The 288,358-nt window shown below is 39.6% G+C and overlaps 1 protein-coding gene across 4 annotated transcripts; it reads left to right on the top strand.

Annotated features, from left to right (window-relative positions):
- Positions 1 to 65,491: 65,491 nt before the first annotated feature.
- Positions 65,492 to 277,998, top strand: FRMD6 (FERM domain containing 6). Of its 4 annotated transcripts, XM_074327478.1 has the most exons (16): positions 65,492 to 65,591; positions 135,171 to 135,238; positions 180,323 to 180,381; positions 239,838 to 240,082; positions 246,197 to 246,287; positions 249,205 to 249,308; positions 250,305 to 250,381; positions 252,569 to 252,755; positions 256,444 to 256,599; positions 259,845 to 259,910; positions 260,688 to 260,756; positions 264,101 to 264,275; positions 268,781 to 269,116; positions 270,240 to 270,371; positions 272,905 to 272,996; positions 275,027 to 277,736. In XM_074327478.1, the coding sequence occupies exons 4-16, from the start codon at positions 239,984 to 239,986 to the stop codon at positions 275,309 to 275,311; spliced, it is 1,869 nt and encodes a 622-aa protein (XP_074183579.1). In that variant the 5' UTR covers positions 65,492 to 65,591; positions 135,171 to 135,238; positions 180,323 to 180,381; positions 239,838 to 239,983; the 3' UTR covers positions 275,312 to 277,736. The 4 variants fall into 4 exon arrangements, with proteins under 4 accessions (XP_074183579.1, XP_019581248.1, XP_019581246.1 ...); XM_019725689.2 differs by lacking the exons at positions 65,492 to 65,591; positions 135,171 to 135,238; positions 180,323 to 180,381 and adding an exon at positions 206,160 to 206,293 and having other exon boundaries at positions 249,205 to 249,284; positions 275,027 to 277,998; XM_019725687.2 differs by lacking the exons at positions 65,492 to 65,591; positions 135,171 to 135,238; positions 180,323 to 180,381 and adding an exon at positions 206,160 to 206,293 and having other exon boundaries at positions 275,027 to 277,998.
- Positions 277,999 to 288,358: the final 10,360 nt, after the last annotated feature.

Below are 288,358 nucleotides of genomic sequence, written 5' to 3'. Positions count from 1 at the left end.
GGAAGCTTTTGCCCTGGAACAGGAACTGAGCTCCTGACATAGCCACCCTCTTCTCTTTTTACTTAGAGCAACTTTCCATCTTTTCCTCCCCTTTTAGTGGATACCCCTCCAGGTGGTTAAAACTCCCTGTCCCAGACTCTTCTAGACAAGATATCATCCTACTGCATCCCAGTTCTCTCTTGAAGGTTCTATGGTTTGTCCCCACCATCTCAGTGAACCAGAGGATGATTCTGGGCATACCCTTTCTTCTTTTGTATCAGCAGTGGGGTGGCAGGTGCATACTTCACCAATTTCACCTGTTTATCTAACTTCTTTGTTCTCCCTTTTTGTTCCTACTCACCACTTCTTAGGGTTTAGGAATAAGGTTATTTAATCCGGAGAACTGGGCTGTTACTCCATGTAAAAATGTATCTAGTACTCGCCTGTGACTCGACATAGGAAAATTTAAAAAGTAAAAGGCATAATTCTTGAGTACAAAATGCTTACAACCTAAGTAGAGAAAAAATTTGTGTATGTGAAATAATGTGTGAATGAAAGAGTATTACATTTTACCATTATGTATAAATCAGTAAATTCTATGTCTTATTGTTTAGACTGTTGAAAAATTGGGTAGTGGTTGATTAGGTATGAACTGCATAGTGCCAATTTTATTAATAAGGTAAATAAGCCTTGATGAGGTGTTGAAGGAAAAGACTGCTGCATTCTTTCTCATCCTCTAGAATGTGGAAAAACAATAGTTAAAGCTACGGATTAGATTTCAGAAAAAATATGGAAGTAGAATATTTGCTTCATTGGGTGATAGAATCTGTCCTGGGACGCAGCTCCCAGATCCTTATGTGGATACAAACACACCAAGCATTTAGTGAAATTATTTTCTCCACTTTCTATAACAATTACAAAGAGCGTAATGAAAGTGGAAAATATGGCAAAATCAGTCACTTAAGCTCAGATCCTTGACCTGACATGTATGGAAATTATAGGCTGTGCATAAAGGTGCTTCAGCTGAAAGTCAAAGGCAGCCACTTTTGTTAGTCTCCTGTGGCTACCCACATGTATTCCAGAAAATGGCCTCTATTCTAAGGACATGTGACTTTTGGTGCACCCTCTTCTTCAGGGAGTCCCACAGCGTCATGCTGTTAAACTCCTCCTCGTGGCTTTGTTGTGCCCTAACGCAGTTTTCCAAAGAGGAATTTCTATTTCTCGTTCTTACTAATGTAAACGTTCGCTTGTGTTGTGTTACTCTTTAGCAACAATCAGCCAAGCTTATGGGAAAAGAAAGTGTCTCGAAGAACAGGAAAGAAAAGTGTGAAAAAAAGCAGATGTCATCACACTCCCAGCCTTTCTGAGCCATTAATTTAGTTGTAGATTCCTCCAGAAAAACTCTCTTCTTTAGCCCCGCTCTACTCACTGCTGGGAGAACAAAAGTCAGCATTTTCTGTGAACACATCATGTGTTTTGACTTGAGCAGGATGAGCTTTCATACAAACCAGCCGAACCAGGGAGTCCCAGATCATGGTCTTCACCACCAGGGCCACCTAATTGGCTTCAGCCTGGGCAGCATCTGCTGCCAGCCCTTCCTCCTTTCCCCCCCGAGGCTCCTTCCTTTGCTGTCACTGGCCCCAGACAGTGCTGCCCATGCTCTTGTGCAATGGACGTGATTTGGGGTGAACTGGATGCTGCTACCTGATCTCATTCCCTGCTGCAGTGTTGCTCCCTCTGTCTTCGCCCTTGAAATGTCCACATGAACTCCTGTTGTCAGTTCTCTATTCTTCTTGATTCTGTTCCTCAATTCACAGGCTGGACCTGTGACTTTCGAGGAATCCCAGGACTGACTGCACAGCCCAGGATTCTTGTTGTGCGGGTTCCATGTCTTATGTGCTTATGTAACTCCACTCCCTCCCCTTAGCGGTCCTCGCCAAATGCATGGCTTCCCTCATTGCCGCCATGCAGGTGATCCTCTCCTCTGAGCTCTGTGGTTCCAGAAACTGTTTTGATATCTTCTTTTGGGTGCCCACTGGCCCCTCTTCTGCAATGTTTCCCAGATTCACCTTCCATTTTCTAACTCTCATGTTCATCCCAACGTCGCTCCTCTTTCAGGTCTCAGGGCCTTTTCCACATCGCTTCTTCTTCCTACAGTACAACCCCCACCATATCCACACTCTGTTGATGGCTCCTCATCCTTTTCGGCTCAGTGTAATGTCACCTGCACAGAGAATCTACCCCAGACCACCCTCTGTGAGTAGGTCCCTCTTCTTTTCCTCTCTCCCGTCACCCTGTTAACTTCCACCATAGCACTTGTCACCTCTTGATTGTGTGTGTTCTTTTACTTGTCTGAGTTCTGATTGCCTCGCTAGATTGTAAATTCCGTAAGGCAGGACCTAAATCTGTTTTATTCAGTACTAAATTCTCCTAGAGCAATGCCTGGCACATAGCAAGAACATAACGATAGCATGGTGAATGGATGGATGGATTTTCCTGCCACCGAGTCCTTGAACTTCAGAGTCATCTGAAGTTCTCCATCTGACTTTCTCCTCTCCCTTGCTCCCCAGTTCCAATCTCAAGCCTGTTGATTCTCTTGCTCAAAACCAGGCCCTCATTTTGGGATTATAACAGTCTCCTAACTAATGACACATTTAATCTGTCCTTCTGCTGTCTGCTGCCCATTACTGCTTAGTGACTTTTCTTGAAGTATTAGTTATAACTGTTACTTTTCATATTCAAAAATCTTCTCTTTACCATAGCCAGGCATTTAATGTCCCGATTTTGTTTTCCACCACATCCCCTCCCGTACCTTCCGTCTAGTCAAGCTGCATCTCAGCTACACCGTTCATACCCTGTCAACATGCCTGTGCCCATGTGTTTCCGTCACCTGTACAGCCTCCACCTTCCCCTATTTATAACTTCCCACCCCCCACCCCCAGCTAGAATTAGATCCTGCTCTCTCAGAATTTTCTGAAGATTCCTATCTACTGTGTTTCCCTGAAAATAAGACCTAGCCGGACCATCAGCTCTAATGCGTCTTTTGGAGCAAAAATTAATATAAGAGCTGGTATTGTATTATTATATTATACTGTTATATTATATTATACTATACTATATTATATTATACAAGAAGACCTGGTCTTATATTATAGTAAAATAAGGCCGGTCTTATATTAATTTTTGCTCCAAAAGACGCATTAGAGCTGATGATCCAGCTCGGTCTTATTTTCGGGGAAACACAGTATGTTCTTTAAGGACACATCACTTTCTGCCTTGTGCTGTGGTTATTTGTATACATGCTATTTTCCTAAGTGGATTGCAAACTCCTCAATGGATAGGACTATATATTTTGATTGCACTTTATTTTATTCAGTGCCTAGAAAATTTGAACTCAACAAATATTTGCTGAATGAATGCACAAGTGATATATAGTCTCTAAGGCAGATAAAACTACACTAAGTTGGGTAAGAGATACCAGGCACTATGAAATGTGAGAGTGGAACAAATGAGTTTCCATAGTTTAGGACCATTATAGCTCTCTTCTCAAAGAAGGCTCATCTACTGTGGAGACCTTCATCTCGAGGTCCAGAGCTTCTCTATTACCCTCCCCTTGGGACTTTGAACTGGCAGTAAGGACCTAGCTCAGAGGCTGGTGTCAGGGATGAGATCTGACACCTGGCTTCAGGTCCTCTTGTTTCACTCCACTGTGTTGGCCTAAAGCTGACAGAGCATAATTTGGTTGAGACCAAAATGACCAAAAGAAAATTGGATTTGAACTGGAATTAGACTAATCATCTTCTTATTCCTGTCTCTTCCTCAGACATTAGGGTTTAAGTCCTATTCAAATGGTAAAACATGATTTTATTTTATTTATTTTTTATGTTTTTAGATTTATTGGGGTGACAATTGTTGGTAAAATTACATAGATTTCAGGTGTACAGTTCTGTATTACATCATCTATAAGTCCCATTGTGTGTTCACCACCCAGAGTCAGTTCTCCTTCCATCACCATATATTTGATCCCCCTTACCCTCATCTCCCATCCCCTACCCCCTTACCCTCTGGTAACCACTAACCTATTGTCTGTGTCTATGAGTTTTTGTTTCTCATTTGTTTGTCTTGTTCTTTTGTTGTTTTGGGTTTATATACCACATATCAGTGAAATCATATGGTTCTCTGCTTTTTCTGTCTGACTTATTTCGCTTAGCATTATACTCTCAAGATCCATCCATGTTGTCACAAATGGTCCTATATCATCTTTTCTTACTGCCGAATAGTATTCCATTGTGTATATATACCACAACTTCTTTATCCATTCATCTATCGAAGGACATTTTGGTTGTTTCCATGTCTTGGCCACCGTAAACAAAGCTGCAATGAACATTGGAACACACGTGTCTTTATGCATAAATGTTTTCAGATTTTTTGGGTAGGTACCCAGGAGAGGGATTGCTGGGTCATATGGTAATTCTATTCGTAATTTTTTGAGGAACCTCCACACTGCCTTCCATAGTGGCTGCACCAGTCTGCATTCCCACCAACAGTGTATGAGGGTTCCTTTTTCTCCAAGGTCTCTCCAACACCTGTTACTATTTGTCTTGTTGATGATAGCCATTCTGACTGGGGTGAGGTGATATCTCACTGAGGTTTTGATTTGCATTTCTCTGATGATTAGTGATGTTGAGCATTTTTTCATATGTCTATTTGCCATTTGTATGTCCTCTTTGGAGAAATGTCTCTTCAGGTCTTCTGCCCATTTTTCAATTGGGTTGTTTGTTTTGTTGTTGTTGAGTTTCATGAGTTCCTTGTATATTTTGGATATTAGCCCCTTATGGGAGCCACTGTTTGCAAAAATCTCCTAGTCAGTTGGTTGCCTCTTTATTTTGTCGATGGTTCCTTTTGCTGTGCAGAAGCTTTTAAGTTTCATATAGTCCCATTCGTTTATTTTAGCTTTTACTTCCATTGCTTTTGGAGTCAAATTCATAAAATGCTCTTTGAACCCAAGGTCCATAAGTTTAGTACCTATGTTTTCTTCTATGCAGTTTATTGTGTCAGGTCTTATGCTTAAGTCTTTGATCTATTTTGAGTTAATTTTGGTACATGGTGACAGATAGCAGTCCAGTTTCATTCTTTTGCACGTGGCTATCCAATTCTCCCAGCACCATTTATTGAAGAGGCTGTCTTTTCTCCATTGTATGTTTTTAGCTTCTTTGTCAAATTTATCTGTCCATATTTATGTGGTTTTATTTCTGGGTTCTCAATTCTATTCCATTGGTCTATGTGTCTGTTTTTCTGCCAATACCATGCTGTTTTGATTATTGTAGCCCTGTAGTACAAGCTAAAGTCAGGGAGTGTGATACCTCCAGTATTGTTCTATTTTCTTAAGATTGCTTTGGCTATTCGGGGTCTTTTGTGGTTCCAAACAAATCTGATGATTTTTTGTTCTATTTCTTTAAAAATTTCCATTGGGATTTTGATGGGGATTGCATTAAATCTGTATATTGCTTTGGGTAATATGGCCATTTTAACTATGTTGATTCTTCCAATCCATGAGCATGGAATGTCTTTCCATTTCTTTGTGTCTTCTTCAATTTCTTTTAAAAATGTCTTATAGTTATCAGCATATAGGTCTTTCACATCCTTGGTTAAGTTTATTCCTAGGTATTTTATTCTTTTTGCTGCACCTGCAATAGGAATTGGTTTTTGTGTTTGTTTTACTGAGATTTCATTTTTAGTATATAGGAGTGCAATGGACTTTTGTGCGTTGATTTTGTAGCCGCCCACATTACTGTATTAGTTGATTGTTTCTAACAGCTTTTTAGTGGAGTCTTTAGGGTTTTCTATATATAGCATCATGTCATCTGCAAAGACTGATAATTTAACTTCTTCATTCCCAATTTGGATGCCTTTTATTTCTTTCTCTTGCTTGATTGCTCTGGCAAGCACTTCCAACACTATGTTGAAAAGCAGAGGTGATAGGGGATAGCCCTGTCGTATTCCTGAATGTAGAGCAAAGGGCTTCAGTTTTTCACCATTAATTATGAGATTAGCAGAGGGCTTGTCATATATGGCCTTTATTATGTTAAGGTATTTTCCTTCTATACTTATTTTATTAAGTGTTTTAATCATAAATGGATGTTGTATCTTGTCAAATGCTTTTTCTGCATCAATTGATATAATCATATGATTTTTGTCCCTTATTTTGTTTATGTGATGTATCACATTGATGGATTTGCGGATGTTGAACCATCCTTGTGCCCTTGGGATGATCCCACTTGGTCGTGATGAATAATCTTTTTAATGCATTGTTGTATTCGATTTGCTAGAATTTTGTTTAGGATTTTTGCATCTGTATTCATCAGAGATATTGGTCTGTAGTTTTCTTTTTTTGTGTTGTCCTTACCAGGTTTTGGTATCAGGGTAATGTTGGCCTCATAAAATGAGTTAGGGAGTACTGTCTCTTCTTCAATTTTTTGGGAGAGTTTGAGCAAGATTGGTATTAGATCCTCTTTGAAGGTTTGGTAGAATTCACTAGTGAAGCCATCTCATCCCGGACTTTTGCTTTTGGAAAGGTTTTGGATGACTGATTCAATTTCCTTACTGGTGATCGGTTTATTTAGATTTTCCAGTTCTTCATGGTTCAGCCTTAGAAGGCTATATGTTTCTAAGAACTTGTGCATTTCTTCTAGGTTATTGAATTTAGTGGCATATAGTCCTTCATAGTATTCTTGGATGATCCTTTGTATTTCTGTGGTGTCTGTGATAACTTCCCCCTTTTCATTTCTGATTTTATTAGTGTCTTCTCTCTTTTTATCTTAGTGAGTCTAGCCAAGGGTTTGTCAATTTTGTTAATCTTTTCAAAGAACCAGATCTTTGTCACATTACTTTTTTCTATTGTCTTTTTGTTCTCTATTTCATTTAGTTTTTCTCTGATTTTCATTATTTCCTTTCTTCTGCTGACCTTGGTTTTCATTTTTCTTCTTTTTCTTGTTCTTTAGAGTGTAACATGAGTTTATTTATTTGGGATTTTTCTTGTTTCTTGAGATAGGCCTGTAATGATATAAATTTCCCTCTTAAAACTGCTGTCACTGCATCCCAAAAATTTGGTAGGATGTATTTTCATTCTCATTTGTTTCTATGTATCTTTTGATCTCTCCTCTAACTTCTTCTTTGACCTGGTCGTTCTTTAAAAGTATGTTGTTTAATCTTCATGTATTTGTGTGTTTTCCTGCTTTCTTTTTTGCAGTTGATATCCAATTTCATAGCCTTGTGATCAGAGAATATGCTTGGTATGATTTCAATCTTCTTAAATTTGCTGAGGCTGATTTTATGTCCCAATATATGGTCTATCCTTGAGAATGTTCCATGTACACTAGAAAAGAATGTATAGTCTGATGTTTTAGGATGAAGTGCTCTATATATGTCAATTATGTCCATTTCATCTAATGTGTCATTTAGGGCTGCTATTTTGTTATTTATTTTCTGTTTGGATGATCTATCCATAGCTGTCAATGATGTATTTAAGTCCCCTAGTATAATTGTGTTTTGGTCAATTTCTCCCTTTAGTTCTGTTAGTAGTTGCTTGGTATATTTTGGTGCTCCCTGATTGGGGGCATAAATATTGATGACTGTTATGTCTTCTTGTTGTATAGTCCCCTTTACCATTATGAAATGTCCATCTTTGTCTCTTGTTACCTTTTTCACCTCGAATTCCGTTTCTTCTGATATCAGTATGGCTACACCTGATTTTCTCTGGACACCATTTGCTTGGAGTGTCAATTTCCAGCCTTTCACTTTGAGTCTGTGCTTGTCCTTGTAGCTGAGATGTGTCTCTTAGAGACAGCATATGGTTGGGTTTAGTTTTTTGATCCAATCTGCTACTCTGTGACTTTTTATTGGTGAGTTCAGTCCATTTACATTTAGGGTGATAGTTGATATGTGAGAATTTCCTGTCATTCTATCTTTAATTTTCTGGTAAGACGGTGTCTCCATTGTTTCTTTGCTTTTTTGTTGTTGTCCATTATTTCTGTGTGGTGGTATTCTATGATTTTCCCCTCTGTTTCTTCTTTTATTACAGTATATATTTCAGTTCTGGATTCTTTTTGAGTGGTTACCATTAAGTGTATGTAAAAGAAAGTTTGATATTTAGAGTATTCCATTTTCTTCAGCGTGCTTATATTCTCCTTTCCCATATTCTGGTTCAGGCCTTTACACTCCCCCCTTTTATGTTTTGGTTGCCACAAATTGTCCCTGTTGATGGTGGTCAAATAGCCTCCTTTAGTATTTCTTATAGTGTAGGTTGTTGTGTTAGAAAATTCCCTCAGCTTCTGTATGTCTGGAAAGGTCTTTATTCCTCCTTCATATCTAAAGGATATCTTTGCTGGATATATTATTCTTGGCTCATAATTTCTCTCTTTCAATAGTTTGAATATTTGGTTCCACTCCCTCCTGGCTTGTAGAGTTTCTGCTGAAAAATCTGATGATAATCTAATGGGCTTTCCTTTGTAGATTACCGTCTTCTTTTCCCTGGCTGCCTTGAGGATTCTTTCTTTGTCGTTGATTTTAGACAGCTTCAATACAATGTGCCTTGGAGAAGGCCTGTTGGGATTGAGGTAATTAGGTGTTCTATTTGCTTCTTGGATTCGAGGATCCAGTTCTGTCCACAAGTTTGGGAAGTTCTCATCGACAATTTGTTTGAATATATTCTCTGTTCCCTTCTCTCTTTCTTCTCCTTCTGGTATGCCCATTATTTTTATATTGCTCTTTCTGATGGAGTAAGAAAATTCTTGTAGAGTTTCTTTCATTTCTTTTAAGTCTCAAGTCTCTTTCTTCATCCATCTCTGTAATTTCCAGGTTTCTATCTTTGATGTCACTGATTCTTTCCTCCATCTGGTCAACTCTACTACCTAAGCTGGTTATTTCATTCTTAATTTCTTCTATTGAGTTCTTAATCTCCAGAAATTCTATTTGGTTCTTTTTAAAATTTCAATCTCTTTAGTAAAATGCTCATGTTGTTCTTTGATTGTGTTTCTGAGTTCATTAAACTGCCTTTCTGTGTTTTCTTGTATCTCGTTGAGTTTTTCAGAACTGCAATCTTGAATTCTCTGTCATTTAAGTCACATATTTCCATATCTTTAAGTTCCTTTTCTGGAGACTTTTCACTTTCTTTCTAAGCTGTCTTGTTGCCTTGGTTATTCATGGCAATTACTGATTTATGATTTCTCTTCCTAGACATCTACAGGAGTGGCTTCTGCAACAGGTTGATAGGAAGAGGTCTTTCTTTTGTTTTCCAGTACTTGTTGGTAGAATGTTTTATTTTGTCTCTGACTGCAGCCTCTTTTCTCTCTCACACGGTAGTGCTATATTTTCTCTGCACTATTCTAGCTTCTCACACAATGGGGGGGATTCCCTGGGAGACGGGCTTCTCCTCTGTTAAAAGTTTGCCTGGGTCACAGGGCACAGTGTCCGTGTGTGTATGCGGAGTGCTTTTGATGTTCCAAAGTTCTTCCTGCAGCAGATTCAGAGCCTGTATGTTTTAGCAGTTCTGTTTACTCCTGCAGGGATCTGCCCAGATAGGTAGGGCCAGGGTTGGGGTGAGTTGTAAGAGGTGGCCCAGAGCAATAGCAGTGACCACCACAACAGCCGGTCCTGCTTCCACAGCTCCCTCCCCTTTGCTGGAACTAGTTGGGCTGTGAATCTGTGTCTGCAGTTCACTGTCCTCAGAACAGCAAATTTTCTGTTCTTTTGATCTGACACTGCTACTGTTCCGCTTCTAGCACCAGGCAGGTGGGGGCGGGGCAAGCAGTGGGAGGGTACGGAGGGGGCGGCTAGTCTCAGTGCCTAAGGCTTCTGTTCTCTGCGGCAGTGAGGGCTTAAACCACCGTTTTCAGCCTTCTTCCCTCAGTCTTTTCTCCGAGGTCTCTGCCGTGAGCGTTGGGTTCAGCTGAGTTATATGCTGTCCCCTCAGCCCTGTGGGCCATAAACGGAGCCCTAGCAGTCCGAGTTCTTCCCTCTCCCGCTGCTCTGGTAGTTCTGGGATGCAGCGAGCTCGGAGCACTGAGCTAGATCTGCGTCCTGCGCCCATGCGGCTCCGTCTCTGCACTTCTCCCTTCCCTCCTCCCCACTCAAGCGATTCGCCCACCTTTAGGTCAGTTCAGTAGTGGGCCTCTTCGTCTTGCCTGTCTGCTGTGCAGGGAGTCCTTTGTGGAGTTACAGTTGTTCGATTAGTTGTAAATTCCAGGGGAGATTTACAGAGGCTCACCTCACGCCGCCATTTTGATGACGTCTTCTCACATGATTTTATTTTTAATCAGAAAAGTTAAAATAGTTGGTTTCTGAGATAATGGTTGGTCTATTTTTTTTCTTTTCTGTGCTCAGGATCCTTTGTTAGTGAAGTTTATAGCAGGGCTGAAAATAGGTTTATCTTATATACTAGTTGCAGTTGGTCGGTAGAGGCTTCCTAGAGTGCCCTTTTCTCAAATGATTGTCATTTAGTATCCAAGTGTCATAATTTATTATTAATGACTGCCATGGATACAGGAGGACAGTGTGGGGCACATGCTTTTTTTATTTGGTAAACATGTGATTATTGAGCCCATACTATGCCAGGCACTTTGCCGATCACTGGGGATATGGGTATAAAAGAGAAACAAATGATTCTGCTTTATGTAACTAGCAAATCTATGAGGAAGGCAGGCACTTAAGTTATGCAAGTGTGAGGAGTCTTAATGATGGGAGAAGTACATAGTGCTTTGGGAAAGTATGATTGAGAGGAAACTTAACCCTATGAAGTGATATTATCTCCATTTTACTTATGAAACCGAACTTGTTCAGGGTCAGTCAGTATAAGTAGAATTTTTACCCAAGATATTCTTACTTCAGTGCTTCTGTGCCTGTGTTGTTTTGTGATTTTTCCCTTCATATGAGATGTGAGAAGTGGTATACTAGAGGCAGCATGTGCTGTCTCATAAGAGGTGATTGTATATTTTCAGGAATTTTGTCGATTTTTGATGTCCTGTTGAGCTTGAAATCAGCCAGTGTGGGAGTATTTGCACCATACAGAATTGGCATACACTACAAGTCAAGCTTTTTTCTTCCCCAAAGAGCTGGTTGTTAAACATCTATCAACATACCACTGGATGTGCAATACTACCACATTCTTTAAAAATTCACAAAATATAGTCGGATTTTTATAAAAAGGTAAATCCAGTGGATCTGAACTTTTAGTGGCATAGGAGTCATTTGGGAAGGTGGAAGGCTTTTTAAAAGAGGTTTGAGTTCAGCAGGTCTGGACTAAGAGTAGAAATTTGCATTTTTTAAAAAGATCCAAGGAAATCAGATGATACCAGAAATGAGAACATACTTTAGGAAATACTTCAACTTTTTAAGTAAGTGGTTTCCTTTTATTCCCTCTCTCTCTCACATTAAAGATGCCAGTTAAACACCTAAGGGCAGTGTTTCCAACTCTGGCTACACATTAGAATCACCTGGGTAGCCAATAACATAAAATACCAGTGTTGGGGCTCCACCCCAGATGGAATCAAATCAGGACCCTAATCAAGGAATTGGTGATGTGTGACCAAATGTCTTTCAGAATTTTTATGGACAAGTTACTTCTCTGTGACTACTGTTGTCCTGCTCCCCACTTTTGAACTTTAGCATCTACTGTGATTAACTTTCTCAGTGTGATCATTATATATGTTGGGTATATGGGGAAGACAGCTTGGTTCTTTAGCTTGGAGGTCTTCAGATTGAAGAGAATCACACCTGCTTAGCCTTATCTGTACCTGGACATGAGTTAGAAGATGAGATCCTGGATCTCCAATCTGAGCCTGTTGCTATAATGAGATGAGGTCATGGGAGGAAGGGAGTCTATTTTCTATGTGGGAGGAATATAAATAATTAGTGGTTAGAGGATGGACTGCAGTAGATTAAAGATGGCCACAAAGTCTTTGATACTCCTCCCACTAAGAGGTAGGAAATATTTCCCCTTCCTGTGGGTCTGGGATGCCTATGACTGCTTTGACCATAGAGAATGGCAGAAGCAACTTTTGGCCAGCTGTGGGCCTACTTTTAAAAGGAATGTAGTGCTTATCAGTTTATTGAGCCCTAAACTACCTTATAAGAAATCTGTCATGCAAGAAAACTAGAGATTCCCTGAGACTTATGGGGGGAGAGAGAGGGAGACCAGCTGAGTCCAGACTCCCATTTGTTCCCATCAATGCACTAAGCATGTGAATGAAGCCATCTTACATTCTCCAAACTAGTCCAGCTGCCAGCTGAATACCACCAAGTAATCCCAATTGGCACTACATGGAGCAGAAGAGTCACCTGATTGAACCTTGCTCAGATTCCTGTCCCTCAAAATGGAGATCTAAGAAAATGGCTGTTGTTTTCAGCTACTAAGTTTTGTGGTAGTTTGTTCCACAGTGCTGGATAACTGGAGCTATCCCCTAGGTAATTCTAATGTGTAGCCTAGCCTTTCAGAAATAGTTCCACCTGGGTAGCTACAAAGATTTCCTCCCTGCCCCCACGAGCCCATTATCCACACACTACCTAACATTTGCATCGTTTTCCACCTAACTAAACTATTTTTATGCGGCAACAAAAGGCATCTCATGCATTTGGAGGCAATAATCCATAACATTCAGTAAAATGTCATGGACTTTTAAAGAAACCTAACACTAGAATGTGAGTCAGGAAACCTTGACTTTATTGCTATCTTTAACATCATTAGCTCTTATGAGCTTGGGAAAATCATATATCTTTTCTCAGTTTTGTTTTTGATGTTCATAAAATAAAGAAGTTAGACTACATTGTCTTTAAGTTTCCTTTTGCTTGTGGGATTTTTGTGACAGTCATTGTAATAGTATGTGTGGAATAGGGAGAGATTATCTTTACAAAAAACACACAACTCATCAATTTACTCTTTATCACCAGTGACTTAGTCTATATTTGCACTCACCACCCAGGGGTGAAAAGCTTTGTTTATATCATTAGTAACTTTTTCGGGCACTTAGTTTCCTGAGTATGCGTGCCCATTTTAAATGCTCAAAGTACAAGAATAAAGAAAAAAAAGCTCAACATCTATTCTTCCATTCCATAAAGTTCTGTAGACACAATGAATTCAATGTGATTATGCCAGGCAAAAACATTCCACGCCACAGGCTGTTCCAGTGACATGAGCGATATAGTAATGAAATTCATGACATGTAAGTTTGGATTTACCATTTGGCAACAAATCTCTCTGTGAGTCATCAGAACTTATCCACCTCGCCTTAGTGACATGTTAAATGCAGAAAGAAAGCATTCTTTGTGTGGAAAGCTGAAATATGCTCCATCCTTGAACTGTAATTATAGTCACTCACTTCCTCCAGCTCCAGTTAAGCCCCACTGACCTTTCTCAAAGTGTTCTTTTCTGGCTTTTGTTAATAGCAAAGGATCTAACCCAGTGCTGCTAACAATACACATTACAGTATTTTGAAAGCTGAAAAGTGGTAGCTCTGTGCAAATTGGAATCATTTCTTCAATTCTCCAATTTTTAAAAATCAGACATAACCTTGTGTAGAAGTTCATGTATCCCTGGTAGTTAGAAATCAAAGTCAAACTCTACATGCCACAAGGAATCATCAGAACTGTTCCTTTTGCCCCATGAACCAGACCAAAAGGACTCCCCAATAAGAATATTTCTCTCATCTTTCCCTTGGCACAAAGAACAGCAATATAAAACATGAACTGCATGATATCTGCTACCCTTGACTGGCAGCTGCTAGAATGCAACATTGTCATTTGTATTCAAGGGATCTTTTATTCCCAGCTGCGTGAGCCAAGCCACAGGACTTGCAAGAATGCTTGGGATGCTTCCTGTGAACTTAGGATACAAAGAATCTGTGGTGTGGCTCTGGAATAGGCACCACTGAAGAGAAAAGACCTGAAAGAGACTGTTATTATGCTAGTAAGGACATTGCTATTCATGTATAAAGTATGCGTGCCTGCAGAAGATAGCTCGTGTGTGTGTGTTTATGAGGATATATGTACTGGCTTTCCAGTGTCTTTTTTTGGTGACAATTGAGGTTACTGTTTTCAAAATCTCACCCAGAAGAGTGTTGGAATGGCTCTGTGGGCACTGAGCCATCATACCTCTGATTGACCAAGTTCGATGAAGGAATTGAAGAATTGGAAAAGGAGCCTGTGTTTTTATTATTAATGGTTAAGCCATTGCCCTTGATAAGAGATTTTCAAAGTTGACAAATAGGGAAGTGATCACTCAACCTGGAAATCCTTCCAAAACAGACTCCCTGTTTCACTTAATATTGAGCAATTTTGGTGTGCCGGGGCTCGAACAGAAGTTGTTTTCTATGGAACATTCAAATTGGTATGCTTCCAGCTCATTCTCTCCTCAAAGGGCTGTGAAAAAGTTACCAGTGATACCACCTGGTACAGAAAGTGAAAGGTTTGAAACGTTTTCGTTTGCATCAAAGTCAGAGAAACCATCATACACACCAAGCGTCTTTGAAATGATTAATGCCGACATTCACAGCCTCTCTTTCTTCACCACGGTTGTGGTGAGAAGTGAACTCGAGTTTACAGTTAATGGTCCTTAATTCATGGTCTTTAACTGAAACAAAGACCTAAGTGTACAGAAATACAGTTTTAACACAAATAAGACCTTGAATTTCGGCTGAAGTCAGTAATAGACTATTAGCTATTTTTCTTCTCATCTATTTTTTCCAAATTATAGATAGATTTATGATCCGTTTAGGGTAAAGGGGACCCTGAGGATAATTTTCCTCAATATCATCTAATTAAAAAATAGAGGTCATATGCAAGTGGAATGTTTTTAAATGTCAGGCTAGAGTTCTTGGTGAGATTGCTTACTTGGAGAAGAAATCAACTTTTCAATGCACTTTATGAGGGAGCCGTTAAGGCGACGTAATTGGAATAAGGCTTGTACTGCATTACTCCACTTCCAGCCCTGGATATTATTAGTTAAAGTAAGATGTATTCCTGTTTATTTTGATAATGGTGCTGAATTAAAACAACGACAACAATTCTTTTGATTTAGAGAATCAGAAGAAGGCGAGATATAACAGAACATACTGAAATTAAGATACAGCAATGGTACTATTACTCTAATTGACCCAATGTTGAAAAGAGAGAGTGTGGCAGAAATGCTGCTTTGGTGAAGGGTTAGCCTTAAAGGATGGAACTCAGCTCCCCTTCGGGCCTGACCTGACCACATGCCCATCGATGAGGCCTCAGGTGTGGATCCCCAGGCAGTTAAAAGAAATTTGCCATTTCTAAGATTGACTTGTTTTTTTCTGAACAGCTGTTAAATGTGATTAATTCAAATGAAACTCAGGAAATTCCATTTTCCTTTTGCAAACAGAAAGGTAGAGGAATTCACAATGACCTGGAACACAAAATCATCAGTCATGAGGTCATTCCCCTGCTTTGACCTTCACAAATGATGGGTTGAATGACCGTTCTCGGTATGAAACATGAGGACTAAAGCCTGAAACTCAAGCTTACAGACACCCAGGGCCCGTGTTAATTGTTAACTATGATTTCCACACCAAACATAGCGCTTGCTCTGAAGCATCTGCAAAAACAATTTTTATTGACACAGAAAACCTAAAAATAACCATAGACTTGAATAGTCAGATCACTGAGCCTGGTCAGGGCACTAACTAAACTGCTGGATCAAGAACTCAGACAGTCTCTGGGAAGAATTGGATTCTGTCTGCCCAGTGTGCTGGGTGTATGGATAATGCCAAGAAAGCAGGCAAGTCCAAGGTCTCTGTCTGGAGTTCAACCCAGATGGCAGGGCCTATCCCAGGAGCCAGATCTAAGAATCTCACAGCCATTTCTGCTGCTGGCTTTTGCTGGCAATACACACACACACACACACACACACACACACACACTCTCACTCACTCTCACACACACACACACAACACAAAGAAAAAAATTGCCTTTAAAAAGGAAAAATGTTCATACAATTAAAGGAATATAATGTAAACAACAATAAGATGCCATTTCTTGCCTTATTGGATGATCAATAAATTTGACAACATATTCTGTTGGCAAAGCTGTGGGGAAATAGGCATTTACATACATTGCTACCGTGTTTCCCTGAAAATAAGACCATGTTTCTATTAATTTTTGCTCCAAAAGACGCATTAGGGCTTATATTCAGGGGATGTCATCCTGAAAAATCATGCTAGGGATTGTTTTCTGGTTAGGTCTTATTTTAGGGGAAACATGGTAGTAGGAAATCAAACTGGTACAACCTAGTTTCTTGAGTGAAATTTGGCGATATCTTGGCAAAAATACATATACACTTACTGTTTGACCCAACAATTTCACTTTTAGAAATCTAACCAAAATATACCTCAACAACATAAAAATACATGTGTACAAGTTTGTTCACTGAAGCATTATTTGTAATTGAACAATATTAGAAACAATCTAAATGTCTATATGTAGCAGAATGATTGAATAAACTATGATTCCCCCACTCATAGAATACTATGTATCTGTGAAAAAGGACTCAAGAGAGAATCCCTGTAAAATGATAGGGAGTGATTCCAGAATATATTAAGTGAGAAAAACCAAAGTGTAAAGAGTATCTGTAGTCCTATTCTTCATGTAAGGGAAAAAAAAAGGGAGTATTAAGACTATATGCATGTATCTGCTCATTAGTACATAGGTAATACAGAAAGAATAAAGAGAAGAATAACCAATCTCATTCAGAAAGGAATGAGATTGGTTACCTACAGGAGGTGAATGAAAACAGGGTGGAAAGAATGGGGAATGGGAGCAGAGTAGTGGGGACAAGGTGTGAGCAGCACTTCTCGGAATATATCTTCCTGTATTGCTCTGACTTTTAGAACTATGGGAATGTTTCACGTTTCTCTCCCCCAATGATTAATTAATTAAGTTCAGCCAGGATGTTGGGGGAACCCAGAATAGACATCAGTAGTAAGAGAAGAACTAACCTAAGTAACTTCGGAAAACAGTATTTTGACTGTATACTATAATACTGAAGACAAAAAGAATTGTACACAAATATTGTTATCTACTTGGTAAATGTGTTTCTTATGGGGGAATTCCAAAACTACTTTATGTGCCTGCCAGGATGAAAGTAAGAAGTTAATAGCTTGTGACTAATGAAAGCCACATTTCTCACAGCAGAAGAAAGAAGTTATAAATAAGGAAGGGGGAAAGTTGTAATGAACGTTGTTGTGTTAGAATAGAAGATATCTGCATAAACTCATGGTTTTTAATATACACAGGTGAAATAAAGACATAAATAGATTGTTCATGCATGTGTGATATACATGTACACATATTTTCTAGCTCATATTTCCTATACATTTCATCCCAGTGGCAATGAGCACACCTAGCAGCTGTGTATTGTTTCCTAAATACCATTCTTCAAAAACAAAACAGTGTGTTTTATAAAATTGGGTGACTCCACGATTAAACTAGGGAAAATATAAGATCAGTCTGGAACATCTTATGGGACCAGAAAGTAAGGAATTACTCAAAAACTGATGGGGACATGTTGAAAGGATACAAGAACCAACTTAAAAGAGCTCTACATGGTGAAAATTGGGACAATTTGAGCAATAAAATAATGATAGTAATGGATTACACACCATAGAATAAATACATGACCCCAGTAATATATTCACCAGGTCATAAGGTTTTGTAAAATTTGCAAAGGCAAGATATTTTAGTCAGAATTGGTTAGGACAACCTACTGCCACTCTGACGTGCCCTCCAGCACCCTTCACCTCCTGTCAGAGAGTTTAGAGTGGCTTCAGGCATTTTTGAGTGCCAGCTAAGTGAAGTCGACTAGGGTTTCTTGGCATATATTTGTATATTTTGCCGTCTCTTCTGTGTATTGTTAAATCATTGCCAGCTGACCAGAGTAGGAGTGTCTTCCAGGAACACAGCCCGTCTCCAACTTGGTGTTTTGTATTTGTCAGTTTGTATTCTTAAAGTGTTCCTCCCTTTTCCCTGTTCAATAGTATGAGCTTCAGGCCTCTAGTAACGTCAATCCACCCTTGGCAATGACACTAATGTTTGAGGGAAGAGCTAGTTAGAGATGTTATAACAAAGCCTTGAGTAGGGGAAAAACTCCTGTTAATTAATGTAAACAGAAAATCAGAAAACATGATGCTCGGGGGATATTTAGAGTATAGATTAAGAACCAGCCTACTTAAGCAGATCCTAAGGCCATCCTTGTATGGACGCATATGTGATCATTGATGGTAATAGTAATGATCCTGAGTCCTGAAGTAAAGCTTAAACTGTTGAATATACTCTGGTGAAAAATACAGAGAAGCACATAATTCATTTAAGGGAAATTTCCTTTTTCAACGTTCAAAATTAGAATGTTGATGTGTAGGCATCTAAATCTTCAGTGATCCAGAAGACATACCTAAAAGTAATTGCTTATCTAAGGATTTAGATGGCCTGAGTTTCACTCTCATTTGGTTAGGTAAAGCTGGAACGGGAGGTTATAATCTTTATTCTCAAAATCAGAGCAGTGTGTTAGACCAATCAGCTGGATCAGATTTCCCACGATTGGGACCTGCATCATTCCTGCATGCTTTTCAGCACTTTCCTCATAGACGAGTTTTGCCAGTGAGGTAGGGCATTCTTAGAAAGCCTTGGAGAACTAAGATTTTTGCTACAGATGCTTTTGGAGGCAGAATGGCATAAAAGAGAGGCTATAGGCCCCGCAGCCAAACAGATGTACTCCTACTTGTGAAAAAAAAAATCCAGTCAAAATATGACAAATACTGTATGGTTTCACTTTTATGAAGTACCTAAAGTAGTCAGATTCATAGAGACAAAGTAAAGTGGTGGTTTCCAGGGGTTGTGGGGAGCGGGCAGTGCCAGTTACTGTTTAATGGGTACAGACAGAATTTCACTTTGGGAAGATGAAAAACTTCTGGAGCAGATGGTGCTGATGGTTGCACAACAGTGAATGTACTTAATGCCACCAAACTGCACACTTAAAAATGGTTAGCATGGTAAATTTTATGATATATATATCTTACCACAATAAAAGATAACACAATAACAAATTGCCGGCATAAATCGACTATGTATATAACGTGTCAAGCACTGTGCTAAATATTATTAGGTTGTTGCAAAAGTAATTGCGGTTTAGAGGGTTAAAAATAATTGCAAAAACCGCAATGACTTTTGCACCAACCTAGTATTCACATACCGCATATGTTGGATTTAGCCAGAACAATACCTCCATCGAGTAGGTATTAATTAATCCCATTCTCTAGGTAAGGAAACTAAATAACTTGGTCAAGGTCAGAGAACAAGTGATAGGACCAGGACTCAACTCCAGGGAGTAGAATGTCGTATTTTAGAACTTCAAAACCTAACAGACACAGGTTTGATCACCAGCCTTGTAGTAGCTAATAAATGTTTGGTTTGTTTTTTTAATCATCATTATTATGTAAACTAGGCATGGGAATTTGGTTTTTTCTTTGCTAACTAACCCTAAAACTTGGTGATTTTTTTCCTCCTATGTAAATGAGGTGCAAGAACCATGATAAACGATCAACATGGGACATGCCTAAATCTTAGGCAACATGGGAAAGAGTTGGTTTTTGGAGCTAACTCAGAGGAAAAGGGAACAAAATTTTTTCTACAGTGAGTCTATGACTGGAGTCACCTGAATTGGCTCTTCGGGCCTTATGAGCTGGGGCTTAGCCAGGCCCCCACACATATTTGGAATGCTTTTTGATGACTCAGGTTTACTGGAACATTCTTTGGGGCCATTTAAAAGGGACACTCTTGAACCACAGAGTTGATCTAAACATCCCAGAGCAGAAAAACCAGCAATAAAGCTCAAATGACTGCTAGGAAGAGTTTTTTAAATATTTGAACCCAGGTCTTTCAAATCCTAAACGTCATGCTCTAATCCAGGGGTGTCCAAACTTTTTTCAACGTTTTTCACCAAAGGCCATATTCGGTAAAACACACAAACAGCCGGGCCACTCACTCGAGGTGAAGTACATATTGCCTCACCTGGTTTATTTAAGTAAAGTAAATATATTTTTGGAATTTGCTGCGGGCCAATAAAAAATGGATCACGGGCCACAGTTGGCCCGCGGGCCGTAGTTTGGACACCCCTGCTCTAATCCAATAGCCTTCAACTTTTTTGCATGTTGGTTTCCTTCTGATTATTACTTAATTTTGAACGGAGGCTTTCCTAATCAAGTCAGTCATTCACTGAAGAACTATTATGTTATGGTGGTAGCAAGGGAGGTGGGGTAGCAACAGCTTAGTTTTTTTTTTAATTTATTGGGGTGACAATTGTTAGTAAAATTACATAGATTTCAGGTGTTCAATTCTGTATTAAATCATCTATAAATCCCATTGTGTGTTCACCCGGAGTCAGTTCTGCTTCCATCAACATATATTTGATCCCCCTTACCCTCATCTCTCACCCCCCACCCCCCTTACCCTCTGGTAACCACTAAACTGTTGTCCCTCAGTTCGGTCCCAGTTTCACTCTACTTGGCATCCATTCCTCAGACTGAGGTTTGGAATTGTGACTGTGTCCTAGTTTCATTGAATATAATGGAGTTTTTTATTTTTCTATTTTTCATTCTTTTGATAATTTTTTGGCTTTAAGGAAGGTAGTTTAATTGAAATATCTGTGATCTTCATGTGGAAGCTTTGATCCAGTTTTACTTCTTGTGTCAGCACACACACACACACACACACACACACAGGTGTAAATGAATGAGAAAGAAGAAAGGGAGAGAGAGATGTAGGGAGATGGTGAGAGAAAATATGAATGTCTAAATGTAAGCCAGTGCACTTAGAGCTCTGATATTATCTGCCTCTCTCCCTATGTTGATGACAGAATTAAGCTAAGGAAGTTGCACTGAACTCCTTATAGAACTATTGAATTTCAGAAAAACAAAAACACACTCCTACCCCCCTTCAGTTGTGGGATAATGATGTAAAATTGCTTTAGAAAATTGCTGTAAATATACAGTGCATTAAATGTGCCGAATAATTACATACTACTTAATGACTTAATTAATCTTTTTTATCTCTATCCACTCAGATGAATATAGAAACATACTCTGTTCTCTGTTGGAGCACCTGAAAAGTCAAGGTTGTCAAGTCCCAGCAGGCTTGCTGTGCTTTTTTGTGTGTATGCTCAAAGCTTCCTACCATCAGATAGCCCACAAGGGGGTCCCACGGGGCCAGATGCAAGGGTCATTTTAATTTAGCTTGTTCTGTGAAGCACATTAAATACTTTTCATACATTGAGATAAGTTAAAAGCATTTGTGGATGACAGCAACTATAATAATTCTGATATTAGTAAAAAGTGCTTAGTGGTTTCTGAGGGTGAGCGTTACCTAAAGTGGGAGATCCCTTTCTCTTCTTCTCTACTCTATCTTGTCTTTTCTTTCTCTCCCTAATCTTCCCTTCCTGCTTTCACTTCTTCCCTCCTTTTCTTTCTCTTCTTTCCTTCATATTCTCTCTCTGTCTCTCTCTCTGTCTCTGTCTCTCTCTGTCTCTCTCTGTCTCTCTCTGTCTCTCTCTCTCTCTCCTACCACTTTTTTTTCTAAGGCCTATCAAGAGTTTCTATACCTCGGTAACACTTTAAATAATTGCCCAGTGTAGTGGTAATTAAAGTAGACACCCACAAAGAAGACTAATCTTGAAACTTGTATATAATAGACTAAATGGCCTTGTGAGTTTTTTCTCTGATTTCACTCTGGCATACTTTTAGAGAGCCTCTGGCTTTGCTTGCCTCAAGTTTTACTATTTTCTAATTGTTAAATATTTATGTCTTACCTCCAACGCCCCAACAAATGTTATAAACTCCCCAGGGCAGGAACTATGCCTTTTAAATTTATACTGTTCTAGTGATTGCTTAAGAAACATTTGTTGACATATTTGAATGTTGACTCTCCCAGGTCACCTAATTTCTATGGCCTGTAACTAAACATTGCTGGTCAGTTCTTTCTCCTCTGGGGCATCTTCTCCTCTGGGGCATCTTCCTGCCAGGCTTCTTTGGTGTAATCATTTTGGCATCAAATATGTTGAAACTTTACGTTTCACCTCAGAAGAACAGCAAGAAAGCCAACAAAGTAATGCATCATTTTGTCAGGAGGCCACAGAGTGCAAAACAGAAGAATTCAACAGTGTCTGGCCTTGTGCCCTGATGCTTTTGGGCTCAGATTTCTGGTGCAGGAATCACTGTGATTCTGACTTCCGCATCCCTGAGGTCATGAAGGCACTGGAATGGGATTAGTCCGTTGGGACTTCCATCTGCTGCCCATTGTCCATGAGCTTCTCTCCCCTCTCCCCACCTCTGCTCTAGGAAACATACATGCTTCTTAGTTTTTAGAAATAAAGCACATTTGTTCTCTATCTTTCAAACTAAGCTCTCCCAATCTAATATATCAAAGTTGCTCAAAAGTTTGAGCAAAGGCTCTTCATCCTCTGACTTGGTTTTACCACAGCCGTGACTGCTAAGGAAAACAGCACAAGCAAAGAGAACTTGGAAAAGTCCAACATACAGATTTCTTATTTTTCCTCCCCAAATCTTTCTATTTATATTCTCCAAGTGTCAAAATGGATGTGACTCAGCTGTGATACACCAAAAGATTAGGCAGCATGTAATTCAACCGTCACACTCTCTCAGCATATGGCAAGGTTTGTGGCTGCCAAAAATGGCACAGACACTTACCTCCAAATACGTGTGAACAAGAAAAAAAAAACCTGTGCTTCGTGAAACGACAGGCATCACCTCCACCAGCCTGCACTGTGTAGGTGGTCCCTTGGGACCAGTAGTTGGTTTTCCTATGTGGGCTTCACACCACCCACACCCTTCTCTCTCAGAGCCTGCCTTACTACAGCCACTGTCCCCAACTTTCAATAGAAGCAGTGCAAAAATATCTCTCTCCCCAAGTCCCTTTGAAGCAGTCTCCCCTTTACAAAATAAACATGGAAGCTTTCCTCAGCATTCATCAGGAATACTAGAGCCTGGCTTATTATCTCCCAATAGCAGAGATGTAGCAAAGATCATTGCTTTCATGGAGAAAATGTTGTGGGTGAATGTTAGCAGTGGAGGGGGAGGGAAATGCGTTATCCCTTTTACGTCGTGAGATTCTTTTTTAAGTGGTGAGTTTTTATCTGTGTATTTTTCCTGGTTGGTGCTGGCTCCACCATCAAGAGACTTACTGATAGTTTCGTAGCTGTCAGACCCTCTTGAGAGTCCTCTTGAAGACTGCCTGAGACTGGGAAGGGAAGAAGGGTACACCACATTGACACACCAAGCGTTGTTTGGACATGGTTGCTATGATATGAAATTGGAATTACGCTTCAATTCAGCTTTTCCTCTTCTGTTTTCCCTGGACATTCTGTCGCAATTTAATTTTAGTAATATATGTGGTCAGCCATTTCATACATTGCCAGCCCATGCTTGTTGGGCTGATGCAAAATGACAGAGCAACAGAATTTGGACTCGTAGCCCATCTTTGTTAAGCACTCTGAAGGCCCGTTCTGCCTGAGTGGGCGATGGCCCAGGTGAGGATAAGAGCCAGCTTTTTCTGGGCCTTGGCAAGGAGTCATTTAGCCCTATTCTCCCTTAGAGTTTTGTTCTCCAGATTTCTAAATGGTTTTCTAAATTGCTTCAGCAAACAACCCCTGTGCAACCACTGGGTGTGGGGTCATCTGCATTTTTGAGTGTTCTTTGTTGTCAGTGTCGGTTTCCAAGGAACCCTCATCCTTGTCCATTCCCATTCAGCCTGATATGAAGCAGCTCCTCAGAGATGTTTCTTTTAAGTATTTGTTTTACCCCCTCCTAATGCACTGTGATTGAAAACCTCAGCAATGATGTAATGATCATTAAAATGCCTCAGGAGGCTAGAGAGGGCTCAATTTTGATTGACTATTTATTCTTCAATTTGTTGAATGGACCCAGGAAGAAAATAAGGGTCTGTGGCCATCCATTGACCATCAAACACTCAGTGCATCTCTGCAGAGCTTTGCTCCCTGCTGGGAGAAGCTGGAGCATTGTATAAGACTGCAAGAGACTGCACGGTTCCTTACTTAGGTCCCAGCCTGAAAGCATCTGATCTGATCTGTGTGTCCCCACAGCCAGTCTTATTTGTGTGGGGACTGCAGCTGGGTCTCTCACAAAGACCTCAGGCCCACCATGTACTAGCTTGCCAGCATTGCAGATAACTGCTCCCAGCCCTATTGTCATCAAAGCCAGTGGTTGGGACTGGGTTGAGGGGTCTGGGCTCTTTTGTGACCCCCAAAATGAGTTCCCTGTGGGCTTTTCTAGTCCATGAAAAGGAGAGTAGGAAAAAGAGTTTCTGAAACAGAAATGAGAGTTTTCACAAACAACCAAATCCCTATGATTAGAACATCATACACTGTTAGAGCTAGAAGGAGCCTTAAAGACCATCTAGTCAAACCATCTGGCTTTGAAGTAGAGGAAACTGAGACCCAAAAGGATTAAGAGACTTGCTTAAAAAAGACCTTTTGATACCTCCTAAACTAACACCTTATTAGAGACACTTTATAGCATCAAATATAATAGGGAAAAGGAAAGAAGAATATTTTCCCAAGCAACATCATCTCAGATGCTGTTCAACTTTGTACCCAGAACAGCTTGCAGAGAGAAAAGATTCTATAAATGCTTTGTATTGATGTGGAAAAGTGTGTACCTAGCAAAGGATTGTCCATTGCTGTGATTTTGCATTCATTAATAACTAACTCAGTAAACATTTATTAAATAATGATTATTATGATGGTCAACAATCCACACATTTACTACATACCAGGTGTTTTTATTGTATCATGGTATTTAAACCTCACACCAGCCTTATGTAGTAGATAACATCACTACCTCCATTTTAGAGATAAGGGGGGAAAAAACAGACAGGTTTGGTATATACCCACTGCCAGGGAACTGAGAAGTAGTCGAGTTAAGATTAAAACTCAGGGTGACTGGTTGCAGAGCCCATTCTTAACTTCTATGCTGTATCACAGAAATCAATTGTGTGCCTAACACTGTGCTAGGGCAATCAGCTTTCTTGAGAAGCTTACATTTTCTGGGGGAAAAAACAGGATCTGCATAGCAGCAGAAATTTGAGTTAGGGCAATGGTAGAGGAAGGTACCATAGAAGTGACTGGGATGGTTTTACTAGTGCTCTTGCCTTTTGTTCCATCTTTGGGAAAATCCACCCTATGAGTGAGGTGAAAGAGACAGGCTTGAAGATTGATAAGAGGCTGCTGCTGCCCAGAGGGAGACTAGGAGGAAGCAAAGAATGGAAATGCTATTCTCTGGGTGGGACAGTGTTTCTCTTGTGTACGTGTATATATGGAAGTTGGGGCTGCCCATGTTGGGTTCTGGATTTCATATTTTTCTGAGTCTACAGAACACAGACAGATGAGTCGGATGGTCTGGAAGCCATGCAGTATGGTTATAACTTTACTTTCAGAAATAATTTAATCAGTATCTACCCAGCTACTACACCAGACCCTGTGGATATTGTCAGTGATCAACAAACAAGGGTCCCCACCCTTAAGGGAAGGCTCTAGTGAAGGGGATTGCAGTGAAGGATGATAAGCCCTGTCGTTAGGATGAGTCAGGTGCAAGGTCAAATCCTGAGAATATTAAGATGATTACGGAGCATTCTCTTAAGGAAAAGATTGAGGTTCTTTGCCTGCAGAAGACAGACATAGGGAGGAAATGATAGCTGGCATCTTGGAGAGAAGGGCTATTATGGGGAAGTAAGCCATGAGCCTGTGGTTCCTGGGAGAACTTGGGCAGACAGGGAGTGGTCTTCAATGTGGTGCAGGAAATTCCATGCTGGCTGTGAGAAAGTATTGAAAAAGGTCGTTCTTCCAATATTGGTTCTTCCAATATTTTATAATACTCTTGTCCTCATATGATTAGGCAAATGGAGTCAGAGATCCAGGACTTGCAACGAGGGTGGGAAGGAATCCTTCGAAGCATCTAATGCCCTGCATTTCCCGTCGTGTACAGTAGAGAAGTAAAAATGAACAGAGTCCAACAGGGGCTCTAGGGAGCAATGACAAGTCCACACTGGCACATGGGGAGAAGCTGAGGGACTTGTGTAACTGTGGTTGACCTCCTTAAGTTCGGGATTCTGATAGGTCCCTGTTGTCCTTGGAAATCACATAGATTGCATTCTAAAAGTGCCTCATCAACCTTGAAACTCCTAATTAGCTTTCCCATTTTGCTGCCTCTCCTGCTCACAGAAATGAGTGTTCTACATAGTCTTGTGTGCAAGCTTGAACACCAGGAAGAAGGCACACTTATTGATGCAGATACTAGAGACTTTCCATTGTTTCCTATTTCCAGAACATACCAGAACTTCCACATATTCCTCTGGGCCTCTGCTCAAACTGCTGTGTCTGACGCACCTCTCCACAGGGCAGCAAGATACTGATGGGTAGACTGTGCCCTGTGTAAAAGCACCGATTAGGAGAATCAAGGGAAGGCTGGTGTCTGCTTACAGCATACACTCGGGGCACCTGGGATGGAGCTGCATTGACTTAGAGGTAGGACTGTCCTGGCTGTAAAAAGGATCCGATAGCTAGCTGCAGCCGTCCCTCCCTACCCCCCAGCTGTATAAATCCCACTCATCTGTCGGGATCCAAATCTGGTTATATCCCACTTGTTCCATTCACCACCCCTCAACACTACTAACATGCAGAATTAATTGTTCCCTCCTTAGTTCCTCTCTCAGGGCACCTTATGTAGAACTCCATTACAATCTTATCGTAGCCTGAATTGTTTATTGTTACTCTGAGGGCATATAATGCTAGGTCAACAGTTATGTACTACTTGAAGATATTATTCCCCTATCTTTTCTGGTTTCTGATGTTGTTTTGGAGAAGCTAGCATCATCTGAATCGCTATTCCTTTGTCTTTTCTCTCTAGATGCTTTTAAGATTATCTTTCCATTTTGGTGTCCATAGTTTCATTATGATGGGATTATTTGCAGATTTTCTTTTATTTATTCTATTTGTGTATTTTTGGAATTCCTGCAGTTTGGAAAATCCTCAGTTATTACCTCTTTGAATACTGCTCTTTCATCATTCCATCTATTATCTCCTTCTAGATTTCCAAATAGATATATGGTAAACATTCTTACTTTATTCTCCATATGTCTTCAACCATTTAAAAAATATTTCCATGGCTTTATATCTCTGGGTTGCATTTGGAATATTGACCTCCATATTCTAGTTCACTAATCTGTATACTTAGGTGTGTGTATGTCTAATTCCACACATTAAATCCTTGAAAGGACTGCATGTATTTCATCCTAGTTTAGTGTCTGGGACATAGCCAGTGATCATATAAGTGTTTGCTGAAATGAATTGATTGGCGTGTCTGAGGGGTAATTGTTGGCCTAATCTCCCTGTTCAATCCAAGGTGTAAGTACATACGAAGATATAAATTGCTTATCTGCTGCTGAGGTAAGAGGAACCACTGGGGCTCACTGCTTCTGACAGTGACATATAGAACTGGTTGGACTGTACTTAAAGGGCAGGTTCGGCCAGGCAGGAGCATGTGGCGGGCTTGCCTGCCAACCACGGCCAAGCCAGCCTTTCTCTTTTAAACAAACCTCCCAAATATCATCCTGCTTTTGCAATAAAATTGGGGCAGCAAATGGGACATGCTCCCAAGTTACAAACCTAGGGAAAAGCCACTTTTGAATTGGGTTACCTCACCCTGTTGGATGTAGGTATGATCTCGACATTCTCTCTCATTTAGAAATCCATGAAGGTTACCATCACGAAAAAGGAGTTCAGTAAGTCTCAGAAGGCTTGTTCAGACTCGTCGTCATATCTCATCCCAGGCACCAGGTAAATGGGACAAGGGTAGGCAAGCTGTGTGTACAATCTGCCCTTAGAAATACTGGCTGCTATTATTCATCATAATAGTTTAACTTTTCAGTCTCAGTAAAAGGAACATTCGCCATCTTTATGGAACAGATGTCTGCCCCTCAGATGCTGTACTCAGCTGCTGGTGGCCACAGTCACGCACCAGCAGGGTCACAGTCCCGAAAAGATATGCATGACTTCAGAGGGAGTTTCCCAGAGTGTTTTTGGCAAGAGGGGACGGATGGTGGGAAGGGTGAGTCTCTCCCTGTGGCATTCAGTGCTGGTATTTGGCCATTCTTTAGTGGGAGGTTCTTGGGGAGAAACACAAAAATCAGTCTTCAGGGCAGTTCTTCAAAAGGGCATGTGGTGTCTGCTGCTGATTTTGTCATTCCACCCAATGAAGAAGGAATTTCGGAACACAATGGATTTTCCCCTCACAGCTTATGTGATTACCAGGCTAAGCCACATCTCCTCATGTGTGTCAGTACTGCTATAGAACAGTTCCAAAGCCACAAAGAAATAGCTGGCCCCCCATTCCAGAGCAGGCCATTGGAAATAGGAGGGTGCTGTGTAGCTCCTGCTCTGAAATCCTGACGGGGCACATTCCATGCTATCCACAGTGATCCCAAGAAGGCCATCAAATGATCATAATTAGATTAAGTTGAATTAACTTGATTATTATTCATAAATATGTGTTAAGAAAGCATACAGTAGAGGTGTCCGAGAGGCGAACGTTATAGGACGATGTCTAAGCCTGGAAGTCAGGTACATGGAGTGAATTCAATCCAAGTAAAACAAACCCACAGCTGGATGATTCCCAGGGTTCCACAGCAGCCCCCACCTCTCAGGTCAGTACAGAGGAACAGATGGCAGCACCAACAGGTCAAATTCTGATTTCCTCTGCCTGGAAGTCTGCTTTATCTCAGCTGGGGATTTCAGCTATTCCTGATGGCAGCGATTTCCATCTGGGCCTGTGGTGAAAAATAAACTTCTGAACCATTACAATTCATAAAGCTGTTAACAGTTATGATGTAAAAAGCTCTTGAGAGGTCTCTGTGTATGTGATTGTTGTCTGTTTCGTGTGAAAACAATCATACCTGTGATGAAAATTCAATGTCCTTATAAAATTGAATCTCTCATGCCAAAGCCCTGTGACTTATTGTCCCAGAGGTGAGGTAAAAATTAAATGAGATAGCAGTGGTGAAAGTGCTAGTTTGAAGATGATAATGTCACTACCATCTTCTCTTATAGCTCTCTAGGGAAAAGATATGGAAGGAAATTTGAGAAAAAGTTCTTTGAGTTTCAAAAATTGAGCTAGGAATTATAGTATAATGATTTTGATATTAGCTAAAAATCTAGAAAGACTGAAAATGAGTGGAAGTCATTGGCCCAGATGGACTTCTTGCTCACCCTAAATGTCCTAGGAACACCAAGGGCGGGTCTCTGACCATCTCTTCATTTTTGAGGAAAAACAACCACCCACCTGCTTTGGACAGGGTCTGGCAGCTCTCCCAAATGAAGGCCAATCAGAGACCCCCCCCCCCCCCCCGAGAATATCTCTCGGAACCTAGAGCACAATGGCCACAGAGAACCTGCACCTGGAAGAACAGCTTCCTCGTGGGTTTGGGAATGATGCAAGCTGAGAGTGCCCTGTGAAGGCGATGAGCAAGTGACCTTTATAGAACAAGAAGAAGACTGGCATCAGGGGGAATCCTCAGGAAGTGGGGATGGTAAAATAGGCAAGTGATTGTAAGGCATGAGCTAGAGGTGGGGAGGAGAGCAGGAACATAAAAACTATTTAGGGAGTTAAGTTGGAAAAGCATGGAGATTGAAGGAGAGGGATGAAGGGGACAGAGTCAAAGATGACTCCTAGATTCTGGACCTAGTGAAGGGTGGTGGTAGTTAAGGTGGTTCTCTCTGTTTGCTTGGGCCTGTCCTATTAAGACTGAGAGTCCCACATACTGGGACGCTCAGTCCAAGGCAAATAGGGATGGTTTGTCACTCTATTGATGGTTCACTAACTAACATGGTAGTAGTAGAAGAAGCAATAAGTCTGGGAGGTTGGGGAGATAATGAATTTGATTTGGAGCATATTGAATTTGAAGTGACACTGGATATCCAGATGAGGATAGGATATCCAGTAGGTACTTGAGGCGAGGGAGATTTTTGACTTGGAGAGAGTGGATTTAGGGGCCATTAACATAAATAGGGGTTGTTCGGGATGATGAAAATGGGTTAAATCACCCAGGGCAAGACTGTAGAGTACAAAGGGAAGTGGATCTAGAATGAAACTCTGGAGAATGAAACATTGGAAACTCCAATGTTTAAGGCATATATAGGGAAAGAAGAGCCTACGAAAGAAGGAACAATCAGAGGAGAATAAGGAGAACAGACTGACCATGGAGTCTTGGAAGCCAAGTGAGTAGAGAATGTCTCAAGGCATGAACAATCATCAGGGTCAAAGGCAGGACAGACAGATGTCCACCACCATGAAAAGAGAAGACTGTACTTCAGCACTGGTGATCTTAGCTGAAACCCTCTCAGTGATTTGACAGGAAGAAGCCAGGTTGCTCCTGGTGAGGAGTGGGTGGGAGTTGAGAAAATGGAGAGAGTGAATATAGTCTAATCACCTGAGGAACTTGAGAAAAAGGGAGCTAGAGAGGTAAAACAATAGCCAGAAGATCATGTACAGTCAAGGGGGCGTTGTTTTCTTTAAGATGAATGAGAACTGAACCAACTTATAAACTAAGAGAAAAAAATGGGTAAAAGGAAGAATATTAAAGCTACAGTGGCCAAGAGAGGTAATTAATGGATCAGTGCCCATGGGGAAATGAAATGATATATGATGGACTCCAAGTCTGAGAGGGAGTATTGGCCTTAAACATGGGAGGGTGGGACACGGCACACTTTGGGACTGTGGGAGGAAGGGCAGGTTAGGGTGATGTTAAATGAAAGGAGCAACCCATGACAGCCTGGAAATGGGAAGGCATAAAACCAAGAGTTGTGGGTGATGTCAGCAAGAAGAGAGTAAAAAATGAAGCAGTATTGAAGGAAATGGTGGACATGTTGAAGACATACCTTAGCCACTACTTTTAAGAGTAATGATAATAGTTCTAAAGATTCAGTATTTTCAGATAACAGTGGACATATAGTTTTTGGAAAACTTTAGTAAATAGATATTCCAGAAGTGACTGATGCATGCTATTTGATTGAGAGAATTATCAAATTATTCCCTTTAAAAGTTAAGGATCTGAGTCTGATTTAAATAAGCAGTTGGTCTTATCACACATGCACACTGGTATAGAATGAATGTATTCCCCCCAAAATTCACATGTTGAAACCTAATCCCCAGTGTGATGGAATTAAGAGGCGGGGCCTTTGAGAGGTACTTAGGTCATGAGGGTGGACCTCTCGTGAATGGGATTAGTGCCCTTATAAAACAATGCCCGGAGGGCTCTCATTGTCTTTCTGCCAGATGAGGTCAAAACACCTGTCTAGGAAGCAGGCCCTCAGCAGACAACAAATCTACCAGAGCCACGATCTTGGACTTCTCAGCCTCCAGAAATTGTGACAAATAAATTTCTGTTGTTTCTAAGCCACACAGTCTGTGATATTTTTGTTACAGCAGCCCAAATGGACATGGACACACACACACACATACACACACACACACCCTGATACCCTTGTACATAAACAATTTACGACTTGCTTGGACTCCAAAATAAGAATTAAAATCTCTAAAAGTATTGTTTTCAGACAGTCGGGATGAAGAGAAGCTTTTGCTAGGTGGTAGGCCAGCGCATAAGTACAGAAAAGCAAAGTAAAAACAATGTTTCCAATTAATCTTGTGTATTAAATTAGGTTAAGTTTAGAAATCGGGGAGCCATTCAAAAGCAATCTTGAGACCCATGATTTGAGAGGAAATTACAGAAAGCAATGAAGTAGGGCTTTGCTCCTCGACAGTCTGTGGGTGCAGCCATAGCAGCATGAAGCCTGTCAGAGAGCCGATGCCTTGCCAGCAGCCAGCAGGGAGGTCTCCACTGCCTCGGTGAGTCATGCTTGCTCACAGCCTAATGCCTCCTGGCACAGGGAAATGCCACGGCATTTCCTTAGCTCTGCTTATTTTAATTGGTGACTAGGAGCCATCCATATAGATGATGCCTTCCAGGGTATATACTTTACCGTCTGCTTTTTTTTTTTTTTCATTTGTTTAGAATTTGTTTTTTTTTGTTTTGGTTTTTTTTTTCTGGCATAAGAGCAATATATGCCCTTTGTGGATATTTTGGTCAATGTGGAAAAATAGAACTAAGACCAAAATAGTCACCTCTATGTCAAGCAGTGTTAGCATTTTGGTGTATTTCCTTCTTGTTTTTCCACGGTGGTTTTAAGGATGAAGAAGACTGGGCTCTTGCTTTCTGAGAAAAGCAGATAATTCCAGGACAGGAAACACTTCCTGGCAGACGCATCAAAAGATCTGGGTTCTAATCCCAGCTTCACCACTGTGTAGCTTGTGGTCTTGGCAGCTGCCAATCCTCCTGAGGCTGTTTCTGGTTATGAGATGAAGGCATCGATTGGCCAATGTCTAGGGCCTTTTCTAGCACTTGGGTGTCATGGGCCAGTGGTATTCTGACTCCTCAGAAAGATGTGCTTTGGACATGAATGCCTGAGCTATTATAACTTCAACTCTGAAATCCAGTTTTCAGAAGGACTGACAGATTTCAAAGGAAGGCTTTTTGAAGCAACATGACTACTCTTTTGTCCTTTTGTTAAATCCTGGAAATAAAAAAGAAAAGAAAATGCACTGAATGAGGATGCATTTTAACGTAGGACATATGCCAGAGAATCTCTAATAATGCAAGTAACCCTGCTTCATTCTAGTTAGTAATGGAATTTAAAAATCAGAAATTAAATAAACCTATTGACTAAATCCAGCTCAGAGCTTTCCATATTATGTCCTCAGAACAAATAAGTATTCTCCAGAAAAAGAGCAGTGGCCAAGCAAGTTTAGAAAAGACTAGGTTAAATACAATTTAATGGGTTTCTTTACTATAGAACTTCTTAGATCTTGAAAGATGCTTAAATGCATTGGGAATACCAAGGGGGACGTGGAGCATGCATTCTAAGCCAACCTGATCATGGAATTATTTTGCCAAGGCACAGTGCTTCACATCTCAGCAGTCTTAGCTTCCCAAGAACACCGCTGTAGTCCTACAATTCTAGCTCCTTCTACCGGTTCCCAAAGAAGAGCTTTTGAAACGCACCATTATGGAGCTTTTGATAATTACGCCTGACTGCTTGGCCACTGTGGTGATATCCTGAGCTGAGTTTTTAAAACCCATAACTTCTTGACCTTTTGTGCTATATTTTTATACTGTAAGTTGAATAAATTCTTATGTTTGCCGGACAATTTTCATTTTCTCAAGTATTTATTTATCAACTGAGTGCTAACCTGTTTGTGATACTGTGCCAGCATCCCTAGCTCTGAGTTTTGCCTCTACCAATCTGTGGCTCTTGGATGAGTCATTTAATTTTTTTAAATAGGGTTGGGTCATTTGGGTGGGATCCAGGAGCAAGGGACACTGGGCAGAAAGTGCTTCAAGAACTGGCAAGGTCAGTGTTAAGAGTCACAGAATATGGGGGAGTTTGAGGAAAAACAAAGGTCTGGGAATCCTCGTGTGAGAGGAAGATGTAAACGGAGAGATATAGGAATCCGAGATCTTCATTGCCAAAGTCAGGCCTCTTTCGCAACCAGGTCAATGCAAAGATGGGAAAGGTAAAGTTCAGGATTTGCAGAGGCCTAGTCTTCAGGGGAAGACGAGATCAAAATTCAGGAGCCATGTTGAGCCTGGGCCTGATCTACCATGTTTCCCTGAAAATAAGACCTAGCCAGACAATCAGCTCTAATGTGTCTTTTGGAGCAAACATTACTATAATATAAGGCTGGGTCTTGCTCCAAAAGACGCATTAGAGTTGATTGTCCGGCTAGGTCTTATTTTCGGGAAAACACGATACCTGTGACTTTCTAGACTAGCAGGAAACAGGCTGGTGCATATGGCAGGCTGTACCTGCAGGTATGTGAACTAAGGATCCAAGGTGGGATAAAGCCATTCTCTCCAGTCCCTGATAAAAAGTCTTTGGAAGCACTGGGCTTGGGGGCTCTGGTGGGTTTCAGCCTAGCTCATCCTCCTGTGGGAATATTTCTTTATAGATTGCGTTAGCCATTTCTAGATAAGGCCTGAGTCCAGCCTGAAGTAGAATAATGGTATTATTACTGTGACATGCTTAGCAACAACATTGTTTTTTCTTTTATCAAAAACATCTTTATCAAGAGTCTTGGGATGTAGGTGGTAGAAAAAGGAGACTTCTGTGGGTAATTAGTAAAAATTAAACACTCTTCTTTACTCTCCCTCCTCCTCCTCCACCGTCTCTTCCTGTCATCTCCTACTTGTCTTTGGCCATGAGCTCGCCTCCCACTTTTCTAACTCTGGGGAGAAGTGTACTGTTTCCCAGGGATCTTGACTCAGTTTCATTTCATTTTTGCTGTTATCCAGACTTTTTGATTGATCTTAGCCCCTAAATAACCAGACTTTCTGGGTTGGGCTCCTAAACTCCCTCTATTCCTTTTATCCTTCCATGAGTATCTGAAGGCCTGCTGTCAGCTGGGCACTAGGGCACAAGATGAGCAGGGCAGACACAGTCCCAGACTTGAGCCACAGACCCTCTGACTCTTGTTCTCCCGGCTTGAGTCATGTGATGTGTCCCAGGTGGCATGACCCCCTGAACTGTGGCCTCTTTGCCTACCTTGATTCAGCCAGCTTGTCCTGTCCTTCCTTCCGTCTCTCCAGACTATGCCCAGGATTGTCTGCTTTAGGGCACCTGCTACTTCTTTCCCTCCCCACCAGGGTCCTTTCTCTCTCCCCCATCTTTCTTCCTCTCCCTCTGCCTACTGCCTGCTCTCACCTCACTCTCTGTGCAGGCTGACTGTGCTCTGGAACTACAGCCCAGCCTGCTCTCCCCGGTGCAGCTGAGCCTCTGCTAATCCCACCTGTCTTGCTGCATTAGGACTTGTGGCTGGGCCTCATTCCTGGCAGGGAGGGGGACTGTCTGCTGAGGGGGTCGCCCATCAGACTTTCCGCTCCACCCTAAAGAGGAGCAGCGCAGTGATCAACCGACTGCCTTTCTCAAAGGAAATCAATTTCCAGAGGTCCCATGAATTCAGGTACAAATGTACAGAAAGCATTTCTAATTCCAATTTATGAGAAAAAATATCTGAACTGAGGCATCAAAATGCTTCAATTATAAAATATTTATAAATAAACTTACATATATATATAATTCAAATTTAATAAATGAGACAGTACAAAATTCTAGAAATACAGTAGAACAAGAAAAAAATCTGGACATGGGATCTGGAGAGCTGACTTCCTGGTCCACCCTACTTTAACAAGCTGTGTGATCTGAGACAAGTTACTTCACCTCTCTGGATGACATTTCTCCAGTTTCTTTTCCTTACAGTGAAAAAAAAAGAGCCATTCAGACCATCTATAATGTTCCTCCATTTTATAAAATCACTTGCCTGCAGTAACTGCAAAAACGAACTAAGTAAACCTCTTTGGACTCCTTTCAAATAGAGACGTGGAGGTGCCATATTTAAATTTTTACTATAATAATAATTAAAAATCTATAGAGGCAATTTTTTTAAAAGGCTGTAAATGTGTAAATGACTAGGGGACAAAAGCATGACAGAAGGGTGGGTGCTGTGGTTGACAAAGCATTTTTATAAAACGCAAACTTGAGAAGCTGGTAGTCCTCCAGCTAGGAGGCACTTTGGGAGCCTTATTGTTTTCCATTTGAAGCTAATGATGTGGCAAGGAGTCAAAGAAATGTTCCCCCACTTTCCACCCTGCTGATAGGCTTCCTGAACATCCATCATTCCTAAATATCACAGCTGCATTGTGCTTCCTAAGGTGCCATACAGTAGATTCCAGGTGTTAGGAATTGGGCAGGTCATAGCGCACATAGCCCCTCGTTATAACTGAAGGGCCTAATCGGCGGGTAAAACAATATCCCTTATGGGAGCTTTCAATAGGGCAAAATGGCTGATTTATAAAAAGCATGAGTGCTTTAACATAGAACAGATGTGTATTAATGTGGAACAAACGGAAGGAATCATGAATATTTAGTAAATCATGGACTCATGCCGCAGAAATGGACCTCAAGAGCTCAGTGTGTGCTTGCTCTGAGATATCCTTGGGGTCTGACATGATTGTTTGTTTACGAACCTTTCTAAAGTGCCTTGGAATGTGGGCCAGATAAAGTGGGTATAAAGCAGACTTACATTCCGTATGAACAACTTGATTCCTTTGTTTCCAAAATTCAGCTGTGCACTTTTGACCTATTTTGCTTTCTATGTTGTAATTTTTAATAATTTTTGAAGCGTGAAAAAGAGCTTGTGTCTGTATGATACACGAGATCAATACCAGTAATTAATTGTCCTTTCTGGCACAGCCCCTTTCCCATTTCCTTTCACCCTACCCCAATCTCTTATCTGTCCAGGAAAATGTTTGCCAAATGACTGATTAGACTTTCACAGTAAATTGCATTTTTTGGAGATGATCCTGATAGCATTTTCACAGCTTCCATGGGAGGTTCTGAGATTATGTATCTTATCTTCAAGGTGTTTGGTGTCTTTAGTCTTAGCTGTATATTATCTCCAAGGTTTTTTTTGTTTGTTGGCTTTTTTTTTTTTTTTAGTGTATTTTAAAGGGGCAAGTCCTTTGAAGTTTGGGGGACAGTTCTTCCTGGGTCTTTCTAAACTCAGTCAATACCACAATACTATCTTTCCAGACCATTAGTGATGCAATTCCAGAACCAATTGGATGATTGATTGTTTATAATTGGGAAACCTAGAAGATAAGCAAGGTGGAAAAAAAAAAAAGAATTGAAAGGGAATCTGGACTGTGTTCCAATCTGCATCCTGATATTTTCTGTGGGACTGGTATCGGGGTAAGCAAAGGGTGAATCACATAGTGTCCAGTTGTTCCTACAGCAGTCACCTCCTGGTATGGACTGTAATTAACGAGTCATGATGCACCCTTGGTCTTTTTCATAAGAAGTCTGCAGCTGTTTGAAGCTGCACAGAGGGCTGGTGATGGAAATGAAGAAGAGTGTTACTGGAACACTCAGGCTCACTGGTTCTGAGATCCTGGCTATGCCTTTGTGTCTTGGGCTGCCAGAGAGAATGAGAGAGCTTCCTTGAATTAGCAGGGATGGCAGAATTCTTCGGCATTAACACTCTACCCCACCATCCTCTGTCCTCCCCATCAGGTCACAGAGCATCTGAGGTCCACAAGGCAGCATAAGGCAGTAGTGAATGGTGCTAGTAAGTAGTTAAATAGTTTTCCCCTTTACATTGACCCTAACATCTATTTACCTAGAACTGAAATCCATTGGTTTTGCTTTGGCTTTCTTTGACGATCCCTCACCCTGCTCAGTCTTCCATTATTTTTTCTGCTTCCTGTAATCTCTCAGAGACACTGTTAGTGACTCTGAAATTCTGTTAGGCCCTGGAACCTAATTTCTACAGGCCTGGGTTCTTGAGGCTACTTGAAGTGACTCCACCCTCTCTAGCTCCTTTTGCCTATACAGAATTGAAAGTTTTTGTCTTGCTTGTTTTCCCCTCTTTGCATTGTTTGTTCTGTCCTCTCTAGGTTGAACACTGTGCTCCCTATTGAATAACACAGAAGTAAAATAGTCACTGGGCACTTCTCTTTTCTGTCTTCCCATTATTATCATCACTATACCAACTTTCCCCAGTAAAGTTTTTGCTCTTCTCCTTGTTTCAAACATGCCTTAAAAAAGCAATTGCTGACTGTGATATTTTTTACAAGTCTCAGATAATGTTGATCTTTAGCCTTCCTGCCACTATTCTAACAAGTTCTTCTTGAACGGCATAAAATGGTACTTAAGAGTACCCTAAGTAGCATAAATATTCTTGTGTTTCTGTTGCTACAATCTGGCATCCTGATTTTTTCACTTGATATTATATCATGAGAATCTCTCCAAGTCATCATAAATTATTCATACGTACTGTGTTCATTTATTCAATAAACATTTATTGAGCAGCTACTATGTGCCAGAAACTATCCTAAGTGTGGGGGATGTGTTGGAGAAAAGAATAGAAACAGGGCTTAGTATCAAAAGTCACTAAATAGTTACACAGATGTTTAATTAATCACCATAGTAAGTGCCACGAAGGAAAAACATGTGAGTCATGAGAGGGAATTCTGGGAGGAACTCGACCTAGTCTGGAATGTAGGAGAAGCTTCTCTGGGCAGCACGGACCAGACCGTGATTTGCTCCACAATTCCCACCCCCCCACCCCCATTTGGTGACATTATGCTGTTTCAGTGTTGGCTATTTCAGTAAACCTGCAAGTAACACCTCTGGGCAGAAGTGGTATTATTTCCTTAGGGTAAATTCATAGACATGTAATCACTGGGTCAAGAATGTGAATATTTTGTAGTTCTTGGTACATATCACTAAAAAGCTTTCTGAAAAAAGCTGGTAAAGGATCTTGGACCACCACATATTCAACTACCTTCATGTAAATAAGTTGATTTTAAGAAATCAGTAAAATTAGTAGTAAGAGCAAATGGTATATTTCCTGCCCATGCTCTAAACTGTATAATTCAAAGTACAGTCTTCCAACTGGTATAGGTCCTGGAGGTGTTGTTGATTGGTGGTCTGTGATAAATACAGAAATTGAGAATTAAACATTTAAAAACTTGTAAGACAATATGATAAAGTGATTTTATGTTTTCAAAAATTGGGTATGTATATTGTATGTTTTTAATTTTATTTTTTTCTAGTACTTCATCAATTTTCCTTTTTTTTGTGTGTGTGTGTGTGGTAAAAGTATTTGTTCATAATGTACTGGGAAGTAAAAACAAGTCCTTCCCCATGCATAGTTTGTGTGAAAGCTAGTGGAAACCCCTTGGTCAAATTTCCTTTTATACACCCCAAATTCCCCAATGCTATATAATGATTTTTCCCTGTTTCTCATGGGAAACCAATGGGATTAGCAAAGTTTGACAACAAACCTTTGTGCCCAAGTCACAGAAGATATGTGTATACATTTCCTAGAAAGGTAAAGCACATCTGTTACAACAATTGGAACATGTATTGTTTAAAGAATTTCTGTGAGAAATTTATTGGTCCAGGAATTATAATTGCTTGCTGTTTTATTTTTGCTCTTAAACTATAGCAAGGTACTTGACCATTGAACCTACCTGTATTGAGACAACTGAATTGTGATTAGATGAATTATGATTAGATGCTGCCAATGCCCATTATTTCTTCCCAAAGGAAGTAATAAAAGATGTCAAAAAAAATTTTCCACCTCTGAAACCTTTTGCCAGCTGTGTCCATTGAGTGTAGCTGTGGGTTAAAGGCTACTTCCTTTTTGTCATATCCTCAATAATAGAGATTAGAACTGTTCAGAAATTTGATATGATGAAGAAATCCTACCAGTCAAGGGCTGAAACTAGTGTGGATAATATCTGCATGCCATTTAGCATTGTACTGGGTAGGGAAGAAAAGGAAATGCCAACTGATCTTTTGCTTATTTGTCTTTACAAATGAAAACCAGACCTAGCTCAGAGAAAGGGCTCACCCAGAGAACTGTGTTTTCCTAAAAACTCTGCCTACCACCAATTTTCTGGTCAATATAAAAATCAAGCTTTTTTTTTTCTTTTTTTTTTTTTCTTATTTTGCATTAAAGTAAAGCAAGGCAGTGTTGCATTGAATAGTGTCAACTCTGAAATCAGACTGCCTGGGTTTAAATCTTAGACCCTACATTTTAATTTCTCGTGACCTAGTTTGAGTTACTTCCCTCTCAATGCCTCAGTTTTCTGATCTACATATTGGAGATAATAACAGTAAAGAGAAAATCCATGTAAGAATTTCTGTTACCTAACACACAGTTCCTGAACACAGCAGGCACTCAATAAGTGTTAGCTGTCCTTATTCAAATGATAAAACTCATCAGAAATTCTTTTAGGAAGGACAAGAGGGAGGGAGGAAGGGAGGGAGGGAAGGAAGGATCACAAAGCAATGGAACCTCCTTACATGGAATGTTGAAGAAGAGAACATGGGATTGGATCCAGGTGACTTGGGCTCTGGGCCTGGCTGGGCCAGTCACTAAGTACGTGACCCAAACAGTCATGTAGCATCCCTGAGCCTTGGGGTCCTCTTCCCTTCTGTAAATGGGATGATGTCTGTAATGTCTGCCTCACGGGGTTGTTGTGAGTGCATGGGAGCTAATATATGGGTAGGATCCTTGTAAATGGTAACAATGATATGGGGGTGGGTTATCTCGCTCAGTGACTTCTCTGTTGGTGTGGCTTTCTTTCTGCATGTGCCTGCTTGAACTGGCTCCTGAAAGAGGTGGCTCCTTCCTGAGTATGGGGCTTTCCCCTTCTTTTGGGCTCCTGTGCAGCAATTGTTCATTGAGACTAAATGTATAGACCCCACCTACCTGTCTCCTGGCGATAGAGAGCTGAAGATTACTGCTGGATAGCAGTGTGTTTGTTTTCTGAATTGCTTCATCAGAACAATGTGCCTATAGATGAGGAAAAGCTTGGTCATGGGCCATTCTGCATTTGGTATATCCATGTAACTTGCTTTGGAAATGGAATTGTGAGGACCCATAAGTCAAGTGTATTTCAAAAAAAAAAAAAAAAGAAAAAGAGTGGCACAGATGAAGAAACAAACTAAAAACCCAGAGGCCAAGAGTTCCAATCCATGTGTGCCATGACTTGCTATGTGACATTGGGAAAGGAGCTTAATCACTTTGTGGCTTCATTTCCTTGTTCGTAAAATGTGGTATGACAGTCCTAACCTATCTTCCTATCTTGCTAGATTGTTATAAAAATAAATTAATAGTTGCCATGTATGTGGCAAATATTAATAAGTATATATTAAATTAATAAATATATTAAAATTACATATTATATATTATATAAATATATTTATACAATATATATAATGAAAAGTTACCCGTTTGTATATATTACATATATATGTTACATATATGTGTGTGTGTGTGTGTGTACTTCAGCTACACACTGCTTCCAGGACTACCTGTTTGGGGGAAAGTTGGAAACATGAAATGGGTAACTTTTCTTACCACATTTCAACCAGATTCACTAGAATATTTTGTTCTTTTATCCACAAATTTTCTGAATTCCATTCTGTTAGCTATTTACTAAAGAACACTACCACATTGACTGAAAGTATTTATTTCTGCCTCTAAATGTCATTCCACATTAAAAGTAAGTGCCCAGCATGAATCCACAGGTAAGGCCCAGGAGGCTGTAGGGAAACACTGATACAGGATGTGTTGTTGTCAATGCCAGAAATGTTTAAGAAGGGCCTTAAAACAGGTATCAGTGAGGAGTCCCAGAGAGCGCCCTGCACGTAGAGAGGCTTCAGGGCTTCCAACACCTAGCGCTCTGCCAGCCGCATCGTAGCCCTCTATGGAAGTCGAAGCGATTCATTGCCCACAATAGCCTTTTGTACTGCAATATTAAAATACAGTCATTATTTTTTCCCTGAGTTTTAATAGAGAGCGGTTATAGTCGTGTTTTTCTCTGCTTCAACCAGAACCTCAACTTTAATGACAGTGAAGGAATAAAATATTTATAAACCCCGCATAATGAGAACAAGAGAAGAAACAACAGCAGAGGACGAGATACATTTTTGGAAGACAGATGAAGTGGTATCTGACTTGGAACAGTGAAAGCAGAATGTATGCTGCAAGCCAGCTAGCTTGTGCGGGAGAACCTCAGAAACCCTGGAGAATAGAAGAGTTGGATTTTTCTGAAGCTAGGGGTGGGGGCAGAGCTAAGAATGGGAGGACTGGGTTAGCAGAAATGACCCGCTCCCTTAGCCTGTGCAACTGGCCTTCGGCATCATAGCCAAAGGCAGTGATGCTACCTCAAAGAGTTTAGTCCAAGGGGCTCAGGACTCGGGGGCTTCAGGCAGAACCTAGGGTGGTGGTGAGGTAGGGGATCTGTAAACTCTGCAGAGTGAATGGTAAGATCTATCCTACTCGAACCCTGAGTGCTGGCCACCAGGCTTACAGACCTGGAGGGTTCCTCTTGGTCTGTAGGCTGGAGAACTCCTCTCTCGGGAAACAGACAAGCCCAAGAGAAATGGCCTGCAGAAACTGAAATTTAGGAGTTCTCCATCAGAAAAGCTGGATCTCTGCTAGGTCAGCCAATGATGGAATCTCCCTGTGATCAAGCTCATCCCTGGCCACACACATACATAAAGCTTCCAAACAGGCAAGAACCACCATTCTTTTAATTAAAAGAATGGCTCAGTATAAAAAAGAAGCCGAAATAAACAACAATAACAACAAATCTTGAAGGAAAAAGAGACAATGTAGGGAACAGATGGAAAAATAGGAAGAAAAATATAATTAACATTCTTCGAAAATTAAAAGTTAACCCAGATATTGAACTGAGGTGGAAAAAAAACGCTATTTTTATTTTTTGATCTACCACAATGGTTGCTCTGGTTTTGACTTTGTTTTGTTTTAAATTTATTGAACTGTAACTGATGCACATACTTAAAATGTACAATTTGATGAGTTTTGATGTTTGTATGCATACGTGAAACTGTCGTAACTATCAAGAAAATGCGTATTTCTATCAGTCCCAAGTTTCCTCACACCCCTTTGCAATTCCACTCCCCCCTCCACCTCCATTTCCATGTAACCATGATTTGTTTCCTGAAACTAAAAATTAACTTGTACTTTCTAGAATTCTCATTAAATGGAGTCATAAAAGTACTCTTTTTTTCATCTGGCTTCTTTCACTCAGTATGATGATACTGAGAGTCTTGATGGTGTTGCATGTATCAATAATTTGTTGCTTTTTATTGCTAGGTAGTGTTGCATTATCCAGATATCCACAGTTTGTTTACCCCTTCATGTGTTGATGAACATTTGGGTTGTTTCTAATTTTGGACAATTACAAAGAAAGTTGCAATGAACATGTATAAGTTTGTGTAGAGGCATGTTTTTGTTTCTCTTTGGTAAATACCTCAGAATAGAATGGCTGGTTGTATGGTGGGTGTATATTTAACTTTCCAAGAAATGGTCATACTGTTTTCCAAAGTGATTGTACCGTTTTACATTCCACCAGTGGTGTATGAGAGTTTCAGTTGTTCCACATCCTTGCCAGCACTGGATATGGTCAGTCTTTTTAATTTTAGTTGTAATAATGGATGTATAAAACTGTATTGTAGTTTGAATTTAAATCTTCCTGATGAATAATGATGTTGAGCATCTTTCTATGTGCTTACCAGTCATTTGTATATCATGCTTTGTGAAGTGTTTGTTCAAATCTTTTACCCATTTTTAAAGTAGGTTGTTTGCCTTATTATGGATTTATTAGAATACTTTATATATTCTGGATACAAGTCTTTTATATGTGTTGTGAATGTTTTTTGCATTTGCATATTTTAATTGTGCCTTTGAAGATCAAAACTTTTCATTTTGGAAAAGTTTAGTCTATCAATTTCTTTCTTTTGTATTTTATGCTTTTTGAATCCTAACATCCTCTTTTGCCTTCTCCAATATCACAAAGGCTTTTGCCTATATAGTTTTTGGAAATTTTATACTTTTGGTTTTATATTTAGGTCTGTGATCCAGTATTTTGAGTTAGCATCTATGTGTGATGTGACATGAGGATTGATACTCATTTATTTCTATATGAATATTTAGTTTATCCAGCACCATATGTTGAAAAGACTTCTTTTCTCATTAAATCACCTTGGCACTTTTGTCATAAATTAATTGACCATATACGTACAGTTTTATTTCTGGATTCTTTATTTAGTTTATTGATCGATGTCTACTTTTTTGCCAGTACATAGCTGTCATTATTATTGTAGCTTTCTAGTTATTCTTAAAATTAAGTAAGATACGTACTCCATTTTTTTTTCTTCTAACATTCTAGGTTCTTCACAATGCTCTATAAATTTTATAGTAAGTTTTTCAATTTCTATAATATAGCTTGCTGGGACTTTATAGGGATTTCACTGAATTTAGAAATCAGTTTGGGAATAATTGGTATAATAACCATTTTGAATCTTCCAATCCATGAATGTGATATATCTGTCTATTTTAGTATTTAATTTTTTTCAGCAATGATTGATTTGTAGTTTTCAGAATAGAGGTCTTAGAAATATTAATAGATTTACTCCTATTTTATGTTTTTTTGTGCTACTAAAATTTTAATTTTTTGAAAATTTAATTTCAAATCATTAGCAACCAATATATAAAGATACAAGTGTTTGTGTATTAACATTGTATCCTGCAGACTTTGCTAAGTTCACTAATTGGTTCTAATAGGCATTTTGTAAATTCTCTGGTATTTTCAATTTACACAATCATATCAACTGAAAATAAGGAAAATTTTACTTCTTTTATAATTTTTCTGTTTTGGTTTTGGCCTTATGTCTAGAACCTCCAATACAATATTGAATAGACGTGGTTAAAGGAAGTATTCTTCCTTTGGTGTCAAACCTAGGGAGGTACAATTCTGTCTTACCATTAAGTATGATGTTAACTGTAGGCTTTTTAAAGATGATCTATATCAGTTTGAGGAGATTCTCCACCTCCTAATTTGCAGGGAGCTTTTTTCTTTCTTTAATCATGAATAAGTGTTGGATTTTGCAAATGCTTTTTCTGCATGTATTGAAATGATCATATGGTTTTTCTCCTTTATTCTGCTAATGTGTAAATTTACATTAGTTGGTTTTTTAAATGTTAAACCAACCTTGCATTTCTGGGATAAAAATGACTTGGTCATGATATAGTATTCTTCTTTTTTCTCTTACATTTAATATTACTTTGTATTAATTTCAGGTGTACAGCATAGTGGTTAGAAATTTGTATAATTTAAGAAGTGAACCTCCTGTTTAGTACCCACTAGCACTCTTCTTAGTTACTACCATATCATTGACTATATTCCCTGTGCTTTACTTTACATCCCCATGAATATTTTGTAGTCACCAATTTGTACTTCTTAATCCCTTCACCTTTTTCATTCTGGCCCCCAACCCCCTCCCATCTATCACCCAACAAATCTAGTACCCATGTGACACCATACTTAGTTATTACAATGTTATTGACTATATTCCTTATGCTATACCCTACATCCTCATGACTGCTTTGTAACAGCTAATTGGTACTTATTAATTCCTTCCCTTTTTTTACCCACTCCCAACCCCCCTCCCATCTGGCAACCATCAAAATGTTCTCTGTATCTATAAGTTTGTTTCTGTTTTTGTTTATTTGTTTATTTTGTTCTTTAGATTCCACATATGAGGTCTGATCAAAACATACAGTGAATGTTTTAAAAAAAATTATTACAGTAAAAGGCATTATCATTAATCCCCCTCAAAATATCTACCCACCTTTGAACATACGTATCCCATCATTCTTGCCACTTTCTGAAGCAGTTCTGGAAGTCCTCTTTTGTGAGTGTCTTTAGTTGTGCTCTCATGGCTGCTAGCTGCCTCGATGTCCTGAATCGATTCAAAATGTTTACCTTTCATGGTCATTTTGACTTTGGGGAAGAGCCAGAAGTCACACGGTGCCAGATCCAGTGAATAAGGTGAATGAGAACACACCATAATATTTTTATTCGACAGAAATTGCCTTACCAAATGCCATGTGTGACACAGGGAGTTGTCATGATGGAGGATGAAATTGTTTGCCCATTTCATATTAATATGTTGTTTGTGATCCATGATTTACAGCACACTTTAAAACACACCTTCTCTCAACTGTAGCTCACACATGAATGACTGCACTGAACAAGTTGAAACTTGTCACACATTGTTATTAATGTTCGACATGCCACTTCCCATATTGAGGATCCCTGCTTTTCTGTTTGATGGGACTTGGCAGCAGCATTCACCATATTTTGTGATCACTATGGAAAGACTGTATGTGAATGGAATCAGAATCCCCATTGTTTTTCACAGCTATTGTTGTGGGGCTCCTCTTCCCGGCACCAGTACTCTGGGCTGAGGAACCTGGTGAGGGGATAGGGTCCTTTGCTTCTCCCAGGGAAACCTCTGTAGCTGAGATATCCCTCCCAATTTTTATCTGCCATACAGAGCTTTGGGGCTGGGCTGTTTCATATCTCCGCCCCTCCTACCAGTCTTGATGTGGCTTCTTCTTTATATCCTTTGTTATAAAACTTCTGTTCAGCTAGACTTCAGATGGTTTTCCAGGTTGATTGTTCTATAATTTAGTTGTAATTTTGATGTGTTCACAGGATGAGGCAAGCAGAGTGTTTATCTACTCTACCATCTTGGATCTCCTGCAGTATTCTTTTTAAGTATTGTTAAATTGAATTAGCTTATATTTTTGTTAAGAGTTTGTTTTAATCTTTATTCATGAGGGATAGTGGTCTTTTTTTTTTTTTTTTTTTTTTCTGTGATATTTTTGTCAGATTTTGGGATAAGTGTTATGCTGGCCTCAAAATGATTTGGGCAATGTTCCCTCTATATTCTGCAAATGTATGTGTAAGATTGGTGTTATAACATTCCTCTTGTTTTTTTAAAAAAGTATTCAAAGCTCTTGGAAAATTATATGGTAATTGAAGTTTAAAAATCTGTATATATATTAAAAGAAGGTTCAGAAGATAAAGTTGAAGAAATTTCCCAGCGAGTGGGACAACAACAAAGAAAACAACAGTGATGGAAAATGGTAGACAAATAATAGGAACCTGAGATAATCACTCTAGGAGGCCCAGTATTCAAATAAAGAGAGTTTAAAAACAAAAATAAAACAAAATAGTAGAGGTGGAAATTACCCAAGAAAGAACATAAGACTGTTTCCATAAGTGACGGGCACAGTTTACTAGATTCAAAGGGCTTTCCTGAGGATCCAGCATCGTGTATGTCGAAATGATACACCAACGCACATTGTGAAATTTCAGAATATCTCGGTGTTCTAGGGACACCTTTCCTTTTGCTCAACTGCAATAGCAATGATTTAAGCCTCGAGAGAAATCTTTGTACAAGGAGAACAAACAGAGTCCCTCCTTTCACTTCCTGAGTCCTGTCCTCAGTTTACCTGAACTTCGACTCAGAGCTGAAGCAGTCCTGCTAAGAATTCAAAGCAGCCCTGTTCTCCTACCCAGGTTTCTGGTTTGACTTGAGTCCTGTGCATCTTTGAACATGCTCTTAGTACTCAAGCGCTTAGGCGCCAAGAATCTTTGTTTAACCACTTTAGCAAGTTAATCCCCGGGTCGTGCTTTAATTCTGTTTCCAGATTTAATTAAGAATAATGTACTACTACATGCTTCCTTAGAATATTCACCCCTACATGTGTTAAGACCTAATGGGTACCCCTAGAACACGTATTAAGTTGATACCCTTGAGCAGTTTGGGAAATATTTTTCAAATTAGGTATAATGAGTTAAATTGTTTTGGAGGTCATCCAGGCACTGGGAAAGAAGTGAGGGCCAGGGATTATCCCCCTGCCAGTTCTGTTGCTGCTATGCTCCCCAACTCTAGGATTATTTACAACCAGTTTTCTGGGACCATACCCTTAGGGACAATCAGGACTTGGCCTTAAATCACATTTGATGCGGCTCTCAGCCACCTCCTAGCTTTACTCTGGTTTGAATTTATACCCCATCTAATTCTAAAAGGCTTCCAGTAAAGGGAGATCTTTACCCAGTTGTTAGTTTCTGCTGCAGTTTCTGTTTCCAACCCCATGTAGCCACCATCAGTACTGCGCTTCTGCTCTCCCAGGTGACTCCAAACCAGACGGAGTGTTTCTCCAGGGATCGTAGCTTCTGACTGCCGAGAGTGCTCTGGCTGGTAAGTGAGTACAACACTTCACACATCCAGAGGTAGTCCTGTTCTTCCTGTTTTACACACCCTCACGGAGGAAATTTGAACAGGTTAGAACCAGTACACATTTCATTTGAAGATACTATCTCGAGTCCCACCAGGCACCTTCTTTGCTGATTCTAGACTGAGGCCCCAGGTGAAGGCACAGGCTTTTGGCTGTGTCTCAGGGAGTTGTCTGCCTTCCTAGAGCAGTACACCCTCCCCTTACCCTTTTCTTTTGCTCCCAACCACACATAGCTGAGATGGGAGCACCTTTGTCTCCCACTTATTATTAAGGCTGATAGTCCTGGACTTGGAGCTAATTTTGATGCTTTCATGACTTTTTTTTATCCCAGTGAGCCTTAAGATTGTATGCAGTAAGATTTCTCTTGTCCTCGTCCTAGAGCTATCCCAGAGTTCTCAAGGGAGTGATGCAGATGCAGGTATCCCTTTTACTAACCTCTTACTAACCATAGTTAATATTTATTCAGCACCAACCAGTGTGAGGCACTGTGTGAAACATGTCACTTACACCATCTCATCTTCACCAAAACCCTATGACTCCCCATTTTATAAATGAGAAAACCCTGGCTTAGAGAAGCTAAAAAACTTGCCCTAAGTTTGCAGAGAAAATAGTCAAGCAGGGATTTGTATCTGGGTCTGTCTGAACCCAGATCCCACGCTTTACCACTGTACCATTTGGTCTCAAATGGGAAAGACCTGGAATACCAACCACCTCACCGCAAAGACGCACGTCGCAGACCACATCGAGGTTTGGATTTTAATAGTGTGGACTGATTTAAATTGCATGTCAATTGAGGAAAATGCTTGGGTGCTTTTTTGTCATCATCACTGTAATTAGCACAGTGAAGATAGAGAGGTGCAGACGTTTCTCTAACCTTAGAAATGTGAGACTCTAGACATAAACACAAGCAGTTAGATACTACGTAATCATATTTCATTAAGCTTAGACAACACAGAAGAGAACAGAATAGTGACAAAGACAACAGGAATCTACAATGGCAGTTTAGGACTGGCAGGGAAGCGTTAGACCTCAGAATGTTAGGCAATCCATTTGAAATGCAGAAACCAGTGGGTCTAGTGTAGCTGGCGTTTTCATAGAGAAGAATGGGCATGAACTTGCCCTTGAGCCAATGAGATTTTGATGTGTGGAAAGAAGAGGGAGGGCACTTGAAGTAAGAAAAATAGTGATCAAAGGCAGGGATAAAGGAATGGGTGTGGGCTTTTGGGAAGGCATAGAGAGGACAGACTGGAGGGCTGCCCCTGTTCAACAATGGTGGAGGATAAATTTGAGGAGGTTCTTGAGAGTCATATTCAAATGTTTGGAATTAAGTTTGAAGGCAGTTGTGATCACAGAAGGCATTTGGATATAGGAAAGATAGCCCCCCCCAAAAAAAAAAAAATCATATGGAATGTTATTTTTCACAGCAAGGGTCATTTTGCTGTATCAAATGACTATGGCTGGAGTCAAGATGTTAACACTAAATTCCAGAATTATGTAGGTTCTATTATCCATTCAGCATTAGAGCCACATTTTCCCTATCCAGATTATTCTCCAAACTGAGGGAAAACCTCACGTGGAAAGTGAAATCTTGCTCACTAGCTCAGAGTAAATGAGCTGGATGATCTTAGTAATAGAATCATCAGGTATAATCATCCCCACTTCCAATATATGAGATACCTGCCAAGAGAATGACAATGCTTGTTTCCCCTAGCCAGAACATACCGTCTCTCTCAGACAGTGTTAAAAATTCACTGACAAATTCCTGTTCTCTGCTTCTCATTTTCCTATATTCTAAGCGGATTTTTCTTTCATTATTTCCTCAGTCAGGAGACTGTAGTTTACTTGATTATAAACTGATTTACATTAACAATATTCAAATCCTGAGGTTGCATACCGGTCAACCTGGCTTTCTTTGATATGAGGAATACTTTGTTTTTTTGGGGGTTCAGTTGGATGAACAAGTTGTTCCCCTTGCTGTAAAGTTGGGAAATATGATCATCTCAGGACTAATTTTTCCTGGGGACTGATTCACCCATCCTAAATTGATAATACTTTCAACTTCAGTGAGTATTCTTACCCCCAAGTTCTGGGAAGGGTATGGCCACTTTGAATCTTGGAGCTTTCTTTGCATCTCTACATAAAGCATGAGCCATTATGGTGCTATTTACATAATTCATGATTTCTCTGTCCCTTGAACCTATGAGGGGCATGAGAAGACCTCTCTGTTTTTCCCTTGTGTTGTATTTAAATACACACACACACCGTGTTTCCCCAAAAATAAGACCTACCAGGACAATCAGCTCTAATGCATCTTTTGGAGCAAAAATTAATATAAGACCCGGTGTTATAATTATACCCGGTCTTATTTTATTATGAAATAAGACCGGGTATAATATAATATAATATAACACCGGGTCTTATATTAATTTTTGCTCCAAAAGACTCATTAGAGCTGATTGTCCAACTAGGTCTTATTTTGGGGGAAACACGGCATATATATGTGTGTGTGTATATATATATATATATATATACACACACACACACACACATATGTATGTATATATATGCATACATATGTATATATATAAATATGTGTGTGTATATGTATATATATATATATATATATATATATATATATATATATATGCCATATGGATTACCTGTACCATTCTAGCTAGCAATATTTAAAATTCTTACAAACTTCCTAGGTCATCATAGGAGGAGACAGCTGATATCTCAGATTTCTTCTCCCAAACTTTTCACCAAAATACCTGTGACACTACACAAAAAGAGTGGAAAAAGGAAGGACAATCAACTGTAAATTTAGGATAGAGAAAGGCCATATGCTGAAGTCCACAAGGAATGTCTACTAATGCAATTGTTAGTGGGATGGATTGAAAAGCATATTCTTAAGATTGCAAATTACGTGCCCCACACACTGAACCAGAAATGTCCAGTTGGTGCTGAAACAGAATAGAAAGAAAATGTATGTTGCCCCCATCATTTGCCCTCAACTATTCCAGGACGTTGGAGCTGTACTTGCTGAAAAAGCAATTGGTCCAAATGGGAAGAAACTGCCTTCTGAGTCAGCCAGAGTCAAATCCAGAGTCCTGCCCCCAACCTAACTCATTAGTTTTTCTCTTTCCACATCCATTCAGAAACTGTGGCTCCTAGGCCACAGTTAGAAGGTAGATGGAGACAGGCAGAGGTGTGCTGTCTCCTTGAAGGACTAATTGTGTCATAGAAAGGACAAAAGGGAGAGCGGCACAAAGAAGGCCGAGGGAAATGGGTGCTGGAAGGGCATATGATCTTGTATGATCAGACCCATTCAGAGACACATTTAAAAAAATATTTGAGTTTCCAGGTTAAAGAAAGAATCTTTCAGGGATTTGGACAAAAATGAACAGGTTACTAATGAAACAAACATTAAGCTGGGCTCAGACTTCTCCGCCCTGAAGGCTAAAAGACTGTCTAGAAGACAATTGTATCTCAAGAATTCCATATTCACCCAACGTGATGTTCATATGCAAAGGCTGTAGGAATTCATTTTTAGACTTACAAGTAGGCAGAAAAATACATCCCACATGATCCCTTCTTGAAAAATATTTGAATTTGCAGTCCAATTGATCAGTAGGTGCATTGCTTGAGGACACACACACAAAAGTAGATGACTTGCAGTGAGCTTTGGATACTATTAAAAATATTTAAAAAGTAATAATTTTGAAGATGATTACAAAAGTGTATGCAAAGCTCATGCCTATTTTTAGAAAAGAATTACTTTGATCTATAAACCTTAAATTAGATGAGCAAGGACTGATAAAAGAAGAAGTATATTCCAAGTTTTCCATAGTGAGCTGGTGTTTCTTCTATAAATATGGGGAAAGAAATAAAATGTTATTTAACATGAACTAATATTTTCTTTGAGTGGTTTTCGTTTGAAAACTGACTTCTCTAAGAGAATGCTTTTCAAGCCAGCTTATCTCTAAAACTGAAATTATTATAGGATCAGATGGGCCATGTATCTGGCTTCAACTGGCAATGAAGGAAATCCTGGTAAGCTGAGGCTTTAAGAAACTACATAAAGAGACAAGATATATAAATGCTTTTCTTTCTTTTCATGTAATTTTCTTTTCAAGTGAAGAAAAATGCTGGCATCAGTGAAAGTGAGCAATAGTCAGTAGAAACTTAGACTAGGTTGACTTTGGTAAGTTTTCCCATTTGATATGTTGGTTATTGCTTATGAGAGTTTGCTCATGAGTTGCAGTTGAGCTGATGTAAGAACTTTAAAATAAAATTTTTTCTCTATGGTTTTGGCCTTTGTTGAAGCTTTGATTTGAAGTGAGAAGGAAGAGGAATCTTGTGAATTTTTACATGTGATATTTATTCTTCAGAATGGGTCTGAGAATGAGAAACTAGAAATTATATGTATGATGAATATAAGAAATAATTGTGACTTTTAAAAAATATTAAAGCTTTAGTTTAGATCGTAATCTTTCCCCATCTTTCCAGTGATGTTTATCTTCCCTGAATTTATGTCTACCTAACCATAGTTGTTAAAAGAAACAAAATTGTAAGAGACATGGAGAAAATCCATAATAGGGTGGTGCAAATATTTGGTTACTTGGGGAAATCTTGCTACTACCTGATTTTTAATAAAAACAGAGGATCCAGTTGTTGGCCAGGATAGAATTAGCAACCTCCCCTGCCCTGTAAACTTCGGAAAATTCTAATTTTATCATTGATTGTTGATAGCTCACCCATGGTTTCCCATCTTTAATATGTTTCAAGTGTTTAGAGGATGGATGCAGTTAGCGTAACCTAGAATCAATAAAAGCCATTTGTAGACTAAGAATTCTCCAAGACCATTCATCATTGTGCTCTAAAGGGTTTGTTTAGCATGTATTTGCACATTGTACAAACATGGTGCCACTCTTGCACAGTACGAATTTTAAAAGATGTATAGGGCAAGTTGGTTCAGTGGTTAGAGCGCAGTGCTTATAACACCAAGGTCGCCGGTTCAATTCCCACATGGGCCAGTGAGCTGTGCCCCCCACAACTAGATTAAAAACAACGACTTGACATGGAGCTGATGGGTCCTGGAAAAACACACTGTTCCCCAATATTCCCCAATAAAAAAATTAAAAAATGTATAACATCAACATGTACAAACAACGAAGCAATAATACTGATAGCTTACAGTGCATGCAGACTCCACCAGCTGTGTGGAAGACATGAAGTAAATATGAATCTTAGTCTCAGGTCTCATGGAGTGGAAAGCTAGTTAGATAGACAAGTGTGACACAAATGAAATAATTAGCAAACAGTCAAGTGGTAAGCTGATTGTTGTCTTCCCATGCGTGTGTTTTCCCATCTGTAAAACAGGAATAATAAAACTACTTATCCTAATAGGGCCTGGTACATGTAAATGCTCAATAGAGGCTAGCCTCATTACTGTTATTTAAATTAAGTTTTTAATTTGTAAATGTAATAGAAGGTAAGAGAAAAAGTAATCAGTGTGTGCTGCAGCAATGAAGAAAGCTTAATTAAATAATTGAGATTTAAGCTGGACTTTGAATGATGGATACAATTTGCTAGCTATTGATCTGAGCAATGGGAGGTAAGGGGAGGTGGGGAAATCGTAGTTGTAGAGGCATGTGGGTTGCTGCCTCTACAGTTAAGATAACAGCCTGACTGGTTCAGTGGGTGTGAATTGGACTTCATGGGAAAGAAATTTGAATAGATAGGGTGGGGGGTGAGATTATGGAGACTTTACAAATCAGGCGAAGGAGTTTGAATGTGATATGATCAGCAATGAATTGTCTATACTTAAATGACAGGAGTAATGTGACAGATGTCTGGTAGTGGGAGTCAGGATGGTTGGAAGGAGTGAATCACTGAAATCAGGGAGACCAGAGAAAATGCTGTTACAACAGCTCAGTTAAGCTGTAATCAGAGCTTGGCTGGTGAAATGAAGAATCTGAGATAGAGCCAAAGAACTATGAAGGAAGAAATGACAAGCTGGGGAAAAACAGCAGAGCAACGAAAGACAGGACTATTTTGAGACCTGGTGCCATATTTTCTGAACCCAACACCAGGACACAATGTTGACACCTACATGTGTATTTATAGAACAATTGGGGCTGAATTGAGGAGGTTGCTGAAAATGAGACTTATGAGGCCGTAAATATATGGCCAGGAAGAATATGAAAAGAACAATGTCCTCTTTGATGCTCTCTTTAGCTTATATCTGTTATAGATCTGTATTCCTACTGTGTAGAAAATTAAGACTTAGGAAACAAACATTGGTTTAAAACTCTAGGACTGTAATGATCTGTTTGCATATGTGCTTCCTCCACTGGTCTATGTGGTGCTTGAGGGTAAGGTTGTATTATGTTTACATATATCATTTGGGGTAGTCTGATGTCCTACCTAGGTTTAAATCCTGACACAACCCGTCTAGCTGCATACCCTTGAGTGAGTTACTGAGCCTCTCTATGCTTCAGCTTCCTCATGAGTAAAATGGAATAATAGTATCCACTTCACAATGATATTGTGAGGCTTAAAAGACATAATACACAGGATGTGCTTAGAACAGTGCAGCTGCTGAGTGCTAGATGTTATCTGGGAGGACGTGATAGTAGTGGTGGTGGGTCATGGTATAGTGGTGAGGGTAGTTCACTTTTCCCCAGTGAATGTAAACATTTTTCAAGAAATGGGTCTCCAACCAATATGTTGTTGAAAGCGTAGTTGTCAAAGGCAATTCCTGTGCAATACTAAAAGTAAAGAGCATCTATTTGGGGTGGTATCTATTAAGGCCAAAATTTTAGGTTTCATGAACCTTGGCTCATCATTCGTGCAGCGATCACTTAATTAAAGCAATGCTATGCAGATTACATTCTAATAGATACAGCACTTAAAAGGTAAAAGTATTAGATGCCTATTGTTTGTTAAAGTATAAGGGATAAAGAACCAGACACCTCATGAAAATCATTGTTAACATCATTTGGATTCCAGGTTGAGCTCCCTTCGATCATGTTTTCTCTGATTGCTCAGGTTGGCTTTAATTATAGTTCTTACATTGCAGACAAGTTATATCCTAGGTCCTGAAAAGTAGCCAGCTTATCATAAGTATGTACTGTCAAAGGAAAACTCCCAAATAATTGACTGAAAACTGGAAGTATTAGACCACTTTCTGGCATATGGGTTCCTCCAAATACTTTCTGCAGTGGGACATTCAGCCAATAAATCTGTAACAGAGATTAGGGCATATGCAGAACAGGTTCTTTTGTTTTCCCAGGAACTGGTGCTAATTTGTATTATGTTTTATTTTGTTTGTTCAAATCATGCTTTATAATTGCGTTTGTTTTTTTTTTCCCCTGGGTATATCAGACGGCAAGCAGTATGGTGATGGAAACTTCAGTTCTTGCCATTTTTCAAAGGTGTTAGAAGTTTTAGAGACTGGAGCATGGGGATCATTTCAGTATCGAAAAATACAACATGTCTAGCAAAGGATGACAACCTGCATTTCATCGTGCTTTCTATAACAAAAGAGATATTGCCTCTAGTAACATTGTCTGGCTTTATCTACTTTGGGCTCAAATCCAGATGTTCCCTAGAGCTGTTTGCTGACCCCCTGAAATGTTGACTGGGGCTTTATGTTATGGCACAAGGGCCTCTTTTTGGAGCCAGCCCCGGCACACGGTACCATAGAGACTGCAGAAACCCACACCCAAATTTGGCTGAAGGCCACATACTCCCTCCAGGGTCAGTGGAGAGGCTCCTCAATTTATGTTTCTAGAATAAAGCTTGAACTGCAGCAGAGCAGGCTGGGAAATGGCTCTGTAGGTGTTCCCATACCCTGTATTTACAAGGAAGTCAGAATTGTGTCTTTTATTCCATCTCTGCTCATCGAGAATCACTAGGAATCGTAAACTTCAGGAATGTCACCAAACTTCTTACAAAGTGGGAGAATTGGAAAAACAGAAATAGGCATAATACAATTATATCTGGGAAAAAGGAAGACATAGTTGAGGAAGGAACTTTGAAGAAACATTCTGTGTTTGTATGGTTGATTTTTAATGCATCTAGTGATATTTCCTCCTATTCTGGTTTAAAAAATTTGTTTAAGCTAAATATATTTTAGTTTCGTTACACACTGAAATACTGCTTTGCTACCAAATAAAAACTTAGTTTTTTAAAGTCTTTTTCTTGAAACCATTATCTTTGGGGATTTTTAGATTGAAGGATTCATTCATTCAGTAAATACGTATTATATATTTTTGTTGGACACTGTTCGGAGCATGGGAGATGCAGTAGTGAACAGCAGAGTGGAGGTCCCTGCTCACTGGTACTTACATTCTAACTGGGGGAAACAGACTCTACACAAATACGCAAGAATATATTAGGGGATATCAAGTGTTGTGATATCCAATCAAATTAAAACAGGGGGATGTGTTAGAGAATGAATGGGGGAAGGGAAGGACATTTGAACAGAATCCTGAATGAACAGAAGCAGATGTGAAAAGATCTGGAAGGCCATTCCAGGAATAGGGAAGAGCTGGTACAAAATCTCTGAAGCTGGAATGAGTTTGGCATGATGCAGAAACAGAAAAATGGTTCCTTTGCTGAAATGTTGTAGTACAGGGGAAGCTGCAGAGTTAGGTAGGGGCTTAAGACCTTGTCAGCTTGTAAGGAGTTTGAGTTTTATTCTAAGTGCCATGGGAAACCATTACAGGATTTTAATCAGGGAGGTGACAAAATTTGATTTGGAAATGACAGATGAATACTGTTGAAGATTACTCAGAATATGTATTTTTTAAATCAATATAATTTTATTTTTACATGTTTTATGAAAAAGGAAAGGAATTAACATTTATTCAGCACCTTTTATATACTATATATTGTTTTGGACACTTCCCCTATGTTTTTATAAATGTATTTCTATTTTTTTAAAGTTATTTTTATTTTTCAATTACAGTTGGCATTCAGCATTATTCCACATTAGCTTCAGGCATGCAGCATAGTGGTTAGACATGAATATAATTTATGAAGTGACCCTCCCCCCCCAATTATTCTAGTACCCACCTAGCATTATACACAGTTATTACAATATTATTGACTCTATTCCCTGTGTTTCGTTCCCTATGTTTAGAACAATCCTATAGGTAACTACTCTCAGTATCTCTGTTCATCTTGATGATAAAACTGAGGTTTGGAGAGACTAAGTAAGTTGCCCAAGGCCACATGATTAGGGCAAAACCAGAAATCAACCCCTTACTGAAATCGTGCTCTATTTCTATTACGCCATGTTGTCTTAGCACTTGGGTATCTGCCATAGTGCCTTAAAGAGAGAAGGTGTTCAATAAATCTTTGTTAAATGTATGAAAAGAGTAAACATGTCCATTTAAAAATTCTATCTTTGTTTTTAACACCAACCCCCAAAGTGATGGTCTGGGGTAAGAGGTAAATAAAAACGATGGCGTTATCCCTACTTTAATGAGGGTGATAAAAGTGAACTGGCATCTTAAGATGCTTAACCATAGACCTGGGAGGATTATGAGGGGAGCTAGTCTTCCTGTTAAACTTTATGGTAACTTCCTGGGGAGAGATGCTAATAAATAGAATAGGCGTCTTGGAATAGGGGCCTTTACTTCTTCATGTGGGCGGCTGGTTGTAGCACAGGTAGGAGTGTGCATTCACACACTCCTGGGGTGACCTCGTTTCTTTTTCTTTTCCCAAATAAACCATTCTTTTGGTGGATTTTCTGGAGAGTTATCTTTGCCCGTCGACAGGGTGTGAAAACTTTGAGGAACTATCTAGAAAAACTCAGGATTTGTGTTTTAATTAGAACTTAGGTCAGGGTTCTGTCATGGGAAACATAATCCCCTTAGCTTTGTTAAGCAGAAAGAAATTTAATACAGGGACTCAGACACATTCAAAATTCATTGGAGAGTAAAACGGACCTCCTGAGGATTGTGACTGTCATATGAGGAATCACAGTACCTGAGTTATCTGATACATTTGTTTGTGGAGGGTGACAGCACAATGGCTAATTAGGTGGTTCCTGACTTCGGACCCCCTCACAGAACGAGCAACTAGCAACTATCCACAGACGATGCCTTTGTGAAGACTCAAAATTGTTGGGAAGGCTGGAAAAAGGGGTACTAGGCTGGGACTCCAGGATGACTTCCAGAATAAATTGCTCATCTGACCCACCAGGAGAGGCCCCCTCTGCCTCCTTCTGCTACATCAGGAACGGGTATGCATCAGCAGTCCATTGATTGAACTGTGGACTTGAAGAACATATCAACTTTGCAGCAATGAGACAATCAGGAAAACACTGCCACCATGAGAACAGCCACTCAGCACTCACACAGCTGGAAACTGGACCCTCAAACACTGCTGTGGAAAAGCTCCTGCCTCCATAAACCTGTTTGCCAATAGCAACAGTAGAAGCATCAGGAAAAACAGTCCCTCCCTCACATCTACCTTTCAAACCTCCAACACTTGCATCTAAATGGGAAGACTGATTTGCAAACCAAACTCTGGCTGCCAGGAGTCTGGGAAACATTTAGCTTTCCAACCTCTGCACAATAGAAGGAAAGTGGAGTGGAGGATGGGTGCCAATTTCTCATATCCACACAGTCTATGCCTTCCTACCCCAAATGCGATTGATGTTTGCCACTTTGCAAAGCAGTGTTGAAACAGAAATGCAGCTTATGAGGTGGAGTTTTTAGTTGATACTAGTCGGACCTAACCACCCTCTGAGTGATGAAAGGCTGCATTAGCAGCTTCCTGTGTGAGAAGTTTCTTGGGCCTGTGTTTGTCCCATGATGCTTTTGTCCTCCAAGAGAAAAGAACTGGGAATTTCGATTATATCCCAAGAGGTCCTCAGAAGAACACAGTGTGATTGCAGCTCACATGATTTCTTGATAATCTTACCAAGTGTTTAACCAAACTCTCAAGCATCTGTGGATGGTAGGCTTTGAAGAAGCCTGAGACTGCCGGTCTTCATGAGCCTCTCACCAACTGCCAGCGTTGAGAGGACACGGGGTGCATCCAAGGCCTTTCCTCTGCCCCACAGCTCACTTACATGAGAAGTTTATTTGCAGAGTTGACTTGACATGAGACTTAGATTAGCCAGCGCAGCATGTGGGTCATAACTTAAGCAGTTTGAGCTGAGAAATTTGAGAGCTTTCCATGGCAGTTGAGGACACAACCTTTCTCTCTGAGTCCTCACAGAAAGACTGGCTTGACTCCTCACTTTAAACATAGGTGTTTATTAATTCAACAGGTACCTGTTTATTCAAGAGGTACCTACTTAAGGTATGTGGTCATCACCAATCTAGTGGCCTCACGTTTCCTGAATAAGAATGAGTACCTCAGATTCCTCATCTGTAATGTGAGGATTAAAAATAGTCACACCACAGGGAGTTGGAAGATTGCATGACAGCCCGTATTAAAGCACTTAGCACACTTCCTGGTATATATTTAGCACTCAGTAAATGGAAGCTTCGACCTCTTACTCACATGATTCTCTGATTGCTGGATATTATGATGGACACATCTGTGTGGGCCACCAAATATGCTGCATCAGTGTGTGCCTATACTTTTCTGCCTGTTTCTTTTGAGGAACTGAGGCAGTTTAACAAATGAATTAATAATGATGAATGTGCATACCAGTGGGAGGAGATTAAACCATTTTATTATAATTTATTTTAGAAGGCAGGAAAGACTACCACATAAAATAGTTAAGATAAACTGGTATTTACAGGACCGCTTTTTTTGTTTTGTTCTGTTTTTTGTTTTTTTGTTTTTGTTTTTTCAGGCTTTTATTTATTTTATGGTCTTCAGTGGAACAAAATGAATATAGCATGTTTTACATGCTTGCTGTCTTTTGATTATTTTTTTTTTTTAATTTATTGGGGTGACAATTGTTAGTAAAATTCCGTAGATTTCAGGTGTACAATTCTGTATTACATCACCTATAAATCCCATTGTGTGTTCACCACCCGGAGTCAGTTCTCCAGGACCGCTTTTAGTTGTATAGGAGATTAACTTGTCTAGAAGAACCCCTCTGTGACAATAGCTGATAATGCCTTTTTTCTTTCTTGTCTTCAGTCCAAGATGATTCCCTAGAGACAGCATGGTAAGGGATGCACGGCCCCATGGAAAACCCCTAAACTAGGAGTAAGAAAATCTGCTTTCTATATATGCCGCCAACATTTATCAACTGTAGCCTTCACACAGTTACTGAGTGCCTGTAAATTTCAGTTTCTTCATCTGTAAGATGGAGATTAAATAATACCCGTATAGTCTGTTTCCTAGAATCCTGGTGAGTATCAGTGGCACCTACTATCCCTGCTCTCTAGAATTACCCTGCTCTGAGGATAATTCTTTATCTTGGCCTCTATCCCCAAAAACATCCCCCCTTCTCCATACTTGACTTAACCCATGTCCCAATCCCACAGGGCCTTGCTATGAAATAGAGTGAATCATAAAATATGTGTGAATTTTCCTGGCTTGATACAGCATCCCTCCCAGTTAAACAGATCTAAACCCACCCAGAAAACTGAATAATAGTGAAACTTCAGGAAAATTTGAGCCAAAAGGGTTTCGGGAGCTTTATTAGATTTCTAGAGCTGCCATAGAAAAGTGCTACAAACTGAGTGGCTTAAAACAGCCTAAATTAATTTTGTTATAAATCTGGAGGCTAGAAATCTGACACCATGGTGTTGGCAAGCTGTCTCTGAAAGCTCTAGGGAAGAATTCTTCCTCGCCCCTTCCTAGATGCTGCTGGCACCTGCCAGTCCTTGGCTGCCAATCTAGCAGGTGTCTTCATATGGGCTTCTTCTCTGTGTCTCTCTGAGTCCTCTCTTCTTTCTCAGAAGAGCACCGGTCATTGGGTTTAGAGCTCACCCTAATCCAGTATGACCTCAACTGTATCTGCAAGACCCTATTTCCAAATTAAGGTCACCTTGTGAATTTCTGAGTAGACATGAATTTTGTAGAGACACTATTTATACCACTAAAGGGATCCTTTAAATTGTGTACTATGTGGGGGAGGTTTATGCTTTTCTGGTAAAATAAACCCTAGAGCCAGTACACGTTTGTTTGAGGAACAGTGTGGCTTACCATCTCCCCATCCCATTCTCACCCCTAACTCAATCCTCTTTAAAATTCTTTGTTCCTGTATTGGCTCTTTACCCTACCCTTAAGTCTGAGTGTCCCCTAGGACTCATTCCAAACCTTCACTGTTCCCTCCAAACCCCCACTGCAGGCTGTCCACAAGCCCATACATTCTCTCCCCACGTCTTGGTCTCCGATAGCCAGCACCAGCTCCTGCACTGCGGCCTCAGACTGCATGAGCCTCAAAGCTAGGCTCCATATTCTGGTCTCATTCCCCTGCTCCCCTTTCCACATTGCTTCCACATCTTGTCAGCTCACATCCCTGCTGGCAGTCCTGCAGTGACTCCATCTGATCTCTCCTCCTACTTCCACCTCGTCTCCTTTCTCACATCCTCACACGTATGCTTCACTCCAGCCTCACTGACCATGTTGTGATTTCCTGCGCTCACCGTGCAAGCTGGGTTAGGCATACCCTTCTTCTGTACACATCTCATCTACCTCATCTGTAAGCACAGGTGGCTTAATCCTTGATTCTCTTGTCTGTTTCTCACACTAGGTTCCTTCCTGGCATGTACCTTTCTTCTCCATATTCCAGATATCTGTATCCCAGACACCAAACATAACATCAGGCAAGTAGTAGGTGTATTAAATGCTTGTTGAATGAGTGAAACTGGGTCTTCATGACAGAGTTTAAAATGAGTAATTGGCCAAATCAGGGCCAACATGTAGCTCATTGATATGTAATATGTGGCTCTTTGAGATTTCTGCACTGTAATATTGAACTTATGATTGATTCTTCAGGGCATGCTGTGGTTATGTCATCCTTTTGTTGGATGGTGATTATATATGTGGCTACAGAAGCATAAGCATAGCTCAGAATATATTTTATTTATATGGCTATACTTTTGTAACTAAGGAAAAAACCTTTTTTGGTGGGTTAACTTTCCTGAATGGAGAAGTCTGAACCCAGAGCATTTTAACAGTGGGAAACATCTAGAAAGCTCCTCTCATCGGGCAGAGGGATTGCTAAAGAAGTATGTCAGTGTCCTTCTCAGGAATTGCCTCAAAATTCTAGATCTGATTTTTGCTGCACTGCTCCCGTGAAGATCCGGCCATATTTTCAAGATGGATCACTTTATTGTTTTTATTGAGGTGTAATTGAAATAGCATTGTATTAGTTTCAATTGTACAGTGTAATATATGTATTTCAAAATGATCCCCTCAATAAGTCCAGTTAACATCCATCACCATGTATAGTTGCAACAATTTATTTCTTGTGATGACAGTTATCAAAATTCACTCTCCTAACTACTTCCAAATATGCAGTATAGTATTACTAACTATAGTCACCATGCCGTGCATTGCATCCCCCTGACTTACTCATTGTACACCTGGAAATGTATACCTTTTGAACCCGCTTCACTTATTTTGCCCATCCCCACCCCCTGCCTCAGGCAACCACCAATATCTTCTCTATGTCTGTGACTTGGTTTTTTGTTTGTTTTTCATTTTTGTAGATTCCACATATAAGTGAGATCAGACTGTATTTATCTTTTTCTGTCTGACTGACATATTTCACTTGACATAATGCCCTCAGGGTCCACCATGCTGTCTCCAGTGGCTCACTGTCTTTCTGGGAGTCTGAACAGACTCAGGAGGGCATGTGACCACTAAGGTTGGCCACGTGCGGCAGGTACAGCAGCTGTGTGCCAGGGGTTCCCATGTGGACTTGCTGTGCGTGTCACATGCATCGGCACCTTCGTTCCCTGACTCTACGGTGGCAGCCACACAACGCTAACCCCTTTCCTGGTTAGTCCAGAACTTGGCTTATCTGCAGACTCAGACGCAGGATGTTCATTTCATGTTGAAAGTGATGATTCCAGTGCTGGCGATGCTTGTCCTTGTGTTGAAGATGCCAATGATTCTCGTTTTTGTCATTTAACATATGTTGTCATGTCAGCTCCAAATCTCTGACCTTACAGCCCTTAAAAAGAATGATGTAATGCTACGTGGATGACATGGAAAGATATCCCAGATACAGCAGTAAGTGAAAAAAGCAAGTCTCAGAGCAGTACATATAGTATGGATATATAGTATAATTCTTTTTTATTTTTGAAATACTGGTGAAACTTTGTTCTGGGACCAGCAATGTCAGCATTACCTAGGAACTCGATAGAAATGCAAATTCTTGGGCCTCATTGCTGACCTACTGAATCAGAAACTCTGGTTGTGGGGCGTCAGCGTGACCTCCCGGTGGTTCTGATGTACTGTCCATTGGAGAACCACTGCTCTAGTGAGTTGGGCCCTGGGATAGTTCGCTACTATATATAGCATGCTAGGGTCTAGTATGAGTTTGTAATACTTTTATAATTTGCATATTGTCCCTGTAAATGAATTACTTATGTTTTGTAAAGGATTTTGATTACATTGTTTCTGATTCATTGTATTCATGTATGCTTTTCCTTTACAAAATCAGGAGAATTAAAAGCCAAAACATATATGTACAAAAAGTCCTGGCGACTATATGAAAAAAATCTTTGGAGGACTATAAATGAAGCCAGTGCTTTTCAAACTTTTATTCAGACTTTAACACAGATTAATTGGGAGCCTTGTTAAAATGCAAGACTGGATTGACGTCTCATGTTCTGCATTTCTAACCAGCTCCAGGCCAAGACTTCTGGTCTGGGAATAGCAAGCCACTGCAGTGTTATCCATGCTTATTTCTGGAAGGTGAAATTGTGGAGGATTTTCATTTTGTGCATTCCACCTTTGTGCATTATTTGGAAAAAAAAAAACAATTTTTTTTTAACAAAGTTCTATTCAGAGAAAAGAACAAAGAACTTAAAAACCTTTCATCAAAATTTGTCTTACTTCTACATCACTCTGCTATGCAGTCTTAGCCTTTCAAAAATGTTTTTTCCAAGAGTGCATCAAAAGGAAACTGATTTATTGGCCTTATGCATTCCCACGCCATCCAGATCATTTTGGATACGAATGTTAAAAAGCAGCAGTATTAGGTGTGATAGAGGACAGTTGGAAGGGATTCATATGAGATAGATTTTCTTTTCCCATGGCAAGCATTGGAAACCTAATTGAAATAGGCCTAAGGAGCTAAAGGAAATTTTAAAGAAGTCCATGGGAAATGCTGATGTTAGCCATGGCTGAATACAAGTCTTCAAATGGCATTCTTAGGAATTAGTCTCTTGCCGTCTCTACATTCTGCTTTCCTCTGCAATGGCTTTGTCTTCAGACAGTCCCTCTTTCCCTAGGGTGGCCACCAGCAACACTAGGCCGTGTTCATCAGCTTAGCAGCCACAGCAAGATGAAAATGACTTGTCCCAGCAAAAGTCTCAGGGATGAGTCCTCTTGGCATGAACCAATCTCTGAGCCTATTAATGACTTTGGCTGCACTTGACCACATGTGTGATTCTGAAGAAGGCTGGGGGTGGTACCCACCCCATCCAAACCAGCTGAGAGGAAGGGGTGCGACTCCACAGGAGAACCGAAGTGTTGATGTAAGAACAAGGTGGACTCAATGTAAACAGACGGTGTTCTATAATTGTGTAGCTCTTCCAGCCCAATCTTCTCAGCTTACTTATTTGGCAACCAGATTAAGTGATTTATCCAAGGTCACGATAGTAAACAGCAGGGCCAAGTGTTCCCAATGTCTGCCCTGTTGCTCTATCCTCTCTACTATGTTACCTCCACCTTCTTAGAGACCAGCAATGAATCAAACGTGAAGCTTCTATAACACTTGCTTATCATTGAAATGTCTTCTTAAACACTGTATTTCAAGATATTAAACTTAAATGAACTGTAATTGCACATCTATCATCTTTGACCCTCCTACATGGACTGCCCAGAGTTAGAAAACCACATTCCTCCTGCGATAGTAATCCTTGCTGCTCTTTTCCTTTCTGGGGAAACAAGTTGAAGCTTAACAAAGTGTACCTACTTGGCAGAAGTTCAAGCCCCAACCAGGTGATCCCGTGAGTGAAGTGGATGCCCGATGGACAGAGGGGCTCCCACCAGCTTCTGATCTTCTTTTGTGGTATATTTTATCCCAAGACCTTGATTAATAGCCTAGACTGGGCCCTCCCTTTGGGCGGGCTTGTTGCCCTCCTAATTTTCCCAGGCACAGCGATATCCCTGTGGACAGGTACAGGCATGCATCAGAAATCTGGAGGCTTGCCCAAAAAGTATGTCTGCTGTTTTGAAGGGGCAATGTAGTAATTACCTGTGAGTAATGCAGTGGCAGACCTTCTATGAGAAATTAAAGCTGAAAAGAGGGCTTTCCTCTCCTTGAAGGAAGGGTATTGGATGAACTAACTCTTGCCTTGGGAACTCTTTCTTCTCTTTCCTCCCAAACTCAATCCCTTTCTCCCCAGACAGCCATTCTTAAGCACCCTACTCTGGCACTCAGCAAGTCATGGGAATAAGAAAGAATTGGCTGGAAGTAAACAATCTGCTTGTTCATAGCAATTGAAAGTTTTCTTACGGTGTTCTGGTTCCAGGGAGGGAGCTGAAGATAAATTCCTGGAGTCAGCCCCGTTCGGTGAGCAGCAGCCTGGCTTCTGGTGGCTCCAGCAGCAGGTAGGAAAAGAATGGTTGTTCTTACCTTTTGTTTCTCATAAAATAGAATTTGAAGGCAAATTTAATGTTAAATATGAGTATATTGGGCACAGTAGAATCACCAAATGATTTTAATACTATCACTTCTGTCTGTAAACCATCCCAGACTAATGAGAGAATTGGTTCTACTGTTGGAGAACCTGTCCCATGATTTCTTTTGGGGGGAGGGGTATGTCTTAGGTCGTCCAGTACAATAGCCGTTACAGTCAGTGCCGGGAAGAAACTCGTGTCTTGATGAATTAGCCAGCATCCGTGTTCTCTGGGTTTTCACTTGCAGTGTGCATGTTTACATACAGTATGTGTCCCATATACTCCAGACACACAATCACCTTTGTAAGCACACTCACAAAAACACAGATGATGATCTGACCAGAAGATAGGCCCCTATTAATTCATTGTTTTAGTCTAAGTTTTTCAAAAGCCCATCAATTAACTTCTTGTAAGACACCACCATACGTTCTTTCAAAATAAATGATTAGGAGTCTGAGAAATATTAAGTAGATGTCAGTTACATTCATATCAGTTACATATTTACTCTCTGGGTCACAAAAGGACACTTTTATGTATATTTTGGGGTGCTGTACTTCTTTATAAGGGATGTAACTTAGTAAAGCAACATAAAAGACCATAAAATGAATATGATGAGCTGTTAGAGTTTGTCATAACCAGATCCCAAGTGTTGTAAAAGTGAAATATGAGGCATGTGTGATACAAGGAAGTAATAAAGGGAATATGGAAAAGAACAAAATGAAGCTTTTGAGAATTTTTAGCATTTTAATAGCAAACTTTTTAAAAGCAAACTAAGTTTGTGAGTCAGCAACCAGAGAATCAGTTCTCAGAGGAAATATTTGTCAATTGTGTCATTACATTACTTTTTTAAGTCTCCAAATAGTGAGGTTATCCATTATTTGCCATTGTGTGTGTGTATGTGTGTGTGTGTGTGTGTGTGAGAGAGAGAGAGAGAGAGAGAGAGAGAGACAGAGACAGAGACAGAGACAGACAGAGACAGAGAGACAGAGAGACAGAGAGACAAAGAGACAGAGAGAGACAGCGAACGCACGCCTTCTGTGTTCCAGGCACTGTGCTAGGCCCTGGATTACATATATCATGGTGAATTTCATCTTCACTAACATTTGCCTACCTCTTATTAGTGTTACCAACAAAAAGACAAACACAGAGTTTTAGTGCAATTACTGTAATGGGACTCCTAAACTGCTTGTATACCAGCCTACTAGAAAAATATATATTATCTTCCAGTTGGAAATGACATCCTGTTGAAACTAAACTGTCCCTCCCAAGCTTCTTTCAAATCCAGTTCTCTGAGGCCAAGGAATAGTTGAGCACCACTGTTAGATTTGGGTCCTGTTTGTCAGTCCTGAGTTCCTGGGGTAAGAATGAGGCTCTGCCCTGGCTGGAAGCTTGGCCTGGAGCCATGCAGGTCTAAAACAGGGGCAATGCCTTCTCTGCCCAGCTCTCTCCACAAATCCTGTGGGGATGGGCAACCCTCTCCCCTTTGGAGGACTATTCTCTAGGTGTCTCCCAGGAGACCTTCTTCATTTTGTATCAGATGTGAATGGCCACTGGGTCCTCAGCAAACATGATTGAAGCTCCTTGCAGGCTAGCCCAGGGCCCTCTCCTGCTCTTAGAGATGGGCTCCTCGGCTGATTTGGGGCAGATCAGAGGCAATGTTAATAGATATAAATGTCACCTGATCACCAGCACGTGCTCTTCCTTTTCACTTCTTACCTACAGCTGCTGCTTCTCTTGGTTGCTATAAATAACACCATGTCCCACTCTGGGAAAATGTCTGAGTTTGTCATTGATGGTCTGTTAACTCTGCATGTCTTCCAGTTCTGGTGAGAAATGCTACCATGGGTAAAATAACAAAGCAGAGGATGAAATCTACACCACCACCACTACCATAGCACGTCATATTTGTGACAGCGGGCTATGTGCCAGGCACTAGGGCTAAAGGCTTTACATATATGATCTCATTTACTTATTACGGACACCTGTGAGGTAGCTATTACTGGTATCCCCATTATACAGACAAAGAAGTTGAGGTTTAGTCTTTTACCTAAACCTCACTGGTGACTCACATCTAAGTGCCTGACTCCAAAGTATTCAACCACAGCTTGTGATGAGAGTGGCAATCAAGCTTAGCTTGACCGAGAGAAGACGTATGGACCCAGGAGGAGGGTGCCTCAGCAGATGCCCTCCTGGCCCTCTTAGCTTCCCTGCTCCAGAAAGGTCGGCCAGAGACCACCACAGAGACCAAAGGGCTGGCTCTGCTGCCTGTGGCTTCTCTCTACAAGTGGCCTGTCATACCTCTCTTTGAGGTCAGGCAGCCGACATTTATCTTGGTCTTTATTTACAAACAAATCCATGCATCCTGTTCTTTCCTTGCTATTTGGGGCTGACTTTAATTCTAAAAGAGCATATGTTCTACTTCCACTGTGCTGGTGTTTGGGAGACAGACTGCAGTCTTAAGGGGAATCAGGGAACGCCCAGAACCTGTTCTTTTCCTTTCCTTGACTTTCAGCTAATCTATTTCTCAGATCCTAGTTGGAACCAAGAGGAGTTCTCCTTTAGGGATGGTCTCTATTTTATCAATCACCACTCCTAGTAACTGTTTGAAACTACTCTGAGGAAGAGTTTGGAAAGTCTCCAGGCTGTTTACCCTCGGGCTCCACAATTCATAAGTCATGTCACAGGCTCATTTGTGGGTTACTTTCACATCTTGAGCCCCTTCCTGTTTTTGACCCGTAGGCAAACTCTTCTGTAATATGAATCTTATCTCACAAGATGAGGGAAGGGCTCAGATCAGCCCGCACACCAAGGCCATTTGATGGTCCCTTGTTTAACTTGAGCAGTGCATCACCATCCTTTTAGACTTCTTACAAACTATTTTCATTGTGTGACTTGGCAATAAATCAGTGAAGTATCACCTTCTTTGAAATTTGGCCTTAACTTGCTTATTTCCAGTTTTAAAAGGTTTCCTTGTTTTGCAATTTATTTGAAGAGAATAAAAGAGTTGGAGGTTTGAGGCAACAAAAAGGAAGGGGACTAATAGTAATTGAGCACCGACTACGTGCTGGGTACTCTACTAGCCTCTTTACATAGATGCAACATTTAATCCTAACAGAACCTGGCAAGATAGAAAGGTCTACTTACAGTTGAAGAAGCTACAATTCAGAAAAAGTTAAGCTACTAAGTGGTGAAGATGGAATGCAAACGTGGGGCATTATTCAAAGTGTAGGTTGCTTCCCTGGTTCCATGCTGCTTCCACTATGTCTCCTTGATTATAAACCCCTTCCCAGTGGATAGAATGTACTCAGATGGTTCATCTCATTTAATCTTCATAATCGTGGGATTTAGGCATGTGCACCTGTTTGGTGGATGAGGAAACCAAGAAGGTGCCTCTTGGGTTATTGAAATTGGCTCCTATTCAGGCTTGATAGTTTCCTACCCATCTCAAAGACAACTGACTTCCTGGGGAAATGATGTTCACATGAAAAAATGTAACCCTCCAAATCCTAATCCCTAATCAACAGTAAACCATTTTTTTTAAAACCACTTTTGATTTTTCAAACCTTGATTTAACAATGTGTGTTTATTTATATGCGACCTCCTTTATGTTTCTCACATAATTTTATTTCATAGACACAGGTCAGTATCAATGAAATGACATACTTGTCCCTTATGCTGATAAAAGTTTTTGGTCCTGTTACTCAGGTCAGTTCCTTATTATTGGGCATTTGACATGGTTCAAAGAAAACAATTTCACCTTTTCTTTTTGGTATTCCTTTGGGAAGGTATGGTGTCCGAAGAGAAAAATCCTTGAGTCAGATAGTATGACAAATTTTATAGCTCTTATAACAAATTTCCAGATTGTTTTCCTCAGAAACCTCGCACTGTCACCAGCAAAGACATGTTTCCCTATAATTCCAGGCTGGCCTGCTCTTTATTAAGCTGAATTCATTTATAGTACTGCTCTCCAAAAGTTGTGGTGTACTGATCTTTGAGTGTCTTTCTTCCCATCATTGAGCCTTCTGAGGACTGACGCTGAGTCAGCTAACTGCAGCAAATGCCTCCAGTCGGAATAATTCAGATCCAAAATGCCATGTTCCATGATCTAAAGAAGTTGAAGACGGGGACAACGGGTATGTGATAGGTTGAGAAGTAAAGAGAAATAGGTAAAGAACCCATGATAAACATGTAAATCAGAGAAGTAATAGAGGATGTAGGAAAATTAGCTTCTTTGTTATTCCTGAGATGAAGGCTAGGATGTGAAATATAGTTATTCATTTATTGGTTTACGGGGTAGCCAGCCTCCAGGATGGCCCCTAATGATTGCTGTCTCCAGATTTTGCCACCCTGTTTAGTCCCCTCCCACATTCTATCAGGGTTGGTCTGTGTGTCCAGTAGACTACAAAAGTGATGGTATGTCGTTTCTGATATTAGGTTATAAAAATGTGGCTTCCATTTTGGTCACTTTCTCCCTGTCTTGGCTCACTTGCTCTGGAGGAAGCCCCCTGCCATGGAGATGCCCAGGCAATGAAGACAATAGGGGTGACAGCGTTCCAATTGCAATAGAACCCCAAGTCACACCTCTACCAGGAAGCCTGTCCCATCTGCTCAACTCTTGTTCCCTAGTACACCATGAATAGATATCAGTTATGGCTGCAGAACAAACCACTCCAAAATTGTGCCTGAAAACAGCAATGATTTATTTCTCACAGTTTGTTGGGCTGAGTAGTTCTTATGCTAGTTTTTCCTGGGCCTACTCATGCGACTGCAGCGGTCAGCTATAGATTTAAGAGGGTGACACTCTCATGTCTGGGACCTCAGATAGGATTGGATGGAACAGCTGGGATGGCTGGGACTCTCCATATGACCTTTCAACGTGGGCTTCATCACAGTATGGTGTTCTCAGAACAAGAGTAGAAGCTTGTAAGTCTTCTTGAGGTCTGGGCTTCAAAGTTGCAAAACATCATTTTTGCTACATTCTACTGAAAAAAGTAAGTAAAAAGGCCACCTATGATTGAAAGGGTGGAAGGAATAAACTCTACCTCTTAATGAGAGGATTTGTAAGTAATGTGTGGTCATTTCTAATCTATCAAGGCTACCCTCTGGCCACAATTAGTTACATTCCTCCCATGTGTAAAATACTCTCTTTCCTCCCAAGACCCCTGAAGTCTGACCCAATGACCACATCAGGCTCGAAATCCATGATCTTGTGATCTGCATCTAGTTCAGACAGATAACGTTTCTTGGGGGTAGCAAATCTTCAACCAGAGATCTGATTTGCCTTCCAACCCTGCAAGTCCGGGGCTCTGTTTATTTCCTCTAACTTCTGCTTGTAAACTGAACCATACAATGTCAAAACATACAATGTCAAAACAGAGACTTGGTAACTCTAATAGATATCCCCATTCAAAAATAGAGTAATAGGAGGCAATAGAGTAATTTGGTCCATAGCAATTCTGTAATCTTTTTGAGCACATATTATCCAGTTCACCTACTCATCAAGTAGGTGGTGTTTCTTGATTAGAGTCTGGTTCTGCTCTTGACTCAGCCCTCTGGGTTCTTAGTTCCATCTTCTGAGATGTCTTTTCTTTTTGAAAATAAATGGCCTATGTTTGTAGCTAAGTAGTTTTCTCAGCCGGCATCCTGACTGTAGAAAGTTGGGGGGCTAGAGGTCTCCTGTCATTTTAAACTGTTACTTCAATCTGATAGAGCACCTTTAAAAACTGCACCAGTTTTCTGTATATCTTATTGTTACTCCATTAGACAAAATGTATACCCACAATTCTTTCTGGAACAGGCATCTCTCTACACTAGTGTTGTCTAATAGAAAGATAATGCAAATCACGAACGTGAACTACATAGAATTTTTTAAAATTCTAAGAGCCACAATTTAAATAATAGTAAAAAGAAACAAGTGATTTTAGTAATATATTTCAACTCAATATATCCAAAATAACATTTCAACATGTAATCAATATAAAAATTAAAATATTTTACATTTTTCTCATTTTAGGTTTTTTAAATCCAGTATATATTTTACACTTATAGCACATCTCAATTCAGACTAGCCACATTTCAAGTGCCCAATAGCCACGTGTGGCTGGTAACTACCACATTGGGCAGTCCAGCTTGATTACTCAGAACGATTTTGGGATTAGGCTTTTATAAATCTTAGAAGCCCTTTTGTCCAGTTGAGGCATACTCAGCATTTTCTAAAGTCTTTTAGAGGCCTTAATAAAGCATCTTACACCCACATCCTTGAGTAATCTTTATCCTGAGACCCTTTCTTACCTTGAGAATTCTTTACCAGCTAGATAGAGTGGAAATGAGAAACAGTTTTACTTTTCAACCCAGCCAGTCCTGAGCCCTTCTATTTCCTCTAAATTTTGATTGCAAGCTCAACAGTTCCTGCTTTCACTCATCCCTCTCTCTCGTCTTGTTCCCTGCTATACAAAGCTGAATCATTCTGCCTGGAAATCTCTTTAGCCAGATCCACAGATTTATTAGCTATAGTTTTTACCGTATACATTACCTTATACATGACAATTTTGCTGATTGTTTCAGCAGTACGGGTTGCCTTTTTTTTCCCAGCATTCAAGAACAATTTCTTCACTGCCCTTCCAGCCTTTGCCCACCATCTGGTCCCAAAGGCAGAGCCACATGTTTTAAGTTTTTGTTATGGCAGTGCCCTCTGACCAATTTATCTTTTCGTTACTCATTGAAGAGTAACAAAAAAACCCTAAAATTAGTGACATAAAACAACAATTTATTATTTTTCGTGATTCTGTGAGTCAATAGGCTAGTTTAATCACTGGTATTGCCTGGGCTTATTCATACAGCTTCCTTTAGCTTGAAGACAGTTGGGGGCTGGGCTCAGCTGGGACAGCTGGGCCTCTCTTTTTGTGCTCCTTCATCCTCAAGGAGGCAATATTTTCTCGCATGGTAGCAGCAGCATTGTAAGGGTACAGGCTTTAATGTGCAGGCACTTCTGAAGCCTCTATCAATCTCACATTTGCTGACTGCATTGGCCAAAGTAAGCACACAATGAAGCCCAGAGTTGATATGGGAGGAAACTAGGCAAGGGTATGATTCCTAGGAGCATGATTGGTTGGGGAATAACTAGTGTAAATCTACCACACTGTCTTATAGGTATCTTATGGATTACAGGAGATAAAGCACTTTTTAGCACAACTCTGAATCTGCTCAAAGTCCCAAAGGCAGAGACTGGAATTCAGTTCTCAAGTTGCTTCCACTGTACATTTGGAAAGACCCATCCATGCATGGTCTAATTAGGAACGGAGTGGAACAGAAGGGACAAGTTATATTATGTGCCAGATATCGTGAAAAAAGCTTCAACTAGGTTATCTCATTTAAAGCAGTCCATTTCACAGAAGAGGAAATGAGGCACAGAGAAACAAGTTGACCTCCCAGGGTCACACAGCAAATAAGAGATGGAGCCAAGGCCTGAGTCCAGGGAGCGGACGTAGCTCTTCGGGCCCTGCTCAGAATCACTGTCCCACAGCTGTCTACACAGGAAAGGCAGGAGAGAGAAGAAAAGCAAGACAAAAACAAGGCCTGGAGTGCAGAAGAAAGCAGGGCAGCATTCCAGAGCCTGTGTATGCTCTTTTCAGGTGTTTGGTCCTTTGGATTTTGTGTGTAAGCTGTTCTCTTAGAACCCTTTTCTCTGGTTACTAGCTTTCCCAATCAGGGCAGATGCATAAGGAGGCATTTTTCCCCCCTAACAGATCTCTTTTGATTCTCATATTGGAACTGAGCTCATTACATTTAAAATATTCTGATCCGTTCTGGAGATAATGGTTTGGTGGCCCTGAACGCTGGCCATAGAGCATGCTGTGTCTCAGAAGACCTCGGCGGGGCTCCTGCCATGCTGGTGGTGAATACACAGGTCCCAACAGAAAATAGTCATCTGGTTCTGCTGCTGCCACACCGAGAGTTATGAGATTTATGATTTCTCCACCAACTTTGCAGGGAGAGAAAAAGAAGCAGTTCACATTTACAATCCTGCCTTCTACAATCTGCTGACATGTTGCTGGAGTTGCACTCGAAAGGATTTTCGCAGTTACCTGTTTTGGGATATGATGGAGGAAATGTTAAAGATATAAACTGAGGTGTAGTATGAATGTCGCGTGAATGTGAAGAGAAAAGTTTTGAATGGAGCAAGATCCATGATACTCAACTGGTTTTGGATTAGTTTTTGTTTGTGTGAACACAGAAAGGCCTGGGTAACTCATGTGTCTTCAGGTAATGGAGGAAGAAGGCTTATGGGGTGAAAGAAGCATGGTGGCCATAGGAGGGGCTGCCCATACATCGATGGGTGTGAGTCACACACCTTAAGCACATACACTGAACGGTGAAGTGAATTGTTTCTAGTTGAATTTCTATTGCCAGTGTCAACCGTTTCAAGTGTTGGCTTAAATTAGGAAGCAGTTTTCATCTTTGATGTTGCAGGGGGTTTTTGCCACAAATTCTTATGGGAAACGTGCCAGCTTATCAGGGTGGCTTGTTATTCAGGAAATAGGTGCTCCAGAGAGCTTCTTTTTTCCTTTTTCATAGTATAAATCATTTCCTCTGCCCAGAAACTAACAATTTGGCCTTAGAATTATGCTATGTTCTGAATAAGGAATGGGAAACAGAAATTCAGGAGTTTTCCATGCCTTGTTCCTTTTGACCTTGCCCTCCTCATTTGGAGTGTTTACATCATTTTAAATAAACAGCCTTTTGGACATTTCTAGCAGGAAACATTCCAGAATATTAGCTACAATTTATCTTGTGTAATTTTAGCATTTGAACTTGATAGGAGCCATTTATTCCCACATCCCACATTATTGGTCCTGTGATGGTGAGCCTAGGGTTAGGATATGTTCTCTGTGCTATCTTTCTATACCTCTGAATCCTAGTATGTTTAAGAAACTCTTACTTTTTTTTTTTACTTGTAGCGAATTTTATCCATATTTGTAAAGGGGAAAGTAATGCATCCTGATAAAGTGATACTTATCATGGATCAAAATACTGTTTTTAATTAAATGGTCTCCTTTCCAGGCAGGTTCATGTTACTGAAATAATACAGGTTTTGTTTGTTCATTCCTTGGCTTTAGTGAATGAGGTGCCTCTGTCGCAGACTCATTCCTGATGTGCACAAAATGGAAAGCGACTGTTTGAAGCAGTGATGGGTTCATGGTTCCTGTCTGATTCTGTGGGCCTAGCCAGAGCTGTGTTACCAGAGAGCAGTAAGCATCTCTGATTTGACACACCAGAGAAAGAGGGAACCAATGAGGGAAGTAGACGGCATGACCAGTGAAAAGGGCAGTTTCTAGTCATGTCAGAGGAAAGTTTTCCTGAGCTGGAATGTCAGCTGCTGAAAAACGAAGCTGAGCATCGACACACATTTCCATCCCAGCGTGACTCTCAAAAGCACTTTCTGTTTCTCTAGATAAAGATTTATTAAGATGCTGAGGAGGACAGAGTAGGCTAAAATTACCCAGAGTTGTTTTAGAATGTTTCTATTTAAATTTAGACAGCAGCTGTCTGTCTTTTTAATTGAGTTGTTCAAATCACAGCTGAGAAGCCTGACAGCCAATGGGAGGGCACCACACCCCTGGTTCCTCTTCAGGTCCGGGGCTTAAACCTGGCTCCTGGGAGCAGCTCTCAGGTTGTGAGTCTTTGTCTCAAGGCAAACTCAAGTTATGATAGTTCCTCCAGTGGCTGGCAGTGACTTTGCCATTTCAGATCTCTAGCAGGGGCACAGAGTCCCCTACCCCCAGGCAGGGTGCTTTATTGGTAAGTCTTGAGAGAGCTCTGAAAGGCTTTTTTCTGTCCATAATTTGCCACACCATTAGGGAGTTATTTCTTTGTGTTAAAAAACACCTTTATTTAAAACAGTGTTTACTATTTGCCCTATAAGATAAATAGCTTATTTTTCCTGCTTTTGGATGAATTGGCTACATGAAGATCCATCCATTCTTTCTTCTAACAAACTGGGCACCTCTGAGAGAAGGGAAAGGGGCTCACAGTTATGCACAAAGACAAGTTGTCTAGAATACAGGCTGTCAGGCCTGGACGGAGGTTGGAGAAGTGCTCCCAGCAATCGCTGTGTGGTTTCTGAGCACTGGTGAGTCCTAAATGTGTACCCACAGCCACGGTCTCTCTTCAGAGTGCCCAATATTTAGAAATTCCCTTTTGGTATTTCCATCTCAAATCCAACAGGCACCTTAAATGTATATAGTATGTTCAAAACTGAATCCATCTTTCCTCCTTTTTTGTCCAAACTTATACCTTCTCTTCTGCTCCGAGTCTTACTGAACCTCTCTCTCGCTTCCCCTACCTACCCAGTCTCCAGTCCTGAAAAGTTCAACTCATCCCTTTCTCTGCTCCACAACTGTACTGCTGCTGACTGCTTACCGACTCGCAGCTTCTTCACACAGATTGTTGCAATAATCTTTTTTCATTGGTCTTTCTGCCTCCATCTCTCTCTCTCCTTACTTTATTTCCTCCTTCACGCCACTGCCAAAATTAACTTTCTAAACACAAATCTTATTATTATTCTCCCCTAAAAACACTTCCTTTAACTACCTGCCATCACTGCAGAATAACATCTAAACTCCATAGTAAAGGACCTAGAGCCGGTCTCTGTCTGACCATCCCACCCATCCCACCTCACGCCCACATGGAAACAGAGGCCTTAGTGACTTTGCTTATGCTCTTTCCTCTGCATGAAATGACCTTTTCCTCTCCATCGTGCTTTCACTGTTCCATCAAACCTAGCATAAATATCACCTCCTCTGTGAAGCTCTCTCCAGCGCCCACAGGCCAGTCCAAGCCCGTTGGAGCTGCTGCTGTGGCACTGATGTTTAGCACAGTGCCCACACACAGGGAGCGCTCCATTAATGTTCATCATTGAATGAGGGGCATGCTGATGGAAAAAGAGCTCCAGGAGATGACGGAAGGTGTGGGAGAGAGAAGAGAAAAATACTGCATACCAAATGAAAACAGAAAATGATAAATCTCGTTTATAACCATCAGATTGGAAAAGATGAAAAAGACTTATAATGCCTTGTGTCAAGGGTCGGGGGGTAATACAGGCGGTTATATTCAATGCTGGAAAGATGGAATATTAGCAGCGACTTGCTGGAAGAGAGTTTTGGCAGGATGCATCAAAGCGTTTAAAAAGATGGGATTTTACAAATGTATGTATTAAATTTGGTTATTTCCTTTTCTAAAAAAAAAAAAAAATAGATGGTGGGATTTCACCCACCAGTTCCGTTTTGAAGAATTCATCTTAAGCAAATGATCTGACAAGGATTCAGTGATGTTTACATAAAGATTTTTGAATATTTAATTACAGGCAATTAATTAAATCAGCATATTCTTATTCTGGATTATTAAATAGCCATTAAAATGATAATCTGCAGGATTTTTACAAGTTAAATTTTTTGTTTTCCTATTTTGTTTACAATATAGTTGTCCTATCTTTGATGCCCAGGAAATGCATAGATGGGAAAAATAAAGTTAGTTTTACTTACTAAAAATAAAATAATTTGGATCTATACTTATTAACATGGAAGTATAACATTTGTGATCTATTGTAGTGTGAAAAATAGTCAGTTATAAAAATACATGCATGCTATAATCTCATTGCAAAATGTTAGCATAGAAAAAAATCACGCGGAATGTGTACTATCATATCAGCTGTGCTTAGTCTTGATTGGTGGTATTGTTTACATTTTTCTGTATTTTCTGAATTTTTTGAGCTGATCAGGAATTAGTTGTATGAGAGAGAGAGAGGCTATTGAGGGGAAAGAGCCGAGAAAACAGCAAGCTCACCCTGACTACCAGTTCCCAGCTCCATAGTAGCCGCAGGGCAGACTGGCCAGTGGACATTTTAGGCGACAGAGAGGCAAACATGTCCTGTACCTTTTCTGTTACTATCCAAGCTCACCAAGAAGCCATTTGAGGCCATCTGGAAGACACTGGGGGCTAAATCAGCTAGGGACCCTGAATAATTCATGGCCATAGACCTTTACAAAATTCTACTCCAGGGGAAAATAATTTTTTAAAGTTTCCCTATTGGGAATCCCAGTCTGGCTGAACTAAAACCTTGGCAGTCACTCCGAAAGCTGACAACCACTGCCCTGGTCTCCCCTCCTTTCCCCACCAGCACATTCTAGTTCATAGTGTGCCTGTTGATTTCCAGTTCAAGCAGAAGTACTCCAGAATGAGTGTTTGTTGAAATCACCACCCAGGGGAAGCTGAAAGGGGTAGGCTGGGCATTGCTCTGGTGACAATACTGAATGCAGGATCCAGGGAGCATGGCAGCAACATTTGCTTCTGGATCATTCCCCAACCCACACGATGGTTTGGTCAGTCCCCTGGGCCAGGCAGGAAGTCAGGAGAACTACTTGCTTGGTGCTGGAAACGAGGGTTACTCTGCTCTCTACGCTGCTTTGTGTAGCTTAAAACAGCCTGAGTCTTTGACTAGCCCCTGAGGGCCACCTCATCCTTCCTACTCATTATCCTGCATTGTGACCATGCAGTCTCCTCCGTCTGGGACCCTGGAGCCATCTCCCCCTCTCTCCAGCCCCTCAGCCCTTCTTGTAGCTATTTCAGCACCGAGAGGCCCTGGGCAATGATGTGCTCACAGCTGCGTCTCCCTCTGTTGTGTGACCCAAGTCAGCCCTTCCTGGTGCTCCTCACGGAGGCCTTCCCCCACTTCCCGCCTCTTTAGTGTTCCCGTACCATGGCCACCCAAACTCATCAATCTGGAGGCCGCAGAGCCTGGCACTGGCAGCAGTTTAGCCAGAGTCTGTCCCCAGAGCAAATTGTCTGGGAGCTCTGCCAGCTTCTGGAGAAAATCTGCTTTGTGAACAGGGGAAGAAGCCTCCTTTATACTTTTTGCTAATCACGTTATTCACATAAGAGAGCTCCCGGGTTTCCTTCCTTTCCCACAAGTCCTCATCCTCAAGCCCCTGCTTGTCTGGGAACCTTGAGGAGACAAGAGCAAAGAAGTGAACAGGTGGTGAACGATTGTCCAAAATATGAAGGAAAAAGTAAAATATGTGTTCTGAAAAATGGTTCAATTTTTCAAAAGGCTGCGGTATTTTACTAAACATATTTTCTCAGAGCAGAAGAAAACAACGATCTAGCCTTGACTGGAAAGTTTATTGTAGCCCATTATAAGGACTCTCCCCCTTTCACAAAACAAATAGTAGTATGAGTTATGTCTCAAAAAGCAAACTATAATTAACATCTCTTGCCTACAAGGTTCATTTCTCTGTGATGTTTCTAAGCTGGTTTTATTTTCTCTGCCTTGACTTGTCCTTTCACTTTTGGCCTTTCTCTCTCCTCCCATTGCCTTTCTTCTCCTTTTGGTCTTCTTTCTTTCCTTCCCAGCGTTTCCTGTCTCAAAATTGCATAGAGGCAGTTCAAGTATGACGATGAAAGAGTGACTTTTATGTTAAATCATAGTTAAAAAGTCAAGGTTAGATGAGAGACATCCCTCTTGATTATGTTCCTTTTTCATTAGATTTGGCTCTAAATGATGAATTCTAAAAATAAAAAATAAAAATTAGAAGGACCAAGATTTGCCACCAATAACAATACACATATGTGTGTGTGTTTTAAATAAGACCTGAGTACTTTCCCAACGGGAAGGGTCCAGAATAATTTTGTGAAAACAGAGCAATGCTGGAGTCAGGCATAGCACTCAGAGTGGACATTTTGGAAGAGAGCATTTCAGTTGAGTATATCAGTTCAGAAAAGTTGGATGTTCTTTATTTTTAATCAATCTTGTTGCTGTGTAGGGAGTCTGTGGAAACATGTCATGTGCACTAACATTTATTGAGTGTGTTCTGTGATGTGCCAGACTCTTTGCTGAGCATTTTATGTGTAATATGTCATTTAATTCTTCCAGCAACCCTCTGAGGAAGCTGAGGTTTTGAAAGGCAAGTAATTGACCAAGGTCACATGGCTAAGGAGTAGCAGACTCAGGATTTAGACCCATTTTGCTGACTCCAGGGCCCATTTACCAACTCACTGACCTGAGGCAAGTCTCTCGTTTTTTTTGTGCTCCTAACACATCCAGCTGTTTAGAGCATCGAATAACACACTACATAAAAGCATATCTTAAACTGCTCAGCCTTAAACAAATGAGTATCCATGCCTTTCTTTGTGTGGCTGTTTCCCCCGAACTCTCACTATTCCCATTACATATATATATATATATTTCTTCCCCCAGGAACTTCTCTCTTCTCTATTTTTTCCTGGAATTTTATTAATACTTTCTAAAAGAAATCCAAGAATATTTCATTACTACAGATTTTTGCTCCAGCCAGTGACTTCCTTTGTAGATGTTTCTCACTTGCCTCATGAAAAAGACTCTGTGGAAATATTTATCATTGACATACCAGAAGCAGCATACATTATTTTCTTTGTAAATCTCATAAGAAATCTCAATACATAAATGTATTATATCGTGCGTGCACCAGCTGCATCAAACGTACCTGGTAATTGGTCTCATCTAGGACTTAGCAATCTGCCTTTCCTTCAGGAAGTAGACCTCCATGGCTAACCCCTGAAGGAGCCATCTTTGCTGCTTTGTTTCCTTTTCCCTTTTCCCACAGGCCTTTGTGGTGACCGTTCTGTGTACATGCCCTGTTCTGTGCCTCCTCTTCCCCTCTCTGCTCCAGACCCTTTGAGGCTGTGACTGGGTCTTCTCTTTCTTCTCTCCTCCTCCATGGCCCACAACCCAGAGTGAGCCTGGAGGGCTGGTGACAAAGCCTGTTAATTTGGCTGCTTTATTCACCAGCAACTCTGTCTCCAAGTACCTTGTAGTAGCCCCACTACTTTCCAACCTACTCCCAGTTGGCTATTTCCAGGTAAACATATTAAATGAAAAACTGATGTTCTTTAAACAGAATAGAGGCAGAGATAGATTTTTAGAATCACTAACAATATTTGTTCTTAACTACAGTTTTTCACTTATAACCTTGGTGATAGTTTTAGTGCCAACTTTCCAAAAAAAGGACTGTGACTGTCTTAGATAAGATAATCTCGTACAAGCCAGTGGCCATGAACTAACATGAAGAGGAAGGGAATTCTGATAATAAGAAGAACAGCTTTGATCATGAAAATTCTTCGGGGGTAGGTGATGGATTAGGAAAAGTCATTTCAAACTGTGAGGGTTTGCTGTCATTGCAGGGAAACACGAACATCTTTTACAGGTTGTAGAACATACCACTTGACAAGACATCAATGCTTACAATAGAATAATGTAAGAGACTAGGGAACCCTATTATGACACATTTTATAGATGGAAAAACTGAAACAGAAAGAAGTTAAGTTTCTCGGGAGGGAAAAGATTGGTTAAAAACTAGGATTAACAGAATAGTTCTTATAATTAAATGATAAATTCAATATACATATTTTATTCTTCTGCTCTCCTAATAGTACTTCACAATATTTATATGCAAAGGAATCATACGATCTTTTCCAACACTTTAGTCTTCTTCAATCGGATACTAGAAATGAAGAATATTGAATTTTGGGTTTTGCCTCTATGATAAGCTCCGCCACTAGAGTCTAGCCATGCTATCCTTAAAGTTCCTCATCTTTAAGGAGTTGACATGGGTCTGGGAGTGGTGGATGGATAATAGTTATGTATACGAAGGTGGGGCAATTTAATTAATATTTATAAAGCACTAGGAGATCCTCAGATGAAAGGTGATCATCCAAAGAACAATTTTCATAGGATCCCTCCCGCATTTCTGCTCCAGAGTTTTGGGCCATAGTGAAAGGCTTAACCTGGAGTCTGGGAAGCTCTGCCCCAGAATTATGGTGAAGCATGTAGACATTAAGTTTGTCATCCCTTGTGCAGAGTGATGGTTTATTTTGGGTTGCTGAAACGCTGTTGCAAATCACTGTGTCCCCAGGAGACAATGTCATATCATCCATCAATCCTGCCACTGGGGAATTTTCTGCCTCAGCAACTCCTTGTCCTTAAAGCTGGCCCATCCAAGGAAGTCAGAACCACCTTCTGCTAGTTAAAAAGCACTGAAGTTTTCATAATACAGCACTAATTGGTGTGTCTACCGTGTTTCCCCGAATATAAGACCTAGCCAGGCCATCAGCTCTAATGCGTCTTTTGGGGCAAAAATTAACGTAAGACCTGGTCTTATTTTACTATAAGACTGGGTCTTATATAATATAATGTAATGCAGTGTAGTGTAGTGTAGTGGAATGGAATGGAATGGAATGGAATGGAATGGAACGGAACGGAACGGAACGGAACGGAACGGAATGGAATAGAATAGAATACTGGTCTTACATTAATTTTTGCTCCAAAAGATGCATTAGAGCTGATGATCTGGCTAGGTCTTTTTTCGGGAAAACACGGTAGTAACCACGGAGGGGAGAAATTGAGAGATATAGCAGCCTTTATGTCCCCCCTTTTGTCCCTCATTCCTGGTACCTACCTAGCTTTGGTCCTGTGACCAGAATGGAAGAAAAGCAACAATTGAGGCTCAGGGATAAGCCAGCTGTAGCTGTTATTGAGAGGGCTCCTCTCCTTGCTGCCACAGTGTCTCCTGGGGTTGACCATGGCAGCACTGACACTGAGCATGTGTGTATAGGAAGGTGGCTGTTCACAGGCAGGTGGGGAGACTCGCTACCTGCATTCTGTCAAAATCAGGAATGTCCAGTCCATTTCACCCTCACAAATACAGTGGGTAGGTGGGAGGGGAAATCCATGTTAGACTTTCCGGAAGTGTCCCTATGGGACCACCTGCATCAGAACCACCTGAAGAACATCCTGAATTTGGGAGCCTGGGACTCTGCATTTTAACAAGCTTCCCAGGTTTCTCTGAACTGGCACAGTCCCCTGATCCACTCCTTGTTGAGACCAGTCTTTACTGAAAGTTTGATCCTAATAACCAAAACAGGCTGACTGTTCAGATTTCCTGTGAATAGAGGAACCATCCCTATCAGCCGGCACATTAGGTGCCTGCTACCTCTTTTGAGAAAATGTCATGTAAATTACTAATCAGAGAGTTCCGAGGAATTGATTTCTTTGGCCACTCCTCTAGTTCCGAGGAACTGATTTCTTTGGCCACTCCTCTCAGCCCAAATCCACAATTCTGCTAAATAATCAACACCTACTAAGAATACCCTGTGTCAGACCTTTCTTTGAAATGGCTGCTTTGGTTTTACAATGTAAAGTCTGGATGTCAGAGGCTCAGGCAAAAGTTCTTATGTTCCAAGGGAACCTGGTTGTCATTTAATCAGTGTTCTTAGCAACTTACTGAATCTATATTTTTAAATGAAGGAGGATTTATCTATCGTTAAGAGCTTCCCTAATGATCCAGAGTCAGGTCTGGGTACCAGTCAGTTAAAATAGCTTAGTCTTTGACCTGGGCTCAGCCTATCTGAAGCTCTATTTTACCACACGTTGGTTCATCCCCTTCCTTTCTCATTTATTCATACATGGGCCCTGGCTTCTCCCCAGCTGAGGCCAGTTTCATCTCTCGAATCCTGATTGGAGGCAAGAGGTATTTAAGCTTTCTCAGCTCCCTTGTCAGGGGGAGAGTAGGCTGAGGGGAGCACTAGCTGGGATAGCAGGGAAGTTATACAACCTCTTTGAGCCTTAGTGGCATTATTTGTGTACATGAGAAGGATAATTCTTACCTTGCCAAGAATAAATTAAATGATGTATGTTAGGTGTCCTACCTTGTACTTGGCACATAGAAGGAACGCGATACGTGATATAATGTCACTATTATCATCTCTGGGCTCTTGGCTTGCCTCTCCCATGTGTCTCTCCCTGGTCATCTAACTCTGGATATAGCCAGTGCAGACAGCAGACTCCCAAGCAGAATGTAGTTGGGCAGAGACAGAATAGCTAAAGCTCTCCCCTACCCCAGTATTCTTCAAAGGTGAACCTCTCACAAGTTTATGATAAAAATATTGATAAGAATAGTTATTAAGATTATGATGATAAAAAGAAAGAGGAAGCAATATGAGACACAAGGTAGATAGAAAAGGTACTGATTTTTTTCAATGTTTTCTCTTTCATCAACCAATAGCAGTTTACATACACACACATACACGCACACACGCGCACACACACACACTTAGTCCTCAAACCTCTGGTTCAACCACAGTTGTATCCCCACCCTCACCCAAGAACCTTATTATGCCTCATTTCCTAGATTTTGCTACAAGATAGAAATAGAGCCACACTGTGGTCTCCCCCTCAGTCCCTTGCTTCAGCAGTCCAGTTCTGATCATGAATCTCTGCCCGATCGTCCCAAATTCCAAGGTGTTCCATGAACCCCCTTTGCCATAACCCAGATCTTAGCTCTGCTTTTGTCCCTGTTTCTGAGTGCTAGTTCTGGGACATACCTCAACCCCCTTCTAACACTAAGACCTGTCTATCTCTAACTAGGCCCCTGCTCAGGAGCAGGGCCTCTGTTCTCCACCTTTCGATGCACACAGCCTAACTGCCTGAACTTCAACAAATGTGCTGCCCAAATTCCCCCTGGATGGACTCCATCTACCTGTTGGGCATCCACTTCTAGAACAACTGGTGCCGCCATTTGTTGGGACCCTGTGTGGAGCTATCCATACTCCCTGGACATTTTCATGATCTGGCAGAACCTCTACTGTCACCTGGACCTATCTCCCATGATAATAAGTTTCTCCCCCTTACTTCAGGGTCTTAGTAGTGTCAGCTCTAGGCCGGACACCAACTAACCGCTTGGAATAGGCAGAGATTGTCATCAGGAGACAGGGCAACTTAGCTGCTACTGATGTTTCCGGGGAGACCCATCTACTAGCTACTTGAAGAGCTGTGTTGAAAAAAACCTTTAGAGAGGCTGTTTTTTGTGTGTTTTTTTAACCATTAACCAGCATAAAATCTCTTTACCTAGAACCTAGCCAATAAAGTTTGAATTCCAAGAAAAGCTAGCTGCTAATACAAATAGAATGTGAGAAGCTTTAGAAAAGCAGAGTTTTCAGCATTAGGAGGCTGAGATGGAGATGCTGCAAAATAGTGACTATTGTAATGCAAAGAGATGCAGACTGCAAAGGGGCAATTTCTAACCCTCCATAAATCTGCAGTTCTGATCACCACTCCTAAACACTGGGCAAGTTGGCTGCTGTGCATCTTCATCTCCTGGCCCCCAGCAGAGCTGCCCTGGGGAGGAGGGAATGTGCCTACAGGAGTATGGGGGAACCTGGAATTTTCTCCTCCTGCCAAAGATTTGCCCACTAGTCAGCCCTGTGCCTTGAATTCCCTCCACGAAGGACTAAACTCAGGTATTTGTATCCCAAGACACCCTTTTAAAAGGCAAAATGAGTTCCATTTGAGTTGAATAATAGATTCTTCATGTGCAGAGACTGTTTTTTAGGTCCATTCAGGCATTTAGACATAAGTCAGGTCCATGTCGCTGGGGAACAGTGGGAGAAAGGAGTGTAGGCATGCATTGATTTCAGAGACCACTGGCGAATACCACTCTGGAGTAGAAGACATCAGAGACTGGCAGGGAGCTGGTGCAGTCGGGAGCCAACACAAACAAGCAAAATGGTATCTCCAGAAGCCTTCAGAAGGGGACATAGTGAGGATGTGTGTGTGTGTGTGTGTGTGTGTGTGTGTGTCAGAAGGGAATATAATGAGAGTGTGTGTATGTGTGTGTGTGTCTGTCTTTGTCTTTGAAAGTGGGATAAACAAGGTAAAATACTAATTTCCATTTGTCTATGTTCACAACCCTTTAGAGAACCCTGTTATATTTGGTGTGTAAGAAAAAATGAGAATGTGCTTGTGCTTCTCTAAATACAGGCAAAATGGACTGATTCTTTGTCTCAGATAAATATGAAAAGCTGTGGGCTTAGAACTCCACGTGTTTACTTTTTGCTGGCACTTAGAATGAAATGTTCCAAATTTAACATTTAAAAGGGAACAAAATAACCCATTATGCAAATGGAATTATGGGATGGAGAGTCCCCGGGCAAAGGAAGAAGATCAATGTATTTATAATTTCATTTTAGTCTTCTCCACTGGAGACAATTCCTTGTTTATTTTAACCTGATGCCAATGTTTGAGTAAAGAAGTGGTGATTTCAATCTAGAGCTTGGTCAAGATAGCTAATCAATTGCCTTAACTATAAAGGCTCTTGTAATTTTTTCCTCCAAATTGTAATGTCATTCATAATTTTCTTTGTCATTACAGATAGATGTTGTGTTATGAGAGACTGAATGATGAGCTTTTTGCATACTATAATTATTATTTTTGTTACGAAAAATGCCTAAAATTTGGAACTGGGAAATAACAGAGATGATTAAGGAAACAATCTGTAATTGATAGATTTACTAAATTACATTTTCCAACAGTTTATTTATAAAAGTTGACCAATCCGATTTGACTGTTTCTATACACACAAGGCCGTATCTCTCCCCTGAGGAGTTTGCTGGCAGTCAGGCTAGGAGCAGTAATGAGTTTTCCAATCCAGACCAGCTGGAATCAAAGCTCCAAGCACTTTATTCTGTGAAAAGAATGCACCATTTGTCACATTGATATAAAAATTCTTAATGAAGCATTAATAGAGAGAGCTGTTTATCCTTTATGTAGTTATTATATAGGCCAGTAAGAATGTAGAAATATAGCTCTTTGAGAAAGAGAGATTAAATTTTATTTTCTCTGTCATAGATCTCATCTGTTGGTGGGAATGATAGAATCTCAAATTTTGTTCAGTTACCCAGCCCTGGTCCTGAACAAAGTTGAGTTTCCCTTCCATATGACCCAGTTATAAAGCCTACAATTACATCATTGTCATTGAGGCAGAGACAAACCTGCTTCATCTTCTGCAAAGCAATGGCCTGAAATGTAATCCTGCTACAAGATTAACATGAAGCCGCTGTTATTTTAGAGTCACGGCCATCCTTGCAATTGAAAACCATTCTCCAAATGCAAGCTGATTCTCCAGTAGGACCTGATATGACAGCTCACAGATTGTACTGCCTCCCCTTGCTCCTTAGAGGGTTGAATATCTCCATGGTCCTTCCTCCCAAGTTGCTTTCTACAATGATAAAGCACCATTGTCCTTCCAAGGATACCAAGGCAATGAAATTCCTGAATAGATGTGTCTAAGCTAAGTACAACATTAAAATAAATAAAGATATTTCCTCTGTGTAAGAGAAAAAGATCATTTCAGCATGTTCCAGCTAACTTTTTATAAAATAAGGTTTATGTAGAAAAGGGAATTTGAGGGTCACATGGGGCTCTTCCCCATGGAATTAGATGAAGCATTGTGTCAAGGCTTTATTTGAAAATTGAGTTTTCTTTAATAGTATGCAGAGTATACCATAAAGATACACTGTAGTAAAGATAATTTATCTCATCTCATGGTACAACAATAGATAATATTTTTAAATCGAGGGGAAAAGAGAAAGATATACTTGATGTAATCTACCACCTATGACACCCCATCGGTAAGAGGGTTGTCCATCTGGGCAGCAAAAAAGAATACTAGAGTCTAGCTAGTCCACTTTGCTGTTAAATAGCTTAAAATCTTGAATAAGACATTTATATTCTCTGAGCCTCATTTCCAGCTTTATATAAGGGGGATAAGTGCACTAATACTCTCTGTGACTACCTCCCAGGAGTGCTATAAGGAACCAGTGAGAAAACTTATATAAAAATGTTTTATAAACTATACTAAATAGTATTCGTTATAGTGGTCTATCTTTAGCATTAACCTTTCCTCTGATATAATCTAAGAAGAAAGTAATTTCCTGGTGACCCTCCTCATTTCTGAAGTCTGGTGCATTTTCTCCCACTTAGGGAATTTTAACCATTACAAATCAAAATGATGAAAGTCTTACTCCAAGTATTAACTGACTTCCTGGCGGGGATGTTACTGGGACATCTGGATTATCCTATTGGAACCTTAGCGTTATTTTCACTTGAGTAGTTGTGACTATTTGGTTATAGCTCTCCCATCATCGAAAACACTCCCAGCATAGAAAACATAGAAAACACAAGCCAGGGAACTCAGTCTGACACTTCATTCATGCATACATACAGTCATTCATACATAACTCCATTTAATAAAAACCTATGTGCCAATACTGAGCACAGGGCAATGAATTCAGGAGTCTGTCATCAAGACGCTCATTGTTTCACCAACAATAAACTGAAAGATTTGACACATGCTGCCCTACATATTTCTTGCTTTTTCTGACACAATGCTTGGAATAGGGTACATTTTAACAAATATTTGCTAAAAGAAACAAGTAAAGTATAGCTACCAGTTTTCCTAGAAGACAAACTCACTGGGTTCCAATTTTGAGAGCCAAGGAGAGGTTTTAGTATTCTAAGTCAATATATCAGAGCTTTCTGTTAGTCTTTAAATCTAGGGGAAAAAAACCCTAACTTTTAAATTACTTTTCTAATGCAACAAGGAGGTCCAAGTGACCCTTACACTGTAATGAAACTGTGTTTGTATTCATTGATGACTCATCCTCTGTAGTGAGGAAGACTTTCTGTGGAGAAGTATTGGAGAGAAAGGATGAGGGTAGGCATTGAAGCAGAAACTCCTCCTAGCACAGATTTTGGGGAGCTGTATCACTGGCGAGTCTTGTTCTTGAGAAGCCCTGGACTCAGCCACAGATGCATCATTAACCACTGTGAAATAGGCAGTGCGATTTGCTGTGGCACTGCATTTTAAAAGATATTCACTGTGTTCACTAGCAAAGCTTAGAGATGTGTCCTCTCTGTCCTAAGGAATGTTGTGAAAAACTTCTGCTCTTTGAAAGACAGCATTAAGAAAATGAATAGGCAAACAGGATGGGAAAAAAATATTCACGATATAGATATAGATATAGATGATATACACATATAGATACAGATGTACATTGATATATAGATATGTAGATATAGATATCTGCCGAAGTATTTGTCTCCAGATAGGAAAGAACTTTTATAAATAATAAAAAAAGACAGTTTAATTTAAAAAAATGAATACTTCACCAAAGAAGATATATGAATAGCCAATAAACACGTGAAACAACGTTCAACTTCATTAGTCATCAGAGAAATACAAATTATATATGACAATGAAATACCATTATTTACCCACTGGAATGTCTAAAATTAGAAAAGATGTGGAGCAACTATTGCTTTCATACACTGCTGATGGGAATGTAAAATGGTACAATCACTTTGGAAAAAAGTTAGGCAGTTCCTTATAAAGTTAATTAAATAGTACTCTATGGCACAACAATTCTGCTCCTAGGTATTTCCTCAATATAAATGAAAATATATCTCTACACAAATATTTGTCCATGAATGTTCACAGCAGCTTTATTCTTAATTGCCAAAAACTAGAAACAACCCAAATGTCTGTCCGGAGGTAAATGAATATATAAAGTATAATATATTCATACAATGGAATTAAACTCAGCATTTAAAAGGAGTGAACTATTCATATATGTGTGTATATATATAAATATGTATATATGTATATGTATATATGTGTGTGTATATATATATATATATATATATATATATATATATATATGCACACACATACATATATATAGCAACGTGGATGAATCTCAAAAACGTGCTGATCAAAAAGTGTTAGACATAAAAGAATGCACATTTTATGTGCCCCCACCCCCCAAAAGACAAATCTAATCAATAGCAACAGAAAGCAGATCACTGGTTGTCGAGGGCTGGGTGTGAGGAGAATGGTATTACAAAGGGATGGGAGGGAACTTTTGGAGATGATGGAAATGTTCCGTATGTTGATTGTGGACGTGGTTGCATGGATGTCCACATTTGGCCAAACTGCACACCAATATAGGTGCATTTTGTTATGCCTAAGTTATAGTTGCATAAGGCTGATTTTAAAAAACTAACATCATGAAATGACATACATAAAATATACTAAAGTAGAACTGAGATAAAAATTATTTATATTATATACAATTTGTAGTAAAATATTTTGAGCATAGTGGAATGTAAAGAGCTAAAATGAGATTAGAATATATAAATTAAAAGAAGTGTTATCTCCGTATTCTTTAATAGTAATACTATGATATATCTCAGAAAATATGAAGCGCAATGCACTTGAATCTTCAAGAAACATTTACATATGTATGTCTTTTATCTTCCAATACAGCATATATCATTAAAAACAAGGACTGGTGTCACTTTTATTTAAATCCGTGGAAGAGAAACGTTGCTTTGTTGATAGAGGTGGGCAGGGTAAGAAATTTAAATGTGAAAACCGTAGCCAAGAAGTAGGTCTTAACCTCAAGAAGAAGCAGCAGAATGAAAAGGAGGAGGAAGTGATGGGAAGGGAAGGCTTACAGGGGCCAAGTGTTTTGAAATTATAAATTTTCCCTAAAGAGATTCTGTGATATGAGGGATTAGTCTCCCAGGGATGCCACAATTCAATGAATTGCTCTGTGCTTTTTGTAGATGCAAATCCCAGTCTTGGCCCCATCTACTTCTTTTGTTATCCCTGGAATACATCTTGGGTCCAAGTCTTATTTCTACTCTATAGAAGACACTGAGACTCCTCCACTTAGATGTGAGTCAGTCCAAGATAGAGACCCACAGCTTACGTACCTTCCACCCTGGGCCCCTGGCATTGTAACTGGCATAGTGGAAGCTTAACACATATTGTGGAATAATCAGGTCTTATTTCAAGCCTAAAATTCTGTTTCTCTACTTTTCTTTAACTCACCAAGATAGATTTGTGAAGAGCAGAAGTGACATTTATGTATCATAAATGTTTATATTTGGACAAGGTATATTTTTGTTCGAACTTGGTTTAAGCCTACTTATTACATAGACCTTTCTCGGAGCAGTGCCGAGAACTCACTTAACACTCAATTGAAAATGTAGAGTATAGAATGAATGCTTTTAAATGTAGTAATCATTTAAAATGTACCAGCATTAAAGGTCATTTAAATGACTAATCTGTGGAAATATAAAGTGAAAAGATGACATTCTTAATTTAGCTATTACTTAGGTTTGTTCTTTACCAGAATTTTAAAAGTGGCTTAAGCATACTTCATGCTGATTTATCCAAGACTACTCATCAAATCAAAAATGGATACTTATATAAAATGTCTTATTTCTGAATTCCACAAAATAATCTGGTCGTAACCTCAAAAGTTTTAGGTTATGAGTGACATGCAAACAGTATCATTTTTAGTTGCATATTTTGCATGTGGTTATTTTTATATGAAGACATAAATCCAGAGTGCAGAAAGAGGAATCAAATAACAAAATGATGGGCAATTTAAACTTACTCTTGTAAATGGGCTTTACTTTTTTCAATTAGCTTTATCGTTTAGGTTTCTGTCTATCATATTGCTGTTGTAAAGCCCTGCAACACCATGTTTGGGAGTAGTAGCATCATAATTAGAAGACCTATTTCCCTTCTACTTTTTAGAAAGGGCTCTAGGAAATAGAGCATGAATTTAAAATTTAGTCACATGTATCTGCTCCTCAGCATCATCAGAAAATCATGGATTAGACAAATTTGCACAAGTGTGCCCACTTGGGACTTGGCAAAGGGAATGTTATACTCTCCCCTGGACTGAAATATATTAATACTTTTAATGCTGGAAATTTCTGTAACAACTAGAGCAAATTCGACTTGGCTTGGAGGACTCAGACCAAAAAGAAATTTCGCTTTGGGCAAAGTTGAATTATAATAGAAATTTAAAATGCAACACATCATATAAAATTTTATGTATAATACTTCAGCAGCCTGTGTACTCAAATTGGAACAATATGGCGACATTAGCATGACACCTGTGCAAAGATTGCATGAGAATTCTTGTATGCTTCTCATTGTACAAAAATGTAGGTTATAGACATCTGGATAGGATAAAAACTATACAGAATATAATACAGTGTAAACAATAATTATCTTGAGGAATTATGACTGCAATTTTTATACCTCTTTGTATTTAAAAATTTTTTTCAATAAGTGTATAAATTCATAATCAGAAAAAAATAAAATAAGCATTTAAACATAAAATGATGTTTTCATTTATCCTTTCAAAATGATAAAATAAATGATAGTTTGTTCAAGCTATTTGACTACCTGAAGACAAAAGCAGAATTGACAAAGAGTTCATTTAAATTTTTTTTTTTTTTTTTAACTTTAAGCCTGAATACCTTCGGGAAATGGCTTTCAAGCTATTTTGAGCTGTGAAAGCTTTTGTAAATTAAAATGTTATGCACTCCAGCACGTAAAACAGGCAGGCGAGGAGCTGCTCTGGCTGGGCAGGATTGGGGCAGAGGACCACCTGAGCCTTCCCCTAAGTCTTTGTGGTGCTGGAAGCATCTGTGTAGAGCCTGGGGCACTGCAGAATAGGGCTTGAAAACCATTGTCTGATGGCTACGGATTACGAACTAGGTGATTAACTCTTGAAGACAGTACCCCACACCATAGATGCCTTGGCATCTAACACAACGCTCTTGACGAGTTTGGACCTCAATAAAGGTTTATTGCATGGCTGTCTGGCCAGCTTATTTTCACTGGGCATCTAGTCTTTCTGATGCAGCATAAGACGGTGACAACTTCAAGGTCCTTCCCAAATTGTTTGTTTCGGAACTCCCCTAGCACCTGATAACTCCTCCATGGATCAAGGAGGTATCGAGAGCCTTAAGACTGCTTGTGAAGTGAACCACTGAACACATGCACATCTGTAATTCAGGTTTCACCTAAATGTAAAAGCAGACTTACTAAAGTTGCCTGTGTTCAGTGTTTGCAGCCTGGAAGTATGTTATGTAACAATGTTGTTGCCTGAATTGTGTGCAATAAAATGCATATGATGGGAAGCAGATGGTTACTACGAATATGTGCTTTGCAGATTATTTGGTGCTGGCGGGTCAGAGATGGTCTCCAGAATGATGCAGAGTAGGGGAAAGGGCCCAGATACTTAGACTATGCATGCTTCTTGTCACTTTATAGTTGCCTATTTTTGTAGTACATGCATGCCTATTTATGTACTAAAATATACAGATCAGTGCATGTGGTTTGCATATATAGTATAATGGTTAAGAGCCTGGACTCTGAATTCAGATGTCTTGCATTCAAATCTCGCCTCCCCCTCTGACTGGGCCTGTCACTTTGGGCAAGTGAGTTTACTTTGCTGTGCCTCAATTCCTTCTTCTGTAAATGTGCTTCTGAAGGAACCCAAATTAAGACTCACGAACAAAGCAACTCTGCAAACAAACAAAGCCTCACTCCTTGAAAGGTCCCTCCACTCCCCTCACTCTTCATCTGGGCACTCTCCCTCTCTGCTTGCACGCCTGGATCTATCACAGTGCTCAGTTCACCATCCGCACATGGCTCACTTGCTGGTGGCCCTGCCTCTCTCTTTGAATTGTAAGGTCTCTGAGAACATGGATTATGTCTCTCACCTTGGTATCTCCAGGACCTCAATAAATGCTTGCTAAATGGATTTCCTGTGAGCTCTGCAATCCTCCACTGAGAATGCCTCAGCTCGGGATATTTTACAAAATGCCTGGTGAGAGTGACAAAGAAGATGAGTCTGGGGAGTCATGTTCTGAAAGAGAAGCAACGCTGATAACTCTTCCACAGTAAAACTTAACCCCTGTCCGTGTGTAAAGCACATGCATTAGATTGCTTCAACTTCTTCTCTAAAGTGAGGATTAAATAACACTCATCATGATTTAGTGTCGGAAGAGTACTTTAAAACTTCAGTGAGACTCTATACGATTAAAATAGTAGCCACTGTTCCATCATTTAAATAACCTCATTGGCAAAGACCATGCATTAATCATCACAGCAGAGTATTTTTATATTCACTGAACATCATGTTTCATCTGAGAACATCACCATGGATTATAAACATTACTTCAACGAAGTCCTCCTGACAACATCCAGCCTGGTCTTTTACGTGAATTAATAAACTGGGGCCTTAGATAATTAAATAGCTTGTCCTAAAACATCGAGTTGTGGGCAAGAATCAGTTAGCACGAGGTGAATTGGTAATCAAGAGATAGCCCTAGGTTAATATTTAGGTAGATGAAACAAATAGATCAGGTAGACCCATAGGGAAAGTAGCACTCTCTCCTTTCTCAGCTCCTCATAGAAGCATTCCCAATGGGGTCTCTTAAAAAAAAACCTGAATAACAGGTTTCATGAATTATGAAAACCCTACAAAATATTTAACAGTTGCTTTGTGCTGAGCAGCTACTCTCTGTGCATTCCAAAGAAGACCATTCAAATGGTCCTATATATTTCATGCTCTTGACAATCAAAATAACTGTACCTTTCAGCCAGATAAAGACGGACGGTGCTGCTCCTTTATGGAAGACAGATGGGTGAGGCATACATTAAAATGGCTTCCATTACAGTAAAATATGATCCCTCTGTCTCAGCATTTGTTCTGCAAACATAGCTGGAACCTTTCAGCAAGACTTGGTGGCAGACCCACTGGCCAGCAGCTGCCAGTTCCTCTTGCTTATGTGCTGGTGTTGGTGAACGAATTCCCACCTGGGCCAGCGGGTCACCTGCTAAGAGGTGTGGTGACTTTGTGGCTCACCGGCACTGGTTCTGTCTCTCCCTAGTGGGTCCCCAGAGAGCACCAACGTCAGTGACACCACAATGTGATGCACAAAGTCCTAGGAGCACTAGGAACTGGCACATTCTCAGCCCAGTTGTGCCTGCTGTGTGGCTTTGGGAAAATCACTTTACCTTTCTGTTTCTCAGGCCCTCAGCTTATAAAATGAGGAGTTTTAGCCAGATCTGTAATTTCCCATCTGTACCACAAAATCCTGCATTTCAGATTTCTCAGGAGCCACCAAAAAGGTCCCAAAAGGCTCAACACCAAGGTCCCCAACCTGGCTGCAACCACCTGCCTTACTTTTTATTTTCTTTTATGTATTGAGTGTCCACGTAAGATTGCATTTAGAAAATAAATAGGATTCTTCTTGCTCCAAAAAAGAACCATATGATTTCACTGATGTGTGGTATATAAACCAAAAACAACAAAGGAACAAGACAAACAAATGAAGAAATAAAAACTCAGACACAGACAATAGTTTAGTGGGTACCAGAGGGTAAGGGGGAAGGGAGATGGTAGATGAGGGTAAAAAGGATCAAACATATGGTGATGGAAGGAGAACTGACTCTGGGTGGTGAACACACAATGTGAGATACAGATGATGTAATACAGAATTGTACACCTGAAACCTATGTAACGTTACTAACCATTGTCACCCCAGTAACTTTAATTTAAAAAAAAGATATATGAAAATCACTGATCCTGATATCCACTTTTCCTAACTTTGAAAACATAAACGAAATCATTGTTTCTGATATCCTCTAGGTTCTTTTATATCAGAGCAGAACAGAATTGAACCATGTCAGTGCAAGAGAACTTCCTGCAAAACTAGTCAGTCAGTGGAGGACCAACCAAGGAGCTTCGCAGGGTCAACCCTCCCACCACCAGGCCCCACTTGCCATTAAGGGCTCAGCAGAGCATTCCTGGCAAAGGATCCTTTGTTCTCCTCTTCTGTTAACTTCATTGGGAAGGCAGTGCCAGTTCACAAGCCCCGATACCTCCTCTCAGGTTCAGAAACTTCCTGACGTGATAACAAGTCATTCTTTTTGCAACACACAGAATTAATAGTCTGCTTCATAGGACATGCTGGCAGAACAGCCCCATAAACCTAAAAACGTGGTGTTTTGCGTTTCTTTTTCATGCCTTTCCTCTAAAAGGGGAAGAAAACTGACACTTTACAGTGTCTGAAAGCACATAGTAATTATGGTGCTAGACTCCTTGGGCTTAACCATATTTATTAGCTTTTTGGCCTTGGGCAAGTTACTTAACTTCCCTCTGTTAGTTTAGACAGCTTTTTAAAAAAAGAATAACAATAATAATAACACCTACCAACCTTTCAGGATTATGACAGTTAAATCAGTTAATACATGTTAATGCATGTAAAGTACCTGCCATTTAAGAAGCACTACAGAAGTATTTGCTAATTAAAAAGATATAAATGCACACATATACATACATATGTGTATGTCAGTATATTTAAAAATATATTTTATATAAATATATAATGTATATATTTTACTATACACATGTTATATATATTTTACACACACACACACAAACACAGTCACTATTGCTCAGGTACTGGGCCAAGCATTTTATCAATATTGTTTGTATCTGTGTATTTATTATATACTCACTAACCATCATCTCACCTTTATGGATGAGGAAAAAGAAATGAACTTTCTTCCCAAGGAACTAGTAGGCATAACATTGAGGTGGGGGGGGGGGGCGTGGAGGTTGTTTCCTAGTCCCAACAGATCCCTCTACAATGAGAGGGATGCATGTCTTAACCATCTTACCTGGCAAAGACACCTGGCAGCCACATCTTGTAATGAAGAACCCACACAACCATTTTTCCTCTTTCCTCTAGTGAAAAGTGCATATTTCCCACGGCTGGAGCAAATGCCAGACCACAAGGCTCTAAGAGAGATTTAAGTGCTTATTCCCAGCTTTGTGACAAGATGCCCTGGGTGGTCACCTGGCTACAGGCAACAGTGCCCGCAGGGATGTGCTAGAGTTGGCTCTTGCCAGCTCCTGAGAGCCAACTGTTGCATTTCCAGGAATTTTGTGAGGCAATTGTTAAACACAGCTACTATTAAAAATTATATAAACTTACAATTAAATAAATTGTATTCTAAACAAAGGTAATAAATCCTCAGCTCGTCCCTTCCTAATTATCTTAGTATGTTTCACTATTATCTATGTTCTTGAGGTTCTATACATCTACTGTACCTGGATGATGGGCATACTGTACGACCCCATGCTGCTGTATCTCTTCCCAGCTCCGTTTTCAGTGGTGTTCCACTGGAAGCTTCCTATCATCACGGAGGGAGTATTTACACCAACAGAAACTGGCAAATGCTACAAATCGGGGTTTGACTTCCTGTTTTGTTGGTTATGTAGACTTAGTAATGGGAAAATGTTAATAATGCGGATTAAACTTAAAAGTGCTACATGTACCTCAAGATACTTATTAATTTTCTAACTCTGCAGTGTCTTGGCCTGGCAGACACCACCTTCACAAAGACATCAAGGTTAACATCACCAGTAATAAGATGTATGGACATCATGTACCCCTTGATGTCCTCAGTTTGACCCAGGCTTCTTTTCCAGGCATAAGCACTGTCATTTCCATCCCCACCCCCTTTGCCAGGGCTAGCCCACTGGGCTTACAGTTGCCTGGATCCACTCTTGAACTTCTTGCCTTTTACGCCCGCCCATCACTCTACTCCTATCTGGAGTAACTTCTCCATTCTCTCCTTAGATGAATCTTGCCTCTTTGCCAGGCACGGTGTCAGTTCTTTCTCCCTCCTTCGTGAAGCTCTCCATGAAGCTATCTGCATTCTTCATTCTTGCATCTCCTGTATTAATTCCTGTATTATTACTCCCTATAGTACCATTCATTGGGAGGTTACATGACATTATTGGATTGTGTGTGTGTGTTATCCTCCAACATGACTTGAAGCCTCCGACAACAGAGACTGCTTCCTATGCTTCTATAAATCATTCCAGAACCTTAGTATGTACTTAGTAAAGATTTGTTGATTGCTTTTAAAAACAAAGAGATACCACAGTTGAAGTTCTAGATTTTATTACTTTCTTCACCATGAACCTTTAATCTTTAAGCAAATTACTTGTCTCTGGGAACTGTTTACTTCTGAGTCTTTCAGATAGAAGCATCAACATCATTATCTTCTGTATTTGCATACAGCCTGTCCTCCATTGGTTTCAGTACTAAAATCCACAGTTAACCTTCTAACAGTGACATCAATAAGAAGACCGAGCTCAGCCCTCGGTTATCCGGAAGCCCACTCAATTTCATATTGTAAATCTTGGTCAACCCAGTGCCTGGCACGCTGCCGGGCTCTTCACAGGCCCTCTGAGATGTGAAGACTGCAGCTCTGCTATTAGGTCACTCTGAAGAATGTTCCCCCAGAACAGTTTGGAAACTGCTATGTCCTCCAAACAATAAGTGTGTCTGCCTCTTCTGTGTCTGCCAAATGCTTGGGTTACATACCTTTTGCAGCTCTTACGATTTTACCTCAATATAACCCAATGACAGAGTACCATTTAGCGGAATCGCCGTGTCAGGTAAACAAAGCCAAGACCCACTTAGGTTTCTGTTGTATTTTGAAAAGAGCCTGAAGTTCTTTCTGGAAAAGGGCAGGTTGATGGTAGGGAACTGGTCTACTTAGGGCAATCACTCAACTGTGTTTACAGGATTTATTTCTCAGGGTGGTTTGATTTATAGAAAAGTTGCCTTAAAAAAAAAAAAAAAAGCTGGATAAAAACAGGTTCCACATTACATTGGTATGAGCTGTCCTGAATGGCATAAATTATTTTTCCTGAGGCTATTGGCTCAGAGTCTGACACTGGTATTTTATGGGAGCCTAATGCATGGAGATCATGGCTGCCGCTCCATCCCGTGCAATGCCTGGCCTGCCACTGAGTCTCGCCGAATGCTGCTGATCTTCAACCCATCCATCAAATGGGGAACTTTAAAATAATCCTCTTCAGATATTTCTACCAACTTTGTCATACCTACTAATTCTAGCTTTTGAAAAAGGAGCATCCTCTTGAACACTATCAATAAATGTCATGGTCTCAGAATGGCATTACTAGGTCCGCAGGTCCCAATTTCTCAGTCTTTCATAGGAAGTCATCCAGCTCCTCGATGCCACGTTCAGAGAGCATTTCTGGGTCCTGGCTGAGGTCGTGCCTCATGAGTACTTGTCACTACACACTGGCACAACTCTCCTCATTTAAATTTTCATTGCAAGCTCCTTTCCTCAATGCTGATCCCTTTATCTCTGTTCATTGTAGAGAGACCAATAGGAAGAAAGTATTATTAGGAACAGCAGAATTACTACTCCCAGGTGGGTGGGGAGAGAACCTAATTTGCTGCTTTGGGTTGCTTGGTGTTGTGCTTGGGTGAGGCAATTCTACCAGCTCCTTGCACAACCAAGGAGGCGAGTCAGTGGAGAGCTCACCCTGTTCCTGTCTGCCTGCAGGAACTTGTTCACACAGTACAAATGGCTGTAGATTAGTTCATTCCAAAGGCTACTAACTGGTTATTTTTTTCTGAACCACATGCTTCAACCAACTTCCTTTACATAAGCAGCCATTACCCAGTCAATATCACTGCTAAAGAAAGGAAGGCTTTTCTCACTCTACCCTTGGCAGTGTGTGATTTAGTCACCACTACTCAAATCTTAGTCACAACAGTGCCGGATGGTTGGAGAGTGAGTTGTTGGATTGTGATGGTTGGATTTTTTTTATTGGAAAAGTACCTAGAGAAAATTCCTTCCCTAGAGGATGATCTGAGATGCTTCTTTTTAAAACCTTCCTTCTACATTTCCTGTTTTGAATTCCTGTCAGGTCTACATAAATATCACTGTGTCTCTGCTATTCCCAGAGAGCACTTTATTTAGCTTTTCCTTCTATAACATTCCACTTTAAAGGGACTGTCAGTATCATTACCCTTCCCCTAAAACTGGGGATGAATATTCTCTCAGCCTTGCAGAATGGATGAATACTGGCTTTTTCGTGAGAAAAATCAATGTCCGCCACCCCAGGAAGTAGGGCAGGGAGCAGCTGGACAAAGGCCTGCACTTCAGCTGATTAGCAAGGTCATTTGTGTGACCCAAAATGTTATGTTTTCCTGCTTGTTTTACAAAAAAAAACTGATGATCGGGGCAGAGGAACAAGAGCCCAGATCAGACAAGGGGCATGTGCCAGGTTCTCTCCAGTGGAGAGCACAGTCATGCGAGCAGTCGTTAGCTGGATGCCATCCTGCTGACCCAGGATGATCCTCGAGAGGAAATAAAGATCCCACTTCCGAGGAAGGGCAGAGCAGTTCACCTAGAGGCAGTGGAGACCCAGCCATTCCCCACCATTTGTGAACTGTGCAGTTTAGATATCTGGAAAGTTTTCTCTACCAAGGCTCAGGGAGCTGAAAGGACATTTTGAGCCTGTCTAGTTATCTTTTGGGTGAGGCAGGGAAACTCAGTACCTCTGTGGCTTAGAGGGCCTGAATAGGTCTGACATAGGCCCATCTTCCTAACCCCACTTAAAAAAAAAAATTGAGATATAATTTGCATATATAAAAGTTATCCCTTTAAAGTATGCAATATAGTGGTTTCTACTAGTATATTCCCAGAAATGTGCAGTCATCACCACAGGCAATTTTACAACACTTTCATCATCTCATAAAGCGCCATACTGTTTAGCTATCACAACCCTACCCCTCCACCTCACCTCCTTAGCTCTAAGCAACCACTAATCTAATGGATGTGTCTATTCTGGACATTTCATACGCATGGAATTATATAATATGTGATTACTTGATTATGACTATGTATTGTGACTGGCTTCTTTCACTTAGCATCATGTTTTTAAGGGTCATCGATATCGTAACAGGTGTCAGTGCTTCATTCCTTCTCAGGGCCAAATACCATCCCATTGTGTGGATATACCACATTGTTTATCCATTCATCAGGTGATGGACATTTCGGCTATTTTAATTTTTGTCAGTTATAAATAATGTTGCTGTCAACATTTGTGTACATGTTTTTAGGTGGGTATAAATTTTTCTTTCCTTTGGAGTGAAATTGCTGGGTTATATGGTAACTGTGTTTCACTTTTTGAGGAAGCACCCAACTGTTTTCCAAAGTGGCTGTACCATATAAAAATCCCACCAGCAAGGTATGAGGGTTCTGATTTCTCCACATCCTTGCCAAGACTTATTATTATCTATCTTTTTAAATTTTAGTCATCTGGGTGGATGTGATGTGATATCTCATGGTGGTTTTGATTTGCTTTCCATTGTGAGAAATGATGTTGAGCATCTTGTCATGTGTTGTTGTTTGTTTGTTTGTTTGTTTGTTTGTTTGTTTTTGCCCATTTGTAAATCAACTTTGAAGAAATGCCCATTTAAATTCTTGTCCATATTTTTTAAAGTTTTTGGAAAATATTTTAGTTTCTAGTTTTGATCACTCATAAACCAACCTAACAGTTTTAGGCAGAGCATTTTACATGATGGCGTGATATAGGTAATGGAGTTGCTTATTTATTTCAGTGGGATTTAAAACAAACTTTATTTTTTAGAGCAGTTTTAAGTTCCCAGAGAGTTATATAGCCGTTGCCCCTACACAGGCACATCCTACCTTACTAACAATATCCCACACCAGAGGAGAACATTTGTTACAATTTATAAAACTACTGACACATTATCACCCAAAGTCCATAGTATAGGGCTCACTCTTGGTGTTGTATATTCTATTGGTCTGGATAAATGTATAATGACATATATCCATCATTGTGCTCTCAAATAGAATAGTTTCACTGTCCTAAAAATTCTCCGTGCTCCAGCTATTCATTCTTCTCACCGCCCCCCCAACACTTGGCAACCACTGATCTTTTCACTGACTCAGTAGTTTTGCCTGCTCCAGAATGTCATATAATTGGAATCGTACAGTATGTAGCCTTTTCAAATTGGATTCTTTCATTTAATAATATACATTTAGGCTTCCTCTGTGCATTTTTCATGGCTTAATAACTAATTTCATGCTGAATAATATCCCATTGTATGGATGTACCTCGGTTCCTTTGTCCATTCACTTACTGAAGGGCATCTTTGTTCCTACGTTTGGGTGATTGTAGTAAATAAAGCTGCTGTAATCATCGGCGTGTATGTTTTTGTATGAATATAAGTTTTCAGCTCATTTGAGTATATACTAAGGAGTGTTATTGCTGGATAATATGGTAAGGGTATGCATAGTTTTGTAAGAAACTGCCAAACTGCTTTCCAAAGTGGCTGCACCACTTCACATTCCCACAGCAAAGAATGGGACTTCCTGCTGCTCCACAGCCTTGCAGCCTTTCCGTGGTTAGTGTTGGGTTTGGGCCCCTCAAGTAGATGTGTAGTGGTATCCCACTGTTGTTCTCATTTACAATTCCCTAATGACTTACGATGTAGAGCATCTTTTCATATACTTATCATATATCTCTATATCTTCTTCGGTGAGGTGTCTGTTCATGTCTTTTGCCCCCCCCAGTTTTTAATCGAGTTGTTCATTTTTTTTATTGCTGTTTTAAGGGTTTTTGTATATTTTAGAAAACAGTTCTTTATCAGGTATATCGTTTGCAAATATTTTCTCCCAATCTGTGGCTTGTCCTCTCATTTTCTTGACAATATCTGTCACAGAGTAGAAGTTTTTCATTTTAATGAAGTTCAGCTTCTCAATTATTTCTTTCATGCATCATACCTTTGGTGTTGTGTCTAAAAAAGTCATCACCATACCCAAGATTATCTCCAATGTTATCTTCCAGGTGTTTTGTACTTTTGCATTTTAAATTTAGGCCTATGATCCATTTTGAGTTAATTTTTGTGAACAGTGTAAAGTCTTATTTTTTGCAGTATCGACTGTGCCCATTTTTAAATTAGATTGTTCTTTTTGTTGTTGAGTTATGAGTACTTTATGTATTCTAAATATAACTCCTTCATCTGCTATATGATTTGAGAATATTTTCTTCCATTTTGTGAGCTGTCTTTTCACTTTCTTGATGGTGTATTTTGAAGCACAAATATTCTTAATTTTGATGAAGTCAAATTTGTTTATTTATTTATTTTTTTGTCACTTGTGATTTTGGTGTCATATCTAAGAAACCATTGCCTAATCTAAGGTCAAGAAAATTTACTCCCATGTTTTCTTCTAATAGTTTTACAGTTTTAGCTCTTTCATTTAGATTGATAATATATTTTGAGGTAATTTTGTATATAGTGTGAAGTAGGGGTGTAATTTCATTCTTTTGCATGTGGATATCCACTTGAAAACACTATTCTTTCCCACGTTAGTAGTCTTGATTGTCTTGTCAAAAATCAATTAACCATAAAGGTAAAAGGGTTTATTTCTGGACTTTCAATTCTATTCCATTGATTTATATGTCTGTCTTCATACTAGTACCACACTGTCTTGATTATTGTAGCTTTGTAGTAAGTTTGGAAATTGGAAAGAACGTGTCTTAGCTTTGTTTTTCTTTTCTGTTGTTTTGGCTATCCTGAGTTCCTTGAATTTATATATATATCGTAGAATCAGCTTGTCAATTTTTGCAAAGAAATCTTCCAGTTCATGAACATGAGATGCCTTTCCATTTACTTAGGTCTTCTTTAATTTCTTTCAGTGATATTTTATAGTTTTAAATGTACAAGTCTTATACTTCTTTTGTTAAATTTATTCCTAAGTATTTTATTCTTTTTTTTAATATTGTAGATGGAATTATTTTCTTAATTTCATTTAGAAATTTTCAGATTGTTTATTGCTAGTGTGTAGAAATACAATTAACTTTTGTACATCAAGCTTGTATCCTGAACCCTGATGAACTCACTTATTAGTTTTAATAGATGTTGTTGTTTTTTTAGTGGCTCTAACTTCACTTTGCACTACTCTTCTCCTTGGTCTCTGAATTCTACCCTCTCTGATCTCCTTTCAGTTTCTCTGACGTTCTCCCTTTTGTCACAGGGCTTTGGCACATGCCGTTCTATCTGCCTAGATCTCAATCCTTTTCTACCTGGTTGACTCACTCTTCAGCTCCATTTCCTAGAGCTGCCCCCACTTCAGTGCCCGTCTGGTCCTTTTTGCAAGCCATCACAATACGGTGTTTTTCCTCCACGTTTACCTCAGCTTATGTTCTCAGTTATGTTATACCTGGACCATTTCATTATTCCCCAACAGACTATAAACCCCTGTTTGGTTTTACTCAGTATTGTAATTCTAATCACTGTTCCTGGCACATAGTAGATGCTTAAAAAGTACTTGTTGAATGAAAGAATGGTTAATGGTTAACATTAGAGAAATGTGACCATTGTTAAGAACTTTGGGTGGGGGTGAGGGTGATGGAGGAACAAATTGAAGGTGGGGCACATACCATCTGTATAACTGATCTGGCCTTCTGGGGAATTAAATTCCGGAATGGAATGTGGTTGTCTGGGGAGAGCAGAAGCATTGAGTCTATAGCCAATAACATGTTTTGGTTTTTTCCCCCCCACATTTAATCTCCTTACGTGGTGGTGGGAAACCCAGAAAGGAAAAACTAGACACCTGAGTCATTTATAGATGAATAACCACAGCCTGACTTCATTTTTTCTTCTCACCTTTCCTGAGGTACAGCTGACGTGCATGTGTGTGTGGGGGGGGAGGGGGGGTGAGTTGAAAAGATTCATCTATTTTTCTTACCAATTTATTCACTCTAACAAAAATAGGGAAATCCCCAACCAGCTGTTCCAGTGACTAGCAAGAAAAATATTTCCTTGGAACACTGCAACAGAAAACAAACTTTGTGTGCTGGCCTCACTGAAAGAGTGCTCTGGAGCCTTTCAATTACTGCCCACTCTTCAGAGCTTCGTAGCTACCAGTGACAATAGTTCGAACAGGTTTTGTTTTGTTTTTGTTTTTTTGTTTTTCCCTTAACTGGAATTCTCTTAAAACTGTGAGTTCAACTCTGGCACTTTAGGTGGAAGTATTAAGGTTAAAGGTGATAGAGGACAGAGAGAAAAGTAGCTAAGGAGTCTAGAAAAATGAAGCAAAGATGAGGTGGGCCCGCTGCTTTCTTTGTGGGTATATACTAAACTTTCTCTTCTATTCTTGGAATCCATGTTTCAGTTGACAGGCCAGACAGAAGGGAAATGTTTACATGCAGTGTGAGAAGGTTGGGAAGTACAGATTTTTCACTTTGAGCTATATTTCAGATGATCCTTACAGCCCCGAAATGGAGTTTTCTCCAGGGGTTTTGAGATCTCTTAGATAAAGTAAAACACTACATTTTGAAGCCACAAGACTCTCACAGTAGGACAGACACTCTGGTTTGTTTGTATGTCTCCATCATCTAGCATACGCCTGGCTTAGAATAGAGGCTCAGTGTAAATTGGATGGAACGTCTTAAATAAGACAATGCAAACCAACTAATTTTGCAAACTAAATACTACAGTCCCATGAACTAATCTCTTTTCCTAAGTTTTTTATTTCATCCTGATGTTCATCCATCTATTCTGTCTCCTATGCTACAGAGCACAAATATTTAATTTTTAGTTTTTTAGGATAGGTAATTAATTATGGTTAAATTCTATAAGTAAATAAACCAAATAATTATTTTACTGTCAATAAAATAAAATTTAAAACAAAATGATTCAAAAGTGAAAACTATATCTTACTAGCTGTGGTCTTTGACTATCTTATCAAAGGAAATTTTAAAATACTAGGCATTTACATTGAAACAAGAATGGAAGAGGAAGTTTATAAAAACATGGCATTCAAATACATTTACTTTCTTAGACTGATATGTTAGGGTAAATGCCATGCAAATGCTACCTTCCCTTATCTTCCTTCCTATTTCAGAACACCTCTCTAAGAAAAGAAAATTACACCCTGGAGTCCTTTCTTCTGAACTCTTTCAGTCTCTGTCAGGATATAGATGTGACGTATCTTAGACTAGAGGTTATCAAGTGTTCATGGGTAAGTTTCCAGTTGCTTCCTAACAAAATTCCCTGGGACAAAGTGGTGGCAGACCTCCAAATCAGGGTGACTTTACTCGAGTTTAATAATTTGCAAACCGTTATATCTCTAAATGGGTCAAGATCATTGAACGTGGATTTTCTTACTGAGATTACCTTGCTTTTAAAGCTTTGCCTAGAACATCATTTATATGCTCTTTTGATTCATAAATATTCACTGAGCATTGACTAAGTTACTCTTGTAGATTCAGGAAAAGAACAGTATTCACTGGTGTTTATTATTATTATTATTATTATTATTATTATTATTATTATTTTTATTCAAGGAACAAAGCTCCTCTTCTTCTGGAGCTTATATCTCGGTAGAACTTATTCTAAGCTCACTTAAGCTGTTTAAGAGCTTGGAATCTAGAGACTGAATTTGATTTTATTTTTCTTTAACATTTACTAGTTGTGTGACCTTGAACAAGTCACTTAACCACTCTAAAACTCCTTTTCTTCATAGTAGAATGGAGGAAAAAATAGTATGTATATCCCATGCTTGTTCTGAGGTAGAAAGTAGAAGACAGAGAAAAGTTGAGAAAGAAAACATGCACTGGCTTTTCAAGGATGGTGGCTACATATGGATTTCAGCAGAGGCCAGAGGAGATCCTTTGTTAAGATGTAGAAACATGCACGTGGTTTTAGGCTGGGAGGAAAGAAGCAGCAGGAAGAAAACATGTGGAAAACATGAGTGAGGGGAAAGGGATAACTTCAAGGGCATAGGAAAGATGAACCTTGACCAAGTAATGGGACTGTGACTCCAGATGTCTCGGGGAAAAGTTTTGAGTGGGGAGACTACGCATGCTTATGTAACCAGGCCCTGGGAAAGTGTCATTTAAGTTGTTAACAGCTTCCCACCTTAAGAAGTAGGAACTTTCAAGGGTAACGTGTGATTCCTCTGAGACACGTTCCTTGTTAAATTATGTGGTATGAGGCTTTTATCATGGAAGTAATTGAAATGCCTGTAGAAACAGTACATCAGTGTTTCTCAAAAGCTTTTCTTGTGACAACTTCTATCAAATCACCTGGGTACTTGTTAAATCTACATGCTACTGGATGCCATACCAGGTGCCCCATGGTAGAATCTCTGGAAGTTGGACTTGGACAACACTTTTTTTTTTTGGGGGGGGGGGCGTAAAATACATGCCACATAAAATTTACCATTTTAACCATTTTAAAGTGTAAATTCAGTAATGTTTAGTACATTCACAATGTTATGCAACCATCACCACTATCTAATTCCAAAACATTTTCATCACTCCCAAAGGAGAACCCATATCCATAAAGCAGTCACTCCACATTCCTCCATTCCCTGGCAACCGCTAATCTGCTTTCTGTTTCTTTCTATGTGTCTGTTATGGATAGATCCTGTAAATGGAATCACATAATATGTGACCTTTTCTTTCTGCCTTCTTTCACTTAGCATAATGTTTTCAAGGTTCATCCATGTTGTAGTACACATCAGTACTTAATTTCTTTTTATGGCTGAATAATGTTCCATTGTATGATATATGACATTTGTTTATCCAATCATTAGTTGATAGGTATTTGGATTGTTTCCTCCTGTGTCTACTGTGAATAGTGTCTCTGAGAATATTTGTGTAACATATGTGTTTGAACACTTGTTTATAGTTCTTTTGAGTATATACCAAGAAATGGAATTTCTGTGTCATGTGGTGATTCTATGGTAACTTATTAAGGAACTGCCAAACTGTTGTGTACAATGGCTGCACCATTTTACATTCCTACAAGCAACATACGCTTGTTCTAATTTTTCCACATCCTCATCAACACTTGTTATGTTCTGTTGTTCTATTACTATTATTATTATTATTATTAATGCCATCTTAATGGATGTGAAGTGGTATCTCATTGTGGTTTTGATTTGCGTTTCCCTAATGGCTAATGATATTGAGCATCTTTTCATGTACTTGCTGGCCATTCACATGTTTTCTTTGGAAAAAAGTCTATTCAGATCCTGTGTTTATTTTTTAATTGGGTTGTTTGCCTTTTTCTTGTTGAGTTGTAGAAGTTCTTTGTATTTTCTACATGCTAGACCCTTGTCATAAATATGATTTGCAGCTAGTTTCTCCCACTCTGTGAGATGTTTTTTTATTCCCTTGATAGTGTCTTTTAATGAACAACAGTTTTAATTATGAAGTCCAATTTATCTCTTTCTTTCATTACTTGTGAGAAGGCACCCAAGTTGGTTATGATCTTTATGATTATGATTATACACTAAAGCAATATAATCTTGTATTGAGAGTGTTACCAGGATACTACTTGTTGAGCATAGCATATTCCTAATAGTTGGGTTTTCTTTAGCTGTGTCTATCTAAAATACCCGATTTTTCCAATTAAAGGATACTTAAGTATATCTTGTATAAGATATTGTTTCACCTTTAATTTTGATTATAAATAACTTATATGCATTATTTAGAAGGGTTGGAGCCAAATCAACCATAGCAAACAATGAAGTACTAACAGTCTAGTCATCATTACCTAACTGTTCTAGTTCCATGTTCTAAACATTTACTTTTATATAATGTTTGCATTTTACATTCCTTTTATTCACCAAAAATGTATTGAGCATCCGCTGTATGCCAGACAATGTGCCAAGCACTAAAGATAGAAAGATAAAAAGATATGTTCTCTGTCCCTGTGGATTTCACAGTCTTGCTGGAGATAAAAATATGGGAGCCAAAAAAGCTCATACCTCATCAGACGTTTCTATAAGAGAATAAGACCAAAGTGCTGTGGGGTTACAAAAGAAAGAGTCACAAACTGTATCTTTTTGAGCAAGGGAATTACATGAACTAATTTAATTTTTAGAAATATAATTCTGGCAGCAATGCGAGCGTGAACTGGACTATAATGAACAAGAACAGTCAGTAGGGTCAGTAATAATGACTATTTTGGCAATGAATTCTCCCCCTTATCCTTCTAGTCAGCCCTTAGAAATGTTCTACAGTGTTTTAAATATTGCTATGAGGTGGGTTTTCTTAAACTTTTACTTATGGAAAACTTCCGATATATAAAAACTCTTTGACTAGTAAACTCCATGTACCCATCAGCACAGAGTCAATTGTTATGAACACATGGCCAGTCTTATTTCATCTATATTCTCTGCTCACTACTCCCTTCCCAGATATTTTGAAGCAGACCTCAAAACACTATATTATTTCATCCATAAATATTTTATATGTAACTCCAACAGATAATAACGCTTTTCAAAATACAGTCTTAAAAGGATTATTCTACCAAAATAAACAATGATTTTTTAATGGTATTAAGTTTTTAAAACTCAAGAATTTGCACAAATATTCACATATATAATTCTATCTTATTTTCTATAGAGAATTTTTTTCCTTAATATCTTTGGTAGAGGATGGAGGAGGGTGATGAAGTTTCCTAAAAACTGAAACGATGCTTCTTAAAATACACATAAAATATATAGTTCCTAGAGCCACATTAGTTATTAGTTCTTTCATTCCATGTATTTAGTAGGGGAGCTTCTACTTTATTTGTTATAAATTTATAGTTTGAAAATAATATGTACAAATTGACTGTTGAGAAATTCCATCGCTGAGATTGTTTTACTCATTGATTCCTCACAGTTGTGCAGTGCCTTGAATTTTCCAAAGTGCTTTCATGTGTATTATCTAGTAAACTCTGATAGCTCTGCTGTGCAAAGATGTCTATTATCTAATGTTTGCAATTATTATCAATCCTACTTTGTTGTAGCTTTCAGGCTTAGATTGAAATAATAAACAAAGTATGCAAACTCCTTTACTTGTGAGCCAAGAAAGACTTTGTAGTCAAGCCTGCATGGGTGATGAAAGGAAATTGCGATGAGTAACATCTTGTCAGTTATAATTTACTTAATTTTCTGTAGCATGAGAATATTTTGTATTTACGTGTGTGTCTGTGTATGTGTGTGATCGTGCACACACACACATACCATGATTTTAAATTCATACTTATAATTCAATATTTCTCATGGGCTCAAAACCTACACATACATTTTCTGGAAAGTTCTTGGAAAGACTTGTAATAAGATTAAGAAACATGGCAACACGTGAATTAGGACAGGGTTTAGGGATGGAACACGCTAATAGATCACTCATAATTGGTGTGCCATTCTTTTTAATCATTTCTTCAGTTTTTATGAACGTTCCCAGACATACTAGACATAAAAAGATTATCTTCAAAACATTCTGTAGCAGAACAACTTGGTGACTATTAATCAGAATGTTGATGGGTGCCATATTTAATATAGATTCTTGCTCCTTACCCATAAAATATAGAAAATTCAAGTGCTCTTTAAATACTGTCACTGAATATAATTTATCTGAATGCAAACGATACTTGAAATACCTTTATATTCCTACTTGCTTTTCTCAAATAAATGGTGAAAACCTGCCCTGTGATTAGAACCGAGTACAGAAATTGAGAATGTGAGCTCTAGAGTAGGATAAACCAAGGTGTACAAACCGCTAGACTCAGGTAAACTGCACAGTCTCTCCAGGATTCAGGTTCCTCCAGCACTGTGCTGGAGTCTGTTAGACTGGCTCCCAAGGGCTGATTGTTAAATATGCAAGAATTCTTCCAGCCAGTGTTTAAACCATTGGCTGCTTGAAATCAGCCATGGTGGTAATATTTATACCATAGAAATCGGTGAACTCTGTAAATTAGTGTTCCCTCCCCATTGCCCAGAGCTGTTTTACCAACACTCCGCTGTCTACCAGATAGGTTTAAGGATAAAAGGAGTTAGTTTTCTATCAAGCACTTCACATAGTGTTTCCCATACAGAAAGCATTCAATAAATGCTAGCTGCTCCTGCTGCTGCTGCTGTCATTCCATTAAAAACTAATGCAACCAACTTTCAATAGTTTACTTACCAAATTGATAAATCATTTATGATTTCTCCCTAGCAGCACACCAGGGAATATGCTCCAACCAAAAAAAAAATAATAATAAAAAAATAAAAAAACACAGTGAAAACCTAATCAACCCTGTGGTACTTATTAACATCTTCATCCTTTATCTTCACAAAACATTTGATGAGAGAAAGAAAAGGATGACAGATGTGAAAAAATGAAAGCAGGGGCTATATCTAAATTAAAAATGTTCACTCTAGTTTTGTCTTCCTTGACACAGCTCATTGAAATTTCATTATAAATAGCAAATGACAAAATAATGAACAATTTTAAACACTTGGTAGAAAAAGCTGACAATTCTGCAGGTGGTTATTAGACTCACCAGGGTCATCACTTTATAAGTAATATAAATGCCTAATCACAGTGTTGTGCACCGGACACCGATATAATATTGTGTGTCAACTGTAGTGGAAAAAAATTAAATAAGAAAAGAATAAGAAAAGTCTGACAATTCTGGATTTCTGCAACAAATAGTGGAATTCCTGACCCAAATTGTCTTAAGCCAAAAAGTGAATTAGCGGTTCCAGAAGTGAAAATCCAGGGTTAGGTCTGGTTTCGAACACTAATTGCTGCAGGGCTCTATCAGCCATGAGTGCTCAGCTTCTCTGTCTTCACTTATGTTACCTTATTCCCAGCCTCTATGCAGCAGCCTCAACTGCTCCGAACTCCACCTTTAAAGTGGGAAGGATTTTCCAGAATCCTGTCCACCAGGACAGAGCAAAACCGCTTTTCTTCTAGTTCCTGCAAAACTGCAAACTGCAGAAGTCACTCGGATCGAACTGTCATGTGCCTGATCTAGTTTGAGAATCCTAACAGACTGTATCTAACCGAGTGGAGATAATTCACCCTCCAAAAAACTCAGGTTGCTATTACACTCAGAAGATGAGATGGATGTTAGGCAGCCAAGAAACAATTCTCTGCCATCAATCATCTTCCTCGTAATTTAATAGATATCGACGACACAGATGTGCACATGTACAGAATAAGCACACTGCTTGACGATAATTTCTCAGGCTGGGTTTCAGCCCCGAGTACTTCTGATGCCATTAACGACCTTAGTCATAAAGAAGCATAAATAGAGATAGCGTCTTTATAGGGAAGTGATTTTGAGAAACCCAGGTAAAAGAGTGTTCAAAAGCAAATACTAGAAAAAAAATTATAACACCACTTGTCAGGCAGGTTTGAAATTGACAATTCAGATACTAGTTGACTGTCCCTGGAATGTCATCCTCGTTAATCAAGAGCCAGAGCCCAAAGATACAGTGACCTTATGGGTTTGGGAAGCAGTAACACCGGGAAAATTGAGCGAGGTAAAAACTTTGGGTGTTCTTCTGTAATGGAAACAAACCTGTTGGCATGTAGAAATTACACAGGGTATTTGGCTGTCAATTTGTTTTAGAATTTCATTCCAGGAAAGTAAGTCGTAACTCTAATGTTATGGAGAAGTTTAAATATTTACACCGGGAGGAAAAAAGCATAAAATCCTCAACCTCTAGAGTATCCACCACTGACAGGGTACATAATTCTACCTAAGGTCTGTCAAGCAGACTATTCTGTGCATCATGGTCTCTGTTGGGAAGTTGATGATTCTGTTTCTCTTGGCTGCAAGTTTCTTCAGCCTTTGCCTGAGGTCATCCTAACTCCTAACCCTCTCTTGAAGCCACAGGCTGTAATACATGAGTCAGAGGTTAAAATGCAGCCTTTTCTGGTTTATATCATATCCCATTCTGTAATAGTCTTGGAGTGGCATTCCATAATTCAATCCTAGCCTAACCAAACGCGTCTTCTGGCAATGTATATTGAGAGCCCTACAGTGCTTATTAGTCTAAAGCTATTTAAGGGAACCAGTTTTCTATCCCCCTGAGAAACTTCTTATGGAGTTCTACCCAAATGTGATTTGTTTTTAATCATTGTGATGTTCACCTTTATCTTCACCATTACATATGACATACTGAATAATCTTGTAACATGTATAAGAAGAGGATTTTACCAAAAAGAGGCGCGCCTGTAAGAATTTTGGAGGGTGGGCATATTTCCCACAGACTTTGAGATTGGATGGATGTTGGCAATGTGTGTGGCCTTGAAAAATATTGGTCTTTTGTAATTCAACTAGAAACTACCAACCCAGAGTTCGTAAACAGTGTCATGTAACCTTTATTTGAAATACACAGAAATGTTAATGAGGTGTTGCCATGAAATCATCGTTTACTAGAAAATAAAATGTGCGCCCAACATCCAACAGTGGAAGTCATTATAGATTTCTTTTTTCCTATGAAGGAATGACACCCAAAGATTTCTGGGTCTTAGAAAGAAAAGAATTCTGGGGGGCGGCTGGATAGCTCAGTGGTTGGAGCGTGGTGCTCATAACACCAAGGTCACCGGTTCGAGTCCCACATGGGCCAGTGAGCTGTGCCCTCCACAACTAGATTGAAAAACAATGACTTGACATCCTGGAAAAACACACTTGTCCCCTATATTTCCCAATTAGAAAAAAAGTATTCCCATTATTTGCAAAAGTATCATTAAGGCTATGCAATTGTGGCACTGAAGAACAAGTGCCACTTAAAAATACAGAAAAGTTAAAAAGAGCAAGTGTTCGTGATTGCTGAGTTCTCCAAGTAATGTAAACATATCTGGCATCTGTCCCCACTTTTTCCTGGGGCCTTTTAAATGAAAGGTTAGTAATTCATTCTTAATCACCCACGAGCTGTGAGGTGCCCCATGGCTTGTAGCCATCAGAAGTAATTGCAGGTGCCTCTGAGGGTCTGCAGCACAGGGTAAACGAGATCATGATGGATTCCTAACACAACCTGGCAGGCGTAGGGTAATTAGCTCCGGGTCCCCTCCCCTCGTTCTGAAGTGCTTCTAATTGTCAGTGGATTTCTGAAGCCACAGTTTGCCAGTTTAAGAAGCTCTGTGAAATAGAAAAAATGTAGACTGAATTCTTAATTTTTGGAAGGGGATGTGTAGGGAAGGTAGGGGAGATACGAGTAAAAGCCTGACACACTTCTGTAAAGTTGTTTTCCTGAGGTAGAAAAAGAAAAGTGAATTCGCTAGTGGCATATTTACCCTTGAATTTATGGAGAGTGACTCTTTCCGGTGTTCAAAAGTCCAGACTTCGATATCATCCAGATTTACTATAAAGCCTTGCTCTTTAAAATGTGGTCTGAGGACTGGTAACATCAGCATCGTCTGGAAGCTAACAAGACATGGGAAATCTGGCCACCCCAGACCTGAATCAGAATCTGCATTTTAACAAGAACCCCGAGGTGATTTGTATTGACATTATCATTTGAGAACCACTGATGTAATGCATATTTGTGATGCTTAATCCATTTAGTGAGCTTAGTGTTCTCTCTAGGAGGCATTTATATTCCAGGTATAATTGCCAAGCAGGCCCTGAAGGAAGCAGGTGCAATGTTGTTCTTCGGCAGAGCATGCTCTGAAAGCAGGGACCGTGGGACCGTGCCCCACTGGTCTTGGGATTCCTGGAACCTAGTTCAGCATGTGACATATTGAAGTGGATGGATGGATGGATAGATGGATGGATGGATGGATTGGTGGGTGGGTGGATGGATGGATAGATGGATGGATGGATGAGTGAAGAGCATGGTATCCCTCCCTCCCCCCAAAAAACTGAAGTGAAGATAAAAAAATCAAAGTAGAATTTGGTTTTAGTTATTACTTAGTCAGGAAACTCTTGCTTAATATTGTAATCACAATACAGTATAATATGTCAGGCCAATAAAGTCTTATTTTAGGAATTAATTGGACATTTCTAGGCCTCCAGTAGCCTGTGGAGCCAAGTTTGGGATGTGGAAAGGTGTCTTCCAGCAAAGAACACTGTCTTCTCTTCCCTGAACCCATATGACACTCCGCGTCTGTGCCTCTTATTGCTGTGATCCTATGTTGGCTATGCCCTCTCTCCATTGCTAGAGTAGAAACCTTTTAGAAGCAGCCTTAAACACTGACTCCCCTGAACCCAGTACATGTCCCCCAGCCTGAACCACCAGCTGTGGTGCTCATGCCATGTCTGCTAATGATGACAGCCATATGAAAATATGAAGAAAGTTACTCAGAGAGGAACAATCCATGTCCTCCCTCCCTCGTCCTGAAGTTTACCTGTTCCCTGGCACCATTTCCTTTGGAAGTAGGAATGATGTCATTTTATTATTGGCACGTCTCATTTTATTCAAAAAATTGTTGGAAATTAGAGCCAGCCAAATGGTATAAATAGTGGGCAGTTCTTGCTTGTCTCACACACGATGAAACTGGCATTTGTGCCTGTGTGTCCACATTGCCCTCAGGAAGTTGCCCTCTCTGAGATGCATTGCCAGTGCCAGCTCTCATGGAGGGGACACTCCATGCCTCCCATCTCAGGTGGATTCCTGAAATGATGCTTCATAATGTGGATGTAAAAGCAGGGCGATAGAATGAGTAAAAGAAGCACTAAACATAAAATCAGAAAACTTGGATATGAATGCTTTTTTCCCCCATTTGATTATCCCCTATGCTATTGAATATAAATCATAGTTTAAGCAAACCAGTGCCTAGAATATTGTTTAGCCCAAAATAGTACACAATAAATACCAGAGGTGCCAAAAAAATGTATGCAAGTGAACACTTTGGTCAACATTGCTTAAGCAGTAGTTTGCCATAATCAGAAGTTGGATTTCCTTTAAGTGAGGTAAATTTGTTGATAAAATGTTGTGAAAAGTTTACATGAACTAAAAAGCCTCAACTTTACTAAGGTGGACCATCAGTCTAGGGGGTCTTTACTAACATCAGTTGGTGGACTCCTGTCTATCATAACTTTTCATCCCAGAACTGCACACTGATTTAGCGTTGGCATCCTGTCTGGACTATCACAGCTCTGTAGATCCAAAATCTGTTTTGCCTTTGAAATTTGGGGGCTTTAAGTGCAGTGGTTTCAGGGGTTGGGCAACCAGTTAGAAGGGTGACAAGTGACACTTTGATCCTCTGCCAGTAGGCACAAACTCTGTAGTAGGTGCCTCTAGCGCCCAAGTAGTGATTTTACATGAGAAGTGGACTGGGCACGATGCATGTATAAACCTACTGTAGATACTGTGCCAAACTGGAGTGCCCACTCCCTTCTCAAGGACAGCAACTACTGAAACCCATTCAAATGCCGATATGGGCCCCAGTGGTGCCAGATCTTCTGATTTTTCAAAAGAAGCCAAAATTTAAATATTTATGGGAATTCCTAATTCTAAAATAATGTCAACTCATTTGACTTATTTTTTAAACCACTTTATTGAGGTATGATTGACATACAAAAAGCTATGTGTATTTGATGTTGCAACTTGATGAATTTGGAGATAAGGATGTATACATGAAACCATGATCACAATCCATGCCTTAAACATACCCATCTTCTCCCAAAGCTTCCTCCCAGCCTCTCTGTGTCTTCTTCTTATTTTAATTATTTGTGTGTGATCAGAACACTTCGCATATACAAGTCAAACATGTTCACCTGGGAACTTTAAGCCTCTGGGTTGGGCTAGGACGGTGTTTAAATTACCTGAAAGATCTCAGATACTTGAATATCAGGTGTAAGCGTGCTCCAAAAAGACTGGTGTGCCTGCCATCATCAAGAGGCACAACATGTATTTCTCGTAAAGCAGACCCAGATTCTCAGTGGCTCCTGCAGGAAGTCATAAGTTGCTGGAAGGAACCCAGAGATGTCAGTGCTACTGGGCAATTACTGTAGGGTAATGTCTCCAAACAGAGGAGACTGCCAACGTCTTTGACCTGGTTCAGTGAATGGGCAAGTAGATCAGAGAGAGTTCTTAATATATTGTGGATAAGCTCTTCTCATTTCTTAAGCGATCTCTGGCACAAATTATAAAATCCCTCCGATTTACCTTTTCTTGGAGGTCGACTACAGTTAAAAGTCTATACAACATTTTTACAAGGAAGCAAATGTCAAAAACAGACAAATACCAGTCAAGTGACGGGAAATGTCATTCAGGATAATAGCCTTAATAGCATTTGCACAATGGTCATTAAAATATATTCCTTCCTATAAATGCTCTTAACTCTGTGGGATAGAGACATGGCTTTAATCAGACAGGTTCTCAGATCAGGTTACGTCAAGATACAAGCAGGGGATTATGTGCTTCCTGATAACATGGGAAAGAAATCCAGAACAGTTTCTTTTATGGTTAAAATGTTTTATGAAAGAAATGGATAGTCAGTCATCTTCATTATTCAGCATCTACACATAGTAGAGTTGATTGAAAAATGAAGGTTGACACAGTTGCTACCTTAGAAGTTTTGAGCTTAATTTCAAAGGACGAAGGGTCATAAATCCACAACTGTAAGAAAAAAGGCATAAGAAAGACGCACCCCAAGTAGAGTGATACTCAGTGGAGTGGCCACTTGGTTTCAACTCAGATCAGATGGCTGTTATACACCATAGTCTGTGGCTCCTTGGGGGGCCCGGTCAGCACTAGGCTGACCAGCAGAACTGAGGAAACCTCAGGAACTGGCCTCCCCCACATCCAGGAGACACTAAGAGTTGCCATAGAAAATGTGCCTGGATGAGAACTCCTGTGGCTGCTCAGAACGGCACCAAAGGCATGCTGGAATGAAGCAGGAAGGGAGGTCTTCTCTCAGGTAGCCTCCAAGCCAAACACTAGTTAGGACCTGGCTTAGCCCGTTCCTAAACCCACCTCTCAAAGGCCTCGGGAACATAGGGAGTCCCAGATGACTTGGTTCCTTACCTGGGTGAGGTTGGGCTGATTTTTTGTTTATAATTGGAGACTTTCTCTTTGAAATTATAGGCCTGGCAATTGGATTCCTTTTATCTTCATTTTGGGACATCCATCCATCCATTCTTTCACTGTACTTTTTAGTGAGTGCCTACAATGGACCAGGCACTGTGATAGGTGACAGGGATAGAAAAAGTAACCCAGAGACATGTAATTCCTGTCCTTACAGAGGTTGCAGTCTGGTGAAGGAGACTTATATTAAATACTCCCACAAATGGTAAATAATTATAATCAGTATAAATGCTATGCATTGGCACTCTTTTGCACTTTTTCACATCTCTCAGCCCCAGCGCTTATCCAATCAAGGCTGTGGTAACAAGTACAAGACAGACTTTGAGCAGCTTCACAGAGGTATAATTTGACAGTGCCTGTCCTGAGCCACTGGCTACTTCTTGCTTCTGGCACTAGGGCTTCTCTGAAGCTAAAGTGTGGGAAGTTTCTCAGAACTCACAATTATCCAGCCTGGAGAGGGCCAGGTACCTTAACACCCGTGGGGCTACCTAAGGCTAATAAATTAATGCCTCCCCTTTTTATCCCATGGATGGACAGTTCTAAGATGTTTTTCATAAAACTCCTCAAAATGTTCCAGCAGGATCAAGCATCAGTCGTTCACAGCAGTGACCAAGTGAATAACATACTTGCACTGGTTTTTCTCCTTCCCTGTTTCATTCTCCTAGTCCCTCGTTTCTGCTTCCGGAGATCAATCTCCACATAAACTACCTTCATGTAAGCCCCTTTGCAGGCTCTACGTTCAAGGTTAAGATATGCTATGAAGAAGTATAATGACTCTGAGAGTCAGGGAGGGAGGGGATATATGTATATGTAAATGAAAGAAACCCAACTTAATATGGATTATAAGGGAATATATTGCTCTACACATTCTTGGTGCTCTACCTAATAGTCATCTTCTTTTTTTCCCCCCGCTCATAGAACACAGATTTTATTCAGGTAACTGTCTCTCAGGGAAGCTCAAGGAAATACTCTATTTGGTCTAAACCAGTTATGATAATCCTGTTTAATACACCAATGATTGATCTAGAGATGAACATATGACCCACTTTGGGCTTGTGAGATGTAAGAAGAGGGCTGCTGGGGGCTTCTAGAAATTTTTTTCTCATATTCCACAGGAGATTGTGTGTATCTAGAAGTGACACCTAGACCTGTGTCGAGCACCTTGTGGTCATGAGGGTAGCTGCCCAAGGACAAGGGCGGAGCATGGCACAAAGTTTGGGAGATCTGGGGTTTTTGATGCCATTGTAGGATCGCTGAAATAGCTAACAATTTCCTTGTTGTTTAGCTATTTTGATCTGCGTTTTCTGTTGGTAAGCAAAGGTCACCTACCCTAAAGGATGGATACCTGATGCTACAGCCAAAAGCATCAACTGGAAGCACCTGCTTCATGATAGAAGGATGGATCAGATTTTCTCTGGGGATACCTACTAACTACTTCTAAGAGACACAAAAATCTCTCAAGGATACCATTTCCTGGTGCCTCTTTCTAATGCTGCTTTGGCGCTGAAGGAGTTTCTGATAATGAATGAATAGCTAAGAGAAGAAAAGGAGTGAGGTTTACCAAGAGGAAGAGGGGCAGGCTCTGCACCTAGACAGTAGGAAAGAAGAGGAGGGACTTCAAGAACCTCTAGGAAGAGCCTTGCATGTAGTAGACAGTGCATACATTTCAGTGAATGAATCAAACAAAGTTTACCTCTGCTTTTCTTAGACTTAGCAGGAGACTTGATTGGGAATTACAGGAAATTCAGAATATACCATCTCTTGATGATCACTTTCTTCCCACCCACAAACGTCAGTGTAAAATTTAGAAAGCTTTCATTTGCTCAGCTTAACAGATTGATGTATCTTAATGCACTCTACATTATGTCTTTAGTACATTTTATTCATTTTTTTGTGATCATCTACTGAATAATTAGAAAGTATTTTTCTTAACAGGTGTCCAAACATTTCATAACATCAGTTTACTTTGCAGAATTTGCGTTGTGAATAGGTGAGCACCTTAAAGATCGGTTGTACCTCCAAGCACTGAAATTTGCTCTGTGGTGGTATTAGCTTAATTGCTTTACCAGGCGGAGGCTCAGTCAATCTTGTCTTTCCTAGGCAGTCTTATTTTTTATCTTATTATGCATTTAGATCAAGTCCTTGGTGGGCAGGAGGGCAGGTAAGAACATTAGACAAGGTTTCTGTTCCAGGGGAGATTTAGTCCCTAATAATGTCCAAATTTCCCAATTCATAGTCCATCCTAGTTGTTAAGAGAATTAATGTGCGTCTTATATGTAACGTAATAATGCCTCATGTATAACTGGAGAGTGCAGCCATCACCTAGGTCTGTAATGAGCTGCCCTGTCGCCTCTACTCTCTCTACTGTAGTCGCAGGACTTCAACTAAAACTTCTACCAAGCTGGCTCCCAATTCCAGATCTACATCTGTGACCTTCATTCTAAACTCCAGACATTTGCATTTCCAGATTCTCCCATTTTGGTTTTTAAGCAACCCTATTATTTTCTCCCTGCACTTAGCATGGTATTTTGCATGCTATAAAATAACAAATGGGCAAATGAATAACTCAATGCATAACATGGAAAAACCAAAGCTGACTCTCCTAAGAGCTAAACGTTTTAGCCATTTTAAATAGGAACCCTTTAAAACTGTCATAATTCCATGGCTTTTTAAACAAAATATAACCTTTTTAAAAAAAACTTAGGGATCACCATTATAAATATCAGTCGCTATCACATATAGGAACACAGTAGTCCTTAGGTATTATTAATCATTTCAGGAAAATAGCCCCTCCTCTACATGAGTTCTTTTGTCTGTTTTGCATAATCGTCACTCTCAGGACGTCAGCTGACATTTCTCACTGCCACCTGCAGCTGTGTCTGCAGCATCAGTCCCCAACTGCTTGATCCCCTACTGCGTCTCTCCTCAACAAACTTTATGATTTTAACTGCTATGAGTTAGGAAACCCAATAGCTAAGTTTTTAGACATGTCTAAAACAAAAATGCGCTTGTTTTAGACATGTCTAAAAACTTAGCTTCAAGAAGCTTCAAGTGAGGCCCTGAGACGTTATTTATGAGAAGTGTGGATCCGCTTAAGTTAGTTTTGTCCACTCTGAGGCATTTTTAAATTTTAATTTCCTACCTTTTTGTGTTCTAGACAAACTAAGTGGCTAGATAAGAGAAAGTTCCATATAAACATAACATGCAAATTATACTTCATTTTGCTTGGTACCTAGTCTTTTAGAGAATATATCAACTCTCACTTAGAAAAGAAATAAGATCTGTGAATTCACTAAGGAAATATTATTTATTCCCCTATCTCTTCCTGTTTAAAGGTCATAATGTTGTCTTCTCTGGACAACTTCAACAATCGTCCTTCGCAGTGTTTCTCAAAGTATGGTTTTTGGACCAACTGTGTCAGAAACATTCAGATTAAATGCTATCATGCAGATTCTTGGTCCCTGGCCCTGGCCAATTCATTCAGAATCTTGTTTGGTAGTGGATTCCAATATTTGCTTTTTTTTTTTTTTTTCTTTTAAGCAAGCTCCCTAGGCGATTGATTCCCAGGCATACTAAAATTTACATTGCTGAGCTATTTATCTCTCCATTGGCATGCTTCACAATCTCCACCAACCTTCCTCCTTCCTCTGTGCATTTTGCTTATCTACTTCCTGTTTCAAGCATTTTGCTTATCTACTTTATCTCGAATTTTCTGCTCTTCAGAACCTCCAATTTCAGTACCCTCAAATACCTTCTGTTGAACATTTTCTATCTCCTTCATTAACCTTCTAATCAAGAATAAATAAGGTAACCAGTTTCTTCCTGCACATGTAATTCCTGCCATCTGCTTGACCACTTCCCTGAGCCTCCACGTGTAGATGGGTTACATAAAGTGTTGAAACACCTTTTGTGGGAGTTTTTAGGAAGAAAATTGAAGCACATTTATGTTTGTAGGTAGAAAGAACTAGATGACTTATAAAGCCATTTCCAGGCTTATCTGGAGTTTTCACGTTGTAAATAGTAGTTTATTATTTTTCTGTCCTCTCCCCTTTATGATATTTCTGTCAGTCTTTTTTCTTTATATTTTGTAGTTCTTCTATCTTAGGACTATGTTTTATTATCATTTTGCATTTCTTATTATAGTAGACACGAGCAATCTGCGACACATTTATCAACATGGAATACATTTTGACCTATATTTTGCATCTTTGTTTTCTATATCCCAATCTAAGTAGAAGAAAGAAGAGACTCACCAATTATAATGAAATGAGCACAACTCAACACAAAACTAAGTTTAATTCTGGACTTATTTAAATATTCTCTGGTAAGAAGCACTTACAAGCTTTCATATCAATAGCCAACTACATCTTGAATGGAGTGGTAACAGAAATGTAGGAATACTTATGTAGGCAGGCAGCAGTGTGTCAGAAGCAGTGTGGGAGAATTTTAAACCCTGATGAGCTTGGTGTACGCCAAGTGGGCAGCTGATCTCTGATGACTCCCACTCCTTTGCATTGACCCCTCTTTTCTTTAGGCATCCAGAGTGCTCCCAAAGAGACTCTTTGTATATCCTACCCTGATTTGCCCTCCCGTAAATTTCTCCAAACTCTAAAATTACTCTTGGTTCCTCCTTAATAAAAGCTTCCAATCCATCATCTTGGTAGTAGGGAGAAAGTAATCTGATGTTTGCACTTTGAAAACAACGTTTATTGAATGAAATTAATCTTGGATTGTCGACATCTATGAAGACCATATTCTTAAGCCCCTCTCCCCACCATCAGAAGACTATGAGTTAGCAACTTGCCATCCCACTTGGAAATGTCACTTCCCACTTGGGGGAAGATTGAGCTAAATTCCTAGTCCAGAATATTTGCCCTTTGAATCTAGATAACTCCTTTCAGATGGATTCCTTCTGTAAGACTCCTTTACACCAGGGTGGGTCGGAGGGTTCAGCTGAATCAAGCCATGCATGACTGCAGAGGAAAGAAATTACTATGGCTTTGATTCTTTTATATAAATGACAACATTAATTTTTCAGGCTATCAATATGGTGTTCCTCTTGTGACCTCTAACCCTTACCCTGTTAGAAGGAAGACATGTTTAATCATTGAGGGCTACCATATGAAATTGAGTGAAAGCGTACAATTCAGTTTGAAGGTCCTTCAACATTGGAAGGGGCCTCCTTTGTACCCCAGCCTGCTGTCGCCCAACTCTAGGAATGTGTTTTAAACCACCAATGCTTAGAGAGCAGGGGAAAAAAGGTATCTTCTGTAGACAACAGAGTCTGAAGCTGTGATCATGTGTTTAAGTAAAAGTGTTATAGGCAAATAGCAGTAGACGTGTAAGCAAAGATTACATTAAATTTAACAATAGGCTTGGGTGGTCTCTTAATGACTTCAACCTAACACTGCCCTGATAAGCTACAGAAAAATAGTTTTGAACTGCATAGCAATCACTTTGTAGATGATGAGGTCTCCGTGTTAATGGATATGCCAAATTTATTCAGTGGAAATGAAGGTCAAAGGCTTCTGAATGATGCCCATGATCCTTTCAGGCTATTTTAATTGAGCATTTCAGTATCATGATTTATTGAAAAGGAAGAAACCAGCCTAGACTCAGTTTGAACCTTATCCTAATGGAATATATATATATATATATATATATATTTAGTTCATCATCTTTCCTAGGAAATCTGATCTTGTAGAAAGCTCCTGGTGTTAAACCACTCTATAAAACTACATTTCCAGCATTGCTAATTCACTTTATTTTCCTATTCAGTAGAATTTAGCCAAAATCAAAGATTCCCACTTTGGTCTGTTTTATCAGCCCTCCAGGGCCCAAGTCTGGCACCAATTGCTTCTTCAGTTTCAAGATGAGTTGAGAAATGACAATTAAGAAGCACAAACCACTGAAAAGTAAATACTCATCACTCACCTTCTCCTGTCATGTCTATAATCCTGCTCCATCCCCACATCCACAGATTCCACGATCTAAAAATGAATATCTTGCTTCCTTGATCAGAATGTAAATGTGAACCAGAGGTTGCCTGGACCTAGGGACTAAAGAGAGTATGTCAGGAGATTAGATCTGCCTCACACCCAGGTGGACAAATACATCTCTGTCTAGGAGTCATGCATGATGGCTTTCATCAGATCATGGAAGATAGCAGGGGCATTGTTCAGGCCACATGGCACTGGATTTTCAAGCCAGCCCTGGTATATGCGCTCTCTAAGCACTGGTGGTTTATAACACAGGAAAGCCCTGGTGCAAAAGTAGTTCATAAGAAGTAGGCATGCAAGTCCATCATACATGGTGACTAAGTGAGACCCCCAAAGTGTTAGCCTAGATAAAACTTCTAAATTTTACTTCTTATAAAAGAACATCCAAGCCTTTCTCTGTCTCTCTGTCTCTCTCTGTCTCTCTCTGTCTCTCTCTCTCTCTCTCTCTCTCTCTCTCTCTCTCTCACTCTCTCTCTCACTGTCTGTCCATCCCAAGTGCAATTTCTGTTTAGTGGCTAAATTATAATGGGTTGGAAAAACATGTTACAAAGAAGGTTTGGGTCAGTACAACTTTTTCTTTAGCACAAGATTTTATAACCTGAATTAAATTAAATGTGAATTAATTAAGAAATACAATTTGCATTATAGTGATTATTGATTTTTTTTTAGTTACTATTGCTGTATAACAAAGCTTCCCAAAACTTAGTGGCATAAAACAACCGTTTATCATGCTCTTGGATTCCATGGGTCAGGAATTCAGACATAGCAAATACACAAATAGCTTGTGTATTTCCACAATGTCTGGGACCTCAGCTAGGGAGACTCAGAGCTGGGGAATGACTTGATGATGTGGGGTGAGATGATGCTGAGACTTCTTTCTGACACACCTGGTGGTTGATGTTGACTATAGGCTGGGAGCCCAGTAGGGCTGTTGACTAAAGTGACAACAAGTAGTCCCTCCAGCATGACAATGACAGTCTCAGATAGCCAGACTTCTTACATGGTGGCTAGCTCCTCCATGAGTGAGTGTCCCACAAGAACCACGAAGCTGAAAGGTCTTTTCTGATCTTGCTTCATATAGCATCATTTCCACAGTAATAGAATCATAGCTTACTGCCCAGACTCAAGGGGAAGAATCAAAGACCTCACCTCTCAATGTGTCAAAGAACTTTTACATATGCTTCAAATAAGTTTTAAAGTCACCTCATTCATATAAATCATAACTATCAAGAACTAGGGTATTATATAGAAACGCTACAGTGGTTGTAATACAACTTTGATTAAATGTGTGTCTCAGTAATCATAGGTAATAAGGAAGATGAGGAAAGTATATGAGAAGGTTTATGATAATACTGATGACTATTGAAAATGCTTGACATGCTTAAGCTTGGAAAGTCCAGGTTTTTTCACCAATATTAAGGTTATATAACTGTACACTTAGAAATACTTAAAAACAATTCTGTCTTCGGAATTCCTACAAGAGAAATAAGAACATTGCAAGTTATAAACTTTCTAGGTTCCAATAGCCTTTGCGTCTTGAAAACAATTGTTTTATACTACATACTCAATATTACTTCACACCCTAATTCCTCTACAGGCCTCCTTCAAGTTTACACTCCATTTTATTGAGTCTCTCTCGGCACTGAACTCCTTTGTCATCACTTTTAAACATTTAAATTCCTAAGCCTGGGTAGTCTTCTCATTAGAGGGAGAGAAAATGCTTTCGTGTTGGTGTCTTTGATATTTGAGGCACTGCATGGTTTCAGTTTGTCTCAGCTCCTCAATTTCCTCTCTACAATAATGAGTTTGAGAAGAAACCTGTATGACCTTGTTTTAGACAAAAATCTCTTTCTTATAGTTTTGAAATGATGAGATGAAAAAACAAATTGGCCCCTTTGAGAAGAGAGGAGGTAACATAGAGTGACCTGTAGGAACCCAGGGAGATGAAGCAGCCTCCATTTTGAGCATAGAGTTCTGGGGTCCGAGACAGAGCTGACCAAGAACAACTTTGGCAGATCATGGACAGCAGGAGCTCAGAATAATAGGTGGTTTAAAGGATGTAATTAACAACCTTCCTCTGAAGAGCAGAATGACAGCCTTAGAAAGAAGGGTCAAGGGCCCGTTTTGAAAGGCTGCAGGGCAACAACCTTCCCAGCGTTAAGTGAAAGCAAATATTTAAATAAGCGGTACATCTATTAGTTACAGAGTGACTTCACTTACATGTAGTGTTTCTACTTGCTAAAATCAGACACTATGTCACTTACAGAAAGAAGTTTCTCAATATATGTGATATGTTTCAAATTAAGAATTTAGGCAAAAATATGTGGGTATGTCCCCGGTTGTGTATTTGTAGGGAATAACAAACACAAGGAAATTATCTTTCATGGGAGGAAAAATTGCAGACCTGTTCTTGCCCCTTAATTTCCAATGGTGTACTACCCAGCTTGGATTCATTTCTATTTGTAAACTCAATAAAAGTCTTGAGTGAAAACTTCCGTGGAAGAGCTTTTATAATTCAAAAGTCATCATTCTTTTAAAACCCAGAACTCTCTTTGGCTCCTTGAATGGCACTGCCGTGGGGCCTCCTCGTTTTGTTCTGCTCTGCACACAGAGAAAAGAGGTGGAGCCAAGGAAGATGAAAGTTCTTGACACTAATGCCTGCAGGACAAGTCTGGCAACTTTCAGAACAATGCAAATTAATGGCCAAATTACACAATTTTCCCAAACTGCAATGATTTCTTTACTGGAAGTTGTTATACTTGGTATAAATTTGCCAAATACAGTTATAACCCATTGTGTGATGGCTGTAGTTGAGCTCTCTAAGCTCCAAGGTGCTGCTGGAACCATACCAGATTAGCCCACCGGCTCCAGGAAGGGATGGCATGAGGTGTGATATACTCTTATAGGCTTCCTGCTCAAAGGTAGTTGGGGAACAGGGGTTATTTTAATATTTAGAAAGAACGACCTTTCTTGTTTTCAGTCTTCAGAAATGAACAAAGTTGGGTTTCTTTTATGGTGGTGATGGAGATGGTGGTGGTGATGGTTGTCCTTGTTTTGTTTGAATGAATCACCAAGAACCAGAGAATGTCATGTCAGGAAGGGACCCTGAGGATCTAGCTCACCCCCCCTGTGTTAACAATGATGGAAGGAAAGGCTTGGGGAGCAGCAGTACTTCCGGAAGTAGTAGCAAGGCCTGAGATGGACATCATGAGTGAGGCACATTTTATTAGGTCTAGCGTGACTAATTTTTCTATGTCACATTCTCTTTTCTGATAGACATTTAAAAAAAAGGAAATTCTTAGCTTATGTTTAGATAATAGTCAAGGAAAAATCAGCATTGATCTGAGTTACTGCTAAGGTTTAGTTCCTGAGTTTTGGTCACTGGTATGAACAAGCAACTATACGTGATCACTGAGTGATGAAAGCATTGTTGAGTTCTATGTGGTTGGATTTACTTGTAGTCCAGTTGGTCTGAAAAACCACTCATTCCTAAGTTATATCAACTGTTACAGTGAAGTTATTTTATATTTTACATAGGTTCTGAGTTTTAATGTATTGTAAATATCTGGCTTCCACCAAGGAAATACTCTCAAACACATTGTGTTCTTTTTAAATGTAGCTGAAAATATGGGACATTTATATATTGCACAATTATTTATAAACCTTACTTACATGAATTATGAGGGAACTTTTTAAAGGTACAATGATTAGATACCTAAATTTGTGTGTTCAAAGTAGGTGAATGTTCATTTTCCTTTAGCCTAGTATGTTTCAAATCGAGGACCAAAGCGTTGAAAAATCCATTTAATGTGTTTTTACCAACAATTATAACAAGAAACAGAATAGAATGGAATGGAATGGAATGGAATGGAAGAGAATATAATAGAAATTATCAGAATTCATTTAGTAGTGGTTAATACTGTTTCATGTAACTTTAATTTCAGTATTTTATGTATATCGTGTTTCCCTGAAAATAAGACCTAGACGAACAATCAGTTTGAATGCGTCTTTTGGAGAAAAAAATTAATGTAAGACCGGGTCTTATATTACTATAAAATAAGACCTGGTCTTATTTTACTATAATATAAGATGGGTCTTATATAATATGATACAGTATAATATAATATAATATAATATAATATAATATAATATAATATAATACTGGGTCTTATATTAATTTTTGCTCTAAAAGATGCATTAGAGCTGACTGTTCGGCTAGGTCTTATTTTTGGGGAAACAGGGTATACGAAAGCGTTATTCTGGAACATAACCGAAAATTTATGTCTCTCTAAGAGTCACAATAAAAAGTTTAAATTTCTCTATGTTAGTCACTAGTTCTTGGTTTGGATGTTCTCTCTAACTTGCCCCATTGACTTTATGATCAAGCCTCCTCTGCCTGAGAGTTAAGTAACTTGTCCAGGATCGATACGAGGTGGTACCAAAACTGATGGCTCATCCACTTCTTCCTCTACCAAATTTCCTCAACTTTCACGCTGGACAGAAAATACTTTTTCTAAAAGATGCTACTTCTAAGTTATCAAAAATATATCTGTGATAATCTTACTTTATATTTCTGCAACCACTTCTATTAACAGTGTTAGGCTTATAGATATTAATGCATATATACCTCTGTACTAAAATTGTCCATTTTCTGATGAGAAAGCTGGTAAAACCATAAAATAAAGGTATTTAAGGGTACTTATTCCTGGACAAGTCTTCAATTATCTTTTAAGACACGTGGCTTTCCAACTTGTATATCCAAATAATTTTTCTCTTTCAATCTCATCTTATTTCCACACAGTCTGTCCTCTGTGGAGATACAAAAGAAATTCATAGAGAAAATGGTTAAGCAGTAGAGCTTGATGAATAGACTTAGGAATCCCGAAATTTCATTCTCACACTTTAAACCAGTAGCTGTTGAACACTTTTGGGAAGAAATGCATGGAGCCTCCAGGGACTGTCCCATTCCAAATCTCAGTTTCCTCCAATCTCCACATCCTACATCACCTTTCAAACCAAACACACAGCAGCTAGTTCCCTGCTTGGGCCTCTCAGGGAAGAAGTCTGTCATAGAAGGAAGGGCTGTGCCTAGCCTATTACAACTCCTTGGCAACTTGCCTAAGCCAAAAAGAAGGGCAATGTGAGAAGAAGCAGAAGACTGCACCAAAATAGTTCCACATGGATCCAAAGATTTATTTTTAGTTGTTTTTGTTTTTAAATTACAGTTGACATACAACATTGTATTAGTTTCATGTGTATAATATAATGATTAGATGTTCATATGACCTACAAAGTGATTATCCCGATAAGTCTAGTATCCATCTGGCACCATACATAGTTATTATAATATTATTGACTAGCTTCCCTATGCTGTACTTTACATCCCTGTGACTATTTTTATAACTGGCAAATTACACTTCTTAATTCCTTTACCTCTTTCACTTGTCCCCCAACTACGCCCCATCTGGCAACCATCAATTTGTTTTCTGTATCTAAGTGTATTTTTGTTTCCTTTTATTTATTTATTTATTTTTAGATTCTACATGTAAGTGAAATCATATGGTCTTTGTCTGACTTATTTCAGTCAGCATAATACCCTGTAGGTCCATCCATGTTGTTCTAAATGACAAGATTTCATTCTTTTTTATGGCTCAGTAATATTCCAAAGTACCGTACATCCCTGAAAATAAGACCTAGCTGGATAATCAGCTCTAATCTGTCTTTTGGAGCAGAAATTAATATAAGACCAGGTCTTATTTTATAGTAATATAAGACCCGGTCTTATATTAATTTTTCCTCCTAAAGACGCATTAGAGCTGATTGCCTGGCTAAGTCTTATTTTCAGGGAAACATGGTATGTATGTACCACATATTCTTTATCCATTTGTCTATCCATGGACACTTAGGTGGCTTCCATATTTTGGCTATTGTAAATAATGCTGCAATGAATATAGGGTACATATATCTTTTTGAATGAGTGTTTTAGATTTGTTTCCAAAGATTTAAATGTAAAACATAAACCCATAAATGTATTGGAAGAAAATGTGAATAGAGTTTTTCTGTAAAAATTCTTGAAAGGTAAAAATAATGAACTCCCAACCAAAAGGAAGGAAGGAAGGAAGGAAGGAAGGAAGGAAGGAAGGAAGGAAGGAAAGAAAAGAAAGAAAAGAAAAGAAAAAGTTGGTAAATTCAGCTACTCAAAAATAAACATTTCTACCTAAGTGAAATATACCTAAACAATGTTAAAAGGCAAGCTAGGAAAAATGTTTGCTACATATTATGTAGTAAAAAAGCTAATTTCTGTGATATATAAAGAACTCCTATGAATCAAAACAAAAGAAACAATAATCGAATATAAAAATGGACAAATAAATGGGAACTAAAGTTCTTTTGAATATGCTATATTTCACTTATAATAAGAAAATGTAAATTAAAATTGGATAGAAATTTTCAGTTATCAGATTGGCAAAGATTAAAAAATCGGTAGCACTATTTTGATTAAGGTATAAGGATGGTCATACTCTCATATATTTGTAGTGGGTATACAAATTGGTAAAACGTCTGTGGAGGGTAATTAAAGAATATCTATAAAAATTAAAATATACATACAACGTGATTCAGAAATTCCATTTCTAGGTATTTATCAGGTAAATATACTTGCATATAATCAAAAGATATATGTCCAAGACTATTGTAGAATTGTTTGTTTACAAAAAGAAAAAAAAATAAGGAAACAAGTTAATTTCCATCAGAAAGGGTCTGGCTAAATAAATTATATATATCCATTTGCACTGGATTACAAATACAGTCATTGGCCAACTCTATGTGTACTAATATGGAACAACCCTTGAGGTGTGCTAAGTGAGAAAAGTAAGTTTCAGACTCTTTGTAGAGTATGCTACCATATGTGCAAACAAAGGGGATGGGATCTCTAGTCATACATGCTGTGTATGCTTAGAATATCTAGATGAATGTGCAACTAGATAATATTCATTGACTCTAAGAGTAAGTGGTCACTGGTAGGCTTAAGTGGGCATGATTTACTCTATTCTCCATATCTTTTTGTAACTTTTGAATTTTGTACAATGTGAATGGATCACCTAATGAAACGTTGTTTGATTTTCGTTAAGAGAAAAGAAAGGAGAAAACAAAAAGAAAAGACTGAGAGAAAGGAATATGAGAAAGAAGGATATAGAAAAGTACATGAATTTTACTTCTAATTTGGAAAATTGAAATTCACTTGTAAACTGGTATTTAGCCAACAAATATGCAATGATTTTCCTTTTAGAGTTGTGTTTGCCGGTATATGCAAACACTCCAGGCTCAGGAAGCTATTCTAACTTTATCATTTAAATCAAATGACTCAAGTCCTCCTCCCATTCACAGAGGGAAGCCCAGCGTTCTTCATCTCCCAGGCTTCTTGGAGGGGTAACATTTCTACTGTACACCTCTTGCTCTATTACCTAATGGCATGAAATCCTTTATTTCACGTACACACTTTGTCATACAGCTTTGTATTTGGTTATATCACATCATGGCAAAATAGATGACCATGGCACACTAGAGATCAGATTGCCCTGGTGTTACCAGTTCTAGGGAATATCTTAGAGACTTATTTCTTCTAACATGCAGATTCCTGCCTTGTCTCAGGCCCTCTGTAACTCAGAACCTCCTAAGCATCCTTTCTTGCTGACTGTCCCCAGAACCTCAGAATGGCTGCTCCTTTATCATGGAAGGCAATCCATTTTTGTCTCTTCTGCCTGGAGGATTTCTGCCAGCAACTTTAAAAAATCTTTTTCCCCAAGCACATATTGCTAGTAATATGAAAAAAAAAGTTAAAATGTCCAATGATAGGGTATTGGTTAATTATTATATGCCAATACAATGGAGAATTATACAATCATTACAAATTATCTGAAGTTCCATATTTACTGCAGTAGAAAAAAATTATAACATACTAAGTAAAATAGGGTGACTAACAATAAGCACATATGTATGTGTTTATGTGTTTATATGTACCTATATAGTATATATATACAGTATGCATATATGTGTGTACACAGTATATGATGTACTCGTATATGAGTATGGCATACATATGACATATATGTAATACATTCATATATATGCATACATATGAATATTTCTGGTACAATCCCATTTTAAAAATTGTACATCATATACACATTTATATTGGCTGGAAGTATATATATCAAAATCTTAACTGTATAACTCTGGTTGGTGGAAATTTGGAGGCTTTACTTATCTTTTGAATATATTGTAATTTATCTATGTTTTGAATATATATTAGAATCATTACTTTTGAAAAAAAAGAAAAAAGAAAGGTCCATAGGATCAGGTGGGTCAGCACTGCTAATGGCTCCCCAAGGCCTTATGGAGTTGACTGCTGCTATAAATAATAGCCTAATTCAGTTACAATGAGCTGCCCCTGTCCCTAGACTCCTAGTCAATGAAAATACCCTCATGTTCTCTTCCCCAAACACTATTTTACAATAGAATGCATTCTCTGTGCTCTGTTAAAATAAGGTAAACTCTGAAAAAAAAGAAAATAGAAAAGGCACAAAATTTCCTTTTCTTTTTGTTAAAACAGTGAGAAACTCAAATATTTCATATAATGTTTTCTACAAGTTTTCCACCTTAAGTGTTATTACAAATAGGCCCCTCTTCTCTTCCAATGACCGTGAACAGAAAGGGTAAAATCTCATCTTTTAAACCAGCAAGAGGAGATTAGAACTAAAATGAGAATGAAGATTTCTTAGGGAACCATGAGCAACTGTGATGAGGTATTTAACAAACAGAAAGCCCTGGGAATCTCCTAATGGACTGTAGGACCAATCTGAAGGGAAGCCCGATGTGAAAACCAGAGTACATAGTCTTCACAGTGGCTGCAAGCTGCATATCAGCCCTGCCCCTGGCCTGCACATTGCCCAGGCTGGACAGAGATATCCTAAGTCAAAGGACTGCTGATCAATTCCTAAGTCAGAACATATTGGGCTCCCTTTATTCCAGCCACTTTCGTCTGAAAACATGTCATATTCCGACTTTAAGGAACTGAGACATAATTTAATATGACTCCCTCATTTGAGGAACCAAAACCAGGAGAGGTTAATGTACCTGCCCAAGTTCAAGAGCTGGTTAATAGAAGAGCCAAGACAAAGCCCTCTGGGCTGAATACATACATTTGGGATGGCCAAATGAACAAATGAATGACTATTCCAATAGCAGCATGAAACTTATTCTAAATCTAGCACATGCTGCTTGCACTGCCCAATCATTTGGATGCTCCATACATTTCCTCAGAACAGACACTAAGGAATTGATTGTGCACAGTAAATATTCATAGTTTACAGGACACACAGGGCTATTTTATAAGTAGATTTGACTGTATTTCAAATACGTGAGAAAATTCTGTTTAAATAAAATTCTTTGTAAAATACGTAAATTTTCTGGGAAAAAAATAATCAACCTCAGCTTATCTGCTATATCAATCCAAATTTTCATGCATACAATTTGCTTTGATGGTCTTCCTATACTGAGTGAGCTGAAAGAGTTAATGGAGCACCGTGGGGCCCTGTCCTTCCTGTACGTGCACAGCCTGTCAACCCCCACTGGAGAATGTGCAATGTGAGCTGTGATCACCAATGAACTTCACAGTCAAAGCCCAACTCCTTGCATGTGTTGTCCAGGGTATTTTTCTCTCTAGACTGAGAACAGTGTTTTTTAAAGTATCCTCCTGTGTGTACGACTAAGTGACTTTATCTTACAAAAAGGAGGCTGACAAGGCAAGGTCACTTGTGTTTTTGATTAAATTGGTTGCAGTGGCGCATTTGTCACAGCCCCCCTGTGCAGGAGGCCCTGTTAATGTACAGCAGGGATCACGAGTTCAAATGCCCACCGGGGCCAGATAGGTGATACACAAAAGCAAAGCAGGTTAAGTGGGAGAAGCAATAGGGATTGGTAGGTGGTGGAGACTGGAGAGCTAGTGCCCCATTCAACGGGGGGTGGGGTGGGGAGGGGGGTGTTTACTCAGCTCCAGTTCATCATTACAATGTCAAAATGTAGGCCAGATTTTGACAGACTGTCCAGTTTTTTTGGGAAAATATACAGCTATGCATTTTAATGTAAAAATCTTCCAACTTGTTAATGTTAGCAACTAATTCAAATTTATTTTAAAACATTGCAGGTGATGGTAAAATAAAAAAGTTCTTTGGCCCACTGGTTACCAGTCTGAGACACTTAGACCTTTACAATGATGTTTAGTGAGTGGTATTAAATTGTATAAATGAATACATTCACTTTCTAAGAAAAACACAAAGAAAGACCACCCATCTCTTTATACGAATCATATGTATCGTTTAATCTTTACCTTAATCCCTTCTTTCCGAAAGCTGTCCCCAACTCTCTGCATGGTCTGTATTGCACAGTTCATGATTAACCCTATCCTGTCTTTCATGGTTTCTAATTATTTCACACGTGCAGGTCTTGCATTCAGACTTCATTGTAAACACTTCCAGGGCAAGAATCATATCTAATATTTCTTTTACTCAAATACTCAAAACTCAGTAATATTGCGGTTGATATTTATTCAATAAAGGGAAAAGAGAATAGCCTTTTCTGACCCACAAATACATAGTTATACTAGAAATGAGTGTCATGAAGTTCCTGAATGTCTAGCCTAGGCAAGCAAGCAAGTTCAAATCTGTGGGCACCATGCCCCGCTGAGCTGAGAAGCACTGTCTTGCCGTAAAAATTTAAGAAAGCATTTGGCAAAGTAGCTATAAGTTCATCATGCCTTTTCTGGAATAAAATATTACAGGATGTATTTAGTCAGTGGAGGTGATGTGGTTCTTTACAAATGTTGATTTGACCAAGAATTTTTTTAAGCCAACTCTTGTCTGCAGGAAACCCTCCATTATTTTAGGCATTAAGAGAATGGTAACCTTAGTTAAAGAAGGCCAAGGTCATATTTTGGCATTCGCAAGTCAGAACTCTCTGGGCTATCTTAGAGTGACTTAGAGGAGCAGAAGCATGAACTGTAATCAGCTTGAATCCAGAATGGGTGTGAGAGACAAGAAATGGAGCAGATGTTGAAGATGCAGAAATGTCTGACCACTGTATTTGCCCCTATATGGAAGTGAGGATGGGGTTGTCGAGAAATGGCACGTACCAGAAACAACATTTCGCAGTGTCCTGGACATTAAATTATCTCTACACCACTAAGAGCAGACCTCAAAGCCAGATCGTCTGGGCATGTGTGCCAGGCTGCCCACGAATGTGTCTGGGAGTGGGCCTAGTGTTTGGTGTGGATTGGCTAACACCACTTGAAAGTGAAGAAGTATGGAAACATGATCCCCATGGATCCCTAAGTCCACTGAGCTTGATGTGATGGGAAATCTGAAGGCTGAGGTAAAGGGATCAGCTCTGAGGTGAACTGACTACCTGACCAAAGAAAAACATTGTATTCACTTCCTGACGTGGAAATACGGATAAAATACTAAGAAAGTGCTTTTACTGAAAAACCCCCTCTGCATACTCCTTATCCTCACAAACATCACACATATGTGCCTCTCAGATACTTCTTTACTGTCCTCATAATTTCCCAAAATTATCTGGTGATCCAAACAAACAAACAAAAAGAAATCATCAAATAGACTACTTCATTACATTAAGAGGCCAACTTTGGAATGCAAAAATAATGATGATGATGATGATAATAATAATAATGCTTTGGTTACTAAAAATAGTGCTTTAACTTAGGCAAACGATATTTGGGTCAAAATGAACATTAATTAATTAGAATATTTAGTTGTAACGCTGATATTATTCTCACCTTCTGTTCAATAGAATTTATTGCTAAATCATAAAATTTCCTCTTTTACAAGTCACTGTGTTGATCTAACTGCATCTTCTTCATCTGAAAAGTTATTAATACAAAGTAATGTAGAAAATACAACTCATATATATTTGGGATAATGGTGTTTACTCTGTCCAAGAGTTAATATTAATTATAATGGTAGAGTAATTTATATATCCTTTCTTGATTGCCTCTTATCTTCTCTCAACAGCCTTCCTGTCCATTTTTATTTTTTCTCATGAAGCTTCTTCTCATTGAAAACTTACTGAATTTCATCAGGTAAGAAGTCTTAAATGTGATCTTGTAAACCTTGTTTCAAAAAAACCCAAGTTTAGAAAACGCAAAGATGGTGTCAGCTTTGGGCAAACACACAGAATGTAAACTGGGAAAGGTCCAACAGGATCTCTAACCATTTCACCGCAGTGGCTTCTGAAAGGGTGGTCCTGACACCAACAGCATCAGCACCACCTGGGAACTTATTAGAAATGCAAATTCTCACGCCCCCCCTGGTACTTTAACAAACGTTCTAGATGATTCTGATGCACACACAAGTTTGAGAACCCCATTAGATAGTCTTCATGGACCAAAAGAACAGAAAATGTCTCCTATTGATTAATGGAACTTGATGGATTGTTTGGTGTTTCTTCTTCCTTTCTTTTCTCCACTGCCTTTCTCTCCTCCCTGCAGGTTTATGTACTAGTCCTCATTTTGCAAGCTCAAGTCCCCTTCACACAGCTTCAATGCTATCTAATACAGGACACCATCAAAACTAGGTCTTCTGTAGAAGTTGTCAATTAATTAACTGATTTGAATCTCTGTTTGGCTTTGAGAAGGAAGTCTTCTGTTAACACAGAAGACACACCTATAAAAGGGGGCCTAATTTTTAAGATGGTTGCCTTTTAAACTTGCGATCCATAGAATATTTTCTTTACAAGTGAAATTTATATTTTTATATGGTCTGGAAGTATGAAATTGTTCCTTCGGAAGTGATTTGCAAAAAAAGCGTGTTGTTCGAAAGGAGCTTTTATTCTCTTGCAGTGTTTAAATATGTTTAAAGTCTCTATTAATATCCAGTGTCTCCAATCTGGAAGCCAGCCTAGCAGCCATTTCACCTCCAACCTTACTATGATTTGGTGTAACCCTGGGAATACCTGTGAATTATCTGCTGAACCTATAAAGAATATATATGATGGTGCTGTCATTCTGCAGTGATTACTAAATGCTACCCTCAGAATGCCTTTGCTTACGATACTTTTCATTTGCAAAGATATACCTGATTTATTCTGTATGGTATGCATATTTCTTGAGCAAGCAGGTATCAGGGTCTTTAAGACTCAGTTTACTCATTTTTAAAATGGAGATAATAGAATCTACTTGTTAGTATTGTAAAAAATAATGAAGATGATCTAGGAGCAGTTAGCACAGTGCCTGGCTCAATAAATATTCATCATGATTAAAATAATTTCATTAGTAGAATTGCAAATTCAAAAACATCACATCAGACCTTATCCCATTAAAAACAAGCACATAGGGAAGAGATCACATGTCTCTCCCTTGCATGGTCCATCACTACTAATTATATTTTCCATGAAGATTTGTTATTGTTATTAGTTCCCTGTTCTCTGCTCTCCTAGTTCCCTGGCCACTGCTGGCACGCCAGCACGGAGTGAGGTAGAATTAGGGACATGATAAAGTATGGAAATGCATCATCTATAGCCAATCTAGAGGGCTAGAAGAGCGTAGAACAGTGTCTGCTATTGGTTCCTTTAATACCCATCAGCCCGTGGAGCACAATCCATAAGTCCAGCTGGGTGACCCAAGTGCAGGTCGGTACCGGCAAGACCTGAAGAGGATCTTGAAAGGTCATTTACCAAATCAACCTCTATTCAATTTAACAACAACAACAACAACAACAACAAAAAGACATGTATCCAATTTTTAAAGATTTTAGGAGAAGGGAATTTCCCTAACCTTCCATACAATGCTAATATTAGATAAAAGTTATATGTCATTATGAAATCTCATTTTGACATAAGCTTAAATATTTCTGCAAGAGAATATGCCAGAAATGTTCAGGTCCATCTATGACAAATTATCCCAAAGATGGGGTTGGTGAGAAAAGGGATGCAGAGATAGGAAAGGAGGTTCTTGGAATAGAAGTATGTAAAGCATTGGGATAAAATAAATGTCCAATAAACAAGAGGTTTCTGAGTTCGAATTAGTGACATGTGAAAATGAGAAACATCTGGAATCTGTATTTATTTTGCTGGTCAGAAACACAGTTTTGAGGTCCTTTGTTGAATTGTTTACTTTGTAAAGACTTATTAAAAACAAATGCCTAAGGTGGTTGAGAAGAGAATGTAGTTGAATTGAGACCACCAAGGCCTCTAAGGGAAAAAAAAACTCTGTTTCAAAGTTTTTACTTTCCATCAACTGAGCTTAATGCTATCTCCTCAAATGAATTTGTTTGTTCTGTTTCAATACGCACTTGAAGAGTCAAAGACTTATGTACCCATTTATAATTTAATAGTACATTTTGCGTGGGGGGGGGTGCGGAGAGAGAGCACGCTGATTTTCTTCATATTCTTAAGTTATTTTATATTATTCTTTCAAAAGCCACCCCCACACCCCTACCCAACCCCCAACACACACACACACACACACACACACACACACAAATAATCATCTACTAAGAGAAGGGGCTTTACCTAGATGTTGGCCCTCACTTTTATAATGGACACAGCTCGGGTATACAAATGAGATTTTTTCCCTTTTTCATTTTTGAGGAAGAGTCAGTAGTCCTTAACAATTCAATGGATAGGCTTCTAGCCGAGATAAACTACAGAGCACAGTGAGGAGTTACGCGCTACTCAAAGCCACTATGTCCTCAGTCAGTGCTCTCACATGCCCTTGGGGATGCCAATAACGAATCACTCCCTGGAAGGAAAGCAGGTGTTACAAGCCAATGAGGTGACTCGGTGTTGAAATTCTGAGGGGTCCGCAGAATTATTTTACACCACTGTCCTGCTGTGTCTTTTATCACCCCTTACCTGTCTGAGGCAAGGGAGAAAGAGGAAGGGAGATGGGGAGGAAGGGATGAGGCAAAGGGCCAGAGGAAATATCTTGAGGTGAAATAGATATTCCGGGAATACTCTCCTCCCTCATCAATTTTCTATTCATCTCAAGTACTTTACACGAAAGTAAATATTGTGAGAAGCCAGACCGTCGGGAAGCCACAGAATGAAATTGTACATTTGGCATAAACTGCATTGATGAAATTCTGGTGGAATACTGAATTCCCATGATTCTACTGCTGAGCCAGGCTTACACTGGTCTTTTGTATTCAAGTTATGATAATGAAGGAAGTCCCCATGTCTTATATTTTTATACCTAAGTTGTTCAATTCAGGAGTGTAGACCCCCTTACCCTACAGGAGGCGAGGTGGAGGGCAGATGACCATTTGCCAAGACCATCATTCTCATAAACTCTCATAAACCAAAGAATCGGCATTTATGGGTCAAACCACAGGTCTGGCTGTCTCTCTAACCAAGTAACCTGACCCTAAAATGACAAGCAGGAAAAGATTGTAGGGAAAATAAGAAGACAAGGTTGATTTCTGTGAGGCATTCCTAGAGTCCCATAATAATTAGTTGTTGGTAAATTCATCATCCTCTTCAACCTTTTTTTCTTTTCTACTTGAAACAGCTCTTTGGGTATGAGTTTTCATAGATTTACTAGCCACAGTGTGACTTCATGCTTTCTTTCATTTATGCAAAACTACCTTTGATTAATCTTTGAGGAAGGTCCTTAATGTGTTCACCCCGCCCTATCATTTGTGGTTTGTAACCTCAGTTCTCTCTGCCCTTGGCCTTCATCTTTTCAGACTGAAAGGTGCAGTAGCTTCCCGCTCACCTCTGTCTTTCTCATTCTGTCTGCTGGACATTTCCTGGTGCTTGTTGGCCCAAAGTATTCTAAATATAGAACAGAGGACTTGCAAAAATAAAATATATTCACAGAATCTTTAAAATTACCCTGAAAAAAGCTCCCTTTTTTTGAGATCTATATGCATTTTGTATTATTAAAATTAAATATAGACCTCTTGCTTTTATGGAAGATAAATTTGGCCTTTTTCATCACAGCCTACTCAAATATCTCCTTTGTGTCTAGAGAGATGATGCCCCATCAATCACTCAAATGGCTACCGGGAACATTTTTATTAATTGTATTTTATTGCTGAGAGACTTAAATTTTAATTTTAAGATTTAATTAATTTTAAAATATAGCTTAAATTTCGATTTTAAGATCCAGAAACAGTCTAAAGTAAATTGGAGAACAAGAATTAAGGCCAATAAGTGATTCTATCCTATCTGTCGACATGAAATGATTTTTTAAGACAGGCTGTGACATAAGGAGCTTTCTCCGAGCTCCTTGCACATTAGCCTTTTGGTCTTGCATCTGCTGGGGAGGGCGAGGCATCTGGCTTTGACTTCCTCCCACAAATGCTCCCTGGCTGAGGGGAGTAGAATTTCTCTTTGGGGGCCTCCCTAGGTGAGGGCTATACTGAAGTGTCCTTCCTGGATTTTCTGGGTACCTATCAAATGGTTTCCATTTGCATGAGATTTCACAGAACTTTAAGCCCTTCTGTCTGGTCACAAAATGTTTTCTTTGTGAAACCCTGAGAGATTTGCTTTTCCTCTTCATCACAATGGCAGGAATACAGAGCTTGCCTCATGATTTTTTGATGGGATTCAGCTGCCCAAACTGCAGTGCCTTCAGCTATAGTTTGGAATTCCCTATGTCTCTGGGTCATTTTTCATTTGCAGATGTGTGGAACGAACGAATGAACTCTCTCTCTCTCTCTCTCTCTCTCTCTCTCTCTCTCTTTCTCTCTCCCTCTCTCTCCCCCTCTCCCCTCCATCTCTCTCCCTCTCCCTCTCCCTCTTCCTCTCTCCCTCCCTCTTCCTCTGCCTCCCCCATCCTCCCCCCCACCCTACCCCCCTCACTGTCACAACCAGCAAGAGATCATGGACATGAGCTGCATCTTTATGAACATGAACTTATCAGTTGATATTCCCAAATGGAGCAGATGCTGCCTTATTTCAGACACTTTCCAGTACAGTCACACATTCTTGAGAAAGTAGACCCCTGTCAGCACCAGTCAGCTGGCAACAAGCAGATATGGCCGTGGGTCAGATCAGTTCATCTTGAGCCCTGTGGTCAGCAGTGGGGAGCAGTATAAAAGCCAGCAGACAAAGGGGAGTCAGAACAAGCCAAGAATCAGAGCAGGCCTTGCCCCTGAGACCAGGAGAATGGTCCACAGGAAGAGTACCTGAGACCAGGGTCCACAGAGTTTCAGGAACCAGAGAGACCAGGCATGAGGAAGCACAAAGCAAGCTTATGTGCCAACATCAAAGAAGGCATTCTAATTGTTTCCTGCTCCTGGATTTCTCCACATTCCTGTAGTACAGACAATAAGCCCAGTGTTGGGAACAGAAGACTGAGATGGAGAGCACAGACTCAAGGAAGGGATCTGATGTATCTCTTAGTGAGACCACGACAACATAGAGAAAGAATGAGTTCTTCCAAAGCACACATATACACATTAAACGCAATGTAGTTTGCCAAGGCAATTCACAGTGACTGAAAATTCCTCTAGCCTCAAGCCTGTCTTCCTCATCTCTTCTTTTGAAGCAGATGCTTTAAAATTTTTTTTATCTTATAAAATTCAACATGTGATGTCCTTCTATAACAGAGCTTCTTTTTCTTCTCCTTCATCTCCTTTTCCTCCTCCTCCTCCTCCTCCTCCTCCTCCTCCTCCTTCTTCTTTTTGGTCTCCATAAGTGAGCATCACCCAATACATCCCTTCACCCATAAACTTATGTCTTCCATCTTTTCTTTGATCCTCAGTATCTTGTCCCTTGGCTCAGTCCTCAGTGTTTCCATTTTTTATCATTTTGCAAAATCATCCCTGTCTTCATAGCCATTAAGAGTCCAGATCTGTGCGCTCTGGGGACGGGAACCTCCCCATGTCAAATCAGTTACTCTGGCCATCTTGTCTGGTGCTGTGGAAATGTGTGGAGGACAGGTCCTCATCCTGATTCTGTGTTTCACTGGCCATGTACGTTAGGCAAGTCTCTCGCTCTCCTTCAGCTTCTCCTGCCTATTCCAGTGAGCTGTTATAAGAATTAGATGAAATAATGGAAGGAAGAAGATTATAAATGAAAGCAGTATATAATACAGATGGAAGGCATTGTTGTAATAAAATATGGATCCTTGGCTCATGTTGGGGTGGGGCTGAGCTCCCTTCCGTCATTCTTTCAACTTGTTTGTGTAACCTCTGGTGAAATATTAATAATTATTCCTAAGTGGCATAGGTTTCAGCACACCCTTTGTTTCTTCTGTGGCTTTCACAGGGTTGTCACATCTGCCATGAACTGATACTTCTCAAAAGGGATGGGGTTGAAAGACACATAACAAAAAAAGTACTGGGGGGCTCTGGTTAAATGAGATATCTTACACAGGAGTCTAAGTAGCTACTGCAACTCAGCAAAGAACAACAATATTACAAAATCCACAATATAAACAGCCAATAGCTTAGCACTATGATTCTTATCATTTGAAATTTCCATTCAACCATCTTCCAAATCTTGCAGCTACCATCATCATGAACATCAAATTTAACTGAGGTCCTACTAGTTCAATTAAATCTCAACACATATTTTTGCCTATCATGTAGGTGCCACACCCTATGTTAAGTATACGATAATGAGTAATTTCCAGATTATTCCTTAAGAAACTCATATACAGATAAATATGCACATAAAAGAATAAGTGTTCGATGTGATCATCGCCTTAGGGGAGGTATAGTCAAAGTGCTGTGGGAATATAGAAGATGGAACAACTCAACTAACTCTGTCTGGAAAGCTGAAGAGGAAGTAGCATGTGAAGTAGGCCTTCAAAAGGATGAAGTTGGTCAGAGAGTGAGTACAGTGTTCAGCACATGAGCTGTGGGACCAGCCCAACTGGTTCCAATCCTGACTCTGCCACTTCCCAACAGTGTAACTTGGCGATTTATTTATGTTTGGATGCCTCGATTTCCTCATCTCTACAATAGGTATGATACTGATAAAGCCTACCTCAAGGGTTACCATGAGCAGAAATGAGGTAAGATCCATACAGCATTCAGAACAGATTCTGACATGAGGTTAATCACTCAATAAATAGTAGCTATTATTATTGTTATTATTGTTCTTCACTAAGTCAAAAAACAGGAAAGAGGTTCCAAGAACTCTTAGAGACCTGATCTCTAAACTTAAGAGACTTATAAGATTTTATAACAGACTTATAAGTCCCTTATAAGATCTTATAAGATCTCTTTTTATAATTATACTTCTAAGATCTCTAATACAATCATTTAAAAAAGTAAAGCCAAAATTTATATGCCAGGTGCTAGACATTTATATATGTAGCTTGAATTAATTCTCGTAACAATTTTGAAAGTCAAAAAATTTACATTGAAATGTCAATAATGCCATAAAGAATATGAAGTAAGTGAAAAATAAGTGGCACAAATGATGGCTGAAAGAGAATTACACACGAGGGATATTTACAATTTAAAAAAAGAGGCAAAAGTCAAAGTGATTTCAAAATGGTGGGCTTAAGCCAAATGAGGTCCCAGAAATGGTTTTTTGTTTCTTTTCATTTTTTTTTTTTCAGTTTTGTTTCTTTGCATATTCATTGCCTCTAAGCGGGGCGTGCCCTTTCCAATGTGCTCCTGTTCCCACTGCTAATCTCACACTCAGCCCTGAAAACATTTGAATATTGAAGTTTGTGACATGCGGAGGACCTAGAACTTGAATCTGGCAACTGCTCCATTTGTTAAGTGATGTTTTCATGCCAGGCACTGTGGTAGTCTTGCAGACACATGATCCATGTAACATTCTGAATGAGGTATTAGTATCCCCAATGTGTGGATGAGAAAAGTGAACCTGAGAGAGGTTAAGCCTTTAAAGAAGGACAGGACGAGAGGTACCAAAGCAAGGAGCACATGGCATATTCCAAGACTTGTTTTTGTTTGACTGGAAGGGAGGATCCGTGCAGGGGAGTAGTATGAGTTCAGGTGGAAGAGGTTGGATGACCTTGAAAGCCAAGCTTAGGAATTTGAACATGGCTATAGGAAGCTAATAAATGATAGGTTTCCTCTTCTTCTTTACAACTTCATTAAAATTCACCCACAGCAAACACATAGGTTGCCACAAGGTTTACTCTGAAGAGGGAGAAGGTGCTAGGTGGGGCTGAAGATGTTCACTTCACTTCTCTTTGGAGAATGCCCAGCTATAGGCAGGAACAGTCCTCATCTCTCATGACCACGTAAGGGAGGAGTGACTTTCCAATCAATATTCTCAGCTGAGTTTTCTTCATATACATATATCATTTTCAAGAAAATGGCCACCCAGTTTCCCTCCCTGGATTCCAATCCTTGAGATCTGAGTAGTATTTAAGTCTTTTACTGCAGAGTGCCCTCAAAATACAAAATAAAAAAAACTCCTTAACCTTTGATCCAAAAAACTTCACATGATTTCTTCTGTTTACCTCTCCACCCTCACCTCCCTCCACTCCCATAATGCCCCTCAGCCACACAGATCTTATTGCTGTTCCCAGAAAGTACCAAATTTTCTTCATATGTATTTTATCCGACCACATACCACCCTCTAACCTCCATAATGCTGCCAGGGTATAACTTCTCACTAAGAATACATTAGACCATAAACTCTATGATGGTAGTGACCCTTATTCTCTATTGATTCCCTGCATCTAACACATCCCAGCACATACTCAGTGCTTAGTAACAATTTGTCAAATTAATGCATGAATGACTAAATGGGAGGATAAGTGTTCTGGTCCCTTGGTCTTTACTAATTGTTGGACCATGGTCCTCTACTTGCCAATGTGTTTTCCCTAATTGTCCACCTGACCCTAGACACCCACCACCAACTTGATCATTGATTTCCATGTCCTTCTTCAAGTCTAACATATTCCCCACCCCATTTATAATCTGACACATGCACATACCCACCACCACCAAAAAGAACAAAACTTGTCTTCTCTCTCCTTTCTGGTGGTCATCCTTTACCAAAAATTGTTGTTTTTGCCAGAGTTCTATTGTTGCTACCCATGAAATACTCCTGGTCTCACACTTCCCATTTCCCTCTCAAATCCAATACTTATGTTTGAATGGAGTTGACCAGAAGAAGAGACAGGGAGGAGAACCCTAACATCTTGATTTTACAGCACTGTTGTTGGCAGTTCCTCAAATAAAGGGAAGTGTTTATGCATGTGGTGTGTGTGTGTGTGTGTGTGTGTGTGTGTGTGTGTGTGTGTGAGAGAGAGAGAGAGAGAGAGAGAGAGAGAGAGAGAGAGAGAGACAGAGAGAGAGAGACAGAGAGAGAGAGACAAGAGACAGAGACAGAGAGACAGAGATCAACCCACAGCTGGGGATGGTATGGCTAATTCTCATGGAATGAATAGCCTGGGAATAACATGGGTATCTGCCTGCTCATTGGAAAGGGGTGGGCCCTGGATGGGCAGTTCTAACTGCAGGGGCTCAGGAGGAGTTCTGCCCAGCAGGCTAAACCTGGAAGTCCAGTGCTACCAATAATAATAATTATTTTAACAGCCTAATTGCTAATACCTATGAGCACTTCGTATATTCCAATCACTGTGCTCATCACTTGACATAGATTATTTCAATTATTTCTTACATCAGCCTAAGGTGGGAGCTCTTATTACTCCTGTTCTACAGGTAGGAAACTCAGGCACAGAGAAGTTAAGTCACTTGCAGAAGATCATACAGTGAAGGAGCCAGGATTCGAACCCAAGCGTTCCAACATCAGCGCTCCCTTCAATTTGGAACGGTCCAAAGCAGCTGCCTTTGATCACTGAGAGTAGGGATGTGGAAGCAACACACACACCAAAAACCACAATTTGTTTTTACAATATAATTCTCACATTAGGGGAAAAGGGAGAATCATTAGTTCTTAAAGGATATGTAATGGGTGAAGAGAAAAGATAGTTCAAAGAATTTCCCAACATGTTACATTTCTCAGCATGATTATAAATTTGTAAAGGTGTTTTTCCTTCATACATATAGGGAGATCAAGGGAAGACAGGGCTGCCACACACGGTACTGCATGTGACGGGTGCTCCCTGGAATTGTGCAGTGCACAGCCTGTTCAACCTAACATGGTGACCCCAAAGTTAGGCTTCTTTATATCCATAAATTAATATAGGGCCCAAATGGAGACCTATTCACGGGGTTTGAACTAGTGTGGCCTCCAAAAACTTAATAAAAGAAAATGAGGAAATGATAAACTAGCTGTCACGGTACCATAGAAAACATTATCTTTCCCAGTGTGGCTGCAGAGTCTTTCGCAAACCTCCTCTGCCACAATGCCTTTCCCATTCAACTATCCCAATGGCACTTAGCTTGCCACCAATCCCCCCCACATGCACACACACCCTCCTATGCTTCCCAGACTGTACAAATGCTTCTCCCTCTTCTTCAACCCTATCTTTCTTTACTTACCACCTCCTTCTTCAAGACTTAGACATTCATCCATCCATTATTCATACGCCCATTCAACAAACCTTTTTGGAGCACCTACCATACCCCAGGTCCTGAAATAGATGCAGAGTGGCAAAGAGGAATAAGGCGTTTTCACCCTCAAGTTGCTCACAGTCTAGAAGGGGAATTAAACCAATAAAGTGAGTCCTCTCTAGGAAATTTTACAATCATTCTCTTCCCCCTCCTCCCCCAGTTAGAGGAATTCTCTTGTTTTTGAAGCATTTATAGCACATATCCTTATGGGTCAAGTAACAATTTGAAACACTTAAAGCAAAACATGGTAGAGAAACACAGAAAATATTTGGAAAGTTGTAAGTCAGTAAGTTTATATGTCTGTGTCTCTTCTGGGTTCATTTTGTGAGGAGACAAGAAAATGCTAAGTTAAGTCTCAGTTGATTTTCTCCAGATACTTGCCAAATTCTTGACATCATATTGCACAGTATTTCTAGGATTCAAAGAGTCTACACGGTGCTCATGAAAAGCTCAGTTGAGCAAAAGAAACTTATATCTCATTCTAACCTGGAAATGATTTTTTGTTCCCCATTAAATGTGTGAGGTTTGAACCCAACAGCTATACATAGTGTGAAAATAATTCTATTGCAGAGACATAAAGTAACAACTTATCTTATGGGAATCACAGCAGGTGAAATACTTTTTAAAAAATCGTTTGCTATAAATTTGAAGTCCCAGCTGGCCACATGCGTTCCATTTGAGACATGAAGACTTATCTTAGTAGACTGTAAATTCCTTTAGAGCAGGAGTTCTCTTATTTATTTGTCTAGCCCAAAACCCAGCATAGGGTTCAATAAGTATTTGTGAATATGTTATACTACTGATCAAAGTGGAAATCTGTGTCAGTCTCTGATGGCCTGTCATACTCCCTAATGTTCTGGAGAATGGGGTATTAGAGTTTGTTTCTGTTTTGTTTGTTGGAGGGGGAAGCAGAAGAGGGATTGTTTTGCTTTGTTTTTGAGATATGGCATAATACAATAGAGGCCAGGATAAAATCAATCACCTTGTTTATCAGGAGAGCTTAAGTATTGACCCATTGGTTATCTCATTTGATGAGTCGAGCCATTAGATGATCTGGTCTTCCCTGAGATCAGTACTTAAGAAAATAGTTGTATTCCCAGCTTTAGTGTACTTATTACTTTGAAGTTTTGCTGTATTTTCATCTCAGGAATTATAACCAGACCATTCTATGGCTGTAGGCCTCACTACTGTTCCAAAGGCTGTACAGAAGCATTGGGAAGCTGAAAGCCTCCCCACCACCCTATACTGTTGCTACTGTATACTTTGGTCCAGATCACCTGTGAGGTCCACTTAGAAACAAGAAGTGGCTTACAAAGCCAGGCTTAGTCTGAAAAAGACAATATGTCTGTCATCTCCCCTTAAATGGAATGTGCTGTTTGATGTCACAACCTTCTTCCTGTTCAACTTGGCAATGACATTTGGTTTGACTTGGTGGTGAGAAATATAATAACACTATGAGAAATTTTCTTTCCGGAGCACTTCTTAAGGGAGTCTCGTTGCTTTACAAGAAATTTATATTGCCTAGCGTGCATGAAATGCCCCTTCAGTACATTAGTGAGAAGGTTTAAGACAATATAAACACATTTATCCTGCACATGTCACAATAAGAAGGAGTAAAACAATAAATTGGTAAAATAGGAAATTTTTATAAATTTATTCCACACATATTTTTTGCTTTCTACGCTTTCCTGTAATAAATTCTCTTCAACATGATACTCATATGCATTTTCAGAGGATTTCATTTTATTATGTATACGATTATATAGTGTCAGTAAATCCATTAGAAATACTCATTCCCATCTCTCACAGTTTGGTTATAAACATTCAGAAAGAAGTCAAAACATTGAGAAGCCAGTTGCAGGGTCTTCATTATGTTTATGTCATAAAGTTCTTTGTTTGCCAAACCAAAGTGATTGAAGGTTGCATTGTGTCATGTAGTCCCCACTGACTGCCTTCAGGTGTGTGTTTGGAAGAAGAGCTGTGGTAGTCATGCATTGAGTTCCTTTCCCACCCCAGCACCCAGTCCTCCATGTGTTACTCTCCATGTTACCCATAGTGACAAAGGGGCCCTTGATCTGAAACAGACTTCTGGATTTTTTTTCATTTTTTTTTTTAACTAAAGTTTATTGGGGTGACAGTGGTTAGTAAAGTTCCATAGGTTTCAGGTGTACGATTCTGTAATACATCATCTATATATCTCATTGTGTCTTCACCACCCAGAGTCGGTTCTCCTTCCCTCACCACATATTTGATCCCATTTAACCCTTATCTACCATCCCTTCTTCCCCCTTACACTGCTGGATTTTAAAAGTAGGCGTTTGGTGGTAAAGGAAAGTTTTTTTTTTTTTTTTATAGGGAGTATGTTAAAGCATGTCAGATACTCAAGAGCTGTAGTTTTAAAATCCCTGCTGGTGCATTGCTGTTTTCCTCTTTTGGTCCATTACAGTGAATAAATATGGTTGTTCTTCCTGAAGAGCTGAGAAAATATACTGTCCATTCTGAGAGTCATGGTTAGACACCTCCTGTGAGCCAACGCTTCCTAAATGTTGAAAATCCCTGTCAATATAGAGTCAATATTGGACTGATTTTTGTTCTCATCTTGTTTTTCCTCATCCAGTATCCTCCTGCAAAACAAGTTACAGTACGATATCTACCATTAAAAGTTAAGTAAACTGTCAGGGAGGAGTATGAAAAAAGTCAAGTGTGTTTGGCTTCTTTCGAATTGTACAAAATTGGTCTTTACACCTGCTTCTCCCTCCTGTTGAGGCTGGATGGTAACTCATACATTTATTCACTCATTTACTTAACTCATACAGTCATTCAAAGTATTTATTGAGAACCAATTGTTTGCCAGGACATGAAAAATTATAGAAAACAGTGAAGAACCTTGCTGTTTACTTGGGGAGACAATATCTGCACACATGAAACAAGTTAAGATTTATTTAAAATGTGTGAAATTAAGTTGTAATAATAATAATAGATATTTTCATAGCACTGACTACTATGTGCCTGAAACTCTTCTACATATTTTACATGTATTAATACATATATTAATCCTCACAACAGTTTTACCAAACAGCCATGATTATGATCCAATTTAACACATGGTGAAACTGAGGCAGAGAGGTTAATCAGCTAGCAGTTACCAAATAGCAGAGCCAGGATTTGAATCCAGCAGTCCAGTTCCAGAGTCCAGGCTCTTTGGCCACTGCCTACCATGTTCATATACTTTATGTAGAATGTAAATATTGCAGCTTGAGGTCACTCAGGAAAGTTGTCAGTAGACGATATGGTTCTTGAGCAGAACCTTAATGGTAGTCTAAGGTTTAGGCTGTGCAAAGGATGGAATAAGACTTTCGGGGGAGCAAGATGAGCAGGAAAAGCTAGGATTTGGAAATGAATATGACAGGAAGAATTTGCACTATCTTGCAAAATGGTGTGAGAACACTTTTATATAGGGCCTTGAGCACCAGGTTTAAAAGTTCAAACAGAAATCCATGGGCAAATACATAAGCAAAGCATTGTCTCATTCATGCATTCACATAATCCATCACACTAGAAGGAACCTTAGAGAGCATCAATTCCAGCCCCTTTGATAATGTAAAATCTAAAGATCCAGAGGGTTGAAATGTCTCCCAGTGTCACTTACCTAGTGGCAGAGCTAGAACAGAATGCAGCTCTCCTGATTCTTCATTTAGCTCCATTTCCAATGTTTCAGGCATTTTGGAAGATTCACCTGGCAGAGGCATCTTGTTCAGCTTGAAAGGGAGAGACAGAGGCAAAATGACCCGTGAGACATTATTGTAAAATCCAGTGAAGCACTAGAGGCCCGGGATCAGTGGAGATGGTAAACTTTCCAAAAAAGGCTTGACAGAGCTTGACTGGATATCAATCATAAAGGAAAGGAAAGAGCCAAGCTGTCTCCAAGTTGACATAGCTTTGATAGAAACAGGGAAATGGGTCAAAGGTACCACTTAGGCATAGAAATCAGGTTGAGAACCTATGGGATGGTGGTGGCTTAGTTTACTTAGTCCATGTGGTTGGGACCTTCTGTAACATGATGTTCAGATTTCAAGACTACAGGTTTTCCATTAAGCAGTTGCCACCATCATCAGTGTGCGAGCAAGTCCTTGCCAAGACTGTGAGATGAAATTCAACTCAGTTTTGCTTTATTATCCATTGTCTCCTCCCCCCGGTCTTGTTTGATGGTTTCTTTTGCCAATCAGCTTCGTGCATGTTCACTTCCCTCAAAGGCTGTGAAGGGTATGGTGGCAAAGGGTGTGAGCTCTGAATGAAAATGGCCTGAGTTTGAATCCTGCTTTACAACTCTTTACTTGTATGATTTGGGGAAATTGCTGAACTTCTTTGTGACTCAGTTTCCTCATTAATAAAGTGACACTGTGATCAGTCATCACCTTCTAGCAATAATGTATTAAATGCATTCATACGTGGAAAGCACTTCAAATAGTACTTAAACACAGCAAACAGTTTTAGGCTTTTTTGATAGCTCCTTGAGGTACCGGAATAAGCTGGGCATGAGAATGTACAATTGTTTCATCTGAAGCTAAATATTAAAAGTAGAGTGAGGTGACTTCTCCAGAAATGAGATGAGGTAGCAGGGACACTGCCAAATCCCTAGATGGTCCTGTTTTAATAAATGGTAGTCGATAAGTGGTTGTTTTGATTGTTCTATTCCGTGATTCCACTCTATTCCATTCCAAACTGTTTTTTACTCTGGGAGACTCTCTGGGAGAGATGGAGTTCTTTCTTCCCACCAGGTACCCTATTCCCTGTGGCTGCCGTTGTAACCTTAGCATGTTTTGTCACCACAGGAAGCCCCTCTGCTTCTCCAGCAAAGGTCATCCTGGGCTCCCAGGATTCTTGGGACATCTGAGTCCCTTGCCAGCAATTCACAGTTCACCCTCACACAGCTACACACACAACCCAAGTTTGTTCCCAGGGTGGGAAATGACCCCTTTCTCTATTTTCATGCAATCTCACAAGATAAAACTGGGATTAGGCCATCTAGCTTTTATCCGAGAACTCTCAGAGTAAACAGATCCCCCTGTACTGGAGTGTGTGTAGCTAAAGACTGAAAAGTATGTTCTATGCTTCTGAAGCAGGACGGAAAAGGAATTAAAAACAAAGACTTGAGAGGCAGCTGGACCTAGATTCAGATCGCACCTTCACATGTACCAGTTACATGATTTTGGATCCTATAGCACTTCTGAGTCTTGGTTTCCTCACTTATATATAGGAATATTAATACCTATCTTGCCTGTTATGAGGATTAAAGATCATAAACCTTTGGAAAGCATAGTGCCTGGCACATAGTAAGTGCTCAACTTACTATGCTAAACTCTGACTCTTACTATTATTGTTATTATTATTGCTGTCATGACTCCGTCACCCTGCAAGCTGTAACAGGCATATATATATATATATATATATATATATATATATATATATATATACACATATATATATATATATGTATATATATATATATACATACACACATATATACATATATATATATATATTTCTATATTATTAAGAAAATGACTATAAAGCCACCCCCAATTATGAGTACACCTAATGTTTGAAAATGTAAAGATTTTTAAACAAAGCGAGATCCTGTTTGGGGTTTAATAACTCAACCAAGTCGTTGCTAGTGATGACAGGTGATGGCCAACATTAGAAGCCATCAGGGGGAGAAGCAGCAGCCAAACTATAATCTCATTGTTTTGATTCGATCTTAAATGTTGGTTCCTTAGGCTGGAAGTCCCCAGAATGTCAGTCATCTCTTTATGGCCAGAGTATTTCAGTGTCATAGGGTGCTGACTTATTGCAGAAAGAACTCTTTGAGGAGACTCACAACTGCTATAAGGTCCCAAGTTGATACTATAATGTGAGGCTACTGGCTGCCTTATTTTTCCATATTCTTGATAAAGATACCGGCTACTTTGCAGTTCTAGGCTTTTTTTTTTTTTTTTTGATAGCTCCCTGAGGTACCAGAATAAGCTGGGCATAAGAATGTACAGCTGTTGGTTTCATCTGAAGCTAAATCTTAATCGTAGAGCGAGGTGAATTCTCTAGAAATGAGATGAGGTAGCAGTGACACCGCCAAATCCCTAGGCGGGTTCTGGTTTTAATGACACCATATTCATGCCTGTCCCTGTCCATGAAGGTAACCTTGAGGGCGCTTTCAACCAATTTGAGCTACAGTGACATTCTTATTACTCCTCTGCGCATTCAACAGAGCGAGACAAGGATTAGGTTAGCAGCAAGATGGAAATTAACCTAATCTCCAGTGGTCAAGGGCTGTTTGGATTAGGATTCTAGCAGACTACTGTTCACGCATATTTCCTTTTTTATTATGTTCTCTGGCATTACTGTTGTCTAGATTACTCTGCTATTTTAGATCTTCTCTTCTAATTTGGTGTTAGACCTTTTCAAAGATGAATTTTCATTAGATCCTAACAAAACAGGGAGCAGTTTAAAATTTTTGAAAAGGCGTTCTATAGGAATCCACTTGGTTACATAACAAAAATGATAAATTATAGATACAGGGGCAGAAAAGCTGCCCTCTGCTAAAATATCTTCTAGGATCTGCAGGAGGAGGCCCCAAACAGAGATTACAGTTCTCTGGTTCCCTTGAAGTCAAATTTGAGGAACAACCTCAAATCTCCTAATGCTGCTAACACCCCAGCCTGCTCCCATCCCCATACTCTGATGTGCCTGTCATGGTTCTCAGTTGACAGAATTCTGACTAAGCTGTAAAAGATTAAATGGAAGGATATGGAGAAGATCACAGACTCTATGCGAAGGTCAGAGAACCAGACTCAGAACCCAGATAGGGACAAAAAAGCTCACAGCCCAACTCTCATGCCACATAAACAGCTTGGCTCAGGCACTGCCATCTCTGGGGAGTACGTGCCATGGCTGGTACCATTGCCACTGAACAATGGATGCTGCCTCCATCAAAATGAGCTCTCTGTGTTGCTCTTTCCAGTATTAAAGCCCTCCAGTAGGAACACCATGTTGGTCTCCCACCAAATATACAAGCGGTGATGTCCTCAAACACAGGAAAGGGATTCAGGTGATGGGCAGACACACACTGACATTCCCTTCCCCAAACCCTCACTTTCCCTTCCATCCTCTACCTCCTCCCATTCTACTTTAAATTCAGTATAAAGCTTCTGTTTTGTTTTCTAAAAATCTTTTTTAATCCTTATAATATTATTCCCATTCCACAGATGGGAACACCAAGTATCTTAGTGTTCCCTGCTATAACAAAATGCCATAGACTGGGTGGCTTAAGCAACAAGCACTTATTTCTCACAGTTCTGGAGGCAAGGTGGGAAGTCCAAGATCAAAGTGCCAGTAGCTTTGGTGTCCGGTGAGGGCCTGCTTTGTGATTTGCAGAAGGTGACCTTCTTGCTATATGCTCACAAGGCAGAGACAGAGAGAGTTCTGTTCTTCGTCTTCTTATAAGGGCGCTAATTCCATCATGGGAGCTCTACCCTCATGACTTCATCTAATCCTAATTGCCTCCAAAATCCATCACCTCGTAGATAGGGCTTAAAATATTGTTTTTGTTTTTGTTTTGGGGTTTGGGTGGGGTTTTTTTTAGATATTTTGGGGGGATACAAACATTCAGTTCATAGCAACAAGTCTCAGAGATGTTAAATGAGCATAGAAGGTATTAGAAAGTATTTCCTTCTGAAGTTTTCTTCATGTGTGCATTTTCAAACACTACTACCTATTTTGTCTTATTTTTTATTGTTGGTTTTAAAATTTTGTTTTGCAAATGGAATCTTTTTTTATTTTTCTAATAAAGCCTTACAAGAAATCTCAATATCTAAGGCAGGTAAAAGCAGAGCTGCTCTGGTGGAAGAATGAGGGAGAACAGAACCCCATCTGCTTGGCCTCACGCTCTTCATTTCAAATACACAAAACACCACTGATGTTTAGAAACTGCCATTTTTTCCCTCAGTAAGAGAGTTTGGTCATTCTATATCTATTTCCTGTCCCTACCCCTCTAGCCCTAGGCTCAGGGACAGGAAATAGCTCTGAGTTTAAATAGAGAATTAGTTATTTATACTCAAATTTGTTCATGGACATGGTCCAGCATTTCTTAAAACATGTTCCATAGAACACTAGTTCCTCAGGATATTAATAAATGATAAATGAGAAAAATAAAGGAGGTTTTGTTAATGTTGAATTTCTCATCTTAGCTGAATATGTGGAAAACAATAGGTTTGTAAAAATTAAAAATGTTTTTTACCTCTAAGGAAGGACTATTGTGACAGTCCGAAGCAGAGGTATAGTGTCTAGAATTTTCCAAACATTTGACCAGAGACCTGTTTTTCAAGCATCGTCTGTAGGGCCTACTAATCATTTGGCTATTCTTGGAAGCAAGATGAATTGATTTTCCTTACAAGAATTCTCATAAAGCTCATAATTCCCAAAAGAAATGCTGAATTCTGAAGGTTTTGGTAATGCAGTAGCATTTCTTTGTAAAGGAAGGATATAGGCAGTGTGGCTCAGAAAAATCCTAGGCCTGTATACTCCCAGGATAATAACAACGTTAATTACAACGCTAATTCAAAAAGGTCTATAATGTTCAATTACAAAAGGGAGTGAGGTGAAGGGAGATTTGCTTTCACACTCACTCTTTTTAAATCCTGGTGATTATATATTTATCCCTCGGGGGAAATTGAGGTGTCTCCAGAGGTCTGATCCAAATACAGGAAGGAACCAAAATTCTGGACAAGAAACGATTTAGCCGGTGGAAGACATCAAGCTGCCCAGGGAAATCTATTCCAGGTGGACAGCTGTAACTTACCATTTGACTCTATCCAAGTCCAGTGTGTAGCCTGATTTATAAACGTCTCACAGTCCTCAATTGCCTTTTGCCTCAAATGAGACCTGCTCAGCCTGGAATCGAATCCCTTCCTCAGCTTCATCTTTATCTCAAAAATTTATTTCTCACCTTAGATCAATCACCCAGTGTGAGCCTCAGGGTTTTATATTTAGTATAAAATTGGAGTAATCCTAACTGCTCTGTCAGTGCTGAGGGTTGTGGTGAGACTCAGTCATGTGCATCAGGACCAAGGCCAGGCCACACTGCACCTTTGTGCTAATTGGAAAAAAGCACCCCTTCTGGAAGTATGCAGCCTGCTGGCTCAGTTAGTGCCATAGGCTAGATTTCAGCCCCAGGGGGATTACCTACCCAACTGGTATCAATAGACACACACACACACATACACATACACACACACACACACACACACAACAATAACAACAAAACTATGTAAACTGAAAAGTGTTTTCGTCAGGCAGTGTGTTGTGGAGCAGTCAGGGACAGGACCACCAGATCTGGGTTTCATTGCTGGCTCTGCCACAACAGCTGTGTGACCTGGGCAAACTCAGCGACCTCTGAGTGCCAGTGTCCTCATGCGTAAGATGGGATGACAGCAACTGAGATTTGAAGATTAAGTGAGACGATGCCTGAAAAGTACTCAGAAAACAGTATGTGTTCAATAAATGTTAGCTATTACTATTACTGTTTTTAAGGCATGGAAAATGGACTTTTTTTACATTATTGTCATTTTTATTGTAACGTAGATCCTATGTTCCAGGCAAATTAATCTTCTTCTTGACATAACAACATACATCTGTGCCTTTCCCTATTGCTACTTCTCACCAGGAAGCAGCTCACTCTTTGCTAATCCATAGCTCTCATCTTACCATTCCCCTAATATTTTCCCAATTACATCCATTATACTACAATATTGTTGGAGACTAGTTAATATCTTAACGCTAAGTAAAAAAAAAAAATAAACCAAGATACAAAATTGTGTATTCATGACATCAGCTTTGCAAAAACGTAACATAAAAAAAGTGCATATATTCAGGCAGTCCAGACATTGCATAAGCTTGAGATGCATGAATTTCAGTTACCATGGGTTAGTTAAATAACACAAGTCATTCAACAATGCAGTTCAAATTTCAGTTACCCTAATATATTAACTGTAAATGTGTAAAGTAAAACTTCATTGCTAGCAATTCAATCTGCAAATCACTATGTAAATGACAGATGCATATCATGATCAGTAGCCAATCACATCACTTCTTTCCAAGTCTGCCTGTCATTGGTCACTAAACTGAATAACATCTGTTAACATCTGTTACTCAGTTCACACACACACACAAAATTGTGTGGTTGTGTTGCCTTCCTGTCTCCCAGTGATAAACCCACAGGACTCTTTTTAAAAAACGGATAGTTGAAAGAGGGAATTGATCAACAATAATGAAAGTAGAGCAAAGAAATGAAAAATGATAATGGTGGAAGTAAAATTTGAATTGATGTAAATGGAGTTATTGAAGAAATAGCTGACCATGGGATGTTGACAGTGCTGCCATTTGAGAGACTTTAGATCTGGAGCCAAAGGAACTTGAGAAAGATTAAACTGACAGAAATGAAGAAAGGGGTTAGGATGAAAAGGATAGAAATCCCAGAGGAATACAAAACAAAACAAAACCTCCAAAAAACTTCACGTTAAAGGAACTCTTAAAGATATTTCATATCATTCAATGTGCAAAGGATAAATTGTCGGAAGGTGATCCAAAGTTTGAAAGGAGTATGATTGCTTGCCAAGGTCTAGAAAGAAATGATTGCTCTGTATCATAATTTATACAATGCAAAGTAGACAAGCACCACTCAAACTACTTTTGTTAAGTTTTTACAAAGAAATGAAATACTTTAATTCTTAGTGTTTCTAATATTTTAAATTACACAGTCCTGCATATTAATCTTACTGTTTTCTGTTTCCCTACGTGTTTATAACCAACACTAAAAGAGTTTTTAATGTTTTGACAAACAATTTTAAAGGTCACAGAACAATTGCATTTTCCCCATTGATTATTAAAGTGATTTTGGTTCGAACTTGCATGGTCATTTTTACAGTCACACAGTCTCATGCAAAGTGACAACTGCCTGTACCTATATCTCCATAGAAAAAAAAAACAACTTGATTAAAATACACTGAAAAGTTAACACAGGTGTTAAAATTATAGCTAATTTTAATTTTTCCTCTGAAATTTTCAGTATTTTAAAATTGTTCTCCAATTAGCACACATTACTTTTATAATCAGAGAAGAATTATTTCCCAAAAACTTGGTTTAAAATTCAGCTCCCTTGGGCATGTAAGACACACTTGATGGGCCCTCTCTGTTCTTGGCTCAAGGCCCCTCAGCCAAAATATAATTAAGATGCCTTGTTGCTAATATATAATTCTATAAAGGCATCTGGGTTATTGTCTGTGATTATTTTTTAATGATCTCAACTCGACTAAAATTTCTTATGTATAGAGATAGTGTATTTAATGTGCTATCCCTCCCATCTCCTGGATTATCTATTATGTGTTCTGTATACATAAGTGATCAACAAATATTTCTAACCCATCTCCCAAAAACCTGTCAGCAGTTGCTGGGGAAAATTACCCCAGAGCAGCAAAGAACACATTAGATGATATATGAACACATTTTAAGAAACTTCATATAAATTATTTAGGTGTTCTACTCATTTAATTAAAAATTAAAATTTCTTCTTCAAACAATACAGTAGTTGAGAATGTAGAGGCCCCTAAATCATGATGGCTACATATTTGGTTTCCATAGTAACTGTAATTCAACCTTAGAGTCTTGATATATTTCTTTGGATTACAACAAATGGGGTTAAATGTTTTTTTATCTGTGTGTACACATAAAAGCAACGTTACAATTATTATGGAAACCACAATTTCTATTTCTTAAATGTTCATTAAAAATTAACAAAATATCTTACAATTTTTTTAAATGTATGTCCTTTGTTAAAAATATATGAAATGCAGCGACAGACAAAACCTGTGCATTCCTCATTATAGCACTGACTTTTTGTTCAGATTCACTCTCCAAGTCAGCTTAGGCTGAGGTGTGGGAGCTGAGGGATGCAGGCAGAGATGGCTGGTGTATGATGCCATTTTGTCACCCAGTTTAGTACACAACGCATTTGGTGGTTTTTACTCAAATCACCTTCTTATTTTTCGTGGTCTCCTGATAAGTTACATTGCATTGCATTGCGGTCAGCTTAGTGAGACATAGCTGAAGCCAGTGTCACCACACCTCTGCCTCCAGAGGGAGGTGACACGGGCAGAGGAGAGCAAGCAGAGGGGCTCTCTCAAGCTTCCAGCCAACAGCTCTGGATTTTCCCTTCTGAGAGAGAGAAGGTTTTTGTAATGTCGCCTCTCACCCAGCCAAAGAAAGACTCTGTGTTCCTTCTGAGAGTTTATTCTTCACCTTTCCCTGAAGAAGGTGAACAAGTGAGAGCAAAGACAAACAAATTATAATTTGAAAATATATCTAGAATTTGTAGCCCCCAGCCCTACCTCCAGCCTTTTAAATAAATACCCCTCCTTGCAGGCTTACTAAATTGTACCTGTCAAAACTGGGAATTGAATGACTTTTGCAGAGTTCTGTCAGTGCCGGCGACAGTTGGCTGCTGCGTGTAACTTCACGTGTTTCTCAAGGGTCTTCCTTCAGGTCTCTGCCCTCAGCCATGGAGGCCATAGTCAACGCACAAATTTGCCAGACAGGGTACACGCCTGCTTTCTAATGGCAAATCCAGTTCTGAGTCTGTCTGCCCTGCTTGTAGGAGCTGGTGGGCCTCATTCCCAAAGAGAATAATCTAGGTAAAAACCTAACTCCCACTTCTGGAAGCTAGCATGCTTGTTTGATAGTTTAAGTACAAAATTGCAGATGACAATTTGGAATATGTTTCATGTACATTTTATGAAGCCCATCCCTATACCTGTATGTAATTTCCATTCCCTCTTCCTGAGAATCGACTCCCCATACTTTCTGAACCAGAGTGAGGGCTATGGCCCAGCATACACAGGTGTACTTTGGAGGACAGCGAAATAGGGTGTGTGAAATGAAACTACCAGAATGAATTGTTGATGAAACCTAGGTGAACTCAGAGCATTTCTTGGACCTCTTTCAGAGACTTATTAAGAACAGGCAATGAGTGCATGTTTTAATCCTCTTCCACAGCAGGAAACCGACTCCCCATAACACTTGGAAATGGAAGATAGGGCCGGAAGGGTCCCTGCTATGTATAGGTGGTAAGACTTTGGTCAGAGCTGTTAAGCAAAAGCAAAATTGACTGCTTTGAATTTTGAAAGCACTGTCAGGAAAACTCCCAGAACTTGTGTAGAAGAGAAAGAGCTCGATGATACATTGTTGGGTTAATTTTGAATAATCCAGCCTCAACAGAAGGGGGGAGGGAGCCCCAAACTGTGCTGGAAACCAAAAGAGGGAGATTGTGGGTGTTCTTGCTGCCTTGGTGTTCCCATCCCCATTTATCCCTGGAGTCCACATGCACCAATGAACCGGAGTTCTTGGAATAGGCAGACTAGATAGCTACTTATAAAGTATGACTTGAGAGTTTCTGAAAGACCTATCTTGCCAAAGCTGTATCAGTCCCCTCACTCTGAATGCCTGAAGTTCTACGTTTTAGAGTTCCCGTTTTGGACTTGGGCATTATTGCCAGAAGATCCTTTTGAACTCCAGTTTGTTCCCTGGAAATGTAATTGTTATTAGCTCCTGTTTCTCCAGATTGGTTGATAGACCACTTTAACTTTCTCTTAACAGAGACTGGGGGGATAGGATACTCTGGAATAATGGAACATGAAACTGGTAAATTTTGATAATATTAGAAAGGATGAACAATGAAAGTATCTTGAACATTGTGAAGATTGACCCCTGGAGTGAACTGTCGGAAAGAAAAAGAATATTTAGAGAGCAGGGCAGAGGGGGAATCCTGACAACACCAAATCCAGCTACATCTGCCAAATCAAAGGCAAGAGGAAGGCTGTTTTGCAGACTAGGCCCTTAATCAGAGTGGGTTGGAAGTAATATTGTAGATCCATTGCATGCTATTGGATAGAAACCACTAACTTTTCCATTTGGTTTAGACCACGGTTCATTAAAAATTTTTCAATAAACAGCTTGCTTTCTTCCTTAGAGTCTTGGGCAATCATGGGTCTTCCCCATGCTGATTTTATTTTCGTACTAAAATAGTGCCAATAATGAATTAATGGTATTTGAATGTGAATGGAATATAAGTTCCACAACCTTGACTTTATAATGCCTCTTTTTTAGGGTTTGCAGAGTTTTACTTGTTTTTTGTTTTGTACTTAAGAAAAATGCTTTACTTCTACTGGTGTTGAAAACATAGCCACCCACTGTTTTCTGTAGCTATGAAATATTATGTCTTGCCGCTTGCAGAACTAATGTTCCTACTGATGTTCCTCTTGCCCTTTTGATTAAAAGGCAGCAATAGCAAGAGACAAGGCTTGAGACTGAGAGGTGACTGTTATTTTTTATGTCTTCTTTTGTCACAGTAATTCTCAACCCAGACTTCACATTTCACATCAGATTGAACTATGCAGCTTTTTTAAATTGTGGAATTTCCAGAGGGAGATCCTGGAGTGTGTGTGTGTGTGTGTGTGTGTGTGTGTGTGTGTGTGTGTTTTAAATTCCACAGGAAATCTGATGCATATCCAGAATCAAAAACTTCACTAACTTCAGTGAATCTTTGCAAACAGTTTAACTCTGAGGTTGGGAGGTGATTTAAATGTCCATTTGAAACTGATACTTCCTATGTAAGGTCCGACAAATTATCAGAGTAAAATATATTATGTACACTGCTCTCGCTGCCTAATTGTTTCTCCTGCTGCTTACATGAAAATAAGGAAGAGATGCAGACTCCTTCAGAAGTTACCCATGTGGCTGAACATACAAAAAGTGTCATCGATACTGACTTTTTAAATGCGCTACTTTATACAGGGGTGGAATTGTTTTGCACCCTGAGGGTGGTGGCCTGAGCTGTGGCTGAGCCCCAAGGCTCACGGTTAAGCAGTGACGTTTCCGTGGGCATGTTGGTGGATGAGAGAGTCACCCTGAGCGGAGCCCCACTGCCTCGGTTCAAAAGTTCGTGGGCACAGAAAGGGTGCTGGCAGAGGAGAGGCCAGACGGAAATGCTTTCTTTCACACAAGAGAATGCAGAGAAGCACCGTGACTCCCAGTTCATCTGGGCAGCCAGTGCCCTGCATGTATTCATGGGGGTCATCAGATTTCTTGCTCTGGTTGCGGGTTTTTACACTACACAGATACTTACCCCCTCAGGAAAAATTACATAGCATTTGACTGATATATAAATATTCCTTTTTTAAACATGCATTTAATATAGCCAGGGAGCTTAATGACAGTATGTAAAAGAGGGCATTGGTTCATGAAGTAATGTAACCTGTAGTATGCCTATTTATTCAGGCATTTTTCCTGAGATGTGATAGATACTACAACAGACATTGTCTACTATGTGCCAAGGAACAAGCTGGGTGATGTTGCAGCGAGGAGAGAAATCAGATATGCATCATCCCGTAGAGTGCTTACTTTATGGTTTTAAGGATAGAAAGTGCATGTACATCATTACGATATAGGGCAGAACACAGCACAACTGAAGTACTTTGCTGTTTCAGAACGATGATGATACTGACTCTAGCTGGAGGCAATTAGGAGAGGCTCCCTGGAGGAGATGCACGTGCCCTGGACCAGGAGGGATAGGTAGGACTTGGGCAATACCTGTGCTTCTTGGGGGAGGGGCCAGGTGGGTGCTTTTCCAGATTAGGAGGGAGCAAAAGCACAAGACTGAAGACCTAGGGCGTAGACAGCAAATCTGGCTAAAATGCGGAATGTGTAAATAGGAATGGCACCCCTGACACCTTCCAGAGGGCCATCTTGGCTTAGTTACTGAACCTCTCTTTGCCTCAGTTTCTTCATCTGTAAAATGTGGACCATGGTGGTTACTTCACAAGGCTGTGTGAGGAATAAATGAGTTAATATATGTAAAACACTCAGGACATTCCTTGGTACATGGTAAGTCTTCTATAAATGTTAGAGCTGAGTTATTATTAATTAAAAGGGTAAAGAAATTTCAAGACAAGATGAGCTCTAAGATCCTTCTAATTCTAAGGACCCAGCATGCAAGGCTGCTGAGAGTTTTGAGTGGTCTGAGGGAGGAAGCCTGTTTCCCAAGGCCACTGTGCCATTGAACCTGAGGACAATTTTGGAGAACAGTGTGAGAAGGGACAAAGGCTCTGGAATCAGATGGCTATTGCTCCTAACTGGTGCTGTTAATATTAATATGGAGTTTGGAGAAAAGGAAAGAAGCCCTTTATATCATCCTCTTCTCTCTCAGTGGAAAACTCCGTATTTTGAACTTCCTTTAGCTTGCCTTTTGTGTCTTCTGTGGCAAATAAAGGATTTAAAAAAGAGTGAGAGAAAACTGCTTTGCCATAGAGAGGAGAGAAAGTAAAAAGGAAAGCCACCAAACCAAACCAAACCAAACCAAACAGAAATCAACATTCTAGTCTGTAGTCACAGACACAGACAATGATCCCAGAGGCACATTTTCATTCACCCCTTAATGCGGACTGAAAACTAATGAGACAGGTTGTCAGGGTTCGAGGTGGAAACCAGCCTCACTCGCTTGTTGTCATATCTCATTATATCTCGCCTTACTTTTTTTTTTTTATTATTGTGGTACAATTGGTAACTCAATATTTGTATACACTACATAGTGTTTACCACTGTAAGTCTAGTTATCATCCATCAGCATCCCATCCATCACCCTCCCACATTTCGCCCTTCTGAGGCAGGCACAAGCTTCCTCATGGTGCCTTTTCTTTAAGCTTGCTAGTCAGGTTCTGAAGGATAAATGACCTCCCAGGTAAAATTCTCTTTGTTAAATCTGGAACACATGCCTGTGATACCCTCTTCCTTATCTGCATGTTTTTCTTTGGAGTCTAGTCTCCTCTCTGAGTGACTCCTGGGTCATCAGGCTTTGGGGAAGGAGCCAGGAGTTATTTATGGTCACCATTTCAGCTCTCATGGTCTGCCTGATCGTCAACCAACCATCACACAGATTCACAAATAAGTTAACTTAAAAAAAAAAAAAAAAAAGTTGTCAGACGACTTGATATCCTAAATCTGAAATCCCTATGTTTTATAAATTCAAAGTGACATTGTTACTGTTCTAATTTTTAAAAATTATAGCACTCTCACTTTTCTGCAGTAAAAGTATAAACAAGATGACAGTTTGCTTGTATTTTTTCCCCTTTCTTACCTCAAGTTCTCTTTTGAATGCCAAAGGGAATGAGTTACTTGAACACAGACAGAGTGATTCTAGTGGGTAGCAAAATAAGATATCTGAAGTTCATTGGCTTAATTTTTTTTGTTTCGTTGAGTAACATTTCAGAAGAGCATCAGTAATTGGGGCATTTATTTACCGACATGGATCTGAACTACTCCTTTGTAGTTGATATCTGAGATCCATTTGACTCTTACAGAGCTCTGTAACCAAGGTGAGAAAAGCTGGAAACAGATGGAGAATTACAATCACCAAAGGGAGAAGAGTTTACTGTGGATATTTAACCACACTGGCATTTGGCTACCAAACTCGGGGTCTTTCTTCGCAGTTCCTGACTCATCCATTTGTAAAGGAGGTTAATACTAGCATCATACTTACACCCCCAGTTACAGCTAAATAATTTCCATGATAAGCCTTTATTTTTCTGCAATTTGGAACTTAAGACAACAATTTTGTCTACAACATCTAAGCCCAGAATTTATTTTTGGCTTTCTCAAAGAAAGTTGTACCTGTTCAACTTTGAGAATATGAGAGAAAAGTGTTTTTAAAAGTACAGATCTTAATTAGCCAGACCATTTGCCTTTTTCTGAACCATCAAACCTGGCCATTGCCAAAGGCAGGGAGCCAAATGACATGGAGCTGTGGTCAGATACAGGAAGGCAATGTCCAGGGTTTGCAGCAAGCAGTAGTTGCCAATAGCCTGGGTTAGTAATATGCATATTATTTTAATGGCCTATTAGCACTTGTCATTGAAATGAAAATCGAGAGATTAAAAAAAGGATGTCTGGGCAACAAGTTTGAGAATTGAGAGGGAAGCTGTATTTTTCACCATTTATTTTCAGAAGCAGTCTGATGCCCAGATGTTGACCCTCAAGCTGCCTCTGGTAACCCTGGGGCTTCTTCTCCTGGCATTTCCTGAGCAGACCACAGCCTCCCCTGTGCTCTGGGTAGAGCTGTGGAGCCTCTGGCCAGGGTTGGGTGGATGGCAAGCAAACGTTACTACAAAGGCAAACTCTCTGTCTTATAGCCCCTCTCAGCTTGTTTTTTTTAGTATCTTTCAGGAAAGAAGATTCTTGTGGCTTCAGTCTGGGTAATCTACCTTCTTCTACCTCTTTGGTCCGAGCACATCTTTGCAGGAAATAGTTTCCCATCAACACAGGTTGTCCTATTACTCTTTGCTTGTCCAATGGTTGCCTCAGCATTAGTGTTGAAACTCCCAGGCTCAGTCACTGAAGGACTCATGAATGCATTTGTGTGGAGTTTTACCAGTCTAGAAATTTAGTGAAAGGCTCAAGAAGGGCCTCCAAGCTTGGGCTGCTGCTTAATTTAAAAAAAAATTTTTTTAAATCGTTTATGCATACAATAGCACAAGTAGATCCATAGAGGAGGGACTCTGACTCTAGTCCCTGAAAATGTTGTGAAGCCATTATCCACAAAAAGCAAAGGTTGAGGTCTTGTGTTCACCAACATACAAAGAAGTGCCCCCAAATGCCTGGCCTTAACACCATTGGGCAATTATAGTAGTCTCCATCATAGCTTAGCCATTTAATTTATCATTTTCTTGACAGTTAAAAGCCTCTAATTTAAATTTTTAAATTTCTTTGTCCTGCTTCCCCAACTAGATAGTAAGTACCCAACAGACAACTCAGCTTTCCTGGAAAGCCTCATAACTCCAAAATCAACTTCCTGAATGAAGAACTGGGTATCCTGTTACTCAAAAATATCTTCTCCAGCATCCATTAACTACATATGTATGTGCATGTTCTTTTAAATGGAAATTCCCAGAGGGAAGACTGATCCCTGCCAATCACTCCTTAATGTGAAATACTTTGATCAGATAATCAGAGGCACTCAGAGAGAGAATCATCTAAAGAAAATGGAAGGAATTTTTGAACCTGTGGAACGCTGGGAGAGGGTGGCCAGGAGAAAGAAGGGTTGGAAAGAGAATTCTCACCGATTCTGTAAGTTGGTCTGTGGCTCTGGTGACATGCTCTAAGTATGAATGGATGATTTGAAGCAACAGTGGGCAAACTACAGTCCGTCACCTGTTTTTGTATGGCTCACAAGCTAAGGGTAGTTTTCACATGTTTTTAAATGGTTGGGGAAAAAGTCAAAAGAAGACTATTATTTTATGACACATGGAAATTATACAAAATTCAAATTTCAGTGTCTATAAATAGTTTTGTTAACACACAGCCATGCCGATTCATTTATATATTGTCTGGCTGCGTTTATGCTGTAGTGGTAGAAACCATATGGCCTGCAAGCTAAAGTATTTATTACCTGCCCCTTTACAAGCAAAGTCTGTTGACCCCTGAGTTAGAGTAAGGATTTTTAGTTTGTTTCTTTTTAGCTTTAGTACTTTTGGATGACAGCTTTTTACCATTCATTAAATGAGTAAACAATATTTCTTGCTTTTCAAAAAATATTAAAATGCGCAGAGATAGTTACAGACATGTTTATCCCCAAATTGTTAAAACACACACACACACACACACACACACACACACACACACACACACCATGAGATGCTGGTTAAAATATGATTCATCTACACAACTGAATGCCTTAAAGCCATTTATTGGCATAGAATGCTTTTCAATATGAACTCTTTCGTACAGCATGAAACTAGAAAAATGTTCCAACCAAAAATGTCTTCAAAGGTTTATAACAAAATTTTTAGACATATCTGACTGGTGGGGATTATGAGTGATTTTTTTTCTTCTTTTTGCTTCTCTATTCCCTAAATGGTTTTCAGTGAACAAATATTACTTTTATTAAAAAGCAAAATATATAATGGAAAACTCTTTTTTCCTCTGATACTAGAAATGGATAGGAAAATAGAACAAAACTATAATACATTAGGCATTTTTCATCCTTCCCCAGGTTAAAAAGGAACCCCCTTGGGAGGTAGCAGAAGCAGGGCCTCAGCAAGAAACTGCTCACTGAGGCTCAGAAACTAATTCTGCCAGCCATTAATTCCGTAATCGGAGTGGACCGCTTGCTCTCCCTGAGCCTCGGTGTTCCAAGTTCTGGAGTAAGGAAAAGAACATCCTCTTCTGGCTTTTTCAAGCATTAAATAAGATAATGCGCACAAAACAAGTAACAACTCATGTGGTGACAGGCACATAAGCATCAAGAAAACTGCCAGTTTCCAACATATTTTATGAAGAATATTTGCTGTAAAGATGTTCTGCCTTGCACGGCAATTCTCCTGTGAAAAACATTCCCTAAAGTGAAATGTGTTGAACAAGAAGCAGGAGAAAGTGAGTGAGTGACCAGGAGGGCAACGAGGGAATGAGAATGCCTACTATCCTGAAGACACAGAAATGGAGCAGTTTGTTGGTTTTGTCATTTGGTCAGGAAGCTTCCATTACTACCCACAGTAGTTGGGGACAGCTAGATTGCTGGGGGTGGGGTGAGGGTGGGGGGAGCAGGGCTGAGTATCTGTATATGTGTGATGCTGCAGGTATTAGAGGAAAATTGTTCTAACAGTTCACAGTTTACTTCAACCGTTTTTGAGTATCTGTTACGTGAAAAGCGTTGGGCATCCCAGGTGCATAACACACACTCGGCTCCAGGGCAAGCTACAGTCCCTCACGGTGTGTTTAGAGAGATGACTGTGCAGGGAGGCATTGAGCAATCCATCACTTGTGTGTCCAGCAAACTTTCCAGTTCAAGTAATTAGCATTCCAGGGAATGCTTGCACATGTAGGTTAGCAAGAAGGGAGGTTATTACTAAAATGCTGTTAAAATAATCATGGTTTGAAGACATGATTGGATGTGATTGGGCCAGGATAGAAAGAGTCACTAAAAAAGTATAATAAATTAGGGGACTACATACTAAAAGCTTGAGAGCATGGGAAGAAGTGAAGAGAAGAGTCTATGGCCCGTTGTATTTCTTTCAACAAACAGCAAGGAGCAGTCCTCGGGTAGGATAAGGCTAAGTAGAAACTCAGCAGTGTGCAAGTCTCCTCCTCTTGTCCTGCTTGTTTTCCAGGGAATACTGCTGTGAACGTCCAGTTTCCACCCTCCGCTCCCTCAGGCCCTCTCTGTTTTCATGCATTCCCAACCCCCTAGACTTTGCTAACTGTTGACACTGGCGTGTGCATGTGGTTCAGTCCTTGAAGTGTCAATGGCTTATGTGAGCTGCCGTCTCCAGACACAGGAGGGGTAACACAAAACAAACCCCAACCCAAAACACAGCCATCTCTTCATGAAGTTGCTGTATCTCCATCCCTGCCCTGCCACCCATCTAATGCATTACATAGTCATTCGTTTTTCTATGCTGTCTACTTCTCTGTGCTTCCTTTGCATGAATTTACATTTTTTATTCCCGTTTTAGAATGCGTTTGCACAGGCAGGCCTTTGCTACATCAAACAAGAGAAGTAAATCATTCTCTGTTAATGTGTTCATGCCTGAAGTATTTAGAGTCTGTATAATTACATTGCTCATGTCTTACCCTAAAAGATATATATTCTGTTTAAATATATATTATTCTCCCTCTGAATCTCTTCAGGATGCAGAGAAAATGTATATCATGTCATAAAAGTCAATCCGCTAAGGTGCCATACCTCTGCAGGAAAGCCACCCATAGACCAAGACTATACAGAATTCCCTCCTCATGGATCTGAGATAGGGCTTTTTCTACAGGATGGCCCTTCTACAATTGGCAGTAGTTAGTGGACCTTGCTGTGAATGGTAATGTGTTGTGATTTATATTATACTTTTTGAGACATGTTAAAATGGTTTATTCATATACTATTCACAAAATAGTTTGTTCATCTATAAATGGAATTAAAGTGGGTTGGTCAGGAGGAGCTTAAACTTCTGAGTCTCAGAGCTTGTGTTCTTTCCCCCGTTGAAGCTAGATATTCTGAGCCACTCTACAGTACTATTAATTGCTCAGTTTTTATGCTGTTATCTGCAGAGGTTCAGAGAAATTGGTGTCTTGATTGAAAATTCATGATATAGCTGGAAGTGAGATGGGCCAGTTTCCACAGGCGAGGGAAAGTGTGTTCCCTCCAGGGTAAGGAAAGGACCATCTTCTACCAAGTCCTTGAATTATAACAAGGTGCCTGAAAGTCCTCTGCAGAGGAGTCAAGAAAGTAGCTTCAGGTCTGCAAGCACCTGGCAGTGCCTCCTTGGGCTCCTGGCTTGGAGAAAGAAAGATCCTCCCATTCCACACACACTTTCACCTTCCCACCCACATGTACACATGCAGGGTCACACACATTCAGTAATACACATACGTAAATGTTCACAAATGCACATATACACATGCATAGTCACACACACATGCACACACGTACAAACACTCTCACACACACTTATTCCCACATCTGCACACACTAGGTGGGCACTGTGTAGCCCCTTTCCAAAGAACTACTGTGGCGCCCAGCCCTCCCCCACCTCCTCTGCCCTAATGGTAGCCTGGCCTTGTGCTAATATCTAGGTGATCCTGGGTCCCCTGGGCTCAGTCCATGACTCATGCCTGTGCCAGTGGCTCTAGGACTGAGTCTCTAAAGGAATGCTGAAAGATGGGAAGGCCGAAGTTGGGGGAAGTGGGGAGGGCAGACGAAGGAAATGACTTCCCTTTCTACATCGATAAAAGTGTTGGACCAGATGATCTCCTCAGTCTCTTCTGGATCAAAGCAAACTCTGAAACTGTCAATGTTTTGTAGGCACCTTGTGGTGGAAAATGTATCACACATGGGATGTAAAAATAGCGGGACAACCGGGGCAAGGTCATGACAATCAGTAAAGGAATTGGCCGCGTCACTGAAGCACTAATTCTAATCCCCACTGACAAGAAACATCAGCGTTCGTCTTTCACTTTCCTTCTTTCTTTTTAAAACCAATCTTTTTATTGTACTATTTTATGTGTATTGTACTATTTTTCATTACCCAATGGTACATGGTTATCATAGTATTGTGAAAAATATAGTGTTAGCCAACGTCTCCCCTGAAGACGGCCTCATCTGCAGGGATAACCACTGTCAGCAGGTAGTGTACATGGTCTTCCAGACTGTCTGCTGTCTGGCGGAGTTTTTTCCTGAGAAATGCCATCCTACTACATGCAGCGTCTTACAACTCGCCAGTTTCCCCACTTAATCATATGTCTGAATGGTCTTTTTATTAAGGGATTTGTATAAGAAATACGTCAGTGACCTTCAAGAGGGAGGCTCTTTCCCCATTTTCTGCCAAGTGCCACGCTGTGCTTGTGGTTCTGTCAGAAAGTCCTGATTGTGGGCGCCTGGCTTTTCCCATCTCACAGTTACAGCACTCACTTTGCAGCGTCTCTGGGCTCCCACTTGTCTGCTGTGGCCATGTGAAGGAAGCAGAGTCGTCTTACTGTAATTATTTGAGGTTCTGGGCAGTTTTCTGGGCATCAAATCCAGTAACACAAAACAGAAGAAAACCATTATGCCCCAAACCCAGCTATTTACTCTCTCCCACATGGCATTTTCTGGGAAAGGGAGACGGCGGGAGAGCGATGGGGGGCTAGGTCCCAGCAAGAGCCATGATGTGCAGAGAGTTCCCTCCTGCAGGGTCAACGCAGGCACACGGGAGGCTGTGCCCAGTGACTAAAACCACACAGACGCGATCAGACTTTTTTCTCAAATCTGTCACTGCCTAGCTCTTGAACTAGTGCAGATACTTATTATCTGTACACCTTATCCTACTCACCTAGAAAACAGATAGAGTAAAAATCATAGCTATTTTATGGGATTTGCGTTAAGCCCAAGTGAGAGAAGACATGAAAAGTCCTTGACACAGGGCCTGGCATGTAGTAATTCCTCAAGAAATATTAACTGCTAAGTGAGCCGCCCCCACCCCCGTGCCTTTTCGCAGAATTCTGTTTGGTGGCTCCACCCCTGTGTGTGCCTAGAGTCACCCTTTCCCTGTTGGAGAAAGCTTGCAGTAAGGTGGGAACCTGCCTGCTGCCTCCAGCCTGGCCTTTCCTTCAAGGTGTTCCCTGGGATTCACCCTCACTCACCTTTTCCACGAACCTCAGAGCTAGTTATTGTAGAGTTTCGTCTCAACCCCAGGCCCAGCTGAAGTTTACCTGCACTCATTTCTGCATTCGCCATTCATCCTTTCAATACAGGTGGTGTACATTAATGCTTAACCTGTGCCAAGCACTGTGACAGGTGACGGGACGAAAGAGACACAGTCCCAGCTCTGAAGGAAGCCCAGTCTATTGGGGAACAGAAACCAGTAATCTGGCTGTCGCAATGCAGGGTGACAGATACATGCTCTGGTGAGCAGGCAAGTCCCAGATGTCTCAAGGAGGGACATGCACACCAGCCTTGCAGTGGTTTCTCTACTTTCTAGAAGATTTTTCCAGCTCTCTCTTCACACCTTCTATTGAATTTTATGTCATCAGTTACATTTTTAATTTCCAAGTCTCCTTTGTTCTGATTATTCTTTTTTTAATATAGTGATTCTTAAAATGTATATAGAAGTCAGCCAGGAATGTGCATTTGGACCAGGACAGAGTCTAACAACCTGAGCAGGAAACCAGTTATCAATATCCCAGCCTCTTAGGGTCAGGTTCTCTGTAAGATCCTGACACAATTGGCTAAGCTGATAAGCAGTCGTTCATTCCCTCACAAGTTGCATCAACACTTTTGTTGTCTGCTGTTGCAGGTTGGGGTTTGGGGTGGTGAGGGATGTGGTCTGTACTTTCATGATTTCACTGATGAGTGGAAGAGAATGGACCATGAATGATGACAACACAGCAAGCAGCAAGCTCCACATACATCGGTGTCTGGATTGATCAGGAAACCACTGAGGAAGAAACTAGGAAGAAGGAGAAGGGGGCTCAGCAGAAAGAGTGATTTTTATTGCTGAGTCTTAAAGGATAAGAGGTGATTCCCCAAGCAGAGAAGGGGCCGAGAACGTGGCAAAGGGAGAAGAGCATTCCTGAGAGAGAAAGGTGTGTGTGTTCAATCAAAGAGGTATTAAGGGCTTACGGCCTGTTTGGGACTGGTGAGAAGTTGTGTGACAGGAACTTAGTGTGCACTGAGCAGGGAGGATGGGGAGAGGCCACTGGCAGGAGGAGAGGCTGCAGGGAGGTGGATTAGTCTGGACTGGGCAGGGCCTCATCTGTCATGTTGAGGATTAGGGCTTTATGTTTGTGGTTCTTAAACACTTAACATGGACTCTTGAAAATATGGTGAAAATTATGGACCTTCTCACCCCCCCCCCCCCCCAAAAAAAAAACAAAAAAAAAAACACGTACATGCACACAAAGTTTCAGGGCTTACAAGATCTGAAGCCCATCTTGAGGGAGGTAGCTGAGAAGCCTCTGAACGTTTTAAGCAGGAATGTTGTGTCATGTGGAAGACTGAATTCTGGGTCCTCCATTCCCAGGTGTATATGGCTGCGGTGTCACCTCTGGTGCCAGCTGCATGTCCTCGCAGCCTACCTCAGATTTCTGTGGCCACAGAGGTGGACAGTTCTGTGCAACCTCTGCCATGTCCCCACAATGGCCGTCATACCTCCATGACGGCTCAGTCCCAGGACAGTCCCTGACCTAGGGACCCAGAGACACAGGGGGAGGGTGTCAGTGTATAAACAGCCCAGCCTTCCTTTTTCCAGGTCATCATTCCTCCAGCTACTTTCTGTCTTCTAGAAAATTTCAGAATTTCTCATAAGCTGATAGACCCCCACCCCATTCTCTTTGTATACTTTTTTTAAAAAATCTTTAATGTGACTCTGAAGAGGAAAAAGAGATCAATGCTTATCATCAGTTGGCAATTACTAGTGAGGCATCTGCTTAAGTGTTTTTGTACTGCTTAGACTAAAAAGTTTAAATATAAACTTTTAAAATAAATTTTAAGTTACTAGACTTATGGTGATGATTGCTTTTAAGGTATATAAATGTTGAATCACTACATCTGAAACTAACATATTGTTTAACTATAGTTAAAAAATAAAACATTTTAAATTTTAAAACAAATATTAAATTGAGATTAAGCATTGAAAGAAATTAGAACCAGAATGGCTAAAGTCCCTTAGGCTGGGATGAAAGATGAAAGAATTTAAAAATCACTTTTAATTGATCAAGTACTATGTCGTGTGCCCAGTGTTCCATTATGGCATTCTCTACAAAAGTCAAAATATTCAGAGTATGTGCAATGACCTAGTTTATCTAATAAAAGGGAAACAAATACCAAGTCCTAGTTTTGAAGAAATGTATACTCTTCCTGGTTTCAGAGCTGAAAACGGTTAAACATTCTGCAGGACTAGGAGACCAAAGGCTTCCAAATTAACTCAGGTATTTGTTTTGTAAATGGTCAAGTCATTGAAAAGAAAATTAGGAAAAACAGTGCGTGGCTATGACCTTCACTTTTCTCTCAACCTTTGGTTGTGTACACAGAGCCAGAGTTTCAAAATCTACCGGCGTACTTAAATACAGGAATATAGGAGAAATTGGATTGGGTGCTTGAAAGTAGGCGAATATGCCAAGACAAATAAAATTACTGAGAAGAACTCGAGTAGTCTTTCTGTTGCTTTTTGGCTCTGTGATACAGGAAGCCCACTTTTTGTGGTCTATGAGCATGATCTCCAGAGAACATCTGTCTTAGCCAAGAATCTCCTGGGAGAGGAGTGAAAAGAGGCTAGAAAGGGGGCAGAAATTAAAACACAAATGGAAACTTTAAACTTTTTTTTAAATTTTCTTAAAAGCATTGTCAGGTCTTATTTTCTTTTTATTGTTGTTGTTTTGTTTTGCTTTGTCTTGTTTTAAGAGAATTTCTCGTAGAAATTTATAAAATGACCTTATAATAAGAACTCCAGCGCTAGAGAGAAAAGGCTGCATAAACATCTAATCAGTTTGTTTGATGGCTTTTGAGCACATTGGAATCAGCCAGGCAGTGTTAGGAAAGACTGATGCTTGGGTCTCCCTGCTGGAGATGCTGATTTAATCTCAAGTTGACCTGGACGTCAGGATTTTGAAGATCTTCCCAAGTGTTTCTAAAGTGTAGCGAAGGCTGAGAACCACTGTTTTTGGTTATTACCTGTTATGTATATGTGCACACAAATCACTTGGGCATCTAGTAAAATGCAGGTTTGAATTCGATGAGTCTGGGTAGGGCCCAAGAGTCTGCATTGCTAACAAGCTCCCAGGTAATGCAGATGCTGCTTGTCTGAGGACCACTCTTGGAGAAACAATGGACTAGAGATCTCTGAGGCCCTTTTGAACTGTTAATGCTCAGTCTACCAAGTTGCTGGATTTCATGCCTTTAAATATCAGTATTATGACTCAAACAACTCTGAGCATTATGGTGTGAGGAGTGGATAGATTATTATGCAGCCATGAAAAGATATGCTTATGAAGATTAAATACTAATAATAGAGGAATGTTCATGTCGTGGTGGAAAATGAAAAAAAAACAAAACAATTGCAGTTAAAATTTTATATGATGACAAATATGTCAAACAAATAAAATAGGTACAGAAAAACTCAGAAGAATTGTCAAGTGTTAATAGTGATCTTGATGTTGATATTTTTCTTCTATTTATTTTTTATAATTTTTGAGTATTCCATAATGAAAATCAATTACTTTCATAAAGAACACAATGGTTTAAAAAGAAATACATAAACATCTGCAAGTTGAAAAAAAATAGTACATTAAACATTTTCATATATCTAATTTTATATTTATATCTGCCTTTATTTTATATTTTTTCTAGCTTTATTGGTATACAATTGACGTATAACATTGTGTAAGTCATACAATATGATGATTTGATACATGTATATATTGCAAAATGATTACCACAATAAAGTTAGTTAATATCTCCACCATCTTACATAATTAACTTTTTATTTGTGCTGGTGAGAACATTTAATATCTACTCTCTTAGCACCTTTCAATATGTATTGTTAACTTCAGTCACCATGCTGTACATTAAATCCCCAGAACTTATTTATCTTATAACTAGAAATTGTACCTTTTGACTAACATCTGTCCATTTCCCCCAATTACTGGCAACTTCCATTATACTCTCTGTTTCTATTAGTTTGGTATTTTTGGATTTGTATATACATGAAATCATATAGTATTTGTCTTTCTCTGACTTATTTCACTTAGCATAATGCCCTCAAGTTCCATTCATACTGTTGCAAATGGTAGGGTTTCCTTTTTATGGCTGAATAATATTCCATTGTATGCATCACATTTTCTTTATCCATTCATCTGCTGATGGACACTTAGGTTGTTTCCATAATATTTTATGTTAATAAGTACAGCTAGTGTAAATCTCTTCATTTAACAGATGAGAACCCTAGAAGAGACAGAGTGGAAGCTAAAACTAGTCACTTTGTCATAATGTGGTTCTTTCCACCAAAACATTCTATCTCTGTCTAAAATGTAATCTTTGTGTCTGTTGAATAACTCAGGGAGCACCCCAAATTGCAAGCAGTCATGGAGACATGGGAAAGATGGCTAGGTCAAGTGCACCAAGACCCGAATTCTTGTCTAATCTTGCCAGATAATTAGGTATATGACTTTGTGCACGTTGCTTAAATTCCCTGAGGCCTCATTTTTCTTTTGTAACATGGGTATTAATAGAAATGCCTACTTCATAGGTCATTATGAAGATGACATGAGACAGCTGGCGCTCAATAAGTGATGTCTCGCGTAACCTCTGGAGGTCTTGGTTGCTCATCAAGAAATGAGAGACTAGTCTAGAAGAGCTCCAAGGATCCTTCAAACTCTAACTTGGGGGGGGGGGTTGGAGAACTATACCTTTTGAGTATCTATAGAAAGAAGGTTACTTAGAATTTCTCTGGCTATCAAATAAGTCCCTACAGTCCTTAGCACTGTACCAGGCGGCAAGTACAAAAAGTAAAAATAACTCAGAAGGGCTCACAGATAATTCAGTACAGTATGAGATGTCCTGTAATGGAGATATATACAACGTGCTATGCAAGCCAAAAGTGGATGTAATAGAGACGGTGATAATGTGAGTCCTGAGAGGGCAGGCGAGAAAAGGCACTCAGGCAGAGGGGGAACATGAGCAAAGAGTTCGAGGAATGCAAGACGACCGGATGTCCGGTGCAGCTGGTGCGTACAGGACGGGATAGTAGAGATGAGACATGGATTGAGACAGTTTAGGAGGATCTCTTTAGCTATAATGAGGACTTTAGGGTACAATCTTTGAGCCAGAGAATAATAGAATCAGATTTGGATTTTAAAATTAACTCTAGCAGCGGTGAGGAAGGTGATCTGGTGGCAGGGAGGTAAGGTGAGAGGTTATGACAATAATCCAAGCAGAGGCAACAGAGAGACACAACAGGGCATATTAGGAAGACTGATGGGCCTTCATGACTGTCTGCATGTGCTGGCATGGGCAGGGAATGAGGAGAGGAGAAATTCAAAGATGCCTGTGACCCAGATAGGGCATGCAGGGGGAGCAGGGTTGGTGTGAGAAAAGCTAACACCATGGATGGAGTATCCAGGAAGACTCAGGGATATGAGGATTTCTCAGACTGGAGGCAGAGAGATTACAGAATCTGTGTGCCAGTGGTGAAGCGATGGGTGGGTCAACATTTATCTCCGAAAACACCAGCAATGTCGGAGGTTTCCATGGCAGCAGGTCTTCAAATGTGAGCCAAGGGACAGCCTTCCCTGCCTCAGAGCCTCTATTGCTAAGCTCTATCCAAGGCCCACAGGGATGGAACCTGCAGGATGAGAGGTGAGCATTTACATCTCAACAGGTCCCTCTTTGCTCTAAGAAAAAGAGCCCTTTGAAAAACTGATGAAAGCTACCGTACAGACACACTTCTATCCAATTGAAATACGTGAGCTACATTGTAGTTTTAGTTTTCCTAGTAGCCATATTTAAAAAAGAAAATAAAAAAGAAACCAGTGGGATTAACTTTAATAATTTATTTTATCTAATGCATATAAAATACTATAGTTTCAATATTAGACAATATAATAATTATTAATGAGATTTTAAAATTATTTTTATCACTGAAAGTCTTTAAAATGAAGTGGGAATTTTGCACCTGTAGCACACCTCATCAGGGCCACAATGTATCAAGTGCTCAGTAGCCACGTGCAGCGGTTGCAACTGCATTAGACCATGAAGCTATACACACCTCCCACTCCCCTGCCCTGAAAAATATGCATAAACACAAAATTTTTCGAGAATTTTCTGGGGATGCTCATAGCTCCTGAAGCATATTTACATTTGGTTAAGTAAGAACTCTTGTTTTTTGGGTCTTTGGGTTTTTTGAGACTGACTCTGAAAACAGATGGCTTTCTTCAATATTGTGAGGTTTAATTTTAAATATTCTAGTCAGATGGGATGTAGAATAATATGCAGTGCAGAGTGATAGGAATTTATTTTTGCAAATAAAAGAAAGAATTAAAAGTTTTTTGTTTTGTAATTCTACAATGGACTGTCTACTCTAAGAAATGGATTTTTACATTCTCATGGGACACCCTGTTGGTTGCAGACTTGGTTCATTAATTCTGTGGATATTGTTTCTGGGCCAGACAGAAACAAAGAGTTATAAACAAGCAACATTTTCCAGGTAGATAATTTTAAACACATTTTTTCATTTAGTGAATTTTAAAAATTGGTTGTGGTGGTTTTCTTTCCCCTTGTCATGGTTATATACATGTTTCAGAGAAATGGCCTGAGGCTCTACTCTCTTCCCAAACTCCTATGTGTTGCTGCTTTAAAGCAGCACCGTTATAAAGGATAACTTCTTTCTGAATCTCAGGCAGAATTATTTTTAGAGGCAGCATCATGTTGTATTTGAAAGAATGATCTGTCCTGTAATTGGCCGTTGGGATGATTTGGTTGTGGTCTCACATAATTATAGACCTGTGCCAATGGTCTAAGGGCCATCCCCGTATTTTTCAAGGCCTCTAAATCAAGGGTATTTGGTTAATTGCTCACAGGTGTTTTCTTGTGCTTATGAGTACACGCAGTCTATGAATTTTACAAAACTTGGCAGAAGGAAGGGCCATACGGCTGAGGAGTTTCTTAGATTTATCAGCTAATTAATCAGGCAGGGTAGGGATTTGGCTACTCTGTTGAGGGAGCTAAGCATTTGGGGTATGACTGAGGAATAACCTATACTTTTAAAGGCGAGTTTAAGAGGAAAACAAAAGGAACCAGAGAAAAAGTGTAGTAAGCTGATGCCGCTAAAATCTCAGGGTAGTGGCGCAATCTATTCTGGCCTCTCTGCAGGTCAGCTCTGCCTCTGCAAAGAAATGATGCTAGATTCTAAAGTAAAACAGACAGCGTCAGGGGTGTGACTTTTAATTCCTAAAACTGCATATAAAGTAAAAGCCACATTGTTGATTCTTATTTCTTCTGATTACTCATCATCATTATTGTTGGGCAGTGGCCTTGGAAAGTGTGGAAATGCTGAGGAGAGGATTCATGTATTGGAATTGTTTAAAAATTCATCCTACACAAGTTAACATGATATTATTCTGTGGCATAATGTGCAATCCAAAAGAATGCCCCAACAATTGCCCCAGGTAATTTCTATGGCAGTTATTCATGGAAACAAAAGCACGGTGGCCCAGTTAAATGAAATTCCCCTACAGCCAGTTAGGCCACATCGTTCTGCCCAAGACGCTAGGTGGAAAGTTGCTGTGCAATTCAGTTCAACAAGCACAGGTGAATGCCTACAAAAAGCTAGGTGCTGATGTTAATAAAGATGAAAATGACATGGTTCCTTCCTTCAAGGAGTTTAAATATGAGAGGAGATAAAAACAAAGAGAAAATTGCAAGTGCATATACTAAATGCTATAGATAAGTCTTGGCCCAGCCAGTGAATCTGGGAACCTTTCATGGAGGGTGTAGCAAATGAGCCCAACTGTGAAAGATCAGTAAGAGTTCGTGCAGCTAAGAAAGCTTGGTATGCAGGGAGAAGGTTACCAGAATTCAAAGAACTGAGTTGAGAGTGGATGGGTGTGAGGCTGGAGACATGACAAGTGCCAGGGACAACTTCTCAAAGACGGGAGAGTTGTAATCTTGCTTAGAGCCTGAAGGGGGAAATCCAGCAGGGAGGAAGAGAGCAGAGATGCCAGCAGGTCTTGGGAGATCCTGGAAGCCATGAGTATAAAGGACATAGTTTGAAGTGTTGTCCTGAAAGAGAGGGATGCCTCAACCTCTGAGACTAGAGGGAAGGACACAGGGTGAGGGTGCGTGTAGCCAAGCCTGTGAGTGGATAGGAGCGTGAGGTGTTTGTTTGTGCTTTACCGCCTGACATTTCCTGTGAAGTAGGAAGTGCAGTTATCTGCTTAAAAGCAGTGGTTCTAATCCTGAGTTATACACTGGAATCATTGGGGGAGCTTTAAAAACACCGATGCTTAGAGCTGATGTTGAATTGGTCTGGGAGGCAGCCTAGGCACAGGGATTTTTAAAAGGTCCTAGTGACTTTAATGAGTTACCAAGGTTGAAAACGACTAGGTTAGACTAGGGGAAGGGGGCTGAGGGATGTAGTAAAGAGGCTGGGAACAACTGCTGAGAGAAATAGAAAAAGGAGCCAAGGATACGCAAAATAATTGTGAGGTAATCTGAAAGACCAGGTGAGTCTTAAGATCATAAATTTATGACAGGCCCAATCGGAAAGGACTGGTTTTTTTCCTCCAGCTGTGGTGTTATATCAGCAAAGGAGGCTGGTTGTGGAACTGGTCCTGTGGTGGGGTTTACACAGGCTCGAGGGAACTGAGGCGTAAGGTCATTTCCATGCAGTCTAGGCTGGGTTTGGAAGAAAGGGAGGCAGGAAGCAGCCCAGCCCAATGGCATCACACTCCTAGGTTTCTACTAGGGGAGGTTCTTATCAACAGGAATATGGACCAAAAACAAGTAAACAAGTAAACAAACCACTGGGAGAAGCAAAGGGACCAGATACTCCACAATGTATATAACTAATTGCTGAATAACCTACAGGTGATTGTACATGCTTACTATAAATATGTGTGACATTACATGTCAAGAACTCATTTCATGCCCATCCCTTTCTGAAAATCACCTTTCATGCCCATGAAATAAAAAGCCAGGACATGGTTTATGATGGGTATGGCTTTCCCATTTGTCATAGGAAGCTTCTCCTAAGTCATAGGAGTACTGTGTACTGGCCCCCTTATTTTCCACGGGGATGGGCAGCTTCGCTCTTGCTAAGGCAGTGACCTATTATTGAACCATTTTGCATGTACACAATGAATCATTGTTCTGGCAGAATTCCCTGCTCTCCACACACATTTTTACCTACCTTTGGAATGTGGGAACACTGATGGTGTATATGATGGCCTGACAGAAAAGTGGCTCTGTCAGAGGTTTCACTACTGAACAGCCAGGGGGGAAGCAGGGAACAGGAAAAGGGAGGGGAAGAGGTAAGGAGAGCAGTGAGTTATAAGGGAGATAAAGAGAACGATGACCAAGAGGAAACAAAAGTCATTCTTCCTCTGGCAGTCTTCCTCAATATGGGAAATCTGACTGGGTAAATAAAGCTCAATATAGTGGAACAGTATTCTAGTGAGAAAAGCAACATAACATATACCTATTATGTAAAAAAAAAAAAAATTTACTATAATGTATGTATATGTGCGAGACCATGGGCAAGTTACCTAATGTCCAATGTCCTTAAAAAAGGAAGGTAATGTTACCTGTTTCACAGCTTGTTATAGGGACTAAATGATTTAACACAATTGGAAACACTCCTGACCATCCTAAGAGCAGTAAATGTTAATCATTGTTATTATTATTTTTTATAGAATTGTTTTTACAGATATTAGGCAGCTCTGAACTTGAGGACCTTCAACTACCTTTTCTAACTTATTTTTCTTCTTTAAACTTGTTTCACTATTTGTAAAAGGAGGTTAAACATCATTCGGTCAATAGGTACATAAATTTACGGGAATTAGAACTCATGCACTTAACTAAGATAAAACACACAATGTACAACTGCATTACAGTGGTGATCAATGTATTCACATTTCTTAAGTGTGTGTTATATGCTTGTACTGAACCAGGATATACACGGTGTCTGCTCTCATAGAACTTATATTTTGCAGAAATTAGACATTATATAATACAATGATAATAATAGATTATTATAATAAATATAAAAATTCACAACCGTGGTGAGGGTTTTGAAAGAGAAGAACCAATGGTTATGTTTGAAAATAACAATGGCAACTACATTATTTGGGGTACAAAACATTTCTGAGAATTGACATTTAGGTAAGACCTGCCTGAGGCTGAAAAGACATGAGCCAGTGTCTGGGGGAGGAGGCAGGTAGAGGCGAGAAGAAGGAAATCTCCCAGGTCATTTTACACACCAGAAAAGAAGGCAGCAGCTAGAGTTTAAGGAGTTAAGGGAAAAGTGACAAGAGACCTAGACTCCTATCAAGGACTTTGGAACACTAGCACAATTTGCTCATATTCACTTCTTTAACAGGTCACTCTGGTTGCTTTGAACAGATTGGAGAGAAGCAGGTGTGGAAGAAGAGAGACCAGGTAAGAGGCTACTGAGGAGTGGCCCAGCACAGAAATGATGGTGGCTTGGGAGGGCTGGAGCAAATGGAGATGGGAAGCAAAACCGGCAGAGTCGAAATACATTGTGGAAGAAAAATTGACAGGACTTGGTGATGGGTTGAATGTGATGGGTGAGGGCTGTGAGTTGTTGAGAATGGCTCCCAGGTTTCTAGCCTGACATGCTGGGAAATGGTGTAGCCACTGATAGCAATGAGGAAATCTGTAGGAAGAACAGGTTTGGTGGGGATGATGGTTACTTGTCATTTGTTTTCCAAATCTTTTAATTGAAATGCAAATAATTTTAATCCATTGCAATCAGTAAATTATTATAATACAATTATAAATGTATATTTTATGAAGAACTGACAAAGTTCCATCTGACGCAGGTATATATTTATATTAATTAAAGAAGTCCAGCTGATCCTGGAACGCCCTATGTTTATAGAATTTTAAATAATTGTTTCTGAAGCAAAAAATATAATCAATCATACAGTGATTTGGTACCCCCTTGACTGTTTCGGGGGATCATTTAAACTTAACCATCGAGATGACAGCTCTGTGCACAAGACAGAAATTTCTCATGACAGAAGTTGCATAGTAAAACTCCCTGGTCTTGATTCTGTAAAATGAAGAGTCTTCTTATACTTATGTTAAAACACAGATATTCACAGTATGTATACGAAGGCCGGGCAATAATGCGTTTTTATTTTTAATAAATGCATGGAAGGCTAGGGCTCAACAAATGACCAATTGCTACAGTTGCGTTTACTGTAGGTGACTGTTTATTAAATAGCACAGCTGAGCTTTGATGTGTAAAGAGGAGGTAGAGGAGGAGAAAAAGAAGAGAAGAACAAGAAGGGCAGAGAAGAGGGGAGGGTAACGGAGAAAGGAAGGAAGGAAAGAATAAGAGAGGGAGACACGCAAGGAGAAAGAAAAGATAACCCTGACTTTCACTTCTAATGAATCTGAGGCCAATACATAAAGAAAAAAATACCATTTGGAAGAGTTGTTATAAATATGACAAGAAAGACTTCTTCCCAAATGCCCCATGAAACTATCCTCCCGACCATCACCACCCCACAGAACCTTCCCTAAGTACTCTTAAAGTGCCAGAGACAAATGGGGGATCAGAGAATATCCCAGACTCACAACATAAAGGTTTACAGCTAATGGACAGTTTATGACTGGAACCTATGACACAGATCAGTCCAGATGTTTGGGGAGCTTCATACTTTCCAACAGCTGGTCCACTGCACCTACCAAATTTACGTCAGCTGCTTTGTATACTTTTTGGAATATCTGAAATATCTCAACAGCTGGATTCCATGTGTTTTCTTTAGGGATATAATGTGACTCCATGGAAAAAAAGTTAGAAGGTAAAAAGAAAAATGAACTTGAGAAAACTAGACAAGGCCTTTGTATATGACAACTATATGCAAGTTGTCCTGAAGACAAACAGGGATTTCCCCTGTAGGAAAGAGTGTCACCCAAACCCTTTTCACTTTTAGAGGTGACCAGTAAATAGCTGTGTGATAAGGCAAGTTCATTTACCTTTATGAGCCCCAGGTCCCTTGTTTGTAAAATGAAGTGACTGAACTGAATGGTCTCCATGAGACGTCTTCTGGTCTGTCATTGGCTTAGACTTGCCTCTCTGGGAATGCTGTGCTCAAACCCCATGGGAATTGGCTTGACTTGCTCTGTGGAGGTCATCCAATCTTGATTTCCACTCAACTTGTTCTGTAAATTCTACTTTTAAGTAGGCCTGGGAATGTCTCCTCTAAAATTTACAACTAGATGAAATAAACTTAAGAAGGACAGCTAATTAGCACGAATAGAGTTGCCAGCAATAACTTATGAGAGGGAAGTTCTGCAAGGATAAAGGAAAATAATTCTCCCTGGACACAAAAAAGTTCCACTGATTTGGCACATGGAACTTTTGGGTGCCAGGACTTAGGGCAGAGGGGTGATTACTAGGTCTTTTTCCCTGAGAAAGGTATGATTCCAAAGTTGGAAATAGATAAACGAGCCCCTGTGTCCTTCTGTTCAGGAGGAAATTAGACTACACCACTCAGACATTTGCCTGGACCCATTAAAGCATGACTTCTGGAACCTGCAGCTGAGAGTCATCATCTCTTCCCTCCCAGGGATGGATGTCACCCTTCCCAGGCAGCCTTACCCGCTCCACCAGCCTTGTTCTGGCTGGATTTCTCTGGCTTGCTGAAGAGTGGCGGTCCAGCCCCAGCAGCACTGGGTAATGCACAGACCCAGGCCACTTCCGCTTCCATAGGACTCCACTGTTTTCCAAGGGTTCCCACTGAATATGAGTGACCACAGTTGCTATGGGCCAAGGTCCCCAAGCCATCTTCCAGACATATTGCTGGTTGCAAGCTGACACCAGCCTTAGAGAGCTGGCCAGTACACCCACACTTGTCCTCAAGTTCTGACTTTCCCAGAGACAGTTCCCAAGTATGAAGTAGTAAATTCAGGGAGAAGCTGACTTGCCAGAGTTTGCTGATGGAATCAACTTTGTTTGCTGTAATGGGGCTTTCACATCACCACATTCCAGGGCTGGAGTATAATTACGTTAAACACAGAGTGGCATTCAACCACGCCACTGTTTATGTGCCCAAATCAGCACTCAGAGGAAACTGCCTTTTAAACCTTAACGTTTTGATGTTGCCTTGACATTGCATGTGACTTTGGCATGAAAAATAAGCCTGGTTATTTGTGCTTGACGTATGACTCAAAGGCTCTGAAGTGGTGTGTTGGATCCGGTAGCCTGCCCACAACGGAGCTGCCTTGTTTTTGCTGGTCCAGCCGTGCAAACCAGCTTCACGTGGGGGTGGAGCTTTTCCTCCTCACTTTCCTGCTTGTCTTTCTCTAATAGTGATGAGGTGATACAGTGTGACCCTCCACGGCCGAGCTATTGCCTGACAACACTTCTTGGTTCCACAGCACATTCAGATGCAGTGTTTTGTTCAATGGACAGGCACCCAGAATGCCCTGCTGCTCCACCCTGCAGGTTGTTTAAGAAGATGGGTGGGTCTTCATGAAAGCTTAACAAAGAGGATTTAATCTACTGGATTAATTACTGATTCTTGGATCTCTAAATGAAAGAAGGCTTACACACCAAAATAATGACTTTTCAGAAGATAGAAAAACACACAGCAAGAACCTTCCTTGCAAGCCACTCTAAGTAGGTCAGTGTGACTACCTCCCCACTCTAAGATGGGGAAACAGAGGTTCTGCCAGGTCCAGCTGAGGCAGAAAGGCAATGAAGATGCTAAAGTTAAACCTGAAAGCCTTCCACTTGGGCCCGGCTTATGTGGTCACAGAGGTCAGCAATATAGATAGGGTGACCACATAACTTACTACACAAAACAGGATTGCTTTTTTTTTTTCCCCCAGAATGAAAAGGGGATTATTAAAATTTAAACAAGAAGAACAGGCATAACCTGTGAGTTTCTTGCAAACAAGGAAGTGTATCCAAGTCATTCTCCAGCAGCCTTCCTCAGCCGAACCTCGTGTGGGTAAACCATGAAGCCAGTGAAGCATACGCTTCACACCCCTCCCTGCCCGGGTCCCTGTGGCGCTGGGAGTGGCCGGGACTCAGGGGAAGGGATGTTGCAGGTATGAAGCAAAAGCCACAAAGCATTTCTATGTGAGGATCACTGGTAACTCCCCTGAAAATATTATAGGAAAAGTCCCAGATCTCCAAGTCTTAGGTTACCCGTTGTGATTTCTTTCCTAAATAATTATTCCCTTTTGTACTTAATTTTTTTTTCTGTTCGTGATAGCAGTTTTTTGGACTTAATTTTGCATACATAATTTTTTATTCTAATTTTTTTAAAGAGCATCCCTCTCCTCACCCTCTAACCCCCACCCAAATTGTGTAATCCTCAGATTCCACACCTTGTACTAAAGCCACCTGCTTAGGTGGGCAGTCTGGGGAGAGAACGAGGGATCAACCTCCTAATGGGGTGCAGATCAGGTTATTTTTTACCCCCACCACACTTATACAAATGAAATTAGATAAAATGATCTCTAAGGGCAGCGCTAGAGAAGAAAGTCCATCTCTGGGCTGGACCTGGGGGGTGACAGGTGAAAGAAAAGCGGCAGCAGTAATCCTGACTCCTAGTCCTTGGTTTTAGGAAGAAAAATAGGAGAAAAGGATTTAGTGTGTGTGAGTGAGCTTCAGGTCCTTTTCTAGTTTCTAGTGGCAGAGGTATTTCCTGCCCTAGAGCTTCACTCTGAGCCAATTCCTGAGCCAGCTTCTGCTGCTGCCCAACCCCCCCCCCCCCCCCCAGCTCACACACACTCTGCTCAGCTTCCAGGGTATCCGCTCCTAATTACGGTGCCCTGAACATTCATCCAAAGCGAGCTTCAGGAGTCCTTCAACCTAATCTTTTCTCTGCACTGACTCATTTTGTGGCTTTGCCATTTGAACTTCGGTTTTCTTGGCTGTACAATGTAAAGAAATAATACCTGCTCCTCAAAATTTTAAAATCAGCTGACCTCTCTCTACACACATGTGAAAGCAACACCTTAGGTGCATGGAATGTGAGGAAAGAATAGGTGATTGTTAAAACAAAACAACATGAAAATAGTCTTGGTAGAATTACTGATCATATTTCAAGTAATGAAATGAGGGGCATGGCTGGTTAGCTCAGTTGGTTAGAGCCGTGGGACTGATAACACCAGGGTTGGCGGTTCAATCCCTACATGGCCACTGTGAGCTGCGCCCTCCTTAAATAAAAGTTTAAAAAAATCCATTTCACATAAAAACTTTCAAAAAAAAGAAAGAAGGAAATGAAATGAGATGCTTTTGTTTTATCACCAGCTCCACACATTGCAGAATCTCTGCCTCAAGGAGTTACACATTTTTCGCCAGTCTGCCATCATGTTTCATGACTGCCAATCAAGCGAATGTCCTTTTGAATGGGCTCCTGATTTCCAAAAACTCGAATTCTTTAGATTGTGAAAACTAGAGCCCTGGTTGTAATCTGCAAATCACTCCACGCTCTTTCAGCTCTTCACCTTTCATATTTCTGTATAGGTAACACGTTTCCTCATGCTTCTGGACATGCTGCTTCTCTGATGAGAATGCCTCTTTATATCTTCCCCACCCTGATTGCTGCTTGTCACCCTTCAAAGGTTCCCCAGCTACCCGTTTCCCAGAAGACCTCCTGACCGTTGCTGCCCTCCGTCCGTCACTATTAGCACTTAGTTCCTCTCATCCCCGTACTCTACTCTTGCTATTCAGTTTGATCCACTATCCTCCCCCACTGTGAGCAATCTGAGCATAAGAACTATATTTACTATGGTTGTGTAGACTTTCAATAAATGCTGAATAAGTGAACAAATGAATGAAAGCAAAAAGGCAGAGTAGAGTACTTATAAGGAAAGAACTTAGTGGTCCTGGAAATAGGTTCAAATAATTTCCTGTGAACCTTATTCTGGTGTTAGCCAACTTAGAAACCATATCCCTCAGTGGGAGCACCATATGGGTAATACTAGTCAGATTCAGATAAGAAAAATTTCAGGGTCTGGGAGAGCTTGAGTAATATACAGAAGGGTAAATTGGACTCTCCAATTTCTGATCCTTCCCCCTCAGCCTCTTTCATTCCTGGCTTTTAATATTGCTACCTTCCTGAAAGCAAGATGAAATTTGTAGGGCTAGGGCATGTGGGTGTGTTATGCCATGTGGACTATAGGTCCCCTTGCTCTGGGGACCTCTGGAAGCATGGCCGTTGCTGCTTCAGTCCAGCCCTGGAAGCCCAGAGCAGTGTTTTTCATTTGCCCTTGTAAACTGTAGCACGAAGATAGCTAAATCTTTTATGCTTAGTAAGTTAGGAAAATTAATTTTTTAAGTCCAAATTAGAGCTAAGGGAGCATGGGAAAATTTGGAAGGCTAACTTGCCTTCTTAAAACTCACTGAAATAATTGCTAGGACTAGGAGTCAGGACTACTGTTGCCTCTTTTCTTTCACCCCATCTTGCACAAATTAAAAACTGAGTAATTAAACACATTGGAAAAATTTCAAGTTGTCCAGGTTGCAGGAAAATTGAAATGATAATTTAAAAATTATACTGAAACTATGCTTGAAAACTATAAAGACAGTTGCCTCTCTCTAACACTCTCTCTCCTGTTATATTAAAAGACGCCAATATTGTCCTAACTTTAAAACAATGACATTTACTGCCCACCCTGTCTCCAGCATAGTATGAGCTGGAAGGGAGTGAAATGGCGCTTTGGGGACACTGTCATCACCCTAGTCAGTATTGTGAACACTTGGTGTCATACATCCAACAATTTGCATATTTGGAATGGGATGGATGTGTGTGTGTGTGTTAGTGTGGGTATGGTGATACATTTTTCCTGTTTAACAGAAACGAATTCAGAAGAGCTTCGATAATTTCTACTGTCGCCATTTCAGAGAATAAATGACTGAAACTGAAAAGAGGACCCAGAAATTCTGACTTCTAATCCTACATTTGTCCCATTGCCTTTGGGGGATCCCTCCCCCGCCCTTTTTGTTGCTTAATGATAGCAAAAAATAGACATATTTGTACCCATGACTAGAAGCAGTACCTGGATAGCTATTCCCTGGACCCTGACTAGAATGTAATTTATTTAGTGTCACGGTGAGCTACCATAGGATAAATCACTATAACATTAAAAATTTTTTGCTTCCTAGAACAGACCCCACCACACTCATTAGGTGGGTGTCCCACTGGTTTTCGATGTAACATGCTCATTCTTAGTTTCAGGTCTTTGTAGAATGCTCTCCCTCTCTTCTCTGCTTACCAATCAGATCCACCCAGGCCTCACTTCATTTGAGGAGGCTTCCCCGGTTCTTGTCAGCTCATAAGTGTGTCCTTCTCTGCATTCCCCTAGCACTGTCTGAGTTGTTCTTAGAACTTAATTCTATTCTCTTTTTCTCTTTCCTGAATTTTGAGCTCCTGTAAACCACAGAACAAGGTCTGTGTCTTATTCTGGAGAGTTGTGATATCCCAGGTTCATATTAGGCACTGAAGAGGCAACTGATGAATGTTTGCTCAAGCGGCCAAAAAAATCATCTAATTCTTGGTGGTACTCCAAGGTTTGATGAAGAGCAAGATAGCAGGAGGGAAAGCACATGCATTTTGAGTCAGACAGAATTTTCTAATCTCCCTTGGCTCCATTTTTGGTTTTTGGTTTTTGGTAAATAGAAATAAAGAGCCCTCACTTGCCAAGTTATCAGAACTAGAAATAATAAATGTGAAACACCAAGTACAGTGCTTTCTCTACAGTGGGTTCTCAATAAATGGAAGTTGTTATTGGTTATGTACCAAGACCTGGAAAATGGTTATTTTGTATTAGATTGTCAAACAGATTAAATGGTTTTGAGATTTCTCTTATTGAAGTAAAATAAAATTGTTGAGTAACATTATTAGAACTTGTGATCAGAGGAATCTAGATGGAAAATGGGAAAGGTTACAGTATGTCACAGGCTTGTCTGTGTGACATTTTCTTTACTTATCGTCATCAGGGGGAGGCCTGAGATTTTCTGCACAGTGAATATAGCATCAGCCACATCTTCATAATGAAAGGTTTTAGAGCATATTTCCAGCAAATGAAGAGTCTGAAATATTCTGGCTGTTGGGAAAACTTATAACTAGAATCCAAGTAAATACCCTATAAAAGAAGAGAGTTCTCTTCAACAGTCTTATAATAATAACCTGGTGAGCAACTTATTTTATAAAGCACTGAAGAGAAGGTCCATGTGGCCAAGGACAGATGTCTACAAAGGACCAACTGGTTACCTATTCTTGAATGAGTGATATGCCCTTGTCCTCTTGTGGTTTCCCCATTTATCATTGAGGTCTAAATAGATGTATAGTATAGTGATTGAAGATACTGGCTTTGGAGTCAGGAGGACTTGGGCTTAAATCCTGGCTGTACGACTTATCAACTGTCACACTGAGCGGAGAACTTCATTATGTCTTACTTTTCTCATTTGTAAAATGGGGGTAGTGTTCCTATCTCATAGGGTCATTGTGAAGATTAAATAAAGTACCTGGAATATCACAAGAACGCAACAATTATTAGCCATTTACTATAAGCTATAGTAAAGTACCATAAGCTTCTTACAGGAAAAAAATCCATATAATTCAAAATCCAAATTATTTAACTGGCAGATAGGTTTGGGAGAGCATTTTCAGTTTTAAGAAGATTTTAAATAGGCTTTCATTTTAAATAAGCACTGCCTGCCAAATTATCTGATATTTAGTTGATTCACAGAATTTCTGATTACTTTTATCTGCTTGTAGAATTGCAACCACCAGTATTAGGAGTGTATCACATTTATGTGCCACATAACAGTGCTCCCTCCCTTTTGATAATTTTACTCTGAAATACTGGGACTGGATGCAGTGAAAGGGAGAATTATTAAATGATCAAGTCGCGAAGTAGTCAACTTTTCCTGTTCTTTGAGATTTTCACCCACATTCATTTTCTTCAGTAATGTAAATTGCACATTAATAATCTTAACTTCTTAGGTATATATTTGTGAATGAGACTTAGAAGGAAGCTTTATAAGTAACTGAAAAATAATGATTGAAAGATAGGGTTTTCTTAGTTTGAACTGTTGCATACAGGGGTGAAGATACTTCAGAAGAAGATCTAGTCAGATCGAACACCCTCATGCACAGATACTGAGGGACTAAGCACAGCCCAGAGGAGCTTGGAAATCAAGAAAAAGCAGGAGTGGGAAAGGGTGGGGCAAAGGGAGACTGGACCAAGACAGGAAATGGCAGCAAAGACATATTGGGTCCTCGTTCTCAAAAGGTCAGGTCATACAAGTGTCCTTGATATCTCCATTTCTGACAGTGATGAACAGAAGTAGTTTCTGGCTGCTCATCTTCTTTCTGCGCCCTCCGTGGCTGCCATCATCCAATCCAGCTTCTCCCCTTCGCTCACTATTCCATGACTTACGCAACTGAAAACGTGGAGCACTGGGGTTGTTGATTGTCAGAGCCACAGAAGAATGAATATTTGAGCTGAAAGCCAGATAGTCCCAGGAATACAGTCTCATTGTGATATCCTCCACAACCTCTGAATACTGCTTTTGATGTGGAAGTCATCTTATGAATTATATAACAATAAGCATGCTTTTTAAAGAACTTTGTTGAGGCATAATTGACATACCATAAAATCTATCCATTGGAATGTACAGTTTAATGACTTTTAAATAAATGTATAGAGTTGTGTAATCATTACCACAGTCCAGTTTCAGAACATTTCCAACACACCACGAAGATCTCTTATGCTTGTTTTTAGTGAATCCCCAATCCTACCCACAGTCCCAAGTACTCACCAATATGCTTTCTAGCTCTTATAGATTTGCCTTTTCTGTACCTTTGAATGGAATCATAGAATATGCCTTTTGCATCTGGCTACTTTCACTTAGCATAATGTGTCTGAATTTCATCTATGAAGTTTGTATCAGTAATTTGTTCCTTTTTATTGCTGAGTAGTATTTCATTGTCCATGCACCAACTGATAGATGTCTGAATTATTTCTAATCTTTTGGCTATTATAAATAATGCTGCTATGAATATTCACATATGTCTTTGTGTGGGTATATTTTTTCCTTTCTCTTGGGTAGATTCCTAAGAACAAAATTGCTGGTTGGGATGGTAGGTTTAACTTCTTAAGAAACTACCAAATTATTTTTCAAAGTGAAAAATATCTTACATTCCCACCAGCAATGTAAGATGGTTAGAGTGTCTCCACATTTTCCCCAACACTTACTATTGTCTGTCTTTTTAATTATATCTATTCAGAAGGATCCACTTATCAACTTGAAACTGGCCCTTTGATATCTGTATACATAGAAAAGGAATGCTTAGCTGTTGTTACTTGTTTGGCCAATTAGAATAAGTAAACCAAACCAAACAAAAAAACTAGCACTTGATGTGGGCAGGGGTAGAGGCTTGGTACTAACTAGTAGTCTTTTCCCTCCAGCCAACTGGCCAGCTCCTTCCTCTGCTCCAGCAAACTGAAGCAGATCCCTTTAATGATACGCCTATCATGGCTCAGGTGTTATTTTTAAAAAAAAAAAAAAAAAAAAAAAAGCAAACAAATAAATTCAGGGAGGTCATTTATTCTTGATCTTCTTCCCCAAAATGATGGGATTGAGTGATAAGTGATACAGGCAGAGGAGAGGACTGCAATGAACCCACCATTTGTCAACTGCCCTCATGCTGGGGATGAGATAAGCATTTTCATATGAAATTCTCATAATCCTTGAGATAATTTTACAATCACCATATCACAGGTGAAGATGTGAAGGCTCAGACAGGTTAGGGAAGTTGCATAAGGCCACACAGTAAGTGAAGCTGGGATTCAAGCCCAGCTCATCTAGTTCCAAGCCAATTTTATTTCACTACGCCAACTGAGAAGAAATAAACAAAGGAGGACAATTCTAATGAACAAGGGGATAAAAGTTAATGTAAATGTTCACTAATGAGAAAATATAACAATGAGATTTTTATAATGGCCAATTATTATACCTAAATTATACTGCCAACAGCTATCTTGTGGTACACGACTTCTATTATTTCCACACTTTGGTGCCATGTGCATATACAAAATTCGAACCCTGGGGACTAAGAGTCAAACTGGCAAAATTAGGAGGAATAGGGAGTTTTATTCCCCCTTAATTGAAAAAGCATTTTGGTTTTCTCCCAGCTGAGGAAAGATTGTTCATTCTGAGCACTCACCCAGAGAGTGCAGCAAAAATCCAGAGACATTTTTACCACCAAGGGTGAGAAACAGAACTTCCAGAATTAAACTGGTACATTTTTAGAGTAATCATTCTGCTTCCCTTGGGTAAGCGGAACCTTTACTAATGTCATTCACCCACCACCACCTGGCATCCCTGTGTGGTGGCGGTCACAGCAGAACATATGCGTAGATGGAGTAGGACATTTAGAAGGAGTTACAGGGCATTTGGAGGAAGTGTCTCAAAGAAACACCTTTAGATTCCACAATGGAGGCCTCCTTAATCTCTGCCTTAAAGAATATTTGATTTATGTGTCTCTTACCTCATTTTTTCCATAAATGTTTATATGGTCATCATGAAAGAAAAAGTGGTAGCTCATGTTTAGGATGTCTAGTTTCCCTCTAGTTCTTCTATTCCTTAGGGCATCGAGTTAGGGGTTGTTTATGATGAGGTTGGGAACATGGTAAGAGGGACGAGGGATAGATGATGAAAACTGAATAATATACTGTGAAATTATTTTTTTCTCTAACAACAGCCAACACAAATTTTGGTAATTGGGGATTATTTGGATTCTCACCAATTAAATCTTCAAATTTTAGGGCTTTAAATTAAATCCTGACTCTGGCAGTAGCTTGGTACTCAGCTCATATCATGTACTTAATAGCATTTGTCTTTGGGAATAAAAATACCAGTTTTATACCACAGGATCTAAGAGTGAGAAAAAAAACAGCGAAAGTGATTATAAGGTATTTGCCGGATTTACAAGGTATTTTCTTATTGGTATACCAACTAACATCAGTAATAATAGTAGCATAAATCAATGAACTTCCGAAATTCTGTTCTAAGAGATGTTAATAGGTGATTTGTGGTGGGGGAAAAACCCAACTCCATAAGTTCGGGAAACACTGAGTGAAATATGTGCAACACCAAAGAGCATGTAATGTATTAAATGTGCATTATGAGCCTCTAAGAGTGGGGATGCTGTATGGGGTATTTCCCAAGCTGCTTGAAAAGAAAAACATTTAGTAACAGGAATATTTTGTAAAACATTATGGGGAAAGATGGCACAGAACATTTGCAGTTGCTGTAGGAGTATAGTTTCTTGCCTATCGAAAGTTCACATACCCGGGTAGCTCTTTCCATCTCACCTATATTCTGCCTTTCTGATACCTCCAATAAGGACCCAGACAAGTAAACACATAGAAGATAGAAATATATTGAAAAAGGAATATCTATGACCCATTCCAATTCTGAATTGTCTTCTAAAATCCAGCCTGACTGAGGCATTCACTGGTTAATGGTAGTTTCATGTGAAAGGGGCATTCTTCATTAATAGAACGACATCAACTTGTATAATAACGAAATGAAGTTCACAGAACATGCCCGAGCATCATGCCTGTAGCTCACTTGGTCTACATACGTAAAGTGGATCACCAGCATGATTAGCCATGTTGTAAGCCATAATACCTGTTACATACGGGTTTGTGAGCTGTGTTTTTTTTCTTTCTAAAATACATTGAAATAAACATATAACATTTTGAAAAAATTCTGGTCTGATACCATCTAAAATCATGTGGCATACCATAAGTAGTAAGTACTCCTAATATACCTTGGGAGACATCAACTGAATTTAAGAATATATCAGGTCCTTTGCTAGGAGAAAAGAGGGAAATTATTCCTAATGGAAAAGAAGTATGCTGTAATTATAGGGATGACCTATACCTAGTATGGTGCCTAAAACACAACAGGCATGCAATATACATATATCTATATCTATATCTATATCTATCCATTTAAGTAAATGAGTGAATGCTTAGCATATCTCTGAATTATCTCTATTCTCTAGTCTCAAAACCAATTATTCATCAAGGTAAAGGCTTCAGTCAGAGCTCTTAGCCCATGAAAATTAAGTTGTGGAGTCTGTTCCTTTTGTAGGAAATGTGAAACTCATGAAATTCAAATACTCTTAGAAAATCTAAACACATTTTCATTTACCAATGTCTACAATAGAGGCAAAATAAATTTAGATAAATTTACTTAAATACATGGATATCAGCTGTTGACATTTCTTAAAACACTGGAAAAGGAAATGGAAATTCTCACAAATTTGGAGGCAGCTTTGTGTAACTGAAAGAATGAGGACAGAAAGCCTGGGCAGTAATAATTAGCTTTGTATAACCTGGTAAAGTCAATGTCTCTGAATTTCAATTCAGTTTTCTCATTTAGAAAACGAAAAGATGAGATTAAATTATAAGTCTTCTCCCAGCACTAAAATTCTGAGTCAAGTTTCCGATTCTTCTTCTCCTGGAGGCTCCTGACCAGTGTTTGGTGTGAAGCTGCAGGTCTTTCCCAGGATTCAGCAGGCCGTCTGGTATGGCCCTCTGTGTGGACTCGCATACTGGCAAGCAGAATCTTTGGCATACAATTCAAAGCTCTCGGTTGTTCAACTTTTAAACAAGTTTATTTAGAAAAAATTTTTAAATGCTCTGATTTCAGTATTTCAAGTAAATTTTATCACAAGGCATTGCATTTAGCTGTTGAGAACATATTCTCTAGTCACATTGTTTGGGTTTGAATCCTGGCTTTAGAATTTACATGGGGATAGATGTGTTAACTAATCTTATTGTAATCATTTCATAATATATACATGTCTCAAAGCGTCACACTGTATACCTTAAACGTACACAATGTTATATATCAATTATATCTCATTACAAAGTTGGGGGGGGAAGGCATCTTAGGTCAAGGGACTTCTCTATGACTTAGCTACCTTATCTTTTTTAATTGATTACAAAAAGAAAGAAAGAAAGAATGCTACTGGTACCTACTTCATACATTTGTGGGAAGCACAAGAATTAAACGAAAAAAATACTTGCCAGGCACTTAAAAGAGAGCCTGGCACATACTAACGAATCCGTAAAGCAGCTAACCACTGATCTTTCCCAAATATCTGTGTTCTAGAAAAACATTTTTTCCCTGCTAAAGAACACAATGAAAGTACTCATTTGGTGTGTACCTAGCTCTTTATTCTGACCCACTTAATGTTCACATTTGCAGAGGAAGTGAGGAAGGCTTTGCCTGACTGTTCCCGACCACTTCTTCTCTAGCGTTCTGTTTCACTCTGCCATTAGCTAAGTTGCTTTGGTTAAATCATCACATTTTCCCAATGTTGACTGTGTTTCCGTCCGGCTGTGTACTGTCGGACCTTTCAGGGCAACTATAAAGAAGGAGCCATGTGAAATGCTGCCTTATGTCGAAGACGGTTCAGGAAGTCCCTGTACTGTTTTTGAGGCAAAAGAGATAATGCCTGTGGTTTCAAAACTGTGAAAGTGCTGTTCAACTACCTTTTAGTATCTGTAAGGTCCAATTTAAAGATAAAATCTAGAGGGGAAATGCCAGAATGTGGGATGTGACCCTGGAAGTTCTCTCACTGTTACAAGGTACAGCGCACATTTCCCATGGGTCGTGGAGTACAGTATGCATTGTTCTACACCATTTCATATACAGTCTTCCCTCATTATCCACAGGGGGTTGGTTCCAGGTAACCCCGCAGATACCAAACACCATGGATGCTCAAGTCTGTTAAGGTAGTAAAGTTGCTGGGGAGTCTAAAGTTATGCTTGGATTGTCAACTGCCAGAGTGTTGGCTGCCAACACCCATGTTGTGTAAGGGTCACCGTAGTTGTTTCTATGTCCTGATTCTGCACCAGGAGAGGAATGATCTGAGGTGAAAAAGGGGTACTATTTAGAAACTCCAGTATTAGTGGGCTATTTAAATTTGGCTAAGTTATCTGTGCCCTGGTTTCTTTATTTGTAAAATAGGAATTATGATGGTACCTATCTCATAGGGTGGCTATTATGATTAAATAAGATAATAAGCCAGAGAATATTATGCTAAGTGAAATAAGTCAGATGGTGAAAGACAAATACCATATGCTCTCACTTATATGTGGAATCTAAAGAACAGAATAAATGAGCAAACTAAACAGAAATAGTCTCAGAGATATAGAGAAAAAACTGATGGTTACTAGATTGGGGGGTGGGAGTGGGGGAGAAGGTAAAGGGATTAGAAAGTACATATTAGTAGGCACAATTTTGTCACGGGGATATGAAATATAGTTTGGGCAATATAATCAATAATGTTGTAAAGATTTTATAGGGTGTCAGATGGGCACTTGTCTGATTAGGGAGACCACTTCATGGATGGTGTAGATGCCTGACCACTGCACTGTACACCTGAAGCTGAGGCTGAATAATATTGAATATCAGCTATAATTTTATATATATATATATATATATATATATATATATATATATATATATATATATAATCACAGGATGTAGAGTACAGCATAGGGAGTAGAGTCAGTGGAATTGTAACAGCTATATACGATGTCAGATGGGTAGTAGATTGGGGGAGTGAGGTTATCACTTTGTGAGGGGTGTAAATGTCTATTACATTGCTTTGTAGACCTGAAACTAATTTTTAAAAAAAACATTTGATATAAGCATAAAAAAAGATAATAAACTTAAATCACATGGTACAGTACCTAAAACTAAATGATCAACAATCAGCTGTCATTATTATTTTAAGTGCACTGCATTCTTCGAAACCACTCTTTTGATGCCACTTGTCATTCACAGAACAAAATAGTACCTGTCCATGCAACCTTGCATTTATCAATGAGGTGTCACCTTCCAAAACCCTGAGTGGGTCTGCAGTGGGGATGGAATATATAGCTGTTTATTGGGCAGCATCAGAAGAGCAAAGCTATGAAATGAGAAGAAGTAAAATTGGGATGCTTACATATCCTGTTCAGTCTATATTCCATGTTCTCAGAGCCACCCTTCAGCATATTTATAGAAATGTTAATTAAAACTGTGATTCATTTATACACTATTAGATTGATGTGGAAGTGTCTGAGGGCTAGATGCAATTATGTTGTTCACTAAGACTGGTAGGCACCATTGCATTATCTTCAGTTGAATGGCTTCTTATTGACCAAATTAATAATCACAGTTTTAGTTACTCCATTTATATCACAGAAAATTAAAAATAAGCGGCCCTGTGTAAATTGGAATTGGATGCACTGACATCAATGTACTTATTGTGATAAAAAGATTACTAATCACATCTTAACGCATTTCCCTCCTCACCTCCCACGTCCTCCCCCACCTCCATTTTTATTCATTGGAAGGGAATGGTAGAATTACAGTACTGGAAGCATTTTTGAACCTCAAATTAAACATTTCAAAAGTATCTTTAATCTGGCCTCTTCATTTATATCCTACGTTAGCATATGCATTAACAAAGCAACTACTTATATGGTCACAAGTGGGTGTCAGAACCATTTGGAGAGTTTGTTTCTGTTATTTTAATTTGAGATTCCCAGACTTGTCACTAGTTCTTAAATGTTTCTGATATAGTTACATGTTTGGAAACTACTATCTAAAAGAAATCAGCTAATAAGTCTAAGTGGAAATCAGACAATATTTGAAAAAGGAGCTTAATGATACGCTTTTTATAGCTATTCTTCTTGGGTTTTGCTTTCATGAGAATTTGAATATATTTGAATACAGACATATTTTTTATTATAAATGCTAGTGATATGAAGAATAATGAAAGTACAGAGATAAGAAAATGCCTTTAGTTAATATGAATGTAATCAATGTAATTTATGCAAATAATTTTTGATAGCCCTAACAATCCTTTCAAAGTTCATTTCTATATATTTGGCAGTAGCTATTTTTTTAAAAAATACTCATTGTTCAATCTAGTAAATACAATTCTACTATACTACTTTAAAATAAAATTTAGCAAATTATTTAAGTAATTATAATTCTTATTTATCGTGAGAGCTAATAACTGGTTAAATTATAAAGTTGATACTTTATTAATATAACTATTTTTAAGAATGATCTTAGTTGATTCTTTACTAACTTAAGTGAAAAGCTTTAGTGTTTCCAACTTTTTTCTTCTTTGACTTCACTGTCATTTACTTTGGATTGAGAAAAATGTTGCCATACCTTTGTTGACAGAGAGGATGTGTTCTATCACATTAGAAATTTTGTAGCCAGAGGTAGGAATTATACTAATGCAAAAAATGCTTTTGTCATATAAAGGGATTATCCTGTTTACTTTTCTATAATACAGGAAGACATAAATGTGCACTGGGTATCTTGGGGGCAGGAAAAAGATCCAGGTTAAGTTAGGAGAAGAGTCGATGGAGAAACTGAGCCCAGAGACCTCACTCCGTAGTTCCCAAATGATTCCTTACCTCCAGCAACTTTTTTCAACAGACTTTCAGGAGGCTCGGCCAGCATCCCCAGATGATGTCCTCCCCTCAACCCAACTCACAGGGCACCTAAAGCTTCCGTGTCAAGTTCACCCTCTAGATCAGTGGCTCTCAACTAGTGGCAGTAATTCTGTTACGAAATACCGCGTTGTAGGATGTTTTAGCAGCATCCCTAGCCTCGATCCGCTAGACAGCAGTAGAACTGTGCCCGCCCCATACTTAGCCAGTTGTCACAACCAAATGTGTCTCTAGACAGGGCCAGATGTTCCTCTGGAAACAAAATCACCCTCCGTTTGAAAACCTCTAGATTAGAAGTGGCAAAATATGACAAGTACCTTGAGTAGTACCTTGTCTTCTCAAATTGTCTGACAAATATCTTAAAAATGCTGAAATTCCTTTAATAAGGCTTTATTTCTGCAGTTGTAGATTACAAGGCTTAAACTGTAAGTTCCAGTTTGAGGTAACTTTGGTGGGAATACGCCTCAGATAAACTGCAACTAGTCAGCAATGGCAAAGGGCTGTTTTCAAAGCCTCTGCAGGTCTTCTCCGACAAAAAGGTATAAGAGTTAAAGCCCACCTCAAGTGACCACTTTTCAGAAAGAGGGCTAAGGTCAAACTTCCAAACCTTGATTACTTTACCTGAAATCATTTATCTTATCTGTCAAACACGTAGCCGGTACCTTGTCAGGGTCAGTGCTAGAGGTACGTGTGAAAGGTATGGTGACTGCAACATGCTGTAGATGGAAAGAAGGGTCTAGGAGATGGCCAGATATTATATATTTAAGAGGGAGAGTGGATCATTAGAATTTAAGCTCCAGGATGGGAAATTAGGTCTCGCTTATCTCTGGCTCCCTAATACCTGGGATGTGATAAGTACTTACGTATTTGCTAAAGGAATAAATGAATGATGGGAAGGCCGTTGGACAGCTAGTGGGGCTTGGGATACAGAGCTTTAATAGGATGAGATTGACTGAGAAGACACAGGAGAGAGAGAATGGCCTGAGAGGAAGAGAATGGCCGGAGAGAGAAGTTTGGAGGTGGAGAGGACTAAAGCCCTCGTGAGAATATGCCTGTTCAACTCCCACCAAAAGCAAGACAGTTTAGGGAGAAAGAGCAGAAGCTTAGAGTCAGATTTCCTCAGTTCAGATCCAGAAACCACCACTCATGTTCTTGAAGATTTGCGGGCATCTGTAAACCAGGGATAATGACAGTACTTCCCTCAAAGGGCTGTTGTGAGGATTCAAAGAGGTAAGACTTATAAACCTTTTAGTCCAGTGACCAGCAAAGAGTCAGGCTAGGTGGACCCTTGAGAGTGGCAGGGTTTCAGAGTGGGATGAGAGACTTGAAGAGAGCCATGAAAATCTGAACAGTCATTGTGGGGAATGGAAAAGGGAGCCAACCAGGAATGAATAAAAAGTTGACAGAGCATCCGTGAGTACTCCACGGACACAACTATTGTCTTGGGGATGTGACTAATCAACTCGTTTATTTGATTTTCTTTAGTCTTCCTCAGTGACTTTAAAGCAAAATGCAAGAAAATAGATATTGAATTGACCCGAATTTTGGGATTGTTAAGAAAGCTGTGCAAGAAGGTCAAGGAGATATGGGACATGAGACTACGGAGGGAGAATATATTCAAAATGGTAAGCCTAGGAATTAAACTCAAAAAGAAAGAAGTGAAGCCAAAAACAGCTAATAAACTGAAAGAAGTGGGAGGGGTTTGGTGACTGAAAGTCTCAAGGTCAAACAACAGCTCTGGTGGGAGAGGTAGAAAGACAGGACATGGTGGACAGAGCTGTTTCCAGTCAAAGTGTTCAGAGGTGGAGCAGCTCGAGGACACAAGGTCCAATTAAATTCCCCATGGAGATGGGGGCCTGAGCAAATGGAAGCAAGGCCACTTATTTTCCTCTTGCTTATCTCAAACCACTCTGTTCCCAAGGGCATCTCATCAAAATGTTTTGTTGGCAAGGAATTCAATCATTGATTAACTGTTCTAGTAAAATCCCTCTAACATTCTTAGTATTTCAAAAGGTACTTAGAAATAGGGGGAAGCCTTCAAATAGAAATAAAATATACATTAAGGAATATCAGTAGATATAAAATATTTTCAATAGAAACATGTGAACTGGATGACACACGGTGTCTCATTCAAATTAAGCAAATGTCTTCTTAAGGGATAGATCCTTTTTCATGAAAAAGATATCCCAGGGATATCTGTCCAAGAAGCACCTCAAAAAAACATTAATCCTTTGCCACCGTCACCTTAGTACCTTCTCTAACTTTTCTCCACCCCACCCTCAACATGAGCACTAACCCCCTTCCCTACACATCATTTATGGGACCAATTCATTCAACAAATATGTACCATTATCGTAGATGCTGGGGAACACAGCCGTTAGGGAGATTAAGTCTCTGTTTGCATGAAGCTTAAATTCTAGAGACACAGTTGACAAATAAGTGAACATACTCATAACTCATTTCACACAATGAAAAGTGCTATAAAAATAACTTATGTGATAAAATATTTTACATTGATTTGTAGATTATGTTAAATTCATATATATATATATATATATATATATATATATATATATATATATCAAATTATCATATATTACGTAGGTATATATCTCCATTATCCTTTAAGAAATTTGGCAGTAATTGACAAATTATTATTCAATATAGAACTATGGGAAGAACAGAAAAATCACTGATTTGCTGATTTGGTGTTTCTGCCCAAGAAATCACATAGAATATCTGGATTAACCACACACATGAATCACAAGTACGTAATGAAGTTTTTAAAAGAAAGAATATTTCAGGAGGCCTAAACCCGCCACCCCCCCACACCCCCCCAGTAAAAGGTCTTAACCTTCAAAGCTAGATCTACTTAAGAGAATGCTCACCCAGCCCTTTTTTCTCCAGGCCTGTCAAAACTAAACATCTGGGGCTGAGGTCCTTTGAGTACAATCTCACAATCCTTGATTTTTAATTCAAACTCCATGGTCTAATTGCCAGTGTTCTTTTTTCAGAGAACTAGGGCACACGAATTCTGTTTAGGCTAATAGAAAGATATATTAGGCTACCCTTGAAAAAGAAAAATGTAACAACTGCCTTGCCTGTGGAAGAATTTCTTAAGATTTTCTGGCATTTGGTTCTACAGCCAAGCCAAACAAGAGTGAAATGGAGATTTTGTTTCTAATCTAGGATCAGATGAGAGGAAAACAGGAATCTAATGGGGCTGTTCCTAAATATTTTTTCCGTTTTATCCAACCAGTTAATATAACCAGCACATTAAGCCCTTGTGTTATAACCAAAATCCCAACCACTACAGATGGGTAAGGTGTCCCCTGGAGACCCTACCAAAACAGTCCTTTAGCTTCAGTGAAGAACTTCCTATGAAATGTCAGCACTAGCACATCTTATTTGCACTTTTATTCATCCTTCTTTTTTAAGCAACTAAAAACAAGCTTAAGGGCATGTTTGTTAGGTTGCAAGCTTCTCAAGGTAACAAAATTAAAACAGAATAGGCAGATTTCATAAACCTGCTTTATAAATGGAACTTTTGTTGGTCTTCTCAAGAAAGCCAGTGTTGGCCAGGCTGTAAGCCTGTGTTCTGGGGGATGGATGTTCACATCTTCCCCTGTTCTAGTTCAGTGTGTCTCAGGTAACAATTGATAAGATGTCATAAAATACTGAGGAGAATTTCGGTGGCATCCATGTTATCATTTGTGTTTGAAAGGGACTCCTCCTAGAACATTATCTCAGATAAAGATAATCAGAGCATGCCTGAGCCATAACTCTGACCTACCCGGCTGTCACCAGATTCCTACTTCTTTTTTTCATCTATCTCCCCCAGTGGAGAGTGGAGGGAGTTGCCTCCCACCTCTGGAGGGTAGGAATGTTTTGTTTCAGCTTTTCAGAGAGTAATCAAGGAATCTGAGCTGGAAAACTGCTCTGGGACCTTTGCGGCCCACTGTATAAACACATAAAGGGCATACATCAGGAAGTTTTCAACTGTAGGGGGGTCTACCTCTTGTCTCTTCCCTTCTACTAGACATTTTCCTGTACGAGGTCCCTTCTACCTGTTCTCAGTCTTCTTCACTGTGCTCTTTTTGCACTAAATTCCTCACTATATTTTAGTCAGCAGCAGTATCCCTCAGCCTAGCACTGCCTGTGACACTCTGCCTTTCAATGCCAAGACCTCAGTGTGATTCTCTGTGTTGGGTTACCCTACCTGGTGTAGCTAACACCTTAGCCGCACCATTTAGAATTGTCCCTAAATGCAGGGGCTGGCCAGGCCTTCCCAGTCTCATCAAACCTTTTGTCTGGAGTAGTCAAGGATTCAAGCCCTCAAGTAACTAGAAAGTGATGTTTGTGGTGAATAGAAAGAAAGTATCTCCTCAAATATGTCGCCTGTGAATTTTTACATGCTGTTTTAAAGCCAAACTTTGTTCTGGGATACTCAAGTTGTCCTATTTTTAAACATTTTCTCAAAATTTGTTGGCCAACAGAGCAGAATTTAATGAGTTTAATTTTTTCAACTTTGTGTCTCTAATCTGGGTAAAGGCAGATCTTCCTGAGTTAGAGTGATATTAGGTTGGTGCAAAAGTAATTGCGTTTTTTTCGCAATTTTTAACCTTTTAAACCGCAATTACTTTTGCACCAGCCTAATACATACTATTAACCCTTGTGCTGTGTTGCCTCTGCAAAATAATTATTTGTATTCCTGGGAAGGGGCTTGGGGTGCACAATAATGAGACAGCTGGATTAAATGACTGATAATCAATTTTGATTTTATTTGAGCATTAAAATCTCTTTTGGTGTTTTTATTTTACAGAACACAGTAATATACCAACTGAGAATAACAGGTGCGTTTTAAGTGTTAGGCAGTGAAAACCAGGACTACATCACCGCACTATTAAATTTCTACATGCAATTATTTTGTCTTCCAAAGTACTATATGTTAGTTAAATGTACATTTAAGACCTTAAAGTAGGACTTATTTATTTTGATTGCTTTAAAATGCATTTGGTTTTGCTTTTTAAATGAACTTCAGTAATTACCAAAAGGAAAAATGAACCTAATTTCTTTATTATGACCTTCAGCCAGAATGAACAGTATTTAATTTTGGGAAAGCATTCTTTAAAAGCCAATATGTCAGATTACTGACTTTTCTCTCTGACTAAAACTTGTATTTCAGCATTAAAACATAGTCTGAGTCTCAAATAACCCTGAATTACAGAAAAAAGATGAAAAAAACTTTTTTTTTTCCCTTCCTTCTAACATATTGAAGTAATCTTAATTTTTAGCAGTCTATTCCAGTGTTTGGAAAATACTTGTAAAGGACTGTGAATTACAGCATTTCACATCTCTTCATTTTCTGTATAATTGTGTTCCTTACACTAAAATGTGTAAATATCAGCCACCAAAGCATAAGCCTTTTCAATTACAAAATAAGGCGATGGCCACTGTACTTTAAAAGAGCCTCCATGCACTTGCCCATTCGGTGCCTGTTACCTGGGATATTTGTAACCCATGGTTCCCTCCCACATGTTTCTCCTCTTAGAATAATCTGGAAGTCTTGAAAACATTCCCAAGCCTGGGCCACATCCCAGACCAATTAAACCACATGCCTGGGACACAGCCATCAAAAGTTTTTGGACGTCCCCAGGTTATTCCAATGTACTGACATGTTTGAGAACCACCAGCTCAACCAACTTGTTCCCAGGCTAACCTTGGTTCATCTTTCTCATCTCAGTTGACAGAGGGTATCTGATGTCCTCCCTGAAGGTCCTAAGCCTTTCCACTATTCCTCCTGCATACCTCTACCATGCAAAGCATTAAAGTATATTGTAACTGTTTGCTCCTACTCCTGGTCCCTCAAATGACTGTAAGATTCAGGAATACTTTTACCTCTGAATCCCAGAGTCCAACCCAGCACTTGGTGTATGGGAGTGCTCAACACATTCATGGAATGAATAACTTCTTCCTAAGAAAACCAAAAGCAAAAATGTAGTTATAATAATATTTATATGCCATGGAAAAAATAATAGTTTAAGATGTGTTTAGGATGATGTTTCACCGATGGGCATTGTCTCATATTTAGGAAAATGTCTCATACCAATGAAAATAAAACTATATCTGAACATCAAAAAAGAATCACAAAATGTAACTCTGATTACCTACAAAATTACATTCCTTACTGTAATAAACACAGAAAAACATTTCCTGTGATAAATATCTAAAATAATCCATCCTTTCTCAGCTCCACTTCTATCTTAAGTGGATTATGTGTTCTTTCCCAAAGCAATCCTTTCAGAATTTTATGTTTCAGGTGTTTATATAACTGATTTTAAGAGTTTTACAGTACTTAGTTTACTAAGCATTATGTAAGAATCTATGTTTAATGTAGTATTCACAAAATATTATAACTGGGTAGTGTCCTTTCTCAGTTCCTCCTCTGTTTCCTTATCTCTACAATGTGATCACTATGATTCAAAAAAAAAAATTCACGTAGTAAATTTCGCTGCAGTCTAATTTTAAATAACAAACCCAATCTTAAATACATTTAAAAAAAGCTGTTTAAAATATTTTGCTCCTTGGGTTACCTAATTATTTTATATTGCAGCAATGTTCCATAATCTAACAATATGTTTTTCTTTATCTGCTAGATTTTTATGTACAAAGCCTGAAAAAGAAATCAGATTTAGGAACTGTTTTCCAAATACCGTGTTTCCCCAAAAATAAGACCTACCCCCAAAATAAGCCTGTTAAGATAGTCAGCCAGACAGGTGCAGTTAGTACGTTATGACAGTGTTCCAGAAGATGACATTACTGTATTTGAATAAATGTAGATTGTTGTACATGAAAAAAAAACAAGACATCCCCTGAAAATACCCTAATGTGTCTTGGAGCAAAAATTAATATAAGACCCGGTCTTATTTTGGGGAAATACGGTAGCAATATATTACTAATTTTTCTCATTCATCTTTACATATGAAATGCTGAATTATCTCATTAGGCATCAAGTTAATTTAAGATCTTACCAGCTAGTGTTCAATATGCACTCATTTTGAATGCATATAAAAGATAAAAATGAGTGGAAAAGTGCAGTCTTCCACTTTTAAATGCCTACATTGTTAAGCAATTTCTAATTTAGTCTATTAATTAAATGCAATTAATTGAAAAGGCAGTCATTGAAACATAGTTCTTGTTCTTTCCATAATGGAGTTATGACTATATCATAAGTGCAGTATCCTTAGAAACTGCTCTACTTTATCAGAAATACGCTCTGAATGTATTATCAATTGTGAAAAGATAAAAAATCACTATTCATAATAGTCAGTTCTGATGTCATGTCTCCCAAATGTAAAAGCTGTGAATGAGACAACTATTCTAAATGAGCTTCAGCTCTAATGAACACAAAACTGAATTTCTTTTACCCAGCAAAGGGCACACAGACTGGCATACTTTAAAACAATAATGGCTAGCTTTACATACTTATGTTTGGATCAAAGGAGCAGGGCAATTTTAAGTTGGCTTCTGTCAACATAAATTTGATTTTGGTAGTGTCATTTCCCAGGTCCTTCTCTGCCTCCTTGTCTCCTCACCCAATTGTCATACCCAGAACATACATCCCATCACTCCTTGAGGGGCCCTGTGGGGCATTACTGCCCCCCACCCCCCGCCAGGAGTCACTGGGTCAGCAGTCCAGCCCAAGACCTAGGAGGGCAGAAGCCCAGGAAGTGAGAACTCTGTGGATCGCGGGCCTGGGGGCCAGGTAGAGGCTGGGTTTCTCTCCCTTCCTCTCCAGTCCCCAGCAGCAGCTCCCAGTGGGCGCAGGCTGGCGGGAGGGGCGTAACGCGCCCCTTCCCCAGACTCAACAACTAAAGGTGGCAAAGGACCCTTCATCTCCTGACTCGATTCTCAGTATCATAAAAACATCTTCCACTGGCCCTTGGCATCATCCACCGCTCTCTCCGGACACCATCTGGTGGGGGCATGTATAATTTCTGAGGTGTCTGTGACTCCGCAGGTAGAAGCTGTGTCTACCTGAAGAACTGGAGAGGCAGAGCTAGCGGGGGAGGCTTGGCGACCTCGGCGGCGCCCCCTCCACCCAGTATAAAACCCTCCAGAGCGCCGCGACCCGAGTGGCAAATGGACAGGTGGGTGCGGAACAGGATAGGCGGGCAGCCAGGAGTCACGAAGCCTCCTCCACTGGGACCGCCTCATCTAAGTGGCCTCCCCTCCGACGTTTCCAATTAGTAAAGACGATGCTAAGGCCAAACAGCCGCCCCTGGCCTGACCGACTAGGCTCGGAAGGGAACGTTCCCGGGGAGCAGGGGCCGAGAGTCCAAGATGGCCATTGGGCCAGAGCGGAGGAGCTGACAGTGTCGCCTCGAGCCTCCGTCTCCTTCGCGCGGGGAAAGGCTTAGATCGCAGGGGTCTACACAGTATCTTTCTACGTCCTTCCCCTGGACCCGGGAGTGGTGGTTCCCTCCGCTTTCACCTGACCCGGACTCGAGACACCCCTCCGCGAGACGCTTGGTTGGGTCCGGGGCGGGGCCAGCAAGCACTCCACGTGCGGTTGCGATCTCCGAGCTCTGCTCTCCGGGTTCGGATGCCTCCCCCGCTACCTCGGGCGGGCGGGGGGGCGGAGCCTCAGGGGGCGGGGAGGGAGGCGGGGGCGGGGGGCGGGGCCGACGGGAGCGCTCCCCTAGCTGCCCAGGGCGAGGGGCTGAGTGGAGTGGGGCAGGCGCGGCGCCGACAAGAAGGGACGGAGCGCTGATTTGAGTCCAACGCCTAGTGCTCCAGACTTTTCTCCGAGGTACGAGCAAGAGCCCGGCGCTTGGGGGCCTCCCAACCCGCCCCCTAGCCCGGCCACCGCGTCCCGGCCTCCCGCTGTGCCCCCTGCCGGCCGGGCGGCGGCGGCGGCGGCGGCGGCGGCTGGACGGGGCTTTGGGAGGGTTTCGGGAAAGTCGCAAGCTCCAGCGAAATCTGTGACTCCTTCTCCGCGTCTTTCTTCGCATTCACCTCGCTCCCTCCGCTCTGGGCGTCGGGCATCGGGCGGGTAGGTCGCCTTCTGCGAGTCAGAGTTCGCCCACGCTGGGCTGGGAGGCCGGAGCTCCGGGGCAGCGGGGGAGGCGCGGAGCTCCGGGGCGCCTGTGCAGCGAGGGCGGGAGGCCGGCCGGGGCTGAGGGCTGCCCCTTCGGGTTCACTGTGCTACGCTTGGTTCTCCGGTGATCCCCAGCGAACTGTTCTGGGGGCGCCTGTCCGTCGCGCCCCGTAGCTGTGACGGGGCGCGGGAGCCAGCCCATGAGCCCTGCATTCCTGGGAGCCGTGCCTGCTGCCTGTTGTGCGCGCCTTGGGGCCGGGCAGCCAGGCTGCGGGAAGGGACCCGAGCGCAGCATCTGCCCCATCGTCCCTGAAAGTGCCTAGTCCCAAGAGCTGGAAATTGAGTTGGGGCTCGGCGGCGCCAGAAGGGGGCCTCCGTGGGATGCTAGTGGGGGGCGCGGCCTGTAGAATTTGGGTTCCTGGAGGAGCATGCGGCGCGCAGGCCCGGCCACGGGCAGAGGAGACCACCAGCCTCTCCTCTAGGATGGGCAGGAACTGTCAGGTATAGACAGCGGGTGCCATCCGTGTGAGGTCCATAGGGATTATAACAGCACCTCGAGTCCGGGAATGGCATAACCAAATGGTGAGGGCGTTTTCTTAAAGGCATGAGTAAATGGAAAGCTGTCAAAATAAACATTTTAAAGTTGGAAAGAAAGCTGGCAGATTTTCAGGTTGTGCAGTTATGTATCCAGAGAAATATTAGATTTTTTACACCCTTTTCGTTTTCATTTTTTAGTAAAAATCTGTTTTACCAATATTTCCCTCAGGAGTTGTGCATTGCCCACAGCGGGAAAGGAAAACTTCAGCCAGCGTTCTCGGGTTGCTTTTGCCTGCAAGCCTTGTGCTTTTCCGCTTTTTTTTTTTTTTTGAGTGCGCAGAAAAAGTATCTCTTGCTGGATTTTCCATGTATGATTCTGTCTCTTCTTTGGGACCCAACGATGTTTGTTTATTGGTTTTTTAAGCATCTATTTAAATTAAGATTTTTCACAAAATACTCCCCGTTGCCACAGGGTGTAGTTTATGGATTAGAAAATACTGCTGGAGAAAGCTGCTAGTGGCTTCATTTTTCAAGAATGTAAGTCATTTCCTTTCTGTGATTTCAGGGAGTTGATCTTCCACAGCATCAAAACTTTGTGGGGAACATTTTCCGTAATACGTCTGTCATTAAAAACGCTTTTGACTTTTGCATTTTTCTTCTTAGAGCAGCGCATTAATTTAGGTTCAGCACTGTTAAAGGATCAGAAGTTTTTCAGGATCTACAGCATTTTAGACCATTGTAGAGAGTAATTTTAACATTCACCGAGACCTACAAACAGCCTGCAGGATAGAGAGTGGGGGAGGGGAGAAGACCAGAAAAGAGAGGCAGGAAAACAGATGGGTTTGCTGTTGTTCTTTGTAGTATAAAACTTCAAGCACCTAATCATTTTCCTTGGGTGTGGTTTTGAGAAATAAAAGTATGTTAAGAATGAAAATACTCCACAATATGAGACAGCTGACATTTGAGTTCTCTTTCAGTATGTTTGTAAACATACTGGATTTATATTTATATTAAAATGGACCTTTGGGATTATTAGATGAGAAGGCTCCCCCAGGGGGTATCTACTATCAAGTTATCTGCAGGATATCTTCTCCAGAAAGCAGACTGACTGTAATATGAACTAATTTTCCTCCCCTTGAATTGCTTGTAAGAATGCCTGAGATCTGACACTCATAGACCACAGTAATCAGCAGCTCTTGCAGTGCCCCAAACATTTTAAGTGACAGGAAATCTATTTTCACCCCTTCCTTTTCGGGGGGCAATGGGGGGTAAGATACCAGCTTCAAGTGCATAATTTGAACTTGAAGATTTAAGATGCTCCTAGCTCTCCAGGAAAACAACATGGGCCAGGATGAAGACACTGCTTTTGAGAGCAAAATGTCCATGTATTAAGTAATAGCTTTTAGCTATAAGTCCTTTAAAAACTCATTCAGTTGGGCTAGCTGAATTGGGGAGGGGGGTGTTGTAGAGCTTTTCTGGTTTCTGGACTTTGTTTCCACTTTTAACTACACTTATAAAGCTTTTGGCTTTTAGAACTAATGACATAATAGACTGCGTAGCCTTTTGTGGCAGATGCTTGAAGTGAAAGTTTCAAACAGAATTGTTTCTGACTGCGCTGTCAGGTTTAGAGTTTAGTGTAAAAGAGTCCTGTCTTACAACTAACTTAATTTTGATAAAGGAATTCTTTATAGTTTTCAACTTGGATATTGCACATTTTGATTTCTAGGGCTACGGGTTTACAAAAAAAGTTAAACCTGCAAACAATTATTTTATTACATGAAAGCCAGTACCAAGAAAAGATTAATTCAGTCCAGATGTAAAAATGTATGTGAATTTTAGATTTGGATGATCTCAACAAGTTTTCCCTTTTGTTGATGAGGCTGCCTGGATCCCAGATGGCATGCACACATTATCCTTTCGGTGGTTTTCTGAGTTCAGAACTAAATTTCACAGGCTTTTCCTAAAGTCATTTTAATATTGTTTTAAGTCTTCTAAAGAATAGAAAGTTTTCTGCACTTATGCAGAGATGGGTTTTTCCTATTACTCATTAAAACAAACCTCATAAATGTCCTGGCTTGGTAGATGAAGCCTATGTCTTTTGTAAGTGGGGAAACGGGAGGTATTCAGTATTGTGTATCCCTGTGCCCTGTGGGTAAAGCATAGAAGCTTTGGCTATGCCAATTCCAGCTCTCTTCTTTTAAAGAAAAGTTTTAAGTGTGTTTACAACTTTGAGTAGACTCCTGTTGGAACACAGTGTGTGTTTTCTGTTACACACAGCAGTTGGTCCTGGTATGATGAGCCTCTTATCCCATCTCCCAACGAGAAACAACACACAGAATTTATAAGAAAACTCCAGTATTTTTTCATTATATACATTCCAGTATTTTTCATTATATATATTTTAGGAAGTCTTTGTGTGATTATATAATTACATATTTTGGGAGTTTGATTACATTGTGATCGTGTAGAAAACAATTGAGTGTAGGAGAGGGGAATGGGAAAGATTTAGTGAAGGAATTTTATGAGTGGTGCAATTTTAGTTAAAATGTATCTTTCCTAAAACTCAACGGGAAAAATGTTATTGTTGGCCTCTGTAGTTAAACTTTGATATAGGGGGTAGTTGAGAGGGCTTTTTGAATTGCACATTATCCTGAGGAAGAGGCTTTGGGGGCCTATAAAAATAAGTAGAAACAAGTTAAAGGGATAATTTGAGAGGAAGGAGGAAGTAGAATACTGGGCATTGAATTGCAAGGAAAATCTAAACTTAGAAGGATGAGTATTTAAAACAAGACTGAAGTGGGGAGAGCTTTCTATTTAAAAGTAGGAATTACAGAATAAGATCTTTTTAGCTGAGAAAAAAAGGATTAGAATTAAGGTGCCCTATCTTGTCTTATATACAACATGAAATAGTGCTAAGTGATATTTATCCTGGAAACTTTGCCTTCATGTGTATTGAATCACTGGTTTGGTGTTAAATAGTTTTCCGGGACTAGATGCTTATGATTGTGTGTCCCCCCCTCTCCCTCCGTCCCCAGGCCACTTCTCTTTTCAAAGACTGAAAACAATTTTTTTTGTCTAAGCTCTAATGATTCTACAAATATTTAATTAGTCTCCCAGCATTTGGGAGAACTATAGATGCCCACCCTTAAAGGAGCTCTATAGAAGTAATGGCTGAAGTTATAATAAAGTTTTGAGTGAAAATAAGCAGTCTGTACTTCCAGTTGTCTTACATGAATTAGTGGTATAAATACTTCTGGTGCAAGTTTGTGTACTGTCATTTTATATGTAACAAATGGAGTGATCACGCAGTATACCACATTGATCAAAGAGGGATTATTGAACACTGGGAAGGGGAAAGAAATCACTAATCTGACAGCTGGTTGTATTACCTGAGGAGGAGGAAAAGGTGGTGCTGAAACAAATTCTCAGATGAACCTAATACAGGCCGAAGGAGAAGGCAGACTTTCCTGGAGCTCCTTGAGGTTGTCTGTAGCACAGCATTTTCTTGAATGCCTTTCCCCACCCTTGTGGCCTTACCTATCAGAGTTTGACCTGTATAGCATGAAACTAGGTAAAGATTGGGGCATTATCCAGGTCATTTCATTAATGTGATAACTGGGATACTGCTGACCAAAAGTATCTATTTAGAACTTCAATGTTCCAAATTGATTATCCTGTGATATTGTTAGATGTTTTCTAATAACTTTGCCTTTGTGCACATATGTTACAGAATTTTGAGCAGTAATGTTTTACTGGTATATGGAGACAGGGAAAAGCAATATTTTATAACAACTTGTTGCCATGGTTTTATGTAGAGGAAATCATTATAAAAGAACCAAGCAAATGCTAGGTGAAGATAATTAGGAAATGAATGATGTTTCTTTTTTTTAACTTCTCAGGAGGTTTTCTGTCTAGTTTACATTAAATGAAGTGTAATTAATTTTCTCCCTACAGGTAGCTGTCCTCCCTACACTTCTGCTGTTCAGTTTCACTACATTGCTTTTTTGGAGTGAGGGGTCTGTGGCTTAATTTTCTTGAACTTGTTGAATAATTCCATACAACCAGAAAGATGCACAGATCAGAAGTGTATAGCAAGTAGTGATCATACCCAGGCAACCAGCATCCACGTCAGGAGACAGCACATTACTAGCCCCCGCAAAGGCCTCTCCTTATGGCCAGAATTCCTGCTCCAGGGGTAACCACTCTTCTGATTTTTATTGGCAGTGGTTAGTTTTAACCTGTTCTTGGACTGCATTTAAATGAAATCAAATATGAGTTCTGTTTTCTGTTTTTTGCTTAACGTAGTGTCATGTCCAAATTGATCCAGGTAGCAGTTCTTTTTTTCTTTTTTTTTTTTTCTGTGAATGAATATACCCAGTTTATTTCCATTCTGTTGATGGACCTTTGGATAGTTTGGAGTTGGTATGTCGGGTATGACCTTTTGGTGGCTCGAGAAAAATCAAGCACTTTGGAGTTGAAAGGAGAGTATAGTCTTAAGATTAAAAGAGAAAAAAAATACTTCAGAAATGTGACAGAAGAAAGAAAGCAGTATCATGAAAACACTAAAGGCTCAACTCAATCCATAGAATCCTTGTGTTTCAGGGACACAGTTTGGAATATACCAACTGGATAGTGCCAGATTTCAGTTGAGAATTGGGAAAAGTGAGCGGACCTTAGGCGACAGCCAGCTCCATTGTTTTTTAGAGGTGGAGGGCTTGGGGTCCCTTGAGATTGAGTGATTTGTACAAGTCTCACAGCAGATGACAGCACCACGAGTCAGGCTGCTTCTGACTCTCAGTCTAGTCTAGACTAGTGCCATCTGGGGGCTGAAACTCAGCCCCCTTCTCTGCAGTCCAAACAGTGAGTCCACTGGCCTGGAGGGACTGGGTGCTCTTTTCTGATTCCCACAGAGGTGTGCTGTAGACAGACAGACTAAGACCTGCCCAGAGAAAATGGAGCTGTAGCCCAGGGAGGCAGAACTTTGCTTCCTCAAGTCTGCTGTACTTGTGCCCCATACAGAGCCCTTTGGACTTCTCTTTTCCCTTTTCTTCCTCTCCTTCTCTTTTAGGACTCTCCAGGGAGACCTTGGTTTATAAGTGCCAATAGGTGATATCTTGAGGTCTCTCCTGACTCATTGTTTCATTGATCCATAAATGATCTAGGATGGACCGTAATTTCAAAGACCTGCTTTCTAAATATTTTTTGAATAGTTCATTTGTGAGAAAATGTTGAAAAAAGATTTTTCTCTCTTCCTGCCTTTATGTTCGCCCCCCCCCCCCTTTTTCTACACACTTTTCCCCTCCTTCCACCCATCTCCCCCTTCCCAAGTTATTCCTTAAATATCCCTGGAAACATCCGGTCTCTGTACTTAAAACAACAGTGAAATTCTGATCCTGAAGTCTGTGGCAGTCCCCTGGAAACACTTATTTTGTAAAATGTCGGATTTCACTGAGAAATTTAATAGATAAAACAAAATACTTGCAAAGGAAAACTATTGATATAGATATTTTCTTTCATGTTTCCCCAAAGGGAAAGGATGTTTTCATGGTTCAAGGAAAGGCTCAAACCTTCAAGTTAGGCTCATTAGGAAGGTGAAAAACAGGTAAAATGACAGACGTTTTACAAATGGGTAATAAATATATCTTGCCTGAGTGAGATACTGCTAGTAACAGCAAAAACTTATGTGTAATCTTAGAGAATAAAAAAAAATGTGCTCACTATTGTGACAAATTGCTCACTGAAATTACTACAGAAAAGAATAATATGTTTTGAAGATGACATTGAAGAGTGGCAGTAAAATGTAATGGTAAAAATGAGAACTTTCAGGTCGGTCCTCAGGGGTCCAAATCCAGGCTCCACTATTCTCCAGGATGTAACCTTGGGGAAATTACTTAACTCTCTGAACCTCTTTTTTCTCATCTGTTAAATGGGTATAATAATAGTAACTATCCCACAGTATCCCACAGGGTTGTTTTGATTATTAAATGAAGTCGTACCTGTAACGCAACTGGCGTGGTCTGACATGGTCAAGTAATGTTAGCTCTTGTTACTTAAGACAGAAGGAAATGATGTATAAAAAGTACTCATAGTTTTTTTGGACTTCCCTAAGCTTTTGTTTATAAGCAGTTGTTCACAAGATTTTATTATATTTTGTTTATTGATGTTATTAGCAGGCAACAAAACCTAGTATTTCTGTTGCAGATATTGGGCAATCTGTATTGCCACCAAGAACATCTGGTCTGTTCCACTGATCACTAATTGATCGAATTATTTTTCTTAATTCTCTTCTAATTCCTAGCAGTCTCAGTCCTCCAGCTTCTGGTGCTGGATAATTCTTTCTTTCCAGATGCTAAAAAGTAACTTAAAGAGTCCCAATGGCCTATGTCTTTTGCTCCTGTACCCTGTAGATTTCATTTGAGTCCTTTAAAGAGAGCCACTAGTATTGGGGTAAGACAATGGTTTATTCCTCCCTGCCCCATTCCCCCCCTCCGTGGGCACAGTTTATATAATGTGGGTCAGACCCCTTTACCATTTTCTGTTATGAGGCCCAAAGCCTAAGATTTTAAACCAAAGGGAATGTTTAAATCAAAGGGAATGTTTAAGAAAAACAAACTTAAGCACTTTAGAAAGACACATTTACATCTAAACAGGATAATTACAAGCCCAGTCAAATAGGCACAGGCTCATCCAGAATAATCATGATGTATCATTCTGATCTGTTCATTAAAAGGGGGATCTACCGCAGCGAGCCCTATTCCCTGCAATGTGTTGTGTAATATCTTGAACTTAGTGAACATTTTTAAAGCATTAAGTTCACTATGTCCATTAAAAAACAGGTTTTACATCTTTCTGGAGTATCCAGGTCTTTGGCTGAATACTTTGTGCGGTCCTACCAAAGTGTTTCTTTTCTGGGTGGGAGAACAAAATACACGTGGATGGAAAGGTATTAGATGTTTCCGATAAGTACTAAGTGGAGTCCTGGTTTGAGGGAGCAGAATCAGTGATGGCTGAAGGAAGGGTGTTGTGAGCTTCCCTGGGGCCGCTACATTTGTGTTGGGCCACGAGGTCAGGGTGGGATCTTTCTATTCTTCAAGTACAAATGAGCTTTTCTAAAAGTAACAGGAATGGTCAGGATCTCATTAAATATCAAATTGAAGCCTCAAATATTAAAAGAGAACTATGAAATTGGAATTACTAAATGTTTAAATTGATTTATTCATTCAACATAACATATGCCTACTATGTGCCAGGCACTGTTTCAGGACCAGAGATAACGTCAGTGAACAAAATAAAGGAAAAAAACCCTACCTTCATGAAGCTTACATACTATGAGGAGACAATAAACGTCACAGAGCAAATTGTGTAGCATTTCAGAAGGTAATAAGTGTGACTGAAAAGGAGCAGGTAAGGGACACTCAGCGTGCTAGACGTGGGAGGCTGTCAGTTTGAAGTACAGCAGGTCCTTGAATAACATCTTTACATTATAACATTGATGAGATACCATAGGACCATAACTCTTTTTATATCAGTTAGCCAGTGGTAAAATTGGTTTCATGATATGCCTTTCGCTTAAAGTTACAGGACCTACCAGTGACGTTAAGTGAGGACTTTCTGTAGGGTGGTCAGGTAGGTAGGCCTCCCTGAGGAGACGACTTGAGGCAGGAAGGTGGCTATGCCGAGACACCTGAGGAAGAGAGTTCCAGCAGAGGGACTAGCAGAGGTCTCAGGTGCAAACACGCCTGCTGTGTCCAGGAACAGTGAGAAAGGTCACACAGCAGCAGTAGGTGAGGTCAGAGAGGTTTGAGCAGCACATCAGGCAGGGCCTGCCTGGTGGACCATTTTAAGAACTTTGGCTTTGACTCTGAGTGCAGTGGGCAATCATTGGAGAGTTTTGAGCAGAGTAGTAAGGTGACTCGACTTTGGTTTTAATAGAATCACTGGCCCTAGTGTGGAGATAGGAAGATAGAGCAGGTAGTCAAGGGTGGAAGCAAGGACACACGTTATCTGTTGGCAGTAATCCAATTAAGAGATGCCAGTAGCGGTGGAGGAGGGGGTGGGAAATGGCCAAGATTTATTTTGTAGGTTGAACCAATAGGATTTCCTGGCCGGCTGTTTGAGGAGCATGAGAAAGAAGGATCAGAGTCAGGATAACATCAAGGCTTTTTGTGTAATTATGGAGTTGCTGTGACTGAGACGGGGATCTGACAGAGGAGTTGGTTTGGGAAAGATAACTAGGAGCGGTTTTGAACATGTTACGTTCAACTTCCAAGTGCAGAAGTTAAGGAGGTTGTTGGCTATAGGAATCTGAAGCTTCAAAACCAGGTCCAGGCTAGAGATATAAATTTGGAAGTCACGAACAGAATTTGGATGAGATCACTTGGGGAATGGATGTAGACAGAGAAAGCAGTCCACGGAACAAGCTTTGTTTGGATCCTGTCAGCATTTAGTTTGTGGAGAAGAGAAGAAATCTCAGAGTATCTTAAGCCAAAGGAATTATGCACATATTTCTAACATAGTAGACATAATTGTCTCCATTTCCTAAGTAACAGTGTTATTATTAGAAGGGAGTGTTAATTCTGTTGACCCACACCATGGGAAGAGTGAACTATGAGGTACTTTTCTAACTGCGATAAGGCACTTGGGCTGAGCCTGAGGTGCTTCATCCTTTAGAGGTTGAGCTGATAGATAGGAAGTGTCAAAAAGACTGGAAGGAGCCGCCGGATGGATGGGAGGGAAATTGGAATGTCCTTGAAGTCAAAGGAAGGGTCTCAGGGAGGAGAGAGTGAATCAGTGGTGTCATGAGTTGCTGAGAGGTCAAGTACGATGAGGACTGAGAGTCATTGGTGACCTTGACCTGAGCTGTGTCAGTGGAGGAGCGGGGACAAAATCCTGATTGGAGTGGGTTCTAGAGAGAAAGAAAAGCTTAAGAAGGATAATTCTGATTTTCCGTTCAGTTTCTTATAAATAGGCAATACTGAATGTGAGTACATGTTAATGTGTCTGATAGGATGTGAGTGGGACTTTAGATTGCTGGGGGCCATGAGGGTCTTCAGCAATGGGGAGCCTTTGAGCTTCCGCCAAGTTACCCTTGGTAAAGCTAGTGTGTAGATTGTAGTCTGTTTTCTTTTGAAATAGAAAAAAAACTTCTGATGCAATTTCGTTATTTTTTTATTGCGTCCCTTCAGATAAGAACTATATCCTGGAAGCACTGTCACGACGTGATAAGACTTTGCTTGCTTGTTTGTTTTGTTTTCTAGTAAAGACATGTTCTTTAATTGCACCCATTGGTCCTTTATGTGAAACGGACACACAGAGCCCCAGTGAGACCTGTGCTTTGAGTTAGCTTCCTTTTTAGCAGTGCTGACCCTGGTGGGTCGGAGCTGAGCACTCCACACATCGCAGCCCCACAAGCCGGGAAGCCTGCAGTCAGGGCTGCCCGAGCAAATGAAATAATAGAAAGACTGCTTGTTTAATATTTCTTTTATGCTTTGTGCATGACTTTCATGGTGAATATTATTTCAGAGCATGTGATTAAGCACTTTTCATAGCTCTGTATTTTATATCATAATTATGCACCAAGAATTTTCTCTTCTGGGATTACCTTTGAATTATAATGCTAACTTTCTGCAATACTATCACCAAAACAAATCAACAAGTCTCTGATACTAATTACCTCTTCTTTCCCTAAGCTTATTAAAATGTGAACACATACGCTTTTAATGCTTAAATATTATTTTTGGGTAGTTAAAAGCTTACAGTGACTGCAGAATTAAAAACTTTGTTACGTGTGCTTGAGTGTTATTTGGTAATAGAAGAAAGTAGAGTAATAGTTTTCAGAAAGTTGCGCATTATGGGAAAATGCTGGAAAGAGCAAGGACTTTTTATTTGCAGTGGATCATGACACATGTTTTTTGAGAAGTGGCGCTCTGGCGATGATATGTATGTTGCTAGTGGGTTGTGGTATATCCACATCACGTCAGCATTCTCTTAGGTATTGCTCTGTCAACACTGTTTTATTAGTATCATTTTGAATGTTTTTTCAGCTGAAACTTATAAGTCATTACAGTTAGTTAAATGAATGTAATTGGCTTATAACAGAGAAATACTCACACAAGGCCAGTGTGAAATAATTTGGCAGTGGTCACCGGGGTGTGCAGAGGTGTAAAACTAAGCAAATTTTGAAATAAATATTAAGTCTCTTAAGTCAGTGACTACAGGATGAAGTCCTGATCTCTTAGTGTGGAATTCAGCGTTCTCAACCTGAGTTGCAAGCCTGTGCCACCAGGAGGATTGGCTGCAGACATGTTTTGGTTTCCAACATAGTGTTGAAGACATGTGTTTGCCAACATTTAAAAATTGAGAAATTGTACATTGAAAATGTTTTAATTTTACACCTTCTTTTGAGAAACTGGAAGGTATGGCAGTGATCTCATGGAGCAACGTAACAGCGTCCCTCTTATGGGGAGTGTGTGCTGTGCAGTCACCCACAGTCCCCAGCAGTGAGACTCATGCCTCTGACATTGAGATCAAGTTGGCATTTTTCATCCTGCAGACTTCCCTCTTTTGTTACCTGCCCCTGTAGGCACTGAGTTTCCTCTCCTTGTGTTGCAGATACTTGACTCATTTCCCAGTGCCGTCTCAGGGCTCCTTATGTCTAGCCCAGTTGTTCTCTCCATTGTCCCGTCAAAGATACATGCCCTTAGTCTGCGTCCTGCTTCCTCTTCTTCCCTGAGCTGAGCTGCACGGTGCCTGTATCACTTCATTAGAACGCAGCTCGTGCTGCTGTACACTCATCATTTTACTTGTATCTTCTAGTTTTTAAGTTTCTCGAGGACAGCGACTATATCTTATAAATTATTAGTGACTGGCACATTTATTTTAGACTTACTAGATTAACTGTTGTTTGTATTTAACTTCTAGTGGATGGTAATCTGTGATTATAATAATGCTATAGGAGAATTAGAAGATGCCAAAACCTCGCATAAAATCTACTTCCTCAAATAGGGCCTTCTTAATTTACTACGTGCATTCCTTTGTCGCTTTGTAGATTACCATTTATGTAATCCATGTGAACATTAATTCTCCAAACACCTCCTTTATTGTCAATTCTCTGACTCTGTTATGTAGGTGGAGGGAATCTTCCAAATAAATGGGTCCTTACTACATACCATTTTATTATTTTAGATCTGCTGCTTTCTAATGGTTAGTATTGTCTTAAATGTCTTATTCTTTCATTCGTTTGACAAATAGTGTGTATAGAAGACCCTGGAGAAAGTGTGAACTTGTCAGGTGTGATGGTACCTGCTTTCCTGAAGTTTTTCTCACCTTTTCGCTGGAAAGGCAGATACTAAATAATGGAGTACAAGTATATAATTGTTCAATTTGGCAAGTATTTCTAAAAAGTAGAGGTGTTCTGAGACCTTATAACAGGGCACTGTGGTTTGCGGATCAGGGCTGTAGTGGGGAGAGTAAAACACGACTAAATTCCAAACTCCTTGACTTTCTCATAATTCATGGCAGTTTGTAAAATATTCTGAGTGTAAAAAATTTAACTTTAGAAGCAAATTAAGGGGTAATGTCTATAACAAAATAAGAGTTTAAAAGAAAAACAAAACTTTTCGAAAGAATTTACCATTGCCTGTAGTCATTGCATTAATGAGAAAGAAAGAATTATAATGGATAGCTCTTGAGTTTACTGTCTTTTGCTTGGTACCTGAGTTGAACTCTCTTTAAAAATAAGCAAACAAAAGACAAAAGGGAAATTGGGCTAGAAATTTCAGATAAAGCTAACTTGCAAAACAACTTTTATTTTATGACACTAATTATTTCAAAGATATTTGCAGTTAGGACTTTTCTTACGGCTTTCAAAAATAGGTTATAAAAAAAAAAAATTAACTGATTTATTCCCTCCAGCGTGACTAGTGGATAGTACTTTATTTTATACTTTCAAGCCCATGACTGAAAAAAATTAATTGTTTATCAGTCTGATCCTGGAGTGATGTAAATATGGTGTCATGAAAATCCTCAGCAGTAAAGTTGGTGACATATGTGAGCCAAAAAATAGAATGGAATTTTGTGTGGTTGCATACATTTTATCACAAGAATCAGAAATGCTTTAACTATTTTTTTCCAAAGAAAATAGAATTCTATACTTAACCCATCTAAATATAGTAATAAAGTTATTTTTTTTTGCATAGTTTAGTGTCAAACTGAAACAAAGATCAGCTGCAGTGGTGCCATTTCTGAAATCTCTGTTGAGAAACTCATGTTACTTGTAATTAGAGAAGGAGATTCGGAAAAATTAACATATTTAAGGAAGTTTTAGTTCACATAAACCCAAGGTTTCCAAATGTGATCTTAAGGAAATTTAAGGAAATGAGATCAGGGAATAGTTTTTAAGAAATGTCAAGGGTCATGCAGAATTTAGAATAAATTCCAAATAAATCTTTTTAAAATAAAATCTGTTTAACCTCAAATATTCATTAACTGAGCTCCCATTCAGTGAAAAAAAGGATGTTGAATTGAGGATTTGTAATTTACTAAATTATTTACTTTTACTGGTGCCTTAGAGAAATGTAAAGAGAAATTGTCATGAATTTCAGTTGTGGCGTAAACCCTAGCAGGGAATGCTAGTGGAAATTACCTAATTTATAACATAAAATACAATTTTCTTTAATAGTCGGTTTATGGATTCTTGAACTAGACTCGTGTTTATGACAAATCAGTTTGCAGGAAATTTGTAATCAGATATAGGATCTAAATGAATGCATTTGATGTATAATCTGTCTTCTGCTGAGGAAACTTTGAAATATATTCTCAATTGCCAAGGGGATGAAATTTTGTTTGGAGGTCGTGTAGGCTGGTTAGTGGTCAACTGAATTCCATTTTCCAGAGCTTGAATCCTGACCAGACATGTTGTAGTGATGACTCTGTTTGTATATCTTTTTCTGGTATGTTGTTAACTGTCTGTGTTACTGAGGTTAGTCACGTCTTCCCAGGTAGGCAGTAAGCTGTTTGAGGACACGCACGATGTCCCATTTCTACCTCTCTTGAATTCTTCCATAGCTCCTAGAAAACTGTTGGCTCTTGACTTAAGCCCAACAGTGTTTAACAGCTTTATTTTTTCTGATCTAAGATGACAGAGCTGTCATCTAGATTTAAACCTAGAGCAAATCAGAGAGGCATTTGACCCATAAAAGAAGTAACAGAAGTGTATTTGTGAAAACCCATATGCCTATCTCCCAAGTCTGACATTTAAATAAAAGATAACTCTTTGCATAACAGGGATATATGTATTCAGATTTCATGTTAGCCTTGAAAAAAAAATACATTTTGTTGCTTGAATTTTCAATTTTCAAAAGGCTATGAAAAAAATACAAATTTTGTTCCTTAAACTTTCGAAGACCCTAAGTAAAGATTGGGTTTTAAATATTAACACCAGAGTGCAGCACTAGAAATTATCTGATTTCTCGCCGCAAGAAGGCAAAGTCTCTTTTGGAATACCTTAGTTTGGGGTTTCTTTCTAGCCTGCATCAGAAAGAACAGGGTTTCCTGTTTCCTCATGCCGTGGGCTTTCTGTGAGCATAATGGAGGTACAGTGTGCACGTGTTTCCTGTGCTTTCCTGGGCTTGACCAAGGCGTAAGCTTACTCCATTGCAAATGCCCGTTGAACCATTGCTGCAGTTTTTTCTCCTTCGCTTGACAAGTGGTGGTGTCCACACCTGTTGTGGTGATCAAGTGGTCCCTGAGGAGGTTGTCTGAACATGACATGGGCCTCTCACTCTTTGAGTTGGTACGCTTGGCCTTGTGGCCTAGGAATGTGGTGATGCTGGACCTCAGATTTTCTTATAAAAGAGCTTGTATTGGCCTTACCTTTCTTTCAGCTTGGGCGTGGGGGAGACCCACAAGTTGGGATTATTTCTGAACAAAACTTTTATATTGCTGTGCCACCCATCTTACCTGCCGTTGCTTTGACCACCTTGGAGATACGAGTTTTAGTTTCTCCGAACTTCTGTTTCTTCCTCTCTCCTCTGTTTTCTTTTCCTGCTTCGTCTGACCACCTATGTGTTCTCTATTATTACAGGGGAAAAAATAATATCCTCATACCATATATTCTAGATTGGGATGTAATGGCTAATAGAAAAAAAATTAAATGTATAGAGATTCTACTCCCTCCTAGTGTATTTTACTCGTGTGTGTGTGTGTGTGTGTGTGTGTGTGTGTGTGAGATTCCTCCTGAAGATATTATGAACTAAAACCTTCTACAAGCCAGGGAGTAGTTTGACCCATAAAATAAACTAAAAACTGTGTTTATGAAACCCCATGTATGTATCTTCCAAGTCTGACACATGAATAAAATATAACTCTTTTATAACAGTAATAAGTAGTTAAATTTAACATAGCATTGAAAAATATAAATTTTGTTTAAATATTCAAAAACTACAAATAAAGATTGAATTTCGAAGATTACTAATAGAATGTAGCTATTAATATAAAATAGAATAATTTCCTGAAAGAAACAAATCAAGATGTCATTGATTAGGTTCCTCTGGTAGCTTAAAAAAATCATGTACATACTTTAAAATGTTTATGAGAATAGGTAACATAAGAATAATTCCAAGTGGTATTCTTTAAATTCTCTAAGATGCTAAAATGTAAAATAAAATGTTTTCATAAATGTATATGCATCTTAATTAATGGGGGTTTTCTGCCTAAATGTAGATAGAAATATACCCATACAGCATGACTTAAGAATTTTAACTATCATTAGAGTTTGGTGTTATAATAAGTCACAGTTCAGAAGTTGAATTATAGCTGATATTTGAATGAGGCCATGGCTCTTAAAGTGTTGTTAGAGTATGAAAGATAATATTATGATGAAATAATAATGGATTCAGAAGAGCTTTATAAATGTGATATCCTGTACAGCTATACCTCACGGTCTTATCACAGCTCTCTATCTGCATGATCATTTACTACTGACAGGTGTCAAGAGGACAAAGAAGAGTGTAGGAATTGTTGTAATGTACATGGGCCAGCCTTCAGGAAGGCTGCTTTCCCTAACTGTTGGTCATGGCCTGTTGGTCTGAGCTCTAACATTAAACACAAATGCGTACATGTTCATGGACACATAGTTGTAGGGTTAAGGATACATAGTGTTCATCAGATTATCTAAGAACCATGCTTTGTATATATTATCTCTCTCTTTTTTTTAACTTTCATTTTTAAGTGTGTTTTTCCAGGACCCATCAGCTCCAAGGCAAGTTGTTGTTTTCAATCTAGTTGTGGAGGCACAGCTCACAGTGGCCTATGTGGGGATCGAACCGGCAACCGTGGTGTTACGAGCATCGCGCTCTAACCAACTGTGCTAACCAACTGCCCCTATATTATCTCTTTTTTTTAAAATTAAAGGATGGTGAGGATTTATTTCCTTCAACTAGATTTTCTAGCATCGTAACAATTTATATCCATGTGACATTTTGTAGTTTTAAAAGGAATTTTTACTTTGGTTACTTTATTTGATCCTTAAAGTAAGGTCTCGCTATTTTATGGATGAGGAGGTTAAATGACTTGGATGATTCGACACCTTTACCCGATACAGTTTGTGACAAAACCAGAACATGATACTCTTCTTCTAACTCTGAGGACTGTGGGTTTTTTCCTTTTCTTGCCATCACAGTCAGTCACCCTATTGATAAAATATTTCCAGGGTATTTGCAAAATATGGTGCAACATTTTGATTTTTTTTATAGTCCCTTATTAAGTCAGTTTTAGTTTCCGCCAGATAGGAAATCAACTTGTGTTCCTTAATTAGCTTACATTGGTTTTGCCATAGAGAATTTTTGTGTCAGTCTGAACTGGTAGGGTAACCTTTTCAAACATATTCTACTTCCCGTAATAATGCACTTAACTTGGCACAAAATTCCAGATTGTTGAATTTTATCTGGAAAAAAGCACAAGATATGCCTAAAATTTCACACTATCAATCCTTTGTTCAGAGCAGCTGTTACCTTAAAAAAAAAAAAAAAATCTTTAATTTGTAGGATTGGTTAGTAAAGGGTAATTAAAATAAAATAAGGAGTGTTTGAAATGACTGCACATTATCCATTTAACGGTGAGATATTAAATACAGTTGCTTGATTTCTCTTTAGAACTTTAATTTTTAAATTGGACTAAAGAAGGCTATGAAGCTCCAATGAAATAGTGCTCGTCGTGTTTTATGGATGCGTATCTACCATAGGCTTTTCTGTAGGAAGTTTCACTTACATGAGGATTTTGCAAATTAAACCAAATTTAGCATGAGACCATCTACAATTTATTCTTTCACTCAGTCATTTATGTGCCAAGCATTTTGCTGGAAATTCAATGCTGAACAAGGCATGGACCAATTCTTTAGAAGTTAGAGCCTAGTTGAGGAGGGGAGACAGACAAACAAACGAACAATTATACCATGGTACCTCAGTGAAACATTACCTATGCGTATTTAAAACTCTTTTATTCAATTTTTATTTAACAAGAAGTTTTATCCCTCCAGAATTCTTGCTAGGATGATACCTTCAATAAACATAAAAGGCCAACCTTTGTTTTTACTTAGTATCCTTTAAAATTGTAATCTATTTCCCAATTGCCATGAATTCCTACATTTTAATTCTAAGGTCTGGTTTAAACTTTTTGAAGCCATAGGTTTAGCCAGTTTAGCTAATACTGTATCACTTTTGCTTATACCCTGTATCGTGCAGCAAAGGTTTTGAGGTAATGTCATATTACTTAACACATAAGGCATGTAAATGAACATGTAGACTCATCAAAGCTTTTTCTTTTCTAATCAGCTTTTTTATGATATGAATGACACAATATAAATAAACTGCACAAATTTTAAGTAGATAATTTGGTGACTTTTAACAACTGTATATAAATGTGTAAACAGTGTCACATCCAAGATATAGAAAATTTTTGTCATGCCAGAAAATTTTCCACAGCCCCTTTTGGTCAGTCTTCTCCTCCACCCTCACACCCTCCTTTCTCTCCTTTTTCCCTCACCCCACCCCCATCCTAGACAGCTACTGATCTTCAGTTTTGCCTTTACAGAATTCCATGTAAATGGAATCATATGGCATGTAGTCTTTTGTGCCTTGCTTTTGTATCTGACTTCTTTCACTGAGCATAATGATTTTTGGACTCAGGCATTGTATTGCATATATCTATCTGTAGTAGTTCCTTTTTATTGTTATGTAGTATTCAGGTGTCACAATTTGTTTATTCATTCACCTGTTGTTAATGGATATTTGGATTGTTACCAGTTCAGAGCTGTTACAAATGAAGTTACTGTGAACATTCATGTGTTAGTCTTTGCTGGCCGTACCTTTTCATTTATCTTGGGCAGATATCTAAGAGTGAGGTATCTGAGTTGTATGATCAATGAATGTGAGACTTTATAAGAAACTCAAATTGTGTTCCAAAGTGGCTGTAGCATTTGACATTCCCATCAGCAGTGTCTGAGATTCTAGTTGTTTCAAATTCTCACCAAGACTTGGTATTATCAGTCTTTTTTAACTTTAACCATTCTAGTGGGTTTATAGTACTACCTCACTGTAGTACTTTATATTTTTTCTGATGACTAATAACGTTGAGCATCATTTCAAATGCTTATTTGCCATTTGTATATCTTTTTCAGTAAAGTGACTGTTTAAATCTTTTTTCCCACATTTTAAAGAGGGTTGTCTTCCGTTAGTTGTAAGTACTGTTTATGTATTCTGGATTGAAGTCTTTCATCAGATAAATGTTTTTAAAATATTTTTCTCAGTCTGAGGATTGCATTATCATTGTTAAGTGAATTTCAAAGAGCAGAATTTTTAATTTTAAAGAAGTCCAATTTATCTTTTTTCTTTAATGTGTAATGTTTTCTGTGTTCTAGAAACCCAATATCACAAAAAATCTTCTATCAGTTTTATAATGTTAGTTTTTGCATTCGGATCTGTAATTCATTTAAAGTTAATTCTTATATTAGAGTTGAGGTCAATTTTTTTTTCCATATGGATATGCCATTGTTCCAGCACTATTTGTTGAAAGTCCATTCCCTTACAGTATTACCTTGGCACCTTTTTCAAAAATCAAATGACTTTATGTATGGCTCTGTTTCTGGGTTCTTTATTCCATTGACCTCTGGATCTGAGGTGATATGATTCCAATTGTTGAAAACATATAGCCTTTTTGTGGTAGGAAAGGGGAGTAAGATGGCAGTGATGCGTCTTTGGTGTGGGGACTTGGTCCTGCCATGAGGGATGGCTGACCTTGAACAGGCTGCCGAGGTGGTTTCCCCAGGATCAGAGTCTGTAGGTCAACCTCAGGATGCATTGCCTTTCCGGCATGATTAGAGCCCTGTAAAGACGCAGTGCTGAGCAGAGGGAGGACGGTTTCTGTTTTCGTTTGATTGGTTTGTTTTTAACTCCAGCCTTCAGGGTTGAGCTGTCGTTCCATTTTTCCTGGAGGATTAACCCTGTTAGCATAGGGTAAGGTATAATTCTGATTTCCTTCCTCCACACCCTTTAAAAAGCAGACTGTAAGTCTCTCTCAAAGCATTAGAGGATGAGTACTGTAAGGAGGAATGCTCTCTTTTGGCAATATGCAGAGGGGTTGTGCATCGCAGAACCAGAAAATCCGATGAACAGGAGGGTCAAATGGAGGCAACTCGACTGGGCGACTCAGTGACTCAGGATTGGATTTTATTGACTTCACACACCAAGGACCCAGGGGTTCACTGGGAAGTGGCTTTTATTTCTATTTTCTTTGGAATCTATGGGCAATAATTGAGTTGACCTTAGTTTGTATCTTATTTCAAAACCTCAGTTAAGTAGAGTTCCAGAAATAAGGCCTGTGAATTGGTATATGGGAACTAGAACGTTACTACATACCGTGTTTCCCCAAAAAATAAGACCCAACTGGAAAATAAGCCCTAATTTTTCAGAAGGACATCCCCTGAACATAAGCCCTAATACATCTTTTGGAGCAAAATTAATATAAGACCCAGTCTTATTTTTGGGGAAACATGGTAAGTACCACTTGGAAATGAGATCTCACACTTGGTGGAACGGGCACATTTATGACAGTTCTCTTCCAGAAGTAACCAAGGGACTTGAACACCAGAGGACAGGTAGCAGACAGCCAGCTTCTGATGGAAGATTCCCCTATGAAAAAGCTGAGATATGAGCCCTGGATCCCATTTTATACATGGCTTCTTCTATTCCCCACGGTCACTTTCATTCTTGGATTCATATTTCTCCAGAATAACACACATCACCTCAGTCTCCTTAGAGTAAATGGGCTAATGATTGGATGATGCCCCGAGAGAATGGCAGGTGGGGAAGGGGTGGTCCTAAAATATGGACTGTCGGTCTCCAGTTAGTCATCATCCAGTTCTCTGTGTGGCTGTAAGTGTCGTAATGTGTTGGAGATGAATTCCTACATGACAACAACAATAGTAAATAGTTTGTGAAGCTGTAATTAAAGAAGCCATGTATAAAATAAACACTGTAATCATTTCTCCTAAGGGTTTTTAAAACTATAAATCAGGGCTGCCGGATCGTTCAGTTGGTTAGAGCTCGAGCTCTGAACACCAAGGTGGCCGGTTTGATTTCCACATGGACCAGTGAGAAGCAATGGCTTGAGCTTGGAGCTGAGCCGCCATTGGGCGGCCAGTTTGCTCAGTGGTTGGAGTGCGGTGCTCATAACTCCAAGGTCTCTGGTTTGAGTTCCACACGGGCCGGTGAGCTGAGCCCTCTACAATTAGATTGAAAAACAACAACTTGACATCCTGGAAAAGCACACTGTTCCCCAATATTCCCCAATGTAAAAAAAACAAACAAAAATACAAACTATAAATCAAAGTTCTAGGAGTTTTTATGATTAAAATAATCATTGTTTCTGACTTTTTAAATTCATGTTTTCAGATGTCTTCGTAAGTTTGTGTGACAACTTTGTCTCTAACTTATGTATTCACTGCAAAACCCCCAAAAGGGTGTTAAATCAGGATTTTTATTGCAATATAAAACCTTGTTAGAATGTCCGGAGGAATCTTTTCCTTTGAAGTCTGTAGATTGTGCTTTTGATCTTCTTTTACTGTCAAGAGTGCCTGGACCTGTGAGCCTCACTTCACCCTGTTCTGCACGTTTGGCACATACTCAGTACGTGTGTATATGTCAGGGTGTGTTCTGCTCAAATGATACTTTCTTGGGTGTGTCCAGTTAACAAAATAATTTTAGCCCATAATTTATGTGCATAAGGGTAAAAATTGGATTCTTTGCCATCTCAGTCTTTTTTTTTTTAATTGGGGAAGGGGAACGACTTTATTGGGGAACTGTGTGTATGTATTTCCAGGACTTTTTTTTAAATTTTTTATTGGGGAACAGTAGTTTGTTTTTCCCAGGACTCATCAGCTCCATCCAAGTCAATTTGTTGTCCTTTCAGTCTTAGTTGTGGAGGGCGCAGCTCAGCTCCAGGTCCAGTCGCTGTTGTTAGTTGCCGGGGGCGCAGCCCACCATCCCTTGTGGGAGTCGAACTGGCAACCTTGTGGTTGAGAGACCGCGCTCCAACCAACTGAGCCATCTGGGAGCTCAGCTCAAGGTGCCAGGAGCTCGGCAGCAGCTCAGCTCAAGGTGTCGTGTTCAATCTTAGTTGCAGGGGGCGCTGCCCACCATCCTTTGCGGGAGTCGAACCTTCAGCCTTGTGGTTGAGAGCACGCGCTCCAACCAACTGAGCCATCTGGCCACCCTGGAGCTCAGCGGCAGTTCATTGACTTCATTTTAGTTGCGGAAGGTGCAGCTCGGGGGCCCATGTGGGAATCGAACCGGCAGTCCTGTTGCCCAGAGCTCGTGCTAACCAACTGAGCCACCCCCATCCGCCTGCCATCTCAGTCTTTTTCTGGCTTCGTAAACTTTTTTTACATATAATTCTACAATTATCAGGATAGGAGGCAGGTTTTATTAGCATGTGGGTATGTTTACTTTAGTAAATCATTTTGGCATATTTCTCAACTTTCTGTCTAAATATACAAAACATGAACTTTCTGAAAAGGGACTAAATTCAACTAAATTGTTTCCTACCTGTGGGAGTAGAATTTAGAGAAGAAAAATCCTGGAAGGAAAAGCACACTGGGTACCTAAAACCAACTGGTATCGTCTTGGCAGGTTATTCTCTCAGAAGTTAATTTTCTTCACCTATAAAAATAAAAAGAGTTGGACTAGATCATCTCTAAGATCTGATACAGTGGTCAAGTTTTCATTCAATTGTACTTTATTACATTATTTTTCCAGAAATTAATATATACACATGCCACTAAATTCTAAAAGCTCCTATAAGAATTCATTTATAAGGCTTTTTTTCAGTTTCAAGGCCATGGAAACAACTGTGTATTAGGCAAAATAATATTTTATAAGGATTATTTTAGTATGTTGTGGTTGATTTCATATTTGTCCTATCGTATGTATCTTTTTAAAGTTTAATCACTAGTAGTGGTTATTGACAGCATTTTCAGCATCAGTATCTCTGATTTTACTTTTTCAAATTGTGAAATACACATGTAGAAGAGAATTTATAATGTCTGTGTACATTTTAAACAATGATGTTAATAATGGAACACATTGCATCCACTACCAACCTTAAAAAAGTATTTCTCTAGCATCTTTGAAGCTCCTGCCCATTTCTTAAGACATGTCCTACCTCTGGCCTGCCCCTCCAGCACTACTGCTACAGTTCTGAGGTTAATCATTCATTCCTTATATAATCTTCCCATAATGAATCATTGTTTATAGTTGCCTGAACTTTCTACTCACAGAAAAGAATCACAGAAAAAATTCTTCTGCAACTTGGTTTTTTTTTTAACATTGTTTTTGAGATTTATGCTTGTTAATGTGTAGCTGTGGTTCATTAATATTCCCTGCTGATTTGTTTTAATGTGCCGTATTTTAGTTATCTGTTTTACTGTCAGTAGACTTTTGCATTTCCAGTGTGTACATCACATCTCGTCGTTGCTTTTTAGAACCATTTCATGACATGGAAAATCCTTTTTTCACAAGAAACCTAACAACTTCCCAAATGTTTAATTCAGTTTTTGGTAATGGCATTATATTTTCTTTAGGGGGAAAGAAATATTTCAGAGGAAAAATAAGTGAAGTTAATTTCAGAGGAAAAACGTAAGATTCCATATATTACTACCAGATAATGAAAATTTCACAGAAAAATCATAATCTGGAAAACTGCAGTTCCTGTGTGAGAGAGAGTTGAGTGCAAGTCCCATGAATGAAGAAATCAAGGATTTCATTGTGGAAATTAGAAGCAGATGCTTCTAAGTTAAAGGATTTTCCCTGAGAACAGCACTTTTTGTTGGCGATGTCATGCTAGAAATGCATCTTGGTTGAAAGGAATTTTTGTGCCTGGTTGCTAAACCTGATATGACTTTTGAATACAAATGGCCGGTAAAAAAAAAAATAGTTTGTTTGGTTTAGAATTCATGAATTTTACTATTGCTTTTGTTCTTATTGTTGATCTATCTAGCTTCTCCCCTTATCTCCCCGTTTCCCAAAGGTACCCAGGGTTTTGTTTTGATACCCATTTACTTCAGGGAAGTTAATCCCAACTCGAGCTCTAGAGGTGGGCCCTGGGTGGCCTGAGTGGGTCTGACTGTCCCATGCCCCTGCCCAGTGATGGGCAGCTTGTGATCTAAGGCAGGGTGAGTATCAGTACTCGTTTGCCTCCACATTCGAGTTGATGTGGCCACTTTGAGAGATGCCAGCCTTAAAGTGGAGTGATTCCAAGGGACCCGGAAGAAGCTGGGCCCTAGATGACATCGTGAGCTCCCACATCACACCACCCACAAGCCCACCACCCATCCTTCCAGGCTTCAAGTTACTTTGGATTTTATAAATTCCCCTTATATCGCTTACCTAGTTTAACTACTAATAGTTAACACTTATATAGTGGCCACCATATGCCTTACAACATCCTATAAAATAGATCCTGTTATTATTTCCATTTCATAGATATGGAAGCTGAGATGCAGAGAGGTGAAGGGACTCCTCCAAGGTCACAGAGCTAGTGAACAGCTGGCTAAGAGTCAAACCCCAGCAGTTTGGCTCCAGAGTCAAAGTTTAGTTGGATATTTTTGTTACTTACATTGGTTGGGATTTAATAAGTTGTATCTTTTTCTATGTTTGCTTTCACACAAGTTGGTTTAACCTGATACACATGAAGACTTTCCTAGAAACTGTATTTTGTTGATGGTATTGCAAAATAGTATTCTCCCATTATATTTGTCCACTAAATTTAAAGGTAAGAAGAAAATGTATCCCTTTCCCCCTGTAACTAACATGTAGAAAATATTCAAGAAGCTGTAACCAATACTGACTCATTGCTGAGGTGCAGGTGGGAGAGTGCTTTTTAAAAAACATAGTTTTAATATTAATTGCTAGGAGCTTTATTCACATTTCTGGTGAATTTTTAAATAACTTAACACATCTTACTGGGCACCTGTTACAGACCTGGTACTGCCCCAGGCATAGAGACATAGAGATGTTGACAGCTCCCATCCTTGAGGAGATTCCAGTCCTCTGTGGGGAGCCAGACTTGCCAACAAGCATAAGGATGATAAGAGTGCAGGAGAAATGCCCCTCAGCCCCACCAGTGTGGAGGCAGGCTGCACAGACCAGTGCGGAGTTCTCCAGGGAGTACTAAGATACTTCGTTGTTTTGGAGGTGAGTGTTGGGTGAGATAATATGCAGGGGAGGATATTCTAGGCAGAGGAAACAGCACGGTCAATGCACAGAAATAGGAGAGCAAGACTTGTGCAGGGAACCATGAGGAAAACTACTGAAGTAATATAAAACATGCATTATAGAAGAGTCACACTGAGGACGGGTGGGACCTGGTGCTGAAAGATTGCTGTGCCTTGGAGTGTAGCTGTCATCCTGCACAAGTGCTTTGTCACTGAAGAAGTGAGCTGGGGTGTCATATGCAAGGTTGGATGCACAGTTTAACCCAGTCACCCTGGCAGCATTGTGGGGTGGTGGATTTAAAGAACGAGACAAGACAAAACACTTAGAAATACAGGTGAGAACACAGTGAGGAGGTAGAGTAGAGGAGAAAAGCCACTACAAGGCTAGACTAGACCCAAAGAAGGGTTTTTGGTTTTTTTCTAAAAGATTATGTTTAAAATGTGTACATATGTATAATAGCAAGTAAATCTATCCCAATCTTTCAGCCTCCTAGGATCACTTTTGTTATCCTTCCTCTCCCTTACCTTCCTGGGGACTTATATTTGGACAGATTGTCTATCAAATTGTCATTTGTTCTCATTTTTAAAATCTGACATATAAAACCAGATGTAAATGTGCTATCAAAATAAGCGATTAAAATGATATTGAAGTTATTTAAGTAAATGATCGTTTAATTTCCCTTGCGGTATCATCATGGATAAACATGCCAATTTTATCTGGCTTTTGGAAATATTTAAAATAATTCTAAAGAACCCCATTGCTTCTTTTATGAACTCCTGGATGGAAGCCATTGTAATTGTTGATTAACAGAATTGTGCTTATTACTGTTCAGTTTAGAGAGAGCCTACCAGAATCGTACTTTGCAGAAATATATGTTTTTAATCTCAAGTGTGAAAAAACATGGTGGGGTCATTTCCGAGTACCACTGTTATCATCACCTTTTGCTTTGCTTCTGTAATCTCGTGAACGAAGCGAGTATGGTTATAGCAGAAAAGAATGTTGAATACGGGAAAACTGTTGCCAAAGCCAGAGAAAGTGATTGGTGGAGTTATCATAAAACAAACCTTTGCAAACTGGCTCACTGTGTGCTGTCCCAGTGAATCTGTTCAGAGGCCTCCCGAGGTTCTAAAGAAAGTGCCTTAAGATGCAGGGAAACACTCCATAATCTGATTTCTCATCTATCCAGCCTTTGAGTTTGCACCGTGGCACAGCAACACATCCTTTGTGGGGGCCCAGGCCTCTCTCCTACCTCCCCACTCAGGCCCTTACTTGTGTTACTTTCCACCCTTGCAATTCTTTCTTCTCTGCACTGCATCCACTCCCCCCATGAAATCTTTCCTGAGTGCTGCCCTCCCCTCACTCCTCAGCCTTTTCTCAAATCCCACAACCTTCACTCTACTACAGTTTAATTGTGTTTTTTTATTGATACTGTTTTTGATGTACTGTAATTTACTAATCTGTTCCTGTTGTAAGACTACTTAGATTTTTTTCCCGTTTTTACTCTGATGAATAATGGTTCAGTGAATACTTTTATTCAAAAGTGTGGTATGCTTTGGTTGAATTATTTCTTTCTTATACATTCCCTAGAAGTCAGATTACTGGATCAAAAGGTATGAACATCTTTATGATTCTTACTACAAAGGCCTACTGGTTGCAGTGTTTTCCAGTGCTAACTACAGCTTGTGACTACATCAATTTCACTAATTTTTCTCCTCATTGCAATATAAAGCTCTGTCTTTCTTATATTCTCCCATTTCAATAACCGCAGACTAGCCACATAATTTTGTTGATTAAAGTATGACAAGCATGATTTGGCACCAGCTCAAGTCCACTTGAATTGTAAGGGTTTTTTTTTTTCTTTTCCATTCCCGGTCCCAAAGTGTAGCAAATCTCATTGGTTAAATGCAGCTATGAAATAATCTGTGGGCTACAAACAGGAGAAAAACACCATTTCTTTCAGAACTCAAGATCTGATTAATGGCAGGACAGATGGATTATGGCCAGCACATGTGACCAAAAAGCAATTCTTCCACTTACTTTCCATGATAGGAAGTCAGTCATGTTCCTTGGTAGTGAGTGAATAACCCGTTTAATAATCTTTACAACAGTCCCATTTCAGAGGTGAGAAAAATGTGCGCAAAGAAGTGAAGAGACTTGCCCAAGGGCACCCAGGTGGCAAGTGTCAGAGCTGGGGCGCCCACTCAAGCAGTCTGGCTCCAGCGTCCGAACTCTTAAGCAACACATTGTATTGCCTCTCGTTATAGTCCCTCTTTCCAAACTCCACTTTCCTCTGATTCAATACTATATTTTAAGTGTAGCTATCACCCATATTGTATATACATATTTGCATATATACATACCTATATACATTTGACATATTTAAAATATACACATACGTACATACAGATAGTGTACAATAACTACATATTATAATAGCTATTTCAAGAGCCATACACAGCTAATTATAGATGTAGAGCGTGATAATGTTACTCAGGTCACAGTCTATACTGGACTGCATTTGGTAATTAGTTTAATCGCTTTTTCCCCTTACCAAATTTATACAATAGGCCAAAAATTAAAACTCGTCTTACTAGAATTGCTACAACTATACTTTCAATTTACCAATTCCCAAAGTATATATCAGCTATGCTTTCTAATTATTTGCAAAAAAAAAAAAAATACATTTTTTTTGCAGCTACTGTAATTTATTACAAATGGGCAAGACAATAAAAGCACATTCAGCACAATTCTGTAAAAACACATTATGGTCTTTAGTAAGACAGGACTATTCACTCACAAATTAGTATTCAAGGTGAGATATTCTTTTGTTGCAGAAAATTACTGTTATGAATTAATTGCCCTGTACTCTGTTTTCCTTAAATGAATTCATGCATTTTCCCGTAAATCGCTTGCTGTGTGTAGTGCTCTTAGAGAATGGTGGTGTCTAAATAGCAACTCAACCACCTAAACTTTTTAGTTACTCAAATTTATTTCCATCTTCTAGGTCTTCTTTGCCAATGACATATATTTATTCATCGTAGTGAATATTCTACTTCGTTGTAGAATAGAAACTTTAAAACTTAGCGCATTCTTTTTTTCCAAGTAAGTATCGATCTTTGTAGCCAGTGACAGTAGACACTCAGTGACTTAATGAATAAATGTGTCAAGCAGTAAATCAGCTTCTTGTTTGGATAGGCTGTGTTATAGAAGACTTAGTCACAAGTTGCAGAATTAGTTTAAGAGGAAAGATAATTTATTGGCTCACCACATGGGAATTTCTAGGAATGGTTTCTGGCTTCAGACACAGCTAGATACAGCAGTTCAAATGATGTAGTCAGGATTCTTTCTGAGCTTCCCGTTCTGCGATGACATCCTGCTTCAGGATGTTCTTACCATGAAAGATAATTGCCGGGTACTCCGGGCTTATATCATTCACACAAATGGCAATCCAAAACCAGGAGCAGCCCTCTCCATCCCAGCATTTGTAGAACGAATTCCATGGAGGAACTCTGGCTTTGCTCGGGTTATGTGCGTGCCCTTTAGACCAAGCACTGTGACTTGAGAATAGGGAACCTTGTTTGGCCAGCCGTGGGTCACATCTCTATCCTACATCATCGCTCCGCCCATCCAGAATAGAAAACACACTGTGATTGAGAGCCCCACTAGAAACATCTGGGATGGCAGAGGAACACTTCGGTGGAAAGGTGGTACCCAGTAGACTAAAACCTCTACATTCTGCCCTTTGATCAACCAGCACACATTTGAACCTATGCACTCATACATGCTTTCCCCTTTTCATAAATTGCACAAATAAAATTTCAAAGGAGTCCCCACCTAATATAATGCAACCATTCTATTTACAACCAACAATACGTTTAACTTCTCCCCTCAGAGTAAACCTCCCAAAGTTTAGTCTAGTTGCTGCATCTGGCTTTAAGTTCTAGATCTCTAGGTGATACGTGTTCTTGTTGATCAGCTGTAGATGTGCCTTCTCATGTCCTGGCAACTCTGAAGAAGATCTAAGTCGAGGAGATAGACAAGAAAAGTAACAAGTATAAGCTACTGAACTGTTAGTGTAGACACAGTGCTTTGTGAGAACAAAGAATATTTGCACAAATGAGTTATCCATCAGGTAGAACTTCTGAGTATGAATTTGACACAGGACCTGACCAGATTCAAGGGGAAGGGAGCTAGAGCCCACCTCTCAATGGGAAGCCTGGCCAAGAGTTGACGGTTTTCTTCAATGTGCCGTAAGCACTTAACAAGAGCACCTGGCACATGGTAACCATATAGTAAATGTTAGCTATGATTAGTGCCGCTATTTTACCTTTTCTGAATAGTAGATGAGCCTTGTCATTTACTGTTCCCTCTCCTTGGGAAAGTCTTCTCCGGGATGGATGGATGGATGGATGGATGGATGGATGGATAGATAGAAGGAAGGGAGGAATTGACATCACTCTCTTAATTCTGGTGTCTGTTCAAATATCAGAGTTGCTTCCCCGATTACCCTATGTGAAATAGCATCCACATTGCCATCTTACCTCCATCAACTCTCACCTACTCTGGCTTTCTTTTTCTTCATAGTACATATCACCATCTGCATTAGGTATTGATTTTCTGTCTTAATTAGAGTAGGGCATTTGTTTTGTTCAGTGCTGTATACAGCACTTGGCACATAATAGGTGTTTGATGCATATATGGTGAATGAATGAAGCCCAAAACAGAAAAAACCCAACTCATTTACCAAAGGCATTTTGATATAACTTTTAGGATACGATACATTAAAAGACTATGTGCTATTCATTTCAAAATGGTCTTAGCCACAGTATTTATACTTAATGCTGCCATCAGCTATGCTCCCATGATTGCTGACCGTCAGAGTGTGTGTGCTCTTGAGAAGCATGGACAATAAGCACAATCTTAAGCTTCTTGGCAGTGGTGCGTCCCTAAGTAGATGGTGAACTCATGGGTGTAGAGGGCACACCGTCTATTGCTTTTGTGTTCTGCCTTTCAGCCAATAAATATTGCAGTACTGTGTGTTTAACTTGGGCATCACGTATAATGATTAAGTCAGAATATAGGTTTTCCAAGATAATTTCTCGCCTTGTTTTTGTTAGGTAATAAAGATATATTATTGACTTGCGATATACCTACCCACCATGCTGGCCTTGTAGTAATCTTCTTATCAAACTGCCATCTTTTCACTTTTTCTAGGGTGACAGTCTCAGAATTGAGAATTCCCCTTTGCTTCCATTCAAAGTCAGACTATTATATGGGTATGAAATTTCTGGGGACCTAGGTTTTCTTTTTGTTTTTTCCTTTTTTAAAAATTGTAAAGGACTTTTAAATATACAGGAATTGCAAAGATAGTACAGAGAGTTCCTGTATAACCCACGTATACCCACTCTCCCCTATTGTTAACTCTTACAGGACTACGGTACATTTGTCACAACTAATGAACCAATATTGCTATATTATAATGAACTAAAGTCCATGCTTTTATTCCAGGATGACCAAGTTTTAAAGGTTATTTCCAATAATTTCTAAAAAATGGAAATGTCCATTTAATGTCCACCTAATGTCCATTTAATGTCTATTTAATGTCCACACAAGATAGTGGTTTCCTGATTCTGAAAAGCAACAATGTAACTTTGTAACTCATGGTGCTTATCAGGATATAAGGGGCTTATATTAATGTGGGTTTAACATCCAAATGTAGGAATCCTATAACTTAACATTTTATTTGTAAATTGGGTATTACTAAAGATGGCAGGATGGAATTTGATCACTATTAAAGCTGTTGTCTGGAAAATGTGATATTATGACATGGTTTGTTCTTTGTAGATAATCTGTCCTAGACCATTGGACAGACAAGGGTTGCCCTGGAATAGGAAGGTGCCCTCCTGGGACTGTGTGGGGACTTAGTTTAGGACACGGAATAAATGCCAATGGATAAGAGGCTAATTTCTGCAATTCAGGTTGGTATCAACTTAATTTAATTCTTTTCTTCAGGACTGTCCAATTTAAGATTTAATTTCATACCACAACATACTGGAGATATGGCTGTTTTGCTGCTTCAGGGGAACCTTTTAATCAGCTTTAGTGCAGCCCTGAGTAAAGTAAAAACTTAATCCTATCTCTCTTTTAGGACTTTTCTAGTTTGCCATCCTCAAAGCAGAAAAAGCAGCAGTGAAGCCGTACTGCTGCTTAAAGACTCTGCTTTTATTAAATTTTCTTCAATAATCCTTTTCCAGTCTTTCTTTTTACTGCATTATTTGAACCATAAAATAAATAAAAATTGTACTCAAGTGAAATTTTAAAATTAATGAAGCTTTGAAACATCCCAAATCTCGGAATATATTTTTTCCCCTAGTTTATTTTTAAAATTCTAGAAAGTAGGCCTTTAATTGGTTTAATTAGAAATGGAAAATTATAGGAGTAACTAACTCAATTTGAAGTGTGGATTTAAATAAGAATTATACTGGGATTGATATCATTTAAGGGTTTAAATTTAAATAAGATGCACTTAAGCGTAGCTTGTAATTTCTTTTTGAAAGATTTTAATAGAGTAGGAGGCCTAAGTGTTGGAATATATCAATACATAGGGGAAATTTTGCCATGAAGTATAATACTTGACAAGGAAATCATTTTAGAACCGTGTTTCTTCAATGACATGACGAAGAATATTATTCTACAGCACTTTTAATAGATATGTCTCGGGAGGTGGGGGACATATTCTCTGCCCAAGTAAGTTTGAGAAATATTAAGGTAAACAAATTTAAGAAGTTGCGTGTAGGACTTCTCAGAGCCTTTAACGTTTTCTGAATTTTCGAGAGTGCATATATACCCTGTCTCCCCAACTTGTTTTCATCCCTAGATACACCTAGGAACATTTTTCAGGAAAATGTTTTGAGTATACATATGTGATCTGTTTTAGGAATTTATACCTTCGGAAATGTTGAGGACTTGCTTTTCCCAGTTACAGTGATGATGTTATGTCATTCACATATGCTGCTTCTCCCCGATTCTATGCTTTCAAGATGTTTTCCTAGTGTTGATTATCAAGGTATTCTATCCAGTCTTGTGCTCACTGCCTTCCTTCTGTTACCTGAAGTGTGAGTTCCAAATATGACTGTATGTCAGACATACCAAAGCTTTTTTAAAAGGTTAAGATTCCTGGGACCTGACCCTAGAGATTCTGATTGAGTAGAAATGTCACCGTGCTGAGGATTCGGTATTTATTACAAATATCCAGGTGATTCCGACGCCGCCAACACTGGTCCTACAGTTGGTGCTTTGGAGCTATTACACTAAAAGTGTGCATGTTCTCGATGGGTAATTGGGTTGGGGTGCAGTTGGTTTGTGGTCATGGAGCACCTGGCGAGAACTGCTACATTGACCTCCAGTAACCTGTTGGGTGATGTGCTGCCTACAACCTACTGGGAAGCAGTTGCTATTATCCTTTAAGAAAAGCAGAGGACTCCTGAGGGAGCTTTTAGTCTCCTTCCTAAGAAGGAAATACTGTATATAAGACTACCATTTGTTTTTACTTAGTTTGAGTAGCTTCCTTGTGGATGGCATTTTATTTATACTTTAAAAAGCAGTACTAGTTTATACTTACTCATGGTGCCATCGAAGAATATATTCTCTCCCATCCTCCTGATGATAACAGATAGCCATTTAATTCCAAAGAAGTAAATAGGCCAAGATTCTATCTCATTTATGCTTTGATTTATGTGAGCACTGATAATAGTTTTTCTACTAAAACTATAAGGTTATATTCTCTGCCTGGTATAACAATTCCATATTCCTGGAAATTCTCTTTTGCATCCTACAAATATGGCTGGACAGGCACAATATAAATAATTAGTAATGGTTTGAGAGGCAACTAGTCTTAACATATCTTGGTTGAATAATGTTCTATTAGCAATGATATATGAAACAACTAGATATGATCATTAAAAGTAGGAAATACCCACCGCTGTTTTAAAATTATTCTGCAAGGCTTTGCCAATGCAGTGAGGCATGAAACAGAAATAAAAGGTGGAATTATTGAAATTTGGAGATTAAATTTTCATTACATGCAAACAAAATCATATGCATTGAAAACCTGCGAGAAGTTAAAAAATAAAATTAATATGTTTAATCAACTGATTAGATATCAGAGGTATCCAAAATCCATATTCTTTTGTATACAAACATGGGTTAATGTTGTATGCAGTCTTGTTATTTCTATATATTTTATCGGTTCACAGTGAAATAACAAATAGAAAAATTATTTGCATTGTCAGGTTCAAGAATCAGGTGAGAAAGCAGTGCCATGAAAAACTAAGGGAGAAGAATGTTGTAAGGTGGACTTAACAACCATGATGAACGCCATGGAGACATTGGGATTCCATTAAAGTGAATCCTATGGCTACTGCTTCTGGTCTGGAGGTCACTCGCTTCCTTTGTCACAGCCATGCTGGTGACGTAAAGGAAGAGGGAGCCAGACCCAAGTGGTTGAAGAAGGAATGTAATGTAAGCGCCAAGACATTTATTTGAGTTTGTAATGGGGAAAAAAAAAAGTTTCAGAATTCTGTTGCTGTTGCTCTTTTGTCATTTTATTTTCAGAACCCTTCGTTATCTCCCACGTGAGACTAGAAACTCCTCAAAGGCAGGCTCTGCTTCTGGGAGCCTAGTAGTGCCTGGTACTGCCTGGCATGTGTGATGCATTCACTGGCTTGATGTTTAATTCATGAGTGCGAATGAAAGTTGTGAAACAGTTGATGGTGGGCAAAGAACAGAATACATTTCAGGGCGTTTTCAAGTATTCTCCTAGGCAGCCCTCGCCGTGAGACATGCTGCTGTCCCTATGCCAGCCAACAAGAGCAGTGACGCTGCTGCTCACCTCCCTGTCTCTCCTCCCCCATCTCACCGCCTTTACTCACGAGCTGCTCTGGGCTTCTTTGCAGCTATGAGACCTGCCTGGTGGAACCTCGTGATGCATCTCCTGCAGCGCATGTGATGAGGAGTAGAGTTTGGCTGTGGAGTGCTCGGAACCAGAGGAAGTGCCGAGGACTCAGAGCCCACCCCTGACCACTAGAGAGGCCCCCACACGATGAACAAATTGAACTTCCACAACAACAGAGTCATGCAAGACCGCCGGAGTGTGTGTATTTTCCTTCCTAATGACGAGTCTCTGAACATCATCATCAATGTGAGTAGATCCCACTTTAGAAACGTTTCAATAATTGTGTGCCCACCAGTGACCACATGCAAGTTATGACTTGGTTAAGGTTGGCATCATTACAGAATAAGACCACTAATAATGCGGTGGGTTGGGAGATTAACGTAGCCTACACAGGTAGAAACTTTGAATTATGGCTTAAGAGTACTTGCCTTCAGTATTCTCTCACCTGGGGTAAAATTAGAGAATTTGGTTTACTATATATTATAGAAAAACAAACACTTGGCTACTTTTAAACATTTTATTGAAATGTAATATTCATTGATACGTAATATGAATTTGCCTTTTAAATACTTTTGAGTTGTGCCTGCACATGTGAAATGGTAGTAATTAGCTAGCCTTTTAGGTAATAGGTGTGTTGATCATTGTTTTAATAGTAGCCTATATCTAGCCATTTTCAAGAAGAGGCTGTGCATTTGAGAACTAAGCTGTTTCTTATGGTTCATGAGTCAGAGTTAACTCTATTACTTAACCTGAACACTGAGGAATAAGACACTTTTTTTTTTTTACTTTTAATTAAAATTAGGTTATAATTTACATGCAGCGAAGCCTAGGAATCTTAAGTGTGCAGCTCAGTGAACTTTTACAAATATATACATCCATATACCCATCATCCAGCTTGCGGTATAGTACATCTCCAGCAATCCAGAAAGACCTTTGAATCTTCCTAGTCAAAAGTCTCTACCCAAAGGGTAACAGCTATTCCCACCTCGATCACCTAGAGCAGGGTGTCCAAACTGCGGCCCAATGGGCCAACTGTGTCCCCAATCCATTTTTAATTGGCCCGCAGCAAATTCCAAAAATATATTTACTTAAATAAACCAGGTGAGGCAATAAGTACTTCACCTCGAGTGAGTGGCCCGGCTGTGTGTGTATTTTACCGCATATGGCCCTTGGTGAAAAACGTTGAAAAAAGTTTGACACCCCTGACCTAGAGTAATTTTGCTTGTTTTTGAACTTCATGCCACTGAAACATGTGCTGTGTTCTCCTTTGTATGTGGCTTCTTTCACTCGACTTTTGGCCTGTGAAATTCATCCGTTCTTTTGCATGTAACAATAATTCATTTTCATTGTTGTGTAATGTTCCATTCTGTAAATATACCCAATTTCTTCGTCCAACTATTGTTGATGGGCATTGGGTTATTTTAAGTTTGGGGTTGTTTTGAATAAAAATTTTGTGAACATTTTATGTGTATGCACATATGTATACGTTTCTGGGCTTATACCCAAGAGTGGAATTCTGGACCCCAAGGTATACATGTGTTTAGCTTTGGTAGAGCCTGCCAAACAATTTTATGGTGATCAATATCATGCCTAGCATTGTTCAACCCCTCTCCCTATTACCATCTTTCACATTCTTTCACTGATTATATTGTGATGGAATTAAGGAAAAAATTGCCTTAGTGCATGTCTTGAATTAGTTTTTTTGTGTGTGTGCTTTTTTTTTGGTTTTGTTTTTTTTTTTTTTTTTTTGCTATATGCTACTATATTTTTAACCCAGTTGCTTTATAAAAGAATATTTCTAAATGTTACACTGAATATATATGACATTTAAATAGCCCCATTAAAAAGTTTACCTAGTATAGTTTCTGCTTATTACCATAATTATTTTGACTTTATTCTGACAATCACCACAGTTTCTTGATTTACTTAAGAAGCTTCTGTCAGTTCCATTTCTGTCTTTTCACACACATGTGTCCGTGTGTGTGTGTGTATAGACACATACAGGATATGGAACAAAACCTTGCTGATCTCAGGTAAGTGGAAGGAGGTCTAAACTGACTTCATGAGGAATGCTAAGAACTGACTGTAGTTTTCAAAGAAATTCACTTGTACTAAAATCTCAGGTGAGGAAGGTAATCGTGGAGACCAGACTGGAAGATAGCCAGTCTATTCTTGTACATCAGTGGTTTTAAAACTTTAATGTACAGAAGGATTATTTGGGGAGCTTGTTAAATATATAGCCCATTGTACTCCACAACTTGGAGATGCCGATATGGGGGGTCTAGGGTAGGACACAGGAATCTGCCTTTAACAAGCGCCCCTAAACAGGTTCTATGCGTGCTTGGAAATCTTAAGCCAGGCAGCAGAGGCCTTTATAGCAGCACCACCTCGTTTCTTTACCTCCACAGACTCTGTTTACTGGATTGTGTTTTGGGCATTAAGTCAGTGGCCTAACCTTTAGACCAGTACATGATCCATAGTAAATGCAAATAAAAGTTGGTTGTTGTTAGTAACGATAATATAATTATCATCACTGTTGTTCAGAAATGTCCTGAGATTATTCATATTTTGACTCTACACTTGACTAGTTTTATGACCTTTGGACACGTTGCTTAAGCTCACTCACCTTCCTCCATGTAAAAGCAACTTGTCCAGTACCTATCACATAGTAGGCGTTTGATTTAAATTAGCTTCCTTCCCTCCTTCCCTTTATGAAGAATAATTGAGGGGCCATCTGATAGTGAGAAGACATGAATGTACTTAAAACACACAGACCTGAATTCAAATCCTATGTCTTAATGACTTTTGGAAAGTTCATTAAAACTCTCTCAGCTTCAACATCTTCATTTATAAAATGGGAACAGTAACAATAGTACAGGATGGTTGTGACAATCACGGGTTAGCACATAGCATGACTCCCGACACGTATGTAATAGCTGCTACCATGTTTCCCCGAAAATAAAACCCAGTCTTCTATTAGTTTTTGCTCCAAAAGACGCATTAGTGCTTACGTTCAGGGGATGTCATCCTGAAAAATCTGCTAGGGCTTATTTTCCGGTTAGGTCTTATTTTCGGGGAAACATGGTATTATTATTTTATTTCCTTTCTCAGAGATTAATTGTATACTTCTTCAGTTCCCTTCTTTTGCAAAATTAGTGTAATTCTTACAGGATTGTCGGGACTGTGAGCGTGAACTGCAAAGCCATATACGTATCAATGTCATGATTAGGAGGGAAGAAATCACTACTCCACGACTGACACTGCAACCTTGGGCAAATTAGTTTTTTTGCTTCAGTTTCCTCATCTATAAAGTGGAGGTAATCTTATTACTCTCCTCACAGGGACCTTGCGAGGATTGAAAGATAAGGTGTATGCAGTGCTTATTGCAGTGCCTGGCGCCTGAGAACTGCTCAGTAAGTGAGCACTTCACAGAGTAGCTCTTGTTTTCATTGCTTTGAGCTGTTTGCTCATTTCACTGGGGTGCTCTGTTAATCAAATTCAGATGGAGAGTCTGAACCCCATGTAGGCCTGTTCTTATTCCAGGGCATGTAGACTCCCTTGCCGCGTCCACACTCCTCTCTAGCAAGCCGTGGTACCAAAGCAGGGACAGACTGGGTTAAGCCGGATGGACGATCCTCACCGCTAGGAAGCCAGATCACGGTTGACAAAGGCCTGTCTTTGTGTCATTTTTGTACTTAGAAAATAGCAGTTGATATTTGTGGAGTTGTGGTAGAACAAATTAAGTGTAGCAAAAACTATTTCATTAATGGTTTCATTTTTTTTTTTTCATCAATTCTAAATACTTTGTAAACAAAGAAAGTTTGTTCCCTGACAAGTGTAATTGATAGAATGTTGTCTTTCTGCGTGTAGGGAAAATACAGTGTTTTGGTTATTCGGAATTCTCCATGAGTTGAATTCAATGGACTGTTTTAAATGATTTTAATCATCAGATGAATATTAACTCTGGAAACTTAGAAGATTTTGGAAATAAAATCATGGTAAATGTAAGAGCCACAAAAATTTCGAGTGATAGAAATTGTGGTCAAGAGCTTACATCTCTTCATTGAGAATAGCGTGAACAGGTCTTTTTTCCTAGGACGTAGTTTAAACATTCTTGCTCAATAACAAACCATTGACATTTAAGAGTAAATGCTGTTTTTATTGAAAAGTTCTCTATAGAGTATATTTTTAGATAATGCTTTAATTCTTACTCTTAATACCTCATACTCTATAGCACTTCTTAAAGTTCCAGTTGCTCCTGAAGATTAAAGAACTTGAAAAATTTCACAATCCACTGAAATGTAGCCTTAGAGACTCATAATATGCCAATACAAAAATCTCAAGCTTGTTTTCACAGCAGGTACAACTTCAGAGCAATAGCCTTACTTAATTGCAGTTTTTCAACAAGAACATTGTACTTACTTGATAGTTGTTAAAGAACTTTATCAGTAGGCTCCAAATACTTGATTTACACTAGCAGATTAATAATAATTATGTGGGATGTATGGAGGAAATGTATAGCATCATTTGAACAACAGTTACACAGTACAACATAGTTTATTTTATATACAGTTCATGGTTTTCCATTAATTTTTTTATCACGTTTTATCCTGAGTGCTTTATTTATGACATTTTCAAATACAGGCAAAACTAAGGATTTAAGGTGCCCTGGACTGTATGACATTTTAAGTCTCAAATTTGTAGAATATAGTTCAGTTTTATATAGCATGTGATACTTTTTCCTTTATCATTCTGTTTATTTTAACTTATTTGTAAAGTGGAATTATGGTAATACAGATTTCAAAATCCAAAGTCTTTTTAATGGATGATGATAATGATTTCCCACTGGCAAATGTATTCTCCCAGTGGTGTTGGTAGGTTTGCATTACTACATTTTCCCTAAATTTTTGAATGACACATGGATAAAATGATCTGCTCGGTGGGTTGGAGATTGGTCTGTAGTCATGGAAAAGAACAAAGATGAGGAGGCCACAGAGAAATCAGACTCCTGGATTTCCTTCATCAAACATTACTGAGTGCCTACTATATGTCCTGAATATTAAAAAAGACACTGTCGCAGCTTCGTTGAGTTCCAGCTGAATCAGTGCTACTTTGGCCTCACATTAAAACCTTTTGCACTTCCCAGTGGATAAGGGATAAGATTAGTTGCCATTTAGTAGTCAATGTGAAAAAGAGTAGTAAATTTATTTTTCCTACTCTATTTGTCATTATCACCATTCTGAATTGTTTAACTTTCAATTATCGAGGAAGCTCGGTGTGTTTTTATTTTATTCCGAATCTGAGTTATATATTAAGGTATGATAAAAAGTCATTAATTCAGAATTAACTAATTAGAATTTATAATTAAAACTGTAACCGGCACCATTATCATTAAAGACAGAATTTGCAAGTTACAGTACAAATGAGAGGGGAAATGCCGGGCATACTATGCATAAGTAAGATGATAAACTGTCATATTGCACATATTTTAATGTGCACATATAAAAATATTATAATACACAAAGGAACAAAGTTCTGAGTTGTTGCCTTTGCCTCTACTAGTCTCATGACTTTAAGCTGTCCAGATTTTATTTTCGACTTCTATAAAATGAAGAAATTGTCCTGTATGGTCTCTCAAAGTCAGTCTCAACTCTAATAAGCTTTAGGATTCTGAATTCAACAAGGCAGACTTACTATCCCCCAAAACACTTCATTAAACATTTGAGAAGTCTTAAAACTGTATATTTTAAAAACTATTTTATCATTCAGCTGTGACTTTTCAGCATAATTTGTCTTACTCCAAATCAATATGGTTTTATGATATTTGAATTATATTAAAATTCAGAAAAGGAACCTGGTTTAGGTACCTAAAAGATATGACAGTAAAATGATTAATTAAGATAACTAAGAGCTAGGAATTAATACACTGAACAGTGGCCATCAAGTATTTTGCTTAGACCATCAAGAGGAATACTTTCCTTATAAAGGTACTTGCCAAATTCATTCCTTTTATAATCTGAGTAGGCTGTTTTGGGGTCCTTCAGGAAAATGTATCATGCATTATGGGTATAGACTGCTGCATTGTCTCCATGTATTCTAAGATTTATGAGTCTTGTACAAGATTGCATTGGGACTTTATTACAATGTTGTAAAAATTTGTATTGTGATAATCATTCTTGAAACCCAGCCAGAGATTAAAGTAAATGAGTTCCATAAACCAACAGTTGTTTTGCTAATGTCAGCTTGTCCTTTCAAGGAATATATTTAGGATACATTAAATTTCCCAGTTGTGGTTCATTGTGTGGACTTGGTTGAATTATTATCTCAAGTTGTGGTTTTTGTTTTGTCTTTTTCCTACAGGTTAAAATCCTGTGTCATCAGTTGCTGGTCCAGGTGTGTGATCTACTCAGGCTAAAGGACTGTCACCTCTTTGGACTGAGTGTTATACAGAGTAAGTCTTATTTCCATCTCTGATGGATTTAGCCAACCATCCCTAAGGAAATGACATTTTATAGCTATAACTTAAATTGGGCATATGTTATAAAATTGTGATTGTGAAAATACCCATAAACTGGTCATCATTTTTAGTCTAGTATTCATTTTTAAAATTAATTGTATGTGTTTCCTATAAGATTTAGATTTTAGGTCATATATTTATTGTAGTTTGAACTTAAAAATTGCTTCCTCTTTGGGAGTCTGGATTTTATGTATTTGCTCTTTTGTGTTTTAATGAACCAAGCTTGATTTTTGTTTCCTTGCACAGAGGAACAGCTGGAGCTAGTAGGAAATTAGCTTGGATGTTTTTGTAATTTAATTTGTATTATAATTTGTGACATTAAAAGGAATTTAGACATGATAAAACTGACTCTCCTCTATTCAGATTCACTTGCTATTAACTATATAACAAGGTGATCTGTAATTTAATCTTATTTTGTGTTTTTCCCTCCTTTCCCCTTCTTTTTTTTTTTCCAGTCAGAGTATATGACTTTGAGATACGGGATCAGTTTCTTTTGTGTACTTTATGTGCAGAAGATTTTCAAGTAAAGGTCTTCATATAAGCTTTCTCACCCCACATAATACCTTAGTCAGAGTTAAGTTCCCAGGGTTTTACCTTTAGCTATTCCTTATAAGCTTTCTTTTTTCAAATCATAGTTTTACATTTTTCTAACTTAGTCTTCTAGATGCCAGAAACTTTTCATATCTTTGCTCAGTTTTTCAAGGAGACTTTTTGTGAAACTGCTTTTATCTTTTATATCTGAATATGAATTATTTTCTGCTACTGGAATTTGTTTATATTTAAAGGTTTATGACATCTTGAGAATCTGGTTAGTACGATAAGATGCTTAGATCTGTCAGGTGGGAAAATATATCATGATCAACTGGTAAACAAGGCCCTCTTCTCCAAAACGTGAACAGTTTCCAGTTGTCTTTTTAGGCGAGGTCAGAGAGCATGGAGCAGGGAACACTTCAGCAACCGATGAATCAACAAACCTTTGCTCTTCAGTTTCTTCATGTGTTAGTTGAAGCAATGAAAACACAAATGCTCAGTCCATCCTTGCATTAGAAATGCCTTAGTCATTCTTTCAAGAAAGGGTCTGGGAGGAATAAGATGCCCTATAGATTCTAAATAACTTGACTTGGATCCTGTACTCAAGGATTCATTCTTCTTACTACAGCTACAGCCAGACAGTTGATCATTGTTGTTCAGCAAGTCAGTCTAATAAAACCAGTTTACAGCTTCCTTAGGTTTCAAAACAAGAGTTTTTAAGATGCTCTTTTTAGAAGAGAGATTGTAATATGGCGAAAGAACATTGGAATAGAAATTGGATGACCTGATTCCAATTCTGGTTCTACCACTAGCTAGCTGTGTGGCTTTCGATGTGTCACTTCACTACTCTCAGTTTCAGTTTTCTCACCTGCCAAATGGAAATGACTGTGCCACCTGCTTTGCAGGATCAATTTGTGCTTAAGAATTCTTAAAGTACAAAGCTCTGGTCAAACTGTCAGATGGTAGAGACACAGTGGTAGTTTAAAATATGTATGTGCTATTATGGGGAACAGTCTCAGCTTTTTCACTATACTGCTTCTTCAGAAGGGAACTCAAGCCAAAAACAAATCAGATTCTACAGGAAAGTTGTCTGGTCTTGTCCATTTCATGTTTAATCAGTGACATATGAGAGATGGGAGATAGTGTTAGTTGATCTGATAGGTGAATTTAAGAAACTTTTTTTTTCTTTTTTGTCTCTGGGACCTTTTTCTTATCCCTTTCATTCAAACTGGTTGACTTAATATTGCCATTTATAGACAAAGAGTAGCTTTAGCTTTACCCTTCCTGTTTGCTTATGGCACTTTTCCAGTTAAATGCCAACATTTAGTCAGGAGCGACAATGTTGTCAAGTATGTTATCCTTGGAGTGGTCAGAGAGACACACTTCCCTTCCAGAATGAGTACATTTTTACGCAGAGCTTTCCAGGAGCCTCCCCCTTTAATGAGGGTTAGAGAAAAAGAAATATACTTTAAAAAAAAAAAAAAAGATTTAAAACTTTGCACAAGATAGGAATGCTGAAGATTTTTCTTGTAAAATAAATCTCTCTTAAAAGATTCGGGAAATATGAAAATGTTTATATTTTTTACTAGCTTATTTTCACATGTTCAGATCATTTTTACGTGGAGGTTTAGCAGCCTCATTCTCTGTTCATCTTAAGAACATCATTCCCTTGAAGAAATATTTTGGCATTCATGCTTGTTTTGCATAAGGTTCTTCTTCTCTTCCCACAAGAGCAATCCCAAAGGCAGTGTGAATAATGGTTTATCATTTTGTCCTGCTGTGTTTTATGCAGAGAACACAAAGAAATAGACTATTCTTCACAAAGCATGGGTCAGGCTCCTCCCTTGGAAATGGGCGGTTATCATCAATGTTCTCTAATTTTATATACAGCAATTAAGATGGTGATTCTGTACTGTTTCATTATTTTGCACCTTTGGGAAGAGTCTGTGAGCTAAATAAAAACATGTTTTTGTAAGACCAAGTAATGCCCACAGTGTTAGAGGATAGACTGTAAGCTATATGTAATGATCCTAGAAACAAAGTTAAAGCAAGAGTTGAAAACTAATATTTCTTCTAAATATTGCGTATTTTTAATAGCATGTTTTCTGCAAAAGCAAAATAATTCATAAAGAATGTCTAGCCTACAAAACTTTTTATTTTTTAATATCTTGTTGCGTTTCTTGGTAGTATGTGAATTCAGAGTACATTCACAAAATCTTGAGGCTTTAAAAAAAAAAAAACCTGTTGCTTTTTGTATTTTCTTGTAAAAGAAACCTAACATTTTAAAAATCATCTTGTCTCTTTTTTTTTCAATGTGCAGATAATGAACATGTGTATATGGAGTTGTCACAAAAGCTTTATAAGTATTGTCCAAAAGAATGGAAGAAAGAAGCCAGCAAGGTACGACAATACGAAGTCACTTGGGTGAGATTACATTTATGAGCAAAACTATTTTGATTTTTCAAAAGATTTATTTTAGCTATTATATATATTAGAAAAATATCTTAAACCACATTTTATTTATACAGTAGAGAATGGGAAAGGGAAAAGAATTATATAAGTTCTGATATGCCACATTAGTGAAGTATTAATAGCTTGTAGCATATAACAGTACATTTTGGATATCTATTTAAGTAATGTTGAGTAATAACTTGTTAGTAACCTTGAGATAATGTTTTGAAATGTAAAGCCTGGGAAAAGTACATGTCCCTCTTCTGTGGCTATGTTAATTGACAGAATTGATGTTCTAAATATTATTAGCAATTTTTGAGTCTACTTTTACTATCCTTATAAGTGATACTTTGTTACTTTATTGTTCTGGTGCTTTATTTAGTAACTATCAATTCTACTTACATGGGGGAGAATTCACAGGGAATTTACCTAGTGCTTTTAGGATCACCCTGGTAAGTCAGGAATAAATCCTTAGTGTCTCATTCTAGACCCTCCAATTAGTATTTAAGAATTCTTGGAACACACTGGAAGGCTACTTCAAAGCCAAGGAACATGAATGTCTAAATAAACAAACAGCATATTAGAATTTGGTATGTGGAATGTCAGAGGAACAAGAGAACATTTATAATGAGGAGCAAATGGTCACCACAGGGGACAGAGCTGAGAGAGGAGCTGGAGCTCAGCTAGAAATTTCCACTGCATTTATTTTTATCTTCCCTTATGTTGCCATTGGCATCACAGTGAATGAGTATCAGATACAGCGATGATGCTGTATAACTTCCTGCTTTGGCATGAACCTGGTATCCATATGAGACAACCGTCTACCCACTGTAAGGCCCCACTCATTAGAAATAGATAATACCTTTCAGTGTTTAAAAAGCATCTTGTAAATAGTGGAATTTTGTTACTTTTGAAATCCATTTTTGAAGTAACTAAAAATAATTTGCTTTTTATGTGTCATTGTTTTAGGGTATTGACCAATTTGGACCTCCTATGATTATCCACTTCCGAGTGCAGTACTATGTGGAAAATGGCAGATTGATCAGGTATGAGGACAGGGAGAGACTCTAAACTTTCATTCCCCCTAGCACTCATTTTCTAACATAAATAAGCCAAATAAATAAATAAATAGTTGTATGTATTGTTTATCTCTACCTGCTAGACTGTAAGTTCTGTAAGAGTAGGGATTTTTGATTTTTTGAAAATCTTTCAGCATGTATCTTCAGTTTCTATAACAGAGGGACAGTATGCACTCAGTAAATATTTGTTGAATGAACGAATGATCATGTTAGACTATTGATGAAAATGTTAATAATGTCAGTGGCTCACATTTTCTATACTCCACATTTTCAAAAACAAATCAGTCACCAAAAGGATATTTTGTTCAAGAAGGAACTAGCATTTTATGAAGAGTGGAGAAATTGATTAAAGGATTATATTGTTTCCTGGTGGTGGGTGGGGGAGTGGGGCAGCAGCAAGAACACTATACTGTAACAATGCATGCGTGTTTATGTAGCCTGGTTTTCTTTTCACCTTGGGGTCTTGCTTCTGTTCTTGGCAGTCGCTTTAAAGCTAAGATTACACCCAATGGAATTATCCTGTGAGAATCTTAGATGCAGTTTGGCAAGGGCAGGTAATTGATTCTTTTTCTGGAGGTGGTGGCATGAACGATTCTATGCTCATGATACAAACTCAAAACTCACTATTTCAAAAGCTCATTTTATCATTTGCTTAGGAAGATTCAGTGCTGAGAACTTTCAGAGGTGATTTTGTTGGCTTAGAGGAAATACTAGGAATGTGAACTCTGTTTTACTTATTTATTTTTAAGCTTTGAGAAACCCCATGTAAAAGACACAAAAAGACATTTGGCTAATGAGTTATATGTGAGATTCTCTCTTAATATTTACATCATTGCCACATTAAAATTAAAAAGTTAAAACTATTAGTCCATAAAGAATTTTTTAAAAGGTTGAGAAACTTTTTAATTATTCCCAGTTTATATAAAATTTTTACTCAATTTACCTACTAAGTGTGGAATACACTAGAAAGAAGGAAAATATATTATTTAGCCACTAATTAACCCCCTGGGGCTAATGAATGTTTAATTTATCCCTATACTTCTGCCCTTTTCCCCAGGGATGAACTAGTCCAAACACTGTGTGGTCAGCAGTATAAGCAGAAGTGCTCTGGAAAGTACTCTGTCTCAAAGGGGAAAAAATTACATAAATGCTTTATTTTTAAACTCTTCATACTTAAGCACGATCTTGGTTAAAATAAACCCGTATGTTTTTATTATCAACTAATGAGCTATGAATCTAGGGTAAACATTCACCCTAAAATAATTGGGAGGCAAATAAGCTCATGAAATACACAATACACAGCACACAACACACACACTTTTGTTCTTGCATTTTTGCTTTGATCATAAAGGCGTCCTATTTGCCTGTGACATCTTTTAGAGCCTGACCATAGTTTTTCCCCAGTCAGCGCTTCTTAATATATTTAACGGGGACTATAGTTATTTCTGACCTCAACAGATTGTAATGAGTGCACTATTAGTATTTCCATTTTTGAGAAGTATCATGGTTGTCATAACATGTGCTTGTAAAAACACACCCATAAAGTAATACCCACTTAATGAAGGAAAAAAAAAAGATTTAAGGAAAGCATTTTTCAGTTCATTCATTCTGAGAGAGAAAAAAAAAACACTCCATTTATAGTTAAATTTTTTTCTAGATGGTCATACAAACAAAAAGATTTTTTAAAGGGCCTTAAAGTATTTGTAATGTGCTCAGCTAGAAAAAAACAAAAAAGAATAGCAAAATGTTCAAACCAGGATTTTCCCCTCAGATTTGTCCTTAATTTGTGTTCTGTGTGCAGTATATTGTAACAAAATTATTTTAATACAAACAACAAATGCCTAGGTTTCTATTGTAATACTTGTTCAATGAACTAGTTACCATATTAAAGTGGAGTGATTCAGACCTTTTTTCCCTTCTCTGAATGAATCCAATGTTCCGGGCCTTAGGAAATGTTATTTTTGCAGTCTGGGTAGTTCAGTGAGGCAGCAGGCAGCAGCAGCCTCCCCCTTTGCATGAGTGGGGAGGACGGGAGGAGGAACGAGCCAACAGAAGAGCTCTTGTCACCAGATGGATAGCAGGATTTGGGTTCTGTTTACATGCCATTGGATTGTTCCCGCAAAATGTGAGTTCTGTTTTCTTTTATTTTCCTAGTGACAGAGCCGCACGATACTATTACTACTGGCACCTGAGAAAACAAGTTCTCCATTCCCAGTGTGTGCTCCGAGAGGAGGCCTATTTCCTGCTGGCCGCCTTTGCCCTGCAGGCTGATCTTGGGAACTTCAAAAGGAACAAGCACTATGGAAAATACTTTGAGCCGGAGGCTTACTTCCCATCTTGGGTAGGAACTGTTTCCAGATCTTAAAGCGTTGTCTCTGCACGTGTCTAGTCTAGTTCATGGTGTTCCTACTCATGTTGCTTCCAGAGATGGGAACCCAGATGTTTGGTGGCCAGTGCAACCTTTCATGATGCCCAAATGTAAAGTTAACTCTTGAGAGCGTGGTACACGTGAACTCTGATAGACTTGGTCAGCTTATATAGTTCATGCAGGAGAAGACGGCTGTCCATTGTAAATATGGTGGAACTTGGAATTTGCCGGTCTTCTTTTTGGCATTTACATGGCCTTGATCTTATTTACTCTTAATTTCAGCAGCATTTCTCCCCCTTTGAAGGGAGAAAAACATTACTGTTTAAAAGGTAAGATCATTCACAGCCTTCCCTGTGCTGAGAAAACAAATACAGGTGCTCCTCAGTTTATGATGTGGTTTCTTCCTAATACACGCATTGTAAGTTGAAATGTCATAAGATGAAATGCATTCAATACACCTGACCTATCAAACATCATAGCTGAGCCTAGCCTACAGTTGGGCAAAATCAGCTAACACAAAGCCTGTTTTATAATAAAGTGTTGAATAGCGCATGGAATTTATTGAATACCATGCTGAAAGTGAAAAAGAATGGTTGTATGGGTACCCAGCATTAATGAACACAGCTGAAAGCCTGAACACAGCCTGGAGAATCTTTGAAGCATTGAACTGAAAAAATGCTGGTAACACAGTAAGTACACTGTAGAGTGTCGTTGTTACCCTCGTGGTTGTGTGCCTGACTGGCAGCTGCAGCTCCCTGCGGCTGCCCGGCATCACGAGAGAGTATCATCCTGTATATTGCTCACCTGGGGAAAAAAAATCAAAATTCCAAATTTGAAGTACGGATTCTACTAAATGCGTATTGCTTTTGCACCATCGTAAAGTCAGAAAATCATAAGTTGGACCATTGTAACTCAGGGATCCCCGGTATAAGTAAACTCCTTGCTCTGACAGCCGTCTCCTTCATTCCCAAGAAGGGAACCACCCCCTTACTTCAGCAAGAAAATTTATTCCAGCAGGAACTGTCTCACCTGCCCTTTTCCCACCCACCCTGTCCATATCTGTTCCCATCCTTCTTCCAGGTCTCAGCTAGAACTCCTCTCTTCTGCATCTCCAGCCTCTACTCAAACTAGCTCTCCTTCAACCAGAACATATGTTTGGTTTGCATCGCTCCATCCTCAGGAAAGAGAGGAGGAAGGGAGAGGAGCTGCCTCTTTCGCTTTCCCTTCTCAGTAAAGCTTCTAGAAAAAGCAATGTAGGTTTGATTTTCTAGCTTCTTTCCTTCCCACATGTACTCCTCAAGCCAGTTCCATCTGCCTTCTTTCCCCATCAACTCCACTTAGGACACTGTCCCTAAGGTCAACAGTGACCTTTACATTGCCAAATCCAGTGGACACTTTTCACTTCTTTTCCTGAATTTCTCAGCTACATTTGACACTTAACCCCTCACATCTTTGGGTGACCTCGTCCAAATGACTGCTTTTAATAACCACTTACATGCTGGCAACTTCCAAATGTTTCTCTCCCCTGTGTTGGTAAGATAGCTGTTTACCCATCAGTACCTCAAATTCAAAATGTGCCAAATCAAATTCATCTTCTTCTCATCTCCATTCTGTGTATTTCTACTTCTGTGTTCCTAATGTCAGCCAGTGGCCCTGCCTTCCACCTGCTCACCCAGAAACTTGAGCGTCATACAGAACTCTCCTTATCACCCTTCTTTCTCTCTGCCCCATCCAGTCAACCAGAACATCCTCTAACATAAACACTTGATTACCCTTCACCCAGCTGAAGAAATAAAATTCTCTTGTAGTTTTATGATTAACTTCCTAAATGCCTGTGGTGTCCCCTCCACATCGTCGTTCCTCCCATTTCCGGGTGCCAGGCCTTCTCAGCACTCGGCTCCATCACTGTGGGTGGTCTGTACTCCACAGCTTGCAGATGCAGTGATTGTGCTTCTGATTTAAACCTTTAGGGGCTCCCCTGTCACCTGGCCAGGTTCCTGAGCATGACTGAGGAACGTCCCAGGATGTGGTCCCTGCCAGCCTTTCTGATGGTCCTGCACCTTGAATGTTATGCTGTAGTCATGTCCAGCAGTTCTGTGTCTCCACACCTCCTGGGGTGGTTCACACTACTGCCCTTTCTTCCTCCCGTTCCTTTAGCCCGCAAAGCCTCTCTCCCTGTTTCACCTGGCTAACTCCTGCTCGTCTTCCAACACTCAGCTCAGGTGTGGTTCCCTCTGGGTAGGCTGCCAGGTGCCCAGGACCCTTCCTCTGGGCTCAGTAAGACCCTGAATGTATGTGTTTTACATCTTATTTTCACATGATCTGTTTATCTGCCAGGAAACTGTTTCTGAGTATGTTCTAAAGGACAGACATAAGCTTAATCTTCCCTGTTTCTTCAGCATGTGACATTGAGGTGCTCAGTGTAAGTTTTTATTGACAATGCTTCAGTTGTTGAAGGGAAACCACAAAAGGTGTCAAGCTTTTACATGTCAGTATCTGTTGGCCCAGTGTAAATATTAGGGTATTTACATTCCCTAGTTGCCATTGGGTTCTCACTGAACCTCGGTCGTTTAAATCAGAGCTTCCCAATCAGTGTGCCTTGGGATCCAGAGTGCCAGATAGCAGTGTCCTCAACCCTGGGGATCCCCAAGACCCCTACTCAGTGACCTTATAAGTAGTTTCTGTGTGTTCTTTGACCTGAAAAAGATTAAAGTACTGGTTTAGATGATCTCCGTATCAAAGGCATCTAGAAAGAAAAGTCTGTAATTTGAGTTCTCAGCAAAAGTTGATAATTGGCCAATAATTATCATGTTTCATTCGATAGGGAGAAACAAAATGTCAGTGTCTATAAAAACAGTTTAAAACTAAAAATTATCTAATTTTTTTATTCTGATGATTTTAAACACTATTCTTTTTGTTCACTTTGCATAATTCTTTCCATATTTTATAATCCTATGAAATCAGCTCGGACCTTCAATCAACATCTTTCTCTTAGCCTGCAGCTCCCAGATACACTATGTGTTTTTGACATCTAAAAGCTCGGGCTACTATCTGATTAAAATATAAGCCACAGTGACTTGCAATGACTATGTGAAAGAAATTGTTTTCTCATAAGTATTCAAAAAGGGTGTTCATATCAGCCTCTTATGCAAAAACCAAACATGTTTCGGAGAATTCCTTGCAGTTCCTCTGTCTTCTTTGGATTAACATTTAGAACCTCCCACTCTGTGGTTATAATTTTAGAAGAGGTTTAAGTAGGACCCAGAACCTGAAGATGTGCTGAGAAGGGATGGATTTCACGGTACCAATAATTTTGCAAGTATAACCAAATGGTGTGTACAAAATTTTGCAAGTTTGCATGTGTTTTTTTTTTATTGTTGTTGGTGGTGAGTTTAAAGCCAAGAAACATATTTTCCCATTTCTTGTGGTTTTTCTTCTTAGATATGCAGTACTAAATTGACTTTGCTCCTTCTAGTATTAGCTGGTTCAGCCTGGTAACATAACCAGCGGTGAGCACCGTAAAAGTGGGAATTTTCTGGCAGGAATGAGCCAGTTTACAGGGCCTGCTTTAGGTCCTTGTCCTTTCGCTGTTTTAGGGGTGAGGGTAGTACTTACATCCCTCCAACAAATGTGGCATTGCTCACCCATTGTGTTCCAACAGGTTGTTTCCAAGAGAGGGAAGGACTATATCCTGAAGCACATTCCAAACATGCACAAAGATCAGTTTGCACTGACAGCTTCCGAGGCTCATCTTAAGTATATCAAAGAGGCTGTCCGCCTGGATGACGTCGCCGTTCATTACTACAGACTGTATAAGGTACAAAACTGCAGCTTCTGAGAAAAACATAACCTTCGCCATCAGATGAAGCTTTTGTTTCAAGTTCTCATTTCACTTTTTAACGGGCTTTTAATGGCATTTCAGGTGACCCGCTGTTTGTCATCATAGGTCAGTGTTGAAGTCAATGATGCTTTTCCCTTGGGCCTGGGAGCAGGATGGAGTTTTTTTGTTTGTTTGTTTTGTGTTTTTTTAATGGCCCTAATACTGAGATAACAAGTGGCTGCAAATTGTGAATCTGGCTTTTCAGTGATAAGAAATAGTTTTCTCCTTCCCACATCGGCATTTCTGTCTAGGGGAGTTAACATTGGCAACTTGTTCGATCAGTAATTTTAATATTCCTCAAAGTGAAGTCATACCTACATTGTATCGATTATTAATAAGGACATCACCACAACAGCTAGTGTTTATTAAGTACTGTGTTTATGGGGGCATACTTTATGTCTATCCTTTTCTTAAAATCCTCACAGCAGTAAGGTAGAAACTATAATCTTCATTTTACGGATTTGGGAACAATCTAAAGACCACAAAACTAGTAATTTGGCAGAGCCACGATTCAACCTAGGTCTACTGAAGACAGAGCCTGTGTGCTTTCACCACTGAACTCTGCTTCCCTCCCTCCCTGAAGCTTGTTCTCTCTTTTGTGTCCCGTGTAGTGCTAGCCTCATTTTCCCAGAGGTCAGAGGTCAGACACCCAATTAAGAACTGGGACCGGGATCTGCAGGGAATCACACAGTACTGGTTGTCACGTCTGTCTTCTCTTCCCCCTACCTGCCCACTCCTCTCTGTTTCACAAGTGTCACTTCCTAGGCGAGAACCCCTGAATTCCCACCTACGTATATTCAGACGTATATTCTCAAACTGAATAGGATGAAGTGGTTCACTATGTGGTCTGTTGGGCCTGACTTCTGGGATTGAATCCCAACTTCACCTCTTACTAAGTGACCTTAAGCAAGTTACTTAACCTCTCTGGGCTTCAGTTTCCCCATAATTAAATGGGGATGGTGGCATACCTGCTTCTGAGGTTTATTGCAGACTTAAAAGATAACGGATGAAAGATGCTTCAAACAGTGCCCAGCAGATATTAAACATAATGTTAAGCTGTTCCCATTAACATTATGCTGTTATCATTATCGTTGCTGTTATTATGCTTGTTATCACTGCCACACCCTTTGTGGTAAGATGGGCATTACTAGGCCACTGGAAATTGGACTGTGGTTTGGATATATTGGTGGGTGACCTTCCTGGCTGATTCAGAAAACGTAGGCACCAAAAGATGGTATTTTTTTTCTCTCTTCCATGCCCAAGAGATGCATTGTTAATGCCTTGTCCTCTTTGAAAGGCATAATTGAGTTCCGTAAGATCTCTTTAGCTAAATTCTTAAAGGACTGAGTTGTTATTTTTTTTCCTTAGGATATTTTATTTGTGACACTTCAATTTGTATGAGAAAATGCAAATAAATTACATTTTGACAATCAGTTTATACTTTTAAAATGTATTGGAAGTGTTAATGATGTATTGAAAAGAGTGTGACTTTGGAATCAGATATCAGATAGAAATCCTACATCACCACTCATTAATACTGAGATCCTAGGCAAATATAACTATAATCCTGGGCCATCTATTAAGTGGGAATGATTTTATATGTTTCACAAGGTTGGGAAGATTCTGTGAGCTAATGAATCTGAAATAACCAGGTGGAGTGCCTGGCACATTAGTGAATGTTCAATAAATGTTAATTACTTCTTATTTGATAGGAAAGTTTAGTATTTGAAAGAATCCTTTAATGAAGTAGATATCCCCAATTTATCTTTTGTGCAAAAATTAATCTTTCAAATTTACTTAAAGTGTGGTACTTCTACATGGCATAGAAAATGAATCTTGTCTTTTTAAAACAAGGTAATTAATAATAATGATGTAACTAAACAAAGTGGGGAAATAGATTTTGTTACCACACGGGCAGAGCTTTCATTCTTTGGAAAAATCAAGTGGCAGCCATTAAAACTGCTTCATTTCAGGCCTGCTTATAAAATGGAAGTAAAGTAGACAGAGGACAGGAAACATTCTGGGGGGAAAAAAGATTCTGTGCCCCGTTTCCAATACTACACACCTCATACATGCACAGCCAGCATTTTTATGAGCACAGCCTATTTCAGGAAGCAATCAGAATGGCCTTGAAAGGGAAATTGGCCTAAACTCATAGTGATAGATTGGTTTCTCCTGTTATACCTGTGCTATATGTGCCTTTCTTGTGGTAAAAATACACAGTTGGAAAAAAGCAGCCCAAATAGTGAAAACAGGCTATGTCTTCTCTTTTCTATGCCAGGTGAGGATGCATTTTCGAAAAATATTTCTTGGCTGTGTTCATGGGAAAACTGTCACTAAATGTAATAAAGATCTGTACATATTCATTTATTGTTTCTATTGAGAAATCTCATAATGAAAGTAGTTTATTCACTTAGTAATTTTATTTATCTTTTATTTTAAACCTCGTCTTTTGTATTCACTTATTACAAATAAGCACTTAAAGGATGTGGCCAAATTCCTGAGTACATTCTTAATTGTACAATTTTTTTCCTTATGTGTTTCCTTATTTTTTACAGTTTATTGTTTAGCTGGTAGAACATGTCATTATTGGCAATTAATAATTGAACTTCTTAAAAATAAGTACTTTTTTCCAAGCTAACTTAATATAAAATCTTTACAGCTTTATTATGTATCATGAGAGAAATATATAGGCTTGCCTCTAATTTTAGCTTCAGAGCTAAGAGATTTATCCAGTTCGAAACAGATAAAGTCTAGTACATCTCAGAATATAACTATGGTGTTAGATTCAAGATTTAAACACCTGAGAAAAAATAAAGCATAAGATACGAAGGTTAAAAAGAAAAAATACAGAAGCAGCAAAAATAATCTTGTTTATTGCAGTTCTCAAGAGTGAAAGTATTTAGAGTATTGTAACATATGAAAGTGTATTTAATATAGTGAAAACACTAATGCTCTGAAATCTCAGGGATTTAAAAAGTATAATATACCAGTACTGATTTACTATGTGCTCATGATTTTCTTAAAGCTTGTAGGAAACTAGGGATGTAAAAGATGAGCAAAGTTATTGGAAGTGAAAAATTTTCCAGTCCTGAAATTTACCTTCCTTTTTCTTTTCTTGAGTGCTGAATTGTCCAGTGTAGAAGAAAAATATACTTTTTCACACAATTTTATTTCTACAGGATAAACGGGAAATTGAAGCTTCTCTGACTCTTGGATTGACCATGCGGGGAATACAGATTTTTCAGGTTGGTAAATGAGAAATAAGTGTCAAATAGTATCCACTATGTCTTACATTCACAATATTCCTGTGTGGTCCTGTGATAGGTTCACCGTTCTATTTCTGGCCATGGATCGGTCATTACTTCCTATTTGTCTAGCACAGATATGGATGATGTGAGATAGGCGAAGTGATACCGTCTAAACCTTGACAGTAATAAGTGCTCTAGCACAGAAAACAACAAGCCAGAGAGTGGACCACCTTCATCACTAACAGATCGTTAATATCCAAACATTTTTATTTGTGTGTCATTGATTTTAAATGTTTTCTTTTATCCTCTGGAACATTTATAATTGTGTAAAGAAAAAAGCCTGGCTAGACATTTTAATTTCCGTTACACTTTTGTGATATAGTTTGCCCCTTGGATAAGTAGGTGGAATGGTGTTATCCTACAGTCATCAACAGGGGAGAGAAAATGCCCCTTTGTGTGAAACCTAGGGAAACATAAGGACGTTTTATCTTTGATGTAGGCAAAATATACAATTATGAAAGTCTGAGTGCCTTATCTCTTGAATGTCTGAGTCTTTTGGACATTTTATTTAAATTTAAGGATAGGCCAAAAGAAGAAAGCTACAGAATTGTATCACTAATCCTAATTACTGTCTGCATGTCTCCAAAGAGAGTTGCGGACCTCTTTCAGATTTTAATTAATGTATGTTAGTTTTCTGGGATAGAAATTAGAGCCATTTTAGAGTGTCTGTCAGTCTCATCAGTAAGTCTATATGCATTATAATTCTTTCCACAGAATTTAGATGAAGAGAAACAATTACTTTATGATTTCCCCTGGACAAACGTTGGAAAGTTGGTGTTTGTGGTAAGTTTCAAATAACTGACTAAAATAAATTACTCAGTTAGTTTTTTTCTTTTGGATTTTTGTTGATTCTTGTTATTTTAAAACAATATTGTTCCTGGCATAAAAGTTGATGTGTGTGTGTGTGTGTGTGTGTGTGTGTGTGTGTGTGTTTTAAAGTTGACTGTGAAGATAACTAGCTTCCTTATATTCTTATGCATGTGCTATAATCCTTGTCACTCATCAGTAGTGGACCTAAAATTAAAGAATTTTGTAGCAAAAGAAATTAATTAATTATAGTTTGTGTGTCTGGTCTCCACCATACTACCTTAAGTTACTCTAGTCGCAGAAGAAATGTGAGAAAAGTACAAGATGAGTTAATCAGATAGAATTATTTTTTAAAGCCTATAGCAGAAGGATTACAAAACAGAAAGCCGTAATCACAGGGTAAATTATTCTCAGTGTCGGGGTTGGCCAGTTCTTTTAGAAGTTACTTTTTTTGAACAAAGAATAAAGAGTGATATAAAAAGATGTTTCTATTAATATCTGACTCTTTGAAACTCATCATTATAAAGAAAGGTCTACAATTCTTAACAGGAAAAATACTTTTATTTTTAGAATATTAAAAATGATGCTTTTTTTTGTTAGAGCAGATCCATGATTTTTTTTTTTTTTTTTTAAGATTTTATTGGGGAAGGGGAACAGGACTTTATTGGGGAACAGTGTGTACTTCCAGGCCTTTTTTCCAAGTCAAGTTGTTGTCCTTTCAATCTCAGTTGTGGAGGGTGCTGTTCAGCTGCAAGTTGTTGTTCTTTCAGTCTTAGTTGTGGAGGGCACAGCTCAGCTCCAGGTCCAGATGCCGTTGCTAGTTGCAGGGGGCACAGCCCACCATCCCTTGCGGGAGTCGAACTGGCAACCTTGTGGTTGAGAGTCCGCGTTCCAACCAACTGAGCCATCCGGGAGCTCAGCGGCAGCTCAGCTCAAGGTGCCGTGTTCAATTTTTAGTTGCAGGGGGTGCTGCCCACCATCCCTTGCGGGAGTCGAGGAATTGAACTGGCAACCTTGTGGTTGAGAGCCCGCGCTCCAACCAACTGAGCCATCTGAGAGGCAGCTCAGCTCAAGGTGCCGTGTTCAACCTTAGTTGGAGGGGACGGAGCCCACCATCCCTTGTGGGACTCGAGGAGTTGAACTGGCAACCTTGTGGTTGAGAGCCCACTGGCCCATGTGGGAATCGAACCGGCAGCCTTTGGAGTTAGGAGCATGGAGCTCTAACCGCCTGAGCCACCGGGCCGGCCCCTGATCCATGATTTTTCCAGCTATTTCTCTCCTTTGCCAGTTATATCCATTTTTTGGTAGGGTACAAGAAATTGCAGTTCATAATATATATATCTAATTTCATTAAAATCCACAATTTTTCTTTGTTCAGAAATTACTGAAAAAAATACTCACAGAAGGGAGGAAGATAAGGATTTGTACACATGGGCTTCTCTCCCTAAAGAAGATGGCCTATGTAAATAAAGAGCTATATTGCCAAATAGCATTTAGGCACTGATTCCACACTGCCCTGTAAGTCAAAAGACCTGTTCCTGACTTTACATTACTTTAATTACTTGGGCACAATTCAATCTGATTTCACTTCACACATACATTAAGTGGGGCCTGACCTGCCTCCTCCTCGCTGGCTCTGTCTCATTCCAGCTCTTTGTGAAAAGTTCTGAGTTGTTTGAAAGTGAGCAAATTATTACCCTACTTGCCCCTTTCATGTCCCAAGTTAAATAGCGATAAAATACATTTATGAAATTGAGTGTTTTGAGGGTCCTGGACTCAGTAGTTCCTGAGTGTAGTTGTGCATCAGACTCATCTGAGGAGCTCATTTAAGATACAGATTTTGGGGGCTCGTCCTCTTCTCCTAGAAATTTTTGATTCAGTAGATGTGGGTGGGAGACTAACAGTCTGCTTTGACAAACCAGATAATTCTTCTCCTAGCCAGCCCAGGCAGCCCTGCCTGGCTGTGTGATCTTGAGCAAGTTACTTAACCTCTCTGTTCCTTGGTTTCTTCATTTTAAATTGAGGATAATTTGCTTTCCCCCCATAAACTTATTATGAGGATTAATGAGTTAATACCTGCTTAGTGCTCATTAAGTATCAGTTATTACCATTCTAGCATTGGAATCCGCTGGTGGTTTCTTTAAAATCAAAAGTCTAGAGGTGAAAAATTCCATCTCTGTTTGAATTACACAAACCCATATTACTTCATACTGACTTTAAGTGTATAGTTAGAATATGCCTCCATCTTTGTTTTACCTCTCCCCTCTGGCTAAGAATCATTGTGTCTGACATATTCCTTTTTGTAGTCCTGCTGCTCTCTTCATTATTAACAAAGTTAAAGGAATTCATAATATTCCGTAACCGTAAGGAACTTTGCCAACCTCTCACCCTCAACTTTGAACTTTATATTAATGATCCCAGACTTAAAGAATGAGATTCCTTGTATCTCTACTGATAGGTACTTATACTACTTATCTCTTCTTTCTCTTTCCTGTCTCATCCCCCCAACTGTTCCTCTAGCTTCCAGCTCCCTTTTGTTTTATATATCCAGCTAGTAGTGGTTTGTATTTTTTTTAAACCTTCAGTAGGTATCCTGTATTCACTATCATAATTCTGTTTCTTTTCTTCCTAAAATTTGTCATAAACTATAATTATGTCCTGTGTTTATTTACCATCTAACTCCATAAGGGTTAGGGCCCTTGTCTGCCCTGTTCATTTGTTATTTTTCTCAGTGCCTAGCACAGTGTTTGGTACATGGCAACTGTTAGCAAATATTTTAATGCATTACGCTTCTAGAGTTTGTGTGCTGAGTTAGGGTGTTGAGATTGCACTTGAGGATGCTTTCATGATGGGCCCTTCTTTTCTCCATTGTATAAATGGCCTGACCAGCCAGAGAAACCAAAGATGTTTCTCAGCTGTCATACCCAGTCAGTGTTTCCCAGAAGACCCTGGCTAGACTCTTCCCTGAATTTTTGGGAATCCTCTGTCCTGTGACATTTTTGAAAGGGAAAACAGCAATGTATCTGTCAGCAAACTTTGGAGCTTTATACAATAAGTCCTCACTTCTTGTCAGAATAGGTTCAGCAGCTTTAAGCAAAATGACATATAGTGAAACCGGTTTTACCGGAAACTAATAGATATAAATGAGAGGTAAGTTCCTACAGCATCTCCTCAACGTGAAAACAAAACGACATTATTTGAGGACCTGCTGCACATCTATTTCGGAATCTGTAGTTTTCCCTACTAAACAGAAAATGAAGGGAACCTTGGCAAATCAGAGACTTTTCTTCCCGAATCTGATTTATGCTTTCCCTCCATAGGGTAAGAAATTTGAGATTTTGCCAGATGGCTTGCCCTCGGCCCGGAAGCTCATCTACTACACGGGATGCCCCATGCGCTCCAGACACCTCCTGCAGCTGCTGAGCAACAGTCACCGGCTCTACATGAATCTGCAGCCTGTCCTGCGCCACATCCGGAAGCTGGAGGAAAACGAAGGTACGCAGGGTCTTGGATTGGGACTTCGCCACCTGTGGCCCTTATTCTATAGCTGCCATTGACTGGGGCTTTAGGGTCCTGGAGAGTGAGTCTCAGGTACTGGGCCTCTCCAGATTCAGAGTAGTATTCCTATGTGTGTCTCAGCACTGCTCCGGAAGGCGACGGACAGGCTCGAGCCCAGCAACCACGACAGCTGTCTAAAATACCTGATGTTATCCCTGTCATTCACCTGCCCTTCAAGCACAGTCTCTGTAAAGTTTCCCCATCCTTGGCTTGAAAAATCTTCACAAAAAGCCACCCCATGAAGGTGCAGGCCAAAGTGTATCTTCATCTCAGAGCTCTGTATATACACTGATTCACCTTGGCTCTGTTACGTGGGCAATCTGAAAACCTGTCCAGTAAATGTGGATCACAGAACCGTCTCCAGTCTCTTTTATTGACTATGGGAGGCACCCACGTCTGGCTCAGCCAGAATGACCAACGAACGACAAAGAAGTTTTTATCAGAGGATTGTATCAGCCAGTCCTAGGGGGGCTTTCCTGAGACACAGGTAGAATTGAACGGCCTATTTGGGACCCCAGAGTTCTGGCCCTGAAAAGCCGGACACATCCATCATGGTGAAGCAGAGGAAGGAGGGATGGGGCTTCTAACATTGTTAACTTTACAATGTTAACCTCATGGTTGGCCCTTTATCTTGAGTTGGTGGTACCCTGGAGTTATTTCATTTAACACACTCCAACTTCTAATCCCCCAAAATGCTATTTTGCATATTTGTTTATGTTGTAATGTCTTCAGTTTGTTTTGCAAATTCATGTACTAATTCTTCATAATTTGATTAGATTAGTAGATTTGAGGTATTTGCATGATCATTAGGACGCAGATTCATACCTTAGGTCCATGTCTTAAACACATTTTGACCTCTCAGACCCCACCTTACCCACAGAAACAAGACAAATGCCTGTCCTCTCTTCACCAGCAAAAAAACTTACAGAGGTTTGCACATCTGATTGATTTCTCGCAAAAGCTGCCTCTATCTAAATGAGACAAAGTTTGGAGATGTCATTGTAATTTAAGAAACAATTAGAACGTGAATCATCTCCCACCGTCTGCCACCAAACTTCATCTGTCTTCTGAGAGAATTGGGAAAACTGTCAGGCGTATTGGCTTCCTTCACTGCCAGACAGCCAGTTCTTCCCCATAATGACTCATTGATATCACAAATACATCCCTCCCGTCCCGACATGAATATTCAGAGGAAGTCAGACAGTGCCAAGGAAACTTGGGAGAGGAGGTGAGTGACTTAGGTGCAGAGGTCGTCATTTGCCACGTCGGCCTCATTCCTGATTGGTGCCTGGCGAAGTTCATTCATTCCATCCGCTCTCTGCCAGCAGCATTTTAGTAAGTTCTTGTTGAGGTGACCTTACTGGGAGCTCTTTAGAGCCTAAAACAATTAATGAACCTGCCCTATAGGGTCTAAGGTAAAATTACAAAGAATTTTGAATTCTTAGGGTTTTGTCCATTACCACACATAGTACCAAAGGCATCCAGGGGCTTACGTGAGTAGAGCAATGAAAGGATAAAAAACAAAGTGTAAATTGGATTTTTTATTTGGATAAGTATACATAGATTTGGGGGGAGCAGCATGTTTCTTGCTTTATTCCAAAGACAGCATACTTAATTTCTTGTACTTAGAGATCCCTCCAGGTCAGAAGGAAGCCCAAAACTAAGTTTCTGTGGACCAACCTGGACCTGAATCCAGTTATCTCACCCGCACTTAAGTACTCCACCGTTTTTCTTAAGAAAACCCCTTTCTCAACATTGGTTTAGCAAAACAGCACAAAAGGAGTCTGTATTTGTCTTAATTAATTTTGTTTCAGAGTCATCTTGTCTGATACAGTATTTTAGCATTTTGTAGTAGAAAATGAATTCTCAAGAATTCTTTCTTCCACAGTAGTTAGAAGAGAAGAAATGCCTTTGTCATTAAAAATATATATAGCTTTTAAACCCACCTTTATACATACATATAAAGCTACATATAAGATATATAACACTAAGATATATAGTTTTATATCAGTAGCTGGAGCTTATTCTCAGGCTCTGTGTCTAGAGATTAAATTGACTGCGCTATCTTCCAAAGTAATGAAAACCTCTGGCCCCTGGGCTTTTTCCACAGAGGGAATAAAAACGTTGACATGCTGACCATCTGTGCTGTGGATGCTGGTGATTACTAGGGGAATGAGGGGCTCATTTTGCATTTCTTAAATAAATTTCTGAATTATTTCAGCCTGTCCCTCAGTTTGTCACTGAGTGGTGGGAAGCTTCTTAAGTGTTTGCAGAGGGTCTAAGTAGGGTTTGCGGGTGGGAATCCCCACCCATTTTGGGGAATTTTTTTTGCTTTTCCGTTCCCAAATCCCAAGAAGTTGGTCGGGAAATCAGGAAAATCCGCTCCTTGAACCCAGGTGATTGGTAGTATCGGCCATCACTTTGTGGAAGCGATTCATCGTGGAGAACAGAAAACAGTTTATATCTCGGGATTCGGGAACGGGAAAGCGAAAAAAATTCCTGAGAATGGGCAGGAATTCCCACCTGGAAACCCTGGGTCTAAGTAATGATGTAGCACTGTTATGGGAACCAAAGGCAGCTTCGTGGAGCACCAAGTCTGCACTGACGCTGTAACAGGAAGTGGATTTACACTGGGCTCCTTGTAGGAGGAGAACAGTCTGGCAAGTGCTTAGCTTCCAGTGAGTGTACCAGTGAGTGTGGACTATGATTGGCTCTAAACCAGATTATCAGGAAGTTGGCAGCAGAAGGACTATTTGTGAAGGGTGGAAAAGCTTTTAAATTGCTAGATCCACGATTTCCAATTGTCTTAAATCTCTAACACCCTATAGAACTTCTCTCTCTCTCTCTCTCTCTCTCTCTCTCTCTCTCTCGCTACTTTTTTCTCTTTACTTGCCACCCTTCCAAGGGCCACATGGCTATTATTTTGAAACTCCAGTGAATAGAAATTGTCTGAGCATTTTGCAAACGCCTTTAATTCTCCATCTTCATCTCAATCCCTGTTGCCTTTAGAAAATAGGAGTCTTTGGAACCCAGTCTAGCCCTCAGAAATGGGTTGGATGCATTTTTGTCTCAGTGATACATGTGTGGCTGTGATGTCCCGTTCCAGTCTGCTTTCGGTGTGGCTACACACGCTCACTTACCTTTGTGTTTCAGCCCGATTGCTCAGAATTGACATGAATGGGCTGGCGCCCAGAAATGCACACATAGCCTTCTCTAAGCATTTTTTTCACTTTGCATCCTGGAAAGCGTTACCTTTTTCTCTTTCTGCTGATGCTCATTTCTTCTCTGGGGAGCCTCTTGTACTTTAGAACCGGATTCAGACATCAGGAGTGCAAGTGTTTTCACTTAATCAAGAAACAAGACATTAAATCCATTATCACCCCCCTGAGAACCCAATTAGTCTACTAGTTAGCAGTTTCTGAAATCATATCAACTTAACATTCCCAAAATGCACGCTCCGTGTTTAGTATTGTTGTAATGTGTTACTTCTCATCAGTATTAAAAATACAAGGAAGCTAAACTATTTATTTTTGTTTTAAATTTCTGACCTGAAACACAAAAATAATATTTTTGTGTCAGTCATGCACCTGCACCTCAGTTGTAACTTTGTGTTAATGTAATGGATAGTTTAGCATTTGATAAAGGGGACTTTCCAATCTTATGTCTTTATATTAAAGCACTGACATGTTAAAGAACAGTTTTACCCATCAGAAACCACGTAGCAAATCAACAGTGATTACTATGTTTTCCAAATAGATGATAAAGCCTCACTAATTCAGCCTAAATGGAGAAAAGCAATCTTTATTCATGTAAACCTAAATTTTAGAATTCTTTGAAAGAAATCCTCAGAAGAATATAGTTTTACTTTAAATTGTAGCAGACAGTTAGAGATAAACTAACAATGAACCATACTGAAAAATGAACAAATAAAATGACTGGCAGTTACCATAATTATGTTTATTGAACGGCCTCCTATAGCAGTGCTTCTGAAGTTACCTGTGGGGAAGGACCAGGTTTTTAAAATTTCTAATCTACTGTGGACTGATACTACTCTTGTAAAATAACAGAATCACATTCGTGGCTGTCATGACGATGTCAGATTGCTCTAAAAATTTCTCAATGTGTATTCTCAATTACTGAACTTACTTCACTGTGGACCAGCAACAGCAGTTTGCTGACAAGTGGTCTGCCGACTTATAAGCACTCTTCTATCGTGTTTGAAGCTGTAAAACTTTTTGAGTAGTTTGAATACTCCCTTCGAATCTGTTGTACTGACTCTTCCTCAATTTGTGATTTTCTTAAGTGGAGCTCCTCGCAGAGTTCAGACCACTTTCCAGTCACTAGATTCTGAGTATGAAATTGTACTTGTTCTTGGCGTAAGGACTCACTTAAGCGAACCAACTGTTCTTTTCTGTCTCGGTGCTGTGCTCCCCACCACACAGAGAAGAAGCAGTACCGGGAATCTTACATCAGTGACAACCTGGACCTTGACATGGACCAGCTGGAAAAGCGGTCCCGGGCCAGCGGCAGCAGCGCGGGCAGCATGAAGCACAAGCGCCTGTCTCGTCACTCCACCGCCAGCCACAGCAGTTCCCACACCTCGGGCATCGAGGCAGACACCAAGCCCCGGGACACGGGGCCAGAGGACAGCTACCCTGGCAGCGCCATCCACCGCAAGCTGAAGGCATGCAGCTCAATGACCAGCCATGGCAGCTCCCACACCTCAGGCGTGGAGAGCGGGGGCAAGGACCGCCTGGAAGAGGACTCCCAGGATGATGGTAACCCTTCCGCCAGGCCCGCCCAGCTAACAGCGCTCGCTCAGCCTCACTTGCTAGCGTCTTCTGCTCTCCTAGCTCCCCCCTTCCCCCCAAGCATTGGTTCTATGGAGTTGATGTCTGGAGAGCAGCTAAGAAGCAGTAATAGAGAATAGGAGGTGTCTTGTCACCCTCCCCAATGACTTGGTTGAGTTGTTCGTGTTTGGGAACAGAACATCCCTCTACTCATGCTTCTTTGCCACCACGGAGTTGGGTGGTTGTGAATTCTAAGTGTTCGTGGGTTATAGGAAGTGGAATAGAAGTCAGTCCTACAGCCCTGTGTCTGCACCTCTGATTTCCAAATGAAATAAGCATTGGTTAGGACAACAGGTGGGATGCAGTGATAGTGCCAGAAATGTCTTGAACTTCTACCAAAAAGATTTGAGCCTAGGACATTTGTAAATATTTCTTAAACACCTCCCGTGTCACCAAAACTCTAGGGAGTATAAAGGAAATATTGCACCTGGCTGCTTAACTCTGTGTTGAGGAAATAAGATGAGACCCACAGCCTGTGTCAGCCAAATGTACCATTTGTGTGCATCCTTTTTATTATTTGATTCTTTTTCTGTCTCAAATAATTGCTATAGCAGTCAGCATTGGGGAAAAGATACTGACTCCATTAGGGAAAACACAAAATGTATGTTTAGTTACTATGGAATTCATGTGGATCGCAAATTGAGCCACTAAATGTCCTGAGAGTGGGCAGCTGTGGGAAGTGGGGAGCTTCATGAGTTGCTCACTCTATGTCAACAGTCTGCTTTGGCATTGGGCACACGGCCCGTCAGTCTCAGTTTGCCCTTTGTCATTGCAGCGTGGTAGTACAGCTTTTCTTCTTTCTTAAAGAGTAAAGAATAATTAACAGTCAAGACTGTGGCATTATAAGACATGTAGATAACAGCAATCCTGTGAAAAAGAGAACAAGTAGCGTCTAGTTGATAATGTCCCTAGAGTTTCCTACTGAAGAGTCTCGTTAGCAAATGTGTTTTAAAATATGAATAATGACATAGCCTCCCTCAAAGTGTGGCTTTGAATTATGGTGACCATTTCCCTTTATGTCATTAAGTGTCTTTTCCTCTTTCTGTGTCAGAAATAGAGATGTTGGTTGATGACCCCAGGGACGTGGAGCAGATGAACGAAGAGTCCCTGGGCGTCAGCCCGGACGTGTGCATCTATATCACGGAGGACATGCTCCTCTCGCGGAAGCTGAATGGACATTCTGGTGAGCTCCTACGGGAAGTCCTCCTTAGCGAGTGACTGCCCTGGCCTGGGAAGCAGGTGCCTCAGAAAACACACGTGTGCGATCAGAAACAGGACTGGCATTAGAGCCTTTCCAAGTCAGTGTCATAAACGGCGGGATCATGTGCCTTCGGTGGAGGAAGAGGAAGGGGGAGAAGCACCCGGATTACGAAGTGGCATCTTCTACCCCTTGTTCTGGACAAAGTTGTAAAACAGGATTCTCTCTCTCTCTCTCTCTGTCTCTCTCTCTGTCTCTCTCTCTGTCTCTCTCTCTGTCTCTCTCTCTCTCTCTCTCTCTCTCTGTATTTTAAATGATAATCGGGGAATTACTTAATACATCTGAAAGGGGCCTCACAGACCCTTTAGACTGGCCTCCTTTTTGTAGACGAGAAAACCTGTAGATTAGAGAAGACAAACGCTACTTGCCTAGAAAGAGAAGTCAGGTCTCCAGGTTTGTTTTCCCGCACTGTGTTATACTCGGTACAGGAGTCTGGAGGGAAAAATGTCAAAAAAAGGTGACATAAAAAGACACTTTTAAATTCCATGTTTGATGAATTCTTCCAGAAAACATGCATTCACCGTAACCCGATTATAGGGTTATATAATAGTATATAATATATAATATGTATTTCTATCAAATGAAAGACGTTATCTTTAAAAAACTAGCAGCAGTATGGGTTTTGTTTTTAAACCTCCGTTACTTCTAACTGCTTTGGTTAACATGTCATGAATGAGTCTCTGCTCTTTAGAGAAATGAGCCTTAGGAACCAGCACTGTCAGAATGACCTACATGCTTATTGTTATGCCTGGTACAGCTCTGACTGAGTAAAAGACCCTGTCGGACTGGAGGGACCTGCCATTGCCCTGGCAAGACCCCTGCGAGGCTCACTCCCAGTCCCTGAGAGTGAGCCTCTCCCATGTGCCAGGGCGAGGAATCAGATGAATGCGGCCAGCACTCACTGTCCCTGTCATTCTGGCACGGACTCTGCAACAGCACAAGGAGCCTTTTACTGCAGAATTCCACTTGCTGACCAAGCAGAACCACGGCCGTCACGTGCCCTGCCAGGGACAGACCTGCCACTTGTTGCATAGAATCACTCGGCCTGACCAACAGAGACTCAACAGGCTGGTTGCTCTAGTCATGCTTAGTTCTTATACCCAACTTTTTCTCTTTTTTGCCCATTTGCTTTATTATATTGAATTTTTCCTTATAAATGCATTACAATATATACTAAATGTAAATTCACAATTATGTGCACATTATAGGTACACAAATAGCATACTCTCACTCATTCTCTGTGTGTGTGTAGAGAAAATGGTTTAAAACAATGTACACGAAAGTGCCTATGGGAAGGGGGTATGAGGGAAGCAGTTAACACAAAGATAGTTCACACCAGTCATTTCTGTCCGTTACTAGCAGTGGCTGAATAAAAATCGCGTTAGTCAAGATTCTTTTTTATATAAGGCGGGAAGGCACTTAAGTCATTGGCTTTAAGGATCTGGGACTTGACCTATTCGCTTGCTTCATCGATTTGCAAGAAATATGTCAGTGACCTTCCTTTACATCTCCAGTTCTTGTTGGTTATTTTATCTTCTGAAACATTTTTTGGGGTGCTTCACTCACATGCCACAGACTCATAAGGAAGTGTCAGCCCTGGATTTCTGTTTCCAAAATATTAGCAGGTTGCCTCTGAGGCGATCAGGGGCCCTGTGGCTCTTAGAGATGCAGAACTGATTGTCACTGTGGCCTCTCATTTTGAGCCAGTGGGATCAGCTGCAGGAGGTATGTGTCACAGTGCCCCGTCAGCAAGAAGAGCTTCTGTAAACTGGGGGTGTTTCATAAGCAGGCCCGGTGCCTCGTGCTTTTCATGCATTTGCTCTTTAATCATAAAACATTGCTGATTGTGCTGTTACCAGCCCCATTTTATGAAAGGAGGAGACTAAGACACAGAGTGGCTGAGTAGCTGGCCAGGACACAGAGAATTACTGGTTTGGGCCAGGTTCCCACCCCAATACGTGTGACGCCAGAGACCAGAGCCCTCACCCACTGAGTGGCCAAGTGGAACCAAACTTAGAAGGCAGCGTCACTGTTTAGGTGGCATTACATTCAAAGTTAGTATTATGTGGAAAGTGGGAAAACTTTAGGAGATATAGTAAAGAGATTCCTTTATATCTGCGGTCTTTGTTTCTATTAATAACTTCATCATGCATAGCTTTTAGACGTTTATTTTAGAACATTCACGCTCTAAACTCCTTCCTATACTCAAACCCCACATTTATCTCACTTTCCCCTCCTCCCCCTGACCCCTCCGATTTACTGTAAGACAGAAGATAAAAAGTGTTCCATCCTGTTTGTCCAGCATCAAAAAGGCTCTACCACCAAAAAGTCACAGTGAGATTTTCAGCAGGGTTAATATTTGATCTTTCATTCTTGGTTGTAGTATATGTCAGATATGTGGCAAGAGGTTTGAATAATTTGAAGTCTTAATTTTTTTTTTCTCTGTGTTTTACTTTAGGGTTGATTGTAAAAGAAATCGGTTCTTCCACCTCCAGCTCCTCAGAAACAGTTGTCAAACTTCGTGGCCAGAGTACCGATTCTCTTCCACAGGTATGGAAGGAATTGAAAATTTAAGTAGGAACTTGACATTTATGTTTATATAAATAAGTGAAAATTAAAAATCCTAAGGAAATGATTCTTACCAGATACATACATTCTACTTTTACTCTGAATTTGTTTCCATTTTGTTTGCTAGTTCCATTTTGAGTTCATTTTGTTTTTAGATAAATTATGTACTTTGTTTCACACTTTTGTAGGTGGGAAGGGAAGCCTCTAGCCTTCAGGCTTTAGGTTAAGTGTGTGTGTGTGTGTGTGTGTGTGTGTGCGCGCGCGCGCGCGCGTGTGTGTGTGTGTGTGTGTGTGTGTTGATTGACCTCCACAATTTGTCAGGTATGTTGTTGGCAGAAATGTTTTTATATTCTGATTATTCCATTCAGAGTGAATTTTCAAAGTATGCTAAGCAAGAGTATTTGATAACCTGTGTTCACTGGTTAGACTGTTACCATGTCAAAAGGTAAATTAAAATACTCTGATACTCATGGTTGCCATGTTTGGATATAATGGACAACTTATATTAACATCTATTTTCCGAGAACTCTCCCATCTTTCTTTTTATGTCTCTCTTTCTTGGGTTCTCTCTATTTTTTTTTTCCTTCTGTGTGTTTCTGTCTTTTATTGCTTTCTCTTGCATTCTGGCAGTCTTGGCCTCCAACATTTTTCTCTCTTTCTTCCTTTTTTTCCCCAGTGGTCCTTTCTCTCTTCTACTTCTACTTTAAGTAGCCATAATGTAAACTGACATTTTATTAAATATTCTTCTGAAAACTCCAGTGAGTAATTTTTAAAGCAGTAGGTGGAGTACGATTAGGTGTATGAGCTCCAGTTTCAAAGCCTGGGTTTGCACCCGTGCTCCGCCAGGCGTTAGCTCTTATTGTAAATGTTTGTGGGGCACCGCTGAGAGTCAGATTCCACACCTACAAAATGGGGAGCGCATTCTGTGCCTGCCTTGAGGATTTGTGGTGATAATCTATTGAATTCTCTGTGTGACATCTCATTGGCGCCCAGGGAGACGGCATCAGTACAAGGGATCCTCAGCTTCAGGGAGTGCTCGGGTTGACACTTCCTAGTAAAATACTGTTGTGCTCAGACACTCTTCTCCCCTCCTGGGACTTTTGCCTCCAGCAAAAGTGGTATCTTACTCTAACAAGGTTGGCCTTTGTGGTGTTCAGCAACAAAAGTTGGAGAGATAACGCCTCCTTTCCTTAAATAACCCACTTAGTATCTTCCATTCGTATAATTACCTGAGCCATTTTTAACCTATTTATATTTTCAGCCAGTACCACCTCTTGGGATAACGAGTTCCAAAAGTCTGCTACCTGCTGTGTGAACCATTTGGCAGAACACGGCCCTTGCAGTGTTCAAGAGCTGCCTCTCAGTCGGGCGCTTGCCTATCAGCCTTTTCTGCACCAGGAACACTTCATATTATTTTTCCACCCAAGAATTCTGGCTTTTAAAAAAAATAGTTCTTCAAACTGTGTTTCTTGAGTAATAATTAGTTTGTTTTCCCATTTCCTATTAATATAATCACAGACCTCAGCATGAGAATGTTGCCACCTTGAGCTGCCACATCCTAGTGAAAAAACAAAGAAACTATCTTTACCTATGCAGCCTTATGTTCAGATAATTGCTTGATTTCTGAGATGCTAGAGATAGATTCCTGTTGCGTTTTACTTGTCTGTGTCTTGGATTACTCATCTATAAAATGGGGAGAATAATAGCACTTGCTTCAGAGCCAATAGGAAGATTAAATGAGTTAATAATACATGTAGGGTGTTTAGATCAGGGTCTAGCACATAATAAAGGCTCAGTAAATATTAGCTCCTATTATTGTTGGTGGTGATGCTGATATTTCCCCACCAGGACCTCAGGCCCGGAGACCTCAGATTGGAAACCACTTTCTAACATATAGAGAGATTCCTTAACCTTTTATGATTCTGCAGCCCCTCTGTCTACAGGGCAAATGTTGCTAACCTTTCACTGTAGTCTACTCTTGACATTATTTCAGCCTCCCCTTGTTTTTACAGACTATATGTCGAAAACCAAAGACTTCCACCGATCGACATAGCTTGAGCCTTGATGACATCAGACTCTACCAGAAAGACTTCTTGCGCATTGCAGGTCTGTGTCAAGACACGGCTCAGAGTTACACTTTCGGATGTGGCCATGAACTGGATGAAGAAGGCCTCTACTGCAACAGCTGCTTGGCTCAGCAGTGTGTCAACATCCAAGATGCTTTCCCAGTCAAAAGAACCAGCAAATACTTTTCTCTGGATCTCACTCATGATGAAGTTCCAGAGTTTGTTGTATAAAGTACGTCTGCGTGCAGCTATCCGGCAGCCTGCTGTTTTGCTAGAGGCTGTGAAAGCCATGGGTTCTTTCTTTACATGTTTCTTGTGCCATATTTTTTTCACCCCAAACGCAGCTCGCTCTTTATGATATTTGTGATGGAAATAAAAGCCTTGGGACAATTGCACTTTAAGTATTGCGCAGAAGTAGAAGAGAATGTACAGCAAGACAAGTGCCCGGAAGTCCGTGATCCTTTGGAAAGCAAATGTGCTTTACTGGTTACCAAGCCTTCAGGATATTGAATGGTGGTGTTTTTGTTCATTGTTGTTTTTTAATTCAGTTACATATAACAGCACATTTTTTTTTTTAAATCATGTGAACGATGTCGTTAGGTTTATTTGTTTGCTTGTAAATTTTTTTTATCACTCCCTCATGAAATGCTCATGTTTTGAGGGAGGAGAGAGAAGAGTCTCTCTTTTTTTAATGGAGAGACCTTGCCTAGTACACAGCCATTGCCGCCTCACTGGGGCTGTCCCAAAATGAACACTAATGAAGCAGTCAAAAGCATTTGGTTCTAGCAAGCCAAAGATACGTACGTAACAGGAGTGCAGCCCAGGGTCAAGAAGACGTGACGTAAGCAATAACCAGAAGCCTGTGCATGTTGTGATGCCGTGTGACTCCTTCACACCCAGTCAGTGCCATGTCCTCCTCCTGCTCTTCTGGAAAAGTCTAGGACTCAGTTGACTTCCTCATCCAAGTAACAGATCGATGGTGTTCAAGTCATAATGTATTTTGTGGAGTTTCCAACCCTGTTTTCTGTTAAAATTATGGAAGTGACTTAGAAAATGTTTGCGCTTGGTGTCTTTTTTTTTTTTTTAAATCAAGAACAAATTGTGGTAATGCTAGTTTCTACTTAACCAAAAATACCCTGACTATACGTATATGTTATTATACATATATAAATACATGAGATTGTGCGTGTTTATATGTGTTTAAAGCTTACTGCTTCATTTTCACTTCCATGACTAGCTTGCATACATGGTCTTGTTTAATATGGAAGATGCGTCATTGAATGAATGATACCTGCGGACAATCAGTTGACATACATAGAGTTAAAAATGACTATTTTCTCCTGTGTCTTTTGCCATTCTTCTCAACCCAGGGTGCATACTAGAATTATTTGGGGAGCTTTAAAAAAATACCTAACAATGTCTGGGTCCCACGTCCAGTGAATTAAATCAGTCTCTTGTGGTAAAACCCGGGTGGAATTGCCTTTTCTTTTGAAGTTCTCCAAATGGAGCTAATATGCAGCAGAGTTGAAAACCACTGATCTAGAGGGTGTCTTTGTATTAATTTTGAAGTAAAAACATACAGAAAAGGCCATTTTTTAAGACAGTTACTGCCACTGCTGTTAGGACATATAGTGAAACCAAGTCAGGAGAATGAACTCACTAACCTTTAAATGTACAGTAACAATGTTGCGTGCACTTCAAGAGAGTCCTTTCGCACAATGTCTTTCTATGAAATGTTTTTAATGATTTCATATTTAAAACATTTGTTTACCATATTTTGATATACCATTTTTCTATATACCAGGTTTTATTAAAAAAGAAACTATATATTATTTTCTAAAGAAACTCATATTTTTATACAAAATTAAGTTTTCAGGTAACAAAGAAATAGATTTAGGGTACAGAACATGCAGTGTTACCCACAGATGGGAGTCAGTATTATAAACACACGGAGAACATGAGCAAGCTCCACCTGTGCAACCCCTCGAATGTCCCCATATGGATGTGACAGGGCAGTGTGTGCACAACAAGCCTGGTCAAATCAGTTTAACTTGACACTTTCAAAGGAACAAACTTCTATAGTGTTCTGTAGTCATGAAATTATTTTACTTTTATCAAATGTTTTAAAAGAACCAAAGTTTCACATATCAGAATGTATAAAAGTATCTCAGTCTCTGTATAAAAAGGATGAAAGTATGAAAGGATTATTTAATGTCTCTTTTACTTATAAGTCATTAAATAATCCATCATTTTTTACAGATGCTCAAGAGACAGATCCTGGTGAAGTTTGATTCTAAAGAGCCCAGGTCATAATGTGGTACATTTCCTTAGCTCTTGTAGTCATCAAGAAAAAACATATTTCATTACTTAGGTAGTGCTTTATACTTATTTTCTCTCTCCTTCAGCCAGAATCAAGTCTTCAGGGTTTTGCCAGCACTGTTGGTGGTTTTGCACACCTTCTTTCTAATTGGATTTTGAACAGTCTTGTGGGTTTTCAAAAATAAAACATGCTAAGGACATTTTTATTTTTGCTTTTGGATCCACTGTTTGCAGCAGAATTATATATATGTATATGAAAATCCATTTTGAATACCTACATTTTTGTATTTGGAAATTGTTTTAAAAAATAAAAAAAAGGAAAAGTATAAAGCTGTTATTTATTCTGCATTTGTTAATATCCATTGCTAGTTAGTATACCGATTTGGTATATTTTGCCTCTACACATCTACATATGTATGTGCAACAGTGAGCTTTATATCTACATAAACTGTCAATAATCCTTTCTGTGAAAGGATCATCATATCAGGATGATACCAAAAGTGTGTTAAAAAAAAAAAAAAAAACTACGTTATTTTGTAATTATTCTTGTAGGCATTTCATGGTAAGATTAACAGTCAATAAAGTTAGTTTTTATTTGTCTTGAAGTGCATTTTTTTGTTATACTTCTCAGTTAAGCAAGAAGCATGAAAGAATGAATGTTTTCTTTGTGTTCTTCTTTAATCGTGCACATTAAAAGTCAATATAAAGTTCCAGTGTGACCGAATTCTGAGCAAAACAGTCCTCATGATGATGATAGCAATAGCCGATGCTGAGCCCTGCCATGTCCCAGACCCTGCTCCACATGTGTTAAAAGTTCATTGTTAACTCGTTTACTCCTTGTCTTCCCAGAGGCAGGTACCATTACTGTTCTTGGAGATGAAGGAAACAAGGCTCCAAGAGGCTAAGTCCGAGAGGTCGTGGCAGTCAGCCACTATTCAGTCCCACATTGTGTTGCTGAAAGGACTCTACTTATCAAATAGAATATTTTTTATTTTTTAAATTAAAATAACTACTTTAACTTTGCCCTTAAAACAGTCATCATTAGAGTCATGCTTTTAATGTAAAAACAAAAATCAAAACTAAGTGGTTGCATTTAAAAGCACACATTTACAACACTGAATGTGAGGACAACATGGCATAAAGGACAAAGCCCAGAGCGTAGTGTCTATAGACAGGATTCTGAAATGCCCCTGCTATCCTAAAAGAAAATCCATTACCTGTATTTCTTGGCTATAAAAATGGGAATACTAATTCAAAGGACCACTAGGGGTTAAAGAAGGTGATAGGTATAATATGCTCTGGATGACTAAGGTAGGAGAGAGAAAGGTTTTCAAATCTAACAAACATTTAACTTTTATATACTTGAGCCATGTGGTCATTTGGAAGCATGAAATCCAAAACAAAAGCTTTCTTGTGGGGTGTTACCCATGTATCTTGCAGAGTATCTGGTAAATTGTAAGTGAAATGGAGGCAAGGGAAGAAAATACCTGTTTATCTTACTATGTGTCTGATAGTTCTCCTCAGAACGCTTCAAGGAGTTGCCACCCTCATTTTATAGCTGAGGAAATAAACTTGCCCAAGATCCTATAGCTAGTAATTGATAGGCCAGAGTTTTAAACCCAAATCTGTCTCCAAAATCTTTGCTTTTTCTACTACATACACCGTGTTATCCATTGCCCTTAGAGGTAGCTCAGAACTTAATAGGGAAGACAGACTTAAAATTTTGATAGTGTGATAAATGAAATTCATTTTTTTGTGCACTGTATTTGTTTTGAGTACCCACTCTTTGCCAGGTATATACAAGGTTTACATAGGTATATTGCTTTGGCACAGGCAGTGAAGACCTAAGGGGTGGGAACGAGAGGTGGGAAGATCAGGGAAGGTTTTACTCAGAAGAACAGCATTGAATGGGGACTTCTGGTAGGGAGGGGTGGGGTACAAGCTATCCAGGCAAAGGCTTAGAAACTGGAGAGAAACAAGATGAGCTTACTGCCTAGAGAGAGTTTCCAGGCAACAGTGAGGGAGGAGGAACCCAAACAGATCCCAGTGGTCTCCCTGAATTGTGAAGGCAGAGTGGAGAACGCAGGGGGGCCAATGGAACTAGAATTCAAAGGGCAGAGTACCAGAGAAGAGAGAGCTGCACAGAGCAAGAGGGAGGGGGAGAGGGAGAGAGACTGAGACAATACACTCTGGAGATCTGTAGGAGGTTCTCCTCAAGTCTTCAGCTGAGTACTGATCAGCATACTCATGTGAGTTCAAAGGTATCTGGGATTGGGGAGAGAACCACGAGAAAAAGGCAAAACAATCCCTGGAGCTCACATAGGGCCAGAAATAGTTTGTGTTTCCCCTATCTGGAGGGGAAAAAAAACCTTGCAATATATGGGGCATCTTGTAAAATACCCAGAAGGGTATTTTCCAAGACTAAAGATTGCTATGGCCCTGCCTAACAAAGCTTAAAAAGCAAGCCTTTTTCAATATTGAAAGAAAAGTGCTGTCAGCATAGAATTCTATACCCAGCAAAAATCTCTTTCAAAAACAAAATAAAAATTTTTTCAGGCCTGCAAAAGCTGAAAGAATTCAACACCAGCAGATCTGCATAAGAAATGTTATTAGAAGTCTTTCAGGCGAAAAGAAAATACCAGATGAAAAACTTGATCTGCACAAAGAATGAAGAGCCCTAGACATGGTAAATATGTGGGTAAATATAAAACAAATTTTTTCATATTTTAAGTCTATTTAAAAAAATGAATGACCATTTAAAACAAAAATAAAAACAATGTACTATGGAGTTTATAACATATGTAAAGAATAAAATGTATGAACACAATAGCAAAAAGACCAGGAAAGGGAAATGACAGTACTATACTATTGTAAGTTTCTTATACCATATTTGAAGTGGTATAATATTACTTGCAGGTGGATTATGATAGCTTAAAGATGTATACTATAAAATCTAAAGCAACCACTAAAAATAAAACAGAGGCATAAGAGATAAAATAAAAATTACCAAACCAAGAGAAGATAAAGAGGGGGGAAAAAACAAAAACCAAATAGAACAAGTAAAAAACAAAATAGCAAGTTGGTATATTTAAACACAACCATATTAATAATCAATTAAATGTAAAATTTACCCAAAGACATTTAGAAGGAATAGCCAAGCATTTTTTGAACTATAAACCCAATGAGAACATAGTTACTTTTCTAAATGCGAAACACACTGTAGAGTTCATGTTATTAATGATACTGACTCAAGGATTGGCAAATTTGTTTCTATAAAGGGCCAAATAGCAAATATTTTAGGCTTTACAGGCCATATGTTCTCTGTTACAACTACTCAACTCTGCCATTATAGTGTGAAAGCAACCATAGACAATATGTAAACAAATGAGTATGGCTGTGTTTCAGTAAAACTTTATTTACCAAACAGGCAGGAGGCTGGATTTAACCCACAGGCTGGGGCTTGCCAATTTCTGATTTAGAGCAATGTAATAAACCAGAAGCAGACCAATATATAAAAGGGAACTTAGTAAATGAAATAGGTAGCATTTCAAATCATAGGGGAAAGGATGGCTTATTCAGTAGTTAGTGCGAGAAAAATGATCTGTTCTTTTGAAAAATAACATTAGATCTCAACTTTGTACCATTCACAAAAAGAAGTTAAAGAGCTAAACTTTAAAAAAATTCAAACTATAAAAGTATTAGAGGGCAACAGAGAAAAATATATTTATAAACTTGGGGTTGGGGAAGCTTTCCTAAAATAAACGGTACTCACAAGTCACAAAAAAGCAAAGTTGATAAATTTGAGTACAAAAATTGTTTAAACTTACAATCTACAAATTGTAAATGTCTTTGGGTAAATTTTGCATTTGATTATTGATATGGTTGGGTTTAAATGTAACTCTTAAAAACTGCCTGAAAATAGATGTCCCTAAAGATAGGTGAGAGACAGAAAATATCTGCAACTTTTATAACAAACAATTAACATCTGTCGCATTTAAAGATATTCTATAAATCGATAAGAAAAATACAAACAATACAGTAGAAATATGGGGAAAATATGACTGGGAAATTCACAGAAGAAATTTTAAAAACAGCTAATAAAAAAAACAAACAGCTAATAAATACATGAAAAGCTATTTAATCTCACCAATAACAAGGTAACCCAACATTAATATACTGATAAGATATTTTTTACCTATTGGCAAATTAACCAATCAAATTGGCAAAGTTAAGACAATTGATTATATCCAGTGTTGGTAAGAGTGTGAAGAAATAGATTCTTTTATAATTTTTTATAGGAGTATAAATTAGTATAGCATTTTGTAGGACTATTTTGAATAAAGACAACTTGCAACTCAGCAATTTATTTCTAGATATTTATCCTACAGAAATAAAAACATAAAAATGACTTAATAGTATTAATTTGAAAAAGAAACATGTAATATAATATGGTCTGTGTCAAATAAATACTGGGACAATCTTATTGTGGTATAGTATGCAGCAGTTAAAAATAAATGATTTAGAAGTACAGACATTAAAAGATCTTTAGCATATGCTGTTAAGCATGAAAACAAAGGCACAATGCAGTACACTAGTGTAATATGAAAAGACAAGGCATGTAATTATATGTGTTTAAATGTAAGTAAGTGCATGAAAAATGACCTTGAAGAACATATAACAGACTAATCTATGGGTAACTGAAGAGGAGAGTGACTAATGACAGGGGAGGAAAGGGGACTTAACCTTTTTTTGTTTGTTTGTTTTAACTCCATATTCTCGGGGGGAAAAAGAAACAAGGCAGGGAGTAAAAATACTTTGGAGAAAAACAGCCTATTATTATTCTCAGAGAGAAAATATTGTACTTAGAAAATTGGAGAACATTGCTATATGGGTAAAGATATAGAGAATTATGAGTTCTTCAAAATATGATAGCCAAAATAAACATTCCAATGGAAGAGTTGAAAGATAAAGGAAATCTCTCAGAAAGCAGAATAAAAACATACTACGGTAGATGTTAACATACATGCATCTATACAAATAGCTTACATACATACATGAAATGAAGGGGAAATCTTACAAGAAAAAATTTCAGAACCCAAAGTCATACATTTCCAAACTGAAAAAAAAAAAAAGCAAGGAATGCATAGAAAATGAGTAACAAAGACCAAGCCAGGACATAGCATTATACAATTTTAAATAATAGGGATAAAGAAAATAATCCTGAAAGCTTCCATATATTTACCTCGATCCCTTGTTCAGTTTGTTTTTTTTTAAGATTTTTTTTAGAGTAGTTTTTTGTTCACAGCAAAATTGAGTGGAAAGTATAAAGATTTCCTATGTAAAGAGATTTCTTATACACCCTTTGCCACCCCACCCCCCGCTACCCCCACCCCCCCGCTTTCACCACCACCACCACACACACAGCATAGGTTTTTTTGAAAAAGGAAGGAAGGGAAGTGGGAAGGGAAGGAAAGGTCGGAGGAAGGAATGAAGGAAAGGAACGGGGAAGGGAGGGAAGGACGGAGGAAAGGATGAAGGAAGGAAGAAAGGAAGGAAGGAAAGAAGAAAGTGAGAAAGAAACGGAGAGAGGGAGAGGGAAGAAAAAGGGAAAGGAAAGGTAGAAAGAGAGAAAGGAAGTCATATATAAAGAATAAGGACACAGAATGGAATCAATATTTTCAGTAGTAACACAGAAAACTGGAATACAGTGAACAATGCTTTAAAAATTCGGAGGGAAGTGGTTTTCAACCTAGAGTTGTAGAATGAATTAATCAAGTAGAAAAGTACAATAAAGACATTGAAGTTTTTTAAAGTTTATGTCCCATATCTTCATACTCAGAAATCTACTGAAGGATGTACATGCTTCCACGAGATGGGGGAGTAAATTAATTAAGAGGAAGATAAATATGAAACCCAGGAAACAGAAGCCCTGGTACAGGGGAGAAGCAAAGGGAAGACACAGGTTTGAAGCTGAGCAACAAGTCCAAATAGGAGCAGGGAAACGGAGGGTTCCCTGAGGGGTGTCTCCAGGAGGAAAATAAAACTGATGAATTGCTCAATGATTAGAGTAGAACATATTATTGAGAGGGGTTTCATAGTTCTGTGAAGAACATGGGAAATTTTGAGGCTATACCTATACATAAACTAACTGAGCAAACAAAAAGAGGAAATTATTAACTCTGAGAACAAAATATTGAAGAAAAACATATAGTCATAGTATACTACAATGGGCTCAATTAATACTTGCACAGTCATAATGTAAATATTATTATAATACTGATTTAATAAAAGGAACATAACTATTAGGAGCAGAGGGAAATTCTGGGTGGGGTGGTGAGAGAGAAAATGTTTAAAAGTGCTGTCTTCCCAACTTCCATAATAGGAAGTTGACAGATAATATTCCAAATTGAAAAAGCAGTATACAAATATTATGAGAATATTACTTAGAAATATGGAGGTAAATACTTATCTTCTAAAACCACCTCAAGAGTTCAAAGTGTTAGTGTCTGGGAAGGGAAGGAAGAGGAAATTGCTTTTGTTGTTGTTAGAGCCTTTGTAGTACATTTGACTTTCAAATTTTGTAGATGTATTAATTAAAATGTTTTTTAAATTTCTTTTTCAGATGATAACAATTATTTCAGTCACTAGCGTGGAACCCTGGGTTCCTAGAGACCATAAAGAGAAAAGGACCAGCAATTGGAAGCAAGGTGTTTTGAGTAGGCTGTTAAATTTGTCTCGAATGAACAGAGTACTTGGGCGCGGAGCCCAGGAGGTGGAATGGAAGAGTGAAGCTGTTGTTCCTTTAGACTTGGGCTCTTCCTGACAACACATGCAGGCTATTCTGGGAGGTGTTGAGATATTAATGAAAAGAGCTTTGGGGAGCCACATGGGAGTTGTTTGTAGTGAAAGTGCCAGAAGCGGGCTGGATCTCCCTTCTTCCCTACACACTGGGAAGCGTGGGGTGGATGCCCAGTGAAAGCGATCTGGCTCCTGTTTCCTTGGTGAGAACAGTCAGCAGATGGATGTCTGGTAACCCAAAGCCTTTACTGAACAGGCTCAAGTCAATTGCTCCACCTGGCATGGGGCTGGGGCTGACTTAAGTTTCAGCCACAGCCCCTCGGGGCTAATGACAAAATATGGGGCAGAAGACTGAACCTGAGGCCTGGTAGTGGAGGGTGGGGGTGGAGACACAAAGGTTATCAGGATGGCAGGAGATCGTTGATCATTCTATCCCTAGTACAAGGGTTCAAAAACCCAAATGATGGTCAGAAGCTCCAACGAAGCTTTTTGAAAAGAGCTTTATGTCCTGGCCTCGCACCGCACGTACTGATCAGGACCTTGAGGGGTGAGGCCCAGGATTCTGAGGCCCCCATTCGTTCCTCTAACCATTCCTGAAAGTCCCGGCGTCAGTTTCAGACCACTCCTGCCTCTGGCCCCAAAGCTGTCTGCTCCCTATTTCAGCCGTTTCTTTACTTACTTCTTTATTTGTAATTCAGATGCAGCGGGAATTTTCTGAAACCCAGAGGTAAAAATCTGCTTTTTACCAGGGGTTGGACAGCTTCGGTCAGTTGTGAAGTTGTGCTATAGGAGAAGCAGGTGCGTCCTGGGAGGGGTTAGAGCAAAGCTCTCCTGTAGATTGTGGCCATTTTTATTCCCATCATCCATCTTCAGTGAGAACTTCTGAAAGGCAACTGAGAGATTCAATGACAAATATTTATTTCCCCTTTGATAGCCTCCGAGGTCTGAGTATTGGGGACAGGGGGCCATCAGGGGCAGGCCAGGCCACCGTGCTTTTTGCTCAGCACCAAGAGAGGGCACTGGAAATGACAGTGCCTGAATGGGCTTAACGCAGTTATGGAAGACATGAGCTCTGCTTTGGGAAACCATGTCTTCTCACCAGGAACTGGGGTAGTATGAAGGGAATTCTAGAGAGTGAAAAGCAGCTCTTCCCCACCCCACAAATGAACAGGAAGTGGTGGCTGGATGTTTTTTTAATCTGAGTTGCTAGGCACTGTCTTCAGGTTCTCGGGGCCCTCCACAGATGATTTTCCCATTGGGTTTTGTTATTTGCAATCACAACGGCCACCGCATCAAGGCCAGGCTAACCCAAAATCTACAGTAGATTTTCTAGGATGAAGAAGATCAATGAGAAAATTTAGTAATTGAGGGTTAGCAGAGCCTTATCTTTAAAATATGCACCAGGTTGTAAACTTCATGAAGGCAGAAGCTATGTCTTTCTTGCTCACCACTGCATCCCGAGGAATTAGCATCACGCTGGCATAGAAGGGGTACTTGACAAATGTCAAGTGAAGCAGTGGGTGGAAGTTCCACAGCCATGGGCCAACGTGCCAGGTAGGCTCGGTAGAAACCACAGAAAGTCCTCTCTCCCTGAAATATACTTCCTCTGGTCTTTCTCTTCATTCCAACCAGCTTCATGACCCCTCCTCAGAAAGTTCTTCCCTGAACAACCTCTCAGAAACTGGCCTCTCCATGCATCTCTACCACATAACCCTTTTTACTTTAGTAGCACTAGTCACAATCTCCAGTTCTCTGATTCACTCATTCATTTATATATTATTCGTTGATTATCTGCCTCCTAAATCATAAGATCAGCACTGTGAGTGTGATGACCTCATGAATCTTGCTTCGCCCGCCCACAGCACCTAGAACAGGTTCTCGGCACAGCAAGCCCTCAGTGAAGCTGAGCTGAAGGAATAAAGTAACATTAGATTATGAGAAGAGTGACATTTTCTCAATTCTGAAACACACTTTTTATTGATTCTGGATCTGGGCTGCACTTGACAATGGATGTGCATATTTGTTGTTGGATTTCACACCCCTCCTCCCTGAAAAGCTGTTCATACACCAGGGTGCTTATGTTGTGAGATGGTTCTTAGTACCAACAAAAGACAACAAACAAGGATTATCTTGAGCAGAGAACTTAGCTGCCTCTAAATCCAGGATGCTTTTTCTGAGCAAAGAGGAGGAGAGAGGAACATCAAAGGGGAAAAAATAAGGAAAGCAGTGCGCAGAAGTGCTTAGAAGGAGCTCAAACATGAAAGGAATCAGGAGAAGGAAGGGCCGGCTTGCAGTGGTGCTCACCCTACACTGGCCGTAGGAATTCTCCTTCATCTCCAGCCCCTTCATCGTACTTCGGGTGTTTATTCATGTAGCCAAGAGTACCTGTGTCACCTCGGGTATGCCAGAGACCACACATCTGATGGTCCACAGCCCTGAGGTTGTCTCTACAGCCCAGATCATCCTGTCCGCCTGTTTGCATCCTGGGCACAACACAAAGCCAAAGGTTCTGCTTAGACACTGCTCTGGGTTCGCATTGTCGGTCCAAGTGGTCCTGCTCCACCTGCATCAGAACCACTAAAATGCAGATTCTTGGGCTCCACCCCAGAATCAGCCTCCATAAGCAGGGCCCAGAATCTGCTTTTTACTAAGCTCCTGCTCCCCAGATTCTAAGGTGAGTGGTTCTCAAACAGGAATGGAAACAAGGGAGTGATGCATTTGGGGCTAACGCAACTCTGGGCAGCTTCCATTGCAAATGGGAAAGAAATCCCACAGGCCACTGCTGGACCAGCATGGCTAAGTTTGGATGAGCTCTCAGGTACACAGGGTGGGCCCCGGGGCGGGGAACAAAGATGGACCTCTGCTGTGGGGCGTCCGCTGCCTGTTCTTAGCTACAGCCTGACCCCTGGTGGTCAGAGCAAGTGGTTTGGTAGGAAGGACTCAGAGCGTCTGGGTTTTGGGGATTCTGGGGGAAGTTTCACCCTTGTAAACTCCACCTCTGCTTGCCAGAGGCTCAGTTGCCAAGATTAGGATGATTTTAGGAGGGCGTGATATGCAGGTTATAAATTTTCCAAATTCCTTGTTTTGTCTCCATTACTTACTCATCTTGTTGGGTCCCCTCCCCCTGAACCTATGAGGTGGCATTTTAACTGCATTTCTGCATCTCATCTGAGGTAGCAGAGGGAGTGAGAGAAGAACAAAGAGAAGTTGGGTGTTTTCACAATACATTGAATTTTATAAAAGATTGGATGAGGGGTGGGGCCAAGGTGAACTAATGCAACCAGACACAAGTGTGCTGTGTCTTCTGCTATTCATGCCCTGCCTTTTCCTCGTTAGTCTAGATCCAGTTCTGCCTCTCACCTGGCTGGTGCACCCAGGATGGAAGGAGCTGGCTGCCCTGCTGCCGCAGCCCTTTCTTTGTCCCTCTGGGTTTTGATGTGGCCTACTTAGCATCTGGACACTGAACCTGTTCAACTTCCTAAAGCTCAAGCCCTCCCAGGATACAAGTGGTCATAAAAAGAGGTAATTTAAAGAAGTCTCTCCAGTAACATAGTGTCCTCTCCTTTTCCTTTTTAATTCTTGGGAATTTACAACCAACTGAAATAGATCACCTGGCTTTAATGATGCACAATAATTTGCTTTTGCATTTTCAGAAGTGAAATACAGGCATACCTCGGAGATATTAAGGGTTCGGTTCCAGACCACCACAATAGAGTAGCACAATAGAGAGAGTTGTAATTTTTTTTGCAGGTGGAGGATCTTGCCTTTGATTTGTAAAAAATGCATCATCTTTGAGGCACAACAAAGCGAATGCAATAAAACGAGGTATGCCTGCATAAAGCCCAAATCAGGGAGTTATTATTCTTTTGTTTAATGGTTGCAGAAAAAAGATTAGTTCATGTAAAAAGGGCATCGAAGACAGAGAAGGGAAAGCTAGACCAAGAAACAGTGTGGTGGAAGGGAAACACCATCTGGGAGTCAGGAGCCTGAACTGTTGTCAGGCTGACTGTGTGCCATCCTTTTATTGTCATTTAACAAATTTTACTAAGAACCTTCCATGAGGAAGGCATTGAATTGGATGTGAGGAAAATGAAAAAAAGTCAGACATATGGCTCCTACCCCCAAGTTACTTTGAGTCTTGGGGGAGGCAGTAGAAAGACA

The sequence above is a fragment of the Rhinolophus sinicus genome, linkage group LG03 (assembly GCF_036562045.2).
Source record: "Rhinolophus sinicus isolate RSC01 linkage group LG03, ASM3656204v1, whole genome shotgun sequence".
Taxonomy (NCBI): Eukaryota; Metazoa; Chordata; class Mammalia; order Chiroptera; family Rhinolophidae; genus Rhinolophus; species Rhinolophus sinicus.
This window is presented reverse-complemented; position numbering and strand designations above follow the sequence as displayed.

Coding starts and splice junctions, on each gene's coding strand:
- FRMD6 (XM_019725687.2), top strand. CDS start 239,984: ATGAACAAATTGAACTTCCACAACAACAGAGTCATGCAAGACCGCCGG. Junction 246,288..249,204: donor TGGACTGAGTGTTATACAGA/GTAAGTCTTATT, acceptor TTCAATGTGCAG/ATAATGAACATGTGTATATG. Junction 252,756..256,443: donor AGGCTTACTTCCCATCTTGG/GTAGGAACTGTT, acceptor GTGTTCCAACAG/GTTGTTTCCAAGAGAGGGAA.